Here is a 288,358-nt window from a genome sequence, read left to right on the forward strand (position 1 = left end):
ATGCAGTTTTTCTAAACAAGTTGCCACACTTGCTGAAAATTAGCCAGCTGTATGTTGGTCTTGACTCAAAGTGAACCTGTGTATAGTTCCCAGTTTGATTAGGTCCCATGTTTCATGAGCTCAAATCAAAGATCCCAGAAACTTTCCATACACACAAAAAGCTTATTTCTCTCAAATTGTGTGCACACATTTGTTTATATCCCTGTTAGTAAGCATTTATCCTTTGCCAAGATAATCCATCCACCTGACAGGTGTGGCATATCAAGAATCTGATTAAACAGCACGATCATTACATAGGGAAATAAAAGGCCACTTTAAAATGTGCAGTTTTGTCACACAACACAATGCCATAAGTGTCTCAATTTTGAGGGAGTGTGCAATTGGCATGCTGAGTGCAGGAATGTCCACCAGAGCAGTTGCCAGATAATTTAATGTTAATTTCTCTAACATATGCCACCTGAAACGTTGTTTTAGAGAATTTGGTAGTATGTCAAACCGGCTTCACAACCACAGACCATGTGTATGGCGCCATTTCTGCTAGCAGCTTGCTGATATCAATGTTGTGAACAGAGTGTTCCACGGTGGCGGTGGTGTTATGGTATGACCAGCCATAAGCTACAGACAATGAACACAATTTAATTTTATCGATGGCAATTTGAATGTACAGAGATACCGTGCCGAGATCCAGAGGCCCATTGTTGTGGCATTCATTTGCCACCATCACGCCATCATGTTTCAGCATGATAATGAAACAGCCCATGTCACAAGGATCTGTACACAATTCCTGGGAGCTGAAAATGTCCCAGTTCTTCCATGGCCTGCATACTCACCAGACACGACACACTGCATACTCACCAGACATTGAGCATGTTTGGGATGCTCTAAATCGACATGTACAACATCATGTTCCAGTTCCTGACAATATCCTGCATTGTGCTTACTTACTTTATCGTGTTCTTCTTATTTGTTATTTTTTGTATTACATTGTTATTGATTACTGCATTGTTGGTGTTAGAGCTTGCAAAAAAGCATTTCACTGTAGTTGTGCATGACATTAAAACTTGAAACTAGACAAAACTAGTTCTCTGTATCTGGGCCATTCTTGAATTCTGGTGGCATTTGGGCATGGAAAATATACTTATTTTTTATGCATTCTGGTACATCTTTACATTCTAAATAAACTAATATGGCAGCTTAATTACTTTAAATAATATTGACTAATTATGAATACATTGGAACAATTTACTAAAGTGATATGATTCAATTTAGCTTACAATGTAATTTACCTTCATTTAAATTGAGTAACACCAATGGCATTTTGTATTTAGACATACTAGAAGGTTGTGATTAGCAGAGAATGCTCAAAATCATTGTCTATCTTTGCATTGATCGATTTTCAAGGAATAACACCAATGGCATAAACTTAGGGACACACTGTATTTGTTATTAATAAAAATAAAGGTATTTTAATAGCCTTGTTTTTATTTATCTATACAATGTTAAATAATTTTGTTTACTTTCTAGAGTAATAATTGATCGCTGTCTCTAAATCCCCAAAACATGTCACTACAACTCTACCAGGTCACTGCTTGGAGAAGCCAATTTGAATGCCTATGTACTATAAACAATGCATAAACATAAAGTTCTGCAATATAAAGGACTTGCATTATATTTTATGATTGATAAAGAGTTCAATATAAAAAACATGTATGATGTGCAACTATTTGCAATTTTAAAGGGTTTTCATGGTTGCAAATGCAAGAGCCCAAATGCCACCACAATTCAAGATCTGTTCTTGATGTCAGAATGCAAGCTCACAACTCAAAACACACTGCAAAACACACTGCAAGTTTTCAGACCACTAGACTTTTTCCACATTTTGTTACATGACAGCCTTACTCTAAAATTGATTCAATTGATGTTTTCGACTGTCTACAAACAATACCCCATAATGACAAAGAAAAAAGAGGTCTTAGAAATGTTTGCAAATGTATACAAAAATACAAAACTGAAATACCACAAACTACATACGTATTTAGACTCAGTACTTTGTTGAAGCACCGTTGGCAGCAAAAGCAGCTTAGAGTCTTCTTGGGTATGACACTAAAAGCTTGGCACACCTGTATTTGGGGAGTTTCTACAATTATTCTGTGCAGATCCTCTCAAGCTCTGTAAGGGTGGATGGGGAGCGACGCTGCACAGTTCTTTTCAGATCTCTCCAGAGATGTTTGATCTGGTTCAAGTTCAGACTCTGGCTGGGCCACTCAAGGACATTCAGAGACTTGAAGCCACTCCTGCGTTTTCTTGGCTGTGTGCTTAGGGTTGTTGTCCTGTTGGAAGGTGAACATTCACCCCAGTCTGAGGTCCTGAGTGCTAAGGGGCAGGTTTTCATCAAGGATCTCTCTGTACTTTGCTCCGTTCATCTTTCCCTCGATCCTGACTAGTCTCCCATTCACTGCCGCTGAAAAACATCCCCACAGCATGAAGCTGTCACCACACTTCGCTGTATGGATGGTGCCAGGTTTCCTCCAGACGTGCAGCTTGACATTCAAGCCAAAGAGTTCAGTTTTGGTTTCATCAGACCAAAGAATCTTGTTTCTCATGATCTGAGTCTTAAGGTGTCTTATGGCAAACTCCAAGGGGGATGTCTTGTGCCTTTTTACTGAGGAGTGGCTTCAGTCTGGCCACTCTACCATAAAGGCCTGATTGGTGGAGTACTGCAGAGATGGTTGTCCTTCTTGAAGGTTCTTCCATCTCCACAGAGGAACTTTGGAGCTCTGTCAGAGTGACCATCGGGTTCTTAGTCACCTCCCTGACCAATTGCTCAGTTAGGCCGGGCGGCCAGCTCTTGGAAGAGTCTTGGTGATTTCAAGTTCTTCCATTTAAGAACGGATGCCATTGTGTTCTTGGGGACCTTTCAATGCTGCAGACATTTTTTGGTAGCCTTCCCAAGATCTGTGCCTCGACAAAATCCTGTCTCGGAACTCTATGGACAATTCCTTGGACCTTATGGCTTTGCTTTTGCTCTGACTTGCACTGTCAACTGTGAGACCTATATAGGCAGGTGTGTGCCTTTCCAAATCATGTCCAATCAATAGAATTTACCACAGGTGGACTCCAATCAAGTTGTAGTTATTTCTGTTTTTTATTTTGAATACATTTGCAAATATTTCTAAAAACCTGTTTTTGCTTTGTCATTATGGAATATTGCATATAGATTGATGAGGAACATTTTTTATTAAATCAATTTTAGAATAAGGTTGTAAATGTAACAAAATGTGAAAAAAGTCAAGGGGTCTGAATACTTTCCGAATGCACTGTAAGTACTTAACAATGCGAAAGAGCACTGCTATTGTCAAAACAGAATGTATTCATATTCCTCTCATTGTACAATTACGTGAGAGAATCGATGATTCATCCAGGTTTAGCATTAAACAGTGCAGATATGCAATACTGTATCTATCTTTGCTTCCCAAATACATGTGGAAACAATAGATGGAGCAGTAAGCACTTGAAGTAATATGATCTCTTTTTCAATTACAGCACAGATTTTGCACTGTAAATATTTCACCCAATGTGTCAAATTGTAAATGTATTGCAACCATGACAAGATGCTAGGACCCTGCAGGGAATTTCGTATCAGCTTTGACAAGTGTTCATCCTAATCAGAGCCGATTTAAAAAATCTAGCATATTAAGTAACACTGTCAAGTCATTTGCCATCGCCTAGACCACATAACACCACCCACCATGCCCAACCCATCAACCCAGTCCACATAAAGAATGTTTCACCTGAGCGCAGAGACCTATGGGCTTAGCCGTGCCCCTGTTCCCCATCCCTCTCTTCCTTCTTCTCAGCCACCTTTGCTTCCTCCTGTATTCTGTCGGTCTATGATTCCAACAGACTGTGCCACCGGCAGACCTGCTGTCCTTTGGACTCTTTCATCTGGGTCCAGTGAGTGAGTTCCTCCTCTCCAGAGCTGTTGAGGCCTAGCGAGATCCAACCGATCATCTCCTTGCGCTTCATGCTGCGCTTGTTGTACACGGAGAGGATGAGCGTCACGTCTGACAGCTGGAAGAGGGCAACCTGGAAGACAAACGTCTCCTTGTATGTAGGGTTGGGCTGGCCATGACAGATCGACGTCTTACACTTGGACATCTCCTGGCCCATTGAGTTCAATAAGGTCAGCTTGACATATGTATCTAAGAGGAAGAAATGGGGAGAATGATTAAGGACTAGAAACAAAACAATTCTATATCTCAAATGCTGAGATACAGCTTATAGTCCAAAAATAACAATTGTGTTCATTTTAGGAAATGCTAGCATTACATACTTTATATTCAAATTAATGAGTTAGATTTCTTGAGGGGTGACAAATATGAAGAAAAAAAATGGGTGGGGGGGTACATAATAGAATAAATGGATAAGCTACAGCACGGCAACATGCAAAACTGAACATACCCCCATGGGAAAGCAATTACGGAAGCATAAAAATGTATTAAATCATATCACTAAAGTTATTCCTAGATCATTCCTTATTCAATTACCTCCCAGAAAAACAATGTAGGGATTCAACTCCAACTATTAGAAAGTGAATAGTCATCACTTACTTTATTTAGTATTTTATCTACAGGCAAAAAACCCTGAGACAACAACTGATGACATCCAAGGCTGCAAACCAAATTGGAAGAAACAGCGGCAAGCATAGCAATCACAAAGGCTTTGATCATGTTTCGCCTTTGGCCATGTCATAACCATTTTCCATAATGTTCCATATTTCTACTGCTGTGAATGAGTGGGTAAGGCATGAATTGTCAGGGCTTTTATAACGATCAGTGCCATCTGCTTTTGAAGGCCTATACTGTAGCTCTTTGCCTTGAATTCAGGGGATCTCTTGCGCTCTTTGACACTACCAAAATAGACTTCTTTTTTTTTTTTAAGCTTGCTGTAGAATGGCTTAAACTGTAAAACTGTTGGTCTCTTAAGAGGCCAGTCGTGGTGGAGAAGTTCTTGTACCATATTGTCAATGATTGAGAGGGGCTGTGACAGCTGATTAATGTGCCATTTCCACTCTACCTGTGCACTCACAACTTTGCATACAAATTCAAAACATAATTCATGGCCTGACTGACTTCACAGCTTTTAGATTTGTCAGTGTATCCAGATGTTGCTATTTCTGTAAAGTCAATCACATCTGAATTTAGTCAATATTCAGAAGACAAAAACTACCCAGAACACCTGCTGACCGCACAAATAAATTCCCATGTGAATAAGCGATATACTGTACCATTAAATTAATGTAATAGAGCAATTACAATTACTTTTGGTTGACTGATGCTTTATTGTCAATAGATTTTCAGAAGCTTTAACTTCACTGGGAAAGCAATTACGCAAATCTCTAGAATTAAAATGGCTGTTCGTAACATATTGTAAAATATAACGTTACAATACTATAATAAAACAAAATTGTATGGAGAGACAGACAATTGTTATGAAGTACAGTGGGTTCCCAAATTGACACCTTTGATAAAGATAAGCAATAATGACTGTATAAAATAAATAGTTCAAATACTGAGCTATATTATATGCTCCAAAAAATTGTGAAATTACAATGAACAAAAATATAAATGCAATATGTAATGTGTTGGTCCCATGTTTCAATAGCTGAAATAAAAGATCCCAGAAATGTTCCATACGCACAAAAAGCTTATTTCTCGCCAATTTTATGCACAAATTTGTTTTCATCCCTGTTAGTGAGCATTTCTCCTTTGCCAAGATAATCCATCCACCTGACAGGTGTGGCATATCAAGAACCTGATTAAACAGCATGATCAGTAGAGGTGCATCTTAAATTAAAAGGACAATGAAAGGCCACTCTAAAATGTGCAGTTTTGTCACACAACACAATGTCACAGTTTTGAGGGAGTGTGCAACTGGCGTGCTGACTGCAGGAATGTCCACCAGAGCTGTTGCCAGTGAATTTTCTGTTCATGTCTCAACCATAAACCGCCTCCAACATCATTTTAGATCATTTGGCAGTATGCCCAACCGGCCTCACAACTACAGATCACATGTATAGTGTCATGTTGGCGAGCAATTTGCTGATGTCAACATTATGAACAGAGTGTTCCATGGTGGTGGTGGGGTTATGGTATGGGCAGTCATAAGTTATGGACAATGAACACAATTGCATTTTATTGATGGCAAATGGAATGAACAGATACCGCGCCATTCATCCACTGCCATCACCTTATGTTTCAGCATGATAATGCACCGCCACATGCCGCAAGGATCTGTACACCATTCCTGGAAACTGAAAAGTCCTAGTTCTTCCATGGCCTGCCTATTCACCAGACATGTCATCCATTGAGCATGTTTGGGATACTCTGGTTCGACATGTATGACAGCGTGTTTCAGTTCCCGTCAATATCCAGCAACTTCACACAGCCATTGAAGATGAGTGGGACAATATTTCACAGGCCACAATCAACAGCCTGATCAACTCTATGCAAATGTCATGCTGCATGAGGCAGATGTTGGTCACACCAGATACTGACTGGTGTTCTGATCCACGCCCATACCTTTTTTTAAAGGTATCTTTGACCAACAGCTGCATATCTGTATTCCCAGTCATGTAATATCCATAGATAAGGGCCTAATACATGTATATGAATTGACTGATTTCCTGATATGAACTGTAACTCAGGAAAATATTTGAAATTGTAGCATGTTGCATTCATGTTTTTGTTCAGTATATATTATTTTATACTAATACAATTGCTCAGAGAAACAGATTTTGTTTAACAAGTAATACTTTTTTTCTCAAAAAAGGTTGGGGGCTAAATTATTGACACCCCTAAAACTTATTATAAATAAGTAGTCAAAAGCTTAGTATTTGGTCCCCTTTTCCTAGACTACATCAAGCGTGTGACTATAAACTTTTTTGGATGCATTGCAGTTTGTTGTGGTTGTGTTTCAGATTATTTTGTGCCCAATAGAAATGAATGGTAAATAATACAATAACAATAATAGTAATCGTACAAAAAAAAAGTATGAAAATGTATGCGGTCATTATTTTAAGTCACTATGGTTAAGATCGTCTGCTAAATTACAAAATGTTTTAATAATATATTGTGCCATCTTGGAATCACTTTTATTGTAAATAAATGAGACACTTCTACATGAATGTGATTGCTACCCTGTTAATGAATAACCCTGAATGAATCGTGAATAATGATGAGTGAGACATTTACAGAGGGTCAAAGATCATACCCCCAAGACATGCTAACCTCCTCTGTTATTGGTAATGGCGAGTGGTTAGCATGTCTTGGGGGTATGATTTTCGACCCATACTCATCATTATTCACAGTTAATTCAGTATTATCTATAAGCATGGTAGCATCCACATTAATGTAGAAGTGTCTTATCTTACTTACAATAAAATATTATTTCAACAAAATATTTTACTCTGGGTAATTATATTAGTATAAAATAATATCATTTCCCAATTTTTGGAGCATACAATATAGATCTGTACTTGAATTATTTATTTTATACAGTGATTATTGCTCATCTTTATCAAGGGTGTCAATAACTCCGGACCTGACTGTAGAATATGGGCCAAAAGACTGCATTGTTTGTCACCAAAAGCCACCAAAGTCACCAAAAGCAAAAAGTTGGCCTGAATTACTCTTAATATGGAGAAGCAAGCTATCATGATTCCCACAAGCCCACATACAATGAAAAAAAGCAGGGAGCAAGGCTCAGGGCTGGACGGGGAAATACATACATGAAAAATAACCAGGAATGGGGAGTCAGTGAAAAACACACACACACACACACACACACACGATACATATACTGTTCAAAGCTTTGAATTAGCAATGTTCGGTAGCACTTTATAATAACTCCACGTAATAAAGCATTTATAATGGATTAGTAAATAGTTTATTCCTCATTTATGTATCATTACTCCCACATTTGTAAATGTTAGTAACATAGTTATTCACACATTTAGAAACAACTTCTAAAATATTGAATAATGATTCATTAGAAAATTAATAAGATATTTAATATAGGTCCCTATAAACCATTTACTACTCATTAGTGCACTAACTCTAGCAGATTCATTACTCACCAACAAAAGCTGCAAATTCCAATAAAAACTACAAAATGTTTTGAAGTTCACTTTCCTTGCTTTGTTTAACCACACTATCATGAATCAAGCAAAGGAGTTTTGTGCGTCAGAGAGCAGTATTTATTTAGTTTCATAGAACAAACGTACATCGTATTCGGAAAGTATTCATACCCCTTGACTTTTTCCACATTTTGTTACGTTACAGCCTTATTCTAAAATTGATTCAATTGCTTTAGTCTTCATCAATCTACACACAATACCCCAATGACAAAGAAAAAACAGGGTTGTCTTCACATAAGTATTCAGACACTTTACTCAGTACTTTGTTGAAGCACCTTTGGCAGCGATTATAGCCTAGAGTCTTCTTGGATATGAAGCTACAAGCTTGGCACACCTGTATTTGGGGAATTTTTCACATTCTTCACTGCAGATCCTCTCAAGCTCTGTCAGGTTGAATGGGGAGCGTCGCTGCACAGCTATTTTCAGGTCTCTACAGAGATGTTCGATTGGGTTCATGTCCAGGCTCTGGCTGGGCCACTCAAGGACAGTCAGATTTGTCCCGAAGCCACTCCTGCGTTGTCTTGGCTGTGTGCTTAGGGTCGTTGTCCTGTTGGAAGGCAAACATTCACCCCAGTCTGAGGTCTTGAGCGCTCTGGAGCAGGTTTTCCTTCAAGAATCTCTCTGTAATTTACTCCGTTCATCTTTTCCTCAATCCTGACCAGTCTCTACAGAGGAACTCTGAAGCTCTGTCAGAGTGACAATAGGGTTCTTGGTCACCTCCATGACCAAGGCCCTTCTCCCCCGATTGCTTAGTTTGGCTAGGGGCCAGATCTAAGTAGAGTCTTGGTGGTTCCAAACCTCTTCCATTTAAGAATGATGGAGGCCACTGTCTTCTTGGGGACCATCAATGTTTCAGAAATGTTTTGCTACCCTTCCCCAGATCTGTGCCTTGACACAATCCTGTCTCGGTGCTCTAAGGGTAGCCTAGTGGTTAGAGTGTTAGAGTAGCAACCGGAAGGTTGCAAGTTCAAACCCCCGAGCTGACAAGGTACAAATCTGTCATTCTGCCCCTGAACAGGCAGTTAACCCACTGTTCCTAGGCCGTCATTGAAAATAAGAATTTGTTCTTAACTGACTTGCCTAGTAAAATAAAGGTAAAAAAATAATAATAAAAAATAAGGACAATTCCCTTGGTTTTGGCTCTGACATGCACTGTCAGCTGTGGGACCTTATATAGACAGGTATGTGCATTTACAAATCATCTCAAAGATGATTAATGGAAACAGGATGCACCTGAGCTCAATTTCGAGTCTCATAGTAAAGGGTCTGAATACTTACGTAAATAAGGAATTTCTGTTTTTTATTTGCAAAAATTAATTTATGTACAGTACCAGTCAAAAGTTGACACCTACCCAATCAAGGGTTTTTCTTTATTTTTTACTATTTTCTACATTGTAGAATAATAGTGAAGACATCAAAACTATGAAATAACACATATGGAATCATGTAGTAACCCAAAAAAGTGTTAAACAAATCAAAATATTTTTGTATGTTTGAGATTCTTCAAAGTAGCCACCCTTTTCCATGATGATAGCTTTGCACACTCTTGACATTCTCTCAACCAGCTTCACCTGGAATGCTTTTCCGACAGTCTTGAAGGAGTTCCCACATATGCTGAGCACTTGTTGGATGCTTTTCCTTCACTCTGCAGTCCAACTTATCCTAAATATCTCAATTGTGTTGAGATTGTGTGATTGTGGAGGAAAGGTCATCTGATGCAGCACTCCATCACTCTTCTTCTTGGTCAAATAGCCCTTACACAGCCTGGAGGTGTGTTGGGTCATTGTCCTGTTGAAAAACAAATGATAGTCCCACAAAGCACAAACCAGATGGGATGACGTATCACTGCAGAATCCTGTGGTAGCCATGCTGGTTAAGTGTGCCTTGAATTCTAAATAAATCACAGACAGTTTCACCAGCAAAGCACCTCCACACCATCACACCTCCTCCATGCTTCACTGTGGAAACTACACATGCGGAGATAATCTGTTCACCGACTCTGCGTCTCACAGTTCCAACGGTGGTTGGAGCCAAAAATCTCAAATTTGGACTCATCAGACCAAAGGACAGATTTCCACCGGTCTAATGTCCATTTCTCATGTGTCTTGGACCAAGCAAGTCTCTTATTTTTATTGGTGTCCTTCAGTTGTGGATTCTTTGCGGCAATTCGACCTGATTCAAGCAGTCTCCTCTACCCAGTTGATGTTGAGATGTGTCTGTTACTTTTATTTATTTGGGCTGGAATTTCTGAGGGTGGTAACTCTAATGAACTTGTCCTCAGCAGCAGAGGTAACTCTGGACTTTCTTTCCTGTGGTGGTCCTCATGAGAGCCAGTTACATCATAGTACTTGATGGTTTTGCGACTGCACTTGAAGAAACTTTCAAAGTTCTTGAAATTTTGCACCTTGACTGACCTTTATGTCTTAAGGTAATGATGGACTGTTGTTTCTCTTTGTTCTTGCCATAATATGGACCTGGACTTTTATCAAATAGGGCTATCTTCTGTATACCACCCCTACCTTGTCACAACACAAATTACTGGCTCAAAGGCATTGAGAAGGAAAGAAATTCCACAAATGTAGGCCCACCTGTAAATTGAAATGCATTACAGGTGACTGCCTCATGAAGCTGGTTGAGAGATTGCCAAGAGTGTGCAAAGCTGTCATCAAGGCAAAGGCTGGCTACTTTGAATAATCTCAAATATAAAATATATGTTTAATTTGTTTAACACTTTCTTGGTTACTACATGATTATGTATGTGTTATATGTATTCACTACTATTCTACAATGTAGAACATAGTGAAAATAAAGAAAAACTCTGGAATGAGTAGGTGTTACTATTGAATCACTATGTGTGAAATAATAGGGGTTGACATGATTTTGAGTGACTAAACCTTTCTCTGTCCCCATACATACATCTGTAAGGTCCGTCAGGTATTTAATACCAAGCACATATTTAACTACAAAGACCAGGGAGCTTTTTGAAAGCCTCATAAAGAAAGGCAGTGATTGGTAGATGGGTAAAAATAACAAAATTAGACAATGAATATCTCTTTAATCATGGTCAAGTTAATTCTGATGTGGATTATGTATTAAACCACCCAGACACATAAAAGATAGTGTCCTTCTGAACTGATCTTCAGAACAGGAATTAAACTGCTCAGGGATGTTATCATGAGGCCATTGGTGATTTTAAAACAGCTACAGAGTTCAATGGCTGTAATGGGAGAAAACAGAGGATGGATCAATAACATTCTAGTGACTCCACAATAATGACCTAAATGAGAGTGAAAAGAAGAATACAAATATACAGAAAAAACATATCCAAAACATGCATCAAGGCATTAAAGTAATATTAGATAAAAACACAGCAAAGAAATACACATTTTGCTTAAATGCAAAGCCTTATGTTTGTGGCGAATCCAACAGAATACATCACTGAATAACTGCCTCCTTATTTTCAAGCATGCATCCCGGTATGTGTACGCTTGACATGGGCAAACACTAGGGAGATTTTTAGGATTAAAATGAACGTAATGGAGCTAAGCACAGTCAAAATACTAGAGGAACCTTTCAGCAGGACAATAACCTACAACACAAGGCCAAATCTACACTGGAGTACCAAGGACACTGTGAATGTTCCTGAGTGGATTTAAGTCTTAACTTAAATCTCCTTGAAAATCTGTCGCAAGACTTTGCTGTCTAGCCATGATCACCAACATCTTGACAGAGCTTGAATAGTTGTTTAAATTATATTTTACAATCATCCAGGTGTGCAAATGTCCTACAGACTTATCCAAGAGGACTCACAGCTGTAATCGATGCCAAAGAGGTTTCTAACATGTATTGACTCAGGGAGATGAATAATTATGCAATGACTATATTTTAGTTATTTCATTATATATATATATATATATATAATGAAAAAAAAAATATATATATATATATATATATTTTATATATATATATTATTTATATATATATACAGTGCCTGCGAAAGTATTCGGCCCCCTTGAACTTTGCGACCTTTTGCCACATTTCAGGCTTCAAACATAAAGATATAAAACTGTATTTTTTGTGAAGAATCAACAACAAGTGGGACACAATCATGAAGTGGAACGACATTTATTGGATATTTCAAACTTTTTTAACAAATTAAAAACTGAAAAATTGGGCGTGCAAAATTATTCAGCCCCTTTACTTTCAGTGCAGCAAACTCTCCCCAGAAGTTCAGTGAGGATCTCTGAATGATCCAATGTTGACCTAAATGACTAATGATGATAAATACAATCCACCTGTGTGTAATCAAGTCTCCGTATAAATGCACCTGCACTGTGATAGTCTCAGAGGTCCATTAAAAGCGCAGAGAGCATCATGAAGAACAAGGAACACACCAGGCAGGTCCGAGATACTGTTGTGAAGAAGTTTAAAGCCAGATTTGGATACAAAAAGATTTCCCAAGCTTTTAACATCCCAAGGAGCACTGTGCAAGCGATAATATTGAAATGGAAGGAGTATCAGACCACTGCAAATCTACCAAGACCTGGCCGTCCCTCTAAAATTTCAGCTCATTCAAGGAGAAGACTGATCAGAGATGCAGCCAAGAGACCCATGATCACTCTGGATGAACTGCAGAGATCTACAGCTGAGGTGGGAGACTCTGTCCATAGGACAACAATCAGTCGTATATTGCACAAATCTGGCCTTTATGGAAGAGTGGCAAGAAGAAAGCCATTTCTTAAAGATATCCATAAAAAGTGTCGTTTAAAGTTTGCCACAAGCCACCTGGGAGACACACCAAACATGTGGAAGAAGGTGCTCTGGTCAGATGAAACCAAAATTGAACTTTTTGGCAACAATGCAAAACGTTATGTTTTGCGTAAAAGCAACACAGCTCATCACCCTGAACACACCATCCCCACTGTCAAACATGGTGGTGGCAGCATCATGGTGTGGGCCTGCTTTTCTTCAGCAGGGACAGGGAAGATGGTTTTTGATTTGTTAAAAAAGTTTGAAATATCCAATAAATGTCGTTCCACTTCATGATTGTGTCCCACTTGTTGTTGATTCTTCACAAAAAAATACAGTTTTATATCTTTATGTTTGAAGCCTGAAATGTGGCAAAAGGTCGCAAAGATCAAGGGGGCCAAATACTTTCGCAAGGCACTGTATATACAGTTGAAGTCAGAAGCTTACATACACCTTACATACTTACATACATTTAAACTCAGTTATTCACAATTCCTGACATTTAATCCTAGTAAAACTTCCCTGTGTTAGGTCAGTTAAGATCACCACGTTATTTGAAGAATGTGAAATGTCAGAATAATAGTAGAGAGAATGATTTATTTCAGCTTTAATTTCTTTCATAACATTCCCAGTGGGTCAGAAGTTTACATACACTCAATTCGTATTTAGTAGCATTGCCTTTAAATGGTTTAACTTGGGTGAAACGTTTCGGGTAGCCTTTCACAAGCTTCCCACAATAAGTTGGGTGAACTTTTGCCCATTCCTCCTGACAGAGCTGGTGTAACTAAGTCAGGTGTGTAGGCCTCCTTGCTCGCACAGGCTTTTTCAGTTCTGCCCACAAATTTTCTATAGAGATTGAGGCTTTGTGATGGCCAATCCAGTACCTTGACTTTGTTGTCCTTAAGTCATTTTGCCACAACTTTAGAAGTATGCTTGGGGTCATTGTCCATTTGGGAGACCCATTTGCGACCAAGCTTTAACTTCCTGACTGATGTCTTGAGATGTTGCTTCAATATATCCACGTAATTTTCCTCACTCATGATGCCTGATGCCATCTATTTTGGGAAGTACACCAGTCCCTCCTGCAGCAAAGCACCCCCACAACATGATACTGCCACCCCCGTGCTTCACGGTTGTACACCTTTTCCCTCCAAACATAATGATGGTCATTATGGCCAAACAGTTCTATTTTTGTTTCATCAGACCAGAGGACATTTTTTCAAAAAGTACGATCTTTGTCCCCATGTGCAGTTGCAAACAGTAGTCTGACTTTTTTATGGTGGTTTTGGAGCAGTGTCTTCTTCCTTGCTGAGCGGCCTATCAGGTTATGTCGATATAAGACTAATTTCACTGTGGATATAGATACTTTTGTACCTGTTTCTGCCAGCATCTTCACAAGGTCCTTTGCTGTTGTTCTGGGATTGATTTGCACATTTCGTACCAAAGTATGTCCATCTCTAGGAGACAGAACGCATCTCCTTCCTGAGCGGTATATGACAGCTGCGTGGTCCATGGTGTTTAAACTTGCTTACTATTGTTTGTACAGATGAACGTGGTACCTTCAGGCGTTTAAAAATTGCTCCCAGGGATGAAACAGACTTGTGGAGGTCTATAATTTAGGTCTTGACTGATTTCTTTTGATTTTCCCATGATGTCAAGCAAAGAGGCACTGAGTTCGAAGGTAGGCCTTGAAATACATCCACAGGTACACCTCCAATTGACTCAAATGATGTCAATTAGCCTATCAGAAGCTTCTTAGGTCATGCCATCATTTTCTGGAATTTTCCAAGCTGTTTAAAGAAACAGTCAACTTAGTGTAAGTAAGCTTCTGACACACTGGAATTGTGATACAGTGAATTACAAGTGAAATAATCTGTCTGTAAACAATTTTGGAAAAAATGACTTGTGTCATGCACAAAGTAGATGTCCTAACCGACTTGCCAAATCTATAGTTTATGACAAGAAATTTGTTGAGTGGTTGAATGACGAGTTTTAATGACTACAACCTAAATGACTTCCGACTTCAACTGTATATATATATATAAATATAGTTCGAATTTTTCTTCCCCAAAAATACAATTAAATTAATTTTAATCCCACTTTGTAACACAATAAAATGTGATGAAATCCAATAGATGGTCGGCCAAAGCCGAAAACGTGAAGTTGATCGATCCCTGTTGAGGGAGGAGCAGAGTTTCTTTATATGACAGCAAAACATTCTTTTGATGACAAAAATGTGTTGGCACCGTCAATTCTTGCACATTTTCTCATAAAAAGTATATTTCAACACTATCTGCTCAGGCAAAATTTCCAAACTGCTAACCTTGGAACCAATCATAACTCTCTGTAGCTGTAGGTTTAAAGAAACATTATTTTATTTAACCAGTTAAGTCAGTTAAGAACAAACAAATGATTTACAATGATGGCCTACCCCGGCCAAACCCGGAAAATTCTGGGTCAATTGTGAACCGCCCAATTGTGAACCGGTTGTGATACAGCCTGGAATCCAACCGGGCTCTGTAGCGATGCTTCTACCACTGAGACCACTGCGCCACTCAGGAGCCCCCTATTCAATCATACACTTTGCATAGAAACCCATATAAAAGCACGTAGATGTGTGTGTGTCGTGTATGCTAGAATGGATGTTTAAAAATGACAGCTGCATACAGTGCATTTGGAAAGTATTCAGACCCCTTCCCTTTTTCACCATTTTGTTGTGTTACAGCCTTATTCTAAAATGTATTAAATAAAAAAGAATCCTCATCAATCTACCAACAATACCCAATAATGACAAAGCGAAAACAAGTTTAGACATCTTTGCAAATGTAATTTAAAAAAAAATGTATTCAGACCCTTTAAACCAAGCCATGAGGTTGAAGCAATTGCCTGTAGAGCTCCGAGACAGGACTGTGACGAGGCACAGCTGTCTATCGTTGTCTCTGATTGAGAACCATACTTAGGTAGCCTTTCCGTGGTGTGGGTAGTTATTTTCTGTTTAGTGTGTTTCGCACCTGACGGAGCTGTTTCAGTTGTTCTTTTGTTGCTTGTTGTATATTGTTCAGCTTTACCATTAAAATGACGAACACGTACCACGCTGCACCTTGGTCCTCACCTTCTTCCACCAACGGCCATTACAGGGGCCTCCAGCATTCTTAAATGGAAGTTTAGAACCACCAAGACTCTTCTTAGAGCTTGCCACCCGGTCAAACTGAGTAATTGTGGAAGAAGGGCCGAGCTCCAGAGTCCCTCTGTGGAGATGGGAGAACCTTCCAGAAGGACAACCATCTCTGCAGGAGCAACAACATCTCAGCCACGAAATGGTAGGCCACACAAATGGAACAGGAACGGAACGGGACCGCAGTTCTGAAACGAGTAGTGAGTAAAAATCGTCTGTCATCGGTTGCAAAACTCACTCTGAGTTCCAAACGGCCTCTGGAAGCAACGTGAGTACAATAACTGTTCGTCGGGAGCTCCATGAAATGGGTTTCCATGGCCGAGCAGCAGCGCACAAGCCTAAGATCACCAATGCACAATGCCAAGCGTTGACTGGAGTGGTGTAAAGCTCGCCGTCATTGGACTCTGGAATAGTGGAAATGCGTTCTCTGGAGTGACGAATCACGCTTCACCATCTGGCTGTCCAATGGATGAATCTGGTTTTGGCGGATGCCAGGAGAACGCTACCTGCCCCAGTGCATAGTGTTAACTGTAAAGTTTGGTGAAGTAGGAATAATGGTCTGGGGCTGTTTTTCATGGTTCAGGCTCAGTCCCTTAGTTCCAGTGAAGGGAAATCTTAATGCTACAGCATACAAAGACATTCTAGATGATTCTGTGCTTCCAACTTTGTGGCAACAGTTCGAGGAAGGACCTTTCCTGTTTCAGCATGACAATGCCACCGTGCACAAAGTGAGGTCCATACAAAAATTGCACAGAGCCCTGACCACAAACCCATCAAACACCTTTGGGATGAATTGGAACGCTGACTGCGAGCCAGGCCTAATCGCCCAACATCAGTGCCCGACCTCACTAATGCTCCTGTGGCTTAATGGAAGCAAGTCCCTGCAGCAATGTTCCAACATATTGTTTCATGTGAGACAAAAATAAAATAATTAATAAAATAAATCATCACAGCAAAGGAATGTTTGTGAGCTAGAAAATGAACATCCTGACAGTCTGAGGCAGGGTGCTCTGTAATCCTCTGACTCTAACTATTGACAAGGATAATAATGTGGCATTTTTTATTTGTTAGTATGAATGAAATGGGTCCTGCCTTGACGACTGTATTAGATTTACACTATAGACACTATAGATTTACACACTATAGATTTTTGTAGTCTTAAATTATTACTTGAAATAATCTGTTAGCTAAAATGTTCCTTTTTTCCGGAATGACATGCTAGCTAGTGATAAAGCTATCTGCTCCTGCTAGCAAGCAACAGTTCTACTTGATGTAACTAGCTAGCAAACTAGTAAGCTAGCTATATTATTAAGGTTGCAGTGTTCTACGTTGGGAGTAATAGTACGGCTTGCAATGATGGTATCACGTTTCTTCTGGTATACTTTACCTGATAGCAGTTTGTCGAACGAAGAACTATCTCGAGATGTCGGCAGCTGTCTACTACTGTACCTTAGATACAGATAATGTGATTGGCAGACGTGATCAGCAGAGATAGTACCATATATAGTACAGAGTTTGATTGGTTCACAGTTTAGTACTCTACGGTGTTTGCCTGTCCAACTAGCAGACTAATAAATAATAAATATTTTGAAACAAATTGCAAGAATTTACATTTCCAAAAAAAGACGGAGATCGATCATCTCGAAAACCAAAGCATATAGCTTGCCAAGTCCCACCACCTACAAGGGGTCTGAATACTTTTGCAAGTCACCGTAAAATTGAGATGTTGCTACATTTGCGGATGAAATTATAATTTACTCAACCTTTTAAGTATTTTTATGTGGCCTCATCTTAATTTTGGGCTTTTATATGTTATACATACTTTATAAATGTTTTGAGTGTTGTTGATATATAAAATTGTTGCTATATTTCTTTTAACATGCAGTGTTGTGTGCTTATTCTTTTACCAATGATATGTTCTAGGCCAGGGGTGGGCAATGATTTTGGCTTGATGGCCATATTGGGATTTCCAAATTCAAAGGAGGGCCAATTTTTTTGCGACCAATTTCTTAGTCAAAATCAATTTGCGGCATAGAAAAAAAGGCAGTTACTTGAAAACATACGGGTCCATTTTAATTTCTACATACTTTATATCTAGTGTTAGACGTTCAAGAGTGGCCTGTAGTGTTTTGCTAACCCAAAATAATCACCCAACCCCCCCCAAATAAAGTTTTTACTCAAACCTCTCCCGTATGTTGCCCTCCACTGTTCTAGGCTATTTGGAGACCTTAAGGGGCATGTCCCTCTTTTTGTGAGAAATTACACTGGTCACTCAAAACATTTATATAGTACTTATAAAGTATAAATAGCCCACACTTTAGATGAGGCCATGCAACAACACTTAACTAATGATTATTAAATAGTTTACAAGGACCTAAATTAAATCTTATGAATGGAGTAATGATTAATAAATTATGAATAAACAATTTACAAATCCATAATAAATGCTTTATTACATGGAGTTATTATAAAGTGCTACCCAATGTTCTTCATGGATGAGTCATTTTTACATTTTAGTCATTGAGCAGATGCTCTTATCCAGAGCCACTTACAGGAGCAATTAGGGTTAAAGTGACTAGCTCAAGGGCACATTGACAGATTTTTCACCTAGTTGGCTCGGTGATTCAAACCAGCGCCCTTTCAGTTACTGGCCCAACATTCTTAACCGCTAGGCTACCTGCCGCGTTATATGCAGTAGGATAAGGTTAACAAATTAAGGCCAAGTATTGCCTATATCTGGTCCTAGTCAGTGATCTTTATCGTTTGTGGTTGGGTGACATATAATATAATGGTGAGCTGTAGGTTTTTTGGTACGTTTTATCATCTTAGATGTGCCACTGTCAAATCAGAATTATTCACAAAGAATTGACATTGAAATTGTATATATTTTATTGGCAGCCTGACAACCTGCATCCATGAGAATACATTGCGACTTTCTAGTCAACTTACATCTCGAGAGAGAGAGAGAGAGAGAGAGAGAGAGAGAGAGAGAGAGAGAGAGAGAGAGAGAGAGAGAGAGAGAGAGAGAGAGAGAGAGAGAGAGAGAGAGAGAGAGAGAGAGAGAGAGAGAGAGGAAAACTAAAGAAAGACAGATAGACAGTGTCCAACACTGATAGTTGGGAGCTGGCAGACACCTCAGTCTGTTAGCCAAAGAGACTCACCTCTGATAATATAAACCTGGCCACCTATCAAGTGTTTTAGGCAACAGAACAGCCCATCTGACAACAAGGGTTGGTAAGCAGTAAGAAAAACAATGGACCAAGATGTCAATAGTTGGCGTGAGAGAGTTCAGGAGCAGACAAAACAAAGAGAGAGAAAGTGGGAACACAAACAACAGCAGGAGAGAGAAACAGGGTCAGAAGGTCATCAGTATCACACAAACTTGCTGGAGCCTCTGGTCATTTTGGGGAGTTGGAAGGGAGATGAAGGGTAAAGGGGGTAAAAACAGGGGGAATGTTTGCAGCAAGGTAGTGCTCAGACAACTTCATACTGCCTACGTATTTGATAATTTCCTGAAATTTAAGAGGTACATGAACTAAATATTTTCAATTGTGGCATAATAATAATAAAACAATAGGAAATGTCAATTTTCAGAGGTGGGGGGGTCCCTCGATGACATGATCTTGCAAATCAAAAAGAACAATAACTTATACCGAAAAAACAGTTTGATGGATGTGACCCAAGACACACTAACCTGAGATGTTGTATGCTTTAAATGCCAGAATATTACTGAGATGAACGAATAGGGGAATCAACTGCATTATTTTCAAACTCCCAAGTTCATTCTTTTATCAATGACATCTTTTTGACAGCACTTTTACCTTTTTAGCTCCGTGGAGACTAGTGGGACTTCAAGAGTTAATCAACCCTGTCAACGGGTTTGGTGCCTCGTATTTTTATACCTTAAAAGTGAGGCAAGATAAGCTGGAAGCTTGTGCAGCAGAGCTTTATAAACAAAAATGGATTCATGAAGTGATCTTCTGACCTTCTGATACAGGATGCAAGAATGTGTACTAAACATGTAAACCTGTCACTTGTGATAAAGTGAAGAGCGCATCTAAGGGTTTTAGAGTAGTGGCTGCTGCATTCTGATAGATGGTGTCACCATAGTTGAGAACTGGCAGGACGGTTGGCTGTACACTCTGCTTCCTGGTGTTAAGGGAAAGGCATGATCCATAAAGAAAAGCTTTAAATCCGTATGTATTTTTAAAGTTACATTTGTGTCAATCGAAATGCCCTGGGCCCGACTTCCCAAAAGCATCTTAAAGGCTACGTTCATCGTTAGAACCTTTGTAGGAGCATTATTAACTCTTCGAGCTGTTTCCTAAAACCTTCTGCGGTAACTTTACAAGGATTATTATCCACACCCGTTTCAATGTTTAATGCCTTTACTTGCAAACTCCAAAAATAAGGGGTACAGCCATATACAAACGGTAGAAAACAGGAGTGCGATATTCGCAACTCAACATGAGGTAGAGTCCCACTAATGCTGTGCCAAATCTGGGTGATGACATCACAGGCATATAAAGGTCACCACCAATGCCCATAATAACCATATTGCCATGAATAGTAATTTTTACCTCGACTATCCGGTGCCCCCGCACATTGACTCTGTACCAGTACCCCTTGTATATAGTCTTGCTATTGTTATTTTACTGTTGTTCTTTAAATACTTGTTAATACTTTGTTAGTATAGTATATATATAGTCTTGCTATTGTTATTGAATAATTGAATAATTTTGCACGCCCAATTTTTCAGTTTTTGATTTGTTAAAAAAGTTTGAAATATCCAATAAATGTCGTTCCACTTCATGATTGTGTCCCACTGGTTGTTGATTCTTCACAAAAAAATACAGTTTTATATCTTTATGTTTGAAGCCTGAAATGTGGCAAAAGGTCGCGAAGTTCAAGGGGGCCGAATACTTTCGCAAGGCACTGTATATGGAAAACTAGCTACAAACTTGCCCATTCTTTGCATAACAAGTGAAGATGCTTCAAAACAAAACCGAGATGAGTGTATTAAAAGATAAATACATAGACCGAATATCCAAAACATTAAGGACATCTGGTCTTTCTTTGACTTTTCCACATTTTGTTACGTTCCAGCCTTATTCTAAAATCGATCAAATTAAATACAAATCCTCATCAATCTACACACAATACCACATACTGACAAAGCAAAAACAGGTTTTTAGAAATGTTTGTAAATTTATTACATATAAAATAAGAAATACATTATTTAAATAAGTATTCAGACCCTTTGCTATGAGACTTGAAATTGAGCTCAGGTGCATCCTGTTTTCATTGTTCATCATTGAGATGTTTCTACAACTTGATTGGAGTCCACCTGTGGTAAATTCAATTGATTGTACATGATTCGGAAAGGCACAAACCTGTCTATAAAAGGTCCCACAGTTGACAGTGCATGTCAGAGCAAAAACAAGCCATTTAGATTGAAGGAATTGTCCTTAGAGCTCCAAGACAGGATTATGTCGAGGCACAGATCTGGGAAAGAGTACCAACACATTACTGCAGCATTGAAGGTCCCCAAGAACACAGTAGACTCCATCATTCTTAAATGGAAGAAATTTTGGAACCACCAAGACTCTAACTAGAGCTGGCCGCCTGGCCAAACTGAGCAATCGGGGGAGAAGGGCCTTGGTCATGGAGGTGACCAAGAACCCAATGGTCACTCTGACAGAGCTCCAGAGTTCTTCTGTGGAGATTGGAGAAACTTCCAGAAGGACAACCATCTCTGCAGCACTCCACCAATCAGGCCTTTATGGTAGAGTGGCCAGACGGAAGCCACTCCTCGGTAAAAGACACATGACTGCCCAAAAGGTACCTAAAGGACTCTTAGAGGACTCTTAGACCATGAGAAACAAGATCCTCTGGTCTGATGAAATCAAGATTGAAACTTTGGTCTGAATGGAGGAAACCTGGCACAATCCTTGTGGTGTAGATTGATGAGGAAAAAATATTTTAGAATAAAGCTGTAACGTAACAAAATGTGGAAAAGGTCAAGGGGTCTAAATACTTTCCCGAATGCATTGTATGTAGCCAGGTGAATCCAGGTGAAAGCTATGGTCCCTTATTGATGTCTCTTGTTAAATCCACTTCAATGAGTGTAGATGAAAGGGGAAGAGACAGGTTAAAGGATTTTTAACTGAATATTAGGAAGGTGTTCGTAATGTTTGGTTTACTCAGTGTATTTGAAGGATATTAAAATCAGTTTAATGTTAATTTATTTTATTGAGTTTTATTTATCTATTCGTACGCTACTGTCACATTTTTGGCTCAATATAATTCATGATGTGTAATGTATGCAATGATGCAGCATCTTGATTTAGTTCATTATTGTAGGGCAAGCATTAAAATAAGCCGCCTCAATATTTGTAGCCATAGGTGATTATATCTCTATAGGAGCTGATTCGTCGTCAGTATTTTGGAATAATTCTAATGTTAAGGTAAGATTGGAAAGGTAGAACACTAATCAGAGAGCAGCCCTGCCTTTCTGTCGATCCTATCAGTATTGACACATGCCTCAACAACGCACTTATCAAACGTTCTCTCTGCGTGTTGTTTTGGGAAATACATATTACATCTTTGGCAGTTGTAGGAAAGATGCATCGTTAAAACACTCTAAGCCTAAATTCCATCGATATTGGGAAAATGAGCCAAGATATTTTTAGGTGGGAACTCAATCCTTGAGAGAACCATCCAATGAATAAATGTGTAATCCATTGGAGACATTTTTGCCTGAATAAGAGAACAACATAAGTCATCCCGAAGCTCTTCACTGTTGACGTTGAGACTGGTGTTTTGCGGGTACTATTTAATGAAGCTGCCAGTTGAGGACTTATGAGGACTTATGCTGTTCTCTTATTCAGGCAAAAATGTTGGTCGCGTACACAGATTTGTAGATGTTATCGCAGGTGCAGCTAAATGTTTGTGTTTCTAGCTCCAAAAGTGTAGTAATACCTAGCTCTGCCTGCCCTACGTACACTCACCTACGCTGTCTAGACTGCCTCATAAGTTTTTTTTTTCACGTTTTCTTGCATTATTCAACAAGTGTTTCAATAGCAGGATACCCTCAGACAAAAAATCAACACGCATGGCTCTAGGTTACACCTATCTAAACATATTTTACATTGTTTTCCGAGATCAGACATAATATCACTCACTATAATCCGAGTGTTCATTTTCGGAAGTGTGTAATCTCATTTGTAAACATTTCAACTGTATTAATAATAAAAATTCTACACGCTTGGCTCGAGATTACACCTATCAAAACATACTTTACATTGTTTGCGAGATCAGACATAATATTACTCATTATAATCCGAGTGTTCATTTTCAAGTGTGTAATCTAATTTGTAAACACTTGCATTAATAATACAACTGTATTAATAATAAAAAATTAAATTACCTTTCTTCTGTTTCTTGTGATGTAAGTGTCAAGACGGAGCGTTAAATCTTCGACAAAGCTTTTGCATTCTAATAAATTCAACGGTTAGACAATATACTCCATTTAGCACATTTCAGCCATTCACAGGGTGTGTTTGACAGGTCATTACAATCTAGAGGCGAAAGAAACGTACACCTATTTAGGAGAGGTGCTGGGCTAGCGGAATGAAACACTTACAAAATAAAAGGAGAGCCGCACACTCTAGGAGTACAGATGCAAAAATATTTATGTCCAACGTTTTGACAGACAAGCTGTCTTCATCAGGGTATAATGACAGGTCATTACAAACAATTCCACGGTCATAATGTTAACGGGGGAAAATGAAAGGCACAAGCAAGAGTACGAAAGAGTCACAGGAGTAAATTTAAAGCAATCAATCCAGCGAGATTTAAGTGACAAGTGGATTTTGCACCCCTCAAACACAGGAAAATAGATGGCTGAAAAAGTCAGATCCTCAGGTGGGCAGGGCATGAGCGTTGCTCATAATATTGTTGTATATAGACTCTGAAGTTTTAAAATTGATAAATTAAGGGCAGCTAAAGGGGAGAGTCAATTTAACCAACCATGGAAGTAGAGTTGAAGTCGGAAGAATACATACACGTGTTCTGTCTCCTAGAGATGAACGTACTTTGGTGCAAAAAGTGCAAATCAATAACAAAAAAACAGTAAAGGACCTTGTGAAGATGCTGGAGGAAACAGGTACAAACGTATCTATATCCACAGTAAAACGAGTTCTATATCGACATAACCTGAAATACCGCCTCAAGGAAGAAGTCAATGCTACAATTCCACCATAAAATAGCCAGACTACGGTTTGCAACTGCACAAAGACCGTACTTTTTGGAGAAATGTCCTCTGGTCCGATGAAACAAAAATAGAACGGTTTGGCCATAATAATCATCATTATGTTTGGAGGAAAAAGGGGGAGGCTTGCAAGCTGAAGAACACCATCCCAACCGTGAAGCACGGGGGTGGCAGCATCATGATGTGGGGGTGCTTTGCTGCAGGGGGGACTGGTGCACGTCCCAAAATAGATGGCTTCATGAGTGAAGAAAATTATGTGGATATATTGAAGCAACATCTCAAGACATCAGTCAGGAAGTTAAAGCTTGGTCGCAAATGGGTCTTCCAAATGGACAATGACCCCAAGAATACTTCCAAAGTTGTGGCAAAATGTCTTAAGGACAACAAAGTCAAGGTATTGGAGTGGCCATCACAAAGCCCTGACCTCAATCCAACAGAAAATTTCTGGGCAGAACTGAAAAAGCATGTGCAGGCAAGGAGGCCAACAAACCTGACTCAGTTACACAAGCTCTATCAGGAGGAATGGGCTAAAATTCACCCAACTTATTGTGGAAGGCTACCTGAAACGTTTGAACCAAGTTAAACAATTTAAAGGCAATGCTACCAAATACTAATTGAGTGTATGTAAACTTCTTACCCACTGGGAATGTGCTGAAATAAATCAATCTCTCTACTATTATTCTGACATTTCACATTTTTTAAATAAAGTGGTGATCCTAACTGACCTAAAACAGGGCATTTTTACTAGGATTAAATGTCAGTAATTGTGAAAAACTGAGTTTAAATTTATTTAGCTCAGGTGTATGTAAACTTCCGACTTCAACTGTATGTAGATATAATTTAAATCAAAAAACTGAATATCACTAAAAAAAAAATTTTTATCCTAATAAATTGGTTCCTCAAAGCGTAGACTTCTGACTTTAGTTTTTTATACATGGCAGCTAAATTCTAAATTGCTTATACAATTCAGCATATACTGCTGATGACAATGGTGCTATGTGTCAACAGACATTTAATTTATAGTCAATCCATATGGTTGGGAATTTATTTTGGATAATTTGATAATTACTTTGGATGATTATGGTATGCACGTGACAATTAGTTCACACGTGGTGTAAGAAGGTGCTATATCTGCCTTGTAAGGTGGGATGGAAAGGAATCCCCAAAATAAAGGGCCATACCTATAAATGCTGTTTCTGATTGAAAAATAACCTACACACTGAGGAATGCTGTTAGGCCGAAACGTCTGTGTATGCTATCCTGGTGCATTAAAAAGTAAGCTTTATGCAACATCTTGAGTGTGGACCCATCACACTTTTTTTTGCTTAAATCAACAGTTGCACAGAAATGTATGATCTTGACAAACACATATAACTGCTAGTTACAAGGAAATTCCTCATTCAATGTTGCTTCACTTGATCTATCCAGTGCTACTCTGGTCCTTCAAGTGACCGAAACCAGATCTGAAAACAAGGACTCTCATTATCGTTAAATTAAAACTGGACTCGGGTGACACTGACTATTATTGACAAAGTGTTGACAAGCAACCATAAGAATGCCTTAGTGTACTTACTGGGTGGCTTGTTGGCAGCCAGATTTTTGAAGTGACTGCCTTTTATGATCTCCACTGAGAGACGGCCCGTGGTGGCATTGTAGACGAGCCCTACCAAGATCTCTGGTGTGGAGCCTTGGCTGGCTGACTGGAATGAAGAGGCACTTTCGCTGCAGGACATCTCCGATATACTAGGCTGGGATTCACCGCCCTGCTAGCACGTGGGTGGACAGATGGACCAACAAGAAGGTCAATGAATTTTCAGGGTCTGCATCTCAGAGTAGGAGTGTTGATATAGGATCAGTTTTGCCTGAATTTGTCATAATTAATACAATTACATGGACAGGGGGTGACTTGATCCTAGATCTTTATAAATACGGGCCCAGGATTCAATGTTAGTGAAATTTGTAAGGAAGTAAGGTAAGGAATCTACATTCTCATAATAAAAATGCAGAGATGCTGTAATAACTGGCAGACATGCTCTGACAAACCTTTGAGACAGCATTGGACAGTAAAATGTGAAAGTTGTTAGAGTTTGTACGAGTTTCTCTGTTTTGGACTATGTTCATTTACAACGAGCTACATAACTCAAATCAAATAACTGATGTTTGCAATGTGGAAAAGAATCCAGGCAAATACCAGAATGTCAGAAATAAAGTCTTCATGTATTATCCAGGTAGGTTCTTAGTAAGTACATGACAAAACTACCCCAGGAACAGCATTCTACCATCACAGCTGTTGTGTACAGTAAATGCTTGAGGCCTAGCTTTTACTTTGATCTACTCACAGGGAAGGCACAGCAGGGGTCCAGTATGACCGGCACCGACATCTTGCCCTGCAAGTTGAGCTTGGTGAGGTAGAACACCTTCTCTCCCAGCACCTTCTCTTTTTTCATCCGCCGCACGCTGTAGAGACGGAATCGAATGGAGTAGTTGCCGATCATCTCTGACTCCACGTGACTGAAGCGGAAGGTCTCTGTGAAGACCGGGCAGGGCCCTTTCTGGATGCACGTCTTCGCCCTCTGCTTTTTTGTGGGCAGCAGCACCAGATGTACCTGCCAGGCAACGTTGCCTGTACGCTTGAGGGCCGGGATGTCTGTTGCGGCCGTGACCGTCACCGCCAGCCGCTGGTCCTGGGAGTTGTAGTCGAACACCACATCTAGAGTGCCATATTTGGCCAGGGGTTCCGGTTCGTAGCCCTTGGGGAGCTGAGACGCTGACCCCCGGGCTGACATGTCCTAAAGAGACACATTACACCACACAAGAAGTAATGTACAAAAGATTGGCAAACACAATACATTTTTTAAAGTCTAAACCGCCATACGTATGATCTATCATATGTTATGCAGTCATCACAGCTCTTGTACTATTTCTACATTGCTAGTCACTTAAACTAGAGAAGTACTGAACGTTTGCTTGAAACTGAAAAGCCTCTACTATCACAAACACCTGAGCTACGAGAGAGATCCTAAAGACTCAACCTCTAGTTTCTACTTGGGTGAACAGGGTGAATTGGAGGATTTGAACTATGGGAGGTGAAATGGATCAGGACGATCAAAGTTACCTTATGTTTTCGACGTAGTTTATCGTTGCTCTTGTACCATGACCTGTATAAGGGCTTCTGTCAGATAAAAACATAACACACATTTATGAAGGAAATATATCAGACAAAATCCTGACAGTGGTGTAATTGTTTATAAGGCTGTTTCAAAGGCAGGATTACAATCTGATAATTTAGTTCCTCCTTCTGCCCTTGTTGGCTCCCCCCTCGCAGATCTGAAAATACTTCTTGGTAGCAATATAGCAATAGCTCAACAATGTGGGGTGCCGTTTTCAACATCTTGTTTACATCCATCCAATCCTTCCCAATCTCTGAGGGTGAAGGGTTAACAGGGAATATATTGGATTGGAATTCAAGCAAAGAAAGTGGGACATTTATTGGGAGAAATAGAGGTTGAGAGACTTTGGCTATCTGTGTGCATGTGTGTGTGGTCGTGAAGCCCAAAATAAGTGTTTCATTCCGATCATTTCTTCCCACCACGGTAGTCTCATGCATGAAAAATCTACAGGTGCAAAAAGGAACTTTAGAATCATATTCTATAGACCACACACCCATATCATTAATAGTCAGAAAATGCAATAATCAAATTACTGAAACAGCTATACATCATCCTCTGAGCTCCAGTCTTGTCTAAACCATAAGGTTTCTCAATCAAAAGACTTCAATAACTTTTCTTCTTTCTTTTAATTTAAGCCTCCTGCTCCTTCCTGCGTCGAAAGAAACCAAAATTATCCGGTTTTCAGGAAAAGCAGAGAGGAAGGGGTGAAGCCTGCAAACCGGATGCTTCCGGTTTCTACTGACCCCACTCAGGCGTTTCTTTTACACCAGCTACATTCGGTTACTCTGTAGTGATTCAGAGAGAGAAGTTGAAAAGGAAAATGGCTGCAAATGTAGAAATACAGTAGTCAGCGACCAATTGTGCAAGTTCTCCCACTTAAAAAGATGAGAGGCCTGTCATTTTCCACTTCAACTATGACAGACAAAATGAGGAGAAAAAAATCCAGAAAGTCACATTGTAGGATTTTAAATTAACTTATTAGCAAATTATGATGGAAAAAAAGTATTTGGTCACCTACAAACAAGCAAGATTTCTGGCTCTAACAGACCTGTAACTTCTTCTTTAAGAGGCTCCTCTGTCCTCCACTCGTTACCTGTATTAATGGCACCTGTTTGAACTTGTTATCAGTATAAAAGACACCTGTCCACAACCTCAAACAGTCACACTCCAAACTCCACTATGGCCAAGACCAAAGAGCTGTCAAAGGACACCAGAAACAAAATTGTATACCTGCACCAGGCTGGGAAGACTGAATCTGCAATAGGTAAGCAGCTTGGTTTGAAGAAATCAACTGTGGGAGCAATTATTAGGAAAAAGAAGATATACAAGACCACTGATAAACTCTCTCGATCTGGGGCTCCACGCAAGATCTCACCCCGTGGGGTCAAAATGATCACAAGAACGGTGAGTAAAAATCCCAGAACCACACGGGGGGACCTAGTGAATGACCTGCAGAGAGCTGGGACCAAAGTAACAAAGCCTACCATCAGTAACACACTACGCCGCCAGGGACTCAAATCCTGCAGTGCCAGACGTGTCCCCCTGCTTAAGCCAGTACATGTCCAGGCCCATCTGAAGTTTGCTAGAGATCATTTGGATGATCCAGAAGAAGATTGGGAGAATGTTATATGGTTAGATGAAACCAAAATAGAACTTTTGGTAAAAACTCAACTCGTCGTGTTTGGAGGACAAAGAATGCTGAGTTGCATCCAAAGAACACCATACCTACTGTGAAGCATGGGAGTGGAAACATCATGTTTTGGGGCTGTTTTTCTGCAAAGGGACCAGGATGACTGATCCGTGTAAAGGAAAGAATGAATGGGGCCATGTATCATGAGATTTTGAGTGAAAACCTCCTTCCATCAGCAAGGGCATTGAAGATGAAACGTGGCTGGGTCTTTCAGCATGACAATAATCCCAAACACACCTCCCGGGCAACGAAGGAGTGGCTTCGTAAGAAGCATTTCAAGGTCCTGGAGTGGCCTAGCCAGTCTCTAGATCTCAACCCCATAGAAAATCTTTGGAGGGAGTTGAAAGTCCATGTTGCCCAGCAACAGCCCCAAAACATCCCTGCTCTAGAGGATACCAGCAACAGTGTGTGAAAACGTTTGACCTCTGCCATTGCCAACAAAGTATTGAGATAAACTTTTGTTATTGACCAAATACTTATTTTCCACCATAATTAGCAAATAAATTCTTAAAAAATCCTACAATGTGATTTTTCTGGATTTTTTTCTCATTTTGTCTGTCATAGTTGAAGTGTACCTATGATGAAAATTGCAGGCCTCTCCTCTTATTAAGTGGGAGAACTTGCACAATTGGTGGCTGACTAAATACTTTTTTGCCCCACTGTATATATTTTTCCCCCATGAGGTTTCCATGGCAGTTGGTCTTTATTTTCCACATGATTTTCATGGTTTCAGTAATGTATAGAGTGCATTTCTCTTTTATTTTTTTGTTGTTTTTTTAACTATCGTTTGGCGTACTAAAATATCTGGTAACACTGTATTTTAAGGTACACATCAATTTGGGTCTAATGTACGTAGATGAACTAATTTAAACAACTGAACTTCCATATATACTTTCATATACACTGAGAGTAAAACACTACTAATATTGAGTTTTGCCCTCAGAACAGCCTCAATCCGTCGGGCTGGACTCTACAAGGTGCTGCTATGGTGACCAGTGAGCTGAGATAAGACAGGGCTTTACCTAGCAAAGACTTGTAGATGACCTGGAGCCAGTGGGTTTGGCAATGAGTATGAAGCGAGGGCCAGCCAACGAGAGCATACAGGTCACAGTGGTGGGTAGTATATGGGACTTTGGTGACAAAACGGATGGCACTGTGATAGACTGCATCCAATTTGTTGAGTAGAGTGTTGGAGGCTATTTTGTAAATGACATAGCCGAAGTCGACGATTGGTAGGACAGTCAGTTTTTCGAGGGTATGTTAGGCATCATGAGTGAAGGACGCTTTGTTGTGAAATAGGAAGCCGATTCTAGATTTAATTTTGGATTGGAGATGCTGGATGTGAGTCTGGAAGGAGAGTTTACAGTCTAACCAGACACCTAGGTATTTGTAGTTGTCCACATATTCTAAGTCAGAACCGTCCAGAGTAGTGATGCTGGATGGGCGGGCAGGTGGGGGCAGCGATCGGTTGAAGAGCATGCATTTAGTTTTTACTTGTATTTAAGAGCAATTGGAGGCCACGGAAGGAGTGTTGTATGGCATTGAAGCTCGTCTGGAGGTTTGTTAACACAGTGTCCAAAGAAGGGCCAGAAGTATACAGAATGGTGTCGTCTGCATTGAGGTGGATCAGAGAATCGCCAGCAGCAAGAGCGACATCATTGATGTATATAGAGAAGAGAGTCGGCCCAAGAATTGAACCCTGTGGACCTTCCATAGAGACTGCCAGAGATCCGGACAACAGGTCCTCCGATTTGACACACTGAACTCTATCAGAGAAGTAGTTGGTGAACCAGGTGAAGCAGTCATTTGAGTTACCAAGGCTATTGAGTCTGCCGATAAGAATGTGGTGATTGACAGAGTTGAAAGCCTTGGCCAGGTCGGTCGATGAAAACGGCCGCACAGTAATGTCTCTTATCGATCGCGGTTATGATATCGTTTAGGACCTTGAGCGTGACTTAGCTGACCAGCTCTGAAACCAGATTGCATAGCGGAGAAGGTACGGTGGGATTCAAAATGGTCGGTAATCTGTTTATTGACTTGGCTTTCGAAGACCTTATAAAGACAGGGTAGGATAGATATAGGTCTGTAGCAGTTTGGGTCTAGAGTATCATCAGTGTCATCAGCTATCTGGATTTGGGTGAAAGAGAAAAAGGGTGAGGCTTGGGCAAGTTGCTGTGGGGGATACAGGGCTGTTGACCGGGGTAGGGGTAGCCAGGTGGAAAGCATGGCCAGCCGTAGAAAAATGCTTATTGAAATTCTCAATTATCGTGGATTTATCAGTGGTGACAGTGTTCCCTAGCCTCTGTGCAGTGGGCAGCTGGAAGGAGGTGCTCTTATTCTCCATGGACTTTACAGTGTCCCAGAACTTATTTGAGTTTGTGCTACAGGATGCAAATATTTGTTTGAGAAAGCTAGCCTTAGCTTTCCTAACTGCCTTTGTATATTGGTTCCTAACTTCCCTGAAAGGTTGCACATCACGGGGGCTATTCGATGCTAATGCAGTAAGCCTCAGGATGTTTTTGTGCTGTTCAAAGGCAGTCAGGTCTGGAGTGAAACAAGGGCTATATTTGCTCCTGGTTCAACACATTTTGAATGGGGCATGCTTATTTAAGATGGTGAGGAAGGCACTTTTAAAGAATAACTAGGCATCCTCTACTGACAGGATGAGGTCAATATCCTTCCAGGATACCCGGGCCAGGTCGATTAGAAAGGCCTACTTACTGAAGTGTTTCAGGGAGCGTTTGACAGTAATGAGGGGTGGTCATTTGACTGCAGACCCATTACGGATGCAGGCAATGAAGCAGTTATCGCTGAGATCTTGGTTGACGACAGTAGAGGTGTATTTGGAGGACAAATTTGTTAGGACGATATCTATGAGGGTGCACGTGTTTATGGATTTGGGGTTGTACCTGGTAGGTTCATTGATAATTTGTGTGAGATTGAGGGTATCAAGCTTAGATTGTAGAATGGCCGGGGTGTTCATAAGCATGTCCCAGTTTCGGTCACCTAGCAGCACAAGCTCTGAAGATAGATGGGGGGCAATCAAATCATATATGGTGTCCAGGGCACAGCTGGGGGCAGAGGGTGGTCTATAGCAAGCGGCAACGGTGAGAGACTAAAAAAGTAGAAGCTCGAATTGTTTGGGTACAGACCTGGATAGTAAAAGACAGAACTTTGCAGGCTATCTCTGCAGTAGATTGCAACTCCGCCCCCTTTGGAAGTTCTATCTTGTCAGAAAATGTTACAGTTAGGGATGGCAGAGTGTGCTAAAGCAGTGAATAAAACACACTTAGGGAGGAGGCTTCTAATGTTAACATGCATTTAAACCAAGGCTTTTACGGTTACAGAAGTCAACAACTGAGAGCACCTGGGGAATAGGAGTGGAGCTAGGCATTTTTTAACACGAGTTTGAATTAAGGTGGGTTCCGCCTACTCATTACTTCACATAGAAGTAGTCCATTTCAGTGTTGCGGACAATTTAAGTTTGAGGCTTTTACTGAGCCAGACAAAATTCCCACTTCGAGGACAGCCCTTCCCCGTTTTTTCCACACATCAAGAATACAGACATTTGATCAGTCTTGCACAAACTGGCACATTTTCTGACTGTCGCTCACTTTCTTGCATTGTTATTATCCTTCTAAATAATGACTTTGGATATGTGTGCGTTCCTATCATGTGTGCGTTCCTATTTCTGTATGTCATTGTAGAACAATAGTGAAGACATCAAAACACATATGGAATCAGGTAGTAACCAAAAAAGTGCTGAATAAATGAAAATATATTTTAGATTTTACATTCTTCAAAGTAGCCACACTTTGCCTTGATGACAGCTTTGGACACTCTTGGCCTTCTCTCAACCAGCTTCATGAGGTAGTCACCTGGAATGCATTTCAATTAATTAACATGTGTGTCTTGTTAAAAGCTAATTTGTGGAATTTCTTTCCTTAATGCATTTGAGCCAATCAGTTGTGTTGTGACAAGGTATGTGTGGTATACAGAAGATAGTCCTATTTGGTAAAAGACCAAGTCCATGTTATGGCAAGAACAGCTGAAATAAGGAAAGAGAAATGACATGAAGGTTAGTCAATGCCGAAATTTTCAAGTACTTTTGAAAGTTTCTTCAAGTGCAGTCGCAATAAACCATCAAGCGCTATGATGAAACTGGCTCTTATGAGGACCGCCACAGGAAAGGAAGACCAGCGCTACCTCTGCTACAGAAGATTAGTTCATTAGAGTTAACTGCACCTCAGATTGCAGCCCAAATAAATGTTTCACAGAGTTCAAGTAACAGACACATATCAACATCATAAGAGGAGACTGCGTGAATCAGGCCTTCATAGTCGAATTGTGCAAAGAAATCATGACTAATGGACACCAATAAGAAGAAAATACTTGCTTGGGCCAAGAAACACAAGCACTAGACCAGTGGAAATCTGTCCTTTGGTCTGATTTTTGGTTCCAACCGACGTGTCTTTGTGAGACGCAGAGTAGGTGAACGGATGATCTCCGCATGTGTGGTTCCCACCCTGAAGCATGAAGGGGGAGGTGTGATGGTGTGGGGGTGCTTTGCTGGTGACACTGTTGTGATTTGTTTTTCGAATTCAAGGCACACTTAACCCACATGGCTAATGTATGGAAAGTTACTGAGTGAGACAACGAGGAGTGCAGAAAGATTACATTCTGTCAAAACATGTTAAACCTCATGGCTCCTAAGGAGGGAGACAAAGGACAACAGTCAGGTTTCAGTCACCGATAAGGTAAGCGAGTCGTGGATTAGGGAGGACCGAGCAAATCGGCCCGAGGTCAGGTCAGATGAAGTGAGAAGGAACAGTCCTACCCCACACACATGTAATTCCATGCCCACGAAGGTTCTAGCATGAGGCAAGGCCATGACTACACCAGTGAGTGGAACCAATTAAGTTCCTGACAGAGATGTATTGGCTGTCTAGATGTGCAAGGAGTTGACTCCGCCTAGTAGGGGTGTAATAAATATATGTGCTTGTGTAAACATGCATTTGTCTTTGCAGCTGTATGACCCAGTAGGTGGATTAAACATGGTTTGAGCTTTTTCTAGTTGTCCGTGAGTGTGTTCAGAACCTAACAATAATTTCAAAATCTTAGCTAGCAAGCTAGACAAGCAGCCATCATGAAGTCGACAATCTACTGGGAAATCCTTTTCAATCGCTGTCATATGAAGATGAATTATAAATAAAACGTACCGGTGCACATCGGCCATTGGACATAAACATTACAAAACAAGTTGGAAATCAAAATAGCCCATGTACCTCACCCTAATAAATTGGTCCCTTCCCACCTCATAACTTAGCCTATTGTTCTGACTTGGTGGTGCACATGTAGCCTATAGCCTGTTTTAGAGAAATGTCATCATAAAATATTGTAAGAGCTTTCAATGTCTGCTTATTTATCCTACAGTTCTTACTTTGTGTACAGGCAAAATACTGTAAGAATGGCTCATGTTCTGAACTCTGTCGCTGTACAAATAGTAATATTGACTACGTCCGTTTTAGCTCGCTCATTAACGTCTTAATCGACATTTCGGATTGCCTCTTTTCCGCTCATCATTCCCTTATGCCATAGTTTGTACATTTCAATTGTCAGTAGAAACCACATTTGTTTAAGCAATCAGCCATACAAGCAAGATTTTTTTAAAGGCAGTAAATGAGGTTGAATGAAAATGCCAGGGAAGGCTCCACTGATCCCAGGTGTTAACTTCTTAAGGTAGCATTTTCACTTTTGGATAAATAGCGTGCCCAATTTCAACTTCCTGCTACTCATGCCAAGAATATAAGATATGCATATTAATAGTAGATTTGGATAAAAAACCCTCTGAAGCTTCTAAAACTGTTTGAATCATGTCTGAGTATAACAGTACTTATGTAGCAGGCAAAACCCTGAGGACTAACCGTTCAGAATAAAACCATTTTTGAGGTCTCTGTCTGTTCATTCAGTTCTCATTGGCAAACAATATTTCTTAGGAACTTGTTTTCAGTTCCTACCGCTTCCACTGGATGTCACCAGTCTTTGAAATTTGGTTGAGGTTATTCCTTTGTGCAATGAAGAAGTCTGGCCATCTAGGAACTGCGTAACACTGTTGAGAGTAGCGCAAGACTTGAAAAGTAGCTTGGTTTGTTGTGTTCCTGTATTGAACACAGATAGACCCGTCTTCAATTTGATCGATTATTAACGTTTAAAAATACCTAAAGTTGTATTACAAAAGTAGTTTGAAATATTTTGGCAAAGCTTATAGGCAACTTTTGAAATATTTTGTAGTGACTGTGCGCAATATGGAAGCTGTTTTTTTCTGGATCAAACGGGCCAAATAAATTGACATTTTGGATATATATGGACGGAATGAATCTAACAAAAGGAGCAATTGTGATGTTTATGGGACATATTGGAGTGCCAACAAAAGAAGCTCATCCAAGGTAAGGCATGTTTTATATTTTATTTCTGCGTTTTGTTTCGCCTGCAGGGTTGAAATATGCTACCCTCTTTGTTTACTGTTGTGCTATCATCAGATAATAGCTTCTTATGCTTTCACCGAAAAGCCTTTTTAAAATCTGACATGTTGGCTGGATTCACGACGAGTGTAGCTTTAATTGAGTATCTTACATGTGTGATTTAATGAAAGTTTGATTTTTATATAATTTGTTTTGAATTTGCCGCTCTGCATTTTCCCTGGCTTTTCCCTGGCTTTTCCCTGGCAAGCGTCCCCTATACCATAAGAAGTTAAGGATTCACTCCATGGTACTGAAATGAAGCTCTGCTGTTGGGATAGCTTTATGTAGGCCGGCACCGTTTGTCACCGTTATAGTCCAATTAATATATTGTTTAGTGTTGTGTTGTGTAGTGGGTTTGCTGGCATGCATCTAAAATACATATTTTGAGTGACCAGTGTAATTTCTCACTAAAAGATGGACATGCCATTGGTAGACATTCCTGCAGTACCTGTTATTCCTTAAAACTTCTTCGGGATAGGGGGCAGTATTCGGAAGTTTGGATGACTGAGGTGCCCAAAGTAAACTGCCTGTTACTCAGGCCCAGAAGCTAGGATATGCATAAAATAATGTCTGTGAGTATAAGAGAACTGATATGGCCAGAGGAGAATCCATCCAGATTTTTTATTTTGAGCTCACCTGTCACGCCCTGGTCAAAGTATTTTGTGTTTATCTTTATGTATTTGGTCAGGCCAGGGTGTGGCATGGGGTTTTTGTAATTGTGGTGTGTTTGTCTTGGGGTTTTGGTGGTGGTATTGGGATTGTAGCTTAGTGGGTTGTCTAGCAAAGTCTATGGCTGTCTGGAGTGGTTCTCAATCAGAGGCAGGTGCTTATCATTGTCTCTGATTGGGAACCATATTTAGGCAGCCATATTCTTTGAGTTTGTGGTGGGTGATTGGCCTTAGTGTCCTATGTGTACTCTCGGTTAGTTTGCACTAGATAGGCTGTTTCGGTTTCGATTACGTTTATTGTTTTGTGTAGTGTTCGTGTTTCTTTGTTTGATTAAACATGAATCTCAATCGACACGCTGCAGTTTGGTCCGACTCTCCTTCATCACCACTAGAAAACCGTTACAGAATCACCCACCACCAACGGACCAAGCGGCGTGTCAACAGGCAGGAGCAGCCGAAAGAGGAGAGGCAACAAAGGCAGCAACAGCGGCGCAATGAGGATTGGACATGGGACGATATATTGGATGGCAAGGGTTGCTACACATGGGAGGAGATCCTGGCGGGAAGGGATCGCCTTCCATGGGAACAGGTGGAGGCACTTAGGAGAGCAGAGGCAGCCGGAGAGAGGAGCTGGCGATACGAGGGAACACGGTTGGCAAGAAAGCCCGGAAGTCAGCCCCAAAAATTTCTTGGGGGGGGGGCTTACAGGGAGTATGGCTATGCCAGGTAGGAGACCTGCGTAAACTCCCTGTGCTTACCGGGGGGCTGGAGAGACCGGGCAGGCACCGTTTTATGCTGTGGAGCGCACAGTGTCTCCAGTGCGGGTGCACAGCCCGGTTCGGTATATTCCAGCTCCTCGTATCGGCCGGGCTAGAGTGGGCATCGAGCCAGGTAAGGTTGGGCAGGCTCGGTGCTCAAGAGCTCCAGTACGCCTGCACGGTCCGGTCTATCCAGTACCACCTCCACACCCCAGCCCTCCGGTAGCAGCTCCCCGCACCAGGCTTCCTGTGCGTGTCCTCGGTCCAGTACCACCAGTACCAGCACCACGCATCAGGCCTACAGTGCGCCTCGCTTCTCCAGCGCTGTCGGAGCCTTTCTCCTCTCCTGCGCTGCTGGAGTCTCCCGCCTATCTAGCGCTGTTAGAGCTTTCCTCATCTCCAGCGCTGCCGGAGTCTCCCGCCTGTTCAGCGCAGCCAGAGCCTTCCTCCGACATAGCGCTGCAGGAGTCTCCCGCCTGTTCAGCGCAGCCAGAGCTGCCAGTCTGCATGAAGCAGCCAGAGCTGTCAGTCTGCATGAAGCAGCCAGTCTACATGGAGCAGCCAGAGCTGTCAGTCTGCATGGAGCAGCCAGAGCTGTCAGTCCACATGAAGCAGCCCGAGCTGCCAGTCTGCATGAAGCAGCCAGTCTACATGGAGCAGCCAGAGCTGTCAGTCTGCATGAAGCAGCCAGAGCTGTCAGTCTGCATAGAGCAGCCAGTCTGCATGGAGCTGCCAGTCTGCAAGGAGCTGCCAGTCTGCAAGGAGCTGTCAGTCTGCAAGGAGCTGTCAGTCTGCAAGGAGCTGCAAGGAGCTGTCAGTCTGCAAGGAGCTGTCAGTCTGCAAGGAGCTGTCAGTCTGCACGGAGCTGTCAGTCTGCAAGGAGCTGTCAGTCTGCAAGGAGCTGTCAGTCTGTAAGGAGCTGCCAGTCTGCAAGGAGCTGCCAGTCAGCACGGAGCCGCCAGAGCGGTCAGTCTGTAAGAAGCCGCCAGAGCTGTCAGCCTATATGGAGCAGCTAGTGCCGCCAGTCTGCCCAGCTCCGCCAGTGCCCTCAGTCTGCCCAGCGTCGCCAGTCTGCCCAGCGCCGTCAGTCTGCCTAGCGTCGTCAGTCTGCCCAGCATCGCCAGTCTGCCCAGCACCGCCAGTCTGCCCAGCATCGCCAGTCTGCCCAGCGCCGCCAGTCTGCCCAGCATCGCCAGTCTGCCCAGCACCGCCAGTCTGCCTAGCGTCGCCAGTCTGCCCAGCGTCGCCAGTCTGCCCAGCGCCGCCAGGCTGCCCAGCGCCGCTAGGCTGCCCAGCGCCGCCAGATCTGCCAGTCAGCCAGACTCTTCCAGATCCGCCAGTCAGCCAGACCCTTCCAGATCTGCTAGTCAACCAGACTCTTCCAGATCTGCCAGTCAACCAGACTCTTCCAGATCTGCCAGTCAACCAGACTCTTCCAGATCTGCCAGTCAACCAGACTCTTCCAGATCTGCCAGTCAACCAGACTCTTCCAGATCTGCCAGTCAACCAGACTCTTCCAGATCTGCCAGTCAGCCAGGATCTTCCAGATCTGCCAGTCAGCCAGGATCTTCCAGATCTGCCAGTCAGCCAGGATCTTCCAGATCTGCCAGTCAGCCAGGATCTTCCAGATCTGCCAGTCAGCCAGGATCTGCCAGTCAGCCAGGATCTGCCAGTCAGCCAGGATCTGCTGAAACCACCAGCCAGCCAGGAGCTGGTAGATCTATCTACCTGCCTGAGCTTCCTCTCACTCCTGAGCTTCCTCTCACTCCTGAGCTTCCTCTCACTCCTGAGCTTCCTCTCACTCCTGAGCTTCCTCTCACTCCTGAGCTTCCTCTCACTCCTGAGCTTTCTCTCACTCCCGAGCTTCCCCTCAGTCCCGAGCTGCCTCAGTCCCGAGCTGTCCTTCTGTCCCGATCTGCTCCTCAGTCCAGTGGGGTTCTGGGTGAGGACTACTAGGCCATGGTCGGCGGCGAGGGTGGACTATCCAGGGACGAAGGGAGAGGGGACTAAGACATTAAATGAGTGGGGTCCACGTCCCGCGCCGGAGCCGCCACCATGGACAGACGCCCACCCGGACCCTCCCTATTGTTTTGAGGTGCGTTCGGGAGTCCGCACCTTAGGGGGGTTCTGTCACGCCCTGGTCAAAGTATTTTGTGTTTATCTTTATGTATTTGGTCAGGCCAGGGTGTGGCATGGGGTTTTTGTAATTGTGGTGTGTTTGTCTTGGGGTTTTGGTGGTGGTATTGGGATTGTAGCTTAGTGGGTTGTCTAGCAAAGTCTATGGCTGTCTGGAGTGGTTCTCAATCAGAGGCAGGTGCTTATCGTTGTCTCTGATTGGGAACCATATTTAGGCAGCCATATTCTTTGAGTTTGTGGTGGGTGATTGTCCTTAGTGTCCTATGTGTACTCTCGGTTAGTTTGCACTAGATAGGCTGTTTCGGTTTCGATTACGTTTATTGTTTTGTGTAGTGTTCGTGTTTCTTTGTTTGATTAAACATGAATCTCAATCGACACGCTGCAGTTTGGTCCGACTCTCCATCACCACTAGAAAACCGTTACATCACCACTCATTGACATGGCTGTCTATGGGAATATCAATGGAATACCTCCTTTATTGCAGTTCCTAGGGCTTCCAGTAGATGTCAACAGTCTTTAGAAAGGTTAGTTTTTTGCAAAAAAAAATTGTAGTTTTTCTAGGTGGCTCCCACTTTGGCTGTAGTGTTGTGACGTGTATCAGTGAGGGCGCGCATTTTGTTATTTATCTCCAGTAATGTAAATAGCGCTGTCCTCAGATAATCGCATGGTATGCTTTCGCTGTAAAGCCTTTTTGAAATCTGACAAAGCGGCTGGATTAACAAGAAGTTATGCATTTAAACGATGTAAGGCACTTGTATTTTCATGAATGTTTAATATTCTGAATTTTGTATTTTGAATTTCGCGCTCTGCAATTTCACCGGATGTTGTCGAGGTGGGGCGCTAGCGGCACGCCTATTCCAAAGTTAAGGTATGAAAATAGCCTAGAACAGGGACAGGCATTTTCGGAGCCACAAAACAATGGAACTCAACATGAGGGGCAGCAGTGGCTCATGGGTCTGCGTACCCACATCCATACCCCATTTTTTTTTTTATGAACATCCATAATGTACTTTTTATTCCATACATTTTCCCTGACACCCAAAAGTACTTGTTTATATTTTGAATGCTTAGCAGGTCAGAGACATTTTCCAATTCACGCAAGAGAGCATCCTTGGTCTGCCCTACTGCCTCTGATCTGGTGGACTCACCAAACACACATGCTTAATTTGTAAATTATGTTGTGGTGTGCCCCTTGCTATCTGTAAATAAAATAAAAACAAGAAAATGGTGCCATCTCATTTGCTTAATATATTCTTAGAAGTCTAAGCCGTTGAGGGAGGGGGGTTCTAAGCAGACATAAAGAATTGTTTTAAGAAGGACATACCATGGATCATCATCCATTTAGGACCCCTTTAGATATAAAAAATAGATATTGAATTTGGCCTTCACTACTATAGCTCATAAAAACACATTGAATAACACATTCATAAATGGCAAAAAAGACATAAGGGTTTGAAGCGTCTGTCCTATATCTCGGAGTTTTAGAAAGGAAATAAATATTTTTTCTTTTACACAGGAATTATAGATAAATATATATTATTTTCGCACCTATTCATTTGTATGCGTTACTTTAGACGAGTCGGAGAACACAATCGTGTTCGTGAGACTCCTTTTCCTACAGGGGGTCATAATTTGGTTTTTCTAGGTCTAACCTGTCACAAATTCCCCCGGTACTGCTGCTCATTCCCTACACCATCTCTGGAGGACTACGTCACCGGCCTCTAGGCGTCACTGAACTGTTTCAATACGCACACCTGGTTCCCATTTCCCCTGATTAGTAATTGTATACAGTATTTGTGCCCTCTGTTCACCATTGTCTTGTCGGTTATTGTTCCCATGTCCATTGGTCTATGAGTACCTGTGCTTTGTTATTTTGTGTTGCGTGTACTGTGCACTTTTTATTACAGGTCTTGTCCTGTGTATTGTTGTGCATTTGTTATTACGGGTTTCGACACCGTGTAGTGTATTGCGGGTCTCGCCCCGTGTATTTATTAGGTTTTACCTCGCTCTTTTGTTTGGGTTTACATCCCTGTGTTTTTGTATACGTGTTTGTTTTGGGCTTCGTCCCTGTGCCTTTCATGGCAGGTACTCATCACACTGTTTTCACATTGCACGAGGGTGGAGAGAACTTTTGCGTAAATGCACAAATGCTTCACAATATCTGTGACAAGATCAGCCTCTTGTTTAGCACTCTCTCTGTACTTTCCTTGTTTGCACCACTGTTTATGGTCATGCCATATTACTGAGTCTCAGTTTACACCTTTTTATTTTATGTTAGTGTCTGATCTCATCTCTGATTCAGACACTTTACACCTACATATTGTGGGAGGACCACCAGAGGGCAGGCTGGGCTCACAGATAGTAGCCCGACAAGGCATGGGACACAAGGTAACCAGAGGCAATTAAGCACAGCTGATGGTGCAAATGACATATTCTCCTTCCCCTATTAGAGAGAGTAAGGAACCAGCAGAGGGGGGGGGGTAACTATCTCTGGAAGATGGCCACCGAGACAGAGGAGCTATCCATGAAGGACCACTAAGACGGTGACATTCCCGTAACTTTTGTTGTAGTTTAAAGATAATCGTTGGCCCTGTCTGGGGGTGTCCTCGGATGGGGCCACAGTGTCTCCTGACCCCTCCTGTCTCAGCCTCCAGTATTTATGCTGCAGTAGTTAATGTGTCGGGGGGCTAGGGTCAGTTTGTTATATCTGGAGTACCTCTCTTGTCCTATTCGGTGTCCTGTGTGAATCTAAGTGTGTGTTCTCTAATTCTCTCTTTCTCTCTCTCTCTCTCTCTCTCGGAGGCCCTGAGCCCTAGGACCATGCCCCAGGACTACCTGACATGATGACTCCTTGCTGTCCCCAGTCCACCTGGCCGTGCTGCTGCTCCAGTTTCAACTGTTCTGCCTTATTATTATTCGACCATGCTGGTCATTTATGAACATTTGAACATCTTGGCCATGTTCTGTTATAATCTCCACCCGGCACAGCCAGAAGAGGACTGGCCACCCCACATATGCTCTCTCTAATTCTCTCTTTCTTTCTCTCTCTCGGAGGACCTGAGCCCTAGGACCATGCCCCAGGACTACCTGACATGATGACTCCTTGCTGTCCCCAGTCCACCTGACCGTGCTGCTGCTCCAGTTTCAACTGTTCTGCCTTATTATTATACGACCATGCTGGTCATTTATGAACATTTGAACATCTTGGCCATGTTCTGTTATAATCTCCACCCGGCACAGCCAGAAGAGGACTGGCCACCCCACATAGCCTGGTTCCTCTCTAGGTTTCTTCCTAGGTTTTGGCCTTTCTAGGGAGTTTTTCCTAGCCACCGTGCTTCTACACCTGCATTGCTTGCTGTTTGGGGTTTTAGGCTGGGTTTCTGTACAGCACTTTGAGATATCAGCTGATGTACGAAGGGCTATATAAATACACTTGATTTGATTTGATATTGTGTTCCTATTTGATCTGAAGAAGATGTATGTTTTTTCCTTGGGAGATATATATATATTCCAAATACATGTTGAACAAATGACTATATTATGTTTGATTCACTATTCAATTTGCATCATTGGCATACAAACTCAAGTGGTCATTTACCTTAGACGTAGCCTACATCCTTTATACGGTATGTTTTATAGAAATGTGGCAAAACACATTGGAGCGGTTTCCTGGACACAGATTAAGCCTAGTCCTAGACTAAAAAGCTAAGAATATCCAATGAAAATAATTTTGAGTCCAGGACTAGACTTAATCTGTGTCCGGGAAACTGGCCCGCAGGAAAAACTCTTTCTCCGATATGTTACTGGTTACGTCTTTCCGGTATGTCCTGTGGTGTCTCTCACCTCTGGGCTGAGCACAGCTGTGCTGTCGCTGGGTATGTCCTCCTCATACCCCTTGTTTAGGTAACTCTCTGTCTCCTGTCCATTGCTGGCCTCACTCGGACACTTGCCGTAGGAGTGATGGGGACTGTCGCTGTTTTGGGACAGGTTGCACTTGGCGTCGCCCAGGTCTGATGGTGTGTAGGACATCCGCGGGGAGCCGTCCTCGTCCTGGTATGGTGGTGGTTGAAGCTCATCCAGCGGGGGCGTTCGCCTCATCCTCTGGATGCAGTTCGCTGGTTGGGGGGAAGGAGAAGAGATCATCAAACACATCAAACAAAATTACTTTGGCAGGCTCAAGCCCAAACCTGTCTCTTCCTGTACCCTTGTTGAGTGACAATCTCCTACAATTGTAAGGGATTGATTTGGTGTATTGTCACATTCAAGCCAATCTTAAAAATTAGTTTGACAGTTCTATCTAATTTCTGCTAGTCCTTTCTTGGATCACATTTTCAGTGTGAAACACTGATATTCAGGCAGTCCCTCCAGGATTTAAAAAATATATGCCCCCCATAATCTGTAGGTACTAAAAAGATTAACATACATATCAAATCAAATGTTATTTGTCACAGACCTTACAGTGAAATGCTTACTTACAAGCCTTTAACAAATAATGCATTTTTAAGAAAAATACCTAAAAAAATAAGAAATAAAAGTAACAAATAATTAAAGAGCAGCAGTAAAATAACAATGGCGAGGCTATATACAGGGGGTACCGGTACAGAGTCAATGTGCGGGGCACCGGTTAGGCGAGGTAATTGAGGTAATATGTACATGTTGGTAGTTATTAAAGTGACAATGCATAGATAAAAACAGAGAGCAGCAGCAGCGCAAAAGAGCAATGCAAAATAGTCTGTGTAGCCATTTGATTAGATGTTCAGGAGTCTTATGGTTTGGGGGTAGAAGCTGTTTAGAACCCTCTTGAACCTAGACTTGGCGCTCCGGTACCGCTTGTCGTGCGGTAGCAGAGAGAACAGTCTATGACTAGGATGGCTGGGGTCTTTGACAATTTTTAGGGTCTTCCTCTGACACCGCCTGGTATAGAGGTCCTGGATGGCAGGAAGCTTGGCCACAGTGATGTACTGGGCCATACGCACTACCCTGTAAGTGCCTTGCAGTTAGAGGCCAAGCAGTTGCCATACCAGGCAGTGATGCAACCCATCAGGTTGCTCTCGATGTTGCAACTGTAGAACCTGTTCAGTCTCCTGAGGCGGAATAGGTTTTATTGTGCCTTCTTCATGACTGTCTTGGTGTGCTTGGACCATGTTCGTTTGTTGGTGATGTGGACGCCAAGGAACTTGCTCCACTACAGCCACGTCGATGAGAATGGGGGCGTGCTCGGTCCTCCTTTTCATGTAGTCCACAATCATCTCCTTTGTCTAAATAACATTGAGGGAGAGCTTGTTGTCCTGGCACCACAGTCAGGTCTCCGACCTCCTCCCTATAGGCTGCCTCGTTGTTGTCGATGATCAGGCCTACCACTGTTGTGTCATCGGCAAACTTAATGATGATGTTGGAGTCGTGCCTGGCCGTGCAGTCATGAGTGAACAGGGAGTACGGGGGGCTGAACACGAACCCCTGAGGGACCCCGAGTGGAGGATCAGCATGGTGGACGTGTTGTTACCTGCCTTTACCACCTAGGGGCAGGAAGTCCCTAGGAAGTCTAGGATCCAGTTGCAGAGGGAGGTGTGTAGTTTCAGGGTCCTTAGCTTAAGGTATTTGATGAGCTTTGAGGGTGCTATGGTGAGTTGTAGTCAATGAATAGCACTCTCACATAGGTGTTCCTTTTGTCCATGTGTGAAAGGGCAGTGTGGAGTGCAATAGAGATTGTGTAATCTGTGGATCTGTTAGTGGTATGCAAATTGGAGTGGGGTCTATGGTTTCTGGGATAATTGTGTTGATGTGAGCTATGACCAGCCTTTCAAAGCACTTCATGGCTACAGACGTGAGTGCTACGGGTTGGTAGTCATTTAGGCAGGTTATTTTGGTGTTCTTGGGCACAGGGACTAAGGTAGTCTGCTTGAAACATGTTGTTAATGCAGTCTCAGACAGGGAGAGGTTGAAAATGTCAGTGAAGACACTTGCCAGTTGGTCAGCGCATGCTTGTGAATGTTGACCTGTCTTACTCACATCGGCTACGGAGATCGTGATCACACAGTTGTCCAGAACAGCTGATGCTCTCATGCATGTTTCAGTATTACTTTCCTCGAAGCGAGCATAGAAGTAATTTAGCTTGTCTAGTAGGCTTGTGTACATAAAAACCAAGAAAAACACCTGCGGTCCAATCTGCAATTAACCCTATCAGTCCAGAGACCCCTGCAAAAAAAACGTTTTATTTTTCTGACTTTCATTTATCTACATGTCCGCCCTTAAACATAGCCTCACAATTATGGGTTTTACCATTTTATTTTCATGATAACCAGGGCTACAAGTAGAACACCATACAATTTGGCATACGGTCCAGTTAAAGGAAAAACCTGATAAAAACAAATTTATATGAATGCTGAAATAGTTTACACATTGGGAAATAAATATCCAACTAGTCAGTGACAGCTTTGTGGAGTTTGTGACAGCAACCAAGATTGATTTTTTATATTGAAATAAATCATGCATTAGTTTTAAAAATAAGAGAAAGATTGTTCAAGCAACGTTTTTTCTTGTATTGGATGTTGGTGAAATTGTTAACTTGCATGCAGAAACCTCTGTTTTAAAACCCTTGGTTTTAGACCCTTGGTCTACCATTCCGCAATACGTTTTATCACAGGGGACAATTTTAGGACTCATCATTGTAGTCTGTTCAAAAATGTGGGATGGACCTCTTTGTCTGTAAGAAGAAAGCTGCATTCCCTTTTATTTATTTCAAAGCAATCTTACAGAAACTCCATCTATATGTAACATCATTCATTAAGATAATAATCATAAGTTACCAAATCCATTCACAGGAATGAATAACACTAGAGATCCCTTCAGTCTCCACAGATGTAGGAAAATCCACGTGTAGTTTTTTTGCCCCTAATTTGTGGAACAATATGCAGAGTTCACTGCAGCTAGATGTACTGTTGCCACTCAGGCAGTTTAAATTATTGATTGAGGACTTCTATGTAGTTGAATGTGATTGCTTTTATTAAATGTTTATTTTTGTTAATTGTGTGCTGAATTACATTGTTTTATACACTTGTATGTTTTAATATTCTGTTTTTATTGTAATGTGTACAGGGCTCTCTTGCAAAATAGATGTTTAATCTCAATGTGACTCCCTGTTTAAATAAAGGTTAAATAAAATAATAAAAACATAAAACTATGAGCCTATTAAAGTATTATAGACACTATGTCCTAGGATTTCCTATGATCTTCTATCTATTTTTTTGAGCAGTGTAATTGGACGATTGTTGGAGTCTTTCATAGTTCCAATCAGTTCTTTAAAAGCCGGCTGCAAAACCCTTGTGGCTGGCGGAGGAGCTAGTGTATTAGACACCCTTGAGGTCTGATGAGAGGAGGAGCACAGCTGATCCGAGGCCGAGTCCCCCCGGGAATGTGGAGGATGGGAGTCCGAGGCAGAATCTCGCTGGAAAGGAGTCCGGATAGGGGGCAATGGCACAGGAACATCCAAAGCCAAGAGGCCGAAGCTATTAGACAACTATGCTTACTATAGAATTCTGTAGTATACTGTAGAATACTATACTACACACTATAGTATACAGTGCATTCGGAAAGAATTCAGACCCCTTGTCTTTTTCCACATTTTGTTGCGTTACAGCCTTATTCTAAAACGGATTACATATTTTTTTCACCTCATCAATCTACACCAAATACCCCATAATGACAAAGCAAAATCAGGTTTTTAGAAATGTTTGCAAATGTATTAAAAATAAAAAAAGGAAATATCTTATTTACATATGTATTCAGACCCTTTCCTATGAGACTTGAAATTGAGCTCAGGTGCATCCTGTGTCCATTGATCTTCCTTGAGATGTTTCTACAACTTCATTGGAGTCTACCAGTGGTAAATCTAATTAATTGGACATGATTTGGAAAGGCCCACAGCTGCCTATATAAGGTCCCACAGTTGATAGTGCATGTCAGCGCAAAAACTAATCCATGAAGTCGAAAGAATTGTCCGTAGAGCTCCGAGACAGGATTGTATCGAGGCACAGATCTGGGGAAGGGTACCAAAAAAATCCTGCAGTATTGAAGGTCCCCAAGAACACAGTGGCCCCCATCATTCTTAAATGGAAGAAGTTTGGAACCACCAATACTCTTCCTGGAGCTGGTCGTACGACCAAACTGGGCAATTGGGGTAGAATAGCCTTGGTCAGGGATGTGACCAAAATCCCAATGTACTGATTAAAGGGTCTGAATACTTATGTAAATGTGATATTTCATTATTACTTTTTAATTTATATGCAAAAATGTCTAAACACCTGTTTTTACTTTGTCATTATGGGGTATTGTGTGGAGATTGATGGAGGGAAAAAAACAATTTATTCAATTTTAGAATAAGACTGTAATGTAACAATTGTGGAAAAAGTCAAGGGGTCTGAATACTTTCAGAATGCACTGTACCTCAATCATGTGCAGTACTTACAATAGAATGTTGTAGTATACTGTAGAATAATTTAGTAAATACTACACTGTACTACAGACCACAAAAATACTAAAGTAAATACTACAGTAATGTCCGCAAAAACATTACAGGAAATACTACACTGAACAAAAATATAAACTCAGAATGCAATTATTTCAAAGATTCTTTTGAGTTACAGTTCATATAAGGAAATCAGTCAATTGAAATAAATTCATTAGGCCCTAATCTATGGATTTCACAACTGGGAATAAAGATATGCATCTGTTGGTCACAGATACCTTGGAAAAAAAGTAGGGGTGTTTATCAGAAAACCAGTTAGTATCTGGTGTGACCATTTGCCTTATGCAGCGCAACACATCTCCTTCGCATAGAGGTGATCAGGCTGTTTATTGTGGCCTGTGGAATGTTGTCCCACGCCTCTTCAATGATTGTGCGAAGTTGCTGGATATGGTGACATGTTTGGTGAGTATGCAGACCATGGAAGAACTGGGACATTTTAAGCTTCCAGAAATTGTGTACAGATCCTTGCGACATGTGGCCGTGCATTATCAGGATGAAACATGAGGTAATACCGGCAAATGAATGGCACAACAATGGGCCTCAGGATCTTGTCATTGTATCTCTGTGCATTCAAACTGCCATCGATAAAATGGAATTGTGTTCATTGTCAGTAGCTTATGCCTACCCATAACATAACCCCACCACCACCATGGGGCACTCTGTACACAACGTTGACATCAGCAAACCGCTCGCAAATATGGCACCATACATGCTGTCTGCCATCTGCCTGGTACAGTTGAAACCGGGATTGATCCGTGAATAGCACATTTCTCCAGCATGCCAGTGGCCATCGAAGGTGGGTATTTTCCCACCGTTGTCAGTTATGGCGCCGAGCTGCAGTCAGGTCAAGACTCTGGTGAGGACAATGAGCTTCCCTGAGAAGGTCTCTGAAAATATTTGCAGAAATTCTTCATTTGTGCAAACACACAGTTTCATCAGTTTTCCGGATGGCTGGTATCAGATGATCCCGCAGGTGAAGAAGCCGGATGTGGAGGTCCAGGGCTTGCATGGTTAGATGTGGTCTGTGGTTGTGAGGCCGGATGGTGGAACTTCCAAAATCTCTAAAACGACTTTGGAGGTGGCTTATAGTAGAGAAATAGACATTTAATTCTCTGGCAACAGCTCTGGTCGACATTCGTATAGGCAGCATGCCATTTGCATGCTCCCTCACAAATTGAGACATCTGTATCATTGTGTTGTGTGAAAAAACTGCACATTTTAGAGTGGCCTTTTATTGTAATGAGCTTGCTGTTTAATCAGCTTCTTGATATCACACACCTGTCAGGTGGATGGATTATCTTGGCAAAGGAGAATTTGATTTTTTATTTTTTTTTCACCTTTATTTAACCAGGTAGGCCTGTTGAGAACAAGTTCTCATTTACAACTGTGACTTGGCCAAGATATAGCAAAGCAGTGCAACAACAACAACAACAACACAGAGTTACACATGGGATAAACAAATGGAAAGCCAATAACACAATAGAAAAATCTATATATAGTGTGTGCAAATGTAGTAAGATTAGGGAGGTAAGGCAATAAATAGGCCATAGTGGCAAAAATAATTACAATTTAGCATTAACACTGGAGTGATAGATTTGCAGATGATGATGTGCAAGTAGAGATACTGGGGAGCAAAAGAGCAAAAAATAAACAACAATATGGGGATGAGGTAGTTGGGTGGGCTATTTACAGATGGCTGTGCACAGGTGCAATGATTGGTAAGCTGCTCTGACAGCTGATGCTTAAAGTTAGTGAAGGAGATATGAGTCTCCAGCTTCAGTGATTTTTGCTATTCATTCCAGTCATTGGCAGCAGAGAACTGGAAGCAAAGGCGGCCAAAGGAAGAATTGGCTTTGGGGAAGACCAATGAAATATACCTGCTGGAGAGCGTGCTATGGTGACCAGTAAGCTAAGGCAGGGCTTTACCTGGCATAGACTTATAGATGACCTGGAGTCAGAGGGTTTGGCGATGGCTCTGTAGTGAGGGCCAGCCAACGAGAGCATACAGGTTGCAGTGGTGGGTAGTACATGGGGCTTTGGTGAAAAAACAGATAGCACTGTGATAGACTACATCCAATTTGCTGAGTAGAGTGTTGGAGGCTATTTTGTAAATGACATAGCCCAAGTGGATTGGAGATGCTTAATGTGAGTCTGGAAGGAGAGTTTACAGTCTAACCAGACACCTAGGTATTTGTAGTTGTCCACATATTCCAAGTCAGAACCATCCAGAGTAGTGATGCTAGTCGGGCGGGCGGGCGGGTGCGGGCAGCGATTGGTTGAAGAGCATGCATTTAGTTTTACTAGCATTTAAGAGCAGTTGGAGGCCACAGAAGGAGTGTTGTATGCCACTGAAGCTCATCTGGAGGTTTGTAAACACTGTGTCCAAAGAAGGGCCAGAAGTATACAGAATGGTTTCTTATGCTTAGAGGTGGATCAAATAATCATCAGCAGCAAGAGCGACATCATTGATATATACAGAGAAAAGAGTCGGCCCGAGAATTGAACCCTGTAGCACCCCCATAGAGACTGCCAGAAGGTCGGACAACAGGCCCTCCGATTTGACACACTGAACTCTATCTGAGAAGCAGTTAGTGAACCAGGCGTGATTGACAGAGTAGAAAGCCTTGGCCAGGTCGATGAAGACGGCAGCATAGTATTGTCTTTTATGGCGGTTATGCTATTGTTTAGGACTTGTTTAGGACCCATTTGAAGAGGGGGATGACCACGGAAGCTTTCCAATCTTTAGGGATCTCAGACGATACAAAAGAGAGGGTGAACAGGCTAGTCATAGGGGTTGCAACAATTGCTGCTGATCATTTTAGAAAGAGAGGGTCCAGATTGTCTAGCCCAGCTGATTTGTAGGCGTCCAGATTTTGCAGCTCTTTCAGAACATCAGCTATCTGGATTTGGGTGAAGGAAAAGCAGGGGGGGCTTGGGCAAGTTGCTGCGGGGGGTGCAGAGCTGTTGGCCGGGGTAGGGATAGCCAGGTGGAAAGCATGGCGAGCCGTAGAAAAATGCTTATTGATATTCTCGATTCCCGTAGATTTATCGGTGGTGACAGTGTTTCCTAGCCTCAGTGCAGTGGGCAGCTGGGAGGAGTTGCCGGGAGGAGTTGCTCTCCATGGACTTTACAGTGTTCCAAAACATTTTGTAATTTGTGCTACAGGATGAACATTTCTGTTTGAAAAAGTTAACCTTTGCTTTCCTAACTGACTGTGTACATTGGTTCCTAACTTCCCTGAAAAGTTGCATATCGCAGGGGCTATTCGATGCTAATGCAATACGCCACAGGATGTTTTTGTGTTGGTCAAGGGCAGTCAAGTCTGGAGTGAACCAAGGGCTATATCTGTTCTTAGTTCAAATTTTTTGAATGGGGCATGCTTATTTAAGATGGAGAGGAAAGCACTTTTAAAGAATAACCAGTCATCCTCTACTGATGGGATGATGTCAATATCCTTCCAGGATACCCGGGCCAGGTCGATTAGAAAGGCCTGCTCACTGAAGTGTTTTAGGGAGCGTTTGACAGTGATGAGGGTGGTCGTTTGACCTCGTACCCATTACAGACGCAGGCAATGAGGCAGTGATCGCTGAGATCCTGGTTGAAGACATCAGAGGTGTATTTAGAGGGCAGGTTGGTCAGGATGATATCTATGAGGGTGCCCGTGTTTACGGATTTAGGGTTGTACCTGGTAGGTTCCTCTATAATTTGTGTGAGATTGAGGGCATCAAGCTTAGATTGTAGGATGGCCGGGGTGTTAAGCATATCCCAGTTTTGGTCACCTGTCCTCTAAATACACCTCTGATGTCTTAGTACAAACTCTGAAGATAAATGGGGTGCAAACAATTCACATATGGTGTCTATGTTGGATGTCTATGTTAGTTGCTTGTGTCAGCACAGTTCTTATGATAGCTTCACGGTCGTTATTTGTTTATTGTTTTTTTTGTACAGTTTACTTTGTGTTTTTTCGTCATCTATTAAATGATGCATTCACACCACGCCTGCACGGTCCAGTCTATCCAGTACCACCTCCACGCACCAGCCCTCCGGTGGCAGCCCCCCGCACCAGGCTGTCTCTCCTTCTCATCCCTACAGGTGCTCCCGCCTGTCCAGCGCTGCCGGAGCCTTCCTCCTCTCCAGCGCTGCCGGAGTCTCCAGCCTGTCCGGCGCTGCCAGAGCTTCCGCCCCTCAGTCCAGAGGCGCCAGAGCCCCTCAGTCCAGAGGTGCCAGAGCTCTTCTGTCCAGCGCTGCCAGAACCTTCCTCCTCTCCAGTGCTGCCGGAGTCTCCAGTCTGCCCAGCGCCGCCTGAGCTGCCCGTCTGCCCAGGGCTATCAGAGTCTCCCATCTGTCCAGAGCTGCAAGAGTCTCCCATCTGTCATGAGCCGCCAGTCTGTCATGGGCCACCAGAGCCGCCAGTCAGCATGGAGCCGCCAGAGCCGCCAGTCAGCATGGAGCCGCCATTCAGCCAGGATCTGCCAGAGCCGCCATTCAGCCAGGATCTGCCAGAGCCGCCATTCAGCCAGGATCTGCCAGAGCCGCCATTCAGCCAGGATCTGCCAGAGCCGCCATTCAGCCAGGATCTGCCAGAGCCACCATTCAGCCAGGATCTGCCAGAGCCACCATTCAGCCAGGATCTGCCAGAGCCACCAGTCAGCCAGGAGCTGCCAGAGTCGTCAGTCAGCCAGAAGCTGCCAGAGCCGTCAACCAGCCTGAGCTACCTCTCAGTCCTGAGCTGCCCTTCAGTCCTGAGCTACCCCTCAGTCCGGAGCTGCCCCTCAGTCCAGTGGTGCCCTTTGTTAGGGTTCCTAGGCCAAGGTCGGCGGCGAGGGTTGCCACTCAAAGGACGCTAAGGAAGTGGACACAGACAATGATGGAGTGGGGTCCACGTCCAGCGCCAGAGCCGCCACCGCGGACAGATGCCCACCCAGACCCTCTCCTATAGGTTTAGGTTGTGCGGTCAGAGTCCGCACCTTGGGGGGGATACTGTCACGTTCTGACCATAGTTCTTTTGTGTTTTCCTTGTTTTAGTGTTGGTCAGGACGTGAGCTGGGTGGGCATTCTATGTTGGACATCTATGTTTGTTGCTTGTGTCAGCACAGTTCCTATGATAGCTTCACGGTCGTTATTTGTTTATTGTTTTTTTGTACAGTTTACTTTGTGTTTTTTCATCATCTATTAAATGATGCATTCACACCACGCTGCGCTTTGGTCCGCTTCTTACGACGATCGTGACATTGGGGATGGAAATTTCAGAATTTTTGGTGACCTTCCTAAGCCAGGAATTCAGACACGGCTAGCACATCGGGGTTGGCAGAGTGTGCTAAAGCAATAAAACAAACTTAGGGAGGAGGCTACTGATGTTAACATGCATGAAACCAAGGTTTTGCAATTACAACAAATGATAGCACCTGGAAAATAGATGTGGAACTGAGAGCTACAGGGCCTTGGTTAACCTCTACGTCACTAGAGGAACAAAGGAGGAGTAGGATAAGGGTACGGCTGAAGGCTATAAGAACTGGTCGTCTAGTGCTTTGGGAACAGAGAATAAAAGGAGAAGATTTCTGGGCATGGTAGAATAGATTCAGGGCATAATGTACAGACAAGGGTATGGTAGGATGTGAGTACAGTGCAGGTAGACCTAGGCATGGGGTGACGATGAGAGAGGTTTCGTCTCTGGAGGCACCAGTTAAGCCAGGTGAGGTCTCCACATGTGTTTGGGTTGAGACAAAAGAGCTTAGGCATGTTGAGCGGTACTGAGGGCTCTACATTGAAATAAAACAATAAGAACTAGCCGAGACAGCAGTATTGACATTAGAGAGAGGAATAAAGCAATCACAGGTGTTGATCAGGAGAGCTAAGACAACAACGGGTAAATGGCGTTGAATGGGCAGAGCAGGTCAATTAGGTACATAGAGGACCTGAGTTCAAGGCTGAGGCCGACAGATAAACAAAATGAGGTACCGTGTTATTGAAACAGTCCAGGGTGTGTAGCTGTGTAGTCGAGTGATCATAAGGTCCAATGAGCATTAATAGGTGAGTCAGGGAGCCGTTCGGGAGTCAGTACTACGCTAGGCGAGCGGGAGACATGGCGTTCAGAAAGCTAGCGGACCGGGGCTAGCAGATGGTTCATCGGCGACATCGTAACAGAATAGCCTGTTGAGACAACATTGGGCGATTACGTCGGCAGACCAGTCGTGATGGATCGGCGTGGCTCCGCATCGACAATAATAATGGGTCCAGGCCAATTGGCAAAAGAGGTATTGTAGCCCTAGAATTAGCTGGTATATGGGCCTAGCTTGAGGCTAGCTCAAGGCTAACTGATGCTTGCTTTGGTTAGCCACTCGTTTGCAGCTAGCTAGCTGTGATGATCTGGTGTAATGATCCAGAGTGGCAGGAATCCGGTGATGTGGTAGAGAGAAGCAGTCTGATATGCTCTGGGTTGATATCGCGCTGTGCAGACTGGCAGGTATTGTCCGAGCTAAGGCTGGCTGGTGTCCGAGCTAAAGGTGAAGACCTCTAGCCGTGGCTAACAAAGACTATTAGCTAGTTAGCTGAATAGCTCCTGATGGAGGTTCCAGTTCTAAGGAATAAATATAACAGATCCGTACCACATTGGGTGAGGCGGGTTGCAGGAAAGTATATTTAGTTCGTAGATAGAAAGTGTGATTAAAATATATGAAAAAGACTGGCTATTTACAAGGGATAGGACACGGGATAAGACAAAGACAAACACACGTCCGACTGCTACTTGGTTCTAAGAAATGCTCACTAACAGGGATGTAAACAAATTTGTGCTTTTTGTGCATTATGGAACATTTCTGAGATCTTTTATTTCAGCTCACGAAACATGGAACCGACACTTTACATGTTTATATTTTTGTTCAGTGGCAAATTAATATCCGCACTAACACTACAGTCTGCAAAAACACAACAGTAATTACTATAGTACTATAGTATATACCAGAGGTGTGGACTTGAGGCACATATATGATGACTTGCAACTCGACTTTGACTTTAACACCAATGACTCGTGACATAACTTGGACTTGAGCCTTTTGACTCGAACTGACTTGATACCCTCCCCAAGCTCAAATATTAAAAATGATGCTATTAAAAAAAATGTGCAGCGCATCCACTCTTCATTTAACGGATTACAGTTTGAATCGGACAGCAGGAAATCAAATTGAGCCAGCTGAGAAATAGTTGCACGTGGCAGTGCAGAGGAACGTTGGCGGGTGAATTCAAATGAGCCCTTGGAAAGATGATACCACAAATTATTATTTTCGGATATAAAGACTACGCTGCATCAACAAAAAACAGATTGCAACTTGCAAAACATGCGGGAAGAAAATGACAGACGGAGGCGCAACAATTTCCAAATTTGTGGAAGCAGCACAAAGAAGGGTAAGTTGTGGCTAATATAGCTGACAGCTATATGATTCATAACTTTGCTAGTGTAGCATGTTGGCTAACGTAAGATTAAATCAATGAGCCTCCACACAGTCAGTCAGTGTGGGAACGTGATCAACTGGCTAGGCAGTTGGTAGCCTAAATCCTGCCTGATGTTGCTGCTGTTCCTAAAGCCATTGACCTACGTTAGCCTATTGTAACCACACACACAGTGTGTGTGTGTTATTGTTGGGCGATTGTGTACAACATTTGTGCCACCTATCAGTGAGAAACCTACATGCCAAGAAAAGCTATATATTGTGTTGCCTACAGGTTATAAAAAAAGAGCTAAAGCTTTGAACTATCTGTTCAGACCTCAGTTCTACCTACCTACAGGTTATGGAAAATTAGCTCTTTGAGTATTTTGTCCAGTAGGTTTCCTCAAGGACAAAGCCCCACTGCTATGTCAAAGATCATAAAATACAAACATTATAGTAAATACTACAGTGTACTACAGTCCGCAAAAACAGTTATTACTATAGTATGTACTACAGTTTTTTTGTTACTAAAGTAACTGTAAATACTACAGTAAAGACAGCAAAAAATGTAACTATAGTGTATTATAGTATTTCTTCTTGTGGGAGGTGTACGTGATCTCCTCATTATGAATGCTGTTAGGGGCTGGGCATGGCCTGCTGAAGAATGGCGCTCCCCACTGCCGGGTGGTTCTGAAATAGAATCTACAGTGCACTGTTTGATGGCCGCACTCTTGTGGCTCCCGCAGGTTAACATAGAATTTTTTACTGACGCTTTTCAATGTAGTTACAAAAGACAGCACCCACACTGTGCCCACCGTTGCCCTAAGATTGCCCACCTTTGCCTTATAGACATAACCTACCGTCCTCTGCCGAGGCCTCGCTGCTGTAGCCGTCATACTCGGCTGATAGGGGGCTGTACTTCTGCCTCATCTCCCAGCCGTAGCCATTCGACTGGCTGCCGCTAGCCCCGCCTCGGAGACCCTGCGAACGGTTGACTGCTTCTTGGTACTGGCCCATCACCTCATCCTCGCTGTCTGACGACGAACCCTTCAGGTCACCGTCAGGGTAGATCTTTTCTAGAGGTGGAAGATAAAAAGGGAAAGCGATATGTTCCGGTGGATTTCTGTACTTAAGATCAAATGTAGGATCAGCTTTAATGACCATTTTTTCATTTTTATTTTAACCTCTACTTGATCGCTGCCCCCTCCCCCGCGTTACGGTTAAGCTAACGTAGGCTAATGTGATTAGCATGAGGTTGTAAGTAAACAAGAACATTTCCCAGGACATAGACATATCTGAAATCTTAAATTCTTGTTAATCTAACTGCACTGTCCAATTTATAGTAGCTATTATAGTGAAAGAATACCATGCTATTGGAGAGTGCACAGTTATGAACTTGAAAATGTGTTAATAAACCAATTAGGCACATTTGGGCAGTCTTGATACAACATTTTGAACAGAAATGCAATGGTTCATTGGATCAGTCTAAAACGTTGCACATACACTGCTGCCATCTAGAGGCCAACATCTGAATTGCACCTAAGTCATATATTGGCCTTTCTCTTGCATTTCAAAGATGAAGAAAAAAATTAAGTGGTAGTCCCTACTGCCTCTGATCTGGTGGACTCACAAACGCAAATGCTTTGTTTTTAAATGATGTCTGAGTGTTGGAGTGTGACCCTGGCTATCCGTAAATAAATACAACATTTTGCTTAAAATAATTAATTTTGAATTATATGTACTTTTACTTTTGATACTTAAGTATGTTTTAGCAACTGCATTTACTTTTGATACTTAAGTATATTTAAAACCAAATACTTTTAGACTTTTACTCAAGTAGTGTTTTACTGGGTGACTTTCACTTTTACTGGGTGACTTTCATTTTCTATTAAGGTATCTTTACTTTTACTCAAGAATGAGATGTAGTACTTTTTGCTACCACTGATCATATGAGGGAAAAATGGCAGCACCCATACTACTCTACCAAGCAAAAGAGCAGTAACTCAGTGAAACTGAGAATAATGACTTCAAAGTTTTTTTTATTGTCCAGCTAAATGTATTGTAGGCAGATCAATGGAGATGTGGTTATCTGATCTCTTACTATGACATAATAGTTTATTCATATTGACCCTGCCCACTGACATGACCTTTGACCCTAGAAGGCAGTTACTGCCTTCTTGCTTGGTACAGCCACTGGAATACGTTTCCATGATGTAACGGCTGTCTTCCTCCTCCGACGACGAGTAGTAAGGATCGGAGGACCAATGCGCGGCGTGGTACGTGTTCATGCTCTTTATTAAAACAAGCGAACACTGAAACAAAACAATAAACGACACGTGAAATAACCAACCAACAGTTCCGTGTGGAACACACAACCATACTAAAACAAAGACATAACAACAGCCAGTGAAAGTGCAGGGCTCCAAATTCAAAACAGAAATCTCATAATTAAAATTCCTCAAACATAAGTATTTTACACCATTTTAAGATAAACTTGTTTTTAATCCCACCACCGTGTCCGATTTCAAAAAGGCTTTACGATGAAAGCACACCAAATGATTATGTTAGGTCTGCACCTAGTCACAGAAAAACACAGCCATTTTTTCCAGCCAAAGAGAGGTCATAAAAATCAGAAATAGAGAGAAAATGAATCACTAACCTTTGATGATCTTCATCAGATGCCACTCAGGACTTGACTTAATGTTATACAATACATGTATGTTTTGTTCGATAAAGTTCATATTAAATACAAAAATCTGAGTTTACATTGGCGCGTTATGTTTAGTAGTTCCAAAACATCCGGTGATTTTGCAGAGATCCACATCAATTTACAGAACTACTCATAATAAACAGTGATAAAAGATACAACTATTATGTATGGAATTATAAATACACTTCTCCTTAACTTCTCTAGGGTAGGGGGCAGCATTTGGAATTTTGAATGAAAAGCGTGCCCGAATTAAACTGCCTTCTACTCACGCCCAGAAGATAGGATATGCATATAATTGGTAGATTTGGATAGAAAACACTCTAAAGTTTCCAAAACTGTTAAAATAGTGTCTGAGTATAACAGAACTGATTGGCAGGCGAAAACCCGAGAAAAATCCATTCAGGAAGTAGGATTTATTTTTATTTTTCTATTCAACGCCATTACAGCATCCATTGATTTAGGACTCAAATTGCAGTTCCTATGCCCTCCACTAGATGTCAAAAGTCTTTATAAATTGTTTCAGGCTTGTATTCTGAAAAATGATGGAGTAGGACCACTCTGAATGAGTGGACCCTGCCGTGTCACAGAGCTTTTTCATGCGTGCGACCGAAAGAGTGCCTTACTTGTTTACCTTTTATATTGACAACGTTATTGTCCGGTTGAAATATTATTGATTATTTAGGCCAAAAACAACCTGATGATTGAATATAAACATTGCTTGACATGTTCCTATGAACTTTACAGATAGAATTTTTTTTTTGTCTGCCTGTTGTGACTGCGTTTGAGCCTGTGGATTACAGAAGAAAAAGGATATAAAGAGAGACTTTATCGAACAAAAGGAACATTTATTGAATAAATGAATGTCTTCAGAGTGCAACCATATGAAGATCATCAAAGTTAAGTGATTAATTTTATCTCTATTTCTGACTTGTGTAACTCTTCTACTTGGCTGGTTACTGTTTAATGATTTGTCTGCTGGGCGAAATGATCGTGAGGTATGCTTTCGCCGTAAAGGATTTTTGAAATCTAACACCGTGGTTGGATTCACAAGAAGTTCATCTTTAAACCTATGTAAAATAGTTGTATCTTTTCAGAATTTTTATAATGAGTATTTCTGTATTTGAATTTGGTGCTCTGCAATCTCACTGTAGAGAGGTTAATGCAACCGCTGTGTCAGATTTCAAAAAAGCTTTACCGAAAAAGCACACCATGCAATAATCTGAGTACAGCGCTCAGACAACAAATCAAGCCATACAGATATCCGCCATGTTGTGGAGTCAACAGAAGTCAGAAATAACATTATAAATATTCACTTACCTTTGATGATCTTCATCAGAATTCACTCCCAGGAATCCCAGTTTCCTCTGCCACATTGGTGCGACTGGCTTCCGGGTTGGATACGTGCTGTGTTAAGAAGCAGTGCGGCTGGTTGGGTTGTGTATCGGAGGACGCATGACTTTCAACCTTCGTCTCTCCCGAGCCCGTACGGGAGTTGTAGCGATGAGACAAGATAGTAGCTACTACAACAATTGGATACCACGAAATTGGGGAGAAAAAGGGGTAATTCATTCAAGTTCATAATTTGTTTCCAAATACCTCCTTTTTGTTTGCGCGTTTAGCCCAGTAATCCCAATGCTCAATGCGTGATCACTTAGTTCAGACAAAGTCAAAAAAGTCACATTACAGTTCGTAGAAACCTGTCAAACGATGTATAGAATCAATCTTTAGGATGTTTTTATCATAAATCTTCAATAAATGTTCCAACCGGAGAATTCCTTTGTCTTCAGAAATGCAATGGAACTCAAGCTAACTCTCACGTGAACGCACGTGGTCAGCTCATGCCTCTCTGGCAGACCTCTGCCTCAATCCCCTCTCATTCCCCCTCCTTCACAGTAGAAGCATCAAACAAGGTTCTAAAGACTGTTGACATTTAGTGGGCGCCTTAGGAAGTGCAATTTGACCCCATAGACACTATATTCGATAGGCAAAGAGTTGAAAAACTACAAACCTCAGATTTCCCACTTCCTGCTTGGTTTTTTTTCTCAGGTTTTTGCCTGCCATATGAGTTCTGTTATACTCAGACATCATTCAAACAGTTTTAGAAACTTCAGAGTGTTTTCTATCCAAATCTACTAATAATATGCATATATTAGCAACTGGGCCTGAGTAGCAGGCAGTTTACTCTGGGCACCTTATTCATCCAAGTTACTCAATACTGCCCCCAGCCATAACAAGTTATTAATAATACGGAGGGTTGCTGGTGTTTTACTCCACCCATTACATTGGGGACTGAATCACATCACATGTTTGTTTACTGTACTACAGAAAACCCACTAACCAAACAACAGTGCTCTCTGAATTAAATGACAACTCCACAAAATAATCGTGTAAGTTTCTTAAATTTTTACCCGATCTCAAGTCAACCCCAGATGTGGTTAAAGCATAGTTGTGAACACGGAAAATCAAATTTTCTTGTTTTTCTATTGAAAAAAATTGAGAAATTCAAAACCTGGAAAAACAAAACCAAGAAAACAGAATTTGGGGGAAAAAACAAACACATTTTAAAAAGGCCCTGCTATGCATGACTGCATTTTAGAGTGTGAGTAATCCTGCAGCACAGCATTTTGGAAGTTGAGGTCAGGTCCAATATTGACGATGCACCCAAGAGAGAAAGAGGTTGGGCCATCCTAGAAATGTTTTAGTGAAATGTAATATAATATCAAATTTAGCAGACACTTTTGTGCAAAGTGACTTAGTCATGCGTGAATACATTTTTACCTATGGGTGGTCCGGGGAATCGAATCCAATATCCTGGTGTTGCAATGCTCTACCAAGATGCATGACAGGGTTATAAATGCTTTGTGAAGCCTCAATATAATATGATTTAGAAGACCATTATTAAGCAGTGTTTAAGCCACCCTTTATAAAGCACAGGTTTCTGTCATATTTGACATAGTGGGTCATGTCACACAGTTATGCCACATTTATGAACACTTTTTATAAAGCATGACATAAGATTATATATGATTTGTAACATTTACGTAGTATTTATAAAGGCATTATGAAGGCTTCTTCAAAAAGGGTCATTCAAAAGAATGAATCGTTGACAAACTAAACATCACTACTGCACATAATACAGCTGCTCATTTGCACTCCCTGTGTCAAACATATGAACATGCCCTCAAGGCATTGTCAATTCAACCCAGGGTTTCTTTACAGCTCACACACACACACAGAGTTCAGATTTACCTTGCAACTCCTTGGTTTTCCTGGACTCGTCTAGGCATGGCCGGCTCCCAGCATTCTCAAGTGACAGCTTGTTGTTGAGGTATAAGAACAGGATGATCATCAGAATGAGGAAGAGTCCGATGGCCGTCAGAAACCCCAGCGTCTCTGGAGAGACTGCAGGGAGAAGAGAAGTAGATGGTGATTGTATGAATGGACTGGGCCTCTCAAAACATCTATTTCTCAACTCATTTACGAAGCCTAAGGTGTGTACAATGATTATTGCTGCTGCAAAAATATCCAGGTTTGTTTCATTAGCTAGGTTTCCATCAATTAAAGCTAATATTCTAATATTTGAACAAATAAATATACACATACACCGGCAATGGTGTGCTTGAGTCAAACTGTCTTCTTGAGAATAAAAAGCTGTGCATAATGATGAACAGCACATAAAAAGCACTTTTTTCATCATATAACTACCCATTTTCTACTCTGCCGATGGTTTTGCAACAAAAAGTCTGCAATAAACAGCTAATGTTCCCAGTCTGGTCTTGGCATGTGCTCTGCCAACCACTTGCAGATTCAGTGCAGAGGGTAAATAATGAGATTATGGATAAGAGCAAGGTCATTTTTTTGTCAACTGACAGCCAAGCACCGATCATCATGTCACCAGCATACAGTACCAGTCAATAATTTGGACACACCTACTTATTCAAGATGTTTTCTTCTTTACATCACATTTGGTATGTTATGCATTAATTTGTGGCTGTCCATCATCCATTATGTTACAAATTCCAATTTGTTGTGGCTAGGTGGCTAACGTTAGCTAGGCTATGGGTTAGAGGTTGGGGTAGGAGTTATGTTTAGCTAACATGCTAAGTAACTGAAAAGTTACTAATGCACTAAAGTTGTCCGTGATGAGATTCGAACACACAACCTTTGGGTTGCTAGACGTTTGCTTTATATGATCACCCATTCTCCCTGACCAAGCCCCCATTCATTTTTGTCTTTTGCCTTCTATCTTATGTAAATCAAACCAAATGTAACACATACTAATTTGAGTGTGCCCGATTTATGTTTACTATGTTATGTCTAGTCTATGAGACCGGCCTTAGAAAATGTTCAAGTTCATTAAAAAACATAATTGCATAACAGTATGAAATGAGATGCTCTTTACATGAAGAGGACACATACAATCACAAAACGATAATTTAAAAAGGTGAGTATTTTGTTGTTGTTAAGTTCATAAAGCTGTAACTTGATATCAGTTTTTGTGAAAGTACTGGCCATTTCTCAAGTTCTTGTATGAGGTCAGATCCAGAATTTCAGGTCAGACTTTTCTCAAGATTCTAGTATACTATTTGCCTTTGTCAATAGTTCTCTTACATTTTTTGTATAGACCCTAAATGGATACAATTAGGAAACTTCTTACTATGTCCTCACCAGAAATGTTGTATTTATCCCCATTGCACTGCCTGAAGATGACTGCTATATGGTTGAAATGCATGCCAGTAAGTCTTTCGAGTATTCCATTAATATTGTTGACGATAACATAGGGCTCTATTCAATCCATATCACTGAAGCATTGCAGATTTCACTATAGAAATTTAAAGGCAATTTCCGATTGAGCCTACATATGCAGCATTTACCGTGAATTTAATTTGGGCTTTAGCGGGGAATTTCCACGATACGTATTGAATACAGCCCTTTATTTTTTATGGGAGTACTTTATTTCAATAAAACCTTTTTCACCCTTTATTGTGGATTAAGACTTTTTAGCTCTCCTGGCTCACGCAAAAGTCTACACACCTAAAAGAATGCTTATTCGCGTTTAACTATTCGATACAAGCAGTCACACCAGACATAGCCCTAGAACCACAGACGAAGACGGATACACTAAAACTATTGCACTGTATTCTACACAGTACAACATGTTAAACAACATGACAGAGGACTAGGAGACATAGTCAGTAATAGTCTACATTCTGACAACAGGAGATGATCTGCGATTACACTGTTATACTGGCTTAATAAATACAGTACCTTTGGAAAGTATTCACACCCCATGGCTTTTTACAAATGTTGTTGTGTTACAAAGTAGGATTCAAATGGATTTCTTTGTAATTCATGGTCAACAATCTACACAAAATACTCTGCAATGTCAAAGTAGAAGAACATTTTTAACATTTGTAAATAAAAAAGAATTGTAAAAAATAAAACACTAATATATCTTAATTAGATAAGTATTCAACCCACTGAGTCAATACAGTACATGTTAGAATTACACCTGTGGGTCTAAGATTTTTCCACACCTGGATTGTGCAACATTTGCCCATTATTATTTTAAAAAATCTTCAAGCTTTGTGAAATTGGCTGTTGATCATTGCTCGACAACCATTTTTGGGTGTTGCCATAGTTTTTCAAGTAGATTTAACTCGGCCACTCAGGAACATTTGCTGTCTTCTTGGCAACTCCAGTGTAGATTTGGCTTTGTGTTTTAGGTTATTGTCCTGCTGAATGGTGAATTATGCTCCCAGTGTCGGGTGGAAAACAAACTGAACCAGGTTTTCCTCAAAGATTTCCCCCTATCACAGCCATTAAACTCTGTAACTGATTTAAAGTCACCATTGGCCTCATGCTGAAATTCCTGAGCAGCTTCCTTCCTCTCCGGCATCTGAGTTAAGGATGCCTGTATCTTTGTAGTGACTGGGTGTATTGATAAACCATCCAAAGTGTAATTCATAATTTCACCATGCTCAAAGGGATATTCAATATCTGCTGTCTTATTTTTACCCATCTATTAATAAGTACCCTTCTTATCAAGGCAATGGAAAACTTATTTGGTCTTTGTGGTTGAATTTGTGTTTGAAATTCACTGCTCGACAGAGATCTTACAGAATATTGTATGTGTGGGGTACAGAGATGAGGTAGTCATTAAAAAGTCACGTTAAAAACAATTATTGCACAGAGTCAGTCCACACAACTTATGTGACTTGCACATTTTTACTCCTGAAATTATTTAGGCTTGCAATAACAAAGAGGTCGAATACTTATTGACTCAAGACATTCAGTTTTTCATTTTGCATTCTTTTTGTAAAGATTTAGAAAAACATAATTCCACTTTGACATTGTGGGGTATTGGGTGTAGCAAAGTGACAAAACATCTCGATTTAAACCATTTGAATTCAGGCTGTAACAATACAAAATGTTAAAAAGTTAAGGGGTGTGAATACTTGAGGGCACTTTATACCATCTACAGGATCTTGCCATCTTGATCTAATGTATCACTAGCCACTTTAAACAATGCCACTTTCTATAATGTTTTCATACCCTACATTGCTCATCTCATATGTATATACTGCACTATACCATCTAAATCAAATCAAATTGTATTTGTCACATACACATGGTTAGCAGATGTTAATGCGAGTGTAGTGAAATGCTTGTGCTTCTAGTTCCGACAATGCAGTAATAACCAACAAGTAATCTAGCTAACAATTCCAAAACTACTACCTTATAGACACAAGTGTAAGGGGATAAAGAATATGTACATAAAGATATATGAATGAGTGATGGTACAGAGCGGCATAGGCAAGATACAGTAGATGGTATTGAGTACAGTATATACATATGAGATGAGTATGTAAACAAAGTGGCATAGTTAAAGTGGCTAGTGATACATTGTAACGGCTCTCTTCTATCTCCTCCTCTGACGAAGAGGTAGAACAAGGATCGGACCAAAATGCAGCGTGGTGGTTACTCATGTTCTTAAATGAAAAAATAGCGATACATGAAATAACTAAATAAATACAAAAACAACAAACGAAACGTGAAAGGCTGTAATTAGGTTATCTGGTGAACACTAAAACAGAGACAGGAACAATCACCCACAAAATACACAGTAAAACCCAGGCTACCTAAATATGGTTCCCAATCAGAGACAACGAGAATCACCTGACTCTGATTGAGAACCGCCTCAGGCAGCCAAGCCTATGCTAGACACACCCCTAATCAGCATTATAAACATTATATCTCGGTCCCAGCTTTGATGCACCTGTACTGACCTCTGCCTTCTGGATGATAGCAGGGTGAACAGGCAGTGGCTCGGGTGGTTGTTGTCCTTGATGATCTTTATGGCCTTCCTGTGACATCGGGTGGTGTAGGTGTCCTGGAGGGCAGGTAGTTTGCCCCCGGTGATGCGTTGTGCAGACCTCACTACCCCCTGGAGAGCCTTACGGTTGTGGACGGAGCAGTTGCCGTACCAGGCGGTGATACAGCCCGACAGGATGCTCTCGATTGTGCATCTGTAGAAGTTTGTGAGTGCTTTTGGTGACAAGCCGAATTTCTTCAGCCTCCTGAGGTTGAAGAGGCGCTGCTGCGCCTTCTTCACGATGCTGTCTGTGTGGGTGGACCAATTCAGTTTGTCTGTGATGTGTATGCCGAGGAACTTAAAACTTACTACCCTCTCCACTACTGTTCCTTCGATGTGGATAGGGGGGTGTTCCCTCTGCTGTTTCCTGAAGTCCACAATCATCTCCTTAGTTTTGTTGACGTTGAGTGTGAGGTTATTTTCCTGACACCACACTCCGAGGGCCCTAACCTCCTCCCTGTAGGCCGTCTCGTCATTGTTGGTAATCAAGCTACTGGATCTTGATAATGCCGTTCGGCATCACTCATTCATATCTTTACATACATATTCGTATTCATTCCTTTACACTTGTGTGGGTATAAGGTAGTTGTTGTGAAATTGTTAGGTTATATTACTTGTTAGATATTACTGTATGGTCGGAAATAGAAGCACAAGCATTTCGCTATACTCACATTAACATCTGCTAACCATGTGTATGTGACAAATACATTTGATTACCCCCCCAAAATGTTTGATTTTCACCAATAAATTGTCACACCCTGACCATAGTTTGCTTTGTATGTTTCTATGTTTTGGTTGGTCAGGGTGTGATCTGAGTGGGCATTCTATGTTGGATGTCTTGTTTGTCTATTTCTATGTCTGGCCTGATATGGTTCTCAATCAGAGGCAGGTGTTAGTCATTGTCTCTGATTGGGAACCATATTTAGGTAGCCTGGGTTTCACTGTGTGTTTGTGGGTGATTGTCCTTATATCCTTGTTCTGTCTCTGTGTTACTTTGCACCAGTATTAGGCTGTTTCGGATTTCGTGTTACGTTTATTGTATTTGATTCGTGTTTATTTTGTTTCATTAAACATGGATTGCAATAGCCACGCCGCATTTTGGTCTGACTCTACTTCACCCAAAGAAAACCGTGACACAAATGCAGGTTTCAGGCTTTACTTCAATATTTTAATACCTTCATTTTTGTGTTCAAAAAGCATGACATTCTAAAATAAATTTAATTTAATATACTTCTAAATCCTAACAATGTACTTTTTTGTAAAAAACACAATAAGGGAAATTGTCTAATTTTCTCCTTTTCATCATATTTTTGTTTAGAGGATGTTTAGAGGATTGTGGGTAATGCAACATTTTTTTGACATTATGACAAACAATGTTACATGCATGTTTAAAGAAAAAAAGCAATTTCTATATCAGTATTAAGCAGTTTTTGTGCTATGAGAAGTAATGGATCACGATGAATGGATATCAAGACAGCCGGTCAAATTGATGTTCAAAGATGACAACCCATTCCCAACATCAGTAAGGTCATGCACAAAACACTTTATTTTAAAGGGCAAATGCAGCATCCTACAATGCTTGCAGCTCTACCGCCACTCACTGCTAGTGGAATAAGGCCAACGAGGCCTGTGAAAGTCAGTTAAAATGGCTAATGATCAACAACAGAACAATGTTAAACAAGATCACTGAAAATAACTAATAAGAAATATGAAGTATTTTACATTTTGGAATTGATCAAATTAAGTTGTATGTTAGTCATTTTTTAGATGCTGGACTTAATATATTAGTGTTTGTGAAATCCCAAAAGGTACAGTTGAAGTCAGAAGTTTACATACACCTTAGCCAAATGCATTAACTCAGTTTTTCACAAATCCTGACATATAATCCTAGTAAAAATTCCCGGTCTTCGGTCAATTAGGATCACCACTTTATTTTAATAATGTGAAATGGAAGACCCATTTGCGACCAAAAAATAAAAAGGGCTATTTTACCAAGAAGGAGAGTGATGGAATGCTGCATAAGAAAACCTGGCCTCCACAATCCCCCGACCTCAAGCAAATTGAGATGGTTTGGGATCAGAGTGAAGGAAAAGCAGCCAACAAGTGCTCAGCATATGTGGGACTGTTGGAAAAGCATCCCAGGTGAAGCTGGTTGAGAGAATGCCAAGACTGTGCAAAGCTGTCATCAAGGGTGGCTATTTGAAGAACTTCAAATATAAAATATATTCCATATGTGTGTGTGATGTCTTCACTATTATTCTACAATGTAGAACATTTTAAAAACCTTGAATGAGTAAGTGTTCAAAAACTTTTGATCGGTAGTGTTTTAGAAAAATAAATATTACTTGTTAAAAAAATATATTTTCTCTGAGGAATTGTATTAGTATAACTAATAACTAACTAAATGTTCCATTTTTTTTAGCAAATAATATAAGTCAGTATTAGATTTTTTATACAGTCATATTTGCTGAACTTTATCAAGGGTATCAATAATTTTTGATATCACTGTATGTTACCTTAAGAGTTGTGCAAAGTTGGTAGAATCTTATGATTCAGAGCTCTAATGGCTGCCAAAGGTACTACAAGGGGGTTTGAAGCTGGTGTTCTAAACCAAAAATAAAATATGCAGAAATGACACTTAAGAACGGGAACCATAGAAATAGTGCACATAGAACAGATCTACCACTTCTTAGACTTTCATTGAGAATGACAGATCGATAACTCAACATTTCTATGAATTTGGTCGGGTAGCCCAAAAAAGTTACATATTGTAGCGTTAAGGCAAGAACATATCGTACGTTTTGCAAATTCGTAACATATCATACAAATGGTAATGTGTAACATATCATACAAACATGGATGATGGACATTCTCAAATGAATACATACCATACAAAACGCAATATATCATACTAAATGGAAAGATTTACGCACAGAATAACCAGGTTTCAGAGGGGGCTATGGAAAGCCAGGTGAGGTGGTTAGGGGTTTCCCAAAAACAACAAAAAAGCGGGAAAAAGGCTCCTCAACTCTGTGGTAAGCTAAGTCAATAACGTGATATGCCTCCGTCTGTAATATTCGATTTTGATTTACAAGGGTGGGGTCAGGTTAACCGTTGAAGCTGCTTCACTCTTAGCTATAGCTGTAAAAAGTGTTAGTTATTAGCCTTAGCCTATTTAGCTAGCACGAACCAGCTAATCTGCCACAATGGATATCAGAAATTGGCTTCAACAAAGTACCCAAACAAAGGAGTGGAGCGCGATGAGCATCAAACCACTGAGGCCGCCGCCAACATCATTTAGCTCCATGTGCAAAATCTACCCACGTTTCCACAAGCGCTGCCAAATTGGCTCCACAGCCGCCTCCACCTCTGACAGTTCCTGATGATCTATGAAAAAAGGAGCCAGCCCAAGTTAGCCTAGAATCGTACCTTAAATGCAGGTTTTCTGTCCAAAAACGTTCATTTAATAGCAACTAGTTCATAGGAAGAGAGTAGCTGGAATACTCTGTTACTGCAGATGCTCCATTTTGTTTCCCATGTCGAAAGATCTGTGTTGGGTGGGTCCAATGCTAACACAGACAATGCCTTCACCCAAGCTGGGTATTCTAACTGGAAGAATGCTATTGATAGTACCAAAGGATTTGCTAGGCACACAACAAGCAAAGAGCATTTGCGAGCTGATTCAGGAAACTAGGCGTATGTCGCAAGTCACGACTTCACAGGAGCCATTTGAAAGTAAAAAAAGGTTTTTATCAAAATGCATTTTTAGGGGTGGAAATGTATTCTTGATCATGTGAACTAAATAGCTTCATTAAATAGTACCCGCAAAACACCAGTCTCAATGTCAACAGCGAAGAGGACACTCCGGGATGCTGGCCTTCTAGGCAGAGCAGCAAAGAAAAAGCCATATCTCAGAAAGGCCAATAAAAAGAAAAGATTACAATGCAAAAGAACACAGACACTGGACAGCAGAACTCTACCTAGAAGGCCAGCATGTCCTTGTACAGCAATGTACATGTCCTCTTGCTCAGTTGTGCACAGAGGCCTCCCACTCCTCTTTCTATTCTGGTTAGAGCCAGTTTGCGCTGTTCTGTGAAAGGAGTAGTACAAAGCGCTCTTCGAGATTGTCAGTTTCTTGGCAATTTCTCGCATGGAATAGCCTTCATTTATCAGAACAAGAATAGACGGTTGCGTTCAGAAGAAAGTTATTTGTTTCTGGTCATTTTGAGCCTGTAATCAAACCCACAAATGCTGATGCTCCAGGTACTCAACTAGTCTAAAGAAGGCTGCTTTTATTGCTTCTTTAAATCAGCAAAACAGTTTTCAGCTATGCTAACATAATTGCAAAAGGGTTTTCTAATGATCAATTAGCTTTTTAAAATGATAAACTTGGATTAGCTAACACAATGTGCCATTGGAACACAGGAGTGGATGCTGCTGATATTGGTCCTCTGTCCGACTATGTAGATATTGCATAAAAAAATCTGCCGTTTCCAGCTACAATAGTCATTTACAACATTATTAACAATGTCTACACTGTATTCCTGATCAATTTGATGTTATTTTAATGGACAAAAAATGTGCTTTTCTTAAAAACGAGGACATTTCTATGTGACCCCAAACTTTTGAATGGTAGTGTATATATTTCATACAAGAGAGACTGGTTCACTTCACAAAATAGATGGCATCATGAGTGAGGAAAATTATGTGGATATATTGAAGCAACATCTCACGACATGTCAGGAAGTTAAAGCTTGGTCGCAAATGGGTCTTTCAAATGGACAATGACCCCAAGCATACTTCCAAAGTTGTGGCAAAATGGCTTAAGAACAACAAAGTCCAGGTATTGGAGTGGCCATCACAAAGCCCTGACCTCAATCCTTTAAAATATTTGTGGGCAGAACTGAAAAAGTGTGTGCGAGCAAGGAGGCCTACAAACCTGATTCAGTTACACAAGCTCTGTCAGGAGGAATGGGCCAAAATTCACCCAAATTATAGTGGGAAGCTTGTGGAAGGCTACCTAAAATGTTTGACCCAAGTTAAACAATTTAAAGGCAATGCTACCAAATACTAATTGATTGTATGTAAACTTCTGATGCACTGGGACTGTGATGAAAGAAATAAAAGCTGAAATAAATCACTCTATTATTATTCTGATATTTCACATTCTTAAAATAAAGTGGTGATCCTAACTGACCTAAGACAGGGACTTTTTACTAGGATAATTGTCAGGAATTGTTAAACACTGAGTTTAAATGCATTTGGCTCAGGTGTATGTAAACTTTCGTCTTCAACTGTATTTCGGGGTCTGTGAGACACGGAAATTCTAAAAAAATCTATTTTAATTTCAAGCCAGCCTTGGAGAACACTAAGACCTCAATCGCTGCTTGACACTCACCATAACACTCACTGGCAGTCAACTCGGTAAAGATGGTCATCATGCCAAGATTCCGGTATCTGTTTCAGACTATTCCCCATCTTTATAGCAAAATCATTTTTTAAAGACCTGGATAGACATATATCTACTTTCATTTGGAATAAAAAGGATCTCACGGTTGCGTAAAGCGTTTTTGGAGAGACAGAAAGGGGAGGGAGGGTCTTTCCCTAACCAATTTCCTCCATTACTTTTGGGCTGCTAATATTCACCAGATAACCTTTTGGGTCTCTACATTTTTAGAGGGGGAAGGACCGGTGTGGAAAATCACTCATGTCATAAATCATCCCCAGTCTCCTTAGTCTGTGTCCCCCTACCATTGAGTAAGCAATACCACTCAAACAACCCAATTGTGAAAAGTTCACTCAGGATATGGTCTCAGTTTAGGATACACTTTGGAGACAGACAAGCTCTCTCATCCATGCATTTCATTTCCAACCCACTCTTCACACCCTCCCTCCTCATAAACACAGCCTTCCAGCTATGGTTTCAGAAAGGATTGAAGAATGTAAAATACCTTTTCCATGAGCGTGTATTTACCTCCTTTGAATATCTAGTTAGAGACCACAGCATACCCCAGACACACTTCTTCAGGTATCTGCAGATTCGTTAACTTTACAATAAAGATTTTCCTCTCTTTCCCATCTCCACCCACCCACCAGCTGGCTTGATGAATGTCTGAACCTGGATCCTTATGTAAAAGGGACACATTTCTATGCTGTATGACATTATTCAGAATTTTGCATGCCCTACTCTTGACCATGTAAAGTGCTCATGAGAGGAGAGTTTGGAAGCGAGATTTCCGATATCACCTGGCATTCTGCAATTGACAGGATACACTCATCCTCTATCTGAATTAGACATGGGTTACTACAATTTAAAATATTTAATCACCTACACTTTTGCAGGAGTAGACTTGCCAGATTGTATCCAGATACAGTGGGGCAAAAAAGTATTTAGTCAGCCATCAATTGTGCAAGTTCTCCCACTTAAAAAGATGAGAGAGGCATGTAATTTTCATCACAGGTACACTTCAACTATGACAGACAAAATGAGAAAAAAAATCCAGAAAAATCACATTGTAGGATTTTTTATGAATTTATTTGCAAATTATGGTGGAAAATAAGTATTTGGTCAATAACAAAAGTTTCTCAATACTTTCTTATATACCCTTTGTTGGCAATGACAGAGGTCAAATGTTTTCTGTAAGTCTTCACAAGGTTTTCACACACTGTTGCTGGTATTTTGGCCCATTCCTCCATGCAGATCTCCTCTAGAGCAGTGATGTTTTGGGGCTGTTGCTGGGCAACACGGACTTTCAACTCCCTCCAAAGAGTTTCTATGGGGTTGAGATCTGGAGACTGGCTAGGCCACTCCAGGACCTTGAAATGCTTCTTACGAAGCCACTCCTTCGTTGCCCGGGCGGTGTGTTTGGGATCATTGTCATGCTGAAAGACCCAGCCACGTTTCATCTTTAATGCCCTTGCTGATGTAAGGAGGTTTTCACTCAAAACCTCAAGATACATGGACCCATTCAATTCTTTCCTTTTTCTGTCATAGTTGAAGTGTACTTATGATGAAAATTACAGGCCTCTCATCTTTTTAAGTGGGAGAACTTGCACAATTGGTGGCTGACTAAATTCTTTTTTGCCCCACTGTATATGTTAAATAACCTGTCTGTAAACAACTGTTGGAAAAATTACTTGTGTCATGCACAAAGTAGATGTCCTAATCAACTTGCCAAAACTATAGTTTGTTAACAAGAAATTTACGGAGTGGTTAAAATACGAGTTTTAATGACTCTAACCTAAGTGTATGTAAACTTCCGACTTCAACTGTATGTATATTTAGCAGAAAAGCTGCAAAAATGCAAAATATGTGTCCTCTCGTGGATAGGTTAATAAAAAATATAAATAATTAAAAAAAAACTTGATATCCTATGGACTCGCCAACCATTTACTAGAGTTGCTCATTGAACCTCTGCTAGCAAGCTAGCTACATGCCAATGATTTGTTTAACATATCAACATGGGATGAATAGAATGCACGACTGGGTCAAAACATGAGAAGAGAACGGCAACCAGCCCATTTGGCTAGGAACCTCAGAACTAATTACTGGCTTTTGCCTGAACTATTTTGTATGGTGGAAGGATGAAATAAAACAAAATGTACTCATTAAAATAAACTTTTTAATGAAAACATGTCGTTAATCTTTTTAATATGTTGGCAACCATTTTATAAGAGCAATAAGACCCTCGAACCCGCAAATTATGATGTGATAACTCCCTCCGAATGGCTGTTTTCCGGCCCTCGGCTTCGCATCGGGCATTAGAACAGCCCTTAGTCGGGAGTTATCACAACATAATTCCCAGGTTCTCATGCCTTATTGCTTAGTTCTTTGATGAAGCCAAATTAACTCAGTGATAAAGTCAGAATGTAGGCCTGTGTCCATTTGCTTTTCTCCATGGTGACTGTTTTTTTCATTAATGCTTATTCCTTCCATTTTAACTCCGCTTGCCTCGCTTTATTCTGTTGGCATGGTAACAGTTGCCATCCGGAAGGTCAGAAAGCACCAATCATCTCCACGCAGACACCCACATACAGCCAGTACATAATCACTCTCATAGTGCCCCCACACTATATCCCACTCACCACGCACACACACTGTCCCTGGCATCTCCTACATACAGACAAAACAAATGGTATAAAACAAACACCATTTCAATAACACACAACCAAAAGCAGTTGGTTGTGTGTTATAATAAACAACACAAGCTTACAGAACCAGACCACACAAATAATAATACACGTCCTCCGGCACACACTTGTGAGCATACTCAGTGTCCAGTTGCGGCTATTAACTTGGGTCTTTGAGTCATTAAAGATGAAAGATGGAGGAAGGCATTGCATTAGCATTTACATAGGACATGCTGTACTGTCGCCTCATATGACGTTGATTTTACAATGTCTGCTGGAAATGAGCTTTGTCAGACTAGACAAACTGCAACAAGTAAAAGAGTTGGGCACGCTTTGTAAGATCATGTATTTTCATCTCTCACTGAAACACTGTAGAGACTTTTTTTGTTTACAAGTAAACATTAGGTACGATTGATGCATGCGCATCATTGCAACAAAAAGTTATTTAGCAGGATGGCTAATGATGGTGTCGGTATCTTGACAAACTTCACAGTGAATGAGTGACGACCATGAAAACACGCAAGACTGTTGGCTATAGCTATGTTTAACAACTATATTATTCTTCTGGCTTTATCTAGCTCTATGTGATGTTTTACCTTGCCTCGTTGGCTTGCTAACTTGCTAGGTAATCAAATCCTCCGACGACACCTTTGATGTTGTAGATGACAATCTGATTTACTTGTGTTAATTTTTTGTACTTGCATGAGCTGCATTTGAAGTCAGAGCATTGTAAACAATAAACAAACTAGTTTCTGATTCGGAACTGGGCACGCAACTTTTCATGATGCGGCCAGGATAGGGTCTATAGGATGAGGGTCCACAAAGACCATTTTAACAGATGGTGTTTGTTTTCAAGCTTTCAATGCCCTTTTGAGTAAATAAATAGTTGATCCTGGAGTTGTGAGATAGAAGTAAGAATTTCATTATAACTGACTAAGTAGAGGCAGTGGCAATTTTAGCATGTAAATCTTGGTGGGGCAAAAGAATAATAATGTGGGATGCATGCCAGGAAAGCCACTATACAACACAACACTAAACAATACATTAATTGCACTATAACGGTGACCAGAAACAGGACCTACATAAAGCTGTCGCAAAAGCAGAGTACCAACACCTTACCACTGCTACACCTGGCTATCAGCGGAGAGTTGTCTGGCATCGAAACAGTTCATTCAGTCTCATTTACTACCTTTTAAAAAAACATATCTGATATCTGACTTGCTTAAACAAATGTAGTTTCTACTGACAATGGAGATGTACAAACTATGGCATAAGGAGATGAAAAGCGGATAAGAGGCAATCCGTAATTTCGATTAAGACATTAATGAGCGAGCTAGGACGAACATAGTCAATATAACTATTTGTTCAGCACTTTTGAAATGTACAGCAACAGAATTCAGAACATGGGCCGTTCTTACAGTGTTCTCCCTGTACACCAAGTCAAAACCGTAGGATAAAGGGGGCATATAAGCAGACAATGAAAGCTCTTACAATATTTGATGATTACATTTCTCAAAAACAGGTTATAGGCTACATGTGCACCACCAAGTCAGAACAGTAGGCGAAATTAAGAGGTGAAAATAGATCAAATTATTAGGTTGAGACACATGGGCTACTAACAGCTTGCTACACAACATACACTTATGTATACTGTAGCTAAGAAAGTAATACTATCTCCCTGGCATATTATATAATTTATGCAGCAGATTACAATACATTTTTGGAATCACCTTGTTGTGCTGTGCTCACTCGAACAGGAAGGTGTCGTGGCGGTCCTTCGTGGGATAATTTTGTCATCAAAGTCTGCCAATCTCTGGATTTATATGGTGCTTCAAGACAACTGGGAACTCGAAGGGAAAAAAAATTCAATCATGATGACGTCAGTGATCTTCAGGTTGTAGCTCTAGAAAGAGGCCCGAGTTCCAAATGTACAATTCCGAGTTGGATCAAAGTTCAACACGTATTTTCCCAGTGGTAGTTCGTTTTTTCCCAGTTGTCTTGAGCTTACCAAAGTCAGATGTTGCATGTCCGAGTTAACAGTTGTTTTGAGCGCAGCACAAGTCATCCTTCATTGACAGCATGACCAATGTTGAATGTTTCATTTTAAACTAGGAAAAGAGACCCTAAATCTTAGACTTGGGACCCCACAGCCACTCCACGGAATAGCATGCTAATGATTGCATTGCAATGCTTGCAGTTAGCCACACTGATTCCTTCCAAACCACTCATTGTTGAATTTGTGATTTCCAACTTGTGTAATTATTATGTCCCAAGGCCGATGAACACTGATACGTTTTATCTAGAATTTCTATTCATTATTTATTTTCATTTGACAAGGATTAAAAAGGACTTGCCAGGACATTGTCAACTTGATTCATGATGATGACTGCTAGCTAAGATATTGAAAGTATGATGTTGATTAGTCCAATCAAAGCTACTGTAGATATGTGATTTTACATCATTTTATCTGTCGCCAATGACCTTGAGCCTTCTTGGATGGGCACTTCTAATGTAACTCTATGGCAGCACCCAAGGGGCTTGAATTTTGTAGCTCTACCCTTGGCGGTCACGTAGTGTCCCCATGAGTGACAGAACACAGCCAATCATGGGGCAACGCTCTGTATTTTCTGCTGGCTTGCCCCACCACCACAGAAAGCACTGAGCTAGGCTGAAACACCTGCATTTTGGAGCTGCCTTACTCAAGAAAACAAAAAAGAGACCATGTTTGTATGTGACTTTATTAACTCAATGATATATTTTTTTTACATTGTTTGCAAACTGATATGTGACATGTATTAATGCCAAATAACATGCAAAACAGGAAAGCCCCCCCCCCAAAAAATCTAAAAATGTGGGTCTGCCCCACCTGCCCTTGCACGACTGAGTAGAGGACAGCTATTTAGAGTAATACATGAAACTGCATAGGAATCTTATCAATCACCTTCAAAACTGCCAGATGAGCCTGAGCAAAGCAAAAACATTTGATGTGTGTACAGGTTTACATGTTTTTTTCTTCTTTAACCTTTATTTAACTAGGCAAGCGATTTAAGAACAAATTCTTATTTACAATGACGGCCTACCCCAGCCAAACCATAACCCGGACGATGCTGGGCTAATTGTGCACCGCCCTATGGGACTCCCAATCACGGCCGGTTGTGATACATCCTGGAATCGAACCAGTGACGCCTCTAGCGCTGAGATTCAGTGCCTTAGACTGCTGCGCCACTCGGGTGCCACATGTGCTTCATACAGTACTCCACCTATCAGACCATATTGGGTGTGAACTGCTGTATGGGACTCCAGCTCTTTTCTGCATCATGGAAAAAAATCAATTGGGTATGTTCTAACACTCAGACAACAGGGTCAATGCAACTGACATGAGCTAGCATCAGGAGCATCAAAGCGCCTGCTGCTATGCTAACTACTGTATTTCAGCATCGCTAGGGTGGACTTATGTTTTTTAAATATTTGTTAACAGTCCAATTGTCAATCTTTTAATGCCTTTAGTTGATGCAACAAGTCAGACATATGGGACGTAGAACAATAGGGAACGTAGATCAAGTTAAGATGGCAGTCTTGAGTGGTTAACACCACAACAGGGCTTTTTTTTTTATATAATCATGCCAACTAACACTCTAGACCAGGGGTCTCCAACAGGTTGATCCCAAGCTACCAGTAGCTCACAGCCCACCTATGAGTAGCTCGCCATACAATTATGGAAGTACATACATTTTCCAAGTGTTCCACCGCAAACTGTCATAAACAAATCTCACAAATGTCAGACACTGCAACCTCCCAGCTTCTATCCAATCAAAGCATCATTGATATTATCCCACACCTAGTTAGCCACAATTGGCTTAAAAAGCCAGACGTAACACAATATACAGTATGCCAATTAATTTACAGCAATATTTATATCACTTTGTGTAGGCAGTTAGCAATGCTAAAGATAACCATCTTGTGGGCAGACAGGCTTTGCCCAAGACATTATCTTTCTATTAAATGTTAACAGCAAATTAGGCCTACCTGACAGAATGATAGCATGATTATTTGTATCAATCTGGTGGCCCTTTCAAATCAAATCAAATCAAATTTTATTTGTCACATACACATGGTTAGCAGATGTTAATGCGAGTGTAGCGAAATGCTTGTGCTTCTAGTTCCGACAATGCAGTAATAACGAGCAAGTAATCTAACTAACAATTCCAAAAAAACTACTGTCTTATACACAGTGTAAGGGGATAAAGAATATGTACATAAGGATATATGAATGAGTGATGGTACAGAGCAGCATAGGCAAGATACAGTAGATGATATCGAGTACAGTATATACATATGAGATAAGTATGTAAACCAAGTGGCATAGTTAAAGTGGCTAGTGATACATGTATTACATAAGGATGCAGTCGATGATATAGAGTACAGTATCAACGTATGCATATGAGATGAATAATGTAGGGTAAGTAACATTATATAAGGTAGCATTGTTTAAAGTGGCTAGTGATATATTTACATCATTTCCCATCAATTCCCATTATTAAAGTGGCTGGAGTAGAGACAGTGTCATTGACAGTGTGTTGGCAGTAGCCACTCAATGTTAGTGGTGGCTGTTTAACAGTCTGATGGCCTTGAGATAGAAGCTGTTTTTCAGTCTCTCGGTCCCAGCTTTGATGCACCTGTACTGACCTCGCCTTCTGGATGACAGCGGGGTGAACAGGCAGTGGCTCGGGTGGTTGATGTCCTTGATGATCTTTGTTGACCTTTGTTTCACAAACTCTGCCATTACATGTGCAGTACAGAAACCTCACTAGCCAAGCACATCCCACTCTCCCTAGGTGCACAATTGAATTAAAGAGAAATTACCCATGAAAAAAACTGTTTTTTTCAGACCTAAACATTTTTATTTTGCTGTGATTTAAGCATTGACATGGACTCAGAACATCCAATTGTATTAATTCTATAATTGTAATTTTGAAAGTGAAAACAAAAAAAATCTGACCCCAGGAAAATTAAAACAGATTTTATAGGGCCCCCTGGAGTTGTTTATTAAGAATGTGCATATTTGAAAGCAGAAAATGTGGAGCGTGCAACATTTCATTTTTTTTTTAAAGTACTTGTTGCAGTAGCTGTCATGCTAGAAAAGGTTGTTGACCCCTGTTCTAGGCCCATTGTTACACCATATGTGATGTTTAGGAGGCTTATTTATTTCCTGGTTAACCCCAACCTCTCACCTCAAACCACTAAACCTTCTCTTCATTATCTTCTAAAACAAAACAAAAACAAACAAAAAACCAGGGCGAAGAGGCCGAACACACACAGGACAGGCACAAGGAAACACCAAGTCTTTCTTGGTAAAGCAAAACAAATAGAACCAGACAAATGGACCATAAAAGAAGGCAATAAACAGTGAAACAGGTGGATTTTCGACATCGACAACATGACCAGACATTATACAGTGATTCATGGGAATGGTTGTGGTACAGGGAGGTGAGGTGGGGAGTGCCCCTACCTTTTCTGATGCAGATGAGCTCATGTACTCCGCAGTTGCGCTCACCACCTGGAAAGACAATGCATTTTAAATGGCCTGTAACGCATAATGGAAGACAAACAAATAATAACCATACATGGATATACAATAAAAACAACAGGGTAGGAGTCAATGACACAGATATGCTGACAAAAATCTGGATTTCACAAGAAGAGAGGGAATACAAGACAATAGAAATGCGGTCAAACACGCATATGGAACTTCTATATCGGTTGTGATTCCACATGACTAAACAATATTGACAATAATGTGTGGCATTTTAGGAAATATGTACACTTTTAGACCTTCTATTGCAATTTCAGAATCCAAAGGAAAGCCTGGGCCCTATGCATGGTATCTTGAACATGCACACGTTATATGATTAAATATGAACACATTTATAGTTACAGTAAACTCAATGTTTCCATGGATATGTTACAAATTAAGATTAAATGTTATATTAGTGTGTAACATAGCCTTAACTTTAGGCTACTAACTGTATTACAAAAGTAATATTGAATTTTGTCTGGTTGATAATGCAACCAAATATCAACATTTAAAGAAGATGTACTGTATCTACTGCTTGGAGAGTTCCATCTGGGTCAATCCCATTCTTTAACTTACATCTTTTGTTGAGTTGGAGACGTGAATCCAACATGCCATTGTTAACTTAATAGGCTATTTCTTGTATTTCAAAAGTGATATTGAATTGTGTTTGGTTGTCAATGCAAGCAGAAGATACATTTCCTTGATATTGATATTTAGTTGCGTTGACAACCAAACATAATTCAATATCACTAAATACACTGCTCAAAAAAACAAAGGGAACACTTAAACAACACAATGTAACTCCAAGTCAATCACACTTCTGTGAAATCAAACTGTCCACTTAGGAAGCAACACTGATTGACAATAAATTTCACATGCTGTTGTGCAAAAACAAGACTCCATGAGGGTGGTATGAGGGCCCGACCTCCACAGGTGGGGGGTGGGTGCCCAACACCGTGCAGGACGTTTGGCATTTGCCAGAGAACACCAAGATTGGCAAATTCGCCACTGGCGCCCTGTGCTCCTCACAGATGAAAAGAGGTTCACACTGAGCACGTGACAGAGTCTGGAGACGCCGTGGAGTACGTTCTGCTGCCTGCAACATCCTCCAGCATGACTGGTTTGGCGGTGGGTCAGTCATGGTGTGGGGTGGCATTTCTTTGGGGGGCCGCACAGCCCTCCATGTGCTCGCCAGAGGTAGCCTGACTGCCATTAGGTACCGAGATGAGATCCTCAGACTCCTTGTGAGACCATATGCTGGTGCGGTTGGCCCTGGGTTCCTCCTAATGCAAGACCTCATGAGGCTGGAGTGTGTCAGCAGTTCCTGCAAGAGGAAGGCATTGATGCTATGGACTGGCCCGCCCGTTCCCCAGACCTGAATCAAATTGAGCACATCTGGGACATCATGTCCCAACAGTGCACCACAGACTGTCCAGGAGTTGGCGGATGCTTTAGTCCAGTACTTATTTTCCACCATAATTTGCAACCACCATGATACACTGTGTGGATGGTGTTCTCGGAGTGATGAGAGGTGTTGGGTTTGCGCCAGCCATAGCGTTTTCTTGATGGCCAAAAAGCTCAATTTTAGTCTCAACTGACCAGAGTACCTTCTTCCATATGTTTGGGGAGAGTCCCACATGCCTTTGGAGAACACCAAATGGGTTTGCTTATTTTTTTCTTTAAGCAATGGCTTTTTTCTGGACACTCTTCCGTAAAGCCCAGCTCTGTGGCGTGTACGGCTTAAAGTGGTCCTCTCTTGGCAGGTTTGTTGTGGCGCCATATTCTTTCCATTTCTTTTATAATGGATTTAAATGGTGCTCCGTGGGATGTTCAGTTTCTGATATTTTTTTATAACCCAAACCTTATCTATACTCATCCAGAACTTTGTCCCTGACCTGTTTGGAGAGCTCCTTGGTCTTCATGGTGGTTGGTCTTCCTTGCCTTACTTGGTGGTGTTGCAGACTCTGGGGCTCTTCAGAACAGGTTTATATATACTGAGATCATGTGACAGATCATGTGACACTTAAATAAAGTCCACCTGTGTACAATCTAACTAATTATGTTACTTCTGAAGGTCATTGGTTGCACCAGATATTATTTAGAGGCTTCATAGCAATGGGAGTGAATACATATGCACGCACCATTTTTCAGTTTTATTTACTTAAGTTATTTTTTTCACTTCACCAATTTGGACTATTTTGTGTATGTCCATTACATGAAATTGAAATAAAAATCCATTTAAATTACAGGTTGTAATGCAACAAAATTGGAAAAACGCCAAGGGGGATGAAAACTTTTGCAAGGCAGCGTACATCATGTTATTTCAAGTTATCCCTTTGGAGGGCAATATCACGTTGTTAAAAAAAGATGCCTAAATTGGGCATGCCTATAAGTTGGGCAATTGACAGCATTTAAAGCATATGCGTTCAGTGATTAATGATACCTTTAAAATATTTTATGCAATATTATCATCAAGTTATTTGATGCCTACTGTGCCATAAGCTATTTAGAGAGTTGTTGAACGGGAGTGACGTGTGTGTTAATATTAACGCAGGGTTTCCCAAACGTGGTCCTCAGAACCCCCATTGGGTGCACGTTTTGTTTTTTTGCCCTAGCACTACACAACTGATTAAAATAATGAAATAATCAAACGTGCAATCTTGGGGTTTCGAGGACCGAGTTTGGGAAACACTGATATAACGGTAATAAAAACTCCGCTTTTAACAACAATTCAGTACCATATGCCTGTCATGCTATTTAAAATACCAGAATTTGAACAAAAAATGATTATGAATGCCAACATATTAGACATACGCATGTGATAGCAAAATTTCTGGAAATTTGTTTTAAAACTGGAAAAAAATTATCTGTGAACAAAAGCATGAGATGAGCCTCCAGAAGTCTGTGCCCCGGGGACTCCAAATGCGGTATTCTGGCCCAGTATAGAGTTCACAGCTAGCCTCATCGTGATTGGTTATTGCCCATCATTTGCAACCACGTCAATGAGTGTCATCAATATCTTTCCTTTGTGGTACCTTAAACTGTTGTGATTACCAGCTAAGAAACTTTTATGAGTTGATTTTACTCCTGGCTCAAGAGTTTTTGTCTGGGCAGTGTCTTAACATCATCATAAAACCTACTCTGAGCTGGGAGTGTTTTTTGTCTTAAAACAGGTGTTAACATGATTCCTAGGATCTTTTCTGAGATGCTTTGTGGATACAGGCACAGGATTGCAAATCGACCATATTTTTTAATACTTTCAGCACAAAGCAATTATGAAACACAGTTGAAGTAAGAAGGTTACATACACTTAGGTTGGAGTCAATAAAACTTTTATTTCAACCACTCCACACATTTCTTGTTAACAAACTATAGTTTTGGCAAGTCAGTTAGGACATCTACTTTGTGCAAGATACAAGTAATTTTTCCAACAATTGTTTACAGAGGGGAGGAAGATGGGGGGTTATTTTAGTAGAATTTATTGTTTATTTCACTAATAATTCACTGTATCCCAATTCCAGTGGGTCAGAAGTTTACATACACTAAGTTGACTGTGCCTTTAAACAGCTTTGAAAATTAAAAAAATTATGTCATGGCTTTAAAAGCTTCTGATAGGCTAATTGACATCATTTGAGGTGTACCTGTGGATGTATTTCAAGGCCTACCTTCAAAACCAGAGCCTCTTTGCTTGACATCATTGGAAAACAAAAGAAATCAACCAATACCTCAGGAAAAAAAATTGTAGACCTCCACAAGTCTGGTTCATCCTTGGGAGCAATTTCCAAACGCCGGGCTTAAGGACTTAAGAAATGGCTTAAGGTCAACAAAGTCAAGGTATTGGAGTGGCCATCACAAAGCCCTGACCTCAATCCTTTAAAAGATTTGTGGGCAGAACTGAAATAGCGTGTGTGAGCGTGTGTGACTCAGTTACACCAGCTCTGTCAGGAGGAATGGGCCAACATTTACTCAACGTATTGTGGGAAGCTTGTGGAAGGCTACCCAAAATGTTTGACCCAAGTTAAACAATTTAAAGGCTATGTTACCAAATACATATTGAGTGTATGTAAACTTCTCACCCACTGGGACTGTGATGAAAGAAATAAAAGCTCAATTAAATCACCTCTCTCTACTCTTATTCTGAGATTTCACATTCTTAAAATATAGTTGCAGGGAATTTTTACTAGGATTAAATGTCAGGAATTGTGAAAAACTGAGTTTAAATGTATTTGGCAGAGGTGTATGTAAACTTCTGACTTCAACTGTATGAGTGAGATGTGAGCTATTCTTTCGAGCAATTTTTTAAAACTACAGACATTTGAAAGTGTCTTTCAACATAAAAACATTTTGATCCTGTGGATGGTGATCCACAATGTTTTCACAATGACATTATACGAAGAAAGATAAAGACAAACTGAATTGGTCCACTCACACAGACAGCATCGTGAGGAAGGCGCAGCAGCGCCTCTTCAACCTCAGGAGGCTGAAGAAATTCGGCTTGTCACCAAAAGCACTCACAAACTTCTACAGATGCACAATCGAGAGCATCCTGGCGGGCTGTATCACCGCCTGGTATGGCAACTGCACCGCCCTCAACCGTAAGGCTCTCCAGAGGGTAGTGAGGTCTGCACAACGCATCACCGGGGGCAAACTACCTGCCCTCCAGGACACCTACACCACCCGATGCTACAGGAAGGCCATAAAGATCATCAAGGACATCAACCACCCGAGCCACTGCCTGTTCACCCCGCTGTCATCCAGAAGGCGAGGTCAGTACAGGTGCATCAAAGCTGGGACCGAGAGACTAAAAACAGCTTCTATCTCAAGGCCATCAGACTGTTAAACAGCCACCACTAACATTGAGTGGCTACTGCCAACACACTGTCAATGACACTGACTCTACTCCAGCCACTTTAATAATGGGAATTGATGGGAAATGATGTAAATATATCACTAGCCACTTTAAACAATGCTACCTTATATAATGTTACTTACCCTACATTATTCATCTCATATGCATACGTAGATACTGTACTCTATATCATCGACTGCATCCTTATGTAATACATGTATCACTAGCCACTTTAACTATGCCACTTGGTTTACATACTCATCTCATATGTATATACTGTACTCGATATCATCTACTGTATCTTGCCTATGCTGCTCTGTACCATCACTCATTCATATATCCTTATGTACATATTCTTTATCCCCTTACACTGTGTATAAGACAGTAGTTTTTTGGAATTGTTAGATTACTTGTTCGTTATTACTGCATTGTCGGAACTAGAAGCACAAGCATTTCGCTACACTCGCATTAACATCTGCTAACCATGTGTATGTGACAAATAAAATTTGATTTGATTTGATATAGGATCTTAATTTGAGCCAGTTTGCTAATGCAGGAAAATAATCCTGCAGAAAAGGAAATGTTAATTGCCATTTTGTTTTAGGTTGATACATTTTTCGTAAAGGAAAATCAAGTCTGAAATTTCAATGTGTAAATTACAAACTTTAGAAGCCTTTTAAAACCTCAAATACACTATACATTTTACATTTCCTGGAACAGGGTGATCAAATCAAGATCCTACACATGTAATCGGCACATTTTGTGTTTGTCTTGAACCAGCAGAAAGGACAGAATTTAAAAGACCACTTTATTGCTCCCTTAATGAGCACTGATGAGGCATGCAATTGTATTTTTCCAAAAATACATACTGTATGTTCTCCATTCCCTGACGAATAGCCAAATCGATCACCCTCCACACTTAGCAAGAAACATGAAGTCTTCCCACTATTGTCTTTAGTTGGACACCATGTTGTCTAAAGCAAAGTATTAATTCAAATGTTCATCCATCTTAAAGAGAAGAGGAGGAGCCTTGAAAAATGAGTGCCAGTTGTGACCAACCGGCTCAAATCGGTCTTATGTAGCAAAAAATTTTTTTTTTACATTGTGTAAAAGTAGAGACAGAGATAGAACATGGTATATCATACACTGCAGTTGGGAAAGTAATTCGGCTTTGAAAGTTGATAAACTTGTAAACTCACTTTTGAGAGTTTCACGGCCTCCTAACCAACTGTTCTATTTTGTTCGTTTTTTTGCGATGTTTGTATCATTTTTTAAATTATTTTGTACATAATTGTTACTTTTAATTTATTTTTACTTTAGTTTATTTAGAAAATATTTTCTTAACTCTTTCTTGAACTGCACTGTTGGTTAAGGGCTTGTAAGTAAATATTTCACAGTAAGGTTGTATTCGGCGCATGTGAAAAATAAGGTTTGATTTTGTTATGTTATCCAGATTGTTGGTGACTGCAACTGTGCTGTCAGATTGTCCATTCGTAAATTCAGAGCGTTTCTGTCACACTCAGATGAGCAAATGGCTCTGAGATCCAAATAATAAGATCATACACGTAACGTTATCTAGCAAGCCAGCCAGCTAACGTTATCTAGCTCGGTAACCGTACAGTTTAACTTGAAATTAAAATACATTGTTAAAATTAGAAATGTGTAATATTTGAAAATGTAGCTAGCTAGACTATCTTACCCATGGTCTGAAATCGGAGTAGATAGCCAGAGCGAATTTACCAGCTAGTACGTCTATCAAAATTTGTTGCAGTGACATTCTATTGAAATGGATAATTGCATAGTGGAATCTTTTGTTAAGATATGTAGCTAGCTAGCTAAACAATTAACCATAATCCCAGCTCATGACTTTACTACCCTGCATGAATCTGCAGGTAGCTAACCAAACATGTTCAATGTTAGCCAAGAAAATGGCTCAGAGATACGAATAATAAGTTCATATACGTAACGTTAGCTAGTGAGCCACCCAGCTAACATTAATTAGCTCACTAACATTACACTTTAACTTGAAATGAAACCATCTCCTGTCAAAATTAGAAACGTGTAATATCTGAAAATGTAGCTAGTTAGACTATCTTACATCACGTATACATCATGAATGGACGCTTCTCTTGTCGGATGCCATAGTTGCCCTTAGTTTGAAGATTAGAAGTCGACCGATTATGATTTTTCAACGCTAATACCAATTATTGGAGGACCAAAAAAAGCCGATACGGATTAAATCAGACCATTTTTTTTGGTTTTTGGAATAATAATTACAACACTACTGAATGAACACTAATTTTAACTTAATATAACACATCAAAATCAATTTAGCCTCAAATAAATAATATAACATGTTCAATTTGGTTTAAATAATGTAAAAACACTGTGTTGGAGAAGAAAGTAAAAGTGCAATATGTGCCATGTAAGAAAGCTAATGTTTAAGTTCCTTGCTCAGAACATGAGAACATATGAAAGCTGGTGGTTCCTTTTAACATGAGTCTTCAATATGCCCAGGTAAGAAGTTTTAGGTTGAAGTTATTCTAGGAATTATAGGACTATTTCTCTCTATACCATTTGTATTTCATTAACCTTTGACTATTGGATGTTCTTATAGGCACTTTAGTATTGCCAGTGTAACAGTATAGCTTCCGTCCCTCTCCTCGCCCCTACCTAGACTCGAACCAGGAACACATCGACAACAGCCACCCTCGAAGCAACGTTACCCATGCAGAGCAAGGGGAACAACCACTCCCAAGTCTCAAAGAGAGTGACGTTTGAAACGCTATTAGCGCACACCCCGCTAACTAGCTAGCCATTTCACATCGGTTACTCCAGCCTAATCTAGGGAGTTGATAGGCTTGAAGTCATAAACAGCGCAATGCTTCGAAGAGCTGCTGGCAAAACGCACAAAAGTGCTGTTTGGATGAATGCTTACGAGCCTGCTGCTGCCAACCCCCGCTCAGTCATACTGCTCTATCAAATCATAGACTTAGTTATAACATAATAACACACAGAAATACGAGCCTTGGGTCATTAATATGGTCGAATCCGGAAACTGTCATCTCGAAAACAAGACGTTTATTCTTTCAGTGAAATACGGAACCGTTACATATTTTATCTTATGGGTGGCATCCCTAAGTCTAAATATTCCTGTTACATTGCATAACCTTCAATGTTATGTCATAATTACGAAATATTCTGGCAAATTAGGCAGCCCAAACTGTTACATATACACTGACTCTGCGTGCAATGAACGCAAGAGAAGTGACACAGTTTCACCTGGTTAATATTGCCTGCCAACCTGGATTTCTTCTGGCTTAATATGCAGGTTTAAAAATATATAGTTCTGTGTATTGATTTTAAGAAAGGCATTGATGTTTATGGTTAGGTACACATTGGAGCAACGACAGTCCTTTTTCACGAATACGCACCGCATCGGTTATATGCTACTCTGCCTTGTTGGCCTCTGTAGTTAGCGTCTGCAAGAGCAGAAAGAGTCTCTTAACAACAAGGAACTTTGGTCCCAAATGAGGACCCAGCCGAGAAGAGATCAACATCCGACGAGCTTCTCCTTCACGTCTCTATGGATTAAAATGACAATTTAAGTCAGGACACACTAGATAAACTAGTAATATCATCAACCATGTGTCGTTAACTAGTGATGATTGATTGATTGTTTTTTATAAGCTAAGTTTAATGCGAGCTAGCAACTTACCTTGGCTTACTGCATTCGCGTAACAGGCAGCCTCCTCGTGCAGTGCAATGTAATCAGGTGGTTAGAGCATTGGACTAGTTAACTTTAAGGTTGCAAGATTGAATCCCCGTGCTGACAAGGTAAAAATCTGTCATTCTGCCCCTGAACAAGGCAGTTAACCCACCGTTCCTAGGCCGTCATTGAAAATAAGAACGTGTTCTTAACGGACTTTCCAAGTTAAATAAAGATTAAATAAAAGGTGTAAAAAAAATAAAAATAAAAAAATACCGATTTCCAATTGTTATGAAAACTTGAGATCGGCCCCAATTAATCGTCCATTCCGATTCATTGGTCAACCTCTTTTGAAGATGTAATCCGGAGGCAATTTTTTTTCTCCATCTCCTTAGCTATCATACACGAATTACGCTGATTCAAAGCTTGGTCCTCCAGAAGTGATGAGCAACACTTATGCTGTTTTACAACGCACTACTTTTTTTTTTAAGCCGTGTTAGAACAGATTACCTACACATACTGCCCATCACAAATAGACAGAAACGTGCTATATGGCAGACCAATCCAAACTCATCTTTCGGCATGTCCAGCCCACTCATTATCTCAGCCAATCATGGCTAGCGGGAAGGTTGGTGACTTTTTCTGTGGCTAAAACAACTAAGCTCAACATTTAACAACTTCATTTGTGTTTACAGATGGCATTTACAGTTTGTTATTTAGGCACATGAAAGTTCACGTTTGAGAAGGCACTTCTGCCAAAAAAATGCATTTTGAAGTAGTGACCCACATCATGAGCTTAGTTTCCTTTAACTGGTCACAATTGTCATGTCGGGGAGAATCTGATCATTCAGAGATCAATAGACCTAAAGAAACCATATTTCATGTCAAAGAACTTAAATACAGTGCATTTGGAAAATATTCATACACCTTGAAAATTCCACATTTTATTACATTCCAGTCTTATTCTAAAATGTATTTAAAAAATAAATAAATATCAATCTACACACAATACCCCATATTGACAAAGTCAAAACAGGTTGACATTTTTGCAAATGTATTAATAAAAAAAACGAAATACCTTTTTTTCATAAGTATTAAGACACTTTGCTATGAGACTCGAAATTGAGCTCAGGTACATCCTGTTTCCATTGATCATCCTTGACATGTTTCTACAACATCATTGGAGTATACCTGTGGTAAATTCAATTGATTGGACATCATTTGGAAAGGCACACACCTCTCTATGTAAGATCCCACAGTTGAAAGTGCATAACAGAGCACCAAGCCATGAGGTCAAAGGAATTGGGGAAGAGGAAGGGTACCAAAACATTTCTGCAGCATTGATGGTCCCCAAGAACACAGTGTTCTCCATCATTCTTAAATGGAAGAAGTTTGGAACCACCAACACTCTTTCCTAGAGCTGGCCGCCTGGCCAAACTGACCAATCGGGGGATAAGGGCCTGGTCAAGGAGGTGACCAAGAGCCCAATGGTCACTTTGACAGAGCTCCAGAGTTATTCTGTGGAGATGGGAGAACCTTCCAGAAGGACAACCATTGAGTGGCCAGATGGAAGCCACTCCTAAGTAAAAGGCACATGACAGCCCACATGGAGTTTGCCAAAAGGCACCTATAGACTCTTAGGCCATGAAGAACAAGATTCTCTGGTGTGATGAAACTAAGATTGAACTCTTTGGCCTGAATGCCAAGCGTCACGTCTGGAGGAAACCTGGCACCATCCCTATTGTGAAGCATGGTGGTGGGACTGGGAGACTAATCAGGATTGAGGGAAAGATGAACGGAGCAAAGTACAGAAAGATCCTTGATATAAACCTGCTCCAGACACTTAGGACCTCAGACTGGGGGCGAAGGTTCACACCGTCCAACAGGGCAATGGCCCAAAGCACACAACCAAGACAACGCAGGAGTGGCTTTGGGACAAGTCTCTGAATGTCCTTGAGTGGCCCAGCCAGAGCCCGGACTTGAACCCGATCGAACATCTCTGGAGAGACCTGAAAATAGCTCCCCAGCAACGCTCCACATAAAACCTGACAGAGCTTGAGAGGATCTGCAGAGAAGAATGTGAGAAACTTACCAAATACAGGTGTGCCAAGGTTGTAGCGTCATACCCAAGAAGACTCTAAGCTGTAATCGCTGCCAAAGGTGCTTTATCAAAGTAATGAGTAAAGGGTCTGAATACTTATGTAAGTGTGACATTTACGAGGGTATTTTTTTATATGAACTTGCAAAAATGTATAAAAACCCGTTTTTGCTTTGTCATTATGGGGAATTGTCTGTAGATTGACAAGGGGGAGGGAACGATTTAATCCATTTAAGAATAAGGCTGTAACGTAACACTTTCAGAAGGCACTGTATGTCCTCTACCATTAGCAACTGTAATTTAATTTCTACGGTAAACTAGTTTAAATTAAATAGACAGAACAGAACTACCGCAACGTTACTTTTGTACCTGATGGTGGGGCGGGAGTAACACAGCCTTGGGACAGAAGTAACAGCTAGTGAAAAGTGCACACTATCTGTCTTACCTTCATGTTTCAGGTTTGTAATGCTTGTTATTGTCAACAAATGTACTATCAGCCATAATTTCATGTTTGTGTCGATTTGAATAATTAATGCTATAGGTTAGACATTTAAATTAACCATAATTTTCTCATCTCACTTTAATTGGAATGTAGTAGATGTTTTTCACCATTTTCAATGACTATTCATGCTTAGCCTTACCAATTAGGTGCACTTCAACTGTCCTTGTCATGCATGCTCCTTGTGTCATGATATATTACATGTTTTTATTCTCTTCACAAATGGCAAACTCATCATGCTTATCACATTTCCATGGCTTGACACAAGGTAATTGCACCCCAGAATAATAAAGATATATATTTTTAACCACTAACCTGGCAATAGATGCTTATGTGAGAAGCTGATCCATCAAGTCAATGAAAGTATAATTCCAATAATTCCATAATTTTAAAACATGAAATCATTTCTTGATATTTTGCTAACATTCTAAAATAAATATGAACTAGGAGTTCTGGCCTGTTCTTAAGAATTTTTTGAAATGTTATTCCAGGTAATCAGTTTACATTGTGTTACTTTCATCCTACCCGTCTCCCCTGAAACTTCTCCCAGGCTAACCCCCGAGACTAGCTAGCATGATAGGGTTTCCGTTAGGGTGGAATGGAAAATATGGCACTGTACAACGTGACGGTCGGGTGTAGGCTACAGTACTAAGCATAACATTTCCACACCCTAATTGCAAACTGGCTCTAACCAGAATAGAAAGAGGAGTGTGAGGCTACAGTGCACAACTGAGCAAGAGGACAAGTACATTAGAGTGTCTAGTTTGAGAAAGACACCTCACAAGTCCTCAACTGGCAGCTTCATTAAATAGTACCCGCGAAAACACCAGTCTCAACGTCAACAGTGAATAGGTGACTCAGGCATGCTGGCCTTCAAGACATAGTTCCTCTGTCCAGTGTCTGTTCTTTTGCCCATCTTTTATTTTTATTGGCCAGTCTGAGAAAAGGCTTTTTCTTTGCAACTCTGTCTAGAAGGCCAGCATCCCGGAGTCGCCTCTTCACTGTTGACGTTGAGACTGGTGTTTTGCGGATACTATTTAATGAAGCTGCCAGTTGAGGACATGTGAGGCGAGGCGTCTGTTTGTATTTCTGATCAATTTGATATTATTTTAATGGACAAAAAAAGTTGATTTTCTTTCAAAAACAAGAACATTTATAAGTGACCACACATTTTTTGATCGGTAGTGTATATTTTAGGAATATCATGGAATATAATTTAACATTTCCGTTTCTCCATACTTGTCTCAGAGCAGCACGAAACGGTGCTGAAATAGTTGACCACAGTGGGTAGGCTATATATAACAATATTTTTGAGATTATTTTGTTAAAAAAATAAAAAACAAAGTGAGTGATTGTAATCTGAATAAAGGCCAAAATAATTGTTTTTATGTTTTTAGAGGGAGAGAAACCAAGAACATCCCGGCCAGCCAAACCCTCCCCTAACCCAGGTGACGCCAGGCCATTTAAGTGCCGCCCTATGGGACTCCCAATCAAGGCTGGATGCGATACAGCCTGGAATCGAACCAGGGACTGTAGTGATGCCTCTTGCACTGAGATGCAGCACCTTAGACAACTGTGCCACTTGGGACTGTGCCACTTGGGAGCCATGACCAATATATATTGTCCTGCTAATTGCCCATCCTAGAAATGTTGTTTGCAGAATTCAGTCTGCTAAGCTGGTGAAAAACAGGGTTAATAATATGTTAGATTATTTTAGAGGCTTTTATAAAATTCTAAATTAATTAATAATAATAACAATAGCTTTCTTTAAAAAAAAATTATGCTATTTTGGAGATTATTTTGTTTTCAAAGTGAGCAAGAAAAAGGCCATTCTTGAACATGGGGTGAGACATTGTTACTAATTTGTAAATAAAGCCAGTTTGTTATTTAGAATGATTTATTTCTGTTTTTAGAGGGAAATAAATCAAAAGCCTACCATCACCTAATGGGTCTCCCTGTCGCAGCCGGCACGGTATTGAACCAGCATCTGTACCAACACAATTTGCACTGTGATGCAGCGTCTTAGACCGCTGTGACTCTCAGGCACTGTACAACGTGACCGGTCGAGAGTAGGCTACAGTACTACAGTAAGAGCAAAATAATCCTAACATTTCCACACCCTAATTGTAGTCTAAATTTCTCTTTGAATAAAAACCTTAGTTTAACAACAGTTTTAGTAAGTAATACTAACAAGTAGTAACAAAAAAATAAAGTGTATTTTATAAATCAGTGCTCTAACTCCCCCTCGTCTGGAGCAATGAAGTAGTGATGCAGGGTACCGTACTAAACCACAAATTAACTCTAAGCAGCATAATCACAAAACTTTTAGTTGAGCAACCACTGTACTCATACACACTTTCCCCCACAAACAACCACAAGCTCAGATGTTCAACAGTTGTTCCATCCCGAAGCCAAACTCAAGAAAGGACTTGATGTGCGAATGCATATACATTTGCAGCAGTTTGAGAAGGCATGCAAACTTGAGCAAAAATTTGATTAACAAATTTCAAGTCCTAGGTGATCATGATATATAAAATATAAACTACATTTATAATGTAATTATAAATATTTGCATAAAATTGAAAGCTCTCTCTCACAACCCCTGATCTCAGACACACATGTGCTTTGTGCTTTGGGATTTGCAAGCATTATCCTTTTTCACTCACTTAACTCCACACTTTTCCAAACACAAAAACACACACCCCACCTTCCAAAACAATACACCCACACAGTGCCTTCTTATGTCCTGTTTCCTGTGTTTTATTTCTACCATGTTGATTGAGTACATTTTTGTTCCAGTTTCTGATATTTGAAGATGTATTATTTAGCTAATTATCCTTTCTTATAATACTGTCTCATCCATTTATAAAATACTATAAATAGAAAGTTGAAAACAAATTATTTTGCAAAATTCCCTATTTTGAATGGTATAGTGTAGTTTATTACTACAACAACTGTTGTATTTTATTGTTTTCTACTTTTTTATTACAATCCCCACCATGGATAGTGTTGGGTGTTCCATTATTCCAAGTTCCCTCTATGGGAAATGTAATATTTAAAATAGTCTTGTTGTCTCTGAACATTTGGTTATCAGTATACAGTTTATCGACTACGAGTGTAACACGTTTCACTTTTAATCTATTTTCCTTGAAGATTGGGTACAGAACTTTGCGTCGTTCTGCTATTTCCTTCGGAAACTGATCATTCATGCCTATTTTTGTGCCAGCAAGTCTTTTACCCAGGCTTTTAACTATTATTTTATCTTTTAAGAATGCAAATTTGGCAACGATTGGGCGCTCATATCTCTGTCTGAAGCGGTGTACATGTCCGAGTAGGATTTTGTCAACAGCATGGCCTGGGATCTGTAGCGCTGTAAGAAAAAATTCCTTCACCACACTTTCATGATCTTCGCTCTGTTTTGTCTTTGATACCAGTAAGTACCAGATTTTATCTCATAGATCTAGTCTGTATATCAAGTAAGGCTTCTCAAGTTAATTAACATCATCTCGAGGTTCGCCTTCAAGTCCTTTATATCTTTACTAATTAAAGTATGCCCAGTTTATCATTTCTCAACTAACAGATTGGTTTCCAACCTTACCATTCCCGGAGGTGAAAAGCTGGAGTATGCGTCCGTCGAGTCGCGTTTTCTTTTGAGGATTGGTTCTCCATGTTTACTCTCCGTCATTTGGGTGTTGATTGTTTTTGTAATATTGGTCGATAAATTTCTATAGCCTTATAATAAGTTTTGTGTTTTCCAGATTGAAGGTTATTACCCACATGTATGTGGAGTGAAGTGCTAATATTTAGTCAAACAGATATTGAATATTACATTTTTATCTTGAGGCGATCTGCACCAATGTGTTCAGTCCACCATCTTACCTTGAATTGGATCTTAAGCACTTACACATTTGTAACATATTGTATGAATTGCATTTGTTTTTGGTGCAGGATGTAATATATCGTATGAAATAAATGACGCTGTACACAATTGTGCACAATTTTCAGGGGATCCGGTTTTGGCTCGTGAGCACAAATTTTCAACTACTGGCTGAAATTTATAACGCACCAATAACTCACCTTTATAATGCATCTTCAATTAATAAATCAAGGTAGTTCCCACTTCAAATATTTTTAATGGAACTCTTATTTCTTACATTTTGTTTTCTTTAAAACAGATATATAGATATTTATAGAGACAGGGAGAGAGATTGGATGGGAAGGACAGAACAGAAGGCGAGTTAATCCCCCACCGTAGGAAGCTATGTAGTCAAGAAGGAATAATGGTACTTGATGCACATTTGACTGCTGTTTCGAGGACAAAACATGTAGCCCAACGAGTTTTTTTATATAGTTAAAGCCAGTATTTGAAACTTTTGAATTTACTACAATGCAATATCTTCTTGATCTACAACAATTGACGTTCAGAATCATTTTTGATAAAGCTATGAAATAGAAAACAAACCAATAATAAACTGGGAAGAATGCTGTTTTGTATCACTCCTGAAACATTTAGCTACCAATTCTGATATGCCTCTCTTGATATTGTAAGCCATTAAAGGGGGGTGATTGTAAATTTTCGATTTTGTCGATTTTTATGAATTGTTCAGCAGTCAAATGGCTTGGGGCCCGAAGCTGTTGAGGAGCCTTTTGGTCCTAGACTTGGCACTCCGGTACCGCTTGCCGTGCGGTAGCAGAGAAAACAGTCTATTGCACTGCTGTAATAGAAATGTAATAGACTGGCCAGATTTCCTCTTCTCAGGGCTATTCATATCCCAGTCTTACTGTGAGGCGATATGTTTCTCACCTAAAACAGCATTTTTAAATTCTATGAAGAGTGCAGTGCATGGGGGTGAATGAGTGACCACACACTGAGTAGGTCAACTACATGCTTAGGGCAGAGCAATTTCGTCAATAGTGTATTTCATTGCCCACTTTACTAATTTAGTATTCTATAACTAAATCATATTCTATACATTCATTGCATTTCCATTGCAGGAAAAATCGTCTTTACTTCAAATGAAAATTATATCCGTCAATCAGTGTTCTGATTAAATGCATTGTGAAAATAAATCCATCATGTCAACATTGACAATTTTTCCTATGCATTTTGAGGAAAAGGACTGCTATCCATCTTAAAAGGCAGTTGAGTCTGACATTGCACAAATTCATAAGGGTAAAATGTTTGAGCCTCGAACACAAGGATATCAATCTTGATATCCACCGTAAAATAAGGCACAATGTTCACGAGAAAATACACAAATCACTGAATGAAAGATTTTTTTATTTTACCTTTATTTCACCAGGTAGGCCAGTTGAGAACAAGTTCTCATTTACAACTGCGACCTGGCCAAGATAAAACAAAACAGTGCGACAAAAACAACACCGAGTTACACATAACCAAATATACAGTCATTAACATAATAGAAAAAAATCTATGTACAGTGTGTGCAAATGTAGAAGAGTAGGGAGGTAAGGCAATAAATAGGCCATAGAGGCGAAATAATTACAATTTAGCATTAACACTGGCGTGATAGATGTACAGATGATGATGTGCAAGTAGAGATACTGGGGTGCAAAAGAGCAAGAAGATAAATAATATGGGGATGAGGTAGTTGGGTGGGCTATTTACAGATGGGCTGCGTACAGGTGCAATGATATGTAAGCTGCTCTGACAGCTGATGCTTAAAGTTAGAGAGGGGAGATATAGGACTCCATCTTCAGTGCAGCCTTTTGCAATTCGTTCCAGTCATTGTCAGCAGAGAACTGGAAGGAAAGGCGGCCAAAGGAAGTGTTGGCTTTGGGGATGACCAGTGAAATATACCTGCTGGAGCGCGTGCTACGGGTTGGGTGTTGCTATGGTGACCAGTGAGCTGAGATAAAGCGGGGCTTTACCTAGCAAAGACTTATAGATGACCTGGAGCCAGTGGGATTGGCAACGAAAATGTAGCGAGGGCCTACAGGTCGCAGTGGTGGGTAGTATATGGGGATTTGGTGACAAAACGCATGGCACTGTGATAGACCACATCCAATTTGCTGAGTAGAGTATTGTGGGCTATTTTGAAAATGACATCGCCGAAGTCCAGGATCGGTAGGGTAGTCAGTTTTACGAGGGTATGTTTGGCAGCATTCGTGAAGGAGGCCTTGTTGCGAAATAGGAAGCCAATTCTAGATTTACTTTTGGATTGGAGATGCTTTATGTGAGTCTGGAAGGAGAGTTTACAGTCTAACCAGACACAAAGGTATTTGTAGTTGTCCACATATTTAAAGTCAAAACCGTCCAGAGTAGTGAAGCTAGTCGGGCGGGCGAGTGCGGGCAGCAATTGGTTGAAGAGCATGCATTTCATTTTACTAGTGTTTAAAAGCAGCTGGAGGCCACGCAAGGAGTGTCGAATGGCATTGAAGCTTGTTTGGAGGTTTGTTAACACAGTGTCTAAAGAAAGGCCAGATGTATACAGAAAGTTTGTCATATGGGTAGAGGAGGATCAGAGAATCACGAGCAGCAAGAGCGACATCATTGATATATACAGAGAAAAGAGTCGGCCCGAGAATTGAAGCCTGTGGCACCCCCGTAGAGACTGACAGAGGTCCGGACAACAGGCCCTCCGATTTGACACACTGAAATCTATCTGAGAAGTAGTTGGTGAACCAGGCGAGGCAGTCATTTGAGAAACAAAGGCTATTGAGTCTGCCGATAAGAATGCAGTGATAGACAGATTCGAAAGTCTTGGCCAGGTCGATGAAGACAGCTGCACAGTACTGTCCTCTATCGATGGCAGTTATGATATCGTTTAGGACCTTGAGCGTGGCTGAGGTGCACCCATGACCAGCTCGGAAACCAGATTGCATAGTGGAGAAGGTACAGTGGGATTCAAAATGGTTGGTGATCTGTTTGTTAACTTGAAGATTTTAGAAAGGCAGGGCAGGATGGATATAGGTCTATAACAGTTTGGGTTGAGAGTGTCTCCCCCTTTGAAGAGGGGGATGACCGTGGCAGCTTTCCAATCTTTAGAAATCTCAGACAATACGAAAGAGAGGTTTAACAGATTGTCTAGCCCAGCTGATTTGTAGGGATCCAGATTTTGCAGCTCTTTCAGAACATCAGCTGTCTGGATTTGGTTGAAGGAGAAGCGGGGGGCTTGGGCAAGTTGCTGCAGGGGGTGCAGAGCTGTTGGCCGAGGTAGGGGTAACCAGGTGGAAAGCATGGCCGGCCGTGGAAAAATGCTTATTGAAATGATCGATTATCGTAGATTTATCGGTGGTGACAGTGTTTCCTAGCCTCAGTGCAGTGGGCAGCTGGGAGGAGGTGCTCTTATTCTCCATGGACTTTACATTGTCCCAAAACTTTTTTTTTGCTATTGGATGAACATTTCTGTTTGAAAAAGCTAGCCTTCCTTAGCTTTCCTAACTGACTGGGTATATTGGTTCCTGACTTCCCTGAAAAGTTGCATATCTGATTTGATGCTTATTCAACTACATATCTGATTTTGGGTTATTTGATGCTATTGCAGAACGCCACAGGATGTTTTTGTGCTGGTCAAGGGCAGTCAAGTCTGGTGTGAACCAAGGGCTATATCTGCTCTTAGTTCTACATTTTTTGAAGTGGGCATGCTTATTTAAGATGTTGAGGAAAGCACTTTTAAAGAGCAACCAGGCATCCTCTACTGACGAGATGAGGTCAATATCCTTCCAGGATATCCGGGCCAGGTCGATTAGAAAGGCCTGCTCGCTGAATTGTTTTAGGGAGCATTTGACAGTGATGAGGGGTGGTCGTTTGACCACGGACCTATTACGGACGCAGGCAATGAGGCAGTGATCGCTGAGATCCTGGTTGTAGACAGCAGAGGTGCATTTAAAGGGCAAGGTGGTCTGGATGATATCTAAGAGTGTGCCCATTTTTACGGATTTGGGGTTGTACATGGTAGGTTCCTTGATAATATTGTGTGAGATTGAGGGCATCTAGCTTAGATTGTAGGACGACCGGTGTGTTAAGCATGTCCCAGTTTAGGTCACCTAACAGTATGAACTCTGAAGATAGATGGGGGGCAATCAATTCACATATGGTGTCCAGGCCACAGCTGAGGGGGGCCTATAACAAATGGAAATGGAGAGAGACTTGTTTCTGGAAAGGTGGATATTAAAAGTAGAAGCTCAAAATTTTGGGGCACAGACCTGGATAGTATGACAGAAGTCTGCAGGCTCTCTCTGCAGTAGATTGCCACTCCGCCCCCTTTGGCAGTTCTATCTCGGCGGAAAATGTTGTAGTTGGAGATGGAAATTTCTGAATTTTTGGTAGCCTTCCTAAGCCAGGATTCAGACATGGCTAGGACATCCGGGTTGGCGGAGTGTGCTAAAGCAGTGAATAAAACAAACTAAGTGAGGAGGCTTTTAATGTTAACATGCATGAAACCAAGGCTTTTACGGTTACAGAAGTCAACAAATGAGAGTGCCTAGGGAATGGGAGTGGAGCTGGGGGCTGCAGGGCCTGGGTTAACCTCTACATCTCGAGAGGAACAGAGGAGGACAAGGAGAAGGGTACGGCTAAAGGCTATAAGAACTGGTTCTCTAATGCTTTCGGAACAGAGAGTAAAAGGAGAAGATTTCTGGGCATGGAAGAATAGATTCAAAGCATAATGTACAGACTAGGATGTGAGTACAGTGGAGGTAAACCTGGGCATTGAGTGACGATGAGAGAGGTTTTGTCTCTAGAGGCCAGGTGAGGTCACTGGATGTGTGGGGTGTGGAACAAAAAGGGCTATCTAAGGCAAATTGGGCAGGGCTTGGGGCTCTACAGTGAAATAAGACCATCACTAACCAAAACAGCAATAGACAAGGCACATTGACATTAGTGAGAGGCATGTGTAGCTGAGTGATCATAGGGTACAATGAATAGCAATAGATGAGTCAGGGAGCCGATTCAGTAGTCACTACTACGCTAGGCAAGCTGGAGACACGGCGATTCAGACAGCTAGCGGGCCAGGGCTAGCAGATGGGCCTCCGGCGACGTCGCAACGGAAGAGCCTGTTGAAACCACCTCGGACGATTACGTCGCCAGACCAGTCGTGATGGATCAGCAGGGCTCCGTGTCGACAGTAAAGGGTCCAGGCCAACTGGCAAACAAGGTATTGTAGCCCAAGAATTGGCTGGTGGACCTCGTCGGCTAGCCGGGAGATGGGCCTAGCTCGAGGCTAGCTCAAGGCTAAATGGTGCTTGCTTAGGGACAGAGATTTTAGCCAGGAGTAGCCACTCGGATTGCAGCTGACACAATTCCCGCTTAACCCGGAAGTCAGCCGCACCAATGTGTCGGAGGAAACACTGTACACCTGGCGACCGTGTCAGCGTGCATGCGCCTGGCCCGCCACAGGAGTCGCTAGAGCGAGATGAGACAAAGACATCCCGGCCGGCCAAACCCTCCCCTAATCCAGACTACTCTCGGCCAATTGTGCGCTGCCCCATGGGTCTCCCGGTCGCGACAGAGCCTGGACTCGAACCAGGGTCTGTAGTGGCACAGCCTTAGACCACTGCGCCACTCGGGAGGCCGAAAATACAATTTTGACATTTGACATTGCACTTTCATTACTTTTCAGAAAGGACCTTCACCTCTAGGCATCAGAATGCCAACTGAGTTCAATGTTTATCTGTTTTGGGATGATTTAAGCCCTCTAAGACTTAAAAAGACCCATAATACTGTGTCATTGAGTCAATCACCCTGACAGATTCCTACACTTAAGAAAATATATTGCTGGCTGTTGTTTATGCATATAGCCTAGTTCATCAGGATGTTTGATTGAAAGTCATGAATTCCGAAACACAATTGTTACAGATCTTCTAGTCAACACCCTGATTGGAAAGTGAGGTAGTGACCAAGCTACAGTAGGGTATATGTTTTCTCTGGTGGCTGATGAAAATCCATGTTGGGGTTAGTAAATAACATTTAAATTCCTCAATATCACACCTGTTTAGCATTATAATAACAATTTGCATGTCAAATTGATTGCCTGAATTGTGCCTGAATTGACAAACAATAGAGATTTTAAATTGACCTCAACAAGTTGAACATTTAAAACAATATAGAAGTTTTGAACTATAACCAACCAATATCACAGTGTGTTACACTCTCCAAACATCCTTCTGACCAAAAGTTTCAAACAACCATTACATGTTCTAACACCTTGCCTCTTAGCTAGATTTAGAAATACTCCCAAAAAAGAATGGCTGTAAAACACACCCAGACCAACTATTGTTTGCAACCAATTCCAATTCCGAGTGGGCTCCCAAGTGGCGCAGCGCTCTAAGGCACTGCATCTCAGTGCTAGAGGAGTCACGACAGACTCTGGCTGATTCCAGGCTGTATCACACCCGGCCGTGATTGGGAGTCCCATAGGGCGGCGCACAATTGGCCCAGCGTCGTCCGGGTTAGGGTTTGGCCGGGGCAGGCCGTCATGGTAAATAAGAATTTGTTCTTAACTGACTTGCCTAGTTAAATAAAAAAGGTCAAATATATATATTTTTTAAATACAAACTAAGTCAAGCTGAAGTGTCTGCCAGACATACTGGTCCCACCTGCAGACAGTTCTGCTTGTATTTATAGGGCTTGTCCCAGTTTCCTTGAGGAATCTCCACTACCTGCAGAGCAAAATCAGGCCACAGTTGTTGTTTGCTATTGAGGACACTGTAGAGCGATGGACTCAGTCCAAAAGCTAGTAATACAAAGACAAGTCTAAGGTACAAGAAGTAGGGTATTATATATATAACCATATAGAGGAAATGCCTAGCAACTATCACTATATCTGAAGCAGTACTGGAATGGTTACTATGTTGAATTAGGCCTAGTCAATAGAAATCACTAGCAAATAAGAACATAGACTTTTGAGATGGCTTGAAATTAGGGTGCTATTAAAAAGTTCACAAAGCCCTTCATCACATTTTTTCTCCTCACTTTCTTTCTATCCCTCTTGTGGTCTTTCTCCACTCCAACCTCTTCCTGCTATGAAGTTCATTTGGACATTGTCAGTTGGATGGCAGATTGATTAATCTGTAAAACAAACAGATCTGAAAAAAATCTATTAGTTGTGGTTCATTTATTGGGTTGAATGGCATCACATCATCTCGATGGAGATAAATTGCATTGTGATGTTGATTGCTTGTAGTTGCTCTGTAATAAGAATGACATGAAATCTGTTATTTTGGGGAAAAAATGGGGGGAAAAATGTCACCTTTATTTAACCAGGTAGGCAAGTTGAGAACAAGTTCTCATTTACAATTGCGACCTGGCCAAGATAAAGCAAAGCAGTTTGACACATACAACAACAGAGTTACACATGGAGTAAAACAAACATACAGTCAATAATACAGTAGAAAAATAAGTCTATATACAATGTGAGCAAGTGAGGTGAGATAACGGAGGTAAAGGCAAAAAAGGTCATGGTGGCGAAGTAAATACAATAAAGCAAGTAAAACACTGGAATGGTAGATTTGCAGTGGAAGAATGTGCAAAGTAGAGATAGAAATAATGGGGTGCAAAGGAGCTAAATAAATAAATACAGTAGGGAAAGAGGTAGTTGTTTGGGCTAAATTACAGATGGGCTATGTACAGGTGCAGTAATCTGTGAGCTGCTCTGACAGCTGGTGCTTAAAGCTAGTGAGGGAGATAAGTGTTTCCAGTTTCAGAGATTTTTGTCGTTCGTTCCAGTCATTGGCAGCAGAGAACTGGAAGGAGAGGCGGCCAAAGGAAGAATTGGTTTTGGGGGTGACCAGAGAGATATACTTGCTGGAGCGTGTGCTACAGGTGGGTGCTGCTATGGTGACCAGTGAGCGGTCCTCCTTCTCATCTTCTCATCCTTCTCATACAGCGAGAAAAGAATGATCACTCGCAACAAGTCGTTCAGATGAATGTGGAGGTAATGAAAAAGCAAACATTTAGCACAAAAAAGCCTAACAATTTTTCCAATTAATAATCTAGTTATTTGGGATGGATTGAAATTGACAGAATTGTTACCTGGAAGAAAATGGGGGAGGTGCATGCTTTTTCAAATTAAATCAAGGGGAGGTATTTATTTTTTAATCTAGTCCAGGTTTGGATTATGTCATTTGTAATTTATCAAATTTCAACATTTCTCAGTGTTTAAGAAAATAGTTGCTTATTATGCTACATATTGATGTGAAACCGATTACGCCGCTCATCTCTGATTCTCCGCTGGGTGTGCAATGTCAAGTGCGCCTATAGGCCAATTAGTGTGGTCTCAATCAAAAGCTATAGGCTACGAAGGTCACCTCAGAGAAGAACAGAGGAAAGTTATATTTCTAAGATAGCCGCTGAGATGGGGTAAATACAAAAAGGCTGCATTACACACAGCAATTGATATTCCAACCCTGAACCCCCTGGCCTACTCTACTCTTGCTAATCAAAACCGTTTTTGTGGGCTTCCAATGGCTGTGCTTCCCATGGCTGTGCTGTGTCGGCCTACGGTGGCAGTTCAGGAGGAGAGTCAAAGTCTTCTTCACCAATTTTTTTTTTATTAGGCCTAGTCCAAAAAATAAACTATATTGCGCATGGAGTAGCCTATATCCTATGTTCAGTTTGAGGAGACCGCAAAGATGAGAAGGAGGACCATAGGTCAACTTTGTTAGCTTGCTACTACAACAATTTCTTGCCCATGATGAATTTATCAGAGTTATTGACCTCACAATAAGCCAGATTCGAGTAACTTACATTGTTGTGCTGAAACTTGAAGCAGCTGCAGCGGAACAATCAAATGGAAATTAGGGGTAGGGTAGGCATAAGTCGAGTAGGCATAATTCATTTCAACAGTCTTCATTTTAATTAGACTTTAACAATAAGAGTATTTTGTGTTGGAGCCTATTCCTTCCTATTTAAGAAATAAGTAATGTAATCTATGGTTTCTGGTTGGGATATGTACGTACAGTCATTGTGGGGACGACGTCATCGATGCACTTATTGATGAAGCCGACAACTGAGGTGGTGTATTCCTCAATGCCATTGGATGAATCCCGGAACATATTCCAGTCTGTGCTAGCAAAACAGTCCTGTAGTGTAGCATCCGCGTCATCTGAACACTTCCGTATTGAGCGAGTCACTGGAACTTCCAGCGACTCGCTTTTTGCCTGTAAGCAGCAATCAGGAGTATAGAATTATGGTCAGATTTGCCAAATGGAGGGCGGAGGAGAGCTTTGTATGCATCTGAGGGGCCTAGGAATTTTTTTCTCTGGTTGCACATTTGACAACTGTTAAAAATGTGGTAAAACGTATTTAATTTGCCTGCATTAAAGTCCCCAACCACTAGGAGCACCGCTTCTGAGTGAGCATTTTCTTCTTTGCTTATGGCCATAGAGTTGATTGAGAGCGGTCTTCGTGCCAGCTTCGTTTTGTGGTGGTAAATAGACAGCTACGAATAATACAGATGAGAACTCTCTTGGTAGATCATGTGGTCTGCAACTTATCATAAAGTACTCTACCTCAGGCGAGCAATACCTTGAGACCTCTAATATTAGACCAAAAAAAACAAAATAGCACAATTGGTTGGGAGAATGTAAATGTCAGCAAGTTCTTCGGCACCATTTTTCAATGCTGCAGAAATGTTTTGGTACCCTTCCCCAGATCTGTGCCTCGACACAATCCTGTCTCTGTGCTCTTGGGACAATTCCTTTGACCTCATGGCTTGGTTTTTGCTCTGACATGCACTGTCAATTGTAGGACCTTATATAGACAGGTGTGTGCCTTTCCAAATCATGTCCACTCAATTGAATTTACCACAGGTGGACTCCAATCAAATTGTACAAACATCTCAAGGATGGACAATGGAAACAGGATGCACCTAAGCTCAATTTCGAATGTCTCATAGCAAAGTGTCTGAATACCTTATGTAAATAAGGTTGTGCTGTTTTTGACTTTGACTAAATTTGCTAAAATTTCAAGAAACCTAGTTTTGCTTTGCCATTATGGGGTATTGTTTGTAGATTAATGAGGGGGGAAAATATATTTTAAAACTATTTTAGAATAAGGCTGTAACGTAACAACATGTGAAAAGGAAAGGGGTCTGAATACTTTCCGAATGCACTGTATATCCATAGATTTGTCTGGCAATTCCTCCACCCACCATGCACTCTTTAAATAACACGGACTGTCACTGGTGTAGAGAGGAACTATAAAACTAAGAACTATAAAGCAGTAATAATTGAAGGGAAATCCAGTTGGGTTAAGTCTTTAAATCATCATTATGGCAATTGGCCTCAAGCTTTACTTTGCACTAAATACTTAAAAATACTACTTAAGTTGTTTTTTTTATCTGTATACTTTATTATTTATACTTTTGACAACTTTTACTCCATACATTTTCCAACACCCCAAAAAAGTACTTGTTACATTTTGAATGCTTAGCAGGACAGAACAATGGTTCAATTCACGCACTTATTAAGAGAACATGCCTGGTTATCCCTACTGCCTCTGATCTGGCAGACTCACTAAACACAAATGCTTAGTTTGTAAATGATGTGTCAGTGTTGGTGTGACCCTGGCCATCCGTAAATAAAATTAAAAAGAAAATCGTGCCGTCTGGTTTGTTTAATATAAGGAACTTTAAATGATTTATACTTTTACTGTCAATACTTAAGTTTATTTTAGCAATTACATTTACTTTCAATTATTTTTACTCCCCTTTCTTGCCAATTGGTAGTCCAGAACAGACTATGGGAGGCACACAGTACTACATAGAGCCATGACTACATGGAACACAATTCTTCATCAATTAACTGACGCAAGCAGTAAAATTAGATTTTAAAAAACTGATAAAAACACTTTATGGAACAGCGGGGACTGTGAAGCAACACAAACATTGGCACAGACACACACATACAATAACATACGCACTATACATACACATGGATTTAGTACTGTAGATATGTGGTTGTGGTAGAGTAGGGGAGTGAGGGCTCACAGTGTGTTGTGAAATGTTTTGTAATGTTTAAAAAATTGTATAAACAGCCTTCATTTTGCTGGACCCCAGGAAGAGTAGCTGCTTTAGCAGTAGCTAATGGGGATCCATAATAAATACAAATACAGTATTGTCCCATCGCTGCAACTCCCATACGGACTCAGGAGAGGCAAAGAGCCATGCATCCTCCGAAACACGACCCTGCCAAGCCGCACTGCTTCTTGACACACTGCTTAACCCGGAAGCCAGCCGCGCCAATGTGTCCGTACAACTGGTGACTAAAGTCAGCGTGCATGCACCCAACCCGCCACAAGGAGTCGCTAGAGCACAACGGACCGGCCAAACACGACACAGCCTTTGGATCGAACCCGGGTCTGTAGTGATGCCTTAGACTGCTGCGCTACTCGGGAGGCCCATGATTTGTACTTTTACTTTTCATAATTAAGTATATTTTAGCAATTACATTTACTTTAAGTAGATTTAAGTACGGACAACATTAAGTAGATGTAAAACCAAATACTTTTAGACTTTTCCTGAAGTAGTATTTTACTGGGTGACTTTCCCTTTTACTTGAGTCATAAATGACAATTGGGTCTTTTTTCCACCACTGAATATTGGACACTGGCTTTCATTAGCAAGAGCTTTATTTTCTTTATTAGTGAAGCATAATGGCTATCCTGAGTGTCTTTGCCTTATTGTGTTCATCAATGAATAAAGTTAATAATGTTATTGTTATTTGCAGGATATTTTTCATGAAAATCTGTAGGTCTTAAAAGTGTGAGAGTTCCACAATCAAAACGCTCCCTGAAACACTTCTGCGAGCAGGCCTTTCTAATCGACCTGGCCGGGGTATCCTGGAAGGATATTGATCTCATCCCGTCAGTAGAGGATGCCTGGATATTTTTTTTAAATGCCTTCCTAACCATCTTAAATAAACATGCCCCATTCAAGAAATTTAGAACCAGGAACAGATATAGCCCTTGGTTCTCCCCAGACCTTAACCAACACAAAAACATCCTATGGCGTTCTGCATTAGCATCGAACAGCCCCCGTGATATGCAGCTGTTCAGGGAAGCTAGAAACCATTATACACAGGCAGTTAGAAAAGCCAAGGCTAGCTTTTTCAAGCAGAAATTTGCTTCCTGCAACACTAACTCAAAAAAGTTCTGGGACACTGTAAAGTCCATGGAGAATAAGAACACCTCCTCCCAGCTGCCCACTGCACTGAAGATAGGAAACACTGTCACCACTGATAAATCCACTATAATTGAGAATTTCAATAAGCATTTTTCTACGGCTGGCCATGCTTTCCACCTGGCTACTCCTACCCCGGTCAACAGCACTGCACCCCCAACAGCAACTCGCCCAAGCCTTCCCCATTTCTCCTTCTCCCAAATCCATTCAGCTGATGTTCTGAAAGAGCTGCAAAATCTGGACCCCTACAAATCAGCCGGGCTAGACAATCTGGACCCTTTCTTTCTAAAATTACCTGCCGAAATTGTTGCCACCCCTATTACTAGCCTATTCAACCTCTCTTTCGTGTCGCCTGAGATTCCCAAAGATTGGAAAGCAGCTGCGGTCATCCCCCTCTTCAAAGGGGGGGACACTCTTGACCCAAACTGCTACAGACCTATATCTATCCTACCGTGCCTTTCTAAGGTCTTCGAAAGCCAAGTCAACAAACAGATTACTGACCATTTCGAATCTCACCATACCTTCTCTGCTATGCAATCTGGTTTCAGAGCTGGTCATGGGTGCACCTCAGCCACGCTCAAGGTCCTAAACGATATCTTAACCGCCATCGATAAGAAACATTACTGTGCAGCCGTATTCATTGATCTGGCCAAGGCTTTCGACTCTGTCAATCACCACATCCTCATCGGCAGACTCGACAGCCTTGGTTTCTCAAATGATTGCCTCGCCTGGTTCACCAACTACTTCTCTGATAGAGTTCAGTGTGTCAAATCGGAGGGTCTGCTGTCCGGACCCCAGCAGGTATATCTCTCTAGTCACCCCCAAAACCAATTCTTTCTTTGGCCGCCTCTCCTTCCAGTTCTCTGCTGCCAATGACTGGAACGAACTACAAAAATCTCTGAAACTGGAAACACTTATCTCCCTCATTAGCTTTAAGCACCAACTGTCAGAGCAGCCCACCTATAATTTAGCCCAAACAACTACCTCTTTCCCAACTGTATTTAATTTTAATTTATTTATTTATTTTGCTCCTTTGCACCCCATTATTTTTATTTCTACTTTGCACATTCTTCCATTGCAAAACTACCATTCCAGTGTTTTACTTGCTATATTGTATTTACTTTGCCACCATGGCCTTTTTTGCCTTTACCTCCCTTCTCACCTCATTTGCTCACATTGTATATAGACTTGTTTATACTGTATTATTGACTGTATGTTTGTTTTACTCCATGTGTAACTCTGTGTCGTTGTATCTGTCGAACTGCTTTGCTTTATCTTGGCCAGGTCGCAATTGTAAATGAGAACTTGTTCTCAACTTGCCTACCTGGTTAAATAAAGGTAAAATAAAATAAATAAATAAATAAACAAGTGGCTCAGGTAGTGCAGCAAGAATGTTTGCTGTGTCTGTAAGCATAGTGTCCAGAGCATGGAGGCGCAGCCCTGTGCTCGCCAGAGGTAGCCTGACTGCCATTTAGGTACCAAGGTGAGATCATATGCTGGTGCGGTTGGCCCCTGGGTTCCTCCTAATGCAAGACCATGCTAGACCTCATGTGGCTGGAGTGTGTCAGCAGTTCCTGCAAGAGGAAGGCATTGATGCTATGGATAGGCCCGCCCGTTCCCCAGACCTGAATCCAATTGAGCACATCTGGGACATCATGTCTCACTCCATCCACCAACGCCACGTTGCACCACAGACTGTCCAGGAGTTGGCGGATGCTTTAGTCCAGGTCTGGGAGGAGATCTCATCAGGAGCATGCCCAGGCGTTGTAGGGAGGTCATACAGGCACGTGGAGGTCACACACACTACTGAGCCTCGTTTTGACTTGTTTTAAGGACATTACAAAGTTGGATCAGCCTGTAGTGTGGTTTTCCACTTTACATTTGAGTGTGACTCCAAATCCAGACCTCCATGGGTTGATGAAAATTATCAATGGAAATCAAATTTGTGATTTTGTTGTCAGCACATTCAACTATGTAAAGAAAAGAGTATTTAATAAAAATATTTCATTCATTCAAGATCTAGGATGTGTTATTTTAGTGTTCCCTTAATTTTTTTGAGCAGTATATATATATATATATATATATATATATCAGTCCCAACATTTTTTGCATGTCAGCAGTCACGTTTTCAAGATAAATAACTTTCACAATACAGAAATACAGCTGGTATGATGCACTTTGCATCATATGATGCAGTATAATGAAATGTTGAAAAAAGCTAACTCAGCTCCATCCCTCATTGAATCAGCTGGATCATTCATCACAAAATCCTCTGATATTGCCAACTACTTTTTCTTCATTGGCAACATTTGCAAACTTAGACATGACAACAAAATGCACAGCACTAGAGCCATGACTACATGAAACTCTTCCACCTCAGTTAACTCAAGCTGGCAGTAAAATCTGATTTAAAAAACAACACTTCACGGCACAACACGGATTGTGAAGGGACACACACACTAACATTTTAGTATTTTATTAGGATCCCCATTAGCTGTTGCAAAAGCAGCAGCTACTCTTCCTGGGGTCCACACAAAACATAATACAGAATGACATAATACAGAACATCAATAGACAATAAATGCTCAAAGACAGAACTACATACATTTTTTTTAAAGGCAGACGTAGCCTACATATCAATGCATACACACAAACTATCTTGGTCAAAGAGGGGAGAGGGGCGTTGTGCACACTAACACACACCCACACATTGTTAATATTGTGATGTAATAATGGAGCAATGTAAATGTGAATGATGCACAATGTCAAGTATGATGTAATGTTTTATTTGTGTTTGAACCCCATGGAAGAGTAGCTTATGCCTTGACAACAGCTAATGGGGATCTTAATAAAATACTCAATTGAACCAATGGACAGTATTGGTTCGCAGTAAATCTTTTCAAGTAATTCTGAGTCCAGGCGGTTCAGCCTAATATAATATTTACTACCACTGTTAGTCAACACTTGTTCATTTATTAATCATTAGGACTACAATTATGGGACAGTCCAAACTACTTTGGCTCATAGGGATGGCACATTACTAGAAATCCCTATAACATTTAGGGCCAATTTCTCAGACACAGATTAAGCCTAATCCTCCTGGACTAAAAAGCATTCTCAATGGAGATTCTCAATTGACAGTGCTTTTTAGTCCAGGACTAGGTCGGATCTGTGTCTGGGAAACTGAACCTTAAAGGCATACTTCGGGGTTTTGGCAATGAGGCCATTTATTTACTTCCCCAGAGTCAGAACTCGCGGACACCATTTTTATGTCTCTGCGTGGGGTTTGAAGGAATTTGCTAGCCCAACTGTTAACTAGTTCTAGTGCTAGCGCAATTGCTAACCTAACTAGCAGATACCCATAGACTTCCAGTCATTGTGCTAATACCAGATCTAGCTAAATCGCTCAGATTTTTATTTATATATATAATTTGTCTTTGGTGCGGTCCTAGGAGGAAGGTAGCTGATCAAGGCCAAAGTGAAGAGTGCAGTCATATTAGCTGCCATCAGCTCATAAAAAAAGAGAGATATTGTACTAGTGCAAAGCTCCACAGCGGAGATTGGAGTATCTGTCCATAGGATCACCTTAAGCCGTACACTCCAGAGCTGGGCTTTACGGAAGAGTGTCCAGAAAAAATAAGCAAACATGTTTGGTGTTCGACAAAAGGCATATGGAAGAAGCGTATGGAAGAATGTACTCTGGTCAGATGAGACCAAAATTGTGCTTTTTGGCCATCAAGGAAAACAAAGAAAACGCCATGTCTGGCGCAAACCCAACACCCCGTGAACACCATCCACACAGTGAAGCATGGTGGTGGCAGCATCATGCTGTGGGGATGTTTTTCATCTGCAGGGACTGGAAAGCTGGTCAGAATTGAAGGAATGATGGATTGCGCTAAATGCAGGAAAATTCTTGAGGGAAACCTGTTTCAGTCTTCCAGAGATTTGAGACTGGGACAGAGGTTCACCTTCCAGCAGGACAATGACACTAAGCCTATTGCTAAAGCAACACTCAAGTGGTTTAAGGGGAAACATTTAAATGTCTTGGAATGGCTTAGTCAAAGCCCAGACCTCAATACAATTGAGAATCTGTGGTATGACTTAAAGATTGCTGTACACCAGCGGTACCCATCTAACTTGAAGGAGCTAGAGCAGTTTTGCCTTGAAGAATAGGCAACAATCCCAGTGGCTAGATGTGCCAAGCTGATAGAGACATACACCAAGAGACTTGCAGCTATAATTGCTGCAAAGGGTGCTCTACAAAGTATTGGCTTTGGGGGGGTGAATAGTTATACAGGCTCAGGTTATCCGTTTTTTTGCATCTTCAAAGTGGTAGGCATGTTGTGTAAATCAATTGATACAAAACCCCCAAAAATCTATTTTAATTCCAGGTTGTAAGGCAACAAAATAGGAAAAATGCCAAGGGGATGAATGGTTTCGCACGCCACTGTATGTGTATTAAAGTAGTAAAAAGTTACGTATTTGATCCCATAAGCTTGTGGCTATATTATCCATAATCATGGTAGCATACACAATAATGTAGACGTGTTTTAGAAACATATCCTATTCTTATTTACAATAAAAGTGACTCCAAAAGGACACAATATATTATTTCCCATGAATTTCCATTGGGCAATAAATAATCTGAAACCCAACCAAAACAAACAGCAAATGCATCCAACAAGTTTGTAAAGTCACAAGCTTAATGTAGTCTGTGTGATATGAATATGGGACCAAATACTTAACTTTTTGCTACTAATACACATTAATTTTTCCCCAATACTTTTGGTCCCCTAATCACAGTGCTGTAATTTCTAAAACGGTTCACCTGGTATGGATGAAAATACCCTCAAATGAAAGCTGCACTTTAACCTCAGTCATTGTATCATTTCATATCCAAAGTGCTGGAGTACAGAGCCAAAACAATTTTTAAAAAGCTGTCCCTGTCCCAATACCTTCTGAGCTCACTGTATTTGCTGTTCTTTCAATTAAGTTATGCCTACCAGTTCTGATATAACCGCTGCTATAGCGGCATCAACACTAACTTCCTCAAGAGCAACCATGTTATGATTGCCGTCGTCAAAGAAACCACCCCAAAAAATGATCAGAGGACGCTGATTGGTCCGGCCATACGGTGGAGGGAAAGGGAGAGGCTCAAACGGTTTGAATCTGGTCACATACATAATCCATGCAGCGAAAGAGAATGTATGTTTTGTACGAGACAACAATTCCCTGACGCTACATGTGCCATTTGCGCTCTTCTAAAAAGCAAACCACAATGAACTGGGGAAATGGACGAACTGAGAAAATGAACTGCAACTTTTAAAAGGGTACTGGTCCACTTAGTCTTTTGTCTACCTAGGTATTTTAAATTTGCCTAAATTTGCACTAACAATCATATACCATATGCTGTACCTGTCGATAGAACTGTAGTAGCCATTCGTCAACTCATCTCCTTGTGGGAGAATGGTTACGGTAGATGGCAAATATGAAAGAGGAAACAATACTTTTTTGACTAGATAATTTCAACTAATCATTTCTCCACAGGCAGTTCTAAATAGTGACAGGGGTTGGTTCTCATTTGAGTGATAGCTTGGCTGTATATTTGTTTGTGGCCAGCAACTTTTAAAGAGAGCGCCCCAATTTTTGACTGCGATTTGAGTTTGAAAATGACAACTGTGTTCTAAGTCCTGCAATGGACAGGCGCATATGATAAAAATACACAGTTCCAAACCAAATATATGAATCTGTTTAAAGTAATTGATTTAGGGTCATCTTGATGACTAAACTTTTATATCCCGCTTTAAATGACATGCAGCTTATAAACACTTCATAATGCCTTCCTTCTAAGCATTACATACATGTTACAAAGCATTTCTAACTGTATGTCATGCCTTAAGGTTCATAAATGTGGCATAACCATGTGACAATAACCAATGTCAAATGTGACATAACCCACTATGTAGAATATGACAAACATGTGCTTTATAAAGGGTGACATGTTGTGCTGCAGGATGACACGCTCTAACGAGAAGTCATGTTAGTCACATTACACCAGGCAACAATTACCTTGATGAAAGCCCCCAACATGAGGAAATTGAAAGTGTCTTTCTTCTGAAACCATGTTAAATGTTCCTCAGGTCGCAAACACACACACAGAAATATAACAGGCCATACAGTGGGATGCTGGGCCCAGCCAGGTCTTTGACACAGCGATATAACAAGCCATACCATGGGGTGCTGGACCAAGTCAGGTCTTTGAAACAACAACATAACAAGCCATACCGTGGGGTGCGGGGCCCAGTCAGGTCTTTGACTCATTCACCCTCTCTCCTGCAGAAATAACAGCCACAAAATATTGGCACCATTTGTAATAGGTTGTAATCAAGCCTTGGAAACAGAAGAGGAATACCTGGTGCTATTGTCTCCAGTTCTGTAGGACGATTCTGTAGGACTACTCCAAGATTTGCAAATTGAAAATGAACCACGGGAAAAGCATTGTCCATTCGCTATTTAAGTGCATAGATGACATGTATTTTTTCCCCTGCTTCGAGACAGGTGCATGATCATGGAAAATTCTAAATCAAAACAAATGATTTAGTGTATGTAAAGACAAGATTAAATCAAGAGTAGTCTGATGGGGGAAAATATTAGCCTAGCACTTGTGAATGAGGCCCAGCTTGTGTGCAGTAAAGCAAGAAACAGCACATAGGCCTAAATGTTTTGAAACGGTTTGTATCACAACTAAAGTGTCAAAATAACTTCTTAAAATTAAGCACATTAATCCACTTTACAACTGGTCTAAAGCCTAACTGGCACACATACACGGCGCATGAGTTTCAAATGGTCCACCCACACAGACAGCGTGGTGAAGAAGGCGCAGCAGTACCTCTTCAACCTCAGGAGCCGAAGAAATTCGGCTTACCAAAAACACTCAAACGTTTACAGATGCACAATCGAGAGCATCCTGGCGGGCTGTATCACCGCCTGGTACGGCAACTGCTCCACCCACAACCGTAAGGCTCTCCAGAGGGTAGTGAGGTCTGCACAACGCATCACAGGGGGAAAACTACCTGTCCTCCAGGACACCTACACCACCCGATGACACAGGAAGGCCAAAAATATCATCAAGGACAACAACCACCCGAGCCACTGCCTGTTCACCCCGCTATCATCCAGAAGGCGAGGTCAGTACAGGTGCAAAAAAGCAGGGACTGAGAAACTGAAAAATAGCTTCTATCTCAAGGTCATCAGACTGTTAAACAGCCATCACTAACATTGAGTGGCTGCTGCCAACATACTGACTCATCTCTAGCCGCTTTAATAATAAAATAATTGGATGTAATAAATGTATCACTAGCCACTTTAAACTATGCCACTTTATATAATGTTTACATACATTACTCATCTTATATGTATATACTGTACTCTATACCATCTACTGCATCTTGCCTATGCCGTTCGGCCATCGCTCATCCATATATTCATTCATTCATTCATTCCTTTACACTTGTGTGTATAAGGTAGTTGTTGTGAAATTGTTAGATTACTTGTTAGATATTACTGCATGGTCATTTGATGATAATTTTTCACCATAAAAATCCATCTTTATAATAAAAGCATTACATGCATTATTGCATTTGCAGTCACTTTTGAGAATAGTGTTTTCCTGCTAATTGACTGCATTTTGCTCATTGCTGCGCTTATGTGAAGAAGTAGCGTAATCGTTTATCAACATTTTAAGCTTAACTTTCTGATCTGTTGCATCAGCCTCAATGCTTTTAAAACGTTTTTTGATGCAAGTGGTTGCATTAATTTGGGATCTATCGCATCCCACAACTGTCACCGACTATGTTTGGAATATTTATTTCTCATAGAATAGGTCAACTTTTGTACTATGGGGGAGAGTAGACTGACATAGGCTAGTGCTTTTGCTATTCGTTAGGCCTATTCATCTTGTTGGCTGACGAGAAGTAAAATGTGGACAGTTCTTCCAACATCTTCAATATGCACCTCGGAATTTGATAAGGACGTTCACAGTTGCATCCCCGATGTGTCTGTCTTCATTTGTAGCCTGTGAGAATGACCCGATCACGTGACGGGCATTAGCTAATAAGAATTGAGAGGGCCTATCAAGATGGCAGACTGAACACAGCAGTGCAGATCACCTCAAGACAAGAACATAATATTCAATATTGTAAGTTAGACTAAATATTAGCACTTCACATACTGGTGGGTAATAACCTTCAATCTGTATAACAACACAAAATGAATCATAAGGCTAGAGAAATGTATCTACAAATATGATGAAAACAAGCAACACCCGAACATGACGGAGAGTAAACAAGGAGCACCAATCTCTAAAAGAAAACGCGACTCCTCGACGGACACAGACAATTAAGCTTTTCGCCACCGGGAATGATAACGGTGGGAACTGATCTGTGAAAAATTAATAAATGACAAACTGGGCATACTTGAATTAGTCAGTAAGCATATAAAGGAGTTGAAGGCGAGCCTCGAGATAAGTGATGAAAAAGCTGCGGCAATAGAGGAACAAACAAACATACAAGCTAAAAGGGACAGTCAATAAGACTAAAACAGATGTTAATAAACTTTAAAAGGAGAATATCTTTCTGAGTGAAGCCTCGCTTGACAAGCAGACTAGAACTATGAGAGAAAAGCTGGTACTTACTGGTATCCAAGAGAAAGAAGGAGAAGTTCCTATGGGCGTAGTGAGGGAGTTCCTACAGCGTTTAGGACAGAGCTTTGAGTGCCCAATCGTTGCCAAATTTGCATTCTTTAAAGATAAAATAATGGTTAAAAGCCTGGGTTTAATACTTGCTGGCACGAAAATAGGCATGAATGATCAGGTCCCGAAGGAAATAGCAGAACGACGTAAAAGTTCTGTACCCAATCTTCAAGGAAAATAGATTAAAAGGGAAACGTGTAGGTCTAATAGTCGCTAAACTGTATATTGATAACCAAATGTTCAGAGACACAAAGACTACTCCATGGCTATTCTAAATATTGCAACATTCCCATAGAGGAGTCGAATAATGGAACAACCAATACTATCCAACAACTGCTAAATAAATAAACTACAACATTCTAGATAGGGAATGTTGGAAAATAATTTGCATTAGACTTTCCATTTATAGTATTTCAGAAATGAATAAGACAGCATTAGAAGAAAGGATAATTAGATAAAAAATACATCTTCAATTATAAGGAATTGAAACACAAAAGTACTCATTCAACATGGTAGAGAAAAACACAGCAAACAAAGGACATAGAAGGAACAGTATGTGGGTATGTGCAGATGTATTGTGATGCAAGGTGGGGTGTGTGTGATTGTTTGGAAAAGTGTGGCGTTAAGCGAGTGAAAAAGGATAAATGGTTGCAAATTGAGAGAGAGCTTTCAATTTTGTGCATTTAAGTGATATACATTTTAAAATAAATTATAAATATAGTTTATTTATTTATTGTCCTATCATGATGAAATGGTCCCCAACCCTATACCCTTGACACCCACCTCAGCGACTCAAGTTCTTATCTGTTTTATAGGCCTACTGTAAGTATCCTATATGCAGCCAAATCAGAAAGTTGAATGTGGTCAGAGACCTACTAAAGCAGCAACGTCCCTTCAAGATTTTGAACCTGCCTGGCAGGATTGGTCCTGTGATGGCAGGAAAGCCAAAGCCCTGTGATGGGAGAGCATAATATACAAGGAAATTATCAAAGTTGCTAATGAGAACCTTGATGATCTAGCCGGTGGGGATTCCGGTGGGGTGCCTCCACCCAGGTAGTGGCAGTGCTGGCAACACTAGCTGCATTAACCAACGGGGGGGCTGTCACACCCAGACATTTAGAGAGGGGGCATATTAGTGTGGCCTTCGTGGCACAAAATAATCAAATGTCTGACTGTACAGAGATGCTTGGGGAAATGGTCACAACGGGGGACCAGTGGGTGTGTTTCAGGGGAAGAGGGTATACAGTGGGGCAAAAAAGTATTTAGTCAGCCACCAATTGTGCAAGTTCTCCCACTTAAAAGGATGAGAGGCCTGTAATTTTCATCATAGGTACACTTCAACTATGACAGACAAAATGAGAAGAAAAAAAATCCAGAAAATCACATTGTAGGATTTTTAATGAATTTATTTGCAAATTATGGTGGAAAATAAGTATTTGGTCACCTAAAAAAAGCAAGGTTTCTGGCTCTCACAGACCTGTAACTTCTTCTTTAAGAGGCTCCTCTGTCGTCCACTCATTACCTGTATTAATGGCACCTGTTTGAACTTGTTATCAGTATAAAAGACACATGTCCACAACCTCAAACAGTCACACTCCAAACTCCACTATGGCCAAGACCAAAGAGCTGTCAAAGGACACCAGAAACAAAATTGTATACCTGCACCAGGCTGGGAAGACTGAATCTGCAATAGGTAAGCAGCTTGGTTTGAAGAAATCAACTGTGGGGGCAATTATTAGGAAAAAAAAGACATACAAGACCACTGATAATCTCCCTCGATCTGGGGCTCCACACAAGATCTCACCCCATGGGGTCAAAATGATCATAAGAACGGTGAGCAAAAATCCCAGAACCACACGGGGGGACCTAGTGAATGACCTGCAGAGAGCTGGGACCAAAGTAACAAAGCCTACCAGGGACTCAACACACTACGCCGCCAGGGACTCAAATCCTGCAGTGCCAGACGTGTCCCCCTGCTTAAGCCAGTACATGTCCAGGCCCATCTGAAGTTTGCTTAGAGAGCATTTGGATGATCCAGAAGAAGATTGGGAGAATGTCATATCGTCAGATGAAACCAAAATAGAACTTTTTGGTAAAAACTCAACTCGTCGTGTTTGGAGGACAAAGAATTCTGAGTACCATACCTACTGTGAAGCATGGGGGTGGAAACATCATGCTTTGGAGCTGTTTTTCTGCAAAGGGACCAGGACGACTGATCCGTGTAAAGGAAAGAATGAATGGGGCCATGTATCGTGAGATTTTGTGTGAAAACCTCCTTCCATCAGCAAGGGCATTGAAGATGAAACGTGGCTGGGTCTTTCAGCATGACAATGATCCCAAACACACCACCCGGGCAACGAAGGAGTGGCTTCGTAAGAAGCATTTCAAGGTCCTGGAGTGGCCTAGCCAGTCTCCAGATCTCAACCCCATAGAAAATCTTTGGAGGGAGTTGAAAGTGTGTGTTGCCCAGCAACAGCCCCAAAACATCACTGCTCTAAAGGAGATCTGCATGGAGGAATGGGCCAAAATACCAGCAACAGTGTGTGAAAACTTACAGAAAACGTTTGACCTCTGTCATTGCCAACAAAGGGTATATAACAAAGTATTGAGAAACTTTTGTTATTGACCAAATACTTATTTTCCACCATAATTTGCAAATAAATTCATTACAAATCCCACAGTGTGATTTTCTGGAGAAAAAAAAAATCTAATTTTGTCTGTCATAGTTGAAGTGTACCTATGACGAAAATTACAGGCCTCTCTCATCTTTTTAAATGGGAGAACTTACACAATTGGTGGTTGACTAAATACTTTTTTGCCCCACTGTATATATCTATATATGATCCCCATCAGCTAGGACTTAACAAATCTCAAATCTTAACAAATCTCCCTATTTTTGTTACATTTTCCATGCCTTGTCAAACAGTTGCAACTGTACATGCATTTGTAAATCAAGTCCTTTCTCGAGTTGGGTTCTGGGATGGAACAACGGTTGTGCATCCGAGTGTATTGTTGTTTGTGGGGGAAACAGCTTGAGTGTGTATGCGTGCGTATATATCCCACAACTGTTGCTAGGGAGTAAATATGTTATGGACAATATAGAAAGAATCACAATAATTGTATGCTATTTTTATTTTTGAAGATTCTGAGTTGCCACTCGTTGCCTTGATGACAGATTTGCACACCCTTGGCATTCAACCAGTTTCACCTGGAATGCTTTTCCAACAGTCTTGAAGGAGTTCCCTCATATGCTGCGCACTTGTTGGCTGATTTTCCTTCACTCTGCGGTCCAACTCATCCCAAAACATCTCAATTGGACTGAGGTCGGGTGATTGTGGAGGCCAGGTCATCTGATGCAGCGCTCCATCACTCTCCTTCTTGGTCAAATAGCCCTTACACAGCCTGGATGTGTGTTAGGTCATTGTCCTGTTGAAAAACAAATGATAGTGGGACTAAGAGCAAACCAGATGGGATGGGGAAATCGCTGCAGAATGCTGTGATAGCCATGCTGTGTGCCTTGAATTCTAAATAAATCACTGACAGTGTCACCAGCAAAACACCTCCTCCTCCATGCTTCACAGTGGAAACCACACATGCTAAGATCATCCGTTCACCTAATCTGCGTCTCACAAAAACACGGCGGTTGGAACCAAAAATCTCAAATTTGGACTCATTTGACCTAAGGACAGATTCCCACCGGTTTAATGCCCATTGATTGTGTTTCTTGTCCCAAGCAAGTCTCTTCTTCTTATCGGTGTCCTTTAGTAGTGGTTTCTTTGCAGAAATTCAACCATGAAGGTCTGATTCACGCAGTCTCCTCTGAACAGTTGATGTTGAGATGCATCTGTTACTTGAACTCTGTGAAGCACTTATTTGGACTGCAATTTCTAAGACTGATAACTCTTATCCTCTGCAGCATAGGTAACTCTGGGTCTTCCTTTCCTGTGGCGGGTCTCATGAGTGCCAGTTTCATCATAGCATCATACATTTTCCAGATTGACTGATCTTCATGTCTTAAAGTAATAATGGACTGTCATTTCCCTTTGCTTATTTGAGCTGTTCTTGCCATAATAAGGACTTGGTCTTTTACCAAATAGGGCCATCTTCTGTATACCACCCCTACCTTGTCACAACACAACTGAGTGGCTCAAACGCATTAAGAAGGAAAGAAATTCCACATTAACTTAACAAGGCACTCCTGTTAATTGAAATGCATCCCAGGTGACTGCCTCATGAAACTGGCTGAGAGTGTGCAAAGCTGCCATCAACGCAAAGGGTGGCTACTTTGAAGAATCTCAAATATATTTAAAATTGTTTAAACTTTTTTTGGGTTACTACGTGATTCCATATGTGTTATTTCAGAGTGAGTAGGTGTGTCCAAACTTTGCACTGGTACACTGAGCAAACATTTTGCAACTAATATGTTATATATATATATATATATATATATATCCCAGCTCTGCAGATTTTAGATAATTTGTTTGGTACTGTCCATATGTGGCTTGTTTTTGATCGCAGGTCCGGGAATGGCTGAAGAAACATTTCCCTGGAGCTAACTCTGCAAATAGCACTGCTGGGTGATTTGAAAAGTCATAGTCAATTGATAATATTAACAATTATAAAGTTGAAAAATATATTGCAAATTTAAGAAAATAAATGGATGATGTTAAGAGATAGATGAGAGGGGTTGTGTGGAATAGGGAGGTAAAATAAAGTTGGTCAGTAAAATGTACAGTGCCTTTGGAAAACATTCAGACCCCTTGACTATTTCCCCAATTACAGCCTTATTCTAAAATGGATGAAATTGCATTTTTTTCCTCAATCTACACACAAGGAAAAGCAAAAACTGATTTTTTTTTAATGTTTGCTAATTTAAAATACAACTGAAATATCACATTTACATAACTATTCAGACTCTTTACTCAATTTGTTGAAGCACCTTTGGCAGCGATTACAGCCACGAGTGTTCTTGGGTATGACACTACAAGCTTGGCACACCTGTATTTCGTGAGTTTCTCCCATTCTTCTCTGCAGATCCTCTCAAGGTCTCGGCGTTGCTGCACAACTATTTTCAGGTCTCTGCAGAGATGTTCCATTAGGTTCAAGTCCGGGCTCTGGCTGGGCCATTCAAGGAAATTAAGAGACTTGTCCCAAAGCCAATCTTGTGTTGTCTTGGCTGTGTGCTTAGGGTCATTGTCCTGTTGGTAGGTGAACCTTCGCCCCAATCTGAGGTCCTGAGCAGGTTTTCATCAAGGGTCTCTCTATAGTGCCGTTCATCTTTGCCTCGATCCTGACTAGACTCCCATGTTCCTGCCGCTGAAAAACATCCCCACAGACTGATGCTGCTGCCACCACCATGCTTCACCGTAGGGATGGTGTCAGATTTCCTCCAGACGTGATGCTTGTAAGTCAGGCCAAAGAGTTCAATCTTTGTTTCATCAGACCCGAGAATCTTGTTTCTTATGGTCAGAGTCCTTTGGGTGACTTTTGGCAAACTTCAAGCGGGCTGTCATGTGCCTTTTACTGAGGAGTGGCTTCTGCCTTGCCACTCTACCATAAAGGCCTGATTAGTGGAGTGCTGCAGAGATGGTTGTCCTTCTGGAAGTTTCTCCCATCTCCACAGAGGAACTTTATCAGAGTGACCATCAAGTTCTTGGTCACCTCCCGATTGCTCAGTTTTGCCGGGCGGCCAGCTCTAGGAAGATTCTTGGGGGTTCCAGACTTCTTCCATTTAAGAATGATGGAACCCACTGTGTTCTTGGGTCTTCGACACAATCCTGTCTAGGAGCTCTACGGACAATTCCTTTGACCTCATGGCTTGGTTTTTACTGTGACATGTACGGTCAACTGTGGGACATTATATCGATAGTTGTGTGCCTTTCCAAATCATGTCCAGTCAATTGAATTTACCACAGGTGGACTCCAAGTTGTAGAAACATCTCAAGGATGATCAATAGAAACAGGATGCACGGGAGCTCAATTTCGAGTCTCATAGAAAAGGGTCTGAATACTTGTGTAGATAGGTTTTTTTATTTCTGATAAATGAAAAGAAAAATCTAAAAACCTGTTTTTGCTTTGTCATTATGGGGAATTGTGAGTAGATTGCTGAGGATTTTGATATAATTTCATCCATTTTAGAGTAAGGCTGTAACGTAACAAAATGTGTATAAGTCAAGGGGTCTGAATACTTTCTGAAGGCACTGCATATAGGTTCATAACTTTTGTGAAACAGCACAGGATAAAAATATATGGCAAATAAAAATCCAACTGGAGGGTTTTCAGAGATAGATGGGAGGGGTTGAGGGTATTTGAAGGATGGGATAAAAAACAAACAAAAAGATAACAATTGTAACATACATTGTGTCCGTATAATGTATATAGTATGTATAAACTTGAAGTAGAAGCCTAAGTGTTGTTGTCCATTAGGTTAGGGTAAAATAATAAACAAAAATATTATTAATTTTTTTAAACAATGGCATATGTGTTTCTTTCAATCAATTAATACATTTTTTACGGTGGTATTTATTTTGGTTGATAACAACACTGTGCCTAGGATACAGGTGGTGCCCGAACACACACTCTTGGCTGGTACTTGTAGGTTCTGAAGGCCAGCGGACCTAGTGTTAAGGTTAGGATTGGGGAAGATTCTTAGATCTGTACCTAGGGGAAACCTTGTCCCGAGGCCAATCTGCTACATTGTAGTTCACTGGCACATCGGCAGGGTAGCCTAGTGGTTAGAGCAAGTTCAAACCCCCGAGCTGACAAGGTACAAATCTGTCATTCTGCCCCTGAACAGGCAGTTAACCCACTGTTCCTAGGCTGTCATTGAAAATAAGAATTTGTTCTTAACTGACTTGCCTAGTTAAATAAAGGTTAAAAAAAAACATTGAGATGAATTTCTCTCTACACTGTCAGTTCACAACAGATGTTTCCTAAAATGTTCATATTGTTTCCAAGAATCAAATGAAACACTCATCCAATCCCATTGCCAGTTCACTCAGAATGTTGACAAGACATGTATGGTTTTGCGTCAATATCCAATGTACATCAGCTCACTAGCGGTGGAAAGATAAAAATCACAGTGGAAGCCTAAAAATGCCATATTACAACCTGTGTGTTGTGATAATTGCATTGTTTGCTCTATAACCTGTTAGTTCATATGGCTTGCCACCTTGATATATACAGTGACCTAAGGCCAACACAATAAGAAGACACAGTGGCAGAATAAATTCAACCACACCGTTGTTTCATCACAAAACCTGAGAGCAACATCTTTTCGGTAAAGTCCACAAAGCATATTGCATGTAACAAACAGTTACATGACCTACAGCATGGTCAATCAAGTTAATGTTTCTGATATTTTCAGACTACTAATCAACTATTGATTTAGATGTGTGTGTTTAAGTAGAAAAAAAACACCACTGCCATCCTCCTCTCATGTTACCAAAACGGTCTATAACTGTCATATAGTACACGCTTTTAGTTTTGTTGTCCTCGGCTACCTGGCTCATAACTAACATTAGCCAACGACATCTAGCTACATATTGAACTTCCATCCTTTCAGGCCAGGGGCGTAATGTATGAATTTATGGTTGGATCAGAATCAACGTTATAATCATTGGCTAGTACGGAGAATTATGTCTGTTTTTTTTGGTCCAAATCCCTATCTCCATCCATGGCTAATTTAGGAAAGGGACAATTTTAGCTACCTAGCTAGCTAGCCAGCCAGCCCGGAGGACAACATCACAACGAGATGCAACAATTCAAGTTTTTTCTATCAATGACGTTTGGCTTTGGATGTGATGTGATTGGTGTGAAGCCAAATCCTTGTTTCAACTGGTTTCCCATTTCACTTTTTTTGGTGTGCCAATTAAGTTCACTCAATTTTGGCTCAAAGTTGATTTTTTTATTTAAAAATTATTATTATTATCATTATTATCATCATCATCATCATCATCATCAAGGGAGGCCAAATGCTCACTGGCTTCTCTTGCATTCAATTCTTGGGCGGCAACAACATCATACTCTTTTTAACCAGACAGCATTAGATGGGCTACATAGATGGGCTACACGTACAGAGACAGAGGGGCGATGTTTTGCTTGTTCGGATGCTTTCTCCAATGAAATACTGTACATTCAGCCTCTTGTGAATTGAAGGAAAATTATGAAACACAGAGAGAAATTTGGCCTCCATTGATAAATAATTGAATATTTTTCTTTTTATTGGTACATTTTGGGGGAAGCCTGGCTTTCCTTGGCATCCATCAATACACACCACTGCATCAGCTTGCAATGTATTGCTTTAAATTCATGCCACTGCTTTTTATTTATCCTCCTGTTTTATTCTTATGAACAACCAAACTGAGTTTAGAATGGGTTAGTGATGGTCAAACCATGTTTGTTTTTTATTGAATAGCAAAATGCTCTAATTTCATTTTTTTTTTATCATGTTATTTCAATAAACATTGTAGATAAATCAAGTTATACATTTTACAAAGGCTATTTTTAGAATTGTATCAAGAAAAAGAGAGGTGTTACAAAAGTATTAAGACAAGTTATAATCGGGTAATAGCAGATACAGTCAGTGGTCAAAATGAAAGTTATTCAAACTATTGCAGTGAGAAAGCAACTCTGTGTGTGTGGGTGTGGGAGATTAAGTGGTAACTACGCAGAAAGAACAGCATAAACTAGACCAATCTGCAAAATGCCAAGCTCCCCCGAGAGGACATATTTAGAAACAGATGTTCCTTGTAAAACAGGTCAACTCTACACAATATACACTGAACAAATCTATAAAACCAACATGCAACAATTTCAAAGATTTAACTGAGTTACAGTTCATAAGGAAATCAGTCAATTGAAATAAATTCATTAGGCTCTAATCTATGGGTTTCACATGACTGGGAATACAGATATGCATCTCTTGGTCACAGACACAGTATCTTAAAAAATAAAAAAGGCAGGGCCTGGATCAGAAAACCAGTCAGTATCTGGTGACCACCATTTGCTTCATGCAGCGCGACACATCTCCTTCATATAGAGTTGATCAGGCTGTTGATTGTCACCTGTGGAATGTTGTCCCACTCTTTTTTATATATTTGTTTAACCTTTATTTAACTAGGTAAGTGAGTTAAGAACAAATGCTCTTCAGTGGCTGTGCGATGTTGCTGGATATTTGAGGGTACTGGAACACACTGTCAAACACGTTGATCCAGAGCATCCCAAACATGCTCAATGGGTGACATTTCTGGTGAGTATGCAGGCCATGGAAGAACTGGGACATTTTCAGCTTCCAATAATTGTGTACAGATCCTTGCAACATGGGGCAGTGAATTATCATGCTGAAACATGAGGTGATGGGCTGGATGACAAGACAATGGGCCTCAGGATCTCGTCACGGTATCTCTGTGCATTCAAATTTCCATCGATAAAATGCAATTGTGTTTGTTGTCTGTAGCTTATGCCTGCCAATACCATAACCCCACCACTACCATGGGCACTCTGATGTCAACGTTGTGAACATCAACCGCTCGCCCACACGACACCATACACTTCTCCAGTGTGCCAGTGGCCATCGAAGGTGAGCATTTTCCCACTGAAATTGGTTACGACACTGAACTGCAGTGAGGTAAAGACCCTGGTGAGGACAATGAGCATGATTGATTTTCTGACAGTTTGTGCAGAAATTCTTTGGTTGTGCAAGCCCACAGTTTCATCAGCTGTCCCGGTGGCTGGTCTCAAGTGATCCCGCAGGTGAAGAAGATGGATGTGGAGGTCCTGGGCTGGCGTGGTTACACATGGTCTGTGTTTATGTAGCCGGTTGGAGGTACTGCCAAATTCTCTAACATGATGTTGATAGTAGAGAAAGTAACATTCAATTCTCTGACAACAGCTCTGGAGGACATTCCTGCAGTCAGCATGCCAATTGCATGCCCCCTCAAAACTTGAGACATCTGTGGCATTGTGTTGTGTGACAAAACTGCACATTTTAGAGTAGCCTTTTATTGTCCCCAGCACAAGGTGTGCCTCTAATGATCATGCTATTTAATCAGCTTCTTGATATGACATACCTTTCAGATGGGTGGATTATCTTGGTGAATGAGAAATGCTCACTAACAGGGATGTAAACAAATGTGTGCACAAAATGTGTGCAAAATAAGCTTTTTGTCCATATGGAATATTTTTGGGATCTTTTATTTCAACTCATGAAATATAGGACCAAGACTTTACATGTTGCGTTTATATTTTTTACACGCTTGTTGCATGTAAGCTAAAACAGGAAGAACCCAATCCAAAACCAGCAAACAAGTTAGTTCTTCATGTACCACTATAAGAACATATTGTGCTCTGCTTTATTTGCCCGCTGATTAAACGCATTTGATAAACGACATCCAGACACCTGCTTGCCTACAGCGCTTTCCTGCTTTGTGCACGAGTACACATCTCACTATTTATTCTGGCTATTTATTTAAACTTCAGGTCTCCACCATTTCCTCACTACATGGCAACAGTTTCCCAATCGTAGCCTAAATATGAAACTCGCTATCGTAGTCAGACAAAAGTTGAATGGGTTAAAACATAGCGTTCAAACAACAACTCGATATCTTCTCAATCGAAAATAGCACACAGGCAGGGTGGAATAAAATCACAGCATTTCGGGGGAAGCTATCTTTTCAGCACCACAGAAATTACATGCAGAGTAGGCTACATGATCTTTGCAGTGCTGCTATAAGATTTCACCGTTTCCAATGTAAACCCATCGCGACGTTGCAAACGACAAAAACTTTTCCAAATGTCATAAATCAGTACGTTCACTAAATATATTCAATCACGTTTGTCGTGCCAATATTAATTATTTTCAATGGATGTTCATTATACAAGAAGAGGAGACGCTTTATTGGCCTACTTACCATCAATCGCCATGATGTTCTGTTTTGGATTCAACCAAAGCGATCGTTGAAGAAGGGGAGAGACGCATTGTATGCGAAAGGGAAGGGGGGCCACTAGATGGTTGGTGTATCACGAAGCTTACCTTCTGTTGGTCTACTCCTATTCACCGAGACTTGAGGCCCAAAATCTGTCTTCTCCAGCAGGTGGCGTTTTTTCACCCATAATGCAAGGGTTTTTGAATGGAAGTCAAATGAAAGTGTGGAATTTGGTCAACAAAAAACATGTAATGGTTTATTTGCTACATGAGGCTTAGTTGATAAGTTCCGTAATGCTTAGGTTGTTACACATTGTACTGATATGGAGAAAACTATTTCACATCGGAGTTGTGCCTTTTGTTCACACACGTGTCTACCCTCTCATTGGACCATTTTAGCCAACCTGCTCTCGCCTCGTCCCGACTGCTTTCTGTCTTTGAAGACATGTCCTTCCAATTGTGAGCTCGGCCACTTGATTATCTGGTCAATATAATGGATAATCTGTGGGCACGAAGAATTGTTTTACAGTGTGTGCAAAAGCATGCATTCTTAGGGAAAGAATTTAACCTTTACTTAACCAAGAGACCCATTGAGGTTAAAAACCTATTTTGCGAGGGCGACCTGGCAAGAAGGCAAAACATGTTTTCAGTGAGTGGTATTAAATTATAGTGGATCTCAAATACATTTCCAAATAAAAATAAAGGTTATCATTTGTATATTCGTCAGCTTAAAAGACAGCCCATTTAAGCATGCAATAAAAAATAACATATCAATGATATGACAATAATTAATACATTCACAGTCTAAACACACCAGCACACTAAAATAATGTATCACTTTGAAAGCAATATGGATGTTATTGAAAACACAATCAACAGGTTCATAGGCTACCACCATTGTTAATGTAATCCAGTCTGTTTCAGATCTAGTGTTGGCTACTGTGATTCCTACAAATGTGACAAATGATGGTTGCTTTTATATTACAAATTTCAAATCAAATGTTATTTGTCACATACACATGGTTAGCAGATGTAAATGTGAGTGTAGCAAAATGCTTGTGCTTCTAGTTCCGACCATGCAGTAATATCTAACAAGTAATCTAACAATTTCACAACTACCTTATACTTTACAAGTGAATGAATAAGAATATGTACATAATGTACGTAAAAATATATATGGATGAGCGATGGTCGAACGGCATAGGCAAGATACAGTAGATGGTATAGAGCACAGTATATACATATGAGATGAGTAGTGTAGGGTATGTAAACATTATATAAAGTGGCATAGTTTAAAGTGACTAGTGATACATTTATTACATCCAATTTTTAATTATTAAAGTGGCTAAAGATTGAGACAGTATGTTGGTAGCAGCCACTCAATGTTAGCGATGGCTGTTTAAAATCAATACCTTGACGCAATATGCAATATGTAAGCTAAATCAAAATGTTTTTTTACAACATAAAGGTATATTTTCTCTGTCAATAATATAGTATTTATATCAATCAGTTTATGAATAACATGACATGTCAGGTTCAGTCGATTGTGGCTGCTTTCACATTGGCCACGCGGTACAAAAGCAGACTGACCAACTCTGCCCGGCCCTGGAAGCAGAACAGGGTCAGTGCCTTGTGGCGGTTGGTCTCGATCTGAGCCTTGATGTCTGAGCCCATGTCCAGCGGCAGATTGACTGCAGGGACATGGCCAGTCATGGCAGCCAGCCTCAGAGGAGAGATACCCAGTGTACTTCTAGTCCTGAAAGGAAACAAATACAGTGAGACAGGAACACAGGGAAGGGGGAAACATGTGGACAGGGGTAATTATACACACACACATTTAAAATCATTCAGAGTCTATTGACGCACCTGTGCAATCTAATTAACATCATCCAAAAATCCCCATCAAAATCCCTCCGTTTAAGAGAGAGATGTGTTTTTTTGCATGAGCTGTGTCTCAGTCCACCGCATCCGCCATTGTCGGCCCTCCCCATCTGCGGTGGAAAGAGACAGAACTAAAGCGATGTTTGTCAGACTATGAGACATCCCGAAAATCAGTCTTCTCACAAAAACATCTGTAGCATCTGAACGGTTTGACCTACAAACTATTATGACCACTCTCACTATAAGTGCATAAGGCGAGATCCAGATGCAGACACGGGAGGCAGATGGTTTGAGTCTTTGATATTTATTATATCCAAAAGGGGTAGGCAAGAGAATGGTTGTGGACAGGCAAAAAGTCAAAATCAGTTCAGAGTCCAGGAGGTATAATGTGGCAAGCTTGAGGTCAGGGCAGGCAGAATGGTCAGGCAGGTGGGTACAGAGTCTAGAAAACAGGCAACGGTCAAAACAGGGAGGACTAGTAAAAGATAGTAGAAAAGGCAGGAGCTCGGGAAAAACACGCTGGTTGACTTGGAACATACAAGACGAACTGGCACAGAGAGATAGGAAACACAGGGATATATACACCAGGGATAACAAGCAACACCTGGAGGGGGTGGAGACAATAACAAGGACAGGTGAAACTGATCAGGGTGTGACAGTAAGCCCCCTACCTGCACGCATACCTGGTTGACCGGGGTGTCTGCGGTGGAAGTCGGGAATGAATCCAGGAGGTCTCTAGCAGGAACCCAGCACCTCTCCTCCGGGCCGTAACCCTCCCAGTCAACCAGATATTGGAAAACCATGCACCTTGGTCGAACACCCAGGAGACGTCTCACCGTGAATGCCCGGATGGCCATTAATGACACGGGAAGGGGGGGGGGTCTGGGGACAGAAGACAAAGGACTGTGAGACACGGGCTTAATCTTAGACACATGGAACGTAGGGTGAATACGGAGGGTACTGGGTAACAAGAGACGGACAGCAGTGGAACTAAGGACTCTAGAGATGGGAAACGGACCAATGAAACAGGGGGACAGTTTGCGGGACTCTACACGAAGGAGCAGGTCCCGTGTGGACAGCCATACCCTCTGCCCAATGCTGTAGCAGGGAGCTGGAGTCCGGCAGCGGTCCGCTTGTTGATGATACCTGGAGTTGGTCTTGAGAAGTGCCACCCGAGCTCTTCTCCAGGTACGTCGACAGCAGCGGATGAACATCTGGGCCGAGGGTACGTTGACTTCTGGTTCTTGTTCTGGGAAGAGCAGAGGTTGATACCCCATGGAGCACTCAAAAGGGGAGAGTCCTATTGCTGAACAGGGAAGAGTGTTCCGGGAATACTCCACCCAGACCAGTTGTCGGCTCCAGGTAGCGGGGTTGGTTGAGACCAGACATCTTAGGGTGGTTTCCAGGTCCTGGTTAGCTTGCTCCAACTGGCCGTTCGACTGGGGTTGTAATCCGGAGGATAGGCTAGCCTACGCCCCAATTAGGGTGCAGAACACCTTCCAAAACTGAGCTGAAAATACAGGACCACAGTTGGACACCATATTCACCGGGAGTCCATGGATCCGGAAGACGTGCTGCACCATGAGCTGGGCCATTTCTTTGGCAGAGGGAAGTTTGGGGAGAGGGATGAAATGGGTGGCCTTAGAGAACCGATCCACCACTGTCAGAATGACGGTGTTGCCATCAGACGGGGGAAGTCCAGTGACAAAGTCCAGAGAGATATGGGACCAGGGACGATGAGGAACTGGTCGTGGCTGAAGAAGGCCAGAAGGAGCCTGCCGTGGAGTCTTGTTCTGGGCACACACCGTGCATGCGGCGATGAAGGCAGAGACATCAGGAACCATTGTGGGCCATCAGAAACATTGGAGGAATGCTAGGCTACGGTGGGAACCTGGATGACAGGTTAGCCTGGTGGAATGAGCCCATTCCAGGACCCGGGACCGGACTGAGTTAGGGACAAACAGCCGGTCAGCTGGGCCCCCTTCAGGTCCAGGCTGGGAGCATTGTACTTGTGAACCAGGGTCTCAATACCCCAAACCACTGTGGCTGCAAGGCATGAGGTAGGGAGAATGGTTTCAGAGACCGAGGGTGTGGCAGAGGAACTGTATAGGCGGGAGAGAGCGTCAGGATTAACATTTTTGGACCCTGGGCAGTAGGAAATGGTGAAGTTGAATTTAGTAAAAAAGAGAGCCCACCGAGCCTGCCTGGAGTTAAAGCGCTTGGCTGTACCGGAGATATACCACATTTGTATGATCGGTCCAGACCAAGAATGGCTGTTCTGTTCCTTTCAGCCAGTGCCTCCACTCTTCCAACGCCATATTGACCGCCAGGTGTTCTCGGTTGCCTACGTCGTAGTTCCTCTCTGCAGGATTGAGATGATGGGACAGAAAGGCACAGGGATGAAGCTTTTGGTCCTGGGTAGATCGCTGGGACAGGATTGCCCCCACTCCAACGTCAGAAGCATCAACCTCTACCACAAATTGCTGAGATGGGTCCAGATGGATGAGGATGGGTGCTGTTGTGAACAGATGCTTCAGGTCCACAAAGGCTTTGTCGACAGCTGGAGACCATGTGAATGGTACTTTGGGAGAGGTGAGTGCAGAGAGGGGGGCCGCCAAGGTGCTGTAACCCCGAATGAAATGGCAGTAGAAGTTACAAAGCCTAGGAATTGTTGCAACTGCACCCTGGACGTAGGTTGAGGCCAATCCACCACTGCTTTCACCTTTCCAGGATCCATCTGGACATTACCCTCAGCAATGACATATCCCAGAAAGGCGATTGTAGAGCGGTGAAACTCACACTTCTCGGCTTTCACAAACAATTGGTTCTCCAGGAGGCACTGAAGGACCTGACTGACATGAAGAACATGTTCTTGGGCAGACCAGGAAAAAAACAGGATGTTGTCAAGGTAGACGAACACAAAATGGTTTAGCATGTCCCGGAGCACATCGTTTACCAAAGCCTGGAAGACAGCATTGGATAGTTGGTGAGACCAAACAGCATGACCTGGTACTCATAGTGTCCGCTGGCTGTGTTGAAGGGTGTATTCCACTCATCCCCTTCACGTACCCGAACCAGGTGGTAGGTGGTCCAGCTTGAAAAAAATGGTGGCCCCCTGGAAGGTTCAAAAGACGAGGAGAGGAGTGGTAGGGGGGTACCGATTTTTAACTGTAATGGCATTCAGTCCCAGGCAGTCAATGGACAGACACAGGGTCTTGTCCTTCTTTACAAAGAAAAACCCTGCACCGGTAGGAGATGCAGACGGATGGACAGCCCCAGTAGCCAGAGACTCCTCTATATACTCCTCCATAGCCTTGGTCTCCGGCCCGGATAGAGAATATAGACGACCCCGAGGTGGAGTGGTGCCTGGGAGAAGAACAATGGCTGCTGGTGCGGCAGCGTAGCCTAGTGGTTAGAGTGGTGGACTAGTAACCAAAAGGTTGCAAGTTCAAATCCCTGAGCTGACAAGGTATAAATCTGTCGTTCTGCTCCTAAACAAGGCAGTGAACCCAGTAGACCGTCATTGAAAATAATAATTTGTTCTTAAATGACTTGCCTAGTTAAATAAAGGTATAATAAAAAATCATAAGGATGGTGTGGGGGAAGGGAAGTAGCACGTGCCTTACCTCATCACAAAACCATGAGCCGACTCATGTCTGCTACACATAAAGCAACATAGATACAGTAATGAAATGCAATGAGAAATGCCATCAGACATTACATGATTCAATCAATGGCATTGGCACTGCGTTAGACTTATCATTTGTTTGCTTGATTTAGAATTTAAGTAGATTGTGTTCATATTATTAATTAAAGGCCATGTTTTAAACCCTAAAGGGGAATTTCACCCTGGGTTAAAAGCTTGTTTTCATCATGTCTGGGGCATTTCTAGGACAGCGAGTTGGGATTCATACATAATTGCCCAGGAGGAATGCAGGTCAGGACTTTGCTCGCTGAAAGATACACCTTATGAATGTAGTCCTGTTTGTGGCATTTCGCAAAGGCTCTCTGTAATACTGATCGCACTATATGTTTTTGTGGGTTTAGATATGGTTGTCCTTGTTCAATGGAGCCATTGGACGTCTTTCATTGATGTTCCTATCGGTGGATTCATTGCTAAATATACAAGCGGACACATTGTTTCCAGTCTCTGGAAGACTACAACTTGTGTTGGGCGATGCTTCGTGCTCTGGACTCTTTTTGCTCTGGCTTTTTTGAAAAGGAGGGGTGGACACCAACAACAATTCTTTGGGCAAAGCTGAAAGGACTGACCTGATGCAATGGCTTCAAATGATTCCTCTCATCTACATGAATTCGACAACGGAGCATCTATTAGCTACATGGTGATATTCAGTCATAAATATTTCAACCCGGAATATAGTGAAGAGGATTTGAAGCAAAGAGTGGGATTTAGCTAACGTTAGAAGCTACGCTACAGCCGAATGCGGCACCAAGAGGGCAGATGAAAAATATGGTACCTAGCTAAGTAAGTTATTTTTCCTGCAAGCAGTCTAGCTAACTTTAGTTTATCTACTGAAACCCATATTTTGTAATGCTGGCTAACATACTACTGTGTTACAGTGTGGGAAAATCTAACGATTTTTCTGTGTGCTAAGTTAGCTAGTTACAGTGCCTTGCGAAAGTATTCGGCCCCCTTGAACTTTGCGACCTTTTGCCGCATTTCAGGCTTCAAACATAAAGATATAAAACTGTATTTTTTTGTGAAGAATCAACAACAAGTGGGACACAATCATGAAGTGGAACGACATTTATTGGATATTTCAAACTTTTTTAACAAATCAAAAACTGAAAAATTGGGCGTGCAAAATTATTCAGCCCCTTTACTTTCAGTGCAGCAAACTCTCTCCAGAAGTTCAGTGAGGATCTCTGAATGATCCAATGTTGACCTAAATGACTAATGATGATAAATACAATCCACCTGTGTGTAATCAAGTCTCCGTATAAATGCACCTGCACTGTGATAGTCTCAGAGGTCCGTTAAAAGCACAGAGAGCATCATGAAGAACAAGGAACACACCAGGCAGGTCCGAGATACTGTTGTGAAGAAGTTAAAGCCGGATTTGGATACAAAAAGATTTCCCAAGCTTTAAACATCCCAAGGAGCACTGTGCAAGCAATAATATTGAAATGGAAGGAGTATCAGACCACTGCAAATCTACCAAGACCTGGCCGTCCCTCTAAACTTTCAGCTCATACAAGGAGAAGACTGATCAGAGATGCAGCCAAGAGGCCCATGATCACTCCGGATGAACTGCAGAGATCTACAGCTGAGGTGGGAGACTCTGTCCATAGGACAACAATCAGTCGTATATTGCACAAATCTGGCCTTTATGGAAGAGTGGCAAGAAGAAAGCCATTTCTTAAAGATATCCATAAAAAGTGTCGTTTAAAGTTTGCCACAAGCCACCTGGGAGACACACCAAACATGTGGAAGAAGGTGCTCTGGTCAGTTGAAACCAAAATTGAACTTTTTGGCAACAATGCAAAACATTATGTTTGGCGTAAAAGCAACACAGCTCATCACCCTGAACACACCATCCCCACTGTCAAACATGGTGGTGGCAGCATCATGGTTTGGGCCTGCTTTTCTTCAGCAAGGACAGGGAAGATGGTTAAAATTGATGGGAAGATGGATGGAGCCAAATGCAGGACCATTCTGGAAGAAAACCTGATGGAGTCTGCAAAAGACCTGAGACTGGGACGGAGATTTGTCTTCCAACAAGACAATGATCCAAAACATAAAGCAAAATCTACAATGGAATGGTTCAAAAATAAACATATCCAGGTGTTAGAATGGCCAAGTCAAAGTCCAGACCTGAATCCAATTGAGAATCTGTGGAAAGAACTGAAAACTGCTGTTCACAAATGCTCTCCATCCAACCTCACTGAGCTCGAGCTGTTTTGCAAGGAGGAATGGGAAAAAATGTCAGTCTCTCGATGTGCAAAACTGATAGAGACATACCCCAAGCAACTTACAGCTGTAATCGCAGCAAAAGGTGGCGCTACAAAGTATTAACTTAAGGGGGCTGAATAATTTTGCACGCCCAATTTTTCAGCTTTTGATTTGTTAAAAAAGTTTGAAATATCCAATAAATGTCGTTCCACTTCATGATTGTGGAATGGCAACTGCTCGGCATCCAACCGTGAGGCACTACAGGGGGTACTGCTTACAGCCCAGTACACCAGTGGAGGCAAGCTTCTTGCTATCCAAGACCTATATGTCAGAGGAAGGCCCCCAAAATTGTAAAAGACTCCAGTCGCCCAAGTCATATACTGTCCTTTCTGCTACCACACGGCAAGCTGTACCGGAGCGCCAAGTCTAAGTACAAAAGGCCCCTTAACAGCTTCTACACCCAAGCCATAAGACTTCTGAACAATTAATCAAATGGACACCCAGACTATTTGCATTGACACCCCCCCCGCCCCACATCCTTGGTTTTTACACTGCTGCCACTCACTGTTTATTATCTATGCATAGTCACTTTACTCCTACCTACATGTACAAATTACCTCGACTAATCTGTACCCCGCACATTGACTCAGTACTGGTACCCCCTGTATATAGCCTCATTATTGTTATTTTATTGTATTACTTTTAGTAAATATTTTCTTAACTCTATTTTCTTAAAACTGCATTGTTGGTTAAGGGCTTGTAAGTAAGCATTTCGTATTCGGCGCATGTGACAAATAAAATTTGATTTGAAATAGGATTCCAAACATGTAAATAACAAGTATTGCATATCCAGCAAGTTAGCTAGCTAAGTTTACTTGCAAACAGTGAGGAGAAACAATACTATAACAATTTATTGTCTAAATCTCTAAAATTAGAGCTATAAAATATTTGCTAGATAGACATCACTGTAGGTAGATACGGTCTGACTACCTATCTAGGCTCATTTGTATGGTCTGGTCACTGTGCAAAGGTTGATGGTTATGCCCTATTTAATTCTATTAGGCTGACCACCAGTTCTCTTAGCTACAGATTGTTACACCAGATAGTGTTATTTAACCAAATATTTTTGGTATCCATTACTAGGAGTTACAGGATAGTTACTGTTTGGTGTACCACAGAGAATTTTCAACCAACCTTAGCAATGCAGTCTTCGTCCTCGATTTTGGGAAACAGCAGTCTCATAAAATGTCTGTGTCCAGTTGCAGGGGCTCAGTTCAAATTTAGAAATGTATTAAAATATATATTTCTTTGCGCAACCATCGTGTCTATTTCAAGTCTGTGTCATCATGACATGCAGCACTTTGGGGTGGACACCCACCTGTCTCAAACAATGAGAGAAGGAAAAATCTGTAACTAGTTCCCTATAATTGTGTCTCTACCCCCGAGACCCACTCGGATACTGAACTAGCTAACATTCTTGTTGAATACCCAGTTGTCCTGAATTAGCGTTAAGTAGTGTACACTTTCCTGTATTTTAGAATTTGACAAATAAACAAACATATCTGAATGTCTAGTATCTGTTTGATGCTACAGAGCCCTGTACAGCTTATATACATATCTTCTGTGTATCCATAATGGCAGACACATTTCTACAATTGATAAAAAAGATCCATATTTATTTCATTGTGGTTCTAAATCCAACCCTGTTCCTGGAGAGCTACCGTCCTGTAGGTTTTCATTCCAACCCTAATCTAGCACACCTGATTCTAATAATTAGCTGTTTGATAAACTAAACCAGGTTAATTACAACTGGGGTAGTAAACCTACAAGAGGTTAGCTCCTCTTGCCCTGGAAATCCATGGTTGTGGTGTTAGCAGTTTACTATTTTTGTGTCAGGGTCTTAGAGCAACATGCGTTTGTTGGTAAAGGTATCAACTGAAAGGGACAGGCTGGTGTATTGTTTAGGGACAACAAGGGGACATTGGGATCTGCTATTCTTTTTTTCATGAGGGGGCTAAAGAAGGTGTGAAAGGTCTTAGGAAGGCAACTCTTACACAGTTTGATTTGTTGTGTGTAGGATATTGAGGAGAAATGGCACTTCAATTGCTCTCAAACAAAACAATACATTTACTGTCTAAGCACAACCCTGCACAACCAAAGAACTGTCTGTAAACCTCCCCCAGCCCATTGACTTTGACAGATCATTTTTGTCAATAGTACCACTTTGCAGGGTAATTTTGTAGACATGTCTTTGTACTGTGTTTTGAGAATCTGCAGAGAAGAATGAGGTGGTAGTGTCATTAGTTGTAGTCTTGAGTGTATACCTTTTAGTGTCCCTTTCTGGTTTCTGTCCCACAATCGTGTTGTGCTCCATAGCCGCAAGGTGTGTCCTCTCCCTCATGCTTGTGTACTCAAAATGCTCCCGCTTTGGGGTATTTTTCAGCAGGGCACTGTCTAATGACTCCAGACATCCAGAGTTGTACAAAAATAAAAGATAAGACTAAATTGATTACATGTTCTGGATGTTCTGGATGTTCTGGAAGGTACTCTGTGGTCCTCGGGCTTCCGCTAACCACCTGTAACTCCATAACACAAACCATACAAACACTACCCAATTGAGGTTTATACCATGCTTACTGTAAATGCCGTCAACTTGGATTTTTTTTTGCCAACTTACCTTCACCAGAGCTAGGGATTGGAAGAGCATGTTGGTGTAATCAGATTCTGTACCACGTACAACAAAATACAATTTAACCGCTAATTGTATTGATCTCTATTACACCTGGTTATCTAAGCATACCTAATTTGGATATTTCGATATTGTCAGCTTGCTGTTAGCTAACTAGCATCATTAAATTGGGAGCAAGATTGCTAGCCAGCTGAGACTGGCTGAGAAACACCTACCCAACCATAGACGACTGATACACATTCATCATCGCTACCAACAGACAAACAGCTATATCGGCAATTATATTTTAGTAACAGAGTGTTTTCCAGACAAGGGTAGAATAGATGGCTATACCAAAAGATAGCTATACGAGCTGATGGCTTTCAGAGTTCAATACAGGACTGTAACGTTATCTAGCTGGCTAACTTTCCCAGATAGTTCAACTAGGCTAGCAAGCTAGCTAACCTTTGGTTACCTTTAATTGACTATATTCTGTTTTGCTGTGAAGGAAAAAAATGGTATCGCATCACTTCTCAGCTGTTGTTGAAATGGATTTCACATAAATTTAGCCTGAAAATCCCTCTGATAATCTTTGGTCACCATATCATTCTTAATATCCTGAAAGGATATTGACCTCATCCCATCAGTAGAGGATGCCTGGTTGCTTTTTAAAAGTGCTCTCCTCACTATCTTAAATAAGCATGCCCCATTCAAAAAATGTAGAACTAAGAAAAGATATACCCCTTGGTTTACCCCAGACTTGACTGCCCTTGACCAGCACAAAAATATTCTGCATTAGCATCAAATAGCCCCTGCAATATGCAACTTTTCAGGGAAGCCAGGAACCAATATACACAGTCAGTTAGGAAAACTAAGGCTAGCTTTTTAAAACAGAAATGTGCATCCTGTAGCACTAATTCCAAAAAGGTTTGGGACACTGTAAAGTCCATGGAGAGAAGGAGCACCTCCTCCCAGCTGCCCAATGCACTGAGGCTAGGAAACACTGTCACCAACAATAAATCTACGATAATCGATCATTTCAAAAAGCATTTTTCTACGGCTGGCCATGCTTTCCATCTAGCGACCCATACCCCAGCCAACAGCTCTGCACCCCTGCAGCAACTTGCCCAAGCCCCCCCTGCTCCTTCACCCAAATTCAGACAGCTGATGTTCTGAAAGAGCTACAAAATCTGGATCCCTACAAATCAGCTGGGCTAGACAATCTGGACCCTCTCTTTCTTTCCCGATTGGTATAATGGCTACCTCTGTATTTTACACGAGAATCACTCTGAGAGCATCAGGTGACCACTTGCGCAATGTAGCCACTTACGGGTATTCTTCAACATAAATGCGTAAAACTATGTCACAATGCTGTAGACACCTTGCGGAATACGGAGAAAAAGTAATCTGGTTGATAGCCTATTCACTGCTCAATAGGGACGTATTGGAACGCAGTGGTTTCAAAACATGAGGCACTTCCGGATTAGATTTTTCTCAGGCTGTCGCCTGCAATATCAGTTCTGTTATACTCACAGACAATACATTGGCTAACCGGGCTATCTGCATTGTGTCCTGCCACCCACCACCCGCCAACCCCTCTTTTACGCTACTGCTACTCTCTGTTCATCATATATGCATATATGCACACTTTAACCATATCTACATGTACATACCTCCTCAATCAGCCTGACTAACTGGTGTCTGTATGTAGTCTCGCTACTTTTATAGCCTCGCTACTGTATACTTTTTGCTGTTGTAAAAAGACAGGCTATATATATACTGATGTTTTATTTTTTTACTTACCTATTGTTCACCTAGCACCCTTTTTGCACTATTGGTTAGAGCCTGTAAGTAAGCATTTCACTGTAAGGTCTACCTGTTACCTGTTGTATTTGGCGCACTCTGACTCCAACGAAGTGGTCATTAGCTGTCAGGCTACTGTTGACCCCCCATCTGGTGCTTTATCAAGACATGAATTTGCAGCTGTTCTTCATTCACACAGGTGCTGGGTGGGTGAAGTGGGCTGACATGCACTGCTGTTGCCACAGCTCCCACAGGCTGTTATGCCATCAGAGCAGACCGATGTCGATGTTCTGCCACACAACCTACTGATGAGTAAGCAGCGTGATGACAACCTGATCAGCAAAGTCATCTTCTTTGTGGAGAGGGGGAGAAGACCATCCCGGAGAGAGCGTGCCCATGAGAGTGTTGAGGTTTTGTGTCTTCTCAGAAGTTGGGACAAGTTGACCATGAAGATGGGTGTACTGTATCGTGTTTCGAAGAATGTGGTTCCAAAGAGGAAAATGTATCTGTATGTGGTTCCAGCCTCCATGAAAGCAATGGTGTTGAAGGGTGTCCATGATGAAGCTGGCCACCAGGGCCAACAGAGAACAGTCTACCTGACAAGACAGAGGTTCTTCTGGCATGGTCTGGAGAGGGAGGTAAAAGCTTATGTGAAGTGCTGCAGGAGATGCGTGGTGAGCAAGACTCCTGATCCAGAGGCAAGAGCTCCTCTTGAGAGCATAATAACAACTGAGCCTCTTGAACTAGTGTGCATAGACTTCTGGTCTGCAGAAGATTCTTCAAACAAGTCCTTGGATGTGCTCGTTGTTACTGACCACTTTACCAAATTGGCTCATGCCTTCTTGTGTCCGAACCAGTCTGCTAAGTCAGTAGCTCATCAGTTGTGGAACAACTATTTCTGTGTCTACGGGATGCCTCGCCGTATACACTCAGACCAGGGAGCCAACTTTGAGAGCGCTTTAATAGCCGAACTGTTGAGTGTTGCAGGCGTTCAGAAGTCTCACACCACGTCGTACCATCCGATGGGGAACGGGTCCTGCGAAAGGATGAATAGGACTTTGGGAAACATGATCCGGGCCCTGCCAACGAGAGCAAAGCACAGATGGCCTCAGGCGCTAAAGTCCCTTACGTTTGCATACAATTGTACAATCCACGAGACCACAGGCTTTGCCCCTTTCCTGCTAATGTTTGGGAGGATGCCAAGACTGCCTGTTGACATAGTCTTTGGCTCTGTCATAGAGAACCCAGAAGTTGTCGACTATGACCAGTTTGTTCAGTCTTTGAGGAGAGATCTGAAAGAAGCCATGAATGCAGCACAGGCATCTGCAGCGAAGCAGTTGAAGAGGCATGCTGACCTTTATGACAGAAGAGTCAGAGGAGCACCAGTGGAGATTGGGGATCTAGTATTGCTGGCTAACAAGGTGGAGAGGGGAAAGCGGAAGCTCGCTGACCGTTGGGAGGATACTGTCTACCTTGTCACTGGATTGAATGCTGACAGTCACACTTTTAAGATTCAGAACAGCTCCACTGGACGGGAGAAGACGGTACATCGCAACCTGATAATGCCAGTCAACTTTCTTCCTCTTCCCCATGCTGCTGTTGAGGAGGGAACAGACATGTCTGGATTAACAGAGTCTGAGGACATGAATGACAGCCTTGTGGTCTCAGCTGCCATGGACACTGCAGTGGATGACGGTGCTGAGTACAGAACCAGAGTGTGGGTGTCAGAGTTGTCTTCTGAAGGAACACGTGACACAAGCCTGGAGGGTGATGTGCGATCCTTGGATGCTCAGGATATTCCACCTTTGGATTCCGTGGATGATATACTGCAGCTGGAAGATCTGCCTCGATCAGAGAGTCTTCAAGAATCTGACCGAGACTGTAACAGTGTAGTGAGCTAATTGACCAGTCTGCTTACGATATCCGTACTGACCTACCAAAGGCGGACCATTCCTTACCTGATCAGTTACGTACTGACTGTGTTGACGGACACACTATTGCAACAGTACACAACACTGTTACCCCTTATGCAGTTGAAGGTTGTCGCGAGGGGTCGTATTAGGTCAAGTGCAGGAGGGCTATTTAAACCAGTGTCAAGACTGATTGAGATTATGAATCAGCAGAAAGTTAGCTCTTGAGGGTTAAATATGTGAATAGAGGGTCAATGGTATTGACCTTTTATTTTTTTTGCTTTTACATCATTGTGACCATGATTAGAGGTTGCAGGATGGTAATGTGACATATGATAAAGTCTCTTATGGTGGTTTATTTTATTACTTGGATGTTTTAAAGTCACTGAGTGTACTTAACATGTGACAGGCATGTTTACCTATGAGGGCTAAGGGGATTGATCAACCGCTTTTCACTCTAATTTTCAAGGAGAATAGTCTAATGACTGGAATATTTAGTGACTGATTTAAAGCAGGGTCTGCATCCTTGATATACACAGCTTTACCTTTTAGTTTTCTCTATTAGGTAGTATCTATATATATTTTTTCTCTGGATTATTCTGTACATATGTTGAGTGTCTCTGTATCTGGTATGTTTGCACAGTGTCATTTTGTATTTTTATTATGACTAACTGACTAGGGGGGAGTGTAACAGGGTATTATTGGTGATTCCCCTTGCCACTTTATTGTTAAGCCAATGGGTTTTTGGTTTGAGTTTGTCTTGCCTTCACCTACACAACATGGCATCTTATTGGCTGGTTTGCGTAGCTTGCTTACGAGGGGGGATGTTCCAGTTAGAATCGTCCCAGTGAACAAGCACCAAACCAGCGGTAAGTTGTTGGTTGCAATGCATTGTACATCAAAAGTGATTTTTATACTCTCAAGTGATGATTTAAATGTACAATTTATATCAAATTGTTTGTAAATGTTATTCGAACATCACACATAAGATGCAGCGGTTTTTGGAGAATATTTGTTGTGCATTTTGTTGTAAAGAATTCCCGCCAGTACTAGCTAGCAACTTACTGTGTCTGGTGGGGGGGTTCATATATTTTGTACAGTGCGTGAGTGCAGAGTTGGATGGTGAGCCGTGCATTGCATGACGTGCAATTTTGTGCTGTTCCTATCAGAATAAATCTACATGACTACATGTTGGAGTTCCGTGTCGATGACTGATTGTACACAACGCAAGAAGAGTACTGTTACACTGACCTGCTGCTTCCTGTGCACGAGCTAAGCGCCTGCTGCTGACGTCACTTTCACAGCCAGGCATGTGTGTTGTGACTGAGTGTGTGACCGAGATAATCGTTTTTGTCATTTAGAGGGAAAATGCGTGCATTTTAGCATTTGAGTCACTTTTCAAAAGTTGCTAAAAGTTCAAAATACATTTTTTAAAGTTGCTAAAAACTTTGCCAGGGTAGTCTGAAAAGTTTCTAAATCTAGCAACAAAATTGCTAAATTGGCATCACTGCTGAGAAGTCCTCACTGAGCTCTGTTGTCACTTGTATACGCACGCAAACACGCACAGAAAATGAAAGGACAAACATCATAGAAGTGTATATAGTACCCAAATGTTCCTTAACGGCAACAAGGCCATTATGGTAAAATATTAATCTCAAGTAAATCTCACAATTGATTTTATATGTTTATTTCATACACAGAGGTATAATATAAATATAGATATATTGTGCTATTTATTTCAAAACTGGCAAGACATCATTTGTATTGAACAGTTCAGGTCGACCTTGACTGGTTAATGCAGTTTTAACAGACACAAAACAGTCAAGATTGGGGGCAATTACATTTTCAGTCAGTCCTTTAACTGAACACATCAAATTGAAAAGTGCCTATCGTTTTCCATTGGGATATTTGAATTTGTGAATTTAATTTCAATTAATCTCCTGGACAGACCGGAAGTTAAATGGAATTGACCCCAACCATACATACAGTGGCCCCATAAATATGATACTGAAAAAAGAAAACACATCTGCACCAATGCAGAAATTGCATAATAGTCCATATCCAACATAATTATTGTTATTCAAACAAACAAAATAACAAACCGGACAGTTTCACAGTGTATGAATGAACAGAGAGTCATGGTGTGTTAATGTTATTCTTTTTCACATGCTCTTGGGTGGGCTCCTTCAGTGAGAGTCAGAAAGTAAAGTATTGGGCGAACAAGCTCCTTTTGTTCCTCCGATTCGTTTGGTTCCATGGTTGCCTTGTCAGTCTCAGGAAGGCTGCATAAGAAGGTTGAAATGACAGCAGTTACACAATGCCAAACACAACAACAAAAGGTTTCAAAGAGCCAACACAGAGTTTAATGAACACACTCAACATACAGTACATTCCAGAATGCAAATGCAGCTATATAAAGAGGCTGCATATAGTCTTCATAACACTAAAAGTGCATTGCCTCAAACCCTTTGGCTCTCTTGATCCAAAAATCAGTTACTTCACCTTTCCACAATATTGTCCTTAAGTATTTTCAAAATGTAATTTCTTATTTCTCAGTGATGGTGCGAATCAAAGCCAGACAGCATTCCCTCTTAACAATAGCTATTAGAGTAGTGAGTGAATTCTAAATATGACGTGTGGCACTGCCTTTTCTTTGTGTCCGACATTTATTTCTATAAAAAATAAAAACATTTTAACAACCCAATATTCCCATCATGGACATTTTATTATTTGTTTCATTCTGTGCTGTTACAGGATTTAACCCACATAATGCATAGTACATTTAATAAAATAATAATTGACCTCAAAAGGCACAAATCGCTCAGCACTAATTGAAGCTTTGGTTATGTACAGTGCCTTCAGAAAGTATTGAAACCCCTTGACTTTCTCCATATTTTATTGTGTTACTGAATTAAAAAATGCATATAAAAAAAAATATTCTTACCCCTCTACACACAATACACCAAAGTCAAAACATGTTTTTTGAAAACTTTGCAACGTTACTGAAATTAAAATACAGAAATATCTCATTTATATAAATATTCACAACTAGAATCACCTTTGGCAGCGATCACAGCTGTGAGTCTTTCTGGGTTTGTCTCTAAGAGCTTTGCACACCTGGATTGTACAATTATTATTTTTTAAATTCTTCAAGCTCTGTCTATTTGGTTGTTGCTAGACAGCCATTTAAAGTCAAAACCGTAACTAGGCAACTCGGGAACATTCAATGCCACCTTGGTAAGCAATGTCATCCTTGTGTTTTAGATAATATTTCTGCTGAAAGATTAATTTGTCTCCCAGTGGTGGAAAGCAGACAACCTGGTTTTTCGCTAGAATTTTGCCTGTGCTAAGCTCTATTCAGTTTATTTTTATTAAAAAAACCTCCCTAGTTCTTGCCGATGACAAGTATACCCATAACATGATGCAGCCACCACCGTGCTTGAAAATATGGACAACGACCCAACACATCTTTGGACACTGTGTTAACTAACCTCCAGACGAGCTTCAATGCCATACAACTCTCCTTCCGTGGCCTCCAACTGCTCTTAAATGTAAGTAAAACTAAATGCATGCACTTCAACCGATTGCTGCCCACACCTGCCCACCCGTCCAGCATCACTACTCTGGACGGTTCTGACTTAGAATATGTGGACAACTACAGATACCTAGGTGTCTGGGTAGACTGTAAACTCTCCTTCCAGACTCACATTAAGCATCTCCAATTGAAAATCAAATCCAGAATCAGCTTCCTATTTCACAACAAAGCATTCTTCACTCATGCTGCCTAACATAACCTCGTAAAACGGACTATCCTACCGATCCTCGACTTTGGCGATGTCATCTACAAAATTGCTTCCAACACTCTACTCAGCAAACTGGATGCAGTTTATCACAGTGCCATCCGTTTTGTCACTAAAGCACCTTATACCACCCACCACTGCGACTTGTATGCTCTAGTCGGCTGGCCCTCGCTACATATTTGTCGCCAGACCCACTGGCTCCAGGTCATCTACAAGTCCATGCTAGGTAAAGCTCCGCCTTATCTCAGTTCACTGGTCACGATGGCAACACCCATCCGTAGCACGCGCTCCAGCAGGTGTATCTCACTGATCATCCCTAAAGCCAACACCTCATTTGGCCGCCTTTCGTTCCAGTACTCTGCTGCCTGTGACTGGAACGAATTGCAAAAATCGCTGAAGTTGGAGACTTTTATTTCCCTCACCAACTTCAAACATCTGCTATCTGAGCAGCTAACCGATCGCTGCAGCTGTACATAGTCTATTGGTAAATAGCCCACCCATTTTCACCTACCTCATCCTGTTTTTATTTATTTACTTTTCTGCTCTTTTGCACACCAATATCTCTACCTGTACATGTCCATCTGATCATTTATCACTCCAGTGTTAATCTGCAAAATTGTAATTATTCGCCTACCTCCTCATGCCTTTTGCACACAATGTATATAGACTCCCCCTTTTTTTCTACTGTGTTATTGACTTGTTAATTGTTTACTCCATGTGTAACTCTGTGTTGTCTGTTCACACTGCTATGCTTTATCTTGGCCAGGTCGCAGTTGCAAATGAGAACTTGTTCTCAACTAGCCTACCTGGTTAAATAAAGGTGAAATAAAATACAAATATTTTAAAAAATCAATCAATCAAATTTATTCATAAAGCCCTTTTTACATCAGCCGATGTCACAAAGTGCTATATAGAAACCCAGCCTAAAACCCCAAACAGTAAGCAATGCGGCTAGGAAAAATTCCCAAGAAAGGCAGGAACCTAGGAAGACACCTGGGGAGGAACCAGGCTCTGAGGGGTGGCCAGTCCTTCTCTGGCTGTGCCTGGGTGGAGATTATAACAGTACATGGCCAAGATGTTCAAACGTTCATAGATGACCAATAAGGTTAGAGTTCTTGCAGATATAAAGGAGTATGTGAAGTTCAAAATGAGACTGATATGAGGTCATAATAATTCATACGTGACTGTTATCTAGATATATATCTATACATCTTCCAAGAGTTTAATTCGGGAGAGGGTAACTCATGAAACAACTTTTCCCGTGCTGCCCCAAATTTCAAATGAGTTAGTTGTTCCATGATTTCTTTAATCGAGTAACAATTAAACAGTTAATTGAATGATAAATAACAGTCACATTAGCGATAGTCATGTCACGTGACATTAAAACTTGAAACAGCCAAGCCTCCTAACTCCTGATTGGTCAGTTCAGTGGAGCCAGATCCTTATCATTCCTTCTGGCTGTTGGAGAGGTCGGAGGGGTAGTTGAGTGAGCTGGGGCCTTTTATGGCAAAATGAAAATAAAGACTTTTCATTTTGGAGAGAATACTGGACACTAGGGGACACCTAGGCCTTGTTATGGATACAATTCTATAAAGATAGATTGGTATAAGATATCTACTCCATTTTCAGAGCACATGTTGACAAGATGTTGGGGAATCACTTGAGGGAATTATTGACCCACCTCAGTGTACAGGTCAATAAACATACTAGTTGTTATGTTTCAGTCTTCTGTGATGTATATAAAGTGTAATATTGTGATGCAAACTCAAAATTCAATACATTTTAACTCTCTTTAATATCTGATATGGTATAGGTGTCTTCTTTAATTAAGCCGGCTCTGTGTGACCCTGATTTAGCCCTCTGCAGTAAAAGGTTAATGGAAGGATGTTCCTTGTTACAATTGTTGTTACCAGGTACTAGCCTTTTTATCAACCCTGGCATTACATGTGGATTCAATGGTAGTGGCAGCTTGTGGTTACATATAACAAGGTCATATTTTGGTTTGATTTATTGACATGGTAATTCACAGGTGACTTTCAAATTTGTAATCACATTAGTTACATAGTGGAACAGGATGTAATAATATCAGTAGTTACACATGTGGGATAACGTTAAGCAAGTGAATGTGTAAGTACACAATCCTAGTTCCAATTGTCCAATAACTGATTCCGCAACAACCCCATTACCATGTAGTTACATAGTAAAATCGATGTACTACTATGTTGTTTACACAGTTATTACTGTGTTACTTACATAGTAATAGTGGCAACTTAATGTAAAGTGTTACCAAATATGGTGGTGTGTCTGATGTGATGGGGCTGTTTTGCTTCCACTGGTTCTGGGACCATGTTAAGGTCAATGGCATCATGAACTTTACCCAGTACCAGGACATTTTTTTACATTGGATAAAAGTAGAGACTCAGAGCTAGAAAACTGTATATATTACACTACAATTGAGGAACAATGGGAAAGTAATTTTTCATTGAAAGTCGATAAACTTGTAACTCCACTTTTGAGAAAATGGCACTTAAATGTTTCGGTACATCTACTGGAGACCTCTTCTTTGTCTACACCCATTCAGCATCGTTCACACCCTCTTAAGCCTTAGCCCCACACATCTCTTTAAGGATTCACATGTGAGGCCATGTGCTAAACAGAGTGAGTACGGTAGTGTACTAAACAACCAAAGATTTCAAGACTAAAGGCTGGTTGATACTACATCTATCGACATGTCTATACAGTTGTAAAATATAGCTTACGGTTGTGTGACGAAATAAAAGCAGATCATTCTACCGGAAAATGTTAGAACTTGGACACTGTCTCGTTGGCCAAACGTTATATCTTAATTTGACTTTGGTGCAGGTCATGTTGTTCGTTACATTACACTATATCAATTAAAATCTAAGTTATATGTCACATGCACAGAATTACACAAGGTGTAAACAGTACAGTGAAATGGTTACTTGTATAGTGGAGTCTTTTGTTTAGACATGTAGTTAGCTGGCACAACAATTAACCATAATTCCAACTCATAACGTTACTACCCTGCATGAATCTACAAGTAGCTAACACTAACCAAGTAGGTTCAATGTTAGCTAGCTAGCTAGCTAACATTAGGCTATAACTAGCAGTGCAAATGGCTCTGAGATACGAACCATATTACTACACGGATCATACATGTAATGTCAGCTAGCGAGCCAGCCAGCCAGCTAACATTAGCTAGGTCGCTAACAGTACGCTTTAAGTTGCAAAGAAAACAACTTTGACAAAATTACAAATGTATATCAGAAAATGTAGCTAGCTAGACTCTCCTACCCGTACACATGGATGAACACTTCTCCCTCTCTGTCACATATTCCATGAATGCCCTTAGTTTGAAGATATCATCTGGATTTGGATACAAACGCCTGCATTTTCTCCATCGCCTTAGCTATCATACTCCGTTTCCACCGGGCATTCCACTGATTTCAAAACTCGGTCCTCTAAAAAGTGGAGCACCTTTGCAACACTTTTGCAGTTCTTCGTGATATCTTTCAAAAAAAGCTGTGTTAGAAAGGATTTCCTACACATACTGAGCAGCTCATGTTATAGACAGAAGCGTGATACATGGCAGACCAATCCGAACTGATCTCTCGGCATGTCCAGCCCAACCATTATCTCAGCCAATCATAGCTAGGGAAGGTTCCCCCTTCTTTTTCCGTGGCTAAACCAAATAAGGCTTGTAATTTAACATTTTCATTCATATTTACAGATGGCATAGAAGTTTGTTATTAAGGCACAATAAACTTCACCTGTTCCAGAAGGTATTTCTGCCAAAACAATATATATATATATATATATATATATATATATATATATATATATATATATATATATATATATAAAAACACACTGCTCAAAAAAATAAAGGGAACACTAAAATAACACATCCTAGATCTGAATGAATTAAATATTCTTATTAAATACTTTATTCTTTACATAGTTGAATGTGCTGACAACAAAATCACACAAAAATTATCAATGGAAATCAAATTTATCAACCCATGGAGGTCTGGATTTGGAGTCACACTCAAAATTAAAGTGGAAAACCACACTACAGGCTGATCCAACTTTGATGTAATGTCCTTAAAACAAGTCAAAATGAGGCTCAGTAGTGTGTGTGGCCTCCACATGCCTGTATGACCTCCCTACAACGCCTGGGCATGCTCCTGATGAGGTGACGGATGGTCTCCTGAGGGATCTCCTCCCAGACCTGGACTAAAGCATCTGCCAACTCCTGGACAGTCTGTGGTGCAACGTGGCGTTGGAGGATGGAGCGAGACATGATGTCCCAGATGTGCTCAATTGGATTCAGGTCTGGGGAACGGGCGGGCCAGTCCATAGCATCAATGCCTTCCTCTTGCAGGAACTGCTGACACACTCCAGCCACATGAGGTCTAGCATTGTCTTGCATTAGGAGGAACCCAGGGCCAACCGCACCAGCATATGGTCTCACAAGGAGTCTGAGGATCTCATCTCGGTACCTAATGGCAGTCAGGCTACCTCTGGCGAGCACATGGAGGGCTGTGCGGACCCCAAAGAAATGCCACCCCACACCATGACTGACCCACCGCCAAACCGGTCATGCTGGAGGATGTTGCAGGCAGCAGAACGTTCTCCACGGTGTCTCCAGACTGTCACATGTGCTCAGTGTGAACCTGCTTTCATCTGTGAAGAGCACAGGACGCCAGTGGCGAATTTGCCAATCTTGGTGTTCTCTGGCAAATGAAAAACGTCCTGCACGGTGTTGGGCTGTAAAGCAAAACCCCCACCGGTGGACTTCGGGCCCTCATACCACCCTCATGGAGTCTGTTTCTGACCTTTTGAGCAGACACATGCACATTTGTGGCCTGCTGGAGGTCATTTTGCAGGGCTCTGGCAGTGCTCCTCCTGCTCCTCCTTGCACAAAGGCGGAGGTAGCGGTCTTGCTGCTGGGTTGTTGCCCTCCTACGGCCTCCTCCACGTCTCCTGATGTACTGGCCTGTCTCCTGGTAGCGCCACCATGCTCTGGACACTACGCTGACAGACACAGCAAACCTTCTTGCCACAGCTCGCATTGATGTGCCATCCTGGATGAGCTGCCCTACCTGAGCCACTTGTGTGGGTTGTAGACTCCGTCTCATGCTACCACTAGAGTGAAAGCACCGCCAGCATTCAAAAGTGACCAAAACATCAGCCAGGAAGCATAGGAACTGAGAAGTGGTCTGTGGTCCCCACCTGCAGAACCACTCCTTTATTGGGTGTGTCTTGCTATTTGCCTATAATTTCCACCTGTTGTCTATTCCATTTGCACAACAGCATGTGAAATTTATTGTCAATCAGTGTTGCTTCCTAAGTGGACAGTTTGATTTCACAGAAGTGTGATTGACTTGGAGTTACATTGTGTTGTTTAAGTGTTCCCTTTATTTTTTGAGCAGTGTGTATATATATATATATATATATATATATATATATGATCAAATGACTCTTGTGAAGTAGTGACGGGAACCATCTGCTTAGTTTCCTGGAACAAGTTATAAAAAAAGATCAGTGCCGTTATCCTTGCAAGTGGAGCGTGCCGGATTACTGAAAAGGGGCGCCAATAATTTGGACCCCTATCTTTTTGAGAGAACAAAAATAAAAATTCTCTAAGCAATTGTATTAGTATAAAATAATATAATCTAACCCCCCTTTTTTTATATACATACAATATAGGTATTTTTTGTTCATTTTTATCGAGGGTGCCAATAATTTTGGACATGACTGTATACTATGTACCTATGTACGTTATATTAAATATCAACCTTAAAGCAAAAAACGTATCCTTACCAGATTCAATCAGTATATTGTTGATCAGAATATAGGTGATTCTAATTGAATTAGTATAAACTGAGCAGGTGTTCAATGGATAACTAACCTTGATGAGAGGGTTAATGACTCCAACATTAGGACTGGTGTTGAACACTTTGTTGAAGCCAGTCTCTCTGTTGACCAGCTCCAGCTGATAGAACTTCTTGTCATCCTACAAAAAAAACAGGAAAGACTGGTCAGTTCATGTCTGTAACAGAAGGACCACTTTGGAAACAAGTGTTTAAATTACTGCTTTGAAGTAGGGAACCAATGGACATCTGGTTGTATTATTTCATACCCAAATAAATCAAATTCAACATGTGACTCAGAGGACTGACATGGATAGAATGGGACCACACTCAGAGCCACACTAATGTCCCAATTTAAGTCAATAAAATAAATGCCAACTGTAGGTTCACTTAGAATATTTCTGCTGTATTTTATGGTAAAGCTGTTCCTCTGGCACAGGATGTATTGGATCTTGACAGGAATCCATGCCACACCTATCATTCAAATACAGTGTTAACACTCTGAGTTAACCCTCAGGGAGGATTTCCTTTATCTGCAACTGCTTGAATTGAGTTAGGGCCCTTAAGTGTTTGCATCAGTACAATGTGTTGTATCATTCACAGGGAATAAAACCTTGAAGTTGGAATGTTGGTAAAATCGTTAGAAGTTGTAAGAAGGTAAAATAGAGGCCACTAAAAGGAGGAAATCTTAAGGTAAGGTACAGTGGGGCAAAAAAAAAGTATTTAGTCAGCCACCAATTGTGCAAGTACTCCCACTTAAAAAGATGAGAGAGGCCTGTAAGTTTCATCATAGGTACACTTCAACTATGACAGACAAAATGAGGAAAAAAAATCCAGAAAATCACATTGTAGGATTTTTAATGAATTTATTTGTAAATTATGGTGGAAAATAAGTATTTGGTCACCTACAAACAAGCAAGATTTCTGGCTCTCACAGACCTGTAACTTCTTCTTTAAGAGGCTCCTCTGTCCTCCACTCATTACCTGTCTTAATGGCACCTGTTTGAACTTGTTATCAGTATAAAAGACACCTGTCCACAACCTCAAACGGTCACAATCCAAACTCCACTATGGCCAAGACCAAAGAGCTGTCAAAGGACACCAGAAACAAAATTGTAGACCTGCACCAGGCTGGGAAGGCTGAATCTGCAATAGGTAAGCAGCTTGGTTTGAAGAAATCAACTGTGGGAGCAATTATTAGGAAATGGAAGACATACAAGACCACTGATAATCTCCCTCGATCTGGGGCTCCACGCAAGATCTCACCCCGTGGGGTCAAAATGATCACAAGAACAGTGAGCAAAAATCCCAGAACCACACGGGGGGACCTAGTGAATGACCTGCAGAGAGCTGGCACCAAAGTAACAAAGCCTACCATCAGTAACACACTACGCCGCCAGGGACTCAAATCCTGCAGTGCCAGACGTGTCCCCCTGCATAAGCCAGTACATGTCCAGGCCCGTCTGAAGTTTGCTAGAGAGCATTTGGATGATCCAGAAGAAGATTGGGAGAATGTCATATGGTCAGATGAAACCAAAATATAACTTTTTGGTAAAAACTAAACTCGTCGTGTTTGGAGGACAAAGAATGCTGAGTTGCATCCAAATAACACCATACCTACTGTGAAACATGGGCGTGGAAACATCATGCTTTGGGGCTGTTTTTCTGCAAAGGGACCAGGACAACTGATCCGTGTAAAGGAAAGAATGAATGGGGCCATGTATCGTGAGATTTTGAGTGAAAACCTCCTTCCATCAGCAAGGGCATTGAATATGAAACATGGCTGGGTCTATCAGCATGATCCTAAACACACCGCCCGGGCAATGAAGGAGTGGCTTCGTAAGAAGCATTTCAAGGTCCTGGAGTGGCCTAGCCAGTCTCCAGATCTCAATCCCATAGAAAATCTTTGGAGGGAGTTGAAAGTGTGTGTTGCCCAGCAACAGCCCCAAAACATCACTGCTCTAGAGGAGATCTGCATGGAGGAATGGGCCAAAATACCAGCAACAGTGTGTGAAAACCTCGTGAAGACTTACAGAAAACGTTTGACCTCTGTCATTGCCAACAAAGGGTACATAACAAAGTATTGAGATAAACTTTTGTTATTCACCAAATACTTATTTTTCATCATAATTTGCAAATAAATTACAAATCCTACAATGTGATTTTCTGGATTTTTTTTCTCATTTTGTCTGTCATAGTTGAAGTGTACCTATGATCAAAATTACAGGCCTCTCATATTTGTAAGTGGGAGAACTTGCACAATTGGTGGCTGACTAAATACGTTTTTGCCCCACTGTATATATAAACTTAAATAGAGTTTAATTATTTCAGTGGTCTTTTTTGTTTATTTTATTCCCTTATGACCATAGCAGGTGCAAACACTTAAAACAATACCCTCTGATTTGTAGCTAGATGGTAGATATTCAAATTCTAAAACTTTAGTCAAGACATCCTATAGTCACATCTTGGCCACAAATTCTGAGTGGGTATATCTGTTTGATGTGTACTTGAAGCATGGAATTCAGACATTACATACATTGAAATAAATCACAAGGGTTAATAAAAAATCAATGAATCATGGCATACAATCAAAGAATGTCAGTGCTTGTTCATGGTTTGAAGGTCTCATTGAGTGTCAGTGAGAGGGCATTTGTTTAAATAGTGATGGAGCTAGCTGGGGGGTTCATGTTGGAGCCTCTTAGGCTTTTGTGCTATCCGTAGTTGGTTCCCAAAATGTTTCTGGTAGGTTCAGAAACTACAGCTGCAGTCCAATTCTCTCCCTATCTCAATGAAGTGCGCACCCATTCACTCTCCCTCATGGATTCAATAGCATTGGATAGGTGTGTACATGGGCTTGATACAGTTGAAGTCAGAAGTTCACATATACCTTAGCCAAATCATTTAAACTCAGTTTTTCACAATTCCTGACATGTAATCTGAGTAAAAATTCCCCGTCTTAGGTCAGTTAGCATGACAACTTTATTTGAAGAATGTGAAATGTCAGAATAATAGTAGAGTGAATTAATTTCAGCTTTTTTTTCTCTCATCACATTTCCAGTGGGACAGAAGTTTACATACACTCAATTCGTATTTGGTAGCATTGTCATTAAATTGTTGAACTTCGGTCAAACATTTCGGGTAGCCTTCCACAAGCTTCCCACAATAAGTTGGGTAAATTTTGGCCCATTCCTCCTGACAGAGCTGGTGTAACTGAGTCATGTTTGAAGTCCTCCTTGCTCACACATGCTTTTTCAGTTCTGCCCACAAATTTTCTATAGGATTGAGGTCAGGGCTTTGTGATGGCCACTCCAATACCTTGACTGTGTTGTCCTTAAGCCATTTTGCCACATCTTTGGAAGTATGCTTGGGGTCATTGTCCATTTGGAAGACCCATTTGCGACCAAGCTTTAACTTCCTGACTGATGTCTTGAGATGTTGCTTCAATACAACCACACAATTTTCCTACCTCATGAAGCCATCTATTTTGTGAAGTGCATCAGTCCCTCCTGCAGCAAAGCACCCCCACAACATGTTGCTGCCACCCCCGTGCTTCACGGTTGGGATGGTGTTCTTCGGCTTGCAAGACTCCCCCCTTTTCCTCCAAACATAACGATGGTCATTATGGCCAAACAGTTCTATTTTTCTTATATCAGACCAGAGGACATTCCTCCAAAAAGTACGACCTTTGACCCATGTGCAGTTGCAAACTGTAGTCTGGCTTTTTCATGGCGGTTTTGGAGCAGTGGCTTCTTCCTTGCTAAGCAGCCTTTCAGGTTATGTCGATTTAGGACTCGTTTTACTGTGGATATAGATACTTTTGTACCTGTTTCTTCCAGCATCTTCACAAGGTCCTTTGCTGTTGTTCTGGGATTGCACATTTCGCACCGAAGTATGTCCATCTCTAGGAGACAGAACGCATCTCCTTCCTGAGCGGTATGACAGCTGCGTGGTCCATCGTGTTTATACTTGCTTACTATTGTTTGTATAGATGAACGTGGTACCTTCAGGCGTTTGGAAATTGCTCCCAGGGATGAAACAGACTGTGGAGGTCTACAATTTTTTTTCTGAGGTCTTTTTTTCTGATTTCTTTTGATTTTCCCATGATGTCAAGCAAAGAGGCACTGAGTTCGAAGGTAGGCCTTGAAATACATCCATAGGAACACCTACAATTGACTCAAATGATGTCAATTAGCCTATCAAAACTTCTTAAGCCATCTTAAGCCATCATTTTCTGGAATTTTCCAAGCTGTTTAAAGGCACAGTCAACTTAGTGTATGTAAACTTCTGACCCACTGGAATTGTGATCCAGTGAATTATAAGTTAAATAATCTGTCTGTAAACACTTGTTGGATAAATTACTTGTGTCATGCACAAAGTAGATGTCCTAATTGACTTGCAAAAACTATAGTTTGTTTAATAAGAAATTTGTGGAGTGGTTGAAAAACTAGTTTTAATGACTCCAACCTAAGTGTATGTAAACATCTGACTTCAACTGTATGTCTTTCTTACACCATGCTTTAAATCCATGCGGGGGAGTGAACGAGGGTGAGAACTGCCAAGTAAAGATTTATAAAGATTCTGTCATATATGATTTCAGGACCATTCATGACAACGGACATTTGTTTTTCCAGACCATTCCAGACTAACCAGGGACCTAGTTATTGTTATAGTTGACTATTTAAGCAATAAGGCATGAGGGGGTGTGGTATATGGCCAATATACCACGGCTAGGGGCTGTTCTTAATCACGACGCAACGCAGAGTGCCTGGATACAGGCCTTAACCGTGGTATATTGGCCATATACCACACACCCCAAGGTGCCTTATTGCGATTATAAACTGGTTATCAACATAAGTAGAGCAGTAAAAATCTGTTTTGTCATACCCGTGGTATACGGTCTGACATACCACGGCTGTCAGCCAATCAAATCAGCATTCAGAGCTCGAACCACCATGTTTATGAAACAGTATATACAACTTAGGGCCTATCAGGACGTATTTCATTGTGGACAATTAGGTAATATTTGGTTGAGACCTTGATCAATGAGATATCCACCCACTCAAGTAAACAGGGAAAAGTTTGTGCTTAATCCTATTCATCTCGTTAGAGATGTGAATCCAACACATTATTTGTTGACCTGTCGTCAAGTTAGTATTCACTGTATTGCAAAAGTTAGACTGAATTGTTTGGTTGTCAACAAACCACATATCAACATTTGAAGGAGATGTACTGTATCTACTGATTGGATAGTTCAATCTATGCCACCCACGTGGTCCTATTCTTTAACCTTCGAGTTTTGGTTGAGTTGGAGACATGAATCCAACATGTTAATTTTTAACTGCTATTTAGGCCGGGACTCAATCTGATAGGCATTATAGCGCCCTTGACATTTAAAGGTAATTTCCATTGCATTTACTGTGAATGAGATCTCCATGAATGTCAGGGAAAATGCCTTTAAAATCCGAATTGTTGACTGTACAACACGCTGTGCTATAAATTAAATTGTGGCCTTACTGTATTGCAAAAGTGATATCGAATTGTTTTTGGTTGTCAACAAAACCAAATATTAACATTTGAAGGAGATGTATCTACTACTTGGACAGTTTCATCTGTGCCACTGGTTTAGTGCTATTCTTTATCTGTTTCCAACTTCTAGGAATATTTTAATCCACTTAACCCCAATATTTCACCATCATTGTAAAGCCCTAGTTCTTTGTTGCTTTGGGAAAGTAAATTCTGAAGATTTTTACTTAATTTAATGTGATTTTTAATTAATTTACATTTGTCACTCAAGTTTAGCCGCCATAGTTGTTATTGTTGCCGACCTGAGGAGCGTCACCCAGCATGGTAAAATTAATTGCAGTCCATATCTTCTATCACGGGGGATTCAATGATGTCCGAGGGGGGAAAAAACGCGTATCGCAAACGGACGTGGCAATTTCACCATTAAGGGGAAGGGGATACCGAGTCAGTTCCATAACTGTATCCATTCAACTGAAATGTGTCTTCTGCATTTAACTCAACCCCTCTGAATTAGAGAGGTGCGGGGGGCTGCCTTAATCGACGTCCAGGTTATCGGTGTCCGGGGAGCAGTTTTTGTGGGGGTTAACTGCCTTGCTCAAGGGCAGAATGGCACGTTTTTCCACCTTGCCGGCTCAGGGATTCTAATAAGCAACCTTTTGGTTACTGTCACAGCGCTCTAACCGCTGGGATTCAACCCTGTAACGTGAACTCTCGTATTCCTTTAAAATATTATTTTTGTCGAAACAAACATTGATCATCTAATAGCTAAATCAAGATGTAAAAGCAGTTGAGCTGGTTCTAATCTTTTTGCCATTTTCTGGTGTTTTGTGGTGGAAAACTGGGCCCATCTAGCATAACACGTGTGACAGAATGTTAAAATTAAGTGAAATTGTTATATTTGACAAAATTAAAGGACCCAAAAGTTACTCGTGGAATACCACAATAATGTAAAGATAATGTCCAGGGAACATACTTCCACAACAGCGCCCAACCAAATGGTAATTACTTTATGTTCCGTGAAGGTTTCTTGTTAGTTGACCAACCACCACCCATTCCCTGAGAATTACTTTTCTACTGAATTCTACTGTGTCAGGGGCAAAAATGGAATTGGGTAATGGCATACAACTATAATAGGATTAATTGAATGGTAGAAATGTCAATGTATCCCCTCACCAAATTTATTTAAAGTCACCAGTGAATTTGCTGTTTATTTTCTCCCCAATGTTCAAGTGAAACCTACGCCCTTGAGTTGACCACCCACCACCAGTTTCTTGACAAGGGCCTCTCGCTCTGTAACCATGTCCTTGAGCTCAGCAATGACCTGTAGGTCCTCATGACGACTCTCTCTGTTCCGAAACTTATCTTCTGTCCCCTCCAATCTAGACCAGGGTGACACATCAAAACATAAAATATGCATTAGGTAACCATAAAAGTATCAAATTGCCAAGTAGACGCCACACAGTACCTTGTATGGCATCTAGATGGCGCACACATTGAAAATGATCTAAATCAAATGTATTTATATAGTCCTTCTTACATCAGCTGATATCTCAAAGTGCTGTACAGAAACCCGGCCTAAAATTCTAGCACACGTCATCGGATAAAAATAACATTTGAGGTGAGATCCCTGGTTTTTGATTGCTCTCTCACACACACACACACACACACACACACACACACACACACACACACACACACACACACGTGCCCTTACAGTATCTGGAGGGCAGAGATCTTGTCCTTCAGTAGCTCCTGGGCTTTGTTGAAGTCTGAGAGCATGATCTGAGTCTCTCTATGGTGAACAGCACTCAGCTCCCCCAGCTCTCTCTCATGTCTCTTTGTCAGGTCCTGTTCATGAGCCCTGAGGCACAGAGCAAGAGATACAGAGGTCAGTCACATATCCCCTTTGGCTGAATGTAAACTAAGTCTGCAGCCAAACTATGTTAAAATGAGTCTCTGTACACAGTCAATAATGAGTAAATAATTAAAGCAAGCTAAAAATAACAATAATGCATTTATATAACAGGCACTCACTCCTGTGAGATTTTTACCTCTCTTCCCATATCTAATCATGGAATTTATCCAAACACAACACTACCTTTCCCCAAATCCAAACTGCAATACAGTCTCTGCATAACTGGTTGTGGATGTTGTAGAATTCAAGTGGAATAAAAAGAGGGATGTGTATGTCAGTCACCTCCAAAAGATACACCTGCCATGTCCTGAGAAATGGGACTTTATTTATATCTTGAGAGTCTCTGTAGGACACGTCATACTGTAGGATGGCCACAATCACGTCAATCATTCTAGCCACAGAGCATAGCATTATGCCAGAGATAGAGATCTTCAGTTATCTCCGGGTACATACAGTGCATTCAGAAAGTATTCAATCCCTTTCCTTTTTCCACATTTTGTTACGTTACAGCCTAAAAATGATGAAATTATTTTTCCCCCTCATCAATCTACACACAATGCCCCATAATGACAAAGCAAAAACAGGTTTTTAGAATGTTTAAAAACAATGTAACTGTATTGCCTAATGTGAAAACTGTGTAATCTACTGCAATTTACAGTACTGTAGCATAATACTTTCAGCACATCTAAGGGTTATTTGAAACACATATCTTGCATTGTTTGCTATTGGATTAACTGGTAGTTAAAACGGCTAAATTGAAAAGATATCATTGTATTGTGTTTTGGTGATTAAACCAATGTTCTCATTACATTACACAATAAACATATTTCGAATCAATGGTTGTGTGGTGAGAGATGTTTACTATTCAAATTAACGCACAATGACAGTCTTTCAATGAAAGACTGGCTGTGTTACAAGTGTGACCAGTTTAGAGTTTTGTGCTAAGAGTTATGAAAATGTACCACATATTGAAAATAGTACCAAAGCCATGATCCCTTATTGATGTCATCTGTTAAATCCACTTCAATCAGTGTAGATGAAGGGGAGGAGACTGGTTAAAGGAGGACTTTTAAGCCTTGAGACAATTGAGACATGGATTGTGTATGTGTGCCATTCAGAGGCTGAATGGGCAAGACAACACATTGAAGTGACTTTGAACGGGGTATGGTAGTAGGTGCCAGGTGCACCGGTTTGAGTGTGTCTGAAGAACTGCAACGCTGCTGGGTTTTTCACGCTCAACAGTTTCCCGTGTGTATCAACAATGGTCCACCACCCAAAGGACATCTAGCCAACTTGACACAACAGTAGGAAGCATTGGAGTCACCATGGGCCAGCATCCCTGTGGAATGCTTTCAACACCTTGTAGAGTCCATGTCTTACAAATTGAGACTGTTCTGAGTACAAAAGGGGTGCAACTCAATATTAGGAAGGTGTTCCTAATGTTTTGTACACTGCGTGTGTGTTAACTAGGCACTAGAGAATTTTGGTTCAGTAGTTATCAGTTTTGAGCAGTTTGATAAAGTCATAGTTAACAGTATTGTTGACAAATGACAAGAAAATCATATCAAAAGTAAAGTGAATATTGCATTTTGAAAAAAGCAGATCCAAATTGAAATAGTGATTTGGTACAGTGAACAAGTTACTTTGTGAATTTGTTTGTTGTACTCACTCAATTGAAAATGTGCTTAGAATTGTGAATTATGAGCCATTTTGATTATCTGTTTAGATTTTTGTGCTTAGAGTTTTAAAAATATACCACTTAAGCACCAAAGTGATTGGGGGAAAAAAACTGTAAATCACACCTCACATGATAATGTGGGCTCTTGAAAAATATAATACTATTTTTCATGTCAATCTAGCATTTCTAAGACCATGAGGGTCCACATATACTGAGAGATTTGGAAGACCTGGGTACTCCCTCGCTCCCTTAGGGGTCACTATAAATAGACGCCAGTTAATGGGTATCAGTACCTGATCTGCTGGTTGGCCTCGCTGCGGACTCGGAGAACCTCTTTGCCCTTGAGCTCCAGCTCTCTGGTGAGGGTGCTGATGGTGTCATTGAGGGAGTGGATCTCGTGGTCCAGGTCTGTGATACGGTGGGTTCTGCAGGACACCTCCTGCTGCAGGTCTGATATACTACCCAGCAGGTCCTCCTCCTGGTTCCAAGTCAGACAAGATCATGAAGACAATCATAATTGCTGAGGTGACAATTCCAATCTAATTCAGTCAATTCAGAACTAGAATTGAAATTCCAATTCAAGAATGAAAAAAGCACACATTTTCAGGTACTTTTTTAGGATCCCAACTCTAGGGATAGCTATCAAAGCGAATTAATCCTATTGGTACAGAGCTTAGTACGCCTGCTCTAAAAACATAGGGGGGCTGGTTTGATTCCATCCATAAATAGTTCCACAACTTTGCTACAGCCAATTCAATAGTAATTGCCAGTGTGTAAATTTAGGGTTACACCAAGAAACAAACTTGTTTCCCCTCTTTCCTTCATTGATGTGAGTTTGTGACACCCAGGTATTATTTAAAACAATATGGTTACAACAATACTTCAACTTTTCTAAAGCGGTTTACAGACTGTGTGTCCAAATATAGAAATATTTGATTTGGGACCCTATATCTAATTAGTTTAATTTGTAAGAGATATTGTAGAAGCTGCTTGGAAGAGGCATGGGTAGATGTCAGCCCTAAGGCGCAGTCTACATTTTTAAGTGGGTCATGTTAAAAGACGTAGCACTGCAATTAACTGAAATGAGTTGTCCTTGTATTTCTGAGAAATAAAAAGAGAGCAAGGGAAGGAAAGAGAGAGAGACAGGGAAAGAGAGAGTGTGGTCCGACATAGGAAAATTATGCAACCGAAGTGCTCAGAAATATATATAGAAATGTGTACACACATGGAACCTTTCAGATTCTTTGTTGTTCTTCACTTATGTATTATGATTCACCCTAAAGATTAAAGCACAGACTATGAGAAAATGGGTAATCTTGGACCTCTGGGCAGTTTGCTTATCTATACGACTTAGTATCATCCTACCCTATTATGTTTGTGTTACTGCATACCCCAGTTTGCCAATGCAAAAAGCAACACCAAAAGCAGCATTTATTTTTCAAAACACTGTCTCAGCCTGTATATGAGATGCACACGATGTGATCGCAAGCTGTTGTATTTCAAATATAATTATAATATTGTTTTGGCTACATCACAGATGCTTGGCAAACAGTGAGCTTCAGCTCCCAAGGGATGAGTCCCAAATAACAATTTATAAAATAAATAAATAAGCACAAACACACCCTAAAAGTCCTCCTCTGGTCCTTTCTAGCCACTGATAGCAAGTCAGGGGCCATGTGTAATCAAGCATCTCAGAGTAAGAGTACTAATCTAGGATCAGGCAAAACTTATCCTAGATCAGAACTCCTACTATGAGACGTGTAATACATACACCCCCAGATATAATTTCACCCCCCAAATTGTTATGGGTATGATTAAGAGTGTGGTTAGGGGCAACTTCTACCTCAAGCAGCAAAAAGTGTCAACTACGGACTGACCTGTTGCTGACTCTGTTCCAGAGCACCCTGTAGCTCCAGTTTGGCAGCAGTGTTATCCTTCAGGTGGATCTGGCGCAGATGCTCTATGGCTGTTGCATGGAGGTGGTTCAGCTCAGAGCGCAGGGAGGCTACAGGGGAGGAAGAGAGGGGGGGAACATTGAAGTCCCATGAGGCTCAATTGGTAGAGCATGGCTTTGAAAATACATATTTTACTTTGAAACAATGTCTTTTTTTGGTAATCATTTCGATGGCTAAATTTCAACTGTACATACAGTTGAAGTCGGAAGTCTACATACACCTTAGCCAAATACATTTAAACTCAGTTTTTCACAATTCCTGACATTTAATCCGAGTAAAAATTCCATGTGTTAGGTCAGTTAGGATCACCACTTTATTAAAAAAATGTCAGAATAATAGTAGAGAGAATGATTTATTTCAGCACATTCCCAGTAGGACAGAAGTTTACATACACTCAATTAGTATTTTGTAGCATTGCCTTCAAATTGTTTAACTTCGGTCAAACATTTCGGGTAGCCTTCCACAAGCTTCCCACAATAAGTTGGGTGAATTTTGGCCCATTCTTCCTGACAGAGCTGGTGTAACTGAGTCAGGTTTGTAGGCCTCCTTGCTCTCACATGCTTTTTCAGTTCTGCCCACACATTTTCTATAGGATTGAGGTCAGGGCTTTGTGATGGCCACTCCAATACCTTGACTTTGTTGTCCTTAAGCCACTTGAGAAGCATTTGATAGCCTTCAATAGTGGCTATACTAGAGAATTTAAAACCTTTTTTGTAAGAACATAGTACAGTCGTGGCCAAAAGTTTTGAGAATGACACAAATATTAATTTTCACAAAGTCTGCTGCCTCAGTTTGTATGATGGCAATTTGCATATACTCCAGAATGTTATGAAGAGTGATCAGATGAATTGCAATTAATTGCAAAGTCCCTCTTTGCCATGCAAATGAACTGAATCCCCTTTCCAATTTTTTGGGACATCTAGAAAAAAGCTTGTTCGGAGAAGACAAGGTGGGCGCTACCATCAGTCCTGTGTCATGCCAACAATAAAGCATCCTGAGACCATTCATGTGTGGGGTTGCTTCTCAGCCAAGGAAGTGGGCTCACTCACAATTTTGCCTAAGAACACAGCCATGAATAAAGAATGGTACCAACACATCCTCTGAGAGCAACTTCTCCCAACCATCCAGGAACAGTTTTGTGACGATCAATGCCATTTCCAGCATGATGGAGCACCTTGCCATAAGGCAAAAGTGATAACTAAGTGGCTCGGGGTGCAAAACATCGATATTTTGGGTCCATGGCCAGGAAACTCCCCAGATCTTAATCCCATTGAGAACTTGTGGTCAATCCCCAAGAGGCGGGTGGACAAACAAAAAACCACAAATTCTGACAAACTCCAAGCATTGATTATGCAAGAATGGGCTGCCATCAGTCAGGATGTGGCCCAGAAGTTAATTGACAGCATTCCAGGGCAGATGCACTGCAAATATTGACTCTTTGCATCAACTTCATGTAACTGTCAATAAAAGCCTTTGACACTTATGAAATGCTTGTAATTTTACTTCAGTATTCCATAGTAACATCTGCCAAAAAATATCTAAAGACACTGAAGCAGCAAACTTTGTGGAAATTAATATTTGTGTCACTCTCAAAACTTTTGGCCACGACTGTACATGGGACTGATTTTAAGACATTTTGCTTAATTGATTTGATTAATGTTATGGTGTTTCTATTCCAAGAAAATTGAAAAACCCTAGGATGGATGGGTCTAAGTTAGGATGGAAGGGAGATGGGTCTAGGATGGGTCTAAGGTAGGATGGAATGGAGATGATGGCGCTGTAAAACGGGACGGTCGGGAGTAGGCTACAGTACTTGGCTATTTAGCTAAATAATCTCTGTGTTGTGCGGGCACGCAGGAGACCGGGGTTCAATTCACTGATGGGGAGGAAGGAGAAGGAAGAAGGCTGTCCTTGTAAATAAGAATTTGTTCTTAACTGACTTGCCTAGTTATATAAAGGTTACACTAAGAGCATAACATTTCTACACCATAATCATAGTCTAACCAATACCCAAACGGAGATTCAGTCAAAATGACAATCTCATTGATTTATCAAGACCAGTCCCCATGCTTATCTCAGAGCAGCGAGAAACAGTGCTAAAATAGTTGTTGGCTATTGCTTCAAATCCTATTGCTTTTCTAAATAAATAAGACCTACACCACTTAACAGCACATTACTCAACACTTTTGAGACTCATGTCGCCTACGGTACACCTACAGTATATCGGAAAATATGACGTGACTCTCCGCCAATAATTACATATTGGAGGATATTTCTGTAATTCAGTGATATTTATTCCCATAGTAAATCATTATGGATACATAACTAAATAAACATTGGCATGTTGAAAGAGTATTTTTATCATTATTTTATTAACGAAAGCATAAAGACGCCATTATTAGTTACATTGTTTAAGTTTGAACGTGCAGACTGGCACTAAGAACAGCGGGAACGTTCCCCCTTAAAGTGTTGCTCTGTGCTACCCAGTGTGGCAGGGTGGGGGTCAACCCCCCCTCTCCCTTCCCCATGGGCTAGGTCCATCTTCTGTGCGCTGCTCTGCGGACTATCCCGTGCCCCATGCCCTCGTGCCTTGCACCTTACATGCTTTCAGTGGATACAGCTGGAGAACTGTAGTACTGTCCTGCTAATATAACAGGGTTAATAATATATCTGAGAATATCCAAAGGGCTTTTATATAATTCTAAATGAATAATAGTCGCTTTTTTTATAAAATAACAACATATTGATAATTATTTAATTTTCAAATAATGTAAAATGAGTGAGAAAAAGACCATTCTTGAACACGGACTGAGACCTTGTTGCTCATTTGTAAATAAAGCCAGTTTGCAATTTAGAATGATATATTTATGTTTTTAGACAGAGGGAAACCAAAAACCTACAGTCATCTCATGGGTCTCCCAGTCAAGGACAGCACAGGTATTGAACCAGCATCTGTAGCAACACAGCTTGCACTACTATGCAGTATCTTAGACCCGTTGCAACACTCAGGCGCTGTACAACATGAACAGTCGGGAGTGGGCTACACTACTAGTCAGAGCAAAATAATCCTAACAAAATAAAATAATAAAAACCTTAGTGTAACAACAGTTTTAGTAAGTAATACTGAAGTCGTGCAAAATTAACAGTTTCTATTTATGTTTATGTCGCCCATTCATTGTCAGAGAAACTGTAGGACCCAAAAGCATAATCAGTGCTGTAACTCCCCCTTGCTCTGGTCTGGAGCAATGAAGTGGTGACGCAGGGTACCGTACTATACCACAAATTACCTCTAAGTACCGCAGCATAATCACAAAACTTTTAGTGAGCAACCACTGTATGTTTGGGCCAAATCGATGCTGGTCCAGACATCTGTGGACGTTGAAATCAAGGCTGGTCTGGACCAAATCTAAACCAAACATAGACCTATAATTGGTTCAGATTTGGTCCAGATACGATAATATATAACTTTATTTATTAAAGGAATTATTTGAGAAGAAATATCCTAAATTAAAGTCATTACTAGCTGCATTCCTAGTGTTTTTATTTGTCCAACATAAATTGTGCAAATAAAATCACTTGTGAGCCAAATTGAGCCCCCTGTTGCTGACACCTGATTATTGATAGGTAGTACACCACCTACATTGATAATAAACTGTTAGAAATTTACAATTAGGTATCTCTCACTCGTCATTCATTATCACTTTGAAAATGATGCCTTGGTTCATTAAAAAGAGCTTTGGAGTGTGTGTGTGTGTGGGGGGGTGTGTGTGTGTTCTTTCAAAGGTGGCTTTTGTGATCGAATAGTCCAGCATGGTGGCTTAGGGTTGTCTTTTGGTTTAAGCTGTTGCCTCTGGATCACATATACCACTGCCGCATGGGTTCTACCTTTACCTCCATCCTATCCAATAAACAAAAAATATGTGGAGAGTGGTACTGCCCCACTTCTTTAAAAAATTGTCCAGTGTGTGAGGCTCTTACCCAGCATGGCCTTGCCTTCGTCCTCCAATTCAAAGCGCAACGTCTGCAGCTCCTGTTCTGACTGCTGTCTGAGGATGTCCAGTGTGCGTCTGTGGGCATCCTTCAGCGCCAGCACCTCCTCCCTCTGCTCCTGCTTCAAACGCTCCTCCAAAGCCTAGACCCCTCCCCACCACCACCCACACACACACACACACACACACACACACACACACACACACACACACACACACACACACACACACACAGTGTTTAATCATTCAACAAATCATTGTACAAATGGTAGCAACATATACAGTACATCACCTAAAATGACATAATATATTTTCAAACATATGTAAATGCATATACGTGCACACACAGCAAGAATGTTTTCTAGAATGTGCATAATATCTAACAAGCAGAGCAAGGGGAGGAAAAACATGAAAAGCTTATGCGCGTTCTGACTGAGTGTCAGCAAACTCATCTGCCTGCAAGTTTTGAGAACAAACACACAAGTCCGCTGCTGCTGCTGATCTGCAGCTTCATCTGCAGGGAGATGATTATGTATTGCCATCCTCTATTTAGGCATTTTAAAACACTTCTGTTATTCTGATTATGAGTATTATCTGATCCGACTAATAACTGTCAATTTACGGATTCGATTATGAATATGGTCAGATGGGCACACTCCTAATAGGCACACATACACACTAGGGTTGGCCGATATTTGGGGAGTGTGGTGGAGTTATTGTAATCAAAAGGAGAGACTTGTAGATGTCTTCAAAACAATCAAACTTTATTATTTAATTACTGCAGTAATGGAGCTGGTTGGTAATCACCCCTGGAGGTGATCACTGAGAACTCAACGAGCTGTTTTGAGCCACAGCATTTTATAGCAAAGTCCACCCTCCTTCAGTCTACGGTCACAAACAACAGATGTATGAAACAGGTCACAAGGTTAAGATTTGTATGAAAGATACTTCTAATTCACAGCAGACAGTATCTCATTGTGAAGAGACCAGGGTCTGGCCCTGGAGTCATCTCTCCCGGGTATCTTAACATTAACTCATGCTCTGGAATGCGGTATCACCCAAAGACATCGTAAATCTTCCAGCGGCCCATCCTCAGTAGAAGACACACAGATGAGCGTTCTAACAACCCCTTATTCTGTTGCATAAAACAACCATTTGATGCAATAACAGCATTATAACATCTTGTAATTTCTGTTCTGACAGGAGACCTGTTCTATGATATGCTTCTCCAAATATTGTGATATCCAATATAATCCTTTTTGCGCCATTAAAGACTAGATCATTCCAGATTGTGCCATTTTATGTGCTTGTTTATAATATTATAGTCACATTCTCATTAAATAATCTTAGCATGGCAAAAAAATAAGCCTACCGGAACGGCAGCGTGGCCTAGTGGTTAGAGGGTTGGACTAGTACCCAAAAGGTTGCAAGTTCAAATCCTCAAGCTAACAAGGGACACATTTGTCGTTCTGCCCCTGAATAGGCACTTAAATGCGGCCTAGGGACAGTGGGTTAAAATAAGAATTTGTTCTTAACTGACTTGCCTAGTTAAAAAACATTTTTTGACTTAAATGTCAACATATTGAGTTCTCAGCCTAACTGAGAAAACTGCAGTCTCTCAAATTATAGTCTTGCACATCACAATGTTAAGTGTCGTCACGCACTTGAAAATATATCATTGATGTAAATATCACAATAAGATGTGACAAAGGCTGACATTACAGATGGAAGAGCTGATGGACAGAGCAGCCCACTACCATGAGATAAACAACTGTCCACCATTTTAGTGTCTCAAATTATACTGAACAAAAATATAAGCGCAACATGCAACAATTTCAAAGATTTAATGAGTTACAGTTCATATCAAATCAAATTTTGTTGGTCACACACATGGTTAGCAGATGTTAATGCTAGTGTAGCAAAATGCTTGTGCTTCTAGTTCTTCCACGCAGTAATATCTAAGTAATCTAACAAATTCACAATGACTACCTTACCCACACAAATGTAAAGGGATGAATAAGAATATGTACATATAAATATATGTATGAGCGATGGCCGTGCGGCATAGGCAAGATGCAGTAGGTGGTATAGAATACAGTATTTACATATGAGATGAGTAATGTAGGATCTGTAGACCTTATTAAAGTGTCGTTATTTAAAGTGACTAGTGATACCTTTATTAAATAAATGTATTAAAGTGGCAAGAGTCTGAGTCTGAGTCTACATTTGAGTCTGTATATTGGCAGCAGCCTCTATGTTAGTGATGGCTGTTTAACAGTCTGATGGCCTTGAGATAGAAGCTGTTTTTCAGTCTCTCGGTCCCAGCTTTGATACACCTGTACTGACCTCGCCTTCTGGGTGATAAGCGGGGTGAACAGGCAATGGCTTGGGTGGTTGTTGTCCTTGATGATATTTTTGTCCTTCCTGTGACATCGGGTGCTGTAGGTGTCCTGGATGGCTGGTAGTTTGACCCCGGTGATGCATTGTGCTCCCTCTGCTGTTTCCTGAAGTCGATGATCATCTCCTTTGTTTTGTTGACGTTGAGTGAGAGGTTATTTCCTGACACCAGACACCCTGAGGGCCTTCACCTCCTCCCTATAGGCCGTCTCGTTGTTGTTGCTAATCAAGCCTACCACTGTGGTGTCGTCTGAAACTCGATGATTGAGTTGCATGGCCACGCAGTCATATAAGGAAATCAGTCAATTTAAATGAATTCATTAGGCCCTAATCTATGGATTTCACATGACTGGGAATACAGATGTGCATCTATTGGTCACAGAAACAGTACCTTTAAAAATAAGGTAGGGGTGTGGATCAGAAACCAGTTGGTACCTGGTGTGACAACCATTTGTCTCTTGCAGTGCAACACATCAGGCTGTTGATTGTGGCCTGTGGAATGTTGTCCCATTCCTCTTTAATAACTGTGCGAAGTTTCTGGATGTTGGCATGAACTGGAATACACTGTTGTACACGTTCTTCCAGAACATCCCAAACATGCTCAATAGGTGACTTCTGGTGAGTATGCAGGCCATGGAAGAAATGGGACATTTTCTGTTTTCAGGAATTGTGTAGATCCTTGTGACATGGGGGTGTGCATTATCATCCTGAAACATGAGATGATGACGGTGGATGAATGGTATGACATTAAGCCTCAGGATCAATTCAAATTGCCATTGATAAAAATGCAATTGTGTTCGTTGTCCGTAGCTTAAACCTGCCCATACCATAACCCCACCGCCACCATGGGGCACTATTTTCACGACGTTGACATTAAGCAAACCACTCGCCCACACGAGCCCATACTGTCTGCCATCTGCCCTCTACAGTTGAAACCGTGATTCATCCGTGAAGAGCTCACTTCTTCAGCGTGCCAGTGGCCATCGAAGGGGAGCATTTTCCGACTGAAGACGGTTACGACGCCGAACTGGAGTCAGGTCAAGACCCTGTTGAGGATAACGAGCAGAGCATGACGTAATGCAAAATTCTCTAAAATGACATTGGAAGCGGCTTATGGTAGAGAAACTAACATTACATTCTATGGCAACAGCTCTGGTGGACATACCTACAGTCAGCATGCCAACTGCACGCTCCCTCAAAACTTGAGATATCTGTGGCATTGTGTTGTGTGACAAAACTGCACATTTTAGAGTGGCCTATTATTGTCCCCAGCACACGATGCACCTATGCAATGATCACGATGTTTAATCAGCTTGTTGATATGCCATACCTGTCATTGTGGATGGATTATCTTGGCAAAGAAGAAATGCTCACCAACAGGGATATAAACAAATTATTGCCCCAAAATAAGCTTTTTGCGCACATGGAAAATGTGTTGTGTTTATATTTTTGTTCAGTGAATTATCTTGGCAAAGAAGAACTGCTCACCAACAGGGATATAAACAAATTATTGCCCCAAAATAAGCTTTTTGTGCACATGGAAAATTTGTTGTGTTTATATTTTTGTTCAGTGAACATTTGTTATGTGCTGTTTTTTATGACCAAGCGCTGCACTGTGACTATGAAGAACAAACTTTTTTTTTCTCCAGATACATTTTAATATAAAAGCAGCTGCCTGTTGTTTAAAAAAAAAATCTGTTAATTCTTATGGAACAGTAACTTAAGAGGTATAGCTTTCAAGGCCCCAGCATGGGTGTGAGGCAAATGTAGAGCCTGTTAGCCTCTGTATACCGATTTTTCTACATCAAAGGTTTTCTACTGGGTTCAATCTAATTTAACTGGAGGTTAGTCCTGATAACACTGCTCTATTACAACAGCGACCTACCCTCTTTACAATTGAAAGAAATTTGATCCTTCGGAAACAGGTGCTGGTCGATACGGTATATTGCACTGTATTCACAAATGAAATGGATTGATATGTTAGGTAAGAGGCCAGTAGAGTTATTAAGGTCCCAATTCAATCAAAGTTAGTAACTGTAGTTAGTTCCGACAAAAACAATATCCTTACTGCGCAAACACAGAATATTATATGAATTATTACTGACTAACTTCCTTTTGTTTCACACTACAATATAAATACTGCTTTGATGCATACTTGAAATCCAATTACTATACCTGCAACTCCATGATTTTTCTTTAGAGCCTGAAGTCTTTCTTGAAGAAGCCCCACATTCTTGTAACAGGCAACAATTCAGCAGTGGTTTTCAATTGGGATTAATTGCCATTACATCAGCAGGTCTGGTAGCAGCAGCACTGCAGTTTTTCCAACTCACTGCTCTGTGGTTTGGTGACTGAGGCTTAAGGTCAGAGGACACATCCAGATGGTGACATGGACACAAAGGTGGGAATGGGAATGAATCCAACTGGACATGGACTAATGGAGAGTTGGAGTGAGGAAGGGGACTGAGTGGAAGAAAGGAAAGGGAGCAGGGGTATAGATACATTAGGAGAAGAGAGGAGAAGAAAAAGTGAGAGAAGGAGCCAGCTGGAGGAAATGGAGAGGTATAAGAAAGAGAAGAGAAATACACTCAGTGTTTCGGTTTATTAGGTACACCCATCTAGAACAGGGTTAGACCCCACTTTGCCTCCAGAACAGCCTGAATTCTCAGGGGCAAAGTTTCTACAAGGTGTGGCATTCAAACGTTGCTCAAATGGTATCAAGGGACCTAACATTCCCCACACCATTATACCACCGCCACCAGCCTGTACCGTTGACACCATGCAGGACGGGGCCTGTGGACTCCTGCTGCTTACTCCAAATGCTGACTCTTTCATCAAGCATGACGCAGCAGGAACCGGGATTTTTCAGGCAATGTTTTTCCAGTCCTCAATTGTCCAGTGTTGGTGGCCACTGGACCTCTCTCATCAATGAGCTGTTTTCGCCCACAGGACTGCCGCTGACGGGATGTTTCTTTTATACCCTAGACACTGTCATACATGAAAAGCCCAGGAGGCCGGCCGTTTCTGAGATACTGAAACGGCGCGCCTGGCACTCACAATCATACCAAGCTCAAAGTCCCTTAGGTCCCTCGTTTTGCCTATTCCAACGTTCAATCGAACAGTAACTGAATGCCTCAATGCCTGTCTGTCTGTTTTATATAGCGGTCCCGTGACTCACTGTCTGTAGGACCAAAGCATTTTCATGAACGGGGTGGTGTACCTAATAAACTGGCTAAAAGTGCATTTACTGTAGGTACTAGAGAGGCAGATAAAAGGGGAGGGGAGAGAGTGAGGGAGGGAGATAAATAGGGAGAGTGAGACACAGTGACCATTTCAGATGAGTGACACTGACAATGTATATCTCAGGTGTAGCTCAGTTGGTAGAGCATGGCGCTTGCAATGCCAGGGTTGTGGGTTTGATTCCCATGGGGGACCAGTACAACAAAAAAAGGATAAAAATGAATGCGCTCACTAAATGACTAAAATGTAAAACATTTAAGTATCTGACAGGATATGGAGACACAGAGTAGGGGATGGTTAACAGTACATGCCATCTTATACCACAAAAACTATTGGAGAAACAATGGTCAATGAGTGAGGTGTATGGAGCATGTGTATGGGTACAAAGTATTTACAATGCCTTCAGAAAGTATACACACCCCTTGACAAAAACATTTACCAATTAATTAAACATGAAAATCTGAAATGTCTTTTGTCAATAAGTATTCAACCCATTTGTTATGGAAAGCCTAAATTAGTTCTGGAGTAAAAATGTGCTTATGAAGTCATATCTTAAGTTGCATGTACCCCAAACATACAAATGTCTTTAAGGTCCCTAAATCGAGCAGTGAATTTCAAACACAGATTCCACCACAAAGACCAGGGATGTTTTTCACTGCCTCTCAAAGAAGGGCACATACTGGTAGATGGGAAACAAATCTAAAAAGCTGACATTGAAATTCCCTTTGAGCATGGTGAAGTTATTAATTACACTTTGGATGGTGTATCAATACACCCAGTCACTAAAAAGATACAGATGCCGGAGAGGAAGGAAACCTATCTGGGAATACACCATGAGGCCAATAGTTTATTGTCTGTGATAGGAGAAAAGTGAGGATGGATCAACAACATTGTAGTTAGTCCACAATACTAACCTAAATGACAGACTGAAAAGAAGGAAGCATGTATAGAATATAAATATTCCAAAACATGCATCCTGTTAGCAATAAGGAACTAAAGTAAAACTGCAAAAAATGTGGCAAAGAAATTAACTTATGTCCTAAATACAAATTGTTATGTTTGAGGCAAATCCAACACAACACATCACTGAGTACCACTCTTCATATTTTCAAGCATGGTGGTGGCTGCATCATGTTATGGGTATGCTTGTCATCAGCAAGGACTAGGGATTTTTTTAGGATAAAAAGAAACGGAACAGAGCTAAACACAGGCAAAATCATAGTGGAAAACCTGGTTTAGTCTGTTTCCAACAGACACTGGGAGATAAATTCACATTTCAGAAGAACAATGACCTAAAGCACAAGACCAAATATACACTGGAGTTTGCTTACCAAGACAACATTGATGTTCCTGAGTGGTCTAGTTACAGTTTTGACTTTAATCAGCTTGAAAATCAATGGCAAGACTTGAAAATGGCTGTCTAGCAATGCTCAACAACCAACTTGACAAAATAATTTCAAAAAGAAGAATGTGCAAATGTTGTACAGTCCAGGTGTGCAAAGCTCTTACAGACTTATTCAAGAACTCACAGCTGTATTCGCTGCCAAAGGTGATTCTAACATGTATTGACTCAGGGGTGTGAATTACTTATGTAAATGAGATATTACTGTATTTCCTTTTCAATAAATAGCAACAATTTTTTTTAACGTGTTTTCATTTTGTCATGATGGTGTAATATGTGTAAAATGTTGAGATAAAATAACAATTTCAGCAATTTTGAATTCAGGCTGTAACACAATTTTTGTTGGAATAAGTCAAGGGGTATGAATACCTTCTGATTGCACAACATATATGAGGGTGTGTGTGTATTATTCTCTCACCCTGAGCTGGTGCTGGCGGGCGTCTTCCAGTGTGCCATGGGCGCAGCGTTGAGCCTCCTGCAGCCGGTGCTCTCTGCGCTGGTGCTCCAGCTGCAGCTCCTGGAGTTGCTGGCTCAGGTGCTCTCTCTCCTGGCTGAACTGGACCTGCAGCTGCTGCAGCGCACCCTGGGACTGGGAGAGCTGCAGCTCCAGACTCTGCTTCAGCAGGGAGATCTGAAGAGAAAGGGATAAGAGGGAGTGGTGTGTTATATGCTATGTGTCCCTAATGGCACGCTATTCAATGTATTGCATTACTTTGGGCCCTGGTCAGACGGTGCACTATATAGGAAAGAGGGTGACATTTGGGACACAACCATGAATGTGCAATTCGTCTTCATTTTTCCCCTGTAGTGTATTAATAAAAGAAAAAACAAAAAAACAATATATACAATTATTATTATATTTATATATAGCGCTTTTCATTACAAAGTCATCTTAACACTATCTAGGGGGGGAATAAAATATAAAGTTCAAGTCAGAAGTTTACATACACCTTAGTCAAATACATTTAAACTCAGTTTTTCACAATTCCTGACATTTAATCTGAGTGTCACGTTCTGACCATCATGTATGTGTTTTCCTTGTTTTAGTGTTGGTCAGGACGTGAGCTGGGTGGGCATTCTATGTTTCATGTCTAGTTTGTCTATTTCTACGTCTGGCCTGATATGGTTCTCAATCAGAGGCAGGTGTTAGTCATTGTCTCTGATTGGGAACCATATTTAGGTAGCCTGGGTTTCACTGTGTGTTTGTGGGTGATTGTTCCTGTCTCTGTGTTTGCACCAGATAGGACTGTTTCGGTTTTCGTTACGCTTGTTTATTAAACATGGATCGCAATCTACACGCCGCATTTTGGTCCGACTCTCCTTCACCACAAAAGAACCGTTACACTGAGTAAAAATTCCCTGTCTTAGGTCAGTTAAGATCATCACTTTATTTTTTAGAAGGTGAAATGTCAGAATAATATGAGAGAATTATTTCAGCTTTTATTTCTTTCATCACATTCCCAGTGGGTAAGAAGTTTACAAACACTCAATTAAGTTTGGTAGCATTGCCTTTAAATTGTTTAACTTGGGTCAAACATTTCGGGTAGCCTTCCACAAGCTTCCCACAATAAGTTGGGTGAATTTTGGCCCATTCCTCCTGACAGAGCTGGTGTAACTGAGTCAGGTTTTAAGGCCTCCTTGCTCGCACACTTTTTTCAGTTCTGCCCACACATTTTCTATAGGATTGAGGTCAGGGCTTTGTGATGGCCACTCCAATACCTTTACTTTGTTGCCCTTAAGCCATTTTGCCACATCTTTGGAAGTATGCTTGGGGTCATTGTCCATTTGGAAGACCCATTTGCGACCAAGCTTTACTTCCTGACTGATGTCTTGAGATGTTGCTTCAATATATCCACAATTTTCCTCACTCATGATGTCATCTATTTTGTGAAGTGCACCAGTCCCTCCTGCAGCAAAGCACCCCCACAACATGATGCTGCCACCCCTGTGCTTCACGGTTGGTATGGTGTTTTTTGGCTTGCAAGACTCCCACTTTTCCCTCCAAACATAACAATGGTCATTATGGCCAAACAGTTCTGTTTTTGTTTCATCAGACCAGAGAACATTTCCCCCAAAATAATGATATTTTTCCTCATGTGCAGTTGCAAACCATACTCCGGCATATTTATGGCGGTTTTGGAGCAGTGGCTCTTTCCTTGCTGAGTGGCCTTTCAGGTTACGTCAATATAAGACTCGTTTAACTGTGGATATAGACAGTATAAACCGTATAAAAAGTACCTGTGTCCTCCAGCATCTTTACAAGGTCCTTTGCTGTTGTTCTGGGATTGATTTGCACATTTCGCACAAAAGTATGTTCATCTCTAAGATGAGCGGTGTGACGGCTAGCGTGGTCCCATGGTGTTTTTATACTTGCGTACTATTGTTTGTACAGATGAATGTGGTACCTTCAGGCGTTTGTAAATTGCTCCCAAGGATGAACCAGACTTGTGGAGGTCTACAATTGTTCTTCTGAGGTCTTGGCTGATTTATTTAGATTTTCACATTATGTCAAGCAAAGAGGCACTAAGTTTGATGGTATGCCTTGAAATACATCCACAGGTACACCTCCAATTGACTCAAATTATGTCAATTAGCCTATCAGAAGCTTCTAAAGCCATGACATAATTTTTAAAAATTTTTACAAGTTGTTTAAAGGCACAGTCAACTTAGTGTATGTAAACTTCTGTAAACTGGAATTGTGATACAGTGAATGATAAGTGAAATAATCTCTCTGTAAACAATTGTTGGAAAAATTACTTGTGTCATGCATAAAGCAGATGTCCTAACCGACTTGCCAAAACTATAGTTTGCTAACAAGAAATTTGTGGAGTGGTTGTGAAATAAGTTTTAATGACTGTATGTAAACTTCTGACTTCAACTGTCGATGCTAACAATTTCATTCAGATTGGGACTAGGCCTATGAGAAACTGTAGAAGTGGGTTTTAAGGCCCATTTTAAACGATTTGATTGATGGAATGGCTCTCAGACGTTCAGAGAGAGCATTCCATAGGCGAGGGGCAAGGGAGCAGACGGCTCGGTCCCCCATAGTTCAGATACGTGTCTTGGGGACTTGAAGCGGTGGGGAGGGTAGGAGCTGAGAGTCCAAGGTGGCTTGATGAATGAAATTAGGTCGTATGAGCCTAGTGGTTAGAGCGTTGGACTAGTAACCGAAATGTTGCAAGTTCAAATCCCCGAGCTGACATGGTACACATCTGTTGTTCTGCCCCTGAACAAGGCAGTTAACCCACTGTTCCTAGGCTGTTGAAAATAAGAGTTTGTTCTTAACTGACTTGCCTAGTTAAATAAAGTTAAAATAAAAATGTAGTATGTCACCCATACTTGTGGTGAAAGGGTGAGATCATTGTGGACAACACAGAGATTTTGTGTGTTTGATTCTGTTTTTATTACTGCAGCATGGCAGTTGGTATTCATAAACAAAGGTTTAAAAACCCTGAAGAATGCACTGTATTCTTCAGGGTATACCCAATAACATTGGTTATTGGGTATACCCATTAAATTAAGTGGATTTCCCAATGGTCATGCAAAGCTCCACCAAGTGCTTTGCACTATGGGGGAGAAATCACGTAAATGAAGGGAAAACATGGAGGAAAATCCTCTTAAACACACAATCTGAGAAAAATGTTTTTTTTTTCTGCAGGCTTGAGATTCTTTGGGACAAACATAATTGTCCACGGAATTTCAGATAAATCCTTCCTCTTTGAAGTCAACTTAACATATTGGAATGATGAATTCTGAAACAGGTGCTTTCAAGGACTCCAATTTCATTACATTTCATAGGTTGAGTAGGACTGAAAAAATGTAAGGCCATAGAGAGAAAGAGAAAGCACAATCGACAGAGCTCTAGTTTAATGGATTTCAGAGGACCCATCGTGCTACCTCAAGTCGTAGATCATTGTTTGGCTACGCTAGAGTGTCTTTATCTCCTGACTCATATGAGCGCAGCAGACAGGATGATATGTGGGGGACTGGCGCAGACAGACGGAGATCTGAGAGTGAAGGATGAAAAGTAGACAGTGACAAGGGACAGGCGTGTTGAGGAGCACTTCAATACTTTATCGTCCAGTGTGTTGGTTTACAGTGCCTACAGAAAGTATTCATACCCATTAACTTATTCCACATTTTGTTGTTACAGACTGAATTCAAAATGGATTCAAAATAAATACATCTCAACCATTGAAGCATAATACCCCATAATGACAAAGTGAAAACATGTTTTTATACATTTTTGCTAATTGAGAAATACAGAAATATCTAATACACATACAGTGCCTTGCGAAAGTATTCGGCTCCCTTGAACTTTGCGACCTTTTGCCACATTTCAGGCTTCAAACATAAAGATATAAAACTGTATTTTTTTGTGAAGAATCAACAACAAGTGGGACGACATTTATTGGATATTTCAAACTTTTTTAACAAATCAAAAGCTGAAAAATTGGGCGTGTGTATGTACAATGTAACTCTTTTAAAGTAACCATTGGCCTCAAGGTGAAATCACTGAGCGGAAGGATGCCTGTATCTTTGCAGTGACTGGGTGTATTGATACATCATCCAAAGTGTAATTAATAACGTCACCATGCTCAAAGGGATATTCAACGTCTGCTTTCTTTTTTTTTTACCAATCTACCAATAGGTAGTCTTTGTGGTTGAATCTGTGTTGGAAATTCATTGCTCGACTGAGGAACCTTACAGATAATTGTAGGTGTGGGGTACAGAGATGAGGCAGTCAATAAAAATATATTGTCACAGAGTGAGTACATGCAACCTATTATGTGACTTGTTAAGCAAGTCTTTACTCCTGAACTTGTTTAAGCTTGCCATAACAAAGGGGTTGAATACTTATTGAATCAAGACATTTCAGCCTTTCATTTTTTATTCATTTGTAAATATTTAGAAAAACATAATTCCACTTTGATATTATGGGGTAAGCCAGTGACAAAAAAATCTAAAATGAATCCATTTTAAATTCAGGATGTAACACAAGAAAATGCGTAGGCCAGCAACTAATGGAGGCTACAGACATACTGCGTTCAAATCTTTGCGATCCGGCAGAAGTCATTAATTTTTAGTGGAGGCAGACTGTACTGCTGCTAGGCTGCGTAGCTTTGCCGCAAGTCTGCATGTGTTGGATTTGTCCTACTTCTGTGTTGAGTTTCACCATTCCGCAACCACAGGACATTGATTTAAAGGCCCAGTGCAGTCAAACATTTTGGATTTTTCTGTATTTTATATACAGTGGGGCAAAAAAGTATTTAGTCAGCCACCAATTGTGCAGGTTCTCCCACTTAAAAAGATGAGGCCTGTAATGTTAGGTACACTTCAACTATGACAGACAAAATGAGAAAAAAAATCCAGAAAATCACATTTTAGGATTTTTAAGGATTTATTTGCAAATTAAACAGACAGCTTGTCAACACCTCTTACAAAAACCAGTACTGAGGAAGTCAATCTCTCTTCCAATTGAGCCATGAGAGATTGACATGCATGTCATTAATGTTAGCTCTCTGTGTACTTTTAAGGGCCAGCCGTGCTGCACCGTTTCTGAGCCAACTGCAATTTTCCCAAGTCCCTCTGTGCTGCACCTGACCACACGACTGAATAGTAGTCTAGTTGCGACAAAACCAGAGCCGGTAGTGTAGTATCTGGGATCTACATCTGTTTATATTAGTTACTGTGCTGTTACTAAGCAGTAATGCATTACGGCAGTGTTACGTTACTACACCTAATAGGAAATGCACATGCGCACTGGGGTGCCGGGAACTGTAGAGCACGAGGGGTTTTGACTAAACGAAAACTAACTGTACTCCCGTCTCCTGCCTGGTCATTTCTCCACAACACAAATATTACAGTGGCGACGAGGTGATTAAACTACATAAACGAACATTGCTTGAAGGGAAGAATGTTGCGTGAGTAATGAAACTCAAAATAATTATGTAATCCGTCAGTTATTTTTTATTTTCTTTCGCCAGTAGAGAAGGCTAAGCACTGCTAGCACTGCTAGTACAGTATTCAGGAGCTGCCAAGTAGCAAGACTATTGGAGTCCAGAATAGCGACACTGCCCTCTGGTGGTTAAATTTAAAAAACTGTCTCATTGAACCCATTGAAATTAGGCGATCTCAGTGGAGAAATATTGTCAAGTGAAAAAAAAGGAAGAAGGGATGTAACACGGTGTGTACATTAATGCAAATGAGTGCAGTGAATGAAGTAATTGCAGAAACTTCTGAAGTTGATGAAAAATTCAGAAAATTAAGGAATAAGGAAACTGAACAATTAACTGTGAAAATTGCAACCATTGGTCGAGTACCAGAGTTTGAGGCTACAAAGGAGGATTTTGATTCCTATTTGGTGCGTTTTGAGCGTTGGCTGGCTGCAAATGAAATCAAAGATGAAAAGAAAGCAGACGTATTTCTCAGTGTTTTGGGTCCAACTGAGTATGGATTGCTGAAAGGTCTCATTGAACCAATAAAAGCAGTGGAGTTGAACTATGCAGAACTGACTGAAACTCTTTCAAGGTATTTCAAGCCTAAGCCAATTCTCATTGCAGAACGTTTCAGATTTTACCAACGTCACCAGGGTCAAGGGGAAACCGTGGCTGACTTACATCCTTGCTTTGAAAAGGCTGGCAAGTACATGTGAGTTTGCACGATTTCTTGATGATGCTCTCCGAGACAAGTTTGTATGTGGTCTCACAGGTGAAGCATATCACAAAAGGCTCCTGTCAGAGAAGGACCTGACCTTTAAGAAAGCCTGTGATATAGCACTTGGACTCGAACTTGCCCACAGGGATACTATTGAGCTATCGGGACATGCAGAACGTCAGAAAGGTGTTCACAAGGTCAGTGATGCACGTGGTGAAAAAAGCTCACAAAAGTCACACTTTTCTCAGTCCCGTCCTCAACGTTACACAAGAACAAAGCAGCCCACATCTCAAAGGTCTAAGCCAAGTTGCTACAGATGTGGGGGAGATAATCATCAGCACAGTGAATGTCGATTCCAAAAGGAAAAGTGCCACAATTGTGGAAAGGTTGGACATTTACAGAGAGTGTGTAAAGCCTCGAAACGCACAGCAAGAGCGCACAAAGTGTCAGACGCAGCACAAGAAGAGGAAGGTACAACTGAAACAGTATTGGAACTGTTCACAGTGTACACAGCTCAACAACTAAAAGATGGAATCTATCTCAACATGGAGTTAGCGGGAAAACCAGTAAAAATGCAGCTGGACACCGGAGCGTCTGTATCCCTGGTTCCAGAGAGACTCTACAAAGAAAAACTGAGAGTGCCCTCTTCAGCCCGTGTCCATCTGCCTTTCTTCAAACACTGGTGACACTATTCCTGTGTTAGGGCAGATCCAGGTACCAGTCTGGTATGAGGGGAAGGAGTTGATGCTACCGCTGGTCATTGTTAAAGGAGAAAAATCAGCCTTGCTAGGCAGAAACTGGCTACAAAAGATCAAGTTGAACTGGGGAGAAATCTTCAGTCTCAGAAATGACAAACCAGTGAGTCAGGCTACACTCACTAACATGGAGACGCACAAAGAACTTGTCAAAGATGGCTACTGTGAAATACAAGACTTCACAGCAAATGTCAGAGTGCAAGAAGGAACCAAGCCTATCTTTCACAAACCACGTCCGGTTCCCTATGCTCTTAAGGAAGCAGTAGAGAAGGAACTGGAACGCCTAATAATAACATAATGACGAGAGGAGCGACTGGGCCGCTCCGATTGTTGTAGTCCCAAAGAAAGACAAGACCGTCAGAATGTGCGGTGACTACAAGGTCACAGTAAATCGCTGCATACTACCAGAGGAATATCCACTACCAAACGCTGAAGATCTGTTTGCCACTCTAGCTGGTGGGAAGGTTTTCAGTAAGCTGGACCTGGCATTTGCTTATCAGCAACTGAAGCTGGATCCAGAGTCAGAACAGTATCTGACCATCAATACACACAAGGGGCTATTCAGATTCAATCGCTTGGCCTATGGAATCTCGACAGCTCCAGCGATATTCCAACACACAATGGATCAGATCTTGGACGGTATAGACAATGTTGTGTGCTTCATGGACGACATCCTCGTGTCAGCACCAAACATTGCAGAGCACCTTGTAGTGCTGGACAAAGTGATGTCAAGACTGGAGAAATAAGGAGTGAGAATGAAACGCAGCAAGTGTGAGTTCCTCCAGGACTCAGTGGAGTATCTCGGATACAAAATTGATGCACAAGGCCTGCACCCAACCAACAGCAAGGTGGAAGCAATCGTAAACACACCAGCACCCACAAATATCTCAGAGCTGAGGTCATTTTTGGGGCTCCTGAACTATTACGGAAAGTTTGTGGCAAACTTGTCCACATTGTTGCATCCGCTTCACCAACTGCTGCAGGCCGATACAAAGTGGAATTGGTCCCCACAATGCGAAGAAGCATTCAAGACTTGCAAATAGCGTCTGCTAAAGAGCAAGTGGCTTGCCCACTATAACACAGAGATGAAGCTGAGACTCGCGTGTGATGCATCTCCATACGTAGTAGGAACCGTCATCTCACATGTTCTACCGTCAGGTGAAGAACACCCTATTGCATTTGCATCACGGACTCTGTCACCAAGTGAGAAAAATTATGCTCAAATTGAGAAGGAAGCCCTGAGCATAATATTCGGAGTGAAGAAGTTTCACAAATACCTCTACGGAAGGAAGTTCCAACTGCTGACAGATCACAAGCCTCTGTTGGCCATCCTTGGACCAAAATCAGCTATACGAACTCTTGCTGCACTTTGAATGCAACGTTGGGCTCTGATATTGTTACGAGATTGAGTACAGACGATCCAGTGATCACACAAATGCCGATGCACTATCAAGACTACCATGCAATAGTGACTCCGACAGTAAAGATGATAGAGCAGTCTTCCAGATCTCTCTCATTGATGAACTGCCCATATCTGCTTCTGACATAGCAGAGGAAACAAGGAAAGACCCAGTGCTTTCCAAAGTCTTGGACTTAACATTAGGCGGTTGGCCAACCTTCGTAAATGACGATAACCTTCGTCCATTCATCGACAAGAAAGACCAGTTGTCCACTGATCAAGGGTGTGTTCTGTGGGGATCAAGGGTGGTGGTACCTCACAAATTCCAGAGGAGATTGCTATCTGACCTGCATGAGGGACATCCAGGGATCACTCGAATGAAAGCACTCGCTCGCAGTTATCTGTGGTGGCCTGGACTGGATCAGGACATTCAACAGCATGTAGGCCATTGCTCACCTTGTGAAGCTGTTCGCAACAAGCCTGCTCCTGGGCTGCTACACCTTGGGAACGCATCCATGTGGATTACGCCAAAATTGACAAGCAACATTTCCTTGTTGTCGTTGATGTCCATTCCAAGTGGATGGAAGTGTTCCCAACTCAACTGACCACAGCTGAGAAGACCATCAATCTTCTCAGACACCTGTTTGCATCCTTTGAACTAGTCAAGGAGCTCGTATCGGACAATGGCCCTCCGTTCACGTCAAACGATTTTGAATGAAATGTTTCTCAAGAACAATGGAGTAAGGCACATCCTGTCACCACCTTACCATCCGGCATCAAACGGAGCAGCGGAGAGAGCCGTGCAAACCTTTAAGAAGGCCTGGACTAGACTCGAGGTTCAGTCTGTGCCCACCCACCAAAGGCTTCCGCGGTTCCTGTTTACTTACCGTAACACACCACACACAGTAACGGAATGTACACCAGCTGAACTGTTTCTGAAACGCCAACCATGTAACCGCCTGACATTGTTGAAACCAGACTTGTCAAGCACTGTGGCAAAGCACCAGCTACAGCAGAAGAAAGCTCATGACGTGTCCTTCCCTATATGCATGCTGAAAGTCCGTGGTCAATTTGTTTACTTTGAAATAACAATGTATCTGGTCAAACACTATTTTTTCCATAAGTTAACTAGGGGTTGGTAACAGACTGATTGGTTGGCTATTTGAGCCAGTAAAGGTGTTTTTAATATTCTTGAGTAGCAGAATAACTTTAGCTTCCCTCCAGGCCTGAGGGCACACACTTTCTAGTGGGCTTAAATTGAAGATGTGGCAAATAGGAGTGGCAATATCATCTGCTATTTTCCATCCATTTTCCATCCAGATTGTCAGACCCCGGTGGCTTGTCATTGTTGATCGACAACAATACTTTTTTCACCTCTTCCACACTGACTTTACGGAATTCAAAAGTTCAATTTCTTGTCTTTCATAATTTGGTCAAATATACTTGGATGTGTAGTGTCAGCGTTTGTTGCTGGCATGTCATCCCCTATGTGTGTTTGTCTTTCCAATGAAAAAGTAATTCAAGTAGTTGGCAATATCAGTGGGTTTTGTGATAAATGAGCCATCTGATTCAATGAATAATGGAGCAGAGTTGGCTTTTCCCCCCAAAATTTCATTTAAGGTGCTCCAAAGCTTTTTATTATCATGCTTTATATAGTTTCTTTGTTTCATAGTAAAGTTAATTTTTATTTAGCTTAGTCACATGATTTTTTACTTTGCAGTACATTGCCAATCAGTTGGGCTGCCAGACTTAATTGCCATACCTTTTGCCTTATCCCTCTCAACCAAACAATTTCTCAATTACTCATCAAACCACAGGGATTTAACAGTTTTTACAGTCATTTTCTTAATGGGTGCGTGCTTATTAGTAACTGGAATAAGCAATTTCATAAATGTGTAAAGTGTCTGGTTGCCTCTCATTACACACGTAAGACTAGCAAATATTCTTCACATCATCAAGATATGAATCACTACAAAATGTATTGTATGACCACTTATAGACTATATTAGGCCCAGCCTTGGGAACTTTTTTTCCCCTAGATATGGCTATTATACTGTGATCACTACATCTTATGTATTTGGATACTGCTTTCAAGCAAATGTATGCAGCATTAGTGAAGATGTGATCAATACATGTTGATGATTTCATTCATGTGCTGTTTGTAAATACCCTGGTAGGTTGACTGACAACCTGAACCAGTTTGCAGGCACTGGTTAAAGTTTGAAGCATTTTCTTGAGTGGGCAGCTTGATGAGAGCCAGTCAATATTTAAAATCACCCAGAAAATATACCTCTCTGTTGATATCACATACATTATCAAGCATTTCACACACATTATACAAATACTGACTGTTAGCACTTGGCGGTCTATAGCAGCTTCCCACAAGAATGTGCTTTAGGTGAGGCAGATGAACCTGTAGCCCGAAACGTTTGACCCAAGTTAAACAATTTAAAGGCAATGCTACCAAATACTAATTGAGTGTATGTAAACTTCTGACCAATTGGGGAAAGAAATCAAATCTGAAATAAATCACTCCCTCTACTATTATTCTGACATTTCACATTCTTAAAAAAAAGTGGTGATCCCAACTGACCTAAGACAGGGATTTTTTTTACCAGGATTAAATGTTAGGAATTGTGAAAAACAGAGTTTAAATATATTTGGCTAAGGCGTATGTAAACTTCCGACTTCAACTGTATATACACACACACACACACACACACACACAGTACCAGTCAAAAGATTGTACACACCTACTCATTCCAGGATTTTTCTTTATTTGTACAATTTTCTACAGTGTAGAATAATAGTGAATACATCAAAACTATGAAATAACACATATGGAGTGATATAGTAACCACAAAAAGTTTTAAATGAAAATATATTCTATATATTTGAGGTTCTTTAAAGTAGTCACCCTTTGCTTTGATGACAGCTCTGTACACTCTTGGCATTCTCTCAACCAGCTTCATTAGGTTGTCACCTGGAATGTATTTAAATTACCAGGTGTGCCTTGTTAAAAGTTCATTTGTGCAATGTATTTTTTTCTTAATGCGTTTGAGCCAATCAGTTAAGTTGTGACAAGGTAGGGGTGGTAATTATACAGAAGATAGCCCTATTTGGTAAAAGTCCATATTATGGCAAGAACAGCTCAATTCGGCAAGGAGAAATGACAGTGCATCATTACTTGAAGACATGGTCAGTCAATACACAAAATGCAAGAACTTTGAAAGAGGCTCTCATGAGGACGGCCCAGAGGAGGAAAAGAAGACCCAGAGTGAGTGCTGCATCAGATGACCTGGCCTCCACAAATCACCCAACTTTAACCTAATTGAAATGGTGTGGGATGAGTTGGACTGCAGAGAGAAGGAAAAGCAGCCAACAAGTGCTCAGCATATGTCGGAACTCCTTCAAGACTGTTGGAAAAGCATTCCAGGTGAAGCTGGTTGAGAGAATGTCAAGAGTGTGCAAAGCTGTCATCAAGGCAAAAGGTGGCTATTTTTTTGTTTACTACCTGATTCCATATGTGTTACTTCATCGTTTTGATGTCTTCACTATTATTCGACAATGTAGAAAATAGTAAAAATAAAGAAAAACCTTTGAATGAGTAGGTGTCCAAACTTTTGACTGGTACTGTAGATATATCAAAAGCATTTGATAAAATATAGATTTTGGCCTTCACAACTAAAGCCCATAGAAATGCATTGAATAACAAATTCATAAATGGGAAAACAGAGGTTTTGAACTGTCTGTCCTAAATCTAGGATATATACATTTTATTTTAACACATATTTAACCCCTTTTTTTTGGTAGGCACAAAACTACCTTCATACTTCTATTAGTTAAAAAAAAAAAAAACGGTACCAGTTACCTTCAGATGAGTCCCGTGACACTTGTGAGGGTCCTAGAGCAAAATGCACCCTTGAGAATCTCCCCTTTCCAAAGTGGGGTCCCATTAGTTTGTAACCAAAATGGTTTGGGCGCTACCAAACAGAAGTTGGCACATCAACAATACTTCAGACAAGTCTTTCTGACACTTGTGGGGGTTGTGAGAGTCTCCCCTTTCCAAAGAGTGGTCACAGATTTTGCTGGGTATTTTTTTGTCATTTCCTAGTTGCTAAAACTCTAATAGTTTGCCTATTTTCAGTTTTATTTTAATTACACAACTTTCCTAGGCCTTTATATCCTATAACACAGAAAATTATATGTTTTGTGATAACTGCACTGTGATTTTAATTAAGTGAAGAAAAAATAGATATACACATTGTCTTTCGGATATGGATTTTTCTTAACATTAAGGATCCCAACTTAGTTTAAACGTTTTAACATTTAAATGTTCACACCCCTACTCTAAATAATAATGTATGGTTTCTTGAATTTGTTCTGGATTTGAGGACTGTGAAATGTGGCATGTCTGGTGGGGTAAGTGTGTGTGTTATTGCATTGCTGTGTGTAAGTTGACTATGCAAACCATTTGGAATGAAGTGATGCATTCAGTCTCTCCTCTAGTTTTAGCCAAGAGAGACCGTCATGCATACTTTAGCCCTCTGAAGAGCAAGACTGTTCTGGGCCAGCTGAAGTGTTTCTATGTCCTTCTTTGCAGCACCAGACCATATGACTGGGCATCAAGATACGATAAAACTGGCATGTCTCAGGCTGGACACATTGCCATTCAGGTCTCCACAGAGTGTGGCTAACACCTCATGTTCCTTTTATCCTACAGTCGGTAGCGAAAGCAACTTGAGTGTTCCGAGATAAAACACAAGTTCTCCCGACTGGCATGGAAGTGGCTAGAATATTATGAAGTGTAAGGATAATTAGGAGTCTGAAACTAGGGTATTTGGTGCAGTGTGTGTGTGTGTCGTGTTCAACAGGCTGTAGTGTTGTTACAATCCCAGTATCCTGATGATATGATACTACATTTGCCATGGCAAAAAAAGAAAACAAGACACAGACTAAACTCTATGGTCATTTACAAACCTGATTCAAGTAAAATGGTGAGCTATAGCTTGAAAAATTAACAAATGTGACAACATAAATCCACATTTTAAAATTAAAACCATTTCCCTCAGCAAATCCAGTCTGCTTCTTGTTTTCTTTCCTTACTTACTCAAAAGTACTGTGATACTGAAAATCGTGACAATGCGAAAGGGAGTGTGTTACACTACCTGTTCCAGCAGGTCCTCCACTTTCCTTTGCCAGCCTTCCCTGGCCGCCATCAACTCCAGCTCCTTCTGCTGAGACAGCTGGGACAAGGAGGCTTGTCTGTCAGCCTCATATTCCTCCGTCAATTCCTCCTTCAGCAACCTCAACTCCTCCCTATAGAGTGGGTAAGGGGAAGGAATGGGTAGAGAGAGAGAGAAAGAGAGACTTTGATGATCCTGAAGCCTGAAACACTACATCTCAGATTCTGGGTTGCACAGCCATACTGGGTAATCTCATTCACCAGACACTTCAGCCCAATGCTTGAAAGGTCTACTGGATCAACAAGTCAAACATAGCCTTTGTAAACCCAATAGAAAGAGTGGGTAAAAGTCCTGATCCAGTAGAAAAAGAACCAATCTATAAATGTATTCCACTGAAATGTGTCTTGCACATTTAACCCAACCCCTCTGATGAAAGAGGTGCAGGGGGCTGCCTTAATCGATGCCATCATGCCTGGGGAGCAGTTGTTGTTGTGGGTAAACTGCATTGCAGGCACGAGGATTCGAACCAGCGACCTTTCGGTTACTGGACCAACGCTATGAACTGTGCTTCTATACCTGCATTGCTTGCTGTTTGGCGATTAAGGCCGGGTTTCTGTACAGCACTTTGTGACATCAGCGGATGTAAGAAGGGCATCATAAATACATTTGATTGATTTGATTGAACCGCTAGGCTACCTGCTGTAGCCATTACCATTATCTCTAATCAATCATCTCCCTCCCGCTTGGCTTTAACTCTAATAAATAATCTCCCTAAATAATCTCCCTCCGAACCTCATTCCCCTATCTTGTGTACCTCTGATTCGGAGCCACGCCTTGCAGTCATGTGATTTGCTAAAATCAAATTCTGCCAAACAATTTTAATTTATTTAGTCACTACCACATAGGCCATATTTGAGTTGTTATTCCAGGCTTATCTGCACTATCCACAATAGCTTAGGGACGATGTTACCTACTGGCTGACATAAAGGCCTACCTCAGAGCATAAGTCCATTTTTGGTCCAGGTCTTCAGCCATTTTGTCAATTTTCTGCTTCTCCTCTGTCCTTATGGACATTACCCTGGCTTCATGCTGCTGTTTCTGGGTCTCAATCTCCTCCTGGACACGTGGACAAACCAGAGACAAGTTCAGGGAAGTTGAGGCATGATACAATATAAGTTATGAGTACAGAAAAGGGCAATGTAGTTAAACATTTGGTTAAAAAAATATATATATACTATTTCCTTCTCAATGAGGAGAATCTGCAGTTTAGACTGACACCAAAAGCAAGATAATGATAAATGTTCCACTTTGTTTCTCTTTTGATATACTCTGTAATTACACATCAACCCAAGCTATTAACCAGGGACAGGTTTGCCAAAAGCATATTAAGGCTAAGTTCATCGTTAGAATCTCCGTAGAAGCATCGCAAAGTTTCAGAGCTGTTTCCCAAAACTATTGTAACTAATGTTGCACTTGAAAACACTTGTAAGCTAACGACTGCCTCAGACCACTCAGAACAACTAAGTGCGTCATTACTTTACACATAGCAGATCTCCACAAAAAAACAGAATCAAAATTTTTGTCTCTGAGTCCAAAAATGACTTTGTTGAATACAGGAACTCGCTCCGCCATTTCCTGTTTACTCAAATTTGAATAGTTTGCTGAACTCCAGTTTATAGGACAAAACAAGCAATGTATAGTGTAGAGAATCATTGCACCATTTAAACCGTTGTAAAATATATTTTTAATAATCCCCATAATTGTGTTTTTAGCTGTTTGAAACTGGTGTACAAAACCAAAAGTAAAAGATGCAAAAACAAAATTTTTGAACGGGAGGCATAGAAAGAGCGAGCATAGAACAGATCTATCACTTCTTAGAATTGCTTTCAAAGGGAATGACAGGTCTATAACTCACATTTCTATGTGAAATTGGTTGGGTCTCCCAAAGAGTGACATACTGCAGCGTTAATCAATTGAGTTATTTCGCCAACTGTAGGCTACTGTGATGTGTACAACATGTGCACAATGATGTACCAACTGTGATTTTTGTCAAATATTTTAAGCCAAACTGACTAAATAATTGAAGCCATATACTCTTTGAAAAATTAATTCCTAAAGGGTTATTTGCAGAGGGATAGGGTTTTACCATGAACTGTTTTCCTTTTAAGATAGTGGCCAAACCTCAAAAAGGTCTTCAGTTTTGGAGATACCCCTACCCGAGCTAGAACAAAACACAACCATGTCTCTTATGTATCCCATATTTTAAAAGTATGGTTGTGTAAAATATTTTATGGCAAATTTAAGTTTATAGATATTGTGACACGCCCCCTAAACTCAAAAAGTACAGAATATGCCTGGCTGGAGGGTGAATCGGCCACATAAGCTCATGTAACCCAATATTGCAAGCTTTGATATTTTTTACATTTGAAAGTAGTCAGTTGTCTGCACCACATACACAAAGAAACAGCATTAGCGTATTTTAATGCATCTTCGAAATATAGACCTGTAAACAACAGAGATACAATAGGTGGAAATATCAACAATTAATATTTATGATGAATGTAAGTTTTACTTTTTGGTAGCTTATTAGTCAACTTTCCAAGTCAAATTTGCTCTCATTCAATGCTGTATGGTCCTGCCTGACAGAAATACATAGTTATATTTTTTTTTAAATGTTGTGGCTATTGTAATCTAAATCGGCTCTAAGGAAAAAAAATGGGCTCAGACACTGAAAACAGTCTTTTTTTTCAGTCAAAGGTTCCTCTGTGGATTAATTTGTTTAGCCCCTACACTTGCAATAACATTAGGGCCCCCCTAAACTATTGGCTAACTCTTATGTGTGAAAGCAGTTTCGGTATAGGTGTAGATTCAATGGGCCGGATGTGTAGGATGACTGGCATGGTTTGTTTCCCGCTAATCAAGTTGGATAGAGTCAATTATATGTTTTGCATTATTCTAAAGGCTATTGCAACATGTAGCATGCTCCAACGAAAGGAAAGAGATTCGAACGCTGGACTCAGGCACCCTCTCCCTAGCTCTACAATTTTCCCCCACTCCAGGATTGGGCTTTTAAGTCACCTTATCATTTACTGTAGAAGTAGGCTTTTAATTCACGGATAGTCCAATATGGCTGCCTGAATCCAACATGACCGTACGCTGGCTCACTGCATTCGTGATGCACATTGGGACGTTCCGATGCACTCTTATGCCGTTCAGGTTGAGATGGCACATTTCTTTTTCCAGAAAATCATGTCTACCATCCTGGTTTTCTGCCTTGGAGTTGCTGTATATGTTGACTTTATGGTGTATAGGGAGAATGCAACCACACAATATGTGCCTTGATTCAGTCTTATGTAGCAACAATTGCAATTGTGTTTTTTTACATTGGATAAAAGCAGACACAAAGCTACAAAATGGTATATCATACACTGCATTTTAGGAACAATGAGAAAGTAATTATGCTTTAAAAGTTGATAAACTTGTAACCTCACTTTTGAGAACATTTCCTCTGGATGTTTTGGTACATATTGGAGAGCCCTTCTTTGTCTACACGCATTCAGCATCATTCACACCATCTTAAGCTTTAGCACCACCCATCTCTTTAAGGGTCAATCAGAGTGTTCTGTCCTAACAACCACACCCAAGCTAACTGGCCAACATTGGCTAGCTTGCTAGCTACTTCCAGACACAAATGAGAGAACAGCTCAGTGACCCTTTTACTCACACTAACAGGCCTGGTTAGGCTGTTTTTATGTTATCCAGAGCATTGGTGACTGCAACTGTGCTGCTATCAACAATTTACGTTTTTTTTGCCAACGTTTACACCGGCCATATTCAACTGGTGTTGAGCGTTCGTAAATGCGTCAGTTATTCAGCACTATGGCACACAGACGAGAGTGCGCTGAAATCAGAGTAGATAGCCAGAGCAAATTTACCAGCTACGTCTATCGACAGTTGTTGCAGGGACATTCTATTGACATGGTTATTGCATAATAGTCTTTTGTTAAGACATGTAGCTAGCTAGGTAAAAAATTTAACCATAATCCCAACTCATGACGTTACTACCCTGCAAAACTCTGCAGGTAGCTAACCAACCAGGTTCAATAAATAGCAAAGCAAATGGCTCTGAGATACGAATAATAAGATCATACACATAACTTTAGCTAGCGAGCCAGCCAGCTAACGTTAGCTAGCTAGCTTACAGTACATGTTAACTTGAAATGAAAACGACTGTCAAAATTAGAAATGTGTAATATCTGAAAATGTAGCTAGCTAGACTCTCTTACCCTTATACATCATGGGTGGACGCCTGTCACGGATGCCATGGTTACCCTTAGATTGAAGATGTAATCCGGAAACAGGTGTTTTTTCCCCCATCTCCTTAGCTATCGTACTCAAATTCCACTGATTCAAAACTCATTCCTCCAGAAAGTGGAGAGCAACACTTATGCACTTCTACTATGTGATATATATATAAAAGTTGAGTTAGACAGGATTACCTACACATACTGACCAGCTCTAATAGACAGAAGCATGCTATATGGCAGACCAATCCAAACTCATCTCTTGGCATGTCCCACCTACTCATTATCTCAGCCAATCATGGCTAGCGGTAAAGTTGGTGTATTTTTCTGTGGCTAAACCAACTAGGCTCATAATTTAAGCATTTTATTCGTATTTACAGATGGCATACAAGTTTATTATTAAGGCACATGAAAGTTCACATGTTCCAGAAGGCATTTCTGCCAAAAAACGCATTTTGATAAAACATTTTAAAAAGTTTACATTCAAATGTGAAGTAGTTGCTGGCGACAGCTAGTCTTCCTGGGGTACCACGCAGCAAAAAGACATAAAAGACTTAAGACTTAATACTTAAACATTGACATACATTTAAACATTAACATAGACATTACAGACTGACAGTGCATTCACAAAGTATTCATACCTTGACTTATTCCACATTTTGTTATGTTACATCCTGGATTCATAATTGATTAAACAGATTTTTCTTCTCAGATTTCACCCATCTACACACAATACCCCATAATGAAAGTGAAAACATGTTTTTAGAAATGTTTGCATATTTATTGAAAATTAAATACAGAAATATTTAAATGTACCTAAATATTCACACCCCTGAGTCAATGCTTTGTAGGAGCACCTTTGGCAGCGATTACATCTGTTACTCTTTCTGGGTAAGTCTATACGAGCTTTGCATGCCTGGAATGTGCAATTCTTCAATCTCTGTCAAGTTGGTTGTTGATCATTGCTATAGCCATTTTCAAGTCTTGCCATATATTTTCAAGCTGATTTAAGTCAAACCTGTAACTAGGCCACTCAGGAACATTCATTCAATGTCGTCTTGGTAAGCAACTCCCGTGTAGATTTGTCCTGGTGATTTGCTTTGTATTCAGGACAAAAAATATATTTCTCTGCCAAATTCTTTTCAGTACTACTTTAGTAGTAAACAGGATGCATGTCTTGGAATATATCTGTACAGGATTCCTTATTTAACTCTGTCATTTAGGTTAGTATTGTTGAGTAACTACAATGTTGTTGATCCATCCTCCGTTCTCTCCCGATCACAGCCATTAAACTATGTAACTGGCCTAAGCAGTTTATGTTAACTCCTACAACTGACTTAGGAAGGACGCCTGTATCTTTGTATTGACTGGGTGTATTGTAATTAATAACTTCACCATGCTCAAAGAGATATTCAATGTCTGCTTTTTATTTTTTACACATCTACCAAAAGGTACCCTTTGTGAAGCACTGGAAAACCTCACTAGTCTTTGTGACTTAATCTGTGAAAACACATTTTTTTCCCAAAAGTTTGCTAAGAGCCGGCATCAAGCTGATTGGTCAACTGTTAGAATCAGTAAAGGGCACTTTCCATTCTTGGGTAGCGGAATGACTTAAGCTTACCTCCAGGTCTGAGGACAAACACTTTTCTCCAGGCAATATAGTCCGCTACCATCCTCAGTAGCTTTCCATCTAAATTGTCAATACCAGGTGGTTTCTCATTAAGTGATAATTCCCGAGAAGCCGGTGTTTGGAGGATATATTACCACAGGTTTTGTTAGGCCAGAGAAGAACAGTTCCAATATATCCTCCAAACACCAGCTTTGAGGGCATTATCACTTTTATACAACAGGTAGTCAAACATATTCATTAAATGATTGACATATTTTCATTAAAAACATTATTTGGATGAATTTATTCATAGTAATTTCATCCTTCCACAAGATATAGTCCCGAAACAAATCTAGTGTTGCTACCCAAGACAGCTGGTCCTTCATTCTATTTGTTCGGTTGCCAGAGACACGACCAAGTAATTCAGTAATTTTGTTCTGTATCTATGGACGCAACCTCGTTGTTCATTCTAAATGTTCCATTGCAATACTGGTAAGCAAAGCTTTTATCCATTGCTTGCTATCTAGCCAACTACGGCTAATTTACAGTCACGTCAAACAGTGCAGACAGAATAACAACAGTATTTGTTTAAGCAGTTTTCTAGTGACATTTATTTGGATACATCCATATCAATGAGCTAATGAGGCACGATTTTGCATGGCATAGAAAATCTGCTCTCTCGTTAGGATACTGTTGTTCAGAACTAGCCAACAACATAGCTAAAACAATATCTTCAAACTGAAGCTGGAAAGACTGCAAACTAGCTGCACTTCAATTAATATGACCTTTTTTCAGTTCACAATTCTTATATATATCCATAACAATTATGTCAGCTGATTCATGACTTTGACTGGCTGAGAAACGCTGCCTGCCTATGTCTCTCGTCATGACTCCCGACCCCTACACTTTCATTACTATGGGACAGTTGGAGATTGAAATTTTAATATTGAAACAAAGTTGCAAAATGTCAGAGAGACAGACAGCAAGGTTAATACGAATCTCCGCTGTTGAAAACTAAATGTTAGTCTAAAAGAAATGTGAGATAATGTCTAGATGCTTTTTATAGTGGAGAATGTATAACTTCCCTGCCTGGGCTGATGAGACAATGGATTGCACAGTCAAATGGAACAGAGTAAATAGGCATTTTAACATCATAGATTTAGCCAGTGGTAACTTGTGGAATAGACACCAGCTGGAATGCACTTTTAACCAAATCAGGATTAAACAATTGATGGACAACAATACATTTTTCCACCTCTCCCACACGAACTTTACAAAATTCAAAATTACAATCCTTTTCTTTCATTATTAGGTATTTTATGCATGAATATGATGGCTCACAGTTTGTTATTGGCATTTCCTGTCTGAGTTTGCCCACTTTGCCAATTAAATAGTTGTAATTGGAAACATGAGCCTTCTGATTCAATGAAAGACGGAGTTGAATTAGTCTTTCTGCCTCCACTGTACATGCACCCTACCATACCCCTGTCTGTATGCCCTGAATCTATCCAACAACACCCAGAAATCTGTTCCTTTTATTCTTTGTCCCCAACGCACTAGACGACCAGTCTTGATAGCCTTTAGCCGTACCCTCATCATGTTCCTCCTCTGTTCCTCGGGTGATGTGGAGGTTAACCCAGGCCCTGCATGTCCCCAGGCGCTCTCATTTGTTGACTTCTGTAACCGTAAAAGCCTTGGTTTCATGCATGTTAACATCAGAAGCCTCCTCCCCAAGTTTGTTTTACCCACTGCTTTAGCACACTCCGCCAACCCTGATGTTCTTGCCGTGTCTGAATCGTGGCTTAGGAAGGCCACCAAAAATCTTGAGATTTCCATCCCCAAATACAATATTTTCCATCAAGATATAACTGCCAAAGGGGGAGAAGTTGCAATCTACTGCAGAGATATCCTGCAAAGTTCTGTCATACATTCTAGGTCTATGCCCAAACAGTTCGAGCTACTTTTTAAAATTAATTTATCCAGAAACAATTATAGACCCCCCTCAGCTTCCAGCTGTGCTAGACCCCCATCTATGTTCAGAGTTCGTTATGTTAGGTGACCTAAACTGGGATATGCTTAACACCCCGGCCATCCTACAATCTAAGCTAGATGCCCTCAATCTCACACAAATGATCAAGGAATACAACAGGTACAACCCTAAATCCGTAAACATAGATATTATCCTGACCAACTTGCCCTACAAATACACCTCTGCTGTTTTCAATCAGGATCTCAGCGATCACTGCCTCATTGCCTGCATCCGCTATGGGTCCGCGGTCAAACGACCACCCCTCATCACTGTCAAAGGCTCCCTAAAACACTTCTTCGAGCAGGCCTTTCTAAATCGACCTGGCCTGGGTATCCTGCAAGGATATTGACCTCACCCCGTCAGTTGAGGATGCCTGGTCGTTCTTTAAAAGTAATTTCCTCAACTTAAATAAGCATGCCCCTTTCAAAAAAATGTAGAACTAAGAACAGATATAGCCCTTGGTTCACTCCAGACCTGACTGTCCTCGACCAGCACAAAAACATCCTGTGGCGGACTGCACTAACATCGAATAGTCCCGGCGATATGCAACTGTTCAGGGAAGTCAGGAACCAATACACGCAGTCAGTTAGGGAAGCAAAGGCTAGCTTTTTCAAACAGAAATGTGCATCCTGTAGCTCCCAAAAGTTTTGGGACACTGTAAAGTCCATGGAATATAAGAGCACCTCCTCCCAGCTTGCCCACTGCACTGAGGATAGGAAACGCTGTCACCACCGATAAATCCACGATAATTGAGAATTTCAATAAGCATTCTCTACAGCTGGCCATGCTTCCCTCCTGGCTACCCCAACCCCGGCCAACAGCTCCGCACCCCCACAGTTACTTTCCCATGCCTCCCAGCTTCTCCTTCACCCAAATCCAGATAGCAGATGTTCTGAAAGAGCTGCAAAATCTGGACACGTACAAATCAGCTGGGCAAGACAATCCTAAAGACAAAGCTTCCATCACGTGGACTGGGAGATGTTTCGTATTGCATCAGACAACAACATTGACGAATACGCTGATACGGTGTGCGAGTTCATTAGAACGTGCGTTGAAGATGTCGTTCCCATAGCAACGATTAAAACATTCCCTAACCAGAAACCGTGGATTGATGGCAGCATTCGTGTGAAACTGAAGGCACGAACCACTGCTTTTAATCAGGGCAAGGTGTCTGGTAACATGACTGAATACAAACAGTGCAGCTATTCCCTCCGCAAGGCTATCAAACAAGCTAAGCGCCAGTACAGAGACAAAGTAGAATCTCAATTCAACGGCTCAGACACAAGAGGTATGTGGCAGGGTCTACAGTCAATCACGGACTACAGGAAGAAACCCAGCCCAGTCACGGACCAGGATGTCTTGCTCCCAGGCAGACTAAATAACTTTTTGCCCGCTTTGAGGACAATACAGTGCCACTGACACGGCCTGCAACGGAAACATGCGGTCTCTCCTTCACTGCAGCCGAAGTGAGTAAGACATTTAAACGTGTTAACCCTCGCAAGGCTGCAGGCCCAGACGGCATCCCCAGCCGCGCCCTCAGAGCATGCGCAGACCAGCTGGCCGGTGTGTTTACGGACATATTCAATCAATCCCTATACCAGTCTGCTGTTCCCACATGCTTCAAGAGGGCCACCATTGTTCCTGTTCCCAAGAAAGCTAAGGTAACTGAGCTAAACGACTACCGCCCCGTAGCACTCACATCCGTCATCATGAAGTGCTTTGAGAGACTAGTCAAGGACCATATCACCTCCACCCTACCTGACACCCTTGACCCACTCCAATTTGCTTACCGCCCAAATAGGTCCACAGACGATGCAATCTCAACCACACTGCACACTGCCCTAACCCATCTGGACAAGAGGAATACCTATGTGAGAATGCTGTTCATCGACTACAGCTCTGCATTCAACACCATAGTACCCTCCAAGCTCGTCATCAAGCTCGAGACCCTGGGTCTCGACCCCGCCCTGTGCAACTGGGTACTGGACTTCCTGACGGGCCGCCCCCAGGTGGTGAGGGTAGGCAACAACATCTCCTCCCCGCTGATCCTCAACACTGGGGCCCCACAAGGGTGCGTTCTGAGCCCCCTCCTGTACTCCCTGTTCACCCACGACTGCGTGGCCATGCACGCCTCCAACTCAATCATCAAGTTTGCGGACGACACAACAGTGGTAGGCTTGATTACCAACAACGACGAGACGGCCTACAGGGAGGAGGTGAGGGCCCTCGGAGTGTGTCAGGAAAATAACCTCACACTCAACGTCAACAAAACTAAGGAGATGATTGTGGACTTCAGGAAACAGCAGAGGGAACACCCCCCATCCACATCGATGGAACAGTAGTGGAGAGGGTAGCAAGTTTTAAGTTCCTCGGCATACACATCACAGACAAACTGAATTGGTCCACTCACACAGACAGCATCGTGAGGAAGGCGCAGCAGCGCCTCTTCAACCTCAGGAGGCTGAAGAAATTCGGCTTGTCACCAAAAGCACTCACAAACTTCTACAGATGCACAATCGAGAGCATCCTGGCGGGCTGTATCACCGCCTGGTATGGCAACTGCACCGCCCTCAACCGTAAGGCTCTCCAGAGGGTAGTGAGGTCTGCACAACGCATCACCGGGGGCAAACTACCTGCCCTCCAGGACACCTACACCACCCGATGCTACAGGAAGGCCATAAAGATCATCAAGGACATCAACCACCCGAGCCACTGCCTGTTCACCCCGCTGTCATCCAGAAGGCGAGGTCAGTACAGGTGCATCAAAGCTGGGACCGAGAGACTGAAAAACAGCTTCTATCTCAAGGCCATCAGACTGTTAAACAGCCACCACTAACATTGAGTGGCTACTGCCAACACACTGTCAATGACACTGACTCTACTCCAGCCACTTTAATCATGGGAATTGATGGGAAATGATGTAAATATATCACTAGCCACTTTAAACAATGCTACCTTATATAATGTTACTTACCCTACATTGTTCATCTCATATGCATACGTTGATACTGTACTCTATATCATCGACTGCATCCTTATGTAATACATGTATCACTAGCCACTTTAACTATGCCACTTGGTTTACATACTTATCTCATATGTATATACTGTACTCGATATCATCTACTGTATCTTGCCTATGCTGCTCTGTACCATCACTCATTCATATATCCTTATGTACATATTCTTTATCCCCTTACACTGTGTATAAGACAGTAGTTTTTTTTGGAATTGTTAGTTAGATTACTTGCTCGTTATTACTGCATTGTCGGAACTAGAAGCACAAGCATTTCGCTACACTCGCATTAACATCTGCTAACCATGTGTATGTGACAAATAAAATTTGATTTGATTTGATTTGATCCTAACCCTCTCTTTATAAAATTATCCGCCGCCATTGTTGCAACCCCCATTACCAGTCCGAGAAGTTTGGAAAGCTGCCGCGGTCATCCCCCTCTTCAAAGGGGGTGACACTCTAGACCCAAACTGTTACAGACCTATATCCATCCTGCACTACCATTCTAAAGTCCTCGAAAGCCAAGTTAATAAACAGATCACTGACCATTTCGAATCCCATCGTACCTTCTCCCCTGTGCAATCCGGTTTCCGAGCAGGTCACGGGTGCACCTCAGTCACGCTAAAGATACTAAACAATATTATTACCGCCATCAATAAAAGACAGTACTGTGCAGTCGTCTTCATCGGCCTGGCCAAGGCTTTCGACTCCGTCAATCACAGCATTCTTATCGGCAGACTCAACAGCCTTGGTTTCTCAAATGACTGCTTCGCCTGGTTCACCAACTACTTATCAGAGAGTTCAGTGTGTCAAATCGGAGGGCCTGTTGTCCGGACCTCTGGCAGTCTCTATGGGGGTGCCACAGGGTTCAAATTCTCGGGCTGACTCTTTTCTCTGTATATATTTACGATATCGCTCTTGCTGCGGGTGATTCACAGATCCATCTCCACGCAGACGACACCATTCTGTATACATCTGGCCCTTCTTTGGACACTGTTAACAAACCTCCAAACGAGCTTCAATGCCATACAACACTCTTTCCGTGGCCTCCAACTGCTCTTAAAACGCTAGTAAAACTAAATGCATGCTTTTCAACCGATCGCTGCCCGCACCCGCCCGCCCGACTAGCATCACTTCTCTGGACGCTTCCGACTTAGAATATGTACACAACTACAAATACCTAGGTGTCTGGCTAGACTGTAAACTCTCCTTCCAGACTCATATTAAACATCTCCATCTCCTAGAATCACCTTCCAATTTCGCAAAAAAAGCTCCTTCACTCACGCCGCCAAACATACCCTCGTAAAACCCACTATCCTACCAGTCCTCGACTTCGGAGTTGTCATTTACAAAATAGCCTCCAACACTCTACTCAGCAAAGTGGATGTAGTCTATCGCAGTGCCATCCGTTTTGTAACCAAAGCCCCATATACACCACCAACCACTGCGACCTGTATGCTCTCGTCGGCTGGCCCTCGCTACATATTCGTCGCAAGACCCACTGGCTCCAGGTCATCTTTAAGTCTTTGACAGGTAAAGCCCCGTCTTATCTCAGCTCACTGGTCACGATAACAACACCTACCCGTAGCATGTGCTCCAGCAGGTATATCTCACTGGTCATCCCCAAAGTCAACACCTCTTTTGGCTGCCTTTTCTTCCAGTTCTCTGCTGCCAATGACTGGAATGAATTGCAAAAATCGCTGAAGTTGGAGACTTATATCTCCCTCACTAACTTTAAACATCAGCTATCTGAGCAGCTTACAGATTGCTGCAGCTGTAAATAGCCCATCCAATCTACTTATCTCATCCCCAAATTGTTTTTATTTCGTTTTTTGCTCTTTTGCACACCAGTATTTCTACTTGCACATCATCTGCACATCTATCACTCCAGTGTTCATTTGCTACATTGTAATTACTTCGCTACTATGGCCTATTTATTGCCTTACCACCTCACGCCATTTGCACACACTGTATATAGACTTTTTTCTATTGTGTACATTTGTTTTTCCATGTGTAACTCTGTGTTGTTGTTTGTGTCGCACTGCTTTGCTTTATTTTTGGCCAGGTCGCAGTTGTAAATGTTCTCAGCTGGCCTACCTGGTTAAATAAAGGTGTATAATAAAAATAAAACAAATAAAACACATTTTTTAAATCTCGAGCATCAGCCTTTGTGGGTTTGTTACTCAAAATGACCAGCAACAAAGACGTTTCTAATGAAACTCGTCAGTCTATTCTTGTTCTGAGAAATGAAGGCTATTCCATGTGAGAAATTGCCAATAAACTGAAGATCTCGTACAACGTTGTGTACTACTCCATTCACAGAACTGCGCAAACTGGCTCTAACCAGAATAGAAAGAGGAGTGGGAGGCCCCGGTGCCCAACTGAGCAAGAGGACAAGTACATTAGTGTCCAGTTTGATAAACAGACACCTCACAAGTCCTCAACTGGCAGCTTCATTAAATAGTACCCGCAAAACACCAGTCTCAACGTCAACAGTGAAGATGCTGGCCTTCTAGGCAGAGTTCCTCTGTCCAATGTCTGTGTTCTTTTGCCCATGTTAATCTTTTATTTTTATTGGACAGTCTGAGATATGGATTTTTCTTTGCAACTCTGCCTCTTCAGCATCCCGGAGTCGCTTCTTCACTGTTCATCTGTGGAGATGGGAGAACCTTCCAGAAGGAAAACCATCTCTGCAGCAGTCCACCAATCAGGCCTTTATGGTAGAGTGGCCAGGCGAAACCCTCTCTTTAGTAGAAGGCACATGACAGCCCGCTTGGAGTTTTCTGGTCTGGTCTGATGAAACCAAGATTGAACTCTTTGGCTTGAATGTCAAGCGTCACATCTGGAGGAAACCAGCTTCTAAACAGCTTCTACCCCTGAACATCTAATCAAATGGCTACCCAGAATATTTGCATTGCGCCCCCCTCTTTTACACCACTCCTACTCTCTGTTGTTATCATCTATGCATAGTCACTTTAATAACTCTACCTACATGTACATACTACCACAACTAACCAGTGCCTCCACACATCGACTGTACCAGTACCCCCTGCATATAGTCTCGCTATTGTTATTTTTCTGCTGCTCTTTAATTACTTGCTACTTTTATTTCTTATTCTTATCTGTATTTTTTAAAACTGCATTGTTGGTCAGGGGCTCGTAAGTAAGCATTTCACTGCATGTGGCGAATACGATTTGATTAGATTTTTGATACCATCCCTACAGTGAAGCATGGTGGTGGCAGCATAATGCTGTGGGGATGTTTTTCAGCAGCAGGGACTGGGAGACTAGTCAGCAGAGGGAAAGATGAACGGAGCAAAGCACAGAGAGATCCTTGATGAAAACCTGCTCCAGAACATTTAGGACCTCTGGTCCTCAGACTGGGGCGAAAGTTTTCCTTCTAACAGGACAATAACCATGAGCACACAACCAAAACAAAGCAGGAGTGGATTCGGGACAAGCCTCTGAATGTCCTTGAGTGGCCCAACCAGAGCCCGGACATCTCTGGAGAGTCCTGAAAATAGCTGTGCAGCGATGCTCCCCATATAACCTGAAAGAGCTTGAGAGGATCTGCAGAGCAGAATAGGACAAACTCTCCAAATACAGGTGTGCCAAGCTTGTAGCGTCATAACCAAGAAGACGCAAGGCTGTAATTGCTGCCAAAGGTGCTTCATCAATAACTTAGCAAAAATGTCTAAAAACCTGGTTTTGCTTTGTCATTATGGGGTTTTGTGTGTAGATTGAGGAAAAACTTGAACATTTTGAAAAAATGAAGGGGTCTGAATATTTTCCAAATGGACTGTAAATATTAACACACATTGAAAAGCTACTTGGCTTCACGTATTCAAAAACAGAGGCATGGCAGTGCCACTCGTAGTCCGAAATACAGTGGGGCAAAGTCAGCCACCACTTGTGCAAGTTCTCCCACTTAAAAAGATGAGAGGCCTGACATTTTCATCGTAGGTACACTTCAGCTGTCCACAACCTGTCCACAACCTCAAACAGTCACACTCCAAACTCCACTATGGCCAAGACCAAAGAGCTGTCAAAGGACACCCGAAACAAAATTGTAGACCTGCACCAGGCTGGGAAGACTGAATCTGCAATAGGTAAGCAGCTTGGTTTGAAGAAATCAACTGTGGGAGCAATTATTAGGAAATGGAAGACATACAAGACCATTGATAATCTCCCTCGATCTGGGGCTCCACGCAAGATCTCACCCCATGGGGTCAAAATGATCACAAGAACGGTGAGCAAAAGTCCCAGAACCACACGGGGGGACCTAGTGAATGACCCGCAGAGAGCTGGGACCAAAGTAACAAAGCCTACCATCAGTAACACATACAAGACCACTGATAATCTCCCTCGATCTGGGGCTCCACGCAAGATCTCACCCCGTGGGGTCAAAATGATCACAAGAATGGTGAGCAAAAATCCCAGAACCACACGGGGGGACCTAGTGAATGACCTGCAGAGAGCTGGGACCAAAGTAACAAAGCCTACCATCAGTAACACACTACGCCGCCAGGGACTCAAATCCTGCAGTGCCAGACGTGTCCCCCTGCTTAAGCCAGTACATGTTCAGGCCCGTCTGAAGTTTGCTAGAGAGCATTTGGATGATCCAGAAGAAGATTGGGAGAATGACATATGGTCAGATGAAACCAAAATAGAACTTTTTGGTAAAAACTCAAATCGTCGTGTTTCGAGGACAAAGATTGCTGAGTTGCATCCAAAGAACACCATACCTACTGTGAAACATGGGGGTGGAAACATCATGCTTTGGGGCTGTTTTTCTGCAAAGGGACCAGGACGACTGATCCGTGTAAAGGAAAGAATGAATAGGGCCATGTATCGTGAGATTTTGAGTAAAAACCTCCTTCCATCAGCAAGGGCATTGAAGATGAAACGTGGCTGGGTCTTTCAGCATGACAATGATCCCAAACACACCGCCCGGGCAACGAAGGAGTGGCTTCGTAAGAAGCATTTCAAGGTCCTGGAGTGGCCTAGCCAGTATCCAGATCTCAACCCCATAGAAAATCTTTGGAGGGAGTTGAAAGTGTGTGTTGCCCAGCAACAGCCCCAAAACATCACTGCTCTAGAGGAGATCTGCATGGAGGAATGGGCCAAAATACCAGCAACAGTGTGTGAAAACCTCGTGAAGACTTACAGAAAACGTTTGACCTCTGTCATTGCCAACAAAGGGTATATAACAAACTATTGAGATAAACTTTTGTTATTGACCAAATACTTATTTTCCACCATAATTTGCAAATAACTTCATAAAAAATCCTACAATGTGATTGAAGTAGTTGAAGTGTACCTATGATGAAAATTACAGGCCTCTATAGTCTTTTTAAGTGGGAGAACTTGCACAATTGTTGGCTGACTAAATACTTTTTTGCCCCACTGTATGTGTTATTTCAATCGTTGTGATGTCTTCACTATTATTCTACAATGTAAAGAATAGTAAAAAATAAAGAAAAATCCAGGAATGAGTAGGCGTGTCCAAACTTTTGACTGGTACTGTATATAGGAATATCTGTGCATGTATCTGGTATTCCCTTAATCATTTTACATATACAGTAGTGACATATTTGAGATCTTGCCAGATTTCTGTATTTCAATTATTATTATTTTTAGAGCAGAGAATAAGAGAACCTAGTGTACCTAGTGTTTATTTTCAGTGTACTAGGGTTGATTTAGGAATTAAATTAACTGGAAGTAAATTAAATCAGACATTTTGTAATATAATTTGATGGTATGCACAAAATAGTGTGTGAGGATTTGGTGAGGCAAGCTGATCCTAGATCTGATCATAAAAGCACATCTTCTCAAAAGTCTTACCTGCAGATCAGTGAGCAGGTTGCTGGTCTCTCTCACTCTGGCTCTGGTGGTGTCCAGTTCAATGCATAGTTTCTCCTGGGTGTCCTTCAGACTGGAGATGTGGCTGTGTGCAGAGCCAAGGTTTTGCTCCCCTTCTTTCACCAACTCCTGAAGGTGAGACACCTGCAGTGGATGGGAAATGAGGTCAGATGTCATGTAACTCAAGGACCAAATCAGGTAGTAGTGGCAGAGAGGAATGGCCATGCCTAAGGTTGCAAAAGGGAAGAGTATATTACTGTAAATGTTCTAAGTTTATCAGAAAACTACCAGAATGTTGGTATCTTTTAAGGATTTTATGTAATCTATCAAAGGACATTTAGTGGCTGTTTTGGGTACTTCAGATTATCACAGTTGTCTGTAATTCAAATCAAATGTTATTTGTCACATGAGCCGAATACAACAGCTGTAGACCTTACCGTGAAATGCTTACTAGCAAGCCCTTAACCAACAACGCAGTTCAAGAAATAGAGGTGAAAGTATTTACTAAATTAACAATTTAAAAAAAATGAAATGTAACAATAAAATGACGAGGCTATATACAGGGGGTACCGAGTCAATGTCCGGGGGTACAGGTTAGTCGAGGTAATTTGTACATGTAGGTAAGGATAAAGTGACTATGTATAGATAATAAACAGTGAGTAGCAGCAGTATAAAAACAAAGGGGGGGGGGGTTCCAATGTAAATAGTCTGGGTGGCCATTTGATTGATGAAACCAGTTCAGCAGTCCTATGGCTTGGGGGTAGAAGCTGTTAAGGAGCCTGTTGGACCTTGGTGCTCTGGTACCGCTTGCCGTGTGGAAGCAGAGATTACAGTCTATGATTTGGGTGACTGGAGTCTTTCACAATGTTTTGGGCCTTCCTCTGACACTGCCTAGTGTATAGGTCCTGGATGGCAGGAAGCTTGGCCCCCGTGATGTACTGGGCTGTACGCAGTACCATCTGTAGCGCCTTACGGTCAGATGCCGAGCAGTTGCCATACCAGGCAGTGATGCAACCGGTGCTCTCAACTTTGAGGATCTGGGGACCCAAGCCAAATCTTTTCAGTCTCCTGAGGGGGAAAAGGCATTGTTATGCCCTCTTCACAACTTTCTTGGTGTGTTTGGAGCATGACAGTTTGCTGGTGATGTGGACAGCAAGGAACTTGAAACTCTTGAACTGCTCCACTACAGCCCCATCGATGTGAATGGGAGCATGGTCGGCCCTCCTTTTTCCTGTAGTCCACGATCAGCTCCTTAGAATGATCAATATAAGGGAGAGGTTGTTGTCCTGGCACCACGCTGCCAGGTCTCTGACCGCCTCCCTATAGGCTGTCTCATCATTGTCGGTGATCAGGCCTACCACCGTCGTGTCGTCAGCAAACTTAATGACGGTTTTGTAGTCGTACTTGGCCACGCAGTCGTGGGTGAACAGGGAGTACAGGAGAGGATGAAGCACGCAACCCTGAGGGGACCCCGTGTTGAGGATCAGCGTGGCGGATGTGTTGTTACCTACCCTTACCACCTGGAGGCGGACCGTCAATGAAATCCAGGATCCAGTTGCAGAGGGAGGTGTTTAGTCCCAGGGTCCTTAGCTTAGGGATGAGCTTTGAGGGCACTATGGTGTTGAACGCTGAGCTGTAGTCAATGAACACCATTCTCACATAGGTGTTCCTTTTGAACAGGTGGGAAAGGGCAGTGTGGAGTGCGATTGAAATCTGTTGGAACGGTATGCAAATTGAAGTGGTTCTAGGTGTTTCCGGGATGATGGTGTTGACGTGAGCCATGACCAGCCTTTCAAAGCACTTCATGGTTACCGACGTGAGTACTATGGGGCGGTAGTCATTTTGGCAGGTTACCATCGCTTTCATGGGCACATGGGCAATGGTGGTCTGCTTGAAACATGTTGGCATTACAGACTCGGTCAGCGAGAATTTTAAAATGTCCGTGAAGACACTAGCCAGTTGGTCCGCGCATGCTCTGAGTACACGTCCTGGTAATCTGTCTGGCCCCACAGCCTTGTGAATGTTGACCTGTTTAAAAGGTCTTGCTCACATCGGCTACGGAGAGCGTGATCAACAGGGTAATTATCTCTGGCCCCCTGTGTGGCCTCATCACAAAATATATTACATTATTAAATAAGATGACTTAAAAACAAAAATGAATAGAATGACAAAGCTGTAAAACATTATCCAAAATATAAACCATCAACTAACTTTGTGAATACCATTGGTGTTTAATATGAGGGTTTCATATTAAACATATTAACTTTTCTAACTCTACCTACTGTAACGATTCTCGTCCTCGTCTGATGAGGAATATGAAGGATCGGACCAAAATGCAGCGTGGTACGTGTCCATGTTAACTTTATTAAATCTGAACACAAAATAACAAAGGTGAAACAACAAAAAAACGAAACAGTCCTATCAGGTGACAAAACAGGAAACAACTACCCACACACACACAGGTGGGAACAGCTACCTAAGTATGGTTCTCAATCAGAGACAACGATAGACAGCTGCCTCTGATTGGGAACCATACCAGGCCAAACACAGAAATACAAAACGTAGAATGCCCACCCCAACTTACGCCCTGACCAAACCGAAATAGAGACATAAAAAAGGAACTAAGGTCAGGACGTGACACCTACATGTACATATTACCTCGACTAACCGGTGCCCTAGCACACGGACTCTGTACCGGTACCCCCTGTATATAGCCTCGCTATTGTTATTTTACCTCTGCTCTTTAATTATTTGTAACTTTTATTTCTTATTTTTATGTTTTAGTTTTAAACTGCATGGATGGTTAGGGCTTGGAAGTAAGCATTTCACTGTAAGGTCTACACCGGTTGTATTCGGAGCATGTGACAAATTAGATTTGATTTAATTTATTTTTCTATGTCAATATATATTTGTTGTCAATGTTTTTGCGTCAAACTAGTGGCAGTTGTGAAAAAAGTCAATACTTGGGACGGGTTGCAGAGGTAATTAAAAATAATGGCATTGTTGTTTTGATGCTTTTTTCATTAATTAGGCTATTTTCTCTTGAACCATATGGTCTATCTACTAGAAACTCATGGACACAGATATAAAGAATTAATATTATATATGTACATGTTTTAAAAGTTATTAAAAAGTATAAGTTACCAACGTTCCAATAATTAACAGAAAACCTATGGCAATCTACCAAAATTCCAGTAACTTGGGGTGGCAGGGTAGCCTAGTGGTTAGAGTTTTGGACTAGTAACTGAAAGGTTGCAAGTTCAAATCCCTGAGCTGACAAGGTACAAATCTGTCGTTCTGCCCCTGAACAGGCAGTTAACCCACTGTTCCTAGGCCATCATTGAAAATAAGAATTTGTTCTTAACTGACTTGTTAAATAAAATAAAAAAAATAAAAAACTTTGGTCAATTACTGCAACCCATGCCATTGGTGTTGGATTTTTCAGAATGTCTATTTGACAGAAGCAGGTAAAACTTTGCATTAAGCAAATTCTAAGATGCAGATGCTCAAGCTAGTTTCCAATCCATGTACTATGGCTGCACTGAGTACAGTAACAGAGAACACAATGGGATACGATACCATGAATCAGTTAAGTTTGCTGTAATGAAGATAAACATGAATTAAACTGCTAATAAGGACTTTTAAAGAAATCAGCCATCAATTTGTGGAACGATTTTCAAGATTTTAGTTTGCACCAATTAATATGCACATTTTACGAGCAGCAGTGCATTTCCATCAAACTGGCTTCTTGCAAATCAAAGGCTGCGCACACAAAAATCACTGTCATATAACTTTTCATTCACAGAATAAAAAAACTCAAATTCTATGCGTTTCCATCCCACTTTTAACTCTATTGATGGTTTTATTGCGACAAATTGCAGTAGGAACTCTTTCAAACGTGCTGACTCTGGTCTTGACATGCGCTTTAGCCAACAGCTCAAAGATACAGGGCAGAGGGAGGCCTACATAAGAACGAGATAATTAGTATTTGTCAATTGGCAGGCAAGCATCGATCATAATGTCACCAGCTTACCAATTAACACTCAATCTACTGGTGGTGCACTTTCACCACCCTGTGTAGTTCATCATAACTTATTTTATCTGAAGCCTACTAAACTGTGCATGCTTCTTCAAGTCGAGGTAGTGGGAGGACCACATAACATAGTATCGTTTGACTGCAAATTTAACTCAATATGGTGGTAATTATATCAGCAATTGCCCAAGAAATAGTTCCCACTGCAATTTGTCGCATTATCTAACCGCTGACAAAAAAATGATTGGCCCTTCTCTAGCCAATTTTGTTTTGTCAACGTTTAGGAAATGTACTGCCAATTTGAGAGTTGTAATCTGGCCTGTCATGAGTTTTTTTTATCTGACAGGTACGTTATTTGCATAATTGGATGGAAACCTGGTTTATGCCAAAGACTTTCCTTACCTCTTGATTGGCTATATTGAGCTTGGCAGAAAGCTCCTTCTTCAGGTTGTCCAGTTGCTGTTGGAGACAGTTCTTCTGCTCCTCCAATGAGAGTCGCCGAATCTCAAACTCCTGCCCCATTTCCTAAAGTGACGGTCAATACCCAGATCAGTTTGAGATGCAACAAAGAAGCTGAACTTTGCATGGTGCACTGGTTTTCTTAAAAGGATACTGGAGGGAGATTAAATGCATCATCATGCTAAAATAAACTTGATTGCAATGCAAAACCCACAAGAACAAACCAGTGATTTAGCTGATCTCACATTGATAACGGACAGCTGCAACTTTCTTCGTCTAGGTTTTATATTCCCACCCCCAATGAAATAACGACCTATCAAGAGCACTGGAAATCATAATGCTGATGAATGTAAAATAATTCAAGAATATAGGACTAGTAGGACTAGTATATTTCATTAAAACCTTTCATAAAAAATGGCAAATTAATATAATATGTGCAATTTTAAATAACTTTATTAGACTACATTTTCATTTAATAAAAATGATAGATTATATAACTCAATCACGCACTGAGACTGCTGTTTAAAGAAAACTTAAAATTTGCCTGACAGTCATTGACATTTCTGTGCTTAACTTGAGGGACAGGTCGCAGTGGTGGGTAGTATATGGGGCTTTGGTGACAAAACGGATGGCACTGTGATAGACAGCATCCAATTTGTTGAGTAGAGTGTTGGAGGCTATTTTGTAAATGACTTCACAGAAGTCGAGGATCGGTAGGATGGTCAGTTTTACGAGGGAAGGATGCTTTGTTGCGAAATAGGAAGCCAATTCTAGATTTACTTTTGGATTGGAGATGCTTAATGTGAGTCTGGAAGGAGAGTTTACAGTCTCAACAGACACCTAGGTATTTGTAGTTGTCCACATATTTTAAGTCAAAACCGTCCAGAGTAGTGATGCTGGCTAAACAAGTATTCCACTAGGATTTTACTTGTGCTTAGCTCCATTATCCAGAAAAACTTCCCAGTAATAAATGATTACAAGCATACCCATAACATGATGCAGCCACCACTATGCTTGAAAATATGAAGAGTGGTACTCAGTAATATGTTGTATTGGATTTGCTCCAATCAAAACACTTTGTATTCAGGACAAAAAGTGAATTGCTTTGCCACATTTTTTGCAGTATTACTTTAGTGCTTTGTTGCAAATAGGATGCATGTCTTGGAAGATTTATATTCTGAACAGGCTTCCTTAATTTCACTCTGTCAATTAGGCTAGTATTTGGAGTAACGTAATGTCATTACTATAATTACTGTTCCCTGAAGGAGGGAATCGAGGTACAAGATACAATGGGGAATCGCACTCTCGCGACTTCGGGTTGAAGGACCACACACATGACAAGGCCAATAAAATCCACCCCTCGCTGGATGCCCCTGCCTTCCACAGGAGATAAGCGTGAGGCTTGGATTCATTCCTTAAATTAAATACCCCTCTTCACCGAGCCCAGGAACCTGTGGGTCCAAATGTTACATTCGCTTCCAGTCAGTCAACAAGCCGACCTCAACAGATACTAAATGAAATGGCCCATGGCAGACCACCCAGACCTAACCACTCCAGATGCGGTAGTCTGGATATTGCACACACAGTGCACTGCCTAGTGACTTACTTCTGTCCCAGCTGTAAGAATACTGTGTGCTATACTGGGAGCAGTGTCATCCAAATGATTAACCTCACAAAAGTGTGTGGTGATGCCCAACTCTCCGCAGCACAAATATCTCCTATAGTAAATCCTTTAAACAATGCCCAAGATGCTGCCAGACCCCTGGTGGAGTGGGCGCGAACACTGCTAGGTAACCCTTGCTGCTAAATGTCAGAGAGAGAGCCTCCACAATCCAGGGGGAAAGACGCTGCTTAAAGAGTGCCCTGCCGTGAGCTGGATTAGCAAAACAGGCAAAAAGTTGGTCACATAAACAGATATCCCGGCTCCGCTCAATGTACGTGTGAAAAGCTTGCACCGGACACAGGGCATGTAACCTCTGTTGCTTTTCAGAAGCAAAAGGAGGAGACGAAAAGGGAAATTGCTCAAAAGCTAAGGACCTGTAGGACATACCCATGACTTTCGGGGTAAAGGCCACATTTGAACGCAACGCCGCCTTATAGTCGCCCGGGTCAAACTGAGAACAGGAAGGGTGTATGGATAACGCATGGAGGTCCCCAACACATTTAGCAGAGGCCAAAGCCATGAGCAGGGAGGTTTTGTAGGAGAAGATCTTCAGATCTACTGACTCCAGAGGCTTAAAGGGAGCTGCACACAGTGCCTCCAAAACCAGCACCAAGTCCCATGTGGGTGCAATAGGTTTAGGACCGCCCCCGGTGAGGTTCCGTCAATTCCCACCAGACAGCGGCAATGTACACTTTTAAAATGAAGAACACTTGAAAAGCACCTGCAGGAACACAGAGCACTGAAAAGGAACAAGTGCTATATCTTGGCACCAGAGCTCAAACGTTTGCCACTTATACGCATAAAACCCTCTCGTGGAGGACTGAATGGTATAATAACATAAGGCATAAAACCATCAGGCACATCTCTCTCACCTGACTTGGAGCCCATGTGCCTGGGACAACAGGTCCCTTGCAGACTGAATGGTAGTAATAACATAAGGCAGTAAACCACTCAGAAACACAGCCATCAGGCACATAGAAAAATAGAACCAAATCTAAAGATCTATGAGAAAAATGTCCCATACCTGGGAGAGTGAGTCCCACCTGCTCTGAGTTGAGGCAACCGGGGACGTATCTGTTGATGCACGGCACCACTGACATAGTCGGTTATGACTAGAACAAGCGGTCCAACAAAAACAGGGGGAAGCTCCAGATAATGTGGTTAATAGACATGCAGGGTGTGCCACACCAGTATCCATACCCGCCAAATTGTGTTGCCTTCGTACAGCATCTGTTGTGATCACCTTGCCCCTGACAACTCAGCCCCTGACAATAGCAGAGAATCTCACCACTGGGCCATGGCCCGTAGGCCTGACAGGGACACCCAAAGCGACAGGCTTAGGCTGCAGTACGTGTCCAGGGCTGTATGAACAATAGCCCCAAGGGAACAACTTCCATCACAGAAGCCATCATCCCCAGCAGACATAGGCACTGGCGAAAATGCAGTGCGTGACCCAGCCAAAATGTGGCGAAGCAGAGCCGGAACCCGGGAACCCTCTATTGGGATAGAAAAGCGTGATACATGAATGAGTCGAGCTCGAGACCCAGAAACGGAATGTGCTGAGCTAGAGTCAGACAGCTCATTTTCTGGTTTCTTATGAAGCCTAGAGAGATTAAATAGAAGACAGTAGCATGGATGTGTGTAACACTTACTTGGTTCTTCTTCTATTTCCACCAGTCTTGACAACTGTGTGTCTGAACATGGAGAAGGAACACTTTTCATCAAACTCACATATGGCAGACAACACTTTTAACACCCGTGAACACTGTGGAACTCGGTTTACAGTATGTGCCAAGGTTTGCCTAAAGCAGAGAAGTAGCCCGATTGGCCTTGCCACTTGGGGATACTATCGTCACCAGAAGCCCCACTCAATTTAGTGGTATGATGAGTTCTGGTAACCAGCTGGCACCCAGCGCTGGACCACACCCATTAAAAATAGACTCAAGGAAGAAAAAGAGGTTACCCTACCGATTAGTCATAGGCAATGTCGGAAAAGTGCCTTGTAATCTAGCTGGAAATGGGACAGAAAAATGAACCCGTTCTGTTGTACTAGACAGGTGATTTGTAATTGAATCTAATTCCTAGGAATGAAAAGCGTTGAGCTGGAGACAAACATTTGGGGGCTCATATGAATCACAGAGATTGTATGGGATAACAGCGTGGACAAGCTTGGACAAGCTTCCAACTTACACTGAGTGTACAGACAGGAACACATTCCTAATATTGAGTTGCACCCCCTTTCGCCCTTAGAACAGCCTCAATTCGTCAGGGAGTCTTATGGCTTGGGGGGTAGAAGGTAATAAGAAGCCTTTTGGACCTGGCACTCCGGTACTGCTTGCCATGCGGTAGCAGAAAGAACAGTCTATGACTAGGGTTGCTGGAGTCTTTGACAATTTTTAGGGCCTTCCTCTGACATAGAGGTCCTGGATGGCAGGAAGCTTGGCCCCAGTGATGTACTGGGCCGTACGCACTACCCTCTGTAGTGCCTTGCGGCCTTGCCAGTCAGGATGCTCGCGATCGTGCAGCTGTAGAACTTTTTGAGGATTTGAGGACCCATGCCAAATCGTTTCAGTCTCCTGAGGGGGAATAGGATTTGTCGTGCCATCTTCACAACTGTCTTGGTGTGTTTGGACCATGATAATTTGTTGGTGATGTGGAAACCAAGAAACTTGAAGCTCTCAACCTGCTCCACAACAGCCCCGTCAATGAGAATGAGCGTGCTCCGTCCTCCTTTTCCTGTAGTCCACAATCATCTCCTTTGTCTTGATCACATTGAGGGAGAGGTTGTTATCCTGGCACCACACGGCCAGGACTCTGACCTCCTCCCGATAGGCTGTCTCATCATTGTTGGTGATCAGGCCTACCACTGTTGTGTCATCGGCAAACTGATTGATGGTGTTGGGAGTCGTGCCTGGCCATGCAGTCATGAGTGAACCGGGAGTACAGGAGGAGACTGAGTACGCACCCGTGTTGGGGGCCCCGTGTTGAGGATCAGCGTGGTAGATGTGTAGTTACCTACCCTTACCACCTGTGGGCAGCCAATCAGGAAGTCCAGGATCTAGTTGCAGAGGGAGGTATTTAGTCCCAGGGTCCTTAGCTTAGTGATGAGCTTTGAGGACACTATGGTGTTGAACGCTGAGCTATAGTCAATGAAAAGCATTCTCACATAGGTGTTCCTTTTGTCCAGGTGGGAAAAGGAAGTGTGGAGTGCAATAGAGATTGCAATATCTGTGGATCTGTTTGGGCGGTATGCAAACTGGAGTGGGTCTAGGGTTTCTGGGATAATGGTGTTGATGTAGTCATTTAGGCTGGTTACCTTCGTGTTCTTGGACACAGGGACTATGGTGGTCTGCTTGAAACATGTTAGTATTACAGTATTCACCTGGTCAGTCCATGTCATGGAAAGAGCAGGTGTTCCCTATAATGGGTTTTACACTCAGGGTACGTTGTGCTTCCAATGAGACTGCATAGCCTTCATGAAGCCCGGCATCTTTACGGGCACAGGGGGCTCTAGCAATGGCTGACGTAGTACCCATACCAAAACCCCTTGATCCGGGGTCATAGTTAGAAGGGATCCTAACTCTTTCCTAACCTTAACCTAATTCTCCTAACCTGCTATGTTAATTATCCTAACCTGCTCCGTAAGTTCTCCTAACCTGCTATGAAACCTCAAAATTTGACAAAACCCCTGTAAATTTGACAAAAGCTGGATCCCTTCTGCATGATCTCACTGCAGGCGTTACCCCAGTCAAGTGCTCGATGGGCTGCTTCTTTATCGGAGGTGGACGCGACCCCGTTTCCTTAACTCCCTCCAACTCCCGGAACTGAAAATAGGAATAGGGTTGCCATAACGCTGGGGAAATGCGAGTAAGTTCCACTCGCTGGAAGTTACACATGCTAACCAACGTTAGCTAGGAGGCTTTTTAGCATAAGATATACTAGCTAGCCTCTTTGACCGCAGCACAGTCCATTTAGAAAAACCAAGTGACATTTATACTACATATACTTAACAAGAGGGCTACCTCACCATGTAGAGGCAGGAATAGCTAGTAATTGCTAGCTCGCCACGCTAAGCAGAGCTCGTGTACCTAGCCCAGTCTCAAAAGTCCACATAGGACTGGATCACTAGGTTAGGACCAGACTCTTCATAAACAAGTCTGGGAAGAGAGGCAAGCGGTACTTGACCGACGCAGACACGGGTGGCAGGGGGAACCCACCAAACCTGGCCGCCCTCTACGAGAAGCATCCCATAAAAGGCAACAGAGCGCACAGGAGTGGGTTGGGCGCAGGCAGCTACCGCATACCCTACGACCAGGCAGACAAGATATTTCCTCCGACCACACAATCCATCTCCACTTCCTGCACCTCGGTCCCAGCCGAGGTACCGACATCCAGGAAAGGAAAGTCACCATTGGAAATTCCGAGCATACTCGATTATGCTACACGTCTTTCCAGGGAGTTTGTACGCTGTACGTGGCAATGTACAAACGCACTGGTTCGAGTGTGCTCCAAGCTGAGACAAACTACACATAGATTCTATCTTTCAGAGAAATGCTACAGTTGAAGTCGGAAGTTTACATAAACGAGTTTTAATGACTCCAAAACTAAGTGTATCAACCTCTCCACAAATTTCTTGTTAACAAACTATAGTTTTGGCAAGTCGGTTAGGACATCTACACACACACACTCTGTGCACACACATTGTATATGAATATATGTATAGATACTGGGCTTGAGTGTGGCTGTGTGTGTGTGCAGAGTGTAGCATAAATAGAGTATTAAATAGTGTGTAAACAACAGTGTGTAGGGCAGTGTGTGTGCATGATACTCACAGCCATCAATAGATTATTCTCCTTCTCTGCAGCGTTCTGTGCACTCTCCTGCGTCGCCCTGTGTTTCTCCGACAGCTCCTCTAGTGCCTGTGCCTGGGCCTCTTTGAATCTCACACCCTCCTCTTCGTATTTGCCCCTCAGCCTCGCTAGCTCCTTCTCATAGCCCTGCCTCTCCTCGCGAAGGGACTTGGGAAGGGGGGGGATAGCCAAGATTTATTTCACACCCTGGCAGATCCGAAGGGCCATAGATACATGAAACATTTACACGTGATGGCTGTAATGAAACAAACCACAGATGAAATCTAATAGATCAATGTACCCTCCCCATAGAGAGCAGATGGGCTACTTTCATCTTAGCACAGCAGTTTCTGCAGTGTTACTAATGGAACCCAATGGTTCTTAAAATTAATATGTTGATGTTTTAAAATCCGCTAAAGAAATGATAAACTACATGACCAAAAGTATGTGGACACCTGCACTAGGCAGTCCCCTTCTGTAAGCTTGTGTGGCCTACCACTTCGCGGCTGAGCCATTGTTTCTCCTTGCACTTACAGTTGACCGGGAAGTTCTAGAAGGGTAGAAATTTGACAAACTGACTTGTTGCCACGTTGAAAGTCACTGAGCTCTTCAGTAAGGCCTGAAGTAACTGCCAATGTTTGTCTATGGAGTTGGCATGGCTGTGTGCTTTATTTTATACACCTGTCAGCAACGGCTGTGGTGTAGCCGAAATAGCGGAATCCACTCATTTGAAGGGGTGTCCACATACATTTGTATATATACTAAGCTATATGGAAGGTTATAAGGTTATACCAAGGATCATTTACTATAACATTTTAGCTATTTGTTTTTACATTTTAAGACCCCTTGAAGTATAAAAAAAATACCAAAAATGTACATTTGGTCTTACTGCTATAAGTCCATACAAACGCATTGAATAACAGATTCACTACATGGTACAACTGATCGTCCCCAAAACAATCTAAAGGAAGTTTGTTCTGAAGAGTCTGTCCAATATCAGAGATATAAGAAATATCAGGAAACATTTATTTGTATTGAATGTACAGTATTTAACTGCTTAGTTTTTGGCAGCAAACAGTCTCCATACACAGTATACGTTACTTCCATTCATTTTTTCAACTGGTACAGGGGGGACGAGTCTCACCTTTCCATATTAGTGTGTAGCCAAACTGTTCGGACACTACAGACAGAAGTTGGCAGATCGGCTGTACCAACTTCAGACCACGCTTGTGGTGGTCATACAGCAAAACAGAAAACATGATCGTGTTTGTGAGAGTCTCATCTTTCCATATAGGGGTCATAATAGGCCAAACCGTTCGGACACGACAAACGATTTTGTGAGAAGACCGATATTCAGGATGTCTGATGGTCTGACTAACACTGCTCTAGCTCTGTCACCTTTAAACGCAGATGCGTAAGTGCGGCATCGGTGGATGCAGAGGATTGAGACACATCCAACGCAAAACTGATATCTCTAGCTTAAACTGAAAAAAAGTGTATTATGTTAATTAGATTTCCATGGGGCCGCGGAAATCGACTATGGGGATTTAAACATACGATAGAAGGGCTAAGCTTCTTCACTAAACTTCCCCCGTTGTTTGGATCTACTGTGAAGCTTGAGATGTTTCAGTGTATTTGGCACAGCATCAATATCTACAATGAGTATTACATAATAAGAGAAGGGTTGAGATATAGAACTCTTCTGTTTTGTACCAGCTCCCTGGCGGGTACCTGCCTGAGGGAACAGCTAACCTAGAAAGCATGCATACGCTCTGAAAACATTGGCATCATCGAAAACAGAATTGCACAGTTATATAAATATGGGCAGCTAACAACCTTTTCCAATGCCATGCCAATCAATATACAGTACCAGTCAAAATTTTGGACACAAAAACTCATTCAAGGGTTTTTCCTTATTTTTACTATTTTCTACATTGTAGAATATTAGTGAAGACATCAACACTAGGAAATAACACATTTGGAATCATGTAGTGACCAAAGAAAGTGTTAAACAAATCAAAATATATTTTATATTTGAGATTCTTCAATGTAGCCACCCTTTGGCTTAATGACAGCTTTGCACACTCTTGGCATTCCCTCAACCAGCTTCATGAGTTAGTCACCTGGAATGCATTTCAATTAACAGGTGTGCCTTGTTAAAAGTTCATTTGTGGAATTTATTTCCTTCTTAATGCGTTTCAGCCAATAAATTGTGTTGTGACAAGGTAGGGGTCGTATACAGAAGATAGCCCTATTTGGTAAAAGACCAAGTCCATATTATGGCAAGAACCGCTCAAATAAGAAAAGAGAAACAGTTCATCATTACTTTAAAACATGAAGATCAGTCAATCCGTTAAATATCAAGAACTTTTCAAGTTCAAGTTTTGACTGGTACTGTACATAATGTTTTTTGCCAAATATGTTGGCCAAACAAATGCTTGCTATCTGTGAAACTTCCCACTGTTTTCCCAGTGTCCGGATCTACTAAACACTGAGACACTAGGAGAAGCGAAATATAATATTCAGCACATCTTACAAGAAGTTGAATACCTGCTCCAGTGAGAGGACCTGATGTTTGTGCTGCTCGTCGGTGGCCTGGCTCTGGTTGAGCACCCTCTCCCTCTCCTCCTCCAGCCTGAGGATCTTCTCCCTCAGGCGGCTCTGCTCCATGTCCAGGTCCCTGATAGTGGCCTCGTGGCTCATATGGGTGGCCTGTAGAGAGCCTATCTGACCTGGAGGCACACATGCAAAACAAGCAGATGGCGGGGTGTGAAGGGTAATGGAAGAAAGGCAAGTTAAATGGGCAATGCTTTCATATCAGACACTGAACATCTGTTCTGTCAGAATCAGCCAGCACTCAAAAGTCCATGAAGTGCCCTTACGGTTAAAATCTCACTGTAAAGTGCTAAGTTAGCTTAAAAGTAAAATAAAACAATGCATTTTTTCAAACAATATCTTACTGCTTTTAATGTATGAGTTATTCATAGAACTGCAAAGGGAAGTACAAAATGAGAAAGGACTTGGCACTGAGGGAGAATATAAAAGGATGATGAAACTAGCCTCGAATAACCCTCATCAATCTGTAAAACAAATTTTTCTCAAAAGGTAAAAGCATATAGCCCTACTTCAATAAAAAAATATTTTTTTATTTAAAAAAAACATACATAGGCCTACTTCTCTTTGGTAAAAAAAAATATATGTTCTCTTATCTGACCAGACAAGCTTAGCCCTATTCGCAGCAGGAGATTAGTTTAATGGGGAGATGGGCTTAGGTAATTATGTACATGAGCACAAAGAGGTCCTGAGTGCTCTGGAGCAGGTTTTCATCAAGGATCTCTCTGTACTTTGCTCCGTTCATCTTTCCCTAGATCCTGACTAGTCTCCCAGTCCCTGAAAAACATCCCCACAGCATAATGCTGCCACCACCTTGCTTCACTGTAGGGATGGTTCCAGGTTTCCTCCAGACGTGACACTTGGCATTCAGGCCTAAAAGTTCAAACTTGGTTTCATCAGACCAGACATTCTTGTTTCACATGGTCTGACAGTGCTTTAGGTGCCTTTTGGCAAACTCCAAGCGGGCTGTCATGTGCCTTTTACTGAGGAGTGGCTTCCGTCTGGCCACTCTACCATAAAAACCTGATTGATGGAGGGCTGCAGAGAAGGGAGAACCTTCCAGAAGAGCAACCATCTCCACAGAGGAACTCTGGTCACTCTGATAGAGCTCCATCGGGTTCTTTGTCACCTCCCTGACCAAGGCCCTTCTCCCCAGATTGCTCAGTTTGGCCGGGTGGCCAGCTCAAGAAAGAGTCTTGCTGGTTCCAAACTTCTTCCATTTAAGAATGATGGAGGCCACTGTGTTCTTGGTGTCCTTCAATACTACAGACTTTTTTTGGTACCCTACCGCAGAATCTGTGCCTCCACACAATCCTGTCTCGGAGCTCTATGGACAATTCTTTGACCTCTTGGTTTGTGCCCCTATTCAGTGCCACACTTGCTGTTAATAGATTGCAAAGCAGCATTCCAACTGTGCTAAACTTAAATAACAAGTTCAAGTTCTCATCCATAGCCTAAAAACACATCTTCAGTGACCCAAGTTATATACTGTTCTCTCTGCTACCGCACGGCAAGTGGTACCGGAGCGCCAAGTCTAGGTCCAAAAGGCTCCTTAACAGCTTCTACCCCCAAGTCATAAGACTGCTGAACAATTCATCAAATGGCCACCGGATTATTTATATTGACACACACCCCCCTCTTTTTGTTTTTACACTGCTGCTACTCGCTGTTTATTATCTATGCATAGTCACTTTACCCCCACCTACATGTACAAATTACCTTGACTAACCCGTACCCCCGCACATTGACCCGGTACCGGTACCCCCTGTACATAGCCTCATTATTGTTATTATGTTACTTTTTATTTTAAAAATGACTTATTTATTTGGTAAATATTTTCTTAACTCTTTGTATTGTATTTGGCAGATGTGACAAATACGATTTGAAGTGCAAGTGCTCTGTTTAGCTCACATCTGCAGGCTGGAGGTCAATTAGGATGTCTACCTCGGATCACTGAAATAATGATTATGATCACACTTCCTCAATTCAAATAGACAAAGATGGTTTTGTATGGTTTAGAAACTTGGAAGCCAAGCTTGAGTTATCAGTGTAGACTGTTATCGCCAGGACATGTTGAAATATCTTCACACCTGGAATAAAAAACCTCTAGGCAATTTATTGAAAAAAATATAGAATTACAAAGGGGCAGTTTGGAAAAAATGAATCCCGTACGAATCATCCTATGGAATAACAGACATTCTGGGGTAATAATTACATAACCAATGTTCTCTAGTAATACTAGTCCTGTGCGAATATGGAAGAAAATAAGCACACAAATAAACTGTGCGTTTTTTTGTTTAATTAGGCCTAACCTTCTTTCATCAAAAAAGAACATGTTTTCTTATCTGGTCAGACAACCTTATATTTCACTCTCCCCCCATATACCAGTAAAACGTACAATTACAAACCTACAGGGAGTATCCAGCCAATTACCAATACATATTGAACATATTTAAAACAATTCAAAATACCAGAGATTAGTATTCTCTATCCAAACTCTCAAGCTAAATGGAGGTTTAGTATCTCACTGGCTTTGTGGAGGATCTCAGTAGCCTGCTGCTGCACTCGATCTCGGCTCCCCTCCAGCTCATACTCCGTGTCCTTCAACTGCATCACCCAGATCTCCCCATCTTGGATGGCTTCCTCCAGCTGCTTGTGCAAGTTCTGAGATATCAGGTCAAGAACAGAAACAAGAACGCATTAAAACTGTAGTTTAGTTTGTAGTACTGTAGCTTAGTTTGTAAACCCTTTTTCAAATCTCAACTTTGAGGTCAAAAGTATTGCTGATTTTCATCCTTCCCATATAAATCTGTGATTATTTCACAGCTGGTAAATTGAAGATCTGGCCAATCAGTGACATGAATCAATCAACAAACTACCAGGGATAAAAGAGAACCAGTCATCATTGCGGCACAATCTGCATTTTTCATGCTGCAGGCAGGAGTTGATGGTCAGACCGATCTAAACTCATTATTCGATGCTTGAAGTTCAGTACCCTACTCTCCTCTCCTAGTTGGGCATGCGAGATAAAGTGTGCCTATATGTGTGGTCTCAATTAAATAGAGTAGACTATATGCATGGGCGGAGAAGCACAGGGCAGTTTAGTTAATTCCAAGGAAATTAACCTCTTAAATATGATTTGGCTATAGTTTATTACATTGTCTGGAAATAAATATTGATAACCCATTTATTTGTCTCTGCCTGCAAATCCTGCCGCTTCTACGTGTAGGCAATTATATACATGTACAATGAAACATACCGGAAACATACACAAACAGGGTTGCAGACACAAAACGGCACACATGAATATGCATGAGAATTTTACCTTAATGGTGCCCTCTGCATTGGTGAGGGAAGCCTGCAGCCTGTTGGTCTTGTCCCTGCTTTCTCTCGCCTCCTCCTGCGCCCTCTGCAGCTCAGCCCGGAGCTTTCCCAGTGTCCTCTGCAGCACTGCCTCCTGCACCTGGAACTCCTTCCTCAGCTCCACCTCCGTCCTCTTCCAGGCCAACAGTTTCTCAGCGGTCAGCTGCTGTGTGCGCCTCATGGCTTCCAGTTCGCGTTCGTAGTAGCCCTGAGCCTTGGTGAGCTTGGCTTCGTATTCCTCCACCAGATGTACTTTGCCCTTGGTCAGCTCCTCCACTCGCTCCATGAGGGCCTCCACCTCAGCCCTGTGCAGCTCAGCCAGCTTCTCCTGATCCACGGTGGAGTTGGCGCTCTGGTTCTGCTGGCTGTGGAGCAGCTCCTGGACCTCTTGCCGGTGGGTGGTGCGTAGTTCGTCAATTGCCCTCCGCTTGTCCTGCTCGAACTGGGCCTGTGCCTGGCCAAAGGAGCGCAGCTTCTCCTCAAAGTCGCGGCGCATCTCCTCCACCTCGCGTGACATGGAGACCACGCGCTGCGTGTGTTGTGCCTCGGTACACAGCTGCGAGTCCTCCATGCGCTGGCGGTACATCTCAAATTCAGCCAGTGCCTGCCGCTTCATATGCTCGTGCAGCTCCACAGACTCCTCCAACGATTGCAGATGGCGCTTCAGGTCAACCTCGTCGACCATCTTGCTCTTATATTGCATGATCTTGTCATGTGTCTCTGTCACAATGTGCTGCACTTCGTCCTCGTGGGCCTCCCGCAGTGACTCCATCTCGTCCTCATGCTCGTCGTTCTTCGTGTTGAGGGCGTAGATAACCTAGAGCAAAAAGACAAGGAAGAGGAAAATGATGAGGATTGAGAAGAAGAATCCTCACAGCATCAAAAAGATTATAATGAATATCTACTCAGTTAGTAAATCATAGATGACACATAACTAACACATTAGGAAATTGTTCATTAAAAACAAAAGCTTTAGATACATTAGGTAGTTGTGGAATTTGAATTGTTAGATTACATGTTTGATATTGCTGCACTGTTGGAACAAGAAGCACAAGCATTTCGCTACACTCGCAATAGCATCTGCATGTGACCAATAAAATTTGATTTACAACAATGAACACACCCTCGTCTCTGCCTGTTTACCTCGTCTAAGATGTTGCTGGTGTGTGCAACATTCCTCACATGCACAGAAAAACTTGACACTAGTTTTACCAGACATACACTACATGACCAAAAGTATTTCGACACCTGATCGTCGAACATCTCATTCCAAAATCATGGGCATTAATAGGCAGTTGGTCACCCCTTTGCTGCTATACCGGCCTCCAATATTCTGTGAAGGCTTTCCACTAGATGTTGGAACATTGCTGTGGGGACTTGCTTCCATTCAGCCACTAAATGTTGGGTGATTAGGCCTGGCTCTCAGTCGACATTCCAATTCATCCCAAAGGTGTTCGATTGGGTTGAGGAACCCAACCTCACCAACATCAGTACCCAACCTCACTAATGCTCTTGTGGCTGAATGGAAGCAAGTCCCCACAGCAATGTTCCAACATCTAGTGGAAAGCCTTCCCAGAATATTGGAGGCCGGTATAGCAGCAAAGGGGTGACCAACTGCCTATTAATGCCCATGATTTTGGAACGAGATGTTGGACGAGCAGGTGTCCAAATACTTTAGTGTATGTAGTGTGTCTGGTAAAACTAGTGTCAAGTTTTTGAATACAAGCCAAATATGGAAAGACTAGGAAAAGATTATTCCTCTTTTTCAGCAGCTAAAGCAGTTGGAGAGGAGGGTTTCCACAATAATCAAACCCAAGTTCTCTATTATGTAAGGTCTTAATGGTCAGTACTAACAAGGAAGCATGATTTTTGCCATTTGTATTCTTTTTGCAGAACGGTAAGGGATATAATTATCTGTATTGATTACCGTCACCAGGGTGGTATTTACAACACACCAAACAAAATAAAATGTACGGAAAATGGGAGGGACTACATGAACTTGTTCTTATTTCAAAACGTTTTCTGTTACAAAATGATTCGTTGTGCACTAATGAATATGACCATGCCCTTCATCTATACAACCACAGGATGTCATGTATCGTGTACCCCACTGGCACTGGTTGAATGGCATCAGAACAATTGTCCTAATGATGCATTTAGAGAATTTGATCAGTAAAGATTTGGAGGATATGAAATGATATATTGTTACATAAATGTTCTCTTTAGTTGAATGCTTAGTCAAAGGCTACACAACATTATCTTAACAATGAAACAACAGAAAACAGCCATGATAGCTGGTGTCAACTTGCCAAAGTCAGTCATCGGCTGTCATGACATATGGGTATAAGGATGTGCGAAGGAGGATACACCTCTTAATCCTTTCTATGCTGGCTCAGGACATTCCCACTAGCCAAGCAAGCAGCTTGTTGTTGGGTGCTGCATTAAAAAAACACTGTAAAGGAGTTACCAGGAATTTGACAGTAGTTTACAGGCAGCCCAGAGGCAGTTAAAGTCTGTATTTCATATTACAGTACACTTACTGTAATATAAATACAGTATCAAAGCAAGTACTATGTAATGACACCAAGTACAATACTGTAAAATGTACTGTATTATACTGTAGGAAAAAAAGTTAATACTTTCGGAATGAACTAATGAAAAAATGGATGAATAAATTAATGACATTTGTTGAGAGGAGGGGTTTATATTTCATAGTATTTTACTGTAATTAAAAGGGATTGGTGCAAGTAGTTTGGTTGGCTGCTAGGTAAAGTGTTAACAAACATTACAGAATATTAGGAGTTTTATGTCACTTGCACTTCTAGAGGCCTTAACAAAGGCTTCCAAACTGGCAGCAACTACTGGGCAAAACAGACCAAAGGGACATGGCAAAATGCTAAACCATTTAAGGTTTAAGTCTTGCTGCCACTCCAATCTGTCCCCTAAGCATTTTAAATTGATGGAGAACTATAATCACATAGGAGTTAAATTGGTATAGCATTCTCACTCACAGGAGTAACAAATATAGCCTCTTACATACAAGGCACACCCTAAAATATTTTTTATGAGCCAGAAACAACAATACCATGCAGCCACTAGTGGCGCTCCAAAAAATACAGTAAAGTACTGTATTCTGTGGGGTGGAATTACAGTACCATTCCAAATACAGCAAGTATTTTCCCACCCACAAAATTTTCCAATACACCATAATTTACAGTATGCTGCAGTAAAACTTTCAGAGTATTTAACTTTTGATAATACAAAAAATGACTGTATAATCACAATTTTTCATTACAATGAAGATGCCAATAACGACCAATATTTACGCCAAATATTATCCTGTTTTTACAGTACTTCAAGTAATTTATTAGACTCAAAAAGTTCTGTATATATGATGGAATTCCCCTTACTAATATATCGGTGTGTAGTATGTGAACATCTTTACAGTCTTCAGAAAGTATTTACACCTCTTGACTTTTTACACATTTTGTTATACAAAGTGGGATTAAACTTTATTTAATTGTCTTTTTTTTCAATGATCCACACACAATACTCAAATGTCAAACTGGGGAAAAAATTATATGGATTTAAAAAGTAAATAATGACAAATCAACCCCAATTCAATACATCTTAAAATCAGCAACTACAACTACATGATTGGTAGTGATTACAACTGTGAGTGTTTTGGGGTACTGCAAGTATCTAAGAGCTTTGCATACCTGATTGTACAATATTTGCCCATTATTATTTTTTATTTCTTCAAGCTCTTTCAAGTTGGTTGTTGATCATTGCTAGATAGCCATTTTCAAGTCTTGCCATAGATTTTCAAGACAATTTAAGTCAAAACTGTAACTAGGCTACTCAGGAACATTCAATGTAATTTTGGTAAGCAACTCCAGTGTATATGTGGCTTTGTGTTTTAGGTTATTGTCCTGTTGAAAGGTGAATTTGTCTCCCAGTGTCTGTTGGAAAGCCGACTAAACCAGGTTTTCCTCTATGATTCTGCCTGTGCTTAGCTGTATTACATTTATTTTTATCCTAAATAACTCCCTAGTCCTTGCCGATGACAAGCATACTCATAACATGATGCAGCCACCACTATGCTTGAAAATATGAAGAGTGGTACTCAGTGATGTGTTGTGTTTGCTTGAAATGTTGTTAAAACACTCAGTTTTCTCCTATCACAGCCATTAAACTCTGCAACTGTTTTAAAATCAACATTAGCCTCATGGTGAAATCCCCGAGCGGTTTCCTCCCTTTCCAGCAACTAAGTTAGGAAGGACTCAAGTAAATTTAGCTTTTCATTTTGAATTAATTAGTTACAAATTTTCACTTTAACATTGTGGGGTAGTGTATAGATAGATCAGTTACACAAAATCTCAATTTAATCAATTTTACATTCAGGCTATAATACAACACATTTTGAAAAGTGTAAATACTTTGATGGCTAGTAACAGAAAATCACAATTCAAAAGTAATATCCTGTCAGATAAATGTTTTTTAGGGCCTACTGTAGCTGACATTGAATGACTATATAAACCAAACAGTATATAACAGACCATCTTTCAGGAATTATGTAAGACAATACATTTCCTGCTGTTCACAAATGTATCAGGCCTCAACAGAATTGCAGTGTTCCTAGGTGGCACAATAACATTGAATTGTATATTTCCTTAGCGATGAGTGACCACTCCAACAGGGACATTTAAATGCTTTTCTTCAGCATCAAGAGTGTGATTTTCACTATAACAACGTAGCCTTTTTTTCACTATAACAACGTATCCTTTACTAAATTATTCTAATCATATCACAAAGACACTGTAGCCTAGGTGAATTTATAATGAATTACATAATTTCCATTGCCAGCAGGACAAATAAATGCATTGGCCTGGACTGTGACAGTTTTGCAAGACAACGTGCGCATCAACAAACCTTTGTCAGCTGTGCTATTTTCTTACTCATTTTCAGGTGCAGGTCTTGAGTATATTCCATCGTTAAACCTGCTTCGTAAAACATGTTCGATGAATTATATTTCCCTGTACTAGTAATAATACATGGATTGCCAGACGCGGAATTGTACAGTTGCTGCCAACCCGTTCCAGTCGCCATCTTCAGACACACGCTACTGTCACGACGGTCCAGCCAGAAAACGGTTCATGTGAACCAGGTTAACTAATGTTTTGTAGTGGTTGTAGCATTCTCTTTTGTTGTTTACCGGTACGATAGGAGTCGCAATCGCAGAGGATGGTATACCTAGCGCAGACTGCAAAGAGCGCCAGATGGTCGTCGCTGCAGACCGCGGAACGGGGCGGGGTTAAATGTGGGCCGGGTTAACATTTAGCCCGGCCCGTCACAGCTGTTGTCATTGGTCAAACGATCGACTTCATCAGCATAACGGAATAACGCAACGGAATGCCCCGCAAGGTTGAAGGAATGTACACGGGCGTTGACGGAGGGTGTTCACTAGCAAACCGTGCCCGGAGGGTTTTCACGAGCAAACGGTGCCAGGAGGTTGTTCATGAGCAAGCGGTGGCGCGCGGTGATGTTCAATGGAAGGATGGAAAGCGGAGAGGGCGGGGACCTTTGTGTGGTGCGTGGGAGGCGGTGAAAAATATACACTTTTCCCAACTTTATGTAAATCACCATTATAAAGTAAATCAAATTATATGCAAACCGCATATAAAGTTCCCATGACGAATTTGACGCTATGCTACCCAACCCAAGGCTGGAGACTTTCTTCAGCAAAGATGACTGACAAAAATACTAGGATGGAAGCAAATGTAAGTGACTATGACGTCATAACGAATCATGCAAAAAACGTAGAGGAATATGTTAGTTAATGTAGAGAGAAACGGTAATGCATCTTCTTTTGTCATGAAGTTAATTTACAAAAAAATCACGATTTAGCAAGCTAGCTGACTAGCTAACATTAGCCTGCTAGCTTTATGGGTGTTGTGTCATGAGTATGTATGTAAATGAAAAATAATAATTGAGTATGAAATTGTAATTATGGTTGTTTTATGGACTCCTGAAACAACCAGCAAACCAGGCTGTCGTCTTGTTTAACAGTGGATTTAAAGAATCTAGCTAGCTAAAGCATTTACTGCAAAATGAATGTACAATTTTGTAAATTTGCCTTGCTGATATTTGCCATGCAATGCAGATAGATGAAGTAACTTAGCTAGCTAACTATTTTCTTGCTTATTGTGCAGTGGAGGATAAAAATAACTATGCTTTATGTGTTCAGAAAGTTCAGGACCATGTGTGATGCATTGAATGAAAATGAAATGTTTAATGTATGGCACAAAAAACAAAAACAAAGATACAAAGATGTAGCCGATCTGTGTATAGACCCTAAAACATTTGGTATACATATTAGTTCAGAACCTAGCTATGAACCTCAGCTATCATAGCCAGTTGTTTCAATTTCAAAACTGTTTGAATTACATTAATGAAGCCAATGGATTGAGTAGAATATAACTGTGTGCCAAGAAAGCAAGTCCTATATGCATGTAGTTTTTACCATGCATAAGATCCCCACATTGTGGCCTGTACATTTAATATATTCACTGATCATGTACTCTACCTTGTCAAATAAATGTGCAGTTCAGGTATGAATGTCTGAGATTCTTTTTCAATCATATCCAATATCAGGAGTATCAAATTCCAGTCTTTGAATGATCCTGTGTCTGCATTGTATGTATTACAATTATACACATGAACAGTGTTAACCAATCTTGACCCTGGGACATCAATGGTTACACATTGTAACTATACAATAGACTATAAACATGATTTCACTAGTTAAAGGCTGATCTGTAATTCATATATTCAGAAATATAATTTTTTTAAACAGTACACTACACTTCCTATGCATCATGTAAATACTCTAAAACCGGTTCCTCTCACTATCTAATTTCTTTCATCTGGATTGATCTGATAAACACAGGATAGGTTTAGTATTTCAAATAAAGACTTCGTTTTTGTATTTATTTAACCTTTATTTAACTAGGCAAATCAGTTAAGAAATTCTTATTTACAAGTTGGGTGAATTTTGGCCCATTCCCCCTGACAGAGCTGTTGCAACCGAGTCAGGTTTGTAGGCCTCTTTGCTCGCACACGCTTTTTCAGTTCTGCCCACAAATGTTCTATAGGATTGAGGTCAGGGCTTTGTGATAGCCACTCCAATACCTTGACTTTGTTGTCATTATGCCATTTTGCCACAACTTTGGAAGTATGCTTGGGGTCATTGTCCATTTGGAAGACCCATTTGCGACCAAGCTTTAACTTCCTGACTGATGTCTTGAAGTTGCTTCAATATATCCACATCATTTTCCCTATCATGATGCCATCAATTTTGTGAAGTGCACCAGTCCCTCCTGCAGCAAAGCACCCCCACAACATGCTGCCACCCCCGTGCTTCACGGTTGGGATGGTGTTCTTCAGCTTGCAAGCCTCCCCCTTTTTCCTCCAAAAATAACAAGGGTCATTATGGTCAAACAGTTCTATTTTTGTTTCATCAGACCAGAGGACATTTCTCCAAAAAGTACAATCTTTGTCCCCATGTGCAGTTGCAAACCGTAGTCTGGCTTTTTTACGGCGGTTTTGGAGTAATGGCTTCTTCCTTGCTGAGCGGCCTTTCAGGTTATGTCGATATAGGACTCGTTTTACTGTGGATAAAGATACTTTTGTACCTGTTTCCTCCAGCATCTTCACAAGGTCCTTTGCTGTTGTTCTGGGATTGATTTGCACTTCTCACACCAAAGTACGTTAATCTCTAGGAGACAGAATGCGTCTCCTTCCTGAGCGGTATGATGGCTGCGTGGTCCCATGGTGTTTATACTTGCGTACTATTGTTTGTACAGATAAACGTGGTACCTTCAGGCATTTAGAAATTGTGGAGGTCTACAATTTTTTCCTGAGGTCTTGGCTGATTTCTTTTCATTTTCCCATGATGTCGAGCAAAGAGGCACTGAGTTTGAAGGTAGGCCTTGAAATACATCCACAGGTACACCTCCAATTGACTCAAATTATGTCAATTAGCCTATCAGAAGCTTCTAAAGCCATGACATCATATTTTTTAATTTTACAAGTTGTTTAAAGGCACAGGCAACTTAGTGTATGTAAACCTCTGACCCACTGGAATTGTGATACAGTGAATTATAAGTGAAATAATCTGTCTGTAAACAATTGTTGGAAAGATTGCTTGTGTCATGCACAAAGTAGATATCCTAACCGACTTGCCAAAACTGTAGTTTGTTAACAAGAAATTTATGGAGTGATTGAAAAACAAGTTTTAATGACTCCAACCTAAGTGTATGTAAACTTCCGACTTCAACTGTGACTACAAGTTCAATCTGTACTTTAATGCACATCTGGTGTGCACTATAAAAACAGAGGAAGGAAGAGGTGGCTCCCGAATGGTGACATTGAATCTTAGCGCAAGAGACTGAGATGCAGTACCTGGTTCAAATCCAGTCTGCATCACATCTGGATTTGATTGGGAGTCCCATAGGGATGTGAAACAATTGGCCCAGCGTCGTCCGGGTTTGGCCGTCATTATAAATAAGAATTAGTTCTTTACTGACTTAACTGGTTAAATAATTATAAAAGACAACGGGAGAGAGGTAAGAGCAGGGAAGGCATCTCTCAGTTCATCGCAATTCAATTCACATAATGGTGTCTCCAAACCAGACTTGGGCTCCCAGTCGGCCTGAAGGTTATTGTCACGTCCTGACCTTAGTTCCTTTTGTATGTCTCTATTTTAGTTTGGTCAGGGTGTGAGTTGGGGTGGGCATTCTATGTTTTGTTCAGTGTGTTAGATTTCTATGTGTTTGGCCTGGTATGGTTCCCAATCAGAGGCAGCTGTCAATTGTTGTCTGATTGAGAACCATACTTTGGCAGCCTGTTTTCCCACTATGGGTTGTGGGTAGTTGTTTTCTGTTTTGTGTGTATTGCACCTTGCAGAACTGTTCGTTTTGTCATGTTGTTTTTTGTTCAAGTATTTGTATTTATTAAAAGTATTATGAGTACTTACCACACTGCACCTTGGTCCTCTTCTCCTTCTCCCGACGACAATCGTTACAGTTATCTTAAGAGCAGGTGACGGGACTGGGGGTTGGCATCCTCTCACTTCAAAACATACCTGCAGACGAGATATACTTTTTTTTAAACACAAAGCTTAAACATGCTAACATGTTTAAGCAGTCATAATCAGGAGGTGGACTACTGCATCTCTATCTGTATTTCAAAGTATATCATCTCTTTAATAATATTTCCTGTCGACCCAACCAAGTGACCTCTCACCTCTGATCATGCTGTCCCCTCTATGTAGCCAGTTCAGATGCGCCAGGGGTTCACCGACACAGCTGATATAACCTAGATGATTTAGGGAGAAGGGTAGAGAGGGATGAAGTGAAGGAGAGAGACTTATTGAGAAAATAAGGTAGTTAAAGAGAATCTGTGTGTGGACTCACCTGGTGTCTCACCTATTAGTTTTATATACATTTTCTTATTCATTCCTTTACACTTGTGTGTATAAGGTAATTGTTGTGAAATTGTTAGGTTAGAATACTCGTTGGATATTACTGCATTGCCGGAACTAAAAGCACAAGCATTTCGCTACACTCGCATTAACATCTGCTAACCATGTGTATGTGACAAATAAAATTTGATTTGATTTATAGCGTAGTTATACAAATCATGAAGTGTCTTACTATTCTCCATGGTTGGCCCTCTTGCCTATTCTTTGAAGGTGGAAGGAGCCACAGTTATACACCTGAGTCTGCTTACTTCACAACACAATCCATCAATCAGATTGATACATGAGTGTGTAGGTGTGGATTATAGGGTGTATAATTGTTCAAAAAAAAAATCAATATGGGTGGCTTAAAACAGCCTGTTTTGTTTTTGCACAGACATCACACCCTTACCTGAGAAGTAGAAATCAAAAGGAGAGAAACTGAGAATTTAATGAATGCAGTTGACGTAGCTAAGTCAATAGAAGAATACAATTGCAATGTGGATGGCTCTTTAAAGAGCCTTTGGTTGTGCATAGTGTAGTCTATGGTGTTGCCAGGGAACAGCACGCTCTTCGAAGAAGTAGAAGGTGCAGATCTCACATTTAACCGTAATTTTCACCCTAATTATTAATTAACATAATAATAACAACTGGCGTCGACAGACACGGTTGCCCTGTTGCTAACTCCTTGCCAGCTTTGCAGTATTTTGTTTGTTGAGTGTTATTTCTTGCATTATTTGCTCAGAACGTTTCTAGTATTATTACCTACAGCTGAAAACTTTTGGATATTATATCGGTGATCACTCACCAGAAATGTGTTTTAGAAGTTCAACTTCCCTGACCTGGATCCTTTGTTTGAACTTCCTGAGGCAGCCCCATTAATTCCCGGTGCTACACCAAAATGTCGAAGAGGGAGGAGAAGTTAGGTTCTTGTCAGACTCAGGCAGCGAGCAAACCATCCACCGCTTCTGAGTATATTACTCGCTAAAGTTCAGTCCTTGGACAATAAAGTAGACAAGCTCAGGGCGAGGATCTCCTTCCAGAGAGACATAAGGGACTGTAACATATTCTGTTTTATGTAATTATAGCTCTTTCTGGATATATTGTCCCCATCTCTGTTCATCGCATGGACAGAAATTAGGAACCTCTGGGAAACACAGAGGTGGAGGGGTATGTCTCATCTTTAAATAATGGTGTGATTATGGTAACATACAGGAAATTAAGTAATTCTGTTCTCCCGATCTGGAATACCTCACCATCAAATGCCGATCGAATTACCCCTGAGAGAATTTTCCTTGGTTATTGTCACTGCCGTGTATATTCCATCCCAAGCCGACACCATGACGGCGAACTACACTGGACTTTGTGCGAACTGGAAACCGCATATCCTGAGGTAACATTTATTGTAGCTGGGGACATTAATAAAGGAAATCTGAAGAAAACGCTCCCTGAAATTCTATCATGTCTTGTAATACACGCAGAGAGAACACCCTTAATCATTGTTACTCTAATTTCCAGGATGGGTACAAAGCCCTCCCTTCGGCAAGTCAGATCACGCCTCCCCCTGCTCCTCCATGCCTATAGACAGAAACGTAAGCAGGAAGCACCCGTGGTAAGGACTGTTCAACATTGGTCTGACCAATTGTAATCTGTGCATCAAGATTTATTTGTAACCCTTTTAACCCTTATTTTACCAGGTAAGTTGACTGAGAACACATCATTTACAGCAGCGGCCTGGGGAATAGTTACAGGAGGGAGGAGAGGGGATGAATAATCGAATTGGAAGCTGTGGATGTTTAGGTGGCCATGACTGGACACTGGTGTCACGTTCTTACCTTAGTTCCTTTGTTATAGTTTGGTCAGGGCTTGAGTTGGGGTGGGTAGTCTATGTTATTTTTTCTATGTTGTGTTTATGTGTTTGGCCTGGTATGGTTCTCAATCAGGCAGGTGTCGTTCGTTGTCTCTGATTGAGAATCATACTTAGGTAGCCTTTTCTCACCTGTGTTTTGTGGGTGATTTATTTTCTGTCTAGTGTTTTCTGCACCTTTCAGGACTGTTTCGGTTTTCGTTTATTTCACCTTGTTATTTTGTATTTTGTTGTTCATTTAATAAACATCATGAACACATACCACGCTGCGCATTGGTCCGACATTTCATACTCCTCGTCAGAGGAGGAGGAATAATTCCGTTACAGAATCGCCCACCAAACAAGGACCAAGCAGCGTGGTATCGGGCAGCAGCGATCTCCGGACTGGGAGGTGGGGGACCGCGTCCGCACTCTCCCTTGATCTTCTGTGTTAAAGGAATGAAAGGACAGGAACTGGAGTAAAAGCAAGGAGGAGGCTGATCTCTTCGGTCACCCTCCCACAGCAGCATCACACATGAGCATTGTGTGTCCACACTGTGGCGCTGTGGAATAATGGCATTGGGCCCTCCACAGAAAGGAGTGCCTAGCAAAACGATGAGGCTTTATTTGAATATTATTTCAGAGCTTTAGCTGGAGTACCAGTGGGGCTCCAGTGGCCCCTGCTGGAGAAAGGGAGAACAACAGAGAGAAAAAGCTTACAGCACCTGGTATACCCAGGCAGTCTCTGATCCAAGTACTAACCAGGCCTGACCCTGCTTAGCTTCCGAGATCAAATAAGATTGGCCGTGTTGTGGGTGGTATGGGGATAAGCAACGGCACTCGTGGAAAAGAAGCCACTTGTGGCTGGTGTCAGCCCCCTCCTTCAAAGCACTGTCACCTTTTTAATGTTTTTATTTTTTTCCAGTCACAACATCACAATTAAAACATAAAACTCAGAGGAAATTTGACACAACAGAGAGAAACAGCTTAAAGCATCTGGTATTCCCAGGCACTCTCCCATCCAAGTACCAAGTATGCCCGACCCTGCTTAGCTTCCAATATCAGATTAGATACATTTCCGTCCATATCCGCTTATGCCAACTGATGCTTGTATCTGTGCGGACGTGTCTGTCTGAGCATTGTTAATGTTGGTGACACCCCTCTGCCTAGGGAGAACATGACATGTCTCTTATTGTGGGTTTGTTCATGTTAGGACAGTGGTGTTCACTTGCGTGAGGACAATGGAATTCCTGAGAGAGGGTTAGGAGGGATTTTCTGTGTGAGTTCAAAGGTAAAGGAAACCCATTATGCCCATGCTCCATTAAAGCAGACATTGTTTTAACCCCCACCCCTTGTCTGCAAAGAGTGTAAACAGTGCCTGGCCGATTGCCACCGCACCTCCTCCCAGTATCCCTGCCGGCCCTCCCTCTCTCGCCGGTCCCCACCAGGGGGTGTCCAAAAGTTTCCACTCCGGAAGGCCGGTCACAGAAACTCAACAAACAGTTAGTCTCATGGTGGGCATTCTGCCTGTAGCCCAGACCTTTTTTCTCCTAACCCGCAGGTTGAGGGTGTTGTTGACAGGGATGTGAGCTGGTATTTTTCAGGGTCAATGCGGATACAGTGTCTTGACCAAGGTACACAAGGGTGTAGGCACTGCTATGCCTGGAGGTTTATTAATACCCACATTAGCAAGTTGTTGTCCTAGTGCAGCTAGTGGCCCTTTAGCAGGGATTAAAATGATAATTTTACTCTATCTTTACCAACCACTGTTTTTATCAGATAACTGTCCTACTCTAGTTAGACCCCTATGGTACTGTGACGTGAAAAATAAATATTGCCACGTGATTCTATTATTGATTGATCAGAGTTCAACATCAAATGTCAGACCATTGGACTAAGTGGAATAACAATCCATGATTTACGAGAATGAGCCACATCAGACTATTAGATTATCGTCATCTCATTTGTTTTGGTTGGGGGACTGTTTGAAATGGATAGAAATTCTTATCAACCTGTAACATATCATTTTGTCCATATATTTTGTCCATCACAGCCTAGTGATGTGTTGTTCTCACGTGGAGATATATTTTTCAACCCACATTTCAAGTTTGTTAATTTGCTTGTCAAATTAGATTACATGTTTTATTCCATTTAACCTTTATTTTACCATAAAGTCTATTGACGCTTGTTCCTGCTTTTCAAAAATAGATCTAGACAACTGATCTGTTCAATGAATTGAGGATATACCAACCAGGAGGTTTATGGCACCTTAATTGGGGAGGACAGGCTCCAAAAGGTATTTCCCCTACAAACGCAGACACACAAATAATCTAACGAAGCTAACCTCACCATTATGATGACTCTCCACAGCAAATTGCTAGATGATATATGTTAGCTTTGGCTACTGCTCATTGCCTGTGATTTCTCATTCTACTTATTAATGTCAGACTTCCACTGTCCATCACACCTGAGCTTAATTTTCCTGTCCACTATACACGAGTCAAGGTTGTAATTTGTGGGGTGGAACAGGGGAGACATAAATATTTAAACAGTTACATTTGTCACCCCCACATTCAAGTACATTTTTTAAAGATATATGTAACAGGGTTAAGTTCAATTAGAATAAAGTCACTCAATTTAGGAAGTGATTTTTATTTGATAATCAAAAATGTTTATATAATCGCTTTTCCTTTCAGTTTATAGTGAAATCATTGAACATGAGGGTGCATAAAGATGTTGCAATACAGAAAAGTATCGAAATGTAGTTACAACTACAATTATTTGAAGTGGCTTCCTCTTCTCGTCTCTTCACGGTCTCTAGGCGTATGTCACACGTCACAACTTCACAGGAGAGGCATTTGAGCAGCACCTAATGCCTTCTGGAACATGTGAACTTTCACGTGCCTTAATAAAAAAACTTGTATGCCGTCTATAAATAGAACAACATTGTTCATTTACGAGCCTAGTTCATTTAGCCACGGAAAAAGACAGGAACCTTCTCATTAGCCAGGATTAACTGTGATAATGGATAGAAAGGACATGCCGAGAGATGAGTTCGGATTGGTCTACCATGTAGCATGCTGTCTATAACATGAGCTTCTCAGTATGTGTAGATAATCCTTGCTACCACATCTTTTTTTTAAGTTATGGAGAACTGCAAAAGTGTTGCTACTGCTTTCAACAATATTGCTACCCTGAATTTAGTAGGTGTTATCAACAAAGTTCAGTGGGAAAAAGTTTGTTCTTAACTGACTTGCCTAGTTAAATAAAGGTTGATTAAAAATACAATAAAAGCAGAGTATGATAGCTAAGGAGATGGAGATAATTCTGGCATTTGATTGCAAATGTGAAGGGTGTCTAAAAAAGAGAACACAGAAGGCTGTTGAATAAAACACCTGACTCCGGATTACATCTTAAAACTAAGGGCAACCATGGCATCTGTGACACACAGGGAGAAGCGTTCATCCAGGGTAAGATTCTAGCCAGCTACACTTCCGGCGCCGACAGAGATGGCCGCCTCGCTTCGCGTTCCTAGGAAACTATGCAGTTTTTTGTTTTTTTACGTGTTATTTCTTACACTAGTACCCCAGGTCATCTTAGGTTTCTTTACATACAGCCGAGAAGAACTACTGAATATAAGATCAGCGTCAACTCACCATCAGTATGACCAAGAATATGTTTTTCGCGATGCGGATCCTGTGTTCTGCCTTACAACCAGTGTAACGGAGTGGATCACATGCAGCGACCAAAAAAAAAAACGACTCAGAAAAAGAGGGAAACGAAGCGGTCTTCTGGTCAGACTCCGGAGACGGGCACATCGTGCACCACTCCCTAGCATTCTTCTTGCCAATGTCCAGTCTCTTGACAACAAGGTTGATGAAATCCGAGCAAGGGTAGCATTCCAGAGGGACATCAGAGACTGTAACGTTCTCTGCTTCACGGAAACATGGCTAACTGGAGAGACGCTATCCGAAGCGGTGCAGCCAGCGGGTTTCTCCACGCATCGCGCCGACAGAAACAAACATCTTTCTGGTAAGAAACTTTCTGGTAAGAAGACGGGCGGGGGGCGTATGCCTTATGGCCAACGTGACATGGTGTGATGAAAGAAACATACAGGAACTCAAATCCTTCTGTTCACCTGATTTAGAATTCCTCACAATCAAATGTAGACCGCATTATCTACCAAGAGAATTCTCTTCGATTATAATCACAGCCGTATATATCCCCCCAAGCAGACACATCGATGGCTCTGAACAAACTTTATTTAACTCTCTGCAAACTGGAAACGATTTATCCGGAGGCTGCATTCATTGTAGCTGGGGATTTTAACAAGGCTAATCTGAAAACAAGACTCCCTAAATTTTATCAGCATATCGATTGCGCAACCAGGGGTGGAAAGACCCTGGATCATTGTTACTCTAACTTCCGCGACGCATATAAGGCCCTGCCCCGCCCCCTTTCGGAAAAGCTGACCACGACTCCATTTTGTTGATCCCTGCCTACAGACAGAAACTAAAACAAGAAGCTCCCACGCTGAGGTCTGTCCAACGCTGGTCCGACCAAGCTGACTCCACACTCCAAGACTGCTTCCATCACGTGGACTGGGAGATGTTTCGTATTGCGTCAGACAACAACATTGACGAATACGCTGATACGGTGTGCGAGTTCATTAGAACGTGCGTTGAAGATGTCGTTCCCATAGCAACGATTAAAACATTCCGTAACCAGAAACCGTGGATTGATGGCAGCATTCGTGTGAAACTGAAGGCACGAACCACTGCTTTTAATCAGGGCAAGGTGTCTGGTAACATGACTGAATACAAACAGTGCAGCTATTCCCTCCGCAAGGCTATCAAACAAGCTAAGCGCCAGTACAGAGACAAAGTAGAATCTCAATTCAACGGCTCAGACACAAGAGGTATGTGGCAGGGTCTACAGTCAATCACGGACTACAGGAAGAAACCCAGCCCAGTCACGGACCAGGATGTCTTGCTCCCAGGCAGACTAAATAACTTTTTGCCCGCTTTGAGGACAATACAGTGCCACTGACACGGCCTGCAACGGAAACATGCGGTCTCTCCTTCACTGCAGCCGAAGTGAGTAAGACATTTAAACGTGTTAACCCTCGCAAGGCTGCAGGCCCAGACGGCATCCCCAGCCGCGCCCTCAGAGCATGCGCAGACCAGCTGGCCGGTGTGTTTACGGACATATTCAATCAATCCCTATACCAGTCTGCTGTTCCCACATGCTTCAAGAGGGCCACCATTGTTCCTGTTCCCAAGAAAGCTAAGGTAACTGAGCTAAACGACTACCGCCCGTAGCACTCACATCCGTCATCATGAAGTGCTTTGAGAGACTAGTCAAGGACCATATCACCTCCACCCTACCTGACACCCTTGACCCACTCCAATTTGCTTACCGCCCAAATAGGTCCACAGACGATGCAATCTCAACCACACTGCACACTGCCCTAACCCATCTGGACAAGAGGAATACCTATGTGAGAATGCTGTTCATCGACTACAGCTCGGCATTCAACACCATAGTACCCTCCAAGCTCGTCATCAAGCTCGAGACCCTGGGTCTCGACCCCGCCCTGTGCAACTGGGTACTGGACTTCCTGACGGGCCGCCCCAGGTGGTGAGGGTAGGCAACAACATCTCCTCCCCGCTGATCCTCAACACTGGGGCCCCACAAGGGTGCGTTCTGAGCCCTCTCCTGTACTCCCTGTTCACCCACGACTGCGTGGCCATGCACGCCTCCAACTCAATCATCAAGTTTGCGGACGACACAACAGTGGTAGGCTTGATTACCAACAACGACGAGACGGCCTACAGGGAGGAGGTGAGGGCCCTCGGAGTGTGGTGTCAGGAAAATAACCTCACACTCAACGTCAACAAAACTAAGGAGATGATTGTGGACTTCAGGAAACAGCAGAGGGAACACCCCCATCCACATCGATGGAACAGTAGTGGAGAGGGTAGCAAGTTTTAAGTTCCTCGGCATACACATCACAGACAAACTGAATTGGTCCACTCACACAGACAGCATCGTGAGGAAGGCGCAGCAGCGCCTCTTCAACCTCAGGAGGCTGAAGAAATTTGGCTTGTCACCAAAAGCACTCACAAACTTCTACAGATGCACAATCGAGAGCATCCTGGCGGGCTGTATCACCGGGGGCAAACTACCTGCCCTCCAGGACACCTACACCACCCGATGCTACAGGAAGGCCATAAAGATCATCAGGACATCAACCACCCGAGCCACTGCCTGTTCACCCCGCTGTCATCCAGAAGGCGAGGTCAGTACAGGTGCATCAAAGCTGGGACCGAGAGACTGAAAAACAGCTTCTATCTCAAGGCCATCAGACTGTTAAACAGCCACCACTAACATTGAGTGGCTACTGCCAACACACTGTCAATGACACTGACTCTACTCCAGCCACTTTAATCATGGGAATTGATGGGAAATGATGTAAATATATCACTAGCCACTTTAAACAATGCTACCTTATATAATGTTACTTACCCTACATTGTTCATCTCATATGCATACGTTGATACTGTACTCTATATCATCGACTGCATCCTTATGAAATACATGTATCACTAGCCACTTTAACTATGCCACTTGGTTTACATACTTATCTCATATGTATATACTGTACTCGATATCATCTACTGTATCTTGCCTATGCTGCTCTGTACCATCACTCATTCATATATCCTCATGTACATATTCTTTATCCCCTTACACTGTGTATAAGACAGTAGTTTTTTTTGGAATTGTTAGTTAGATTACTTGCTCGTTATTACTGCATTGTCGGAACTAGAAGCACAAGCATTTCGCTACACTCGCATTAACATCTGCTAACCATGTGTATGTGACAAATAAAATTTGATTTGATTTGATTTACATTTTCAGATATTATACATTTCTAATTGTGTCAGAAAGTTGTTTTCATTGCAAGTTAAAGCGTACTGTTAGCTAGCTAGCTAAGATTAGCTGGCTGGCACGCTAGCAAACGTTACTTGTATGATCTGTGTAGTTATATTATTTGTATTTCAGAAACCCATTTGCCTTGCTAGTTATAGCCTAATGTTAGCTAGGTGCTAACATTGAACCTAGTTGGTTAGCTTTAACTACTTCCCAGGCTGAGCAAACATCTAGCCTGATTCCGGCATGCCAGATCTAAAACTTCTGGCCCGGGTCTGGCAGCTGGACCCGTCCCGAGTTCAAAATGAATGATGGTACAGTCTAGGCCCGAATCATTTGACGGCCAGATCGGACATCCTGAACTGAGCAAAAGCTGCCATTTTAGGGCCATAAACGACCCAGCAATGGCCCAAAACCACTCGATTCTACTGTATCCCCTGCCCAGTATTCATGGATATAGCTCTCAGATGATAAACATATGGTCCGTGCTACTTAGAATACTTTGGACACCCCTACCCCATTGAAGTTGACATATAAAATGGTTAAGGGATTTGGTTATGTGTAAGGTTTGGGAATTTCCAAGGATCCCAGATAACCCTCACCATAAACATATAGGAGCTATGTAGGCAAGGACTGGCCATCCATTATATACAAATTATAGTTTAAACCATGTTTTGAGGCTATACAGTGTTTGTTTTCAGTTAAACAGGCCTATGTTTGGATCTGATGGGGAAGAACAGTTCAACTAAGCTCAACAACCATTCATAACTTATTTTCTTCAAGAATCAATGGGTATACAATGCCTAGTGAAAGCCTACACACCTTTGAAAAGTTTTCACATTTGAGATTGACTCCTTTACTGTCCAGCCACACCAGCTCAGGCTCAGGAAGTCAGCCTTCAGATTCACATGTTGAGTATTTGGTGCACGGTGGTGGAAGGTGGAGACAGTCCATCAGAGAGACAAACAAGAAGGCATGTATTGTAGAGCACATCACTGTACATGTGGTTCAAGTGAGGAAGGGGGTAAACTAGAAACACTCATCATTCAACCTATAGAATGTTGTTTTACATTATACTTATAGTTATTATTAGTGGAAAGTTAAAAAGTATTGTAGACCAGAATCGATGGACTGTAATTGTTGTTCAACAAATTATATGTTAATTATGAGTGAACTGTTGTGTCACACATATGCTTCTAGCTGTGAACAGTCTGAGTATTTGGCACATTGTGGTGGAAGGTGGAGACCAGTGGCGACCTGTCATTCAGGGCAGGTGGGGCAGAACCTCACCTGTTTTGATTCCCACCTGTTTATTTATTTTAGCCTATTTTGCATTTTATTTTGGCATTAATACGTGTCACATATCAGTTTGCAAACAATGTAAAAAAAACATGATCATTTAGTTGATAAAGCTGCACACAAACATGGTCTCTTTTTTTCTTTCTTGAGTAAGGCAGCGCCACAATGCAGATGTTTCAGCCTAGCTCAATGCTTTCTCTCTAGTTGCGCCGTGAATTGCCTCAGTGTTCTGTCACTCATGGGGACATTACTTCATTGCAAAATCTATGGGGAGAGCTCGAAAATTCAAGCCCATGCATGCTGTCATAGAGTTACATTAGAAGTGCCCATCCTAGAAGGCTCAAAGTCCTTGGCCACAGATAAAATGACGTCAAATCACGTTATATCTACCGTGGCTTTGATTGCACTGATCATGTCAATATCATATTTTCACTTAGCTAGCAATCGAGACAAGCAGTCATCATGAATCAAGTTGACAATCTACTGGCAAATCCTTTTCAATCCTTGTCTTATGAAGAGACATTATAGAAAAATGTATCAGTGCTCATCGCCCATTGGACATGAACATTACACAACAAGTTGGAAATCGCAAATTCAACAATGAGTGCTTTGGTAGTGATCAGTGGCTAACCGCAAAGCAATCACTAGCCTGTTATTCAGTGGAGTGGGTGTGTGGTCCAAGTCTGGGTTTAAGTGTCTCTTTTCCAAGCTTAAAAGGATAAACATTCACATGCCATGGGCCTGAAAAGGTTGAATACTTTGGCAATGCTGTCAATACAGCATGACTTTTGCATCGTTCAAAACAACTGGCAACTCGGAACTGGCAAATCTCAGACTTCAGTGAGTTCAAGACAACTGGGAAACTAGCTACGACTGGGAAAATACGTTTTGAGCGGTCATCCAACTCGGAATTCCAAGTCGGGAACTCGGGTCATTTTCTAGAGCTCCGACCTGAAGATCACTGACTTTATGATTCAACCTTGTTTTTTCCAAATTTCCAGTTGTTTTGAAAGCACCATAAATCTAGAGAATGCCAGACTTTGATGACAAAACATCCCCACAAGAAGGACCGACTGTAACGTGGGAGTCGGGAAGCAAGTACAGGGAATGCAAATGTAATAATTAATAGAACATAGAAAAACAAGAAATACGAAAAGCGTACAGACATGAAACAGTGTCAATAATGCCTGAGGAAAGAACCAACGGGAGTGACAGATATAGGGGAGGAAATCAGGAAGGTGATGGAGTCCATGAGTTTCATGAGGCACAGGTGCATGTAACGATGGTGGCAGGTTTGCGTAATGATGAGACAACTGGCGACGTCGAGCGCCGGAAATGGGGAGTAAACGTGACACCGACGAGCCACCTTTCTGTTCAAGTGAGCACATCACAACAAGGTGAGTCCAAAAATGTCTTGTATGCTGCTGCATAAATGAAGTAATATGCCAGGGAGATATGTATACTGTAGCTAAAAAAGTAATACTAAATGTATGTTGTGTAGTAAGCTGTTAGTTGCCCATGTGCCTCACCCTAATAATTTGGTCTATTTACCACTCTTAATTTCGCCTAATGTTCTGATGGTGCACATGTAGCCTGTAACCTGTTTTAGAGCAATGTAATTATCGAATTTTGTAAGAGCTTTCATTGTCTGCTCATATGCCCCCTTTATTTAACATACGGTTCTGACTTGGTGTACAGGGAGTATACTGTAAGAATGGCGCATGTTCTGAGTTCTGTCGCTGTACATTTCAAAGTGCTGAACAAATAGGTATTCTGACTACGTCCATCCTAGCTCGCTCATTGTCTTAATCAAAATTATGATCATAGTTTGTAGATCTCAATTGTCAGTAGTAACCACATTATTTTAAGCAAGTCAGCCATATCAACTATGTTTTTTAAAAAGGCAGTGAATGAGACTGAATTTACTTTTTCGTTGCCAGACAAGGCTCCGCTGATAGCCAGGTGTAGCGGCGGTAAGGATTCACTCCGTGGTGCTGAAAAGAAAGCTATGCTGTTGGGACAGCTTTCTGTAGGGCCTAACAGTTTGTGGGCACCGTTTGTAACCGTTATAGTGCAATTAATGTATTGTTTAGTGTTGTGTTGTGTAGTGGCTTTTTTGGGAGTTTGCCCCACCAAGATTTACATGCTAAAATTGCCACTGGTGGAGACTGTCTGTCAGATAGGCTGAGAGTGGAGGGACCAAGTCTGCTGGCAGGAAGACATGTATTGTGGAGCACATGGCTTTACATGGCATCCAACTGAGGAATGGGATCAGCTGGAAACACTAATCAGTCAACCTATAGAATGTTGTTTTACATTATACTTATAATTTATTTTCCTTTTTTTATAGATTTGCTTTTCAATGAATGAAGACAGCATCTGATTGACCCCTTGATTGTACAGGGTCAACAATGAATAGTTTCGCAAAACTATTTATTGTTTTGTGGTCGACCACGTGCAAGATCCAAATCCTTCAGGTAGGCAACGAAACACAGAACTACCGGGACCATATACAAAAATAAATATAAGTGTTGTATGTGTTACAGTAATTCAGTGTTTAGCTGCCATAGTACACATGAAATGAAATAAACCATTATCATCAGTTTAATCTAAATCCACAGTATGCATGCATTGATTTTTCATTCGTGGCCCCGGGAATTGAACCGACAATCATCACGTTTCAAGCGCCATGATTTTTTTCCATTGACTGTCATGGTGGTTATTTATCTAGCCTGTTTTTCAATGGTAGGCCTATGACACTGTCGTGGATCATGTATGCCAAGTCGTCCTATAATTAATGTGGCCACCAGCAAATGCCTAAAAATCGCTAATGCCATTATATTAAGTGAAGATTGGCCGAATGACTGCTATAGAATTAGTGTGAGTGGGGCTCTAAAAACAAATCTGTAGTAAAATCTCATTCAGTTATTAGCATAGATTCTCTAGGATCCTTCTCTATCGAATTGTCACACCCTGATCTGTTTCACCTGTCTTTGTGCTTGTCTCCACCCCCCTCCAGGTGTCGCCCATTTGGCCCCATTATGTGTATGTTGGCCCCCTGTGTATGTATGCCTGTGTTCTCTGTTCGTCTGTTGCCAGTTCGTCTTGTCTCGTCAAGCGGATCCTCTACCAGCGTTTTCCCATACTCCTGTTTTCGCTCTAGTCCCTGTTTTTCCGGTTTTGACCATTCTGCCTGCCTTGACCCTGAGCCTGCCTGCCGTTCTGTACCTTTCGGACTCTGCTCTGGATAACTGACCTCTGCCTGCCCTTGACCTATCGTTTTCCTGCCCCCTGTTTTTGTAATAAACTTTTATTACTTCGAACTGTCTGCATCTGGGTCTTATCCTGAGGTCTGATACTAAGAGCCTAATAGGCCAAATCTTTCCTTGCAAATGACCTCGCAAATTCGAGGTGAAATTATTACATTCATTTGTTTTTTTATTCTTCCATCACCTGCCAAATAAAAACCTCATATGGCCCTACTTCTGAAAAAGTGAATCGGAACAGATATGCTGAAGTGGACTCGGTCTGAGTACCATTAGCCGGAACCCATAGTAATATGATTTTGCCAGACTTAGGAAAAGCTTGGCCCATATGAAGCCCCCCGAGTCGATGCCGAGTCGATACCGAGTACCCAGAGACTCAAACGGAATAGACACAAACCCCACCGTTTTGACTGGGCTTCAGATTTATATTACTGCATTTCATGCATCGTGGTTAGCTACGACAATTGGTTTGTTATGCTAGTACTGCATGACTTGGGATTATGGTGCATTGTATAGATAGCTAACTAATTTACATGTCTAAATTCATATTGATGTGTATTTTCTGTAATTTATGTAATTCAGGGCTCATCTGTGAAAGAGACCTATGTCTCAGTATGACACACGTTTTTCACTGACCTGTGTAAAGACCGACTGACAGGGATGTGTACAATTCATTTTAATTTCTCTTTTCTCTTCTAATTTTGTCAGAAAGTTGTTTTCATTTCAAGTGTTAACTGGCACTGTTAGCCAGCTACGTGTATGATCTGTGTAGTAATTTTATTCGTATCTCAGAAATCCATTTACATTGCTAGCTATAGCCAAATGTTAGCTAGCTAGATAACATTGAACCTAGTTGGTTCGCTTTAGCTACCTGCAGATTCATACTGCAGCATTTTATGCATGGTGGCTCGATATGACAATCGGTTTGTATTGCTAGAATATTATTGGTTGGTATTATGGACCCAGGCACATGTCTTTCACTGACCTGTGTAAGAAAGACTGACAGGGATGTGACGAATCATTTTCATTTCTCTGTTATTTTTTTGTTGTTTACAGATGCACTATCCTTCTGACCCTATGCAGCCTGGTCACATCTACTTTTTAACAAGAACAAGATTGTGCTCTGGTATTGTGCCTGGTGGACCATGCACACGCTCCACCACAGTCTTGACCAGTCTGGACCAAGTTTGCCCCTGACTGGTTCTTCGGCCTCATCAAGCAGCGCTTCCGAAAGACCAGAGTGAACACTTTGTCTGAGATTGCTGGTGTTGTGAAGGACAGCACTATGACAGGGGTCAACATCCCACAGCTGGTTGGACTGGAGGATGGTATGGTGCTGGTGGAAAGCTATGGCTGGCAACAACACCCGACTCCGTACCTCAGGCCACTGCCACAGATCAAGCAGTACCAGCACTTCAGGTGAATATCATTTTCATTGCATTGTATGAGGTTATTCTTATTATCTAAACTTGGGAGGTGAATTGATGTTATGCAAGGTTGTAATGTCTTCCACATTTGTTTAGTCTATTTTCCTGTTTTACAGCTTCAATGCTCTGTAGCCTGGTGTTGATGTTGCCAAGGAGTGTTCAAATCATAGAAAATGTTATTTGTCATCTACATGTGTTTAGCAGATGTTATTGCTGGTATAGTGAAATGCTTGTGTTTCTAGCTCAAACAGTTCAGTAATATCTAACAAGTAATATCTGAAAATTTCCCAACAATACACACAAATCTAAAGTAAAGGAATGGAATTAAGAATATATAAATACTTGGACAAGTAATATCAGGGCGGCATAGGCTAAGATACAGTAGAATAGGATAGAATACAGTATATGAGATGAGTAATGCAAAATATGTAAACATTATTAAAGTGACTCGTGTTCCATCATTAAAGTGGCCAGTGATTTCAAGTCTATATAGGGCAGCAGTCTCTAATGTGCTGGTGATGGCTATTTAACAGTCTGATGGCCTTGACTCAGTCGGGGCCAGGTTTCAGCTGCCTCGCAACGCTGCCTCGCAACTCTGATGTGCTTTCTCCCATAAATGGACTGACTGAACAAGCACCACCTGGACTGGACACAACTAGACATACATTTACTTTTGAAAAGATCTGGGAGTTTTGAGAAAAAGAGGGCATGGACATCACATGCCCTGCACCAAAGTCAAGGGCAGGACAGAAACAAGCTATCCGAATACAGATTCCCTTGTTCATGCATAGGGCGTACGGACCAGCCCATCACTGGGGGCGCGTTCCCAGTCATCCAGATTATCTCCAATGCCTCTATACACATTCACATGACTCTCTCCTAACACACACACACACACACCATAAGTGTATGCTACTAATAATGTTTTTATCCTGCTGCTCAGCCACTTTACCCCGAATTGTATGCATATACCTACCTCATCTATCACCACTATCACTGATATCATTATTGATATTGTTTGTTCTCTCCTCCTGTAACTATTCCCCAGGTCTTTGCTGTAAATATGAATGTGTTCTCAGTCAATTTACCTGGTAAAATAAGGGTTAAATAAAAAAGTAATAAATACAAGCTCTACTGGTATTGATATTTTTTAATATATATATTGACACTTTCTATTTTTGATATTGCTACTATGCAAGTAACCATTTCACTTTACAGTTTACACCTTCTGTAGAGACCCGTCCACTTAGCTCGACCTGAATGTGGGGTGATTATAGCCTCTCTTTCACATGACCCATCAAGTTAGCCAGGTGTGTCTGGGGGTGATTACGGCCATCTATTGGATATCATGAACAAGTGTACATGTTTAGACATTAGTGACCCATCCACCTCACTACAGTGCCTTGCAAAAGTATTCATCCCCCTTGGTGTTTCTCCGATTTCGTTGCATTACAACCTGTCATTTAAATTGATTTCTATTTGGATTTCATGTAATGGACATACACAAAACAGTCCAAATTGGTGAAGTGAAATTAAATAAGTTGTTTCGATAAATGCAAAAAAAAAAAAAAACTTAAGTGGTGCATGCATATGTATTCACCCCCTTTGCTATGAAGCCCCTAAATAAGATCTGGTGCAACCAATTACCTTCAGAAGTCACATAATTTGTTTTTAAAAAGTCCACTCAAGTGTCACATGATCTGTTACATGATCTCAGTATATATACACCTGTTCTGAAAGTCCCCAGAGTCTGCAACACCACTAAGCAAGGAGCACCACCAAGTAAGCAGCACCATGAAGACCAAGGAGCTCTCCAAACAAGTCAGGGACAAAGTTGTGGAGAAGTACAGATTAGGGTTGGGTTATAAAAAAATATCAGAAACTTTGAACATCCCAAGGAGCACCATTAAATCCATTATTAAAAGATGGAAAGTATATGGCACCACAACAAACCTGCCAAGAGAGGGCTGCCCACCAAAACTCACGGACCAGTCATGGAGGGCATTAATCAGAGAGGCAACAAAGAGACCAAAGATAACCCTGAAGAAGCTGCAAAGCTCCACAGCGGAGATTGGAGTATCTTTACCATAGGACCACTTTAAGCCATACACTCCACAGAGCTGGGCTTTACAGAAGAGTGGCCAGAAAAAAGCCATTGCTTAAAGAAGAAAATAAGCAAACACATTTGGTGTTCGCCAAATGGCATGTGGGATACTTCCCAAACATATGGAAGAAGGTACTCCAGTCAGATGAGACTCAAATTTATATTTTTGGCCATCAAGGAAAACGTTATGTCTGGCGCAAACCCAACACCTCTCATCACCCCGAGAACACCATTCACACAGTGAAGCATGGTGGTGGCAGCATCATGCTGTCGGGATGTTTTCATCAGCAGGGACTGGGAAACTGGTCAGAATTGAAGAAATGATGGATGGCTCTAAATACAGGGAAATTCTTAAGGGAAACCTGTTTCAGTCTTCCAGAGATTTGTGACTTGGACGGAGGTTCACCTTCCAGCAGGACAATGACCCTAAGCATACTGCTAAAGCAACACTCGAGTGGTTTAAGGGGACAGAGATGGCCGCTTTGCTTCTCGTTCATAGGAAACTATACAGTATTTTGTTTTTTTATGTGGTATTTCTTACATTGTTACCCCAGGTAATCTTAGGTTTTATTACATACAGTCGGGATGAACTATTGGATATAAGAGCAACGTCAACTCACCAACATTACGACCAGGAATACAACTTTCCCGAAGCGGATCCTCTGTTTTGCCCACCACCCAGGACAATGGATCGGATCCCAGCCGGCGACCCAAAACAATGATGCCGAAAAAGGGGCAGACGGAGCAGTCTACTGGTCAGGCTCCGTAGATGGGCACATGTAACGTTATTTGTATCACGGAAACATGGCTCACTTGAGACATGCTATCGGAGTCGGTACATCCAGCTGGTTTCTTCACGCATCGCACCGACAGAAACAAGCATCTTTCTGGTACGAAGAAGAGCGGGGGTGTATGCCTTATGATTAACGAGACGTAGTGTGATCATAACAACATACAGGAACTCAAGTCCTTCTGAATTATAATTCCTCACAATCAAATGCCGACCACATTATCTACCTAGAGAATTCTCTTCTATTATAATCACAGCCGCATATATCCCCCCGGGGCAGACACATCGATGGCCCTGAATGAACTTCATTTGACTCTATGTAAACTGGAAAGGCTGCATTTATTGTAGCTGGGGATTTTAACAAGGCTAATCTGAAAACAAGGCTCCCTAAATTCTATCAGCAAATCGATTGTGCAACCAGGGCTGGCAAAACCCTAGAGTATTGTTATTCTAACTTCCACAATGCATATAAGGCCCTCCCTCGCCCTCCTTTTGGAAAAGCTGACCACGACTCCATTTTGTTGCTCCCTGCCTATAGACAGAAACTAAAACAGGAAGCTCCCGCGCTCAGGTCTGTTCAACGCTGGTCCGACCAATCGGTTTCCACGCTTCAAGGTTGCTTCGATCACGTGGACTGAGATATGTTCCACATTGCAGCGAACAACAACATTGATGTATACGCTGATTCGGTGGGCGGGTTTATTAGCAAGTGCATCGGCAATGTCGTACCCACAGCGTCTATTAAAACATTCCCAAACCAGAAACCATGGATTGATGGCAGCATTCGCGCGAAACTGAAAGCACGAACCACTGCTTTTAATCAGGGCAAGGTGACTGGAAACATGACCGAATACAAACAGTGTAGCTATTCCCTCCGCAAGGCATTCAAACAAGCTAAGCGTCAGTATAGAGACAAAGTAGAGTCGCAATTCAACGGCTCAGACACGAGAGGTATGTCAGGCAGGGTCTACAGTCAATCACGGACTATAAAAGGAAAACCAGCGCAGTCGTTGCCAGACAGACTAAACAACTTCTTTGCTCGCTTTGAGGACACCACAGTGCCACTGACACTGCCCGCTACCAAAACCTGCGGGCTCTCCTTTACTGCAGCCAACGCAAGCAAAACAATTAAACGTGTCAACCCTCGCAAGGCTGCAGGCCCAGACGGCATCCCCAGCCACGTCCTCAGAGCATGCGCAGACCAGCTGGCTGGTGTGTTTACGGACATATTCAATCAATCCTTATCCCAGTCTGCTGTCCCCACATGCTTCAAGAGGGCCACCATTGTTCCTGTTCCCAAGAAAGCTAAGGTAACTGAGCTAAATGACTACTGCCCTGTAGCACTCACTTCCGTCATCTTGAAGTGCTTTGAGAGACTAGTCAAGGACCATATCACCTCCACCCTACCTGACACCCTAGACCAACTCCAAAGTGCTTACCGCCCCAACAGGTCCACAGACGACGCAATCGCAATCACACTGTCCTAACCCACCTAGACAAGAGGAATACCTATGTGAAAATGCTGTTCATCGACTACAGCTCAGCATTTAACAACATAGTACCCTCCAAACTCGTCATCAAGCTCGAGACCCTGGGTCTCGACCCCGCCCTGTGCAACTGGGTCCTGGACTTCCCCCCCAGGTGGTGAGGGTAGGTAACAACATCTCCACCCCGCTGATCCTCAACACTGGGGCCCCACAAGGGTGCGTTCTCAGCCCTCTCCTGTACTCCCAGTTCACCCATGACTGCGTTGCCATGCACGCCTCCAACTCAATCATCAAGTTTACAGACGACACTACTGTGGTAGGCTTGATTACCAACAAAGACGAGACAGCCTTCAGGGAGGAGGTGAGGGCCCTCGGAGTGTGGTGTCAGGAAAATAACCTCACACTCAACAAAACAAAGGAGATGATCGTGGACTTCAGGAAACAGCAAAGGGAGCACCCCCCTATCCACATCGATGGGACAGTAGTGGAGAGGGTAGAAAGTTTTAAGTTCCTCTGGGGTACACATCACGGACAAACTGAAATAGTCCACCCACACAGACAGCGTGGTGAAGAAGGCGCAGCAGCACCTCTTCAACCTCAGGAGGTTGAAGAAATTCGGCTTGTCACCAAAAACACTCACAAACCTTTACAGATGCACAATCAAGAGCATCCTGTCGGGCTGTATCGTCACCTAGTACGGCAACTGCTCCGCCCATAACCGCAAGGCTCTCCAGAGGGTAGTGAGGTCTGCACAACGCATCACCTATAAACTACCTGTTCTCCAGGACACCTACACCACCCGATGTCACAGGAAGGCCAAAAAATATCATCAAGGACAACAACCACCCGAGCCACTGCCTGTTCACCCCGCTATCATCCAGAAGGCGTGGTCAGTACAGGTGCATCAAAGCAGGGACCGAGAGACTGAAAAACAGCTTCAATCTCAAGGCCATCAGACTGTTAAACAGCCATCACTAATATTGAGTGGCTGCTGCCAACATACTGACTCAACTCCAGCCACTTCAATAATGGATAAAATTGATGTAATAAATGTATCACTAGCCACTTTAAACAATGCCACTTCATATGATGTTTAAATATCCTACATTGCTCATCTCATATGTATATACTGTACTCTATACCATCCACTGCATCTTGCCTATGCCGTGCTATACCATCACTCATTCATGGATTTTTAAAAATGTAAATATTCTTATTCATTCCTTTACACGTATGTATAAGGTAGTTGTTGTGAAAATGTTAGGTTAGATTACTCTGATATTTATTTTATTTTTATTTCACCTTTATTTAACCAGGTAGGCAAGTTGAGAACAAGATCTCATTTACAATTGCGACCTGGCCAAGATAAAGCAAAGCAGTTTGACACATACAACAACACAGATTTACACATGGAGTAAAACAAACATACAGTCAATAATACATTAGAAAAATAAGTCTATAAGCAATGTGAGCAAGTGAGGTGAGATAAGGGAGGTAAAGGCAAAAAAGGCCATGGTGGCGAAGTAAATACAATATAGCAAGTAAAACACTGGAATGGTTGATTTGCAGTGGAACAATGTGCAAAGTAGAGATAGAAATAATGGGGTGCAAAGGAGCAAAATAAATAAATAAATACAGCAGGGAAAGAGGTAGTTGTTTGGGCTAAATTATAGATGGGCTATGTACAGGTGCAGTAATCTGTGAGCTGCTCTGACAGCTGGTGCTTAAAGCTAGTGAGGGAGATAAGTGTTTCCAGTTTCAGAGATTTTTGTAGTTCGTTCCAGTCATTGGCAGCAGAGAACTGGAAGGAGAGGCGGCCAAAGGAAGAATTGGTTTTGGGGGTGACCAGAGAGATATACCTGCTGGGGACCTTACCTAGCAGGGTCTTGTAGACGACCTGGAGCCAGTGGGTTTGGCGACGAGTATGAAGCGAGGGCCAGCCAACGAGAGCGTACAGGTCGCAGTGGTGGGTAGTATATGGGGCTTTGGTGACAAAACGGATGGCACTGTGATAGACTGCATCCAATTTATTGAGTAGGGTATTGGAGGCTATTTTGTAAATGACATCGCCGAAGTCGAGGATTCGTAGGATGGTCAGTTTTACAAGGGTATGTTTGGCAGCATGAGTGAAGGATGCTTTGTTGCGAAATAGGAAGCCGATTCTAGATTTAACTTTGGATTGGAGATGTTTGATGTGAGTCTGGAAGGAGAGTTTACAGTCTAAACAGACACCTAGGTATTTGTAGTTGTCCACATATTCTAAGTCAGAGCCATCCAGAGTAGTGATGTTGGACAGGCGGGCAGGTGCAGGTAGTGATCGGTTGAAGAACATGCATTTAGTTTTACTTGTAGGCCACGGAAGGAGAGTTGTATGGCATTGAAGCTTGCCTGGAGGGTTGTTAACAGAGTGTCCAAAGAAGGGCCAGAAGTATACAGAATGGTGTCGTCTGCGTAGAGGTGGATCAGAGACTCACTTGCAGCAAGAGTGACATCATTGATGTATACAGAGAAGAGAGTCGTTCCAAGAATTGAACCCTGTGGCACCCCCATAGAGACTGTCAGAGGCATATTACTGCATTGTCGGAACTAGAAGCACAAGCATTTCGCTACACTCGCATTAACATCTGCTAACCATGTGTATGTGACAAATAACATTTGATTTGAATATTTAAATGTATTGGCATGGCCTAGTCAAAGCCCAGACCTCAGTCCAATTGAGAATCTGTGGTAATGACTTAAAGATTGCTGTACACTAGTGGAACCCATCCAACTTGAAGGAGCTGGAGCAGTTTTGCCTTGAAGAATGGGCAAAAATCCCAGTGGCTTGGTGTGCCAAGCTTATAGAGACATACCCCAAGACACACGCAGCTGTAATTGCTGCAAAAGGTGGCTGTACAAAGTATTGATTTTGGGGAGGTGAATAGTCATGCATCCTCAAGTTTTATTTTTTTTGGTCTTATTTCTTGTTTGTTTCACAAGAAAAATCAAATGATACAAACCCCCCAAAAATCTATTTTATTACAGGTTGTAAAGGCAACAAAATAGGAAAAATGCCAAGGGGGGTGAATACTTTCACAAGCCACTGTATATGTGGCTGGGGGTGGTTATACAATGTATTTCATGTCCCATCAATTAAGACAAATGTGTCTGGGTAATCATCATCTAATAATTGCAAAATATTTATACAATATTGTTATCTGGACAATTTATTTTTGTTACTATTGTTACTATGCAAGTAGCCATTTCACTGTACTGTTTACACCTTCTGCATCCTGTGCATGTGACAAACAACCGTTTTATTTGATGTGGTGTGTGTTTACCAGATATGGTAATGTGAAGAAAATTATGACCTGCACCAAAGTCAGATTAGGATGTAGGCCAAGCACTAGATAGTGTATTTTTTACCTGGAGCTTTTCCTTTATTGAAGGCTACTACTTTCACCATTTTTAGTCTTGAAATCTTTGGTTGTTAACTACACTACCTTACTCACTGTCACATCTACTCCCGCTCCACCTCTCCGGCGCTCAACGTTGCCAGTTTACTAATCACTGGCTCTGACTACTATCATTAAACACACACCTGGCACTTTCGTTACGCGCACCTGCACCTCATGAGACACACCTGGACTCCATCACTTCACTGAACTCCCCTAGTCCTGCCTGGGGAAGGGAACTGACTATGTGTTTCATGTCTCAACACTACTCTTGTCTTGTATCTTTCCATGTTCATTATATTATTAAACTAACCACCTGCACCTGCTTCTCGACTCCCAGAGTCTACATTACACTCACTCTGTTTAGCATATGGCCTCATGTGAATCCTTAAAAAGATAGGTGAGGCTAAGGCTTAAGAGGGTGTGAACAATGCTGAATGAGTGTAGACAAAGAAGAGCTCTCCAGTAGGTGTACCAAAACATTTTCTCAAAAGTGGGGTTACAAGTTTATCAACTATCAAAGCAAAATTACTTTCCCATTGTTCCTCAACTGCAGTGTATAATATTGCATTTTGTAGCTCTGAGTCTATACTTTTATCCAATGTAAAAAAAACACAATTCCAAATTTTGCTACGTTACACTGAATTGAGGAAGTCGGTCACATTTGTACTTCCCAAATACATTTTTACACCTTGTGACTTAGAAAGGCATCTTGTGAGCCGCATTGAAGACAGGGAGACCTAAGGTCAGTGTTTGAAAACGCAACAGGACCACACAAAGTGTATTTGACAGCATGCACACTGTGAGCCATATGTCTCCCTCCTTAAGGAGTGTGATCGACAACATTGAGGCTTTGAGTTGGCACAGCGTTACCCATTTCAATCACACGGCTGGGAAGTGTGAATAATTGGGAATGTCTATTAAAAGATCAATGGCAAGCCTGCTAGTGCCACATTTATGGTGTTCCGAGGAGTTTGTTGAACTTGTGATGAGGAGGGGGGAATCTGTCTCGTGGTTTACCAGTAACACTGCACTCTGTGTCAGCCTCAGCGCAATCAATGGATGTATTGTCAAATACTTATCAAGGTCCCCAGATAGCACCTCCTTTCTCTTTTGAAACAGATAAAATGACGGTAGTGGGAAATGTGCTCTCCTTAAATATCCACCATGTAAATGAAGAGATGCAGAGTATACTTAAGGATTTGGACATGGATAATAGATGGACATGGACATGGATAAAGGACACTCTTGTTAAGTTGTGTGGCATTTTGGTATCTTTGAATGTTGTGTTAACAACTTGATCTTAAGGAATTACGCTCAAATATTTGTTATAGACTAATAATATAATATGTGAGTTTGTGACCCCATACTGAGCCACACATGACTTCTATTCTACAGAAACTGCTGTATACCATGGACACATTACTGTACATTTTTACTACAGTAGCTGAAAATATCAAAATTCATGCATATATTTTACTTGAATGTCACAAAGGACAAACCTTTCCCTGCTACTTAAATTAACTCTTGGTTGGGGCCTCTGGCATCCCACTCTGAAATACCTTATCCACTTTCTGTAAAGGAGATAGACACACACATTTCATGAGATAGTCGTGAGAAGTTGTTACAAGAAGATGTACTGAGTAAGATGGTAGGAATGTGAGGGAATGGAGAACGAAGTCAAAATGTGGAGGATGAAGAGGAGGAGGATGAAAGATATCTGGGGATACCAGGGTATTTGATCTGGAGTCTAGCATCATGTTCAATATGTCTAGGGCAGTGGTCATTCACCTTTTCTGAGTCAACATTGCTTTATGAATCAAAATACAAGCCAAGATCTCCCACTCAGAATTTTATTCAAAACAACACTTAAAAATGTTACCTTTTAAAACTGTAGGAATGAGGTTTGTGCCATAGGTCTAATCCATTATCACAGCATATTGACTATGCTTGTCAATGCTGTTCTTCTCATACCACAATTACATTTCAAAACTCGAAGATACTGTATATGATAATACGGGTAATATATCAGTTGTTGTATTACTTGAGGCACAGCTGAGAATACATTGAAATAATTAGGTTTTGGACTGAAGGTACCTGTAGCTGTTTGTCAGTCTCAGTGGAGGGCTTTTCAAAACAGAGTCCACAAGACACAGAACTCTGTGGCTTTTTGGAAAACAGTAAATGCCTTTTCAAAATGTAGATGCCTTCTCAAAACAGAAATACATGAATCAAAACTATATTATAGTATAGTGCTTTTCTGATGTATCAAACACTTATGTCATGCAATAAAATGCAAATGAATTACTTAAAAATCATACAATGTGATTTTCTGGATTTTTGTCTCTCACAGTTGAAGTGTACCTATGATACAAATGACAGACCTCTACATGCTTTGTAAGTAGGAAAACCTGCAAAATCGTCAGTGTATCAAATACTTATTCTCCCCACTGTATGTATGTATGTATGTATGTATGTATATATATATATAAATAAAAGTTTGGGGTCACTTAGAAATGTCCTTATTTTTGAAAGAAAAGCCTTTTTTCCCGATTAAAATAACATCAAATTGATCAGAAATCCAGTGTAGACATTGATAATTTTGTAAATGACTCTTGTAGCTGGAAATGGCTGATATTTAATGGAATATCTACATAGGTGTACAGAGGCCCATTATCAGTAACCATCACTCCTGTTCCAATGGCAAGTTGTGTTCGCTAATCAAAGTTTATCATTTTAAAAGGTTAATTGATCATTAGAAAACTATTTTGCAATTATGTTAGCACAGCTGAAAACTGTTGTCCTGATTAAAGAAGCAATAAAACTGGCCTTCTTTAGACTAGTTGAGTATCTGGAGCATCAACATTTGTGGGTTCGATTACAGGCTCAAAATGGCCAGAAACAAAGTCCTTTCCTTTGAAACTCGTCAGTTTATTCTTCTGAAATGAAGGCTATTCCATGCCAGAAATTGCCAAGAAATGGAAGATCTCATACAACGCTTTGTACTGTTCCCACAGAACAGCACAAACTGGCTCAAACCTGAATAGAATAGTACCCGCAAAACACCAGTCTCAACATCAACAGTGAACAGGCGACTCTGGGATGCTGGCCTTCTAGGCAGAGTTCCTCTGTCCATTGTTTGTGTTATTTTTCCCATCTTAATCTTTTTATTGGACAGTCTGAGATATGGCTTTGTCTTTGCAACTCTCTTGGGGTATGTCTTTATAAACACTTTATGCACATCTAGCCACTGGGATTTTTGTCAGATTTTCATTCTTCAGGGCAAAACTTCTCCAGCTCCTTCAAGTTGGATGGGTACCGCTGGTGTTCAGCAATCTTTAAGTCATACCACAGATTCTCATATGGATTGAGGTCTGGGCTTTGACTAGGCCATGCCAATACATTTAAATGTTTCCCCTTAAACCACTCAAGTTGCTTTAGCAGTATGCTTAGGATCATTGTCCTGCTGGAAGATGAACCTCCGTCCAAGTCACAAATCTCTGAAGGACTGAAACAGGTTTCCCTCAAAAATGTCCCTGTATTTAGCGCCATCCATCATTCCTTCAGTTCTGACCAATTTCCCAGTCCCTGCTGATAAAAACATCCCCACAGCATGATGCTGCCACCACCATGCTTCACTGTGTTCTCGGGGTGATGAGAGGTGTTGGATTTGCGCCAGACATAGTGTTTTCCTTGATGACCAAAATATAAATTTGAGTCTCATCTGACCAGAGTACCTTCTTCCATATGTTTGGGGAGTCTCCCACATGCCTTTTGGCGAACACCAAATGTGTTTGCTTATTTTCTTCTTTAAGCAATGGCTTTTTTCTGGCCACTCTTCCGTAAAGCCCAGCTCTGTGGAGTGTACGGCTTAAAGTGGTCCTATGGTCAGATACTCCAATCTCCGCTGTGGAGCTTTGCAGCTTCTTCAGGCTTATCTTTGGTCTCTTTGTTGCTTCTCTGATTAATGCCCTAAGTGCCTGGTCCGTGAGATTTGGTGGGCGGCCCTTTCTTGGCAGGTTTGTCGTGGTGCCATATTCTTTCCATTTTTTAATAATGGATTTAATGATGGTCCTTGGGATGTTCAAAGTTTCGGGTGGTTTTTTATAACCCAACCCTGATCTGTACTTCTCCACAACTTTGTCCCTGACCTGTTTGGAGAGCTCCTTGGTCTTCATGGTGCTGCTTGCTTAGTGGGGCCCCTTGCTTAGTGGTGTTGCAGACTCTGGGGCCTTTCAGAACAGGTGTATATATAATGAGATCATGTAACAGATCATGTGACACTTAGATTGACTTTATTTAACTAATTATGTGACTTCTGAAGGTAATTAGTTGCACCAGATCTTATTTAGGGGCTTCATAGCAAAGGGGGTGAATACATATGCACGCACCACTTTTCCATTTGACATTTTTTTGCATTTATTGAAACAAGTAAACTTTTTTTTTCTAATTTGGACTATTTTGTGTATGTCCATTACATGATATCCAAATAAAAATCAATTTAAATTACATGTTGTAATGCAACACAATAGAAAAACGCCAAGGGGGATGAATACTTTTGCAAGGCCCTGTATATATACACACTGAACAAAAATATAAACGTAACATGTAAATTGTTTTATGAGCAAATTGGTGGGGGAGTATTTATGTCTATTATAAAGCATTTTTGTGAGGAAAAACTCATTCTGATTGGCTGGGCCTGGCTGCCAAGTGGGTGGACCTCCAACACCCACCCATTGCTGCACATGATCCCAGTTATGTGAAATCCATGGATTAGGACCTAATTCATTTATTTCAATTGACCGATTTCTTTCTATGAACTGTAACTGAGTAAAATCTTTGAATTTTGTTGCATGTTGAGTTTATATTTTTGTTCAGTATATTTATATTTTGGACTCGTTCTTATATTTCTTAATTCCTTTATTTTATTTTGGGGATTTGTATGTATTGTTTTCAATTGCTAGGTACTACTGCACTATTGGAGCTAGAAACCTTTCGCTGCACCTGTGAAAACATGTGCAAAATACATTTGAAAAAACTTCCTAACATGGAGTTGCACCACCTTCGCCCCTTTCTCCTCAGAACAGATTCAATTTGTCAGACAACTCTACAAGTTGTTGAAAACATTCCACAGGGATGCATGTTGACTCCAATGCTTCCCACCGTTGTGTCAAGTTGGCTGGTGAACCATTCTTGACACACAGATTCCAGATTCATCACAACATTTGAACACTACCAACACAAGGAGCTGATCAAAAGCAGGGGACGGTAGCTTAAAGGGATCAAATTCGGTCTCAATGACCAATTTCCAAGGGAGATAAACGAATGCTGTAAGAGACAAAGACGTGCCTTTATCGTTATGGACGACCTCTTTATCGATGGACAGCTATTCCGAGACAACTCCATAACACCGTGGCTGTACTAAATTCTACAGGGACTTCAGGTTATGAAAAAAAGGTATGGGAACTGTAAAAATATCTGTACATTATGATGTGGATATGAACACACACATACTCAATTACATGCTTTCTTACACATACGGACTTATATACACACACACACACCTGATCTCACTTTTCTCTATATTGTCGAGAACTGTTTTATAATTTAATGTGTTTATAGTTTGTCTATCTTTTTTTATGTATTTGTCTACAAGTTCATATATGTTTACAACAAGCAAGGGGAAGATATCAGAATAGGAGCATTTGGGAATAATAACATATTGTACGGAATACATTTGTACTGAAGTTGTCACGCCCTGGTCTAAGTATTTTGTGTTTTTCTTCATGTATTGGGTCAGGCCAGGGTGTGGCATGGGGTTTTTGTATTGTGGTGTGTTTTGTCTTGGGGTTTTGGTGTGTATGTATTGGGATTGTAGCTAGTGGGGTTATCTAGCAAAGTCTATGGCTGTCTGGAGTGGTTCTCAATCAGAGGCAGGTGTTTATCGTTGTCTCTGATTGGGAACCATATTTAGGCAGCCATATTCTTTGAGTTTGTCGTGGGTGATTGTCCTTAGTGTCATTGTTCCGATCTCTTTATTTATTTACACAAGTATAGGCTGTTTCGGTTTTCGTTACGGTCTTTGTTTTGTAGTGTTTTGTGTTTATTCGTGTTTCACGTTGTTCATTAAACATGGATCGCAATCTACACGCTGCATTTTGGTCCGACTATCCTTCACACCTAGAAAACCGTAACAGAAGTGAAGCCGTCTCCAGAGAAATGCAAGGTCTCTTTCATGATCATGTGAAACATCAATTGCTATGGAAATGCTGGGATGTGTTTTTCAATTATGTTAAAGGCAATTATGATGCAACTATGATGGTAATACGGTATGGATTACAATTATCATCATGAATATTATGGCTAAACGCACTACATGTTACACACATAGACACTCTACCATGCAAATTGGCCGAGTAATTTATTTGGACATCACACATTAATAGTCTTATTCTTATACAGACATCGTACACACTCTCACTAAATCACATCCAATATCATACACATCAACCTACTCAGATTTACTACACACATAATATCAATTTTCTACCATCTGTGGTATTGGCTCACAGGCAAACAGGCAAGGGAATAAACAAATATTGCTGGAACCTATTTCTTGAATTCTAAATATCAGACATTTGAAAGCTCTAGTTTTGACTGCCATAATACCTCTGATGGTAGTAACTTTACAAGCACTAATTGTGGTCAATTTAGACTGAGAATAGTATCTAGTTATGGTAAGGGGTGAAGTAAGTATAGCCAGTTATAATTGTAACGGTTTAGCAGATTATAAAAAAAGATCAGTCTTTACATGGCAAAAAGAAAAGGAATATAACATATACTGTTTACAGGAAACTCACTACATCCCTAGATGAATTTGCGTAGGAAAAGGAATGGGGTGGTGGATCTCAAAGGGTGTGATGATATTAATTATATAACGATTGTCGTCTACTTCGGACGAGGAATAGGAAAGATCGGACCAAAATGCAGCGTCGTACGTGTCCATGTTAAATTTATTACAACTGAACACTGAATACAAAATAACAAAATTGAAACAACAAAAATCGAAACAGTCCTGCAAGGTGACACAACACAAAACAGGAAACAACTACCCACAAACACAGGTGGGAACAGGCTACCTAAGTATGGTTCTCAATCAGAGACAACGATTGACAGCTGCCTCTAATGTGGAACCATACCAGGCCAAACACATAGAAATACAACACACAGAACAAAACAGAATGAAAACATAGAATGCCCACCCCAACTCACACCCTGACCAAACCAAAATAGAGACATAAAAAAGGAACTAAGGTTAGGACATGACAAATTATCAAAAATGTCGATCTGAATGCGCAAATAGTCAAGAATGATTTGCAAGGAAGGTGGATCCTTTTGAATTTGAAAGTGGACGAAAAAGAGATTTGGCTCATTAATCTATATGGTCCAAATCAGGATGGTCCATACTTCTTCGAAAACATTTATACCAATTTATTGAACTTACAGGCAACAAATGATCGAATCATTATGGTAGGAGACTATAACACAATGATTACCGACGTGAGTGCTACGGGGCGGTAATCATTTAGGCAGGTTACCTTAGCTTTCTTGGGCACAGGGACAATGGTGGTCTATTTGAAACATGGAGGTATTACAGACTCGGACAGGGAGAGATTGAATATGCCAGTGAATACACTTGACAGTTGGTGCACGCGTGCTTTGTAATCCATCTGGCACCGCGGCTTTGTGAATGTTGACCTTTTTAAAGGTCTCACATCGGCTATGGAGAGCGTGATCACACAGTCATCCGGAACAGTTGGTGCTCTCATGCATTCTTCAGAGTTGCTTGCCTTGAAGCGAGCATAAAAGGCATTTAGCTCATCTGGTAGGCTCGTGTCACTGGGCAGCTCACGGCTGGGTTTCCCTTTGTAGTCCTGTAATGGGAATTTTAATGCTTGTGCTTATAACTCATTTCTGTGTTCTAGTCATATGCTGTTCTATAAACCAATCTCTGTGTTCATACAAGTGGCTGACTGTACAAATCACCTATCAGTAGCTGCAATTTGGCAGTACGCCCAGGCCGTGTTTTAAGAACGAATGACGTTATTTTGAGACCAAATGAAAGATCTCAGTTTCAACGTCTCAGCCTAGAGAGGAGAAGCCTCGTGAGGTGTTGGTCTGTCACATGTTATGAAACAGTATTGGTCAGTCACATGAATTAAACAAAACGGTAATGATGAATTAATTATGCTAAATCATGCAAATGTAACTTGTCTGTGTATAGCCGTATCTAAGACAACTGCTGGGTCTGCCCAGGGAGAGCTCCTGATTTACATGTGTACTATGGTGCATTGAGTTGGTTGGAACCGCTCTAGCTCGCTGACAATAAACAATGATTCATTTAATATTGACTTTGAGTGTCCCCATTTTTTTCCACAATAGTCCATAATAGTTTTCAAGCCCTGCCACATCCAACGAGCGTCAGAGCCGGTGTTGTAGGATTCAATCTTAGTCCTATATTGACGCTTTGCCTGTTTGATGGTTCGTCTGAGGGCAAAGCAAGATTTCTTATCAGTGTCCGGATTTGTGTCCCGCCCCTTGAAAAAGGCAGCTCCAGCCATTAGCTCGGGCGGATGTTGCCTGTAATCCATGGCTTCTGGTTGGGAAATGTACGTACGGTCACTGTGGGTACGACATCGTCGATGCACTGTCGTAGAAATTCAGTACTGAGAGAGACTTTGTCATTTCTCCAAACAATCATCTTTATTTTATATAGGTTATGTATTGCAATAATGAGGCTGGTCGACCCCCAAACCTTTAGTGTTGGACCGAGTAAATTAATCTTCACACAAATGCAGAGTACTTTATATAGCTGACACTAACAATGTTCAGCCATGGTTGGTTGAAACCCCCTAATGCAGACCAAGGAGCATCATAACCCACTCTGGGTTCATTTTGTCGTTATCTGTACAGGGATGTTGTCTTAACCCCAACCTGGCTTAGTTCCCCAGTTGGATCATTTTGAGACAACGAGAGATTGTTCTACTCCCAAGCTATCCCCAGTAAAACACATTCTTGTCTATGTAATGCAGTCTTTAACTTATTTGTCAGCTCAAGCCATCTCTGGTGACAATACGCTCAGATTAGCTGCAGGGAACTAGAGTGGAGACCATAAAAACACAGACACTAACAGGACAGAAAAGTCTTACTATTAGTCAAATATTAATATTTAACCATTAATATAAAATAAACCAGGTAAATACGTAATTGTTCTATCGCAGCACTTATTGATGAAGCAGGTGTTGTGCCTTTACTATCATTAATGTGATGACGATTATTTTATAAAATCAATTAACTATGTTTAATTATTACGATGATTTATTGAATCCTGTAACAATTAACTCATTAGCAATCACGGGGCACCACAGAAAAAGTTTATTTAACGAGTTACCGTTTTCCGAATGAACTCTTAAAGATATAAAGATCTCTTACATTTCAGTCATTAATTAATTGTTACCTTCTATCAGTCTCATTCTGAATGTTGCAAAATCCTTGCATATCTGCACACAAATTGGCTTAATTATTTATTTACTAACTAACTAATCACACAGAATTACAAACAGAATAGCTTACACATTGATTACTACATAATGCAATGAAAAGTCCCTAGTGGACTAAACCGATATGACGGCTTGCTACACTAAATTGTGGAATTAAGAGAGGGAAAGGGAGGGGCATGTAAGAAAGAGCGGGAGAAAAAGACAAAGGACTTCACTAACGTACATAGAGCTAAGAACTATGCTCATGGAATTGCAAATACTTTGCAAATGAACGGTGTCACGACTCCCACCGAAGGTGGCTCCTCTTCCTGTTCTGACCATTTTCCCTGTGACAGAATAAAACATTGTTCTTTATCCTCTGATTCCTGCGCCTGACTCCGCACCCACTACGCATAGAGTGCGTTACAGAAGCCCGCACCGAAGCATTGGAGTCAGCAGGAGCAGCGGCCAACCCCCTTCCATCGATGGAGGAGCGTGTCCTCCATCATACGACCATCTTCCATCGGATTGGGTCGGCGATGGACCGGATGATGAAGAGAATGGACCGATGGGAGAGGAGTGGTCTCCCCACCTCGCCTCCAGCTCCTCCGACGACTCAACCCACTCGTCCGGCGGCGTCCGGCTCCAGCGCACTTTGTCTTGTGCCCCTGAGGGAGTACGATGGAGCGGCGGCTGGGTGCCAGGGATTTTTGCTCCAGCTCGAGCTGTACCTGGCTACCGTGAGGCCGACTCCCTCGGGCGAAGAGAGTGTGAGCGTCCTCGTCTCCTGCTTGACGGGCCGAGCCCTGGCTAGGGACCACTATCCAGAGTTCACCCGCAGTTTCCGGGCCGTGTTTGACCACCCTCCGGAGGGCCGAGCGGCGGGTGAACGGCTGTTCCACCTTAGGCAGGAGACGAGGAGCGTTCAGGACTTCACGCTGGAGTTCCAGACCTTGGCCGCTGGGGCCGGGTGGAATGTCAGGGCCCTGATGGACCACTAACCGTGCAGCCTCCGGAAGGACGTCCGGAGGGAGCTAGCTTGTCGGGACACCAATCTATCCCTCAATGAACTCATAAACATGTCAATCCGGCTGGACAATCTGCTAGCTGCCCGCGGGCATTCAGAAATGGTCCTGTCCAGAAGTGGTCCCGCTCCCATACCTATGGAGTTAGGGGGGGCCGCATCGAGGGGGACCGGAGGAGGAGGCTCCTCCTGCACCAGCTGTGGTGGGAGAGGACACACTTCCGACCGGTGCTGGAGGAGCCCGTCTGGGAGTCGAGAGGGCAGGCAGAACACTTCTCGAGTCAGCACCAAACTCACCCAGAGCTCCCTGTTGGTCACATGTTTGTATTAATATTTTTTTCTGAGTTTTCTCCCTCTCTCCAGCATAAGGCGCTAATCGATTCAGGTGCAGATGGGAACTTTATGGATTGCGGACTCGCCCATAAGCTGGGGATTCCGCTGATGCCGATAGATCCCTGCTTCCCCGTGCACTTCTTAGATAGCCAGGGCTGGTTAGGGTCAGGGCTGGTCAGGGAGGCCACGGTTCCACTGGACATGGTAACGCAGGGGGATCATAGGGAGCGGATTCGTCTTTTTCTTATCGATTCACCTGCGTTTCCAGTGGTGCTGGGGGTTTCCTGGCTGGCCAGTCACAATCCCAGGATTTCATAGAAACGGGGCTCTCCAGGGGTGGTCAGAGGAGTGTTCAGGTAGGTGTATAGGAGTTTCCATCGGTGCTACGCCGGTGGAGAGTCCAGACCAGGTTTCCACTGTGCGCATTCCCTCTGAGTCTGCCGATTTTGCTATCGCCTTCTGTAAGAAGAGGGCGAGCAAATTACCACCTCATCGACAGGGGGATTGCGCGATAAACCTCCAAGTAAATGCTGCACTTCCCAGGAGTCAGGCGTTTTTTCACGAAACTGGACCTCAGGAGCGCTTATAATCTGGTGCGTATTCGGGATGGAGACGAGTGGAAAACCGCGTTTAGTACTACATCTGGCCATTATCAGTACCTCGTCATGCCGTATGGGTTAAAGAATGCTCCAGCCATCTTTCAATCCTTTGTAGACGAGATTCTCAGGGACCTGCACGGGCAGGGTGTGGTGGTGTATATTGATGATATCCTGATCTATTCCTCCACATGCGCAACGCACGTGTCTCTGGTGCGTAAGGTGCTTGGACGACTGCTGGAGCATTACCTATATGTTAAGGCTGAGAAATGTGTATTCTCCAAACGAGCTGTCTCCTTCCTGGGTTATCTCATTTCCACCTCAGGGTGGTGATGGAGTGTGACCGCGTTAAGGCTGTACGTAATTGGCCGACTCCGACCATGGTAAAGGAGGTGCAGCGTTTTTTAGGGTTTGCCAATTACTACCGGAGGGTTTATCCAGGGTTTTTGGCCATGTGCCGGCTCCCATTACCTCACTGCTGAAGGGGGTGCCGGCGCGTTTGTGGTGGTCGGCAGAGGCGGACTGAGCTTTCAATCGTTTGAAGGCGCTGTTTACTACTGATGCTCCCGTGTTGGCACATCCGGACCCCTCTTTGGCGTTCATAGAGGTGGACGCATCCGAGGCTGGGGTTGGAGCCGTGCTATCACAGCGCTCGGGCATGCCACCGAAGCTCCGCCCCTGCACTTTCTTTTCGAAAAAGCTCAGTCCGGCGGAGCGAAACTATGATGTGGAGTACCGGGAGTTGTTAGCTGTGGTAAAGGCCCTGAAGGTGTGGAGACACTGGCTTGAGGGGGCCAAGAACCCTTTCCTCATCTGGACTGACCACCGTAATCTGGAGTATATTCGGGCAGCGAGGAGACTGAATCCTCGTCAGGCAACGTGGGCCATGTTTTTCACCAGATTTAGGTTTACTATCTCGTATAGACCAGGCTCCCTCAACACGAAGCCCGACGCGCTGTCCCGTCTCTATGACACAGAGGATCGGCCCATCGATCCTACTCCCATCTTTCCAGCTTCAGGGCTGGTTGCACCGGTGGTATGGGAGGTGGACGCGGACATTGAGTGGGCGTTACGGTTGGAACCTGCGCCTCCACGATGTACTACAGGTATTAAGTACGTGCCGCTTGGTGTCCGTGATCAATTGATTCGGTGGGCTCACACGCTACCCTCTTCGGGTCATCCTGGTGTGGCGAGGACAGTGCGGGGTCTTAGGGGGAAATACTGGTGGACCACCTTAGTTAGGGACGTGAGTTTCTATGTATCTTCCTGTTCGGTGTGCGCTCAGAGTAAGGCTCCTAGGCACCTGCCTAGAGGGAAGTTACAGGCCCTCCCCGTTCTACAACGGCCGTGGTCTCATCTGTAGGTGGACTTTCTTACCGATCTTCCCCCATCTCAAGGGAACACCACGATCCTGGTCGTTGTCGATCGGTTTTCTAAGTCCTGCCGTCTCCTCCCATTGCCCGGTCTCCCTAAGGCCCTACAGACTGCGGAGGCCCTATTTACCCACGTCTTCCGGCACTACGGGGTGCCTGAGTACATCGTTTCTGATCGGCATCCCCAGTTCACGTCCTGAGTGTGGAGGGCATTTATGGAGCATCTGGGGGTCTCGGTCAACCTGACCTCAGGTTATCACCCCGAGAGTAATGGGTAGGTGGAGAGAGTGAACCAGGAGGTGGGTAGGTTTCTGCGGTCGTATTGCCAGGACCGGCCAGGAGAATGGGCGAGGTACGTCCCATGGGCGGAGGTGGCTCAGAACTCACTCCGCCACTCCTCCATGAACATGTCACCATTTCAATGCGTGTTGGGCTTCCAGACAGTCCTGGCACCGTGGCAGAGCCGTGGTAGAGTCAGACCGAGGCTCCTGCGGTGGAGGAGTGGATGCAGTGCTCTAAGGAGACCTGGAGGGCCGTCCAGGAATCCCTCAAGCAAGCTGGTGGCCGGCAGAAGAGGAGCGCTGACCGCCACCGCAGTGAGGCCCCGGTGTTCGCACCGGGGGACAGGGTCTGGCTCTCGACCCAAAACCTGCCCCTCCCCCTGCCCTGCCGGAAGCTGGGGCCGCAGTGTGTGAGGATAAACGAGGTATCATATTAACCCCTCGTTTCATGTGTCTCTCCTCAGGCAGGTGGTAGCTGGTCCCCTGCAGGAAGGTGAGGTGCCGGAGGTCCCTCCGCCCCCTCTGGACATTGAGCGGTCCCTAGCGTACACAGTACATGCTGTTCTGGACTCTAGGCGCCGTGTGAGGGGCCTGCAGTACCTTGTGGACTGGGAGGGGTACGGTCCGGCGGAGAGGTGCTGGGTACCGGTGGGGGACATCTTGGATCCGTCACTGTTGGGGGATTTCCATCGCCTCCATCCGGATCGCCCTGCGCCTCGCCCTCCGGGTCGCCCTCGAGGCCAGTGTCGGCGCGCGTCGGGGGGTTACTGTCACGACTCCTACCGAAGGTGGCTCCTCTTCCTGTTCGGGCAGCGCTCGACGGTTGTTGTCACCGGTCTACTAGCTGCCACCGATCCCTTTTCCCTTTTGTTGGTTTTGTCTTATTGGTTACACCTGTTTCGTGTTTAGGTTTTATTTGCTCTATTTAAACCGGTAATGCCCGCCTGCTCTTTGTGGAGGCTTATTTTTCCTCTGTTCATGTTTGTGGTTGTGCGATTTACTTATTTTTTCTCCGGACTGGTTGGGTCCTGGTCTTATTATTGCGCCTGGTGTTTTGCGTGACCATTTTCCCTGTTCCGGAATAAAACATTGTTCTTTACCCTCTGCTTCCTGCGCCTGACTCCGCACCCACTACGCATAGAGTGCATTACAAACGGCCACTCATTTGAAAGAATTGCAATGTACATATTTAAGTGTGTACGTCTTAGTTGTTGAAATCGGCAGTCCGTCTGGGGAGTAATTCGACAGAGATCAGAGACTACCAGAGATCAGTCTTTCGTAGTTGTAGCTCTGTTATAATGGATGTCAGATATACCAATGGTCGTTTGATATGTAAATGGATCTTTCATTGTACCACCCGGTATTTCTTGGTCAAATAAAGTACTTAAACAGCTGCAGACTGAATGTTCCTGTGGTAGTCTTCATCTTCTTCACTCAAGAAAGTTTCAGAGATTCTAACCAGTTTGTAGCTTTCAGCTCAAGTTGTCCGTGTCCTGGTCTTGTAGAGTCTAACCATTCGTGATGTCCGGTTCACACCATCCGCCTGCTTGGTCTGATGTAAATTGTCTTAACCATTTGTACCGTATTTAGCTGGCACTGCACGTAACTGGTCTAATGTTAATTTTGCTAGAAGTGGGTTTTATACACTCTGGGAAAAGGGGGCGTTCCATGACACCGACATAATGTCTGTGCTCACGTGGGTGTGGTAACTGACTGGTTAAGACTTTATATGAAAAACAAATCTCTCATTTAGAAGGCTAACATCACATTTCATCTTCTCACAATTTCATATTTAATCATATACGTTCCTCAACATTTGGATGTGAACCAGACAACTGGGAAATATACACATTCAGAGATACAGTTATGTTATTATACTGTCCTTAGTTACATCACAAATTCGACCGGTTTGTTATCTAAGTACACATGGACCATTCCAACTGTTCGGGTTACAGAAAAATACACTGCTCAAAAAAATTAAGGGAACACTAAAATAACACATCCTAGATCTAAATGAATGAAATATTCTTATTAAATACTTTTTTCGTTACATAGTTGAATGTGCTGACACCAAAATCACACAAAAACTATCAATGGAAATCAAATTTATCAACCCATGGAGGTCTGGATTTGGAGTCACCACACTTGAAAACCACACTACAGGCTGATCCAACTTTGATGCAATGTCCTTAAAACAAGTCAAAATGAGGCTCAGTAGTGTGTTTGGCCTCCCCATGCCTGTATGACCTTCCTACAACGCCTGGGCTCCTGATGAGGTGGCAGATGGTCTCCTGAGGGATCTCCTCCCAGATCTGGACTAAAGCATCCGCCAACTCCTGGACAGTCTGTGGTGCAAGGTGGTGGATGGAGCGAGACATGATGTCCCAGATGTGCTCAATTGGATTCAGGTCTGGGGAATGGGCGGGCCAGTCCATAGCATCAATGCCTTCCTCTTGCAGGAACTGCTGACACACTCCAGCCACCTGAGGTCTAGCATTTTCTTGCATTAGGAGGAACCCAGGGCCAACCGCACCAGCATATGCTCTCACAAGCGGTCTGAGGATCTCATCTCGGTACCTAATGGCAGTCAGGCTACCTCTGGCGAGCACATGGAGGGCTGTGCGGCCCCCCAAAGAAATGCCACCCCACACCATGACTGACCCACCGCCAAACCGGTCATGCTGGAGGATGTTGCAGGCAGCAGAACGTTCTCCACAGCGTCTCCAGACTCTGTCACGTCTGTCCCTTGCTCAGTGTGAACCTGCTTTCATCTGTGAAGAGCACAGGGCGCCAGTGGCGAATTTGCCAATCTTGGTGTTCTCTGGCAAATGCCAAACGTCCTGCACGGTGTTGGGCTGTAAGCACAACCCCCACCTGTGGACGTCGGGCCCTCATACCACCCTCATGGAGTCTGTTTCTGACCGTTTGAGCAGACACATGCACATTTGTGGCCTGCTGGAGGTCATTTTGCAGGGCTCTGGCAGTGCTCCTCCTGCTCCTCCTTGCACAAAGGCGGAGGTAGCGGTCCTGCTGCTGGTTTGTTGCCCTCCTACGGCCTCCTCCACGTCTCCTGATGTACTGGCCTGTCTCATGGTAGCGCCTCCATGCTCTGGACACTATGCTGACAGACACAGCAAACCTTCTTGCCACAGCTCGCATTGATGTCCCATCCTGGATGAGCTGCACTACCTGAGCCACTTGTGTGGGTTGTAGACTCCGTCTCATGCTACCACTAGAGTGAAAGCACCGCCAGCATTCAAAAGTGAACAAAACATCAGCCAGGAAGCATAGGAACTGAGAAGTGGTCTGTGGTCACCACCTGCAGAACCACTCCTTTATTGGGGGTGTCTTGCTAATTGCCTATAATTTCAACCTGTTTTCTACAGAATGTGAAATTTATTGTCAATCAGTGTTGCTTCCTAAGTGGACAGTTTGATTTCACAGAAGTGTGATTGACTTGGAATTACATTGTGTTGTTTAAGTGTTCCCTTTATTTTTTTAGCAGTGTAGTTTCATTATTCAACCTTTTGATGTCACAGTACTACAAAATCTCTCTGTTGTAACGAAGGGATTTTTCAATTCCCTTTCATTGTGTGGGAGAGAGAGAGTTCCTGCAGGTACTTGCGACTGTCATAAAATGGCCAACTTCACCCCTCTTCCCCTCTGCAGGAGAGAGAGGGCGCTGTAACCTGATCCTTCAGGAGAGCCATGACACTGGTGACTGAGGTGGTATACTCCTCAATGCCATTGGATGAATCCCGGAACATATTCCAGTCTGTGCTAGCAAAACAGTCCTGTAGCGTAGCATTCGCGTCATATGACCACTTCCATATTGAGCGAGTTACTGGTACTTCCTGCTTAAATTTTTGCTTGTAAGCAGGAATCAGGAGGATATAATTATGGCCAGATTTGCCAAATGGAGGGTGAGGGTGAGCTTTGTATGCATCTCTGTGTGTGGAATAACTGTGGTCCAGAGTTTTTTTCCCTCTGGTTGCACGTGACATGCTGGTAGTATTAGGTAAAATGGATTTAAGCTTGCCTGCATTAAAGTACCCGGCCACTAGAAGGGCCGCTTCTGCATGAGCATTTTCCTGTTTGCTTATGGCCTTATAAAGCTTGTTGAGGGCGGTCTTAGTGCCAGCATCGGTTTGTGGTGGTAAATAGACCTCTACAAATAATATAAATGAGAACTCTTGGTGTGGTCTACAGCTTACCATAAGGTATTCTACCTCAGGCGAGCACTACCTAGAGACTTCTTTAATATTAGACATCGCACACCAGCAGTTATTGACAAATAGAAACAAACCCCCGCCCCTCGTTTTAACAGACGTAGCTGCCAAAAGACGGAGAAGCCAGCCAGCTCTATATTATTTGTGTCGTCGTTCAGCCAAGTCTCTGTGAAACATAAGGTATTACAATTTTTAATATCCTGTTGGTAGGATAGTCTTAATTGTAGATAGTCCAGTTTGTTTTCCACTGGTGAATTATTACAATTTTCTCAGTCTTTTCTTCATGCTGATAATGGGGATTTGGGCCTTGTCTCGATAAAGCAGTATATCCGTCGCATCGGACTCATTAAAGATCAAATATTATCTAGTTCGAGGTGAGTAATCGCTGTTCTGATGTCCAAAAGGTATTTTCAGTCATAAGAGATGGTAGCAGCAACATTACATACAGAATGAGTTACAAACAATGTGAAAAATAATCGAATAAAACAGTTGTTTAGAAGCCCGTAAAACAGCAGCCCTCCGGCACCTTTATTACCACTGTCTAGATTACATCTTCAAACTAAGAGCAACCATGGCATCCATGCCAGAGAGGGAGAAGCGTCCATCCATGCATACGGGTAAGAGAGTCTAACTAGCTACATTTTCAGATATTACACAAGTCTAATATTGTCAGAAAGTCGTTTTCATTTCAAGTTAAAGTATACCGTTAGCTAGCTAGCTAACATTAGCTGGCCCCGCTAGCTAGCGAACGTTACCTGGATGATCTGTGTAGTAATATTATTCATATCTCAGAGCCATTTGCATTGCTAGTTGTAGCCTAATGTTAGTTAACTAACATTGAACCTAGTTGGTTAGCTACCTGCAGATTCATGCAAGGTAGTAACGTTATGAGTTGGGAATATGATTCATTGTTTCGCTAGCTAGCTACATGTCTAAACAAAAGACTCTACTATTCAACTAACTACACTACCGGTCAAAGGTTTTAGAACATATACTCATTCAAGGGTTTTTCTTTATTGTTACTATTTTTTACATTGTAGAATAATAGTGAAGACATCAAAACTATGAAATAACACATATGGGATCATGTAGTAACCAAAAAAGAAATTAAACAAATCAAAACATTTTATATTTCAGATTGATGACAATATTGTACACTCTTGGCATTCTCTCAATGAGCTTCCAGGAAGTCACCTGAAATGCATTTCAATTAATAGGTGTGCTTTGTTAAGTGTTAAATGTGGAATTTCTTTCCATCTTAATGCGTTTGAGCCAATCAGTTGTGTTGTAACAAGGTAGGGAGGTATACAGAAGATAGCCCTACTTGGTAAAAGACCAAGTCCTTATTATGGCAAGAACAGCTCAAATAAGAAAAGAGAAATGACAGACCATCATTACTTTAAGACATGAAGGTCAGTCAATACGGAAAAGCTCATTGAGAGAATGCCAAGAGTGTACAATATTGTCATCAATCTGAAATATAAAATGTTTTGATTTGTTTAATTTCTTTTTTGGTTACTACATGATACCATATGTGTTATGGAATTAGCTAGTAAGCTAGCCAATGTTAGCCAGTTAGCTTGGTTGCTTGACAGCTGTTGTTAGGTCAGAACGCTTGGATCAACCATACTTCTCGGCCAGAGCAACCAGTGTATGCTTTGAACGCTCCGAGAGTGGAACACTCCGAATTTACAAAGATGATCAATTTGACAATGCTCTAATTTTAAGAACGCCCAGAGCACAGTCTGGCTCTCAAGATTAAATTCACGAACACACCTGTAGTCTAAGCCAGCCTTTAGTCTTCAAATGTTTTGTTGTTTAGTACATAGCCTCACATGTGAATCTTTAAAGAAATGGGTGGGGCTAAAGCTTAAGAGGGTGTGAACGATGTCGAATGGATGCAGACAAAGAAGAGCTCTCCAGTTGGTACCAAAACTTTCAATGGGCACATTCTCAAAAGGTTACACGTTTTCAACTTTGAAAGCATAGTTACTTTCCCATTGTTCCTCAACTGTAGTGTATGATATACCATTTTCTTTCTCCGAGTCTCTACTTTTATCCAATGCAAAAAAACACAATTTCAAATGTTGCTACATAAGATCGAATCGAGCCGGTCACATTTGTTGGGGGACTCGTCACATACTCTGATGCTACTGTTTATCTATCCTGTTGCCTAGTCACTCTATTCCTAGTTATATGTATATATCTACCTGATTTACCCCTGCACTTCGACTCGGTACTGGTACCCCGTGTATATATACTCATTGTGTATTTAATATTATTTTCATTATGTGTTATACCTTTTCTATTATATCTCTATTTTCTTCCTCTCTGCATTGTTGGGAAGGGCCGTAACTATGCATTTCACTATTAATTTACACTTGTTTATGAAGCATGTGACAAATAACATTTGATGTGTTGACGTCATTTCACAGGATTTGTTTTTGGACAGAAGCCAATTATCGGATGTAGCCAAATATATTATTCATCAATTGTTTTAAGCATTAAATGACCTGGTATGATGGTGCATTGATAAGTTATACAGTTTAAAGACGTTATTTTTGTGTTTACACAAAGTCTAACTTTAAGCAGAATAAGTAGTAATTCATGTCTTCCACTGTATGTCCATTTTTAAATATGTTATCATATCATCAGCTTCATCGACTGAGTAATGCCTCACACACTAGAGATGCTTTCCATGCAGAGTTAACGGATGAGTATGCACTGTGTTTTGAGTGTTGGTAGTGCATTGTTTAATGCAACCTCATGCAACTGATGCGCCAACCCCGCACACCTTCACCATTGAAATAAATTGACAGAGGCAATTCAGTGTATGTTGCGTTGCTCAGTGTGAAAGAGCCTTAAAGACCATATATTTGTAGGAAAGTAGCCATAATGAGCCATGACTTTCCATATCAGGTACCTTTGCCATGCCCTGTGTGTGGAGTAACACTACCAAGTAATATTAAAAGTCATCCTTGAGTAGGTAAACACTAGCTCCGGTTCATTTAACTCCTTGATTGAAAGAGGGGAAATTATGATCCTGTGTTTTGTTTTTTTGAGGTTAGCGTGCTTTGCCGGCACAGTATTTGACACATTTTGGCAGTAGATGGTGCTATTTTGATGTTTTACTGTCAAAATCAGGGTTTGATTTAGATGTGAAGAACATTTTTTAAAGAAACACTTTATAAATATGTTTATTCAAAATGAAATGTATACAGTTTTGCTGTGATTTCATGTACAAAACAATCATAAAAATTGCAATAATTTAATAATAAAAACAAAAGATGGGGTACATTTTACACAAAGTAGCAGTGACAGGAGTAAAACTTAAAACATAGTCCAACCAACATAACTTGTTCTTTGTTGATAATGTTGAAACATTTAAAACGGTTTAATTGAATCAGAATCTAGAAAAGTACCATAGCTGCATTAAAACAATGCTGCACTCAAGTCGTCTGGTGAAACCATTTGTGACTGGTGTAGCCTCAGATCGAGTACAGAGTTAAATTCTAACAGACAGTTGGACAATTTTCTGGAACACACTAACCATTTTCCAGTAGTTCACATACCTGTTCTGTAGAAAGATGTGAACATAATGTACCATTTTACTGTAGATGGTGAAAGTGTGATGATTTAGGACATTTACATCTGGTGTCGGTGCACACAAAATGTACACACTCTAAAAATAAACACTAAGATAATGTAAGCAACACTAAAGATTACGCTAACACAGCCGTGGAGCATTAAGCGCTTATGCTCATGAACACCATTGTAATACAATTGGGGCCATATTAGCAACTAGTTTTTTTTCCTGATGATGAAAGTACAGATATGCACTAACATGGTCACCTGGTATCCATATCGGATCCATGCTGTATTCAGCACATTGGAAACAACATTCAAGAGTCAGAATGTAGAGGAGTGTGGATTCAATATGGATAGCAGGCAAATAACAAGATGAAAGGTATCTGTCCACTAACAAGACATGTCAGACTCAACTGAATCTTCTGGGAAGGGGAAAAAACACTAGTTGTGAGCAAATGGTATGGGCATCCATAATATTGCACAACACTTATATAATTTGCAGAGTAAGGTTTTTGTGCAGGGGGAGGGGGGAGCAATCGCTGTGGATGAACACAGAGGAAAACAAACAGTGAACACTGACATTGCTGCCTCCTTGTCTCATGACTAACCTTATGCTAAGGGAGCATTACGCTGTCACGTGTTAACCTTGACCGCCCACATGAGTTACATTTCAGGCATTCACACCAGCACGAGCCCCCAAGAGTAAATACAGGCAGCAAGGCCATGTCCTGGACAATGCAGAGCGGGTGGCTACTGATGGGCACTTTTCCAATGTTTACATGGCAAATACGAAAGGTCTCTCAGAAGGGAGACAGTAAATAAAAAGGAGGAGAGATTACGTGAGAAAATGAATATTGTGACTGGAGAAATTCCTTATACGAAGACCGTTTCAAATGAGCCGAATCAACATTCAAAAGAGGCAAGGGACCATAACATTTTTTACAAAAGAATAACAGAGAAAAAGTGAGAGAGTAAAAAAACAACAACTCTACACTAGGAAACCAGACTCTAAACTCAAGGTGGTTCTGTGCCGTGTCACAGAACTAGCGTGTAAGAACGCGTCACATGAATACAATGAATGGGGCACTTATGAATATCCCACCTTTTGGCTGAAATGTCTAATGGAACACTAATCCCTATTTTGCAGGCAAGTCTACTCTGCATTGGTCCAAAAAAAAACACTTCAAGGTTTCACTTTCCAGGTTGGATCTAATTGGTTCAGGAAATTCTCAAAATGGTATTCATGTTCAGAATTTGACCTCTAAAAAATGCAGTCAAACAAATATCAATCTCAGACATTAAAAGTAAACATGGGTTTCACTTAGTGAAACAAAGAAATGATAAGAAAACAAAGGGAAAGGGAAAATTGCACGCAAACCCACTCAACCTCTTCAAGGACAAGGGCTTGGCTAAGGTGGTCAACATTAATCTGCATTGAAATGGATTTTACACTGCACTCATCAGTTGATGAAATTGTGCAATGAGAGACATTTACGCCAGTATGCAATTAAAGTGGGCCAATCCGCAATTGAAATAGTTGCAAAGCAGTCAACCCCCCACTATTTTGGAAAAAAGCTGAGGGAGGGGATGTAGAAACATAACCACTCTTAAATTCATAGGCAGAGCTATGGATACAAGGACGAACCATCCATGATATAACATCGTTTGAACCATGTTTTTGAGGCTAAAGTGTTTGTTTACATTTATAGTTTACAAACACTAGGGTAAAACAAGTTAGTGATGGGGTACAACAGCTGTTATAGTTATATTCTTCAAGAATCAATGAGTATGCACTGTGTACAAAACATGCTCTTTCAATGACAGACTGACAAGGTGAAACCAGGGGAAAGCCATGATCCCTTCTTGAAGTCACCTGTTAAATCCACTTCAATCAGCATAGATGAAGGGGAGGAGACACGTTCAAGAATGGTTTTTAAGCCTCGAGACAATTGAGACACGGATTGTGTGTGCCATTCAGAGGATGAATGGGAAAGACAAAATACACTGCTCAAAAAAATAAAGGGAACACTTAAACAACACAATGTAACTCCAAGTCAATCACACTTCTGTGAAATCAAACTGTCCACTTTGGAAGCAACACGGATTGACAATACATTTCACATGCTGTTGTGCAAATGGAATAGACAACAGGTGGAAATTATAGGCAATTAGCAAGACACCCCCAATAAAGGAGTGGTTCTGCAGGTGGTGACCACAGACCACTTCTCCGACCACTTCTCCGTTCCTATGCTTCCTGGCTGATGTTTTGGTCACTTTTGAATGCTGGCGGTGCTTTCACTCTAGTGGTGAAATGAGATGGAGTCTACAACCCACACAAGTGGCTCAGGTAGTGCAGCCAGGATAGCACATCAATGCGAGCTGTGGCAAGAAGGTTTGCTGTGTCCGTCAGCGTAGTGTCCAGAGCATGGAGGCGCTACCAGGAGACAGGCCAGTACATCAGGAGACGTGGAGGAGGCCGTAGGAGGGCAACAACCCAGCAGCAGGACCACTACCTCCGCCTTTGTGCAAGGAGGAGCACTGCCAGAACCCTGAAAAATTACCTCCAGCAGGCCACAAATGTGCATGTGTCTGCTCAAACCGTCAGAAACAGACTCCATGAGGGTGGTATGAGGGCCCGACGTCCACAGGTGGGGGTTGTGCTTACAGCCCAACACCGTGCAGGACGTTTGGCATTTGCCAGAGAACACCAAGATTGGCAAATTTGCCACTGGCGCCCTGTGCTCTTCACAGATGAAAGCAGGTTCACACTGAGCACATGTGACAGACGTGACAGTCTGGAGACGCCGTGGAGAACGTTCTGCTGCCTGCAACATCCTCCACCGTTTGGCGGTGGGTCAGTCATGGTGTGGGGTGGCATTTCTTTGGGGGGCCGCACAGACCTCCATGTGCTCGCCAGAGGTAGCCTGACTGCCATTAGGTACCGAGATGAGATCCTCAGACCCCTTGTGAGACCATATGCTGGTGCGGTTGGCCCTGGGTTCCTCCTAATGCAAGACAATGCTAGACCTCATGTGGCTGGAGTGTGTCAGCAGTTCCTGCCAGAGGAAGGCATTGATGCTATGGATTGGCCCGCCCGTTCCCCCAGACCTGAATCCAATTGATCACATCTGGGACATCATGTCTTGCTCCATCCACCAACGCCACGTTGCACCACAGACTGTCCAGGAGTTGGCGGATGCTTTAGTCCAGGTCTGGGAGGAGATCCCTCAGGAGACCATCCGCCACCTCATCAGGAGCATGCCCAGGCGTTGTAGGGATGTTTTAAGGACAATACATCAAAGTTGGATCAGCCTGTAGTGTGGTTTTTCACTTTAATTTTGAGTGTGGTGACTCCAAATCCAGACCTCCATGGGTTGATAAATTTGATTTCCATTGATCATTTTTGTGTGATTTTGTTATCAGTACATTCAACTATGTAAAGAAAAAAGTATTTAATAAAAATATTTCATTCATTCAGATCTAGGATGTGTTATTTTAGTGTTCCCTTTATTTTTTTGAGCAGTGTATTTAAGTGCCTTTGAACTGTGTATGGTAGTAGTTGCCAAGCGCACCGGTTTGAGTGTGTCAAGAACTGCAACGCTGCTGGGCTTCAACAGTTTCCCATGTGTATCAAGAATGGTCCACCATCCAAAGGATATCCAGCCAACTTGACAACTGTGGCAAGCTTTGGAGTCAACATGGGCCAGCATCCCTGTGGAACGCTTTCGACACCTTGTAGTGCCCTGACGAATTGAGGCTGTTCTGAGAGCGAAAAGGGGTGCAACTCAAAATTAGGAAGGTGTTCCTAATGTTCTGTACACTCAGTGTATCTCAATAATGTATACGTCCAAAAATGTATGTAGCAACTGTGGATTGCCCCTTTAACAAAAGGGCTGCATTTTCCTTCATTGTATAAATATCACAAAAAAACACCAATATGGTGAATATAAATCAAAGAAGTAAGGAGCAATCCTCTGAAAAATGTATTCACCCTTGCTATTTCATATTAACATCTCAAATTGATTGAAAAACTCAATCTTGTTTCAAACAAATGTTAGACGACCATATCTTCTGAAAACAGTAGTGAATTAATGTAGGACAACTTTATCTATAAGTCCATAGGTGTCACTCCATTTAGTCTATAACCAGAAGGAGTTAATAAGTTCAAAAACTCATTGTTTAACATAGACACATTATTTGATCGTTTGAGGGAAGAATGTTAGTCTTTTTCAATCACTCTGGTGTAATTTTCAAAAGCATCTTTCACAATTCTTAGCACAAAAATCGAAACATGTAATCAAAATGGCTGTTTCAAAACTAAGTGCATTTACAAACAAATTCACAGTCACTTGTCCACTCCAAGTATCTGCTTTTCATTACTCTTTATATGATTATCTTGTAATTTCTTAATTTAACTATAACCAAATTAACATGCTCAAAACTGAAGACTACTGAAACAAAAGTGTATAGTGCCTAGTTACTACATTGTCCATTGTCATCCTTCATCAGCCAGTATTCTTCAATACGATCTATTATTCCTTCGATTCAGCACTTCAAAAAGATCCGTTTTGAAAATTGTATAATGTATTTTCTGCTATCGGATTAAACGTTAGTTAAAATGACTAAATGGTGAGCCTGTTATTATCTGATGTATTGGTGACTAAGCAAAATGTTCTCATGGTATTTGAGAAAAAATTGCATGAAAGACTCGGAGATGAAAGATGTGTTCAACTCCAATGAAAGGTTTTGAACATAAGACACGGGCAATATACCACTTACATCTGAAAAACTGCACCAGAGTGATAGACATAAAACCTGTAATGTTCATTTCACAGTCTTTGATATTAACAGAATATTAAAAGATTTCTCCTTCATTAGATCCAAGTTCAACGAGAATGTGGCTATGCCTTAAATTGTAAAAAAATGTTTTTGTCATAGCGATGACAAATGAGGGATTATTCCAAGTTTAGTTCAGTCAAGACCAGTTCAGTTCCTCAGGACTCTGTGTTGTCCTCCTTTGAATATTCCTCCACAAGCTTCTCATAAGAGTGGTCATGTTCTGATCCATCGCTGGTGAACACGGACTCTTCTGATTCAGAGCCCTGCTCCTCTTTGGAGTCAGTCTCCGACTCTACATTTTCGTCGCACGTGGTGATTGACAGCTTGGCTTTAGCATCATCGTCCTCATCCTCCAGGTTGTTGTTGAGGACGTTCTCCTCGTCAATAAAAGTGATGTTCGCATTCTGGAAGATCAGGGACTGGTACTCTTTGGAGTCCCACAGCCGTCGACCACCCATACCGCAACCTCCACCACCGCCCAGGCTGCCACCTCCGCTCTCCTGGCCCACCTCTTTGTCCAGTTGGTTCTCGTACATCCTCTCCTGGTCCCCGTCCAAATCAACCTCACCATGGTCCTCTGTGAGCAGCATCCCGTTCTCCGAGCCCAGGAGGTAGTTCTTGGACTTTGAGAAGGCCACTGTGACGCGGTCACTGAAGCTGTAGCGCCGCTTCTGCCGCGGTGAGCGGTCCAGGCTGAGAATAGTGTTCCCGGTGCAGGTAACCGTGTCAATGCAGCTCTGGGAGCGGTTCGCCTCCTTGCCCTTGTTACTGGCATCATTACCATCACAGTGGTCCCCGCTACCATCTTTCTTGACACCAATCTGTTTGATGAGGTCGTTGTAGCCTTCTTGCTTCTTGGACAGGAAGCTGAAGATGTTGACGTCGTTGGCGGTGGGCGGCAGGTAGAGGGGCTTATGACTCTCCTTGTAGTTCCTCAGCTCGTTAAGGGAGAGCTTGCGCCGCTTGCGTCGTTTCTTCAGAGCCTTGTGGGCCTCCACGACCATGCGCACCTTCCAGTTGAAAAACAGGGAGAGCCAGGCCAAACCCAGGTAAATCCACACCTCCACAAAATAACGGTACAGAGTGGGGTAGTCTGCATTTGGATCCACGCCTGAAAAAAGAAAAGCAGGAAGGGAAAGTTTGAGTATGTACAAATGGCAATGTCCAATTTTTCGAAAGAGGTACACTTTCAAAAGTTTGGGGTCACTTAGAAAGGTGCTATTTTTTTGTCTATTAAAATAAAATAAAATAGATCAGAAATACAGTGTAGACATTGTTAATGTTGTAAATGACTATTGTATCTGGAAAAGGCAGAATTTTAATGGAATATCTACAGTTGAAGTCGGAAGTTTACAAACACTTTGGGAGTTATTAAAACTCGTTTTTTAACCACTCCACACATTTCTTGTTAACAAACTATTGTTTTGGCAAGTCAGTTAAGACATCTACTTTGTGCATGACACAAGTCATTTTTCCAACAATTGTTTCCAGACAGATCATTTCACTTATAATTCACTGTATCACAATTCCAGTGGGTCAGAAGTTTACATACACTAAGTTGACTGTGCCTTTAAACAGCTTGGAAAATTCCAGAAAATGATGTCATGGCTTAAGAAGCTTCTGATAGGCTAATTTACATAACTTGAGTTAATTGGAGGTGTACCTGTGGATGTATTTCAAGGCCTATCTTCAAACTCAGTGCCTCTTTGCTTGACATCATGGGAAAATCAAAATAAATCAGCCAAGACCATAGAAAGAATTGTAGACCTCCACAAGTCTGGTTCATCCTTGGGAGCAATTTCCAAATGCCTGAAGGTACCAAGTTCATCTGTACAAACAATATTACACAAGTATTAACACCATGGGACCACGCAGACGTCATACCGCTCAGGAAGGAGACACGTTCTGAACGTACTTTGGCGCAAAAAAGTGCAAATCAATCGCAGAACAACAGCAAAGGACCATGTGAAGATGCTGGAGGAAACAGGTACAAAAGTACGTATATCCACAGTAAAACGAGTCCTATGTCGACATAACCTGAAAGGCTGCTCAGCAAGGAAGAAGCCACTGCTCCAAAACCGGCATGAAAAAGCCAAACTATGGTTTGCAACTGCACATGGGGACAAACCATGGTACTTTTTGGAGAAATGTCCTCTGATCTGATGGCCATAATGACCATCGTCATGTTATCTCAAGACATCAGTCAGGAAGTTAAAGCCTGGTTGCAAATAGGTCTTCTAAATGGACAATGACCCCAAGCATACTTCCAAAGTTGTGGCAAAATTGCTTAAGGACAACAAAGTCAAGGTATTGGAGTGGCCATCACAAAGCCCTGACCTCAATCCTATAGAAAATTTGTGGGCAGAACTGAAAAAGCGTGTGTGAGCAAGCAGGCCTACAAACCAGTTACACCAGCTCTGTCAGGAGGAATGGGCCAAAATTCACCCAACATATTGTGGGAAGCTTGTGGAAGACTACCCGAAACGTTTGACCCAAGATAAACAATATAAAGGCAATGCTACCAAATACTAATTGAGTGTATATAAACTTCTGACCCACTGGGAATGTGATGAAAGAAATAAAAGCTGAAATAAATAATTCTCTCTGCTATTATTCTAACATTTCACATTCTTAAAATGAAGTGGTGATCCTAACTGACCTAAGACAGGGAAATTTTACTAGGATTAAATGTCAGGAATTGTGAAAACCTGAGTTTAAATGTATTTGGCTAAGGTGTATGTAAACTTTTGACTTCAACTGTACATAGGCGTACAGAGGCCCATTATCAGCAACCCGCACTCCTGTGTTCCAATGGGACGTTGTGTTAGCTAATCCAAGTTTATAATTTTAAAAGGCTAATTGATCATCAGAAAATCCTTTTTTAATTATGTTTTCATAGCTGAAAACTGTTGTGCTGATTAAAGAAGCAATACAACTGGCCTTATTTAGACTAGTGGAGTATCTGGAGCATCAGCATTTGTGGGTTCGATTACATGCTCAAAATGGCCAGAAACAAAGACCTTTCTTCTGAAACTCGTCAGTCTATTCTTGTTCTGAGAAATGAAGGCTATTCCATGCGAGAAATTGCCAAGAAACTGACAATCTCGTGCAACGCTTTGTACTACTCCCTTCACAGAATAGAGCAAACAGGTTCTAACCAGAATAGAAAGAGGAGTGGGAGGCCCTGGTGCACAACTGAGCAAGAGGACAAGTACATCAGAGTTTCTAGTTTGAGAAACAGACACCTCACAAGTCCTCAACTGGCAGCTTCATTAAATAGTACCTGCAAAACACCAGTCTCAACGTCTACAGTGAAGAGGTGACTCCGGGATGCCGGCCTTCTAGGCAGAGTTCCTCTGTCCAGTGTCTGTGTTCTTTTGCCCATCTTAATCTTTTATTGGCCAGTCTGAGATATGGCGTTTTCTTTGCAACTCTGCAACTCTTGTTTGGTTAATTTGTTTTAGCCGAGCAGTCGCAAATAGATATTTTTTATGGCACGTAACACCAGTCTGATTTGCATCCGTCTCAGTGGACTAATCCATTGAGGAGGTCCAATAAGAAGTGAAATGAGCTAAGATCTATAAGGCACATCTCTCTCAGGAATGCGCACTCTCCCACCACTTCATGCACATTCATTGTTTCATAAATTGTGTGAATCGTTTTCCCTTTACATGTTTGTCAATCAATTCCCCATTACATACTGTATATCAGCAGTAGCAGCTTACATTGACCGTTAATTCCCATAATAAACTACAATGTTTGTTTGGTTACCGTAAATTCTGTTAATGCATTCCATATATTAATATTAGTCAATCACCGTTCTCATATTATCGGGACACTTTTGCAGAGCTCACAACATATGCTACACTTGAGAAACAAATGTTGCTTTATTTCATTCAATTTTCAGAGTTGTCAATTTATTCATTGTGTCTTGTTTGGAGCGCTCCTGTCAATGTTAAGGACACACACCTGATTACGCATATAGAAGTAGGCATACCTGGCCTGCGCGCAAATGTAGGCCTATAAATTGTCTTAACTTGAGCTTCGAAGTAATTTTCTCTTCACTTCAAAACAGGAAGTAAATGAAGTATGTTTTTAGAATCCATTGCGAATGACAATAGCTTTTCAATGTATTAGAAAAATATTTCAAGCTCTCTCCCTTTCGATAACCACTCAGCATGAAAGGGAAAAATGTAATGCTCTGATCGTGTGGAAACTTCATAAAACACCTGATTACTTTTAATCCATTGCAGAAATAGCCTACAGTTTTGTCTGTCCGGAGCTCACTGGTGCAAGAATCTCTGAGAGCCCAGAATATTTTATACAATGTTGCAAATCAGGCAGGCAATGTGTAGCCAATGGGATTTTACAGGATTTGTATTTTTAATAATGATATTTTCTACATGCAGACTGCAATGTTTTTATTTCTTGGCTTTATGAAGGCAATTTTTTATATAGTTGGCAATGGCAATAGAAGTTACTTTTATATTTGTATCATTTTAATTTAGATAGCATTTAAATTAACCACATGACTTTTTGAGATCAAAATTAAATGAAACTGTTCCACGAAAAATATATAAAAAAAATATATAAAAATCAGAACCGGCCCTTTCCTGTTTCAGCAAGACAATGTTCCTGTGTTCCTGTCCATACAGAAATAGGTGTCGAGATCGGTGTCGATGAACTGACTGGCCTGCACAAAGCCCTGACCTCAACCCCATCGAACACCTTTGGGATGAATTGGAACGACGACCGTGACCTAATCACCCAACATCAGTGCCCGACCTCACTAATGCTCGTGGCTGAATGGAAGCAAGTCCCCGCAGCAATGTTCCAACATCTAGTGGAAAGCCTTCTCAGAAGAGTGGAGGCTGTTATAGCAGCAAAGGATATAGCAACACTAGATTAATGGCCGGCGTACTTCCGGCGCCGACAGAGATGGCCGCCTCGCTTCGCGTTCCTAGGAAACTATGCAGTGTTTTTTTTTTTTTACGTGTTATTTCTTACATTAGTACCCCAGGTCATCTTAGGTTTCATTACATACAGTCGAGAAGAACTACTGAATATAAGATCAGCGTCAACTCACCATCAGTACGACCAAGAATATGTTTTTCGCGACGCGGATCCTGTGTTCTGCCTTTCAACCAGGACAACGGAATGGATCCTATGCGGCGACCCAAAAAACGACTCCGAAAAGAGGGAAACGAGGCGGTCTTCTGGTCAGACTCCGGAGACGGGCACATCGTGCACCACTCCCTAGCATTCTTCTCGCCAATGTCCAGTCTCTTGACAACAAGGTTGATGAAATCCGAGCAAGGGTAGCATTCCAGAGGGACATCAGAGACTGTAACGTTCTTTTCTTCACGGAAACATGGCTCACTGGAGAGACGCTATCCGAGGCGGTGCAGCCAGCGGGTTTCTCCACGCATCGCGCCGACAGAAACAAACATCTTTCTGGTAAGAAGAGGGGCGGCGGCGTATGCCTTATGGCTAACGAGACATGGTGTGATGAAAGAAACATACAGGAACTCAAATCCTTCTGTTCACCTGATTTAGAATTCCTCACAATCAAATGTAGACCGCATTACCTACCAAGAGAATTCTCTTAACAAGACTCCCTAAATTTTATCAGCATATCGATTGCGCAACCAGGGGTGGAAAAACCTTGGATCATTGTTACTCTAACTTCCGCGACGCATATAAGGCCCTGCCCCGCCCTCCTTTCGGAAAAGCTGACCACGACTCCATTTTGTTGATCCCTGCCTACAGACAGAAACTAAAACAAGAGGCTCCCACGCTGAGGTCTGTCCAACGCTGGTCCGACCAAGCTGACTCCACACTCCAAGACTGCTTCCATCACGTGGACTGGGATATGTTTCGTATTGCGTCAGATAACAATATTGACGAATACGCTGATTCGGTGTGCGAGTTCATTAGAACGTGCGTTGAAGATGTCGTTCCCATAGCAACGATTAAAACATTCCCTAACCAGAAACCGTGGATTGATGGCAGCATTCGCGTGAAACTGAAAGCGCGAACCACTGCTTTTAATCAGGGCAAGGTGACTGGTAACATGACCGAACACAAACAGTGCAGCTATTCCCTCCGCAAGGCTATCAAACAAGCTAAGCGCCAGTACAGAGACAAAGTAGAATCTCAATTCAACGGCTCAGACACAAGAGGCATGTGGCAGGGTCTACAGTCAATCACGGACTACAAGAAGAAATCCAGCCCAGTCACGGACCAGGATGTCTTGCTCCCAGGCAGACTAAATAACTTTTTTGCCCGCTTTGAGGACATTACAGTGCCACTGACACGGCCTTGCAACGAAAACATGCGGACTCTCCTTCACTGCAGCCGAGGTGAGTAAGACATTTAAACGTGTTAACCCTCGCAAGGCTGCAGGCCCAGACGGCATCCCCAGCCGCGCCCTCAGAGCATGCGCAGACCAGCTGGCCGATGTGTTTACGGACATATTCAATCAATCCCTATACCAGTCTGCTGTTCCCACATGCTTCAAGAGGGACACCATTGTTCCTGTTCCCAAGAAAGCTAAGGTAATTGAGCTAAACGACTACCGCCCCGTAGCACTCACTTCCGTCATCATGAAGTGTTTTGAGAGACTAGTCAAGGACCATATCACCTCCACCCTACCTGACACCCTAGACCCACTCCAATTTGCTTACCGCCCAAATAGGTCCACAGACGATGCAATCTCAACCACACTGCACACTGCCCTAACCCATCTGGACAAGAGGAATACCTATGTGAGAATGCTGTTCATCGACTACAGCTCGGCATTCATCTCATATGCATACGTATATACTGTACTCTATATCATCGACTGCATCCTTAGGTAATACATGTATCACTAGCCACTTTAACTATGCCACTTTGTTTACATACTCATCTCATATGTATATACTGTACTCGATACCATCTACTGTATCTTGCCTATGCTGCTCTGTACCATCACTCATTCATATATCCTTATGTACATATTCTTTATCCCCTTAGTAGTTTTGGAATTGTTAGTTAGATTACTTGTTGGTTATTACTGCATTGTCGGAACTAGAAGCACAAGCATTTCGCTACACTCGCATTAACATCTGCTAACCATGTGTATGTGACAAATAAAATTTGATTTGATTTGATTTTGGAATGAGAGGTTTGACGTGCAGGTGTATAATTGGTTATATAGGGTTATATAGGGTGTGTCTATATATGGAAAAAAACACGTTTAAAAATGTAGACCAATTGATTGGTCGAAAGAAAATAAATTTTTTTGGCGGGGACAGTCCAAATGCGAGTAGATGGCTCACTTTCCATGAAATCCTCCTCTATGTGGAAACAGCAAGAATTTTTTGAAATGGTCTGTTTGAGATACAAGTTTGGGTTGGGGTTTAAGTGTTTTCTCTCCAATTTATGCTTTGGCCACAAATACGAGTATAGGACGAGTCAACAACATTATTTTTTGTATGCATTAACAGAATATAAACTTTTAAAAGTGAGATTATCACTTCACAGTTTTATTAAGCACATTTCTGAGGAAGTGGGAACATTGTTGCATGAGAACTACTTTACCATATTGGGTAAAAAAGGTATGTTGAAAATAAGAAGTACCTTACAAAATACAAGTTGGCAAAAAAATATCACTTGCAAAGTGTAAGGACAAATACCCATAAACATGCAAAAAGCTTGATAATGCAAGGGGAGGATGAGCTTACCTGCTACAAGGTCACCAAAGCCAATCGTGGTCAAGGTGACAAAGGAAAAGTACAAGCCCTCCACATAGGTCCAACCCTCTTGAGACATAAATACAAATGGGGGGATGACCAGATGGACCAGTACACCCCAAAGGACAAAGATGGCTGTGCAAGTGAACTGGGCCTTTCGCTGAAAAACAAAAAATAATGCAAAAACCAATGAAGTGAGTCAAATGCAGTGGAATGCAAAGAAACACATTCACTTATTTCCCTGTGATCATTTTAACTTAGACAAAGACAAATTAGCCATGTTAGATGAAAAAATATTTATAAGACAAAAAGTATCTTTCTTACCAGTGAAACCCCTCTCTTGGTAAGGTACTGACCCAGGTGCTTGGCCCTGCCTCCAAAGAACTTCCCCAGCTCACTGATCCAGGTAAGACAGAGTGGCACTCCGAAGAGCCCATAGAAGATGCAGAACACCCGTCCTGCTGACGTTTTGGGGGCAATGTTGCCATAACCTGTCAGTGCAAGAAAGGATAGGAAGCGGTTAATAGTAGTATTCAAATCAACAGCATTCAAACCTTAACACTTCTTTGTTTTGACCAATTCAGATAAATTCTACCAAAAGAACGCATAACCACAGTTTATAAAATATTTTTCAGTGATGAGAAATGATAGAGACTTGGCACGGCTGAATAAACATGTAAAATCTTTTTTTTTTAAACTGTTGGCATTAAGAGTACCAAAATAAGATACATTACTCTGCTCACAAACTAAACCAACACTAAAGACCTGTTCTTTAATCTGGCTTTTCTTTTACCCGATCCCATTTGATCTGTACCGTACATTTAGATTATACAGACATGGACTAAAAGGGCAAGCAGTCCTCCCTAAATGAGAGTTTATCCCATTAGAGTAAAGTTAAGCAGATCATTACAGAAAGATTTTGAAATAAGATCCACATATCCTTGCACAATAAATTATTATGGAATATATTCCTGTCTTGTTGCATCAGTTACGATATTCCCTTTTCTCCTGACTATAAACCACAATTACATAGGCTCCATGTGACACTCTCAGGACAGTTTGCCTACCTATAGTTGTGATGACAGTAGCAGCAAAGATGACAGCATTGGGCCAGTTCCAGTTGTTGAAAGTCTTGCTGCCAGTGATGGTGACACCTTGTCCGGCAGCATCCGACACCACCTGGGCACAATAACAGCAGTGTGGCAGTTAGTGAATTGAAGGCAAAACTGGGATGCATGTAATTTATCTTGCTATAAACAGGCCCATTTCCCATACCACATCCTTCCTGTGAGCAGTTGATTTTATCTCCAGATGTACTGATGATCCAATGATCAAAGCGCCACCACTGCGACCTGTATGCTCTAGTCGGCTGGCCCTCGCTACATACTTGTCGCCAGACCCACTGGCTCCAGGTCATCTATAATTCTATGCTAAGTGAAGCTCCACCTTTTCTCAGCTCACTGGCCACGATAACAACACCCTCTAGTAGCACGCGCTCCGGCAGGTATATCTCACTGGTCATCCCCAAAGCCAACACCTCCTTTGGTCGTCTTTCCTTCCAGTTCTCTGTTGCCAGTGACTGGAACGAATTGCAAAAATCGCTGAAGCTGGAGACATACATTGCCCTCACTGACTTTAAACATCAGCTATCTGAGCAGCTAACCGATCGCTGCAGCTGTACATAGTCCATCTGTAAATAGCCCACCCAATCTACCTACCTCATCCCCATATTGTTTTTATTTACTTTGCTGCTCTTTTGCACACCATCATCTGCTCATCATCATCTGCTCATCTATCACTCGTGTCAATCTGCTAAATTGTAATTACTTTGCTACTATGGCCTTACCTCCTCATGCCATTTGCACACACTGTATATATACTTTATTTTTTCCCCTATTGTGTTACGCTTGTTTATTCCATGTGTAACTCTGTGTTGTTGTTTCTGTCGCACTGCTTTGCTTTATCTTGGCCAGGTTGCAGTTGTAAATGAGAACTTGTTCTCAACTAGCTTAAATGGTTAAATAAAGTCTAAAAAAATTTATGTAAAAACAATTGCACTCAAGGACCTTAGAGGCCCATTCCTAACCTGAAGGGTTTACAATTTAAAAAAACACTGCATATGCTGGTGGAGTGACACAGGAAGAAGGGTACTTATTGTCCATAAACAACCATTATGCAATTACACAATCAAAGACAAAAAGGACAAACTGGGTTAACACATATTCGTCTTTCCAGACGATTATCGGCTGGTCAAAATCACAGCCTCTATAATTGTAACTTTTTTAAATTTCACCTTTATTTAACCAGGTAGGCCAGTTGAGAACAAGTTCTCATTTACAACTGCGACCTGGCCAAGATAAATCAAAGCAGTGCGACAAAAACAATACAGAGTTACACATGGGATAAACAATCATACAGTCAATAACACAATAGAAAAATCTGTGTATAGTGTGTGCAAATTAAGTAAGGAGGTAAGGTAATAAATAGGCCAATAGTGACGAAGTAATTTGAACTGAACAAAGGTTTTGGCCTTAATGTCATAATGTCTCTGTATTTAGAGATGGGAAGTCAGTAAGGCAATAGCAGAGTTTAGTTTTGGTTTAAGGTGGGAGCGTAAGTAGAGAGCTAATGTTGAAAATGGAGGGAAACAGTCTCAGGATTGTGTGAACTCTTCCAAAATGTAGTTTTACACGTTTAGCAGTTTCCCAGGCCCACCCACATTTTTTATTTTTCTATTTTTTTTATTTCACCTTTATTTAACTAGGTAGGCTAGTTGAGAACAAGTTCTCATTTGCAACTGCGACCTGGCCAAGATAAAGCATAGCAGTGTGAACAGACAACACAGAGTTACACATGGAGTAAACAATTAACAAGTCAATAACACAGTAGAAAAAAA

At 41.7% G+C, this 288,358-nt stretch overlaps 3 protein-coding genes across 6 annotated transcripts in view; all 3 read right to left on the reverse strand.

The window, feature by feature from the left end:
• Positions 1–3,263: 3,263 nt before the first annotated feature.
• syt14a (synaptotagmin XIVa) lies at positions 3,264–126,129 on the reverse strand. 2 transcript variants are annotated; one of them, XM_024439633.2, is made up of 9 exons: positions 126,032–126,129; positions 79,010–79,057; positions 61,245–61,397; positions 56,146–56,361; positions 43,180–43,451; positions 27,509–27,565; positions 26,733–27,182; positions 25,967–26,156; positions 3,264–4,202 (listed from the first exon to the last, which is right to left on the reverse strand). In XM_024439633.2, the coding sequence occupies exons 1-9, from the start codon at positions 126,042–126,044 to the stop codon at positions 3,889–3,891; spliced, it is 1,713 nt and encodes a 570-aa protein (XP_024295401.2). In that variant the 5' UTR covers positions 126,045–126,129; the 3' UTR covers positions 3,264–3,888. The 2 variants fall into 2 exon arrangements, with proteins under 2 accessions (XP_024295401.2, XP_024295403.2); XM_024439635.2 differs by having other exon boundaries at positions 25,967–26,159.
• Positions 126,130–141,886: 15,757 nt separating this feature from the next.
• On the reverse strand, positions 141,887–228,950 carry fam184aa (family with sequence similarity 184 member Aa). Of its 3 annotated transcripts, none has more exons than XM_042330736.1 (17): positions 228,853–228,950; positions 219,778–220,632; positions 218,981–219,116; positions 216,390–216,571; positions 213,822–214,007; positions 207,270–207,392; positions 202,817–202,978; positions 187,009–187,130; positions 185,997–186,147; positions 172,436–172,648; positions 164,968–165,121; positions 160,912–161,039; positions 159,328–159,512; positions 157,156–157,302; positions 156,682–156,820; positions 149,957–150,061; positions 141,887–142,503 (listed from the first exon to the last, which is right to left on the reverse strand). In XM_042330736.1, the coding sequence occupies exons 2-17, from the start codon at positions 220,585–220,587 to the stop codon at positions 142,495–142,497; spliced, it is 2,952 nt and encodes a 983-aa protein (XP_042186670.1). In that variant the 5' UTR covers positions 220,588–220,632; positions 228,853–228,950; the 3' UTR covers positions 141,887–142,494. The 3 variants fall into 3 exon arrangements, with proteins under 3 accessions (XP_042186670.1, XP_042186668.1, XP_042186669.1); XM_042330734.1 differs by lacking the exon at positions 228,853–228,950 and adding an exon at positions 224,748–225,242; XM_042330735.1 differs by lacking the exon at positions 228,853–228,950 and adding an exon at positions 224,748–225,239 and having other exon boundaries at positions 156,703–156,820.
• Positions 228,951–276,650: 47,700 nt separating this feature from the next.
• kcnk5a (potassium channel, subfamily K, member 5a) overlaps positions 276,651–288,358 on the reverse strand; it is a 74,168-nt gene continuing 62,460 nt past the window's right edge. Inside the window, exons 2-5 of the mRNA XM_024439632.2 lie at positions 286,530–286,641; positions 285,787–285,953; positions 285,454–285,622; positions 276,651–278,837 (exon numbers count right to left, since the gene is read on the reverse strand). Of these exons, the coding sequence (XP_024295400.1) occupies positions 277,882–278,837; positions 285,454–285,622; positions 285,787–285,953; positions 286,530–286,641 (1,404 nt within the window). The 3' untranslated portion in view covers positions 276,651–277,881. The remainder of the gene's footprint in view (positions 278,838–285,453; positions 285,623–285,786; positions 285,954–286,529; positions 286,642–288,358) is intronic.

This window comes from Oncorhynchus tshawytscha, linkage group LG12, assembly GCF_018296145.1.
Source record: "Oncorhynchus tshawytscha isolate Ot180627B linkage group LG12, Otsh_v2.0, whole genome shotgun sequence".
Lineage (NCBI taxonomy): Eukaryota > Metazoa > Chordata > Actinopteri > Salmoniformes > Salmonidae > Oncorhynchus > Oncorhynchus tshawytscha.

What these genes read in the sequence shown, in the direction of transcription:
- fam184aa (XM_042330734.1), bottom strand. Translation starts at nt 224,924, where the DNA reads ATGGCGACTGGAACGGGTTGGCAGCAACTGTACAATTCCGCGTCTGGC. An exon ending in TGAGATCCTCCACAAAGCCA is followed by an intron (nt 216,572 to 218,980) that starts GTGAGATACTAA and finishes GTGTGCCTCCAG; the next exon opens with GTCAGATAGGCTCTCTACAG. An exon ending in AAATGGACTTATGCTCTGAG is followed by an intron (nt 186,148 to 187,008) that starts GTAGGCCTTTAT and finishes CCCACTCTATAG; the next exon opens with GGAGGAGTTGAGGTTGCTGA.
- syt14a (XM_024439635.2), bottom strand. An exon ending in GCTCATCTGCATCAGAAAAG is followed by an intron (nt 61,398 to 79,009) that starts GTAGGGGCACTC and finishes TTCTCCCTGCAG; the next exon opens with TCTCTCCAGAGACGCTGGGG. An exon ending in ACCCCTGCTGTGCCTTCCCT is followed by an intron (nt 26,160 to 26,732) that starts GTGAGTAGATCA and finishes CCCACGTGCTAG; the next exon opens with CAGGGCGGTGAATCCCAGCC.